Raw genomic sequence first — 270,391 nt, forward strand, 5'->3', positions numbered from 1 at the left:
CTACCTCACTGGATAGATTACTTTTACGATGGAAGTCCCCATACTGTTTGGTTCAAAAGAAACAAAAAGCTGGGTAGCTATGGGCATTAGCTATGAGCATTAGTCCACTCCAGATAGAAGGCCAAGGCAGTCCAAGGTATGCAATGCACTTTTACTGGGATGGGCATGGGATTTTGGGAAGAATGTTGGTAGAACAACTGACTAGGTAAGATAGAATTCTGACATGGTTTTAGGAAGGAACTTAGGATGCATGCAAAGACTCTGTTGTGATGAAATCTTAGTTAAGCTGAATCTGCTACTGGGGCCTGGAGCTCACTGATGCTGCAGGTTGAAATGACTGTCACCAAGTGACAAATGTAAAATATCTTAAATGGGAGCTTTCATCAACTGAGTAAGAACAACATTAAAATCCCATGACAATGTGGGAGCTTTGAAAGGGGGCTTATGTAACTGTAAACCCCTCATGAAGCAAAAGACTAAAAGTTACTCTGGAATAAGGGCCTTGGCTTGAATTATATTTAGGAGAGCGCCTATAAATTCCAATTTTTGGACAGGAAGCAGGATGTGTGTTTGGTAGTTAATAACAAACCCTAGTAACTCCAGCATCCAAATAATTTTGGACACAGATTATTGAGCTCCTTCCTTTGAAGTGCTTTTTATCAAGCAATTGTCCAGATAGGGAAACATGTGAATTCACAATCTGTGTAGTGACTCTATGACTAGTGCAAGATACTTTCTTTAATTCCAGAGAGCATAGTCAAACTTTTTACAAAATCATAGAGAGTAAGATGCCCAGCGAAACCATCCAGAACTTTTCTTTTGCCAGGTATTTGTTCAGGGTCCTGAGATCTTTCAGGAAGCAGGAAGTAGATGGGAGTAATCTCTTCCCTTTTTCACTTGGGCTCAACTGCATTGGCCTGCAAAAGGGAAGAGTGCTCTTTTAGAAGCAATTCTCAGTTTTAAGAGCTTAACTTTGTTGCTCTTGAAGAGCAACTTAGAGGGAATGGGGAATGTTTGCCAATGAAGAGCATAACCCATCCAAACTATTTTGAGAACCCACTCATATTAGAAGGGGGCCACCTTTCTTGGAAAAAGTTCAGCCTCCCTAATACTGGAAGGTTGTCTGGCATGGCTACTTTGATTGCAGCTATGCTCTTATGAAGCCAGGTAAAAGCTCATTCCTTGCTTTGATTGGGAAGTTGGCAGAGTCCTCTGCTGCTTCAGAAAGCATTGGGAAGAGCAGAAAGTAGGAGGGCCCCTACACCTCTGAGAATAATAGGGTCTCCTCTGAACAGAGCCCAAAGAGAAGTATGCAGTGGAAATGGGCTGGTATATTGACTTGATGGTATTCGTATGTTTCTTGATTTTGGATTCTTTTGGGAAGAAATTATTCCAGAATTCCATGCTAGCTTATTGTATAAATTCTTACAAGCTCTTCATCCGCTATAATAAAACCCCTAGCGCACATGTGCACTTCAAATGGCGTGATCCCTGCATCCGTGATCTGTGCTTCCATGGCCCTGCATGCGCAGTAGAGTAGAACTCTGCCTGTGGCAGTTTCCCCATTGCCTGCCCTCGGCGACGCTGCAAGCGTCACGTTGTCGACCACATGGGCCCTGCCCCACCCCAGAAAAGGCCCGATGACCAACCCATTCCTCCCAAGGCCCAGAGCACCTATCCGACAACCCCGGACACCAAGCTCCACAGACACCAGCTCCCCGCTGCCTGGCAGAGGCCTTGCACCAGAGTTAACTTGCACTGCCACCCAGAACTCCCCCACCTCTGCTGACCCGCACCTCGGCCTGTCCCACAGAGCACCCATGGCAATCCTGGCTCACAATAGCTGGCCCGGACCCAAGGCAGAGGAGACATCGGAACACCAACATTGCAACAGGTACTCTAATGATGCTGGATGGGGTGGAAAAGGTGGAAACAGGGAAGGGGTAATGGGAATATGGGCAGGTAAAAAGAAGGGAGAAGTGCTACTGCTGGACAGGGGGAGCAGGAAAGGGGTGCTGCTGGACAGAGGGGAGGTAAAAGGAAGGGAGAAGGGCTACTGCTGGACAGGGGGGAGACACAGAAAGAAAGACAGACAGAAAGAAAGGGGGGCAGGGAGAGAGAAAAGAAAGAAAGAGAAAGAAATGCCCCAAGTCTACACATCTATTCTAGGCACCCGTTAATGTCACGGGCTAAAAAACTAGTAAGAACATAATAGCCTTACTGGGTCAGATCAATGGTCCATCTAGCCCAGTATCCCATCTTCATGGTAGCCAATCCAAGACACAAGTACCTAGCAAAAACCCAAATAGTAGCAACATTCCATACTATTGATCCAGGACAAACAGTGGATTCCCCCATGTATGTCTCAATAGCAGACTATGGCCTTTTCCTCCAGGAATTTATCTAAATCTTTTTTAAAACCAGCTCCCCTAACTGCTTTTACCACATTCTTTGGCAATGTGTTCCAGAACAGAACAAGTCATTTCTATACCACATAACTGAGAAGTTTGATGCGGTTTACAAAATTTAACAAATACAAATTAAAGAAAATTGATTAATTTGCAAACAAATGTGTCTTCAGTTGTTTTCGAAAATGATTGTAAGACATAGAACTCAATAACAAAGGTTTCAGTTCCTTGTCTCAGAAAGCCGCCTGATAAAGCAAAGATTGGTGTTATTTTGTGTAACGACAGCCTCTGACAGATGGAAAAGTAAAAAGGCTGTGTTAACTGCATGAATGCTTGGATTGAGTAAAGGAAAATAATTCAGATAAGTAAATAGGCACCATGCCGACGAGGACTTTGTAACAAAGGCAACTGAATTTAAATTTAATTCAAGCCTCCACAGGAAGCCAATACAATTCTCGATAATAAAGGACTCAGAGCTTAACTATTCTCTTAGTGAAAAAATATTTACTCCTATTGGTTTTAAAAGTACAGTATTTTAACTTCATCGAGTATCTCCTAGAGCTAGATTCATTAAGCAAACCGAACCTAATTTTCCTCCAGCCTGATTCACTAACTTCTGTCCCGATCATCCTCCAATCCGATCCGTGCATGCAAATGAGGGGGATCGACATTAAAATGTAGGCAGGCAGCAATTCACAAAATAAATCTTGAAAACCGACTGGGCTGGCCGATCAACAAAAGAAGTGACTGCTGGGGACCAGTCGCTAACTGCTTTCTAACTGCATCTTGCTCTCTCGGCTTGGATTCTCCTGTCTGCTCTCCTGCCCTGACTCTCCTCTGGCCGTCCTTAGTGAATCTAGGCCCTAGTCTTAAAATCCACCTGTACCCGTTCTACACCACTCAGGATTTTGTAGACTTCAATCATATCTCTCCTTAGCAGTCTCTTTTCCAAACTGAAAAGCCCTAACCTTTGCAGACACTCCACTGAGAAAGCTGCAGGGTTCCATCAGCTAGTAGCCAATCGGCGAGTGCGCCAAAAGCACATGGCAAGGGCAACCTAAGGTGCTTTTGACATTGCATCCAGGGCCTCCACTATAGATATAAGAATGCAAAGACCCGACTGGCTGCATGCTTCTGACCTAGAGCCACAGATTCAGGAGCAATTGGTGGATGTCCCACGTTATCAAGAAGCATACTGATACCATGCTTTCTCCACTATATTCTTATATACAGAATTCATTCTACTGTACCCATTGGAGTTTTGCTTTGCCATTTTCAAGTACAGATTCATCAGTTCTTCAATCTAGAACAATTTCTCACAGTTTAATAGGCACAAAATAAACACAGTAAGGAAACCAAATAGAAGTTAACTGCACAAAAAGCAATAATACAAAAAGCAGTAACACTTCTAGTCAATCACAATGGAAGCAAGATAAATTACACTGTGAAGGCGAGCTCAATATTTTTTTCCAATTTAAGTAATCTGGCAAGGTTCCTCTGTCATCCTAACATATAACAAATTCACTGCATTGTAATATTTAAGAAGAGTGCATAATAAATACTTCTGGATGCAATTTGTATGAATTAAAAAGTAAAGATCTCCTGGGATAAGGAGAGTTCATATCTTACATCAAGGGTTTTTGTTTTATGGAACAAGTCCCCCTCTCTGATACAAGTGATAGCATCTCCTCTTCCAGAAAGTGTAGATAATAATCCACAATTTAAAAAAAATTACATCAACAATAGCTCTTGTTCTATTATGACCCAACAGAGAGAAGGTGGCAGGTGTCGAGGCTTCTATGGAAGGCTGAAAGGAGAGAGAATGGAGAAAGTCTGACCTGGAGAGGCGCAGCACCATGATCCTTATAGTACTTAACTACTGCAGCTCCTGGCCACCTTCAGCAATGCAAACAAGATCTACTCCAAATTTAAAAATTTATTCTGGAGATATTTTTATTTTCTTCCTTTAAACTTATTTTTGATAAAGAAACTATGTTCAATTTAACTTAAGAAATAAAACAAAAATGTCTTGAAATACCTCCCCCTTGGTCTATTTTGATGTCACATGCCTAAAATTTTGGCTGATATAAAGAAACGCGTCCACTAAGGCACCCTGAGGCAATCTGACAGTGTGTGGGAGAAAACTTGGTTGTCAGCACTACATCATTGTGTGAATACAGTGCACGGATCTCTTGCAAGGAGCTAGCTTCTTTGGGCAAACAGTCAACAAGTTCAGCGCACTGCATGTCAAATCCCAACAAGCGAATCCCATAGCCGTAAGGAGACGAAATCATTCGGCCATCTGGACTGAAACAAAGTTCTTTGATGTAGCCTCGGCCTACATTGGCTTCTTCAATATAATGGGTCAACCGGAGAGAGCAGCGAGGAGATATAGGGCGGATCGGTACACCTTCCTGGAATTGATAGACGCAAGTCCACTATAAAAGCAAGAATAAAACAGTTTGTTCAATCATGATCACAAAACTAGTGTCTTCATACATGAGTCTATAAATTTCAACCTGAACCATATGAATATTATTACATCATTTTCTTTTGAATACATTATGCAATGCAAAGATTCTCAATGTGAGTTTTCACTATTTGACTGGATTATTGTTTTCCTTCTCCATTTCCACACCTCTTTCTTGCAACATACAAAAGACTTGTTAATTGCAGGAATAAAGTGTACTGGATTTGATGCACAGTCTTTCTGTATTACAACCTAAGGGCTAGATTCACTAAAGATCGCGACTCAATCGCTGTTGGCCAATTTTCCAACAGCGATTGAATCACTATCACATTTGCATCAAATGATTTGCTCAGAGATGCAAATCATTTGCTTGCAAACACATTGACTCAATCACTCAGTGAGCGATTGCCACATGTGCAGAGCCCTAAAGGTAATAATAGGGAAGCAGCCTCCTGTCACTGCTGTCAGGGTTTATGCTTTTTTTTTTTAATGGAACAGATGTTCTGAGTGACTTAAAGATGTACTATCTGTCCCATTAAAAAAGCACCCCCACATATACTAGTACCCCCAAGTCACCACCACTGCCCCCCCCCAAACCCCAAAAAGATGGCAGGAGGGAAGCCCACTCCCTCCAGCCACAAAGGCACCCCTCACTACCCCTCCCACCCACCCCCTGGAAAAAACAGCAGTAGGTTGCCCACTCCTTCCTGCCCGGAAAGATCTCCCCCTTCCCCAAAGGAGAAGGCAGGAGGGATGCCCACTCCCTCTCCCCCTTCAAGTCCCTGTGCCCCATACCTTAAAGTTGGGAGTAGGAAATGCTGAAAACACCTGCTCCTCCTCTCTTTGCCACTAAACTGGGCCTTAGGTCCCTCCCTGGAGCATCATGTGATGCATGGGGAGGGGACTAAAGCCCTGATTGGCTCAGACGCCTCAGGCTCCTCCCTTGGGAGGGGCCTTAGGCATCTGAGCAAATCTGGAACTTTCTTTGGAAGGAGCCTAAGGAAGCCCCTGTCAATCAGGGGAGGAGTCCAAGGTCCAGTGTAGTCACAAAGAGAGGAGCAGGTGTTTTCAGTACTTCCTGCTCCCAACTTTAAGGTGTGGGGCATAGGAGCCTGGAGGGGGAGGGGCAAAAGGGAGTGGGCATCCCTCCTGCCTTTTTCTTCCAGGAAGGGACAGGGAGGTCTTTCCTGGTGGAGGGAGGGGGAATCCATCCTGTTTGTTTAGGGTCGGTCACTGCGTTTGTCGGGAGGGGAACACAATTGTTGGGGGTCATTGGGGGAGGGCCGTTGAGTGGTGGGGAATTTTTTTTTCTTTTTTTATGGGGCAGATATTTTGTGTGCGTAATACACGCAAAATATCTGTGCCATTGGAAAAAAATGAAAATAAAAAAACAAAAACCAGGCAGCCTTGTTGACAACACAGTTACCGACAGGTCTACAGCAATCGAGTTTTAGGATCAGTAAAACCTGATGCTAAATAGCCAAGTGAATAGTAAGTTAATCAATCGCTTGGCTATTTTGCATTGGGTTTTACTAACTTGCATAGATAAATTGGAAAATAGGCGATCGAGGAGTAAAATATGTGGTAGGTCATTTAGTGAATCGGGTTGTTTAGCAGCGATCGTCACTAAACCTGTGAAACAGGTTTAGCGACGATTGCTGAATTTAGTGAATCTAGCCTTAGGTGGTTTACTACATATTATGTTCACTTTCTCTGTCCCCAATAGGCTCACAATCTATATTTATCACTGTTTTCATATGAAGCTACAGATATGTTCCTAATACAGTCAAACCTCAGTTTACGAGTGCCATGGTTTGCGAGTGTTTTGCAAGACGAGCAAAACATTCTCACAAATCGTGACTCGCAAACCGAACATTGACTCGATTTGCGAGTCACCCCGCCAGTGAACCGGCATCGCCCCCCCTCATGAAACATAGAAGATGACGGCAGAAAAGGGCTATAGCCCATCAAGTCTGCCCACTCTGCTTACCCACCCCCTGTCTATGCCCTAATGACCCAATTTCCTTATCTTGACCCTCGTAGGGATCCCACATGGGTATCCCATTTATTCTTAAAGTCTGGCACGCTGTCTGCCTCGATCACCTGCACTGGAAGCTTGTTCCAATGATCAACCACTCTCTCTGTGAAGAAATACTTTCTGGTGTCGCCATGAAATTTTCCGCCCCTGAGTTTGAGCGGGTGCCCTCTTGTGGCCGAGGGTCCCTTGAGAAAGAAAATATCATCTTCCACTTCGACACGTCCCGTGAGGTACTTAAATGTTTCGATCATGTCTCCCCTCTTCCTACGTTCCTCAAGAGTGTAGAGCTGCAATTTGTTCAGCCTCTCTTCGTACGAGAGACCCTTGAGCCCCGAGATCATCCTGGTGGCCGTCCGTTGAACCGATTCAATTCTGCGCACATCTTTACTGTAATGTGGCCTCCAGAATTGCACACAGTACTCCAGAAGAGGTCTCACCATGGCCCTGTACAACGGCATTATGACTTCAGGCTTTCGGCTGACGAAACTTCTATTGATACAACCCAATATCTGCCTTGCCTTAGATGAAGCCTTCTCCACTTGATTGGCAGTTTTCATGTCTGCACTGATGATTACTCCTAAATCTCGTTCTGCTGAAGTCCTAGTTAAAGTTTCTCCGTTCAAGAAGTACGTCCTGCATGGATTTCCGCTTCCGAGGTGCATGACCTTACATTTCTTAGCATTGAAGCCTAGTTGCCAGGTTGAGGACCAACTTTCCAATGTAAGCAGGTCCTGCGCCATATAATTCTGTAAACTGCATTCACTTACTATATTACATAGTTTGGCGTCATCGGCGAATAGTGTTATTTTACCTTGAAGCCCTTGAGTCAGATCCCCTATGAATATGTTGAAAAGGAGTGGACCCAGGACCGAGCCCTGCGGCACTCCACTGGTCACCTCCGATGATTTAGAGAGGGTACCATTAACCACCACCCTCTGAAGTCTGCCACTCAGCCAATCATTGACCCATGCAGTTAGTGTCTCTCCTAACCCCATCAATTCCATCTTGCTTAGCAGCCTGCGGTGTGGGACACTGTCAAAAGCTTTCCTGAAGTCCAGGTACACGACGTCCAAAGACTCTCCCAAGTCCAACTTTCTTGTTACCCAGTCAAAGAAGCTGATGAGATTGGATTGGCAGGACCTACCCTTGGTGAATCCATGCTGACTGGGATCCCGAAGATTCCCTTCATTCAAGATCGTGTCCAATTTGCTTTTAATTAGTGTTTCCATGAGTTTGCACACTATTGATGTGAGACTCACCGGTCTATAATTTGCAGCCTCTGCCCTGCAACCCTTTTTATGCAGAGGAACGACATTAGCTAATTTCCAGTCAAGGGGAACTTTCCCCTTACTTAGGGAGAGATTGAATAGCTCAGCCAACGGTTTCGCCAGGACATCGCTCAATTCTCTGAGCATTCTTGGGTGCAAATTGTCTGGTCCCATGGCTTTGTTCACCTTGAGTCTTGCCAGTTCACTGTAAACTTCACCTGGTGTGAACTCAAAATTCTGAAACGGGTCTTCTGTGCTTTGTGTTGCCTTCAACTGGGGACCGTGTCCCGGTGCCTCACAGGTGAAGACTGAGCAGAAGTATTCATTCAGTAGTTCGGCTTTATCGGAATCGGCTTCCACGTAACTTCCGTCCGGTCTTCTAAGGCGTACTATCCCGCCTGTGTTCCTTTTTCTGTCACTAATATACCTGAAGAAGGATTTGTCCCCCTTTTTAATGTTTTTTGCCAGAATTTCTTCCACTCGAAGTTTTGCCTCCCTAACTGCCATTTTGACCGCTGTAGACCTGGTCCTATATTCTACTTTTGCCTCTCTTTTCTCCGTGCGCTTGTAGGAGAGAAACGCTTTTTTCTTCTCCTTAATGAGGTGCGAGATCTCCGCGGTGAACCATTGGGGTTTATTGTTTCTTTGTCGTTTATTTACTGATTTTATGAAGCGGCTAGTTGCTTCATGTATGGTTGATTTCAGTGTTAACCACTTAGCTTCTACATCATCGGTCTCCGCTTGGTCCTGCAGCGTCTGATGGACGAAATCTCCCATGCGTGTGAAGTCTGTGCCCCGGAAATTGAGTACCTTTGTTTTCGTGTTTGATCTAGGGAAGCCTTTCCTAAGGTTGAACCATACTATATTGTGGTCGCTGGAGGCTAGCGTATCTCCTACTGAGACCTCTGAAACGCTTTCCCCGTTGGTGAGTACCAGGTCGAGGATCGCCTGGGCCCTAGTGGGCTCCATTACCATTTGTTTGAGACGTGCTCCCTTTATGGAGGTTAAGAGCCTCCTGCTACCGCTGGTTGTCGCTGAAAATGAGTTCCAGTCTGCATCAGGCATATTGAAGTCCCCTAGCAGTACAGCTTCTCCTCGTAGAGTGATATTCTATGTCTTCAATTAATTCTGCGTCCATGTCTTCCAGTTGTCTTGGGGGTCTGTAAACCACACCTAGAAACAGGCATTTTTCTCTGCCTCTTGCCAGGTTTACCCAGAGGGACTCCCCGGTGTACTTGACATCTGTGATCCTGGTGGTTTTGATGTCCTCTTTAATGTATAGAGCTACCCCCCCTCCTAACCTGCCCTCTCTGTCCTGACGAAGTAGATTGTAGCCCGGTATAGCCATATCCCACCCATGTGAGTCCGTGAACCAAGTTTCAGATATTGCCACCACATCTAGGTCGGCATTCCTTATTTCAGCCTCCAATTCTAGAATTTTGTTACCTAAACTGTGTGCATTCACATACATGGCCCTCCATATCTTGTGTTTGCTAAGTCCCTGTGAGGCGTATCCTACACGAGTCGGTGTGACTCCCAAAGAACTGTTTACAATGTGGGTACTTACCTTGGACATGGAAGCGGAGTTTCGACTCACCTCATCAGGATAATTCCTTTCTGCACTAATATGTGAATGGGTACCCTCCCCTGACTTACCTAGTTTAAAGCCCTGTGAAGCAGGCGGGCTAGTCGGTGTCCGAAGACGTTCTTACCCCTACTGGTCAGATGGAGTCCGTCTGGTCCCTGAAGTCCTTGTAGCGCTTCCCCATGGTTTAGGAATCCGAAGTTCATATCCCGGCACCATCCCTGTAGCCACTCGTTCGTCCTCAGGATACGTTCATCTCTGGCTCTTCCCTTGCCTCTAACTGGGAGGATCGATGAGAAAACCACCTGCGCTCCTGTCTGCTTCAGCCTCTCACCCAGTGCTCCAAAGTCTCTGGTGATGGTCTCCGGTGTGTTCCTGGCAGTGTCGTTGGTTCCTATGTGGACAAGAAGCATAGGAAAGTGGTCTCGGGACGTGAGTAGTCTATCCAGACTGGCGGTGACATCTCGTATCCTGGCTCCAGGCAGACAGCAGACCTCCCTAGATTGCATATCCGGTCTGCAAATTGGTCCCTCGGTGCCCCTCAGCATGGAATCCCCGATGACTATTACTCTGCGCTTCTTTGGGGGGAGCCGGTCAGTTGTCCCTGGAGATGGAGCTGGGTGTTGGGCCTGCTCCTGTTCCTGCTCCTGTTCCTCATCGGCAGTTCCTTCCTGAAGAATCTGGAATCTGTTCCGCAGGACGAGTTGAGGGGTTGATGTATAGCTGCCCTGTTTGTAAGAAGAAGGAGAAGATGAAGAGATTGAAAAAGGGGGGGGGGGTCTCCTATGCTTGCCCGTGGAGGAGGTCTCCAGCTGCCAGGAGTCAGTGCCGCTAGCCATTTCCTGTATCCCAATTGTTGGTTTCAAAGCTGATGATTTGGGTGTCTCGAGGATGGACTTGTCATGGGCCTGCTCGGTGATTTGGGACAACTCCTGGACGACTCCGTCGATGTAGGCCTCGTCCTCTCGGATGCTTCTCAGGCGAATCACCTCCTCCCTGAGGCTCCTTAGTTCCTGCATGAGATCTCCATGAACGCTCCCCCGCAAACCGGCATCCCCTGACCAAACTGAATGCTTACCCCCAATGTGGCACCGGCACACAGCACCAACCCACAGGAAATGCCAGTGCCCTAAGATTGTGCCTCTCCCCCGACTGGGCCTTGAGCATCTGCGAATGCTCAAGGCCTTCTGGCTTCCGCCTCTCTCTGACATTCTCGGAAAGAATGAGAGCCAGAAGCCTTGAGCATGTGTAGATGCTCAAGGCCCAGTCGGGGGAGATGCACGATCTTTAGGCACCGGCACCTCCTGTGAGTTGGTGCTGCGTGCCGGTGCCACACTGGGGGTAAGTATTCAGTTTGGGGGGGATGTGGAAGCCCACCAGTGGCCTCGGGGGTGGGGGGGTCTTTTGGGGATGTGGTGTGATATAGCAGTGCCGGTGGCCGGGGGGAGGGGAGGTGGACCCAATCAAGTGAGTTTCCCTTAATTCCTATGGGGAAACTCGCTTTGATATACGAGTATTTTGGTTTACGAGCATGCTTCTGGAACGAATTATGCTCGTAAACCAAGGTTCCACTGTATTTCTTTTCCAGGCATCCCATGTCAAGAAAATAAAACATAAAAGTTCTCTATTTCAAATTCTTCCTCAGAATCCCATTGGTGTCTCTTTACACATTAAACCAGTGATCTTCACTAATTTTTCAGTTGGGGCCATTTCAAGTCCAAAAAAGCTGAAGGACTGTCAAATATCTTCCTACTTGGAGCCAAGATACCAACCAAAGTTTCTGAACTTCTATCCCCACCAAAACACTTGGCCTCAGTCACACATACAGAAAGCAGGAAAAGCACATTTACTTACCGTAACAGGTGTTATCCAGGGACAGCAGGCAGCTATTCTCACATATGGGTGACATCATCAGCGGAGCCTGGATGCGGAAGCTCGCAAGCAGACTTGCTTGAAGAAACTAGAAGTTTCGAGTTGACCGCACCGCGCATGCGCGAGTCTTTCCCGCTCAGCGTAGGGCGCGTCTCCTCAGTTCAGATAGCTAGCAGAGAAGCCCAAAGGGGAGGTGGGTGGGTTGTGAGAATAGCTGCCTGCTGTCCCTGGATAACACCTGTTAAGGTAAGTAACTGTGCTTTATACCAGGACAAGCAGGCAGCCTATTTTCACATATAAGTGACCTCCAAGCTAATCAGAATGGGATGGTGGGAGTGTTGGCAATTTAGGAGAATAAATTTTGTAATACTGTTTGGCCAAACTGTCCATCCCGTCTGGAGAAAGTATCCTTCAATAGTGAGACGTGAAAGTATGAACTGAGGACCAAGTAGCAGCCTTGCAAATTTCCTCAATAGGTGTAGATCTGAGGAAAGCTACGGAAGCTGCCATTGCTCTGACTTTATGGGCTGTGACTCTACTGTGTAGGGGTAATCCAGCCTGGGCATAGCAGAATGAGATAGAAGCAGCCATCCAGTTGGAGATGGTACACTTAGAGATAGGATGTCCCAACTTGTTTGGATCAAGGAGACAAAAAGTTGAGGAGCAGTTCTGTGTGGTTTGGTGCATTCCAAATAGAAGGCCAAAGCACGTTTACAGTCCAGAGTATGAAGAGCTACTTCTCCAGGATGAGAATGAGGCTTCGGAAAGAACAATAAATTGATTGAGATAAAATTCCGATATCACTTTAGGGAGGAATTTTGGATGAGTACTTAGGATCACCTTGTCATGATGAAACACCGTGAAAGTTGGATCAGCAACCAAAGCTTGCAGCTCACTGACTCGTCGAGCAGAAGTGAGGGCAATGGGGGGTCACGTGATGCGTTTGCTGTAGGAAGACGTGTGCCCTCGAGCTCCCGGACCCCGGGTCTTTTAAAATCAACTTAACTCGCGGTAACATACTGCCCGATCGATCCTGCTGTCTCCGGAGGCCTTTTTGGGGTGCAATGCGGGTGTATAGCCTTTGCCACGGTGGTTTGAGACCGGAATGCCGGTGCACTCCGCGAAGGCCCATAAAAATCGATCTACCTTTCCTGCGGCTAAAATGGCGGCGCTGCCGGCTTCATCCTCTGCTCCGGCACAGTGGGGAGAGTGGGCGGTGGAGATCTCCCGTATGGTGTCAGCGACTCTGGAGGATCGCTTGCACAAACTGCAGTCAGCCATGGACTGCATTAATGAGCGGTTTGAGGCTCAGGCAACCCGCATAACGGCTGTGGAGCAGCGTGTCTCTGATGGGGAAGACGCGGCTCAGGGGGATCGTGCTACAGTGGCAGCCCTGCAGGCCCAGGTGAACCTGCTGACAGGCAGACTGGATGACCATGAGAATCGCCAGCGCCGGAACAACCTTTGAGTGGTGGGTCTCCCTGAGCTCCGAGCCGATCAAGACATCTACCACTTCTTTCAAATCTGGCTTCCCCATCGCCTGGGCCTGGAGACACCACCGACAGGCTTTGTCTGCGAGAGAGCGCACCGCATAAGTCAGCGCTCTGGAGATCTTAATCGCCCTAGGGCTGCTATAGCCCGGTACCTGACATGGAGAGAAAAGGAGCTTATACTGCAAGCCTACCGGAAAGCTGGCCAGGTGGAATACGAGGGGAAAAAGTTGTTGTTATTTAATGACTATTCTCAACATGTGGCTTCCCTTCGTAGAGACATGGCGCCCCACTGTACCATGCTTCATCGCCGGGGAGTGCGGTTTGCGCTTGTCTATCCTGCGTCTTTGCGCATCTGGAGGGATGGGAAGTCACAGACCTTCACCGATAAAGCAACTGCGCAGCGTTACTTGGATTCCTTACCAGCCGCTGCTGAGGGTGGAGCGCAGGTGGCTGACCAGGCGGTGTAAATCCTGCAGGAGATCTCTATATTCTCTGTTCGAGCTTCCGGCTGGGCTGAGTCATCCCTGGGACAGCTTGGAGTGTGGCGGGCCGTTGCGCCTGGCTTCCTTCCTTTACCTGAGCGGGACTGGGGTGCCTTGCTCCGGCTGTTTCGGAGTGGCTGTCTCGTCTGGTACCACCAGTTGTTTTTGGTACTGGTCCTGAGGGGAGGCTTGCTGGCTGTTGGCCTCTGTTTTTGTTCCTGCTTTCAGCTATGTTCTTCTTGTTGGGTAAAGTTTCCTTGGGCTGCTTATGCGGCACTGATGGACTTCGGAGCTGGATGCATTTCCTGACTACTCTGGCAGTGCCCATCTGGGTGGGAGACTCTGGGTCGAGAGTTTTGCTTTGGACATTTGGTTGCTCCAGTCTTTGGGAGCGCTGTTTTTTGTTTATAGTTTTTTCTTATTATTTTTTGTAGGGGGTTGGAGGTTTGGGTATACTTCTAGGGATGGTTATCTCTGGGGGAGGGAGTGGGTTTGGTGGATAGGGATGGGGGGAGGGGTGTGTGCTTGGGGTGGTAGCCTGGGGTTGGATGGGTGTGCTTGGAGGTATGTGTGGTGGGTGCGTTTGTGGCCAGAGGGGAGGGTGGGCTCTGATGAGATGCAGCTTACCTGGTGGGGAATTGCTCTATATCAGAGAGATCTGGCCCCTTATGGAGAGATGCGGTTTCTGATGTTCAGGGGGGAGGGCCTAGCTGGGGGGCCTTTTCGCCTTTTTCTTGACTTGTTCTTTACTACGGTCCTTGAGAGATTTTTTCCTCCATGACTAAGTTGACCATAGCCACGTTAAACGTGGACGGTATCCACTCTCCTATTAAAAGGAAGAAGATTTTGAACTGGTTCCGGAAGAGGGGGACTGATATCGCTTTTGTCCAGGAAACTCACCTTTCTCCTGTTGAACACCTCAAGCTTCGGAGAGAATGGGTGGGTGAGGTTTTTTCCTCCTCCTTTGGTACCCGGAAGTGGGGGGGTTGCAATACTTATTCATAAACAACTGCCCTTCCATGTACACAAAGTCCTCCCGGATCCTGAGGGACGTTCTGTTATAGTACTGGGGGAATTGTGGGGACAAAACTGGTTGTTCTGCAATCTATATGCCCCCAATGTGTATAATCATAAATTCTTTTCAGCTTTGCTCGCCAAGATAGCCATGTATCCCAATTACCAGCCACTGGTGGGGGGAGATTTTAACATCACGGTAGATCCTGCCCTGGACTGTAGCCCGGCAAAGGTAGGGGCTAGGGACCATGGAGCCAAGGGGGTAAATTTTTTGCTCAACCAGTTGCAGTTATTGGACTCCTGGAGGATTTTGCATCCCACGGAACGCACTTACACCTTTTACTCCCATCCACATAACGTCTACGCTCGGTTGGATTATCTGTTGGTCTCACCCACTTTGCTTCCCCGGATGTCTGGGATAGATATCGAGGAGGTTCCTTTGTCGGATCACTCCCCGGTTGTCATGGACATTCAAGTTGCACCTGACTCGGCGGAGAGGCATTGGAAATTTCCGTGTTATCTTTATAGAGATCTTGAATTTCATAAATATCTTCGAGAACAGTGGTTGGAGTATAGTTCTCATAACCATACAGCCGATGTCTCGCCGGTACTGTTTTGGGAGGCCTCCAAGGCGGTTCTGCGGGGGTTTATTATTGCTTACCTGTCTCGGAAGAGGAGGAAATTGGATGCTGACTTATTGGCTTTATCCAGGGAGCTCCGCCAATTGCGGGGGCGACATAGTAATTCTCTTTCCGAGGATGATAGACTCCGTTTGCTCGAGGTGCGGCGGCAGATAGACTCTATTTTAATGCAGAGGGCATCTCGTGATATTTATTTTCAACGGTATAAATTGTATTCCTGGGGAGGCAAGACCGGGAGACTGTTGGCTAACTTGATTCGCCCTCCCAGACAGCGCCAGGTTATTCTGTCCATTCAGGACCAGACAGGAGCTCGTTTCACCCAGGCACAGCAGATCCAACAACAGTTTGTTCACTTTTACGAATCCTTGTATGCGAACCGCCCTTTTTCGGACTCTGCTAGAGATGCTTTCTTTCAGGGGCTCACGCTTCCTAGATTGACGGCTGACCAGGTGGATCAATTGAATGTCCCTATTAGTCCTGGGGAGGTGCAGCTAGGTATTAAGAAGCTTAAGTTGACTAAGGCCCCTGGTCCTGATGGATTTGGCTCTGAGTACTACAAGATTTTATCGGATCAGGTCTCCCCAGTGTTGGCAGAGGCCTTCAATGCACTGTCCGCAGAGCAGGGTTTGGGGACCCCTAATCTGGCACACGTTGTGTTGTTGCCTAAACCGGGTAAGGACCCGGCCCAGGTGGGGTCCTATCGGCCCATCTCTCTTCTTAATCAGGATGCCAAACTCTTTGCCGCTATATTGGCGACTCGTTTGAATGCCTTTTTGCCACTCTTGATTCATGAGGATCAGGCTGGGTTCGTGCCGGGCCACTATGCCTCCATGAACCTAGCCCGAGCTCTGATGGCCTTGCATTCTCAACGTGGACTGGAGGGGACCTCTGCTATTGTGGGCCTGGACATGGAGAAGGCCTTTGATAGCATCTCCTGGCAATATCTTTTCTGGGTTTTGCGTCGGTTTGGTATTGAGGGCCCTATTCATCAATGGATATGTAGCTTATATATCCAACCGCAAGCACGGCTTCTCGTGAATGGTCAGTTCACCGTTCCGTTTGCTTTGGGCAGGGGGACGCGGCAGGGCTGCCCCCTGTCTCCGCTGCTTTTCATGTTAGCTATCGAACCTTTGGCCGCTAAGATCCGTGGCGATTCGGACATTCGGGGTATTCGACTGGGGGACCAGGAGAGCCGTATTAACCTCTTTGCTGATGATATTCTCCTTTATCTCGACCAACCTCGCTCTGATCTGGGGCGTGCCCTGGCTCTTGTTCGCTCCTTTGGCGACATTTCTGGTCTGCGAGTCAATTGTGGTAAATCTGAACTTCTCCCGTTGCAGTCTACTACTTTGGAGCCCGGACTTGTGGGTCTCGAGATCCCCCCGGTAAGGGGACCGATGCACTACCTTGGGGTGTATTTAAGTCCCAATCTCCGGCTTCTGTATGAATATAACGTGCGCCGCCACTTGGATGAGATCCAGCGGTTGTGTGATAAATGGAAAGATCTTCCGTTGGGACTTTGGGGTCGAGTGGCTTTGTCTAAGATGATACTACTCCCCAAGATCCTGTATCCTTTGCAGACCGTGCCTCTCTGGGTTAGTGATAGGGATGTGCGTCTGTTTCGCTCGATCCTCTCTTCTTTTATTGGTGTCATAAACGTGCCCGGATTAGCTATGCCACTTTGGCTCTGGACAAATTTCGGGGAGGATTGAACCTTCCTGATCTTCGTTACTACAATGTTGCGGCGTTGGTTCAGTTTATCCATGAGGGTTGGTCGGGTTGTTACAAATTTTTTCCTAGGGGCTGGGTGGAATCGTGGTGCGCTCCCCACTCGCTTTTGTCCCTTCTTCATGTACCGCTATCGGTTATCCCTGGTGGGGGGCCCAAGTTTGCGTTTCTTCTGCCTCTGCGCCGTGCATGGCGGTGGTGGCGGCATCGGCAGGAGAAGACTCCGACAGCTTCACTTCTGTTGCACCTGTCTGGAAATGTCGATTTTCTGCCTGGCATGGGTCATTCTTGGTTTCATCTATGGGAGCAGAGGAGGTGTAGATCTTTTCATGACTTCCTTACGGTGGGAGGTGGGCAGTTTCCTACCTTTGCCCAACTTCAATCTCACTGGCACCTGCCCCAGACTCATTTTTGGGCTTACCTTCAGGCTCGGCACTATTATTTGGCCCTTGGTCTTAAGTGGGGGGATGCTTGGCTCTCTGGTCCCTTGGATGTTCAGTTCTTCCAGGTGCCTCCTGTTTTCAACAAATTATCTACCTGGTATCAGATTCTGAAGAATGCCTTGGCTTTGGGGTCCGTGGATCAATTGGCCGCGCGCTGGCAATTGGAGCTTGATTTTTCTCTTGATTGCAAGGCATTTCTTGCTCTTTTTGGCAATGTGCATGCCTTGGGGGGTTCTACGGATCTTCGGGAGATGCAATTTAAAATTTTGCATCGTGCCTATATCTCCCAGGCACAGGGAGCTCGCATGGGCCTCTGGGAAGGAGCAACTTGTACTAAGTGTAATCACTCTTTAGGTACCCTTCTTCACCATTTTTTGGAATGCCCTTCCTCTGCCTTATGGCTGCAAGTTCTTCCGTTTTTGGAACGCCTTGTTCGGCGCGATGTGCCCTGGAGCTATGGTTTCTTGCTCTTGGGAAATCAACGGGCCTTGATTGAAGGTGGGCTTACATTATCTCTGCGTAAGGTTCTTTACATGGCTGTCTTGGTGGCTAAAAAGCTGTTACTACAACATTGGGTGGTTGATTCTGTGGCCTCATTCCCGCAATGGCTTGCTCGTCTAGCGGAGGTGGGGGCGGTATGAACTTTTGCGGCTTCCTCGGTGTGGGACCCTGGCCCTCCGGGGGTATCGTGCTCTTTGGCAGCGGGCTCTAACTTTCTGTTCTGGCTCAGAGTCGGAGGCCAAGGCTTCCTTACCTTGATTTCTTTTTGGGATGGAGTCCGTTTCTCCTTTTTCTTTTCAGTTCCTTTCTTTTCTTTTCTCTCTTCTTGCTATTACCCTGGGAGGCTGCACGCATGGGTGCTTGGGTGTGCTTGACTGCTGGATGTTTGGGGGTTTGCTTGTGGGTTGTTTGCTGTCTGACTGTTGTGGCTTGTGGCCGGGAGTTTGGGGTCTGAGTGTGCTTGTTTCAGGGGTTTTGTACATTACACATAAAATGTCAATTGTGGGGGTCATCCAACCATGACGGTTCAGCTTCATGACCCCTCTGATGTCCTAGTTTCCGTTGTTTCTGGGCTTGTTCTGTTTTTCTCTGCTCTCACCATTATTGGTTGTATGTTCCTGTTACAATTGCTAATAAATATACTTGAAAAAAAAAAAAAAGAAGTGAGGGCAATGAGAAAGACCACTTTCCAAGTGAGATATTTCAGATGAGCCTTGTCAATTGGTTCAAATAGAAGCTTCATCAGTTGAGCAAGGACAACATTAAGGTCCCAAACCATAGGGGGCGGTTTGAGAGGAGGTTTGACATGGAAAAGTCCTTTCATGAATCTGGAAACCACCGGATGAGCAGAGAGGTTTCCCTTCGATAGGCTGATAGAATGCAGCAATTGCACTGAGATGGACTCGGATCGATGTAGACTTGAGGCCAGAAGTCGATAAGTGCAAAAGGTAATCCAAAACAGAAGATAAGGAGGAATGTTGGGGCTCCTTATGAGAAAAACACCACGTAGAAAATCTAGTCCATTTTTGGTGGTAGCATTGTCTAGTGGTAGGTTTCCTAGAAGCCTCTAAAATGTCTGTGACAGGTTGAGAAAACTGCAGAGGAGTCATGTTGAGAGGTACCAAGCTGTCATGTGTAGAGACTGAAGGTTGGGATGAAGCAGAGATCCCTGACTCTATGTAAGCAGAAATGGAAAAACTTGTAGAAGGTAGGGCTCCTTGCTGCTGAGTTGAAGTAGAAGGGAGTACCAAGGTTGTCTCGGCCAAGGAGCAATCAGAATCATGGTGGCATAATTGTTCTTTAACTTGGCCAGAGTCTTGAGAATGAGAGGGAATGCAGAGGAAGAGATTTGTCCATTCCAGAAAAGCATCTGCCTCGAGGCGATGAGGAGAGTAAATCCTGGAGCAGAACTGAGGCAGTTTGTATTTGTGGGGAGCTGCAAAGAGGTGTTCCCCACTGAGGTGTTCCCCACTGTGAAAAAATGTGATGAAAAGGCGAGGAATGGAGTATCCATTCGTGAGGTTGCAGAAGACGACTATAATTGTCCGCCAAGCAATTCTTCGCCCCTTGGATATAGACAGCTTTGAGGAAGGTGTTGTGGCAGATTGCCCAGTCCCAAACTTTCAGAGCTTCTTGACAAAGGGAGGCAGATCCCATCCCTCCCTGTTTGTTGATATAATACATGGCGACTTGGTTGTCTGTCCGAATGAGGACTACCTGGTCGTGAAGAAGATGTTGGAAAGCATTGAGAGCCTTGAGGATCACTCTGAGTTCCAATAGATTGATATGACACTGACAATCAATACTGGTCCATTGGCCTTGGGTACGGAGACCATCGAGATGAGCGCCCCAAGCATAGGTCGAAGAATCTGTTCTGAGGACTTTCTGATTTGGAGGTGTTTGAAAAAGCAAGCCTCTGAAGAGATTGGAAGAGAGCATCCACCAACAGAGAGACTGCTTAAATGAAGGAGTGACTGTTATGAGTCGAGAAAGAGGGTGGCGTCCATTGAGATGCCAGGGTCCACTGAGTAATTCTGAGGTGAAGTCTGGCAAAAGGAGTCACGTGTACTATGGAGGCCATGTGACCCAGAAGTACCATCATGTGTCTCGCTGAGATGGAAGAGCAGGAAGACACTGTAAGACAGAGTTGAAGAAGAGCTTCCAGACGTCGTTGTGGAAGGAATGCTCTGAGTTGAATAGTATCCAGAACAGCTCCGATGAATTGTAGATTCTGTGAGGGCTGAAGATGGGATTTGGGAAAGTTGATTTCGAATCCCAACCTTTGTAGGAACCAGGTAGTCCGTTGGGTTGCTACAATAACCCCCTGGGATGTTGAATCTTTGATAAGCCAGTCATCGAGGTAGGGAAATACCTGAAGACCATGGTTCCTTAGAGCTGCTGCTACCACAACCAGGCAATTGGTGAACACTCTGGGAGAGGAAGCCAGGCCAAAGGCAAAGGGCAGCACTCTGTATTGATAATGCAGATTCCCCACCCGAAATTTGAGGAATTGACGGGAGGCCGGATGAATGGGAATGCGAGTATAGGCCTCCTTGAGATCCAGAGAGCATAACCAGCCGTTCTGCTCTAGAACGGGATAAAGAGATGCCAGGGACAACATTCAAAATTTTTTTTTGACCCAAAATTTGTTGAGAGCCCTGAGATCTAGAATGGGCCGCAGATCGCTCGTCTTCTTCGAAACAAGGAAGTAACGGGAATAAAACCCCCTGTTCTGCTGGTCCAGAGGAACTGGTTTGATGGCATGGAGACGAAGCAGAGCTTGAGCTTCCTGAAGAAGAAGGGCGGTCTGGGAAGAATACTCTCTTGGAGGAAGCTCTGGTGAAAACTGATGATGGTCAATACCCAGAGGTCGGATGTAATTGACCTCCATCGATGGTAAAAAAAGATGGAGACGACCTCCTATAGGGGGAAAGAAGGCAGGGTCAGAACGGTGGAGGTTATGCTCTGTTTTAAACAGTCAAAAAGGCTGAGTAGCCTTAGGTGCAGCACAAGGTTGAGGTTTATGTTGCTTCTGAGGCTGCTGATTTTTAAGAGGGCGATTGTAAGGAGCTGTCCTCGGAGCAAAACGCCGTTGATAGGAGCAGGGCGTGCAGGTTTGGCAGGAGCTGGCTTTGGCTTAGGTCTGACAATAGAAGCAAAGGATTTTTCATGTTCAGACAATTTCTTGGTGGCTGCCTCGATAGATTCATCAAAGAGGTCATTGCCTGCACAAGGAATATTAGCTAAGCGATCCTGAAGATTAGGATCCATGTCAATGATATGAAGCCAAACAAGGCGATGCATGGCTACAGAGCAAGCAACTGACCAGGCAGACAACTCGAAGGCATCATAAAATGACTGAAGGAGATGTAATCAGAGTTGTGATAAAGAAGCAAAGACTTCTTAAAATTCAAAGTGCTTTTGAGTATCCAAATAAGTCAAGAATTTTGGTAATAGAGAAACGAGGAATTCAAAATAAGTAATAAAATGAAAATTATAATTGAGGACTTTAGAGGACATTATGGCATTTTGATAGATGCGACGTCCAAATTTGTCTAAAGTTTTCCCTTCCCTTCCAGGAGGAACAGTGGCATAAACCTTGGAAGGATGGGACCTCTTCAAGGAGGACTCGACTAGCAGGGACTGATGAGATACTGTGAGTTGTCAAACCCTTTGCGATGTACAGTTTTATACCTAGAGTCCAATTTGCCTGGAACAGCCAGTATGGTATAAGGGGTCTCCAGGCATCAACCAAAAGTCTGAGACAAAAGTTTGTGAAGAGGAAGCTTAAGTGACTCTGCCAGAGGTTGAGGGAAATGCATGACTTCGAGGTACTCCTTAGAGCAGGGGTGCCCAACACGTCGATCGCGATCGACCAGTAGCTCAGGAAGGCAACGCGAGTCGATCGCGGAGCCCATCCCGGGCTCCGTGATAGACTCGTGTTGCCGTCTTGATCTACCGGGCCGATCAGCCTTCCTCTCCAGGGCCTTTTAGCTGGGCGGTCCGCCCAGCTGTCATCTGCTGCTGCCGCCGCTGCTGAACATTAAAAAAAACAAAAAAAAAACGGCTTGGAGATTTCAGCCCATAGCGAACTTATGCTCCGTGGCTCTAACGTGTGCGTGCCGGCTTCCCTTCTCTTCCCTCCGAAACCGGAAATTATGTCCGGGGGGGAAAGAAGGGAAGCCGGCACGCACATGTTGAGAGCCCTCAAGCAAGCGTTCGCTATGGGCTAAGGCGGGAGACAGGTTAGTGAAGCATTTGCTCTTTTTGCTGCCGGGTCCTGCCTACTTTCTGTTTCCGCGAAGGATGACCCGGCAGCATTTCCCCCAATAGGTCGATCGCGATCTTGGGCCAATCAGCCTTCCTCTCCCCGACGGCAGAATTGACGTCGGGGAGAGGAATGCTGGTCGGCCGAAACAGGGAGAGCTTGGGGCGGTGTCGGCTTTCGGGCCCGTTATTGGTGGCGGTTTGGGTCCTGATCCCTGATGGCAGTGGCTTGGGGGAGGGCAGGGAGAAAGAAAGAAAAAGGGCAGGCAGGGAGACAGAAGGAAAGAAGAGAAACAGAAAAAAAAGAAAGGGAGGCAGAGAGAAAGAAAGGGCAGGGAGAGAGGAAGGAAAAGTTGGGGGAGGGAATGAGGTCTGGAGGAGAGGAAGCATACAGGCTAAAAGAAGGGAAGAAAGATTGGATGCACAGTCAGAAGAAGAAAGTGCAACCAGAGACTCATGAAATCACCAGACAAGGTAGGAAAAATGATTTTATTTTAAATTTAGTGATCAAAATGTGTCTGAATTTATATCTGCTGTCTATATTTTACACTAAGGACCCCTTTTACTAAACTGCAATAGAGTTTTTTAGCGCAGGGAGCCTATGAGCTTTGAAAGCAGCGCTGGGCATTCAGCGCAGCTCCCTGCGCTCTAAAAACTGCTATCGTGGTTTAGTAAAAAGGGAGGGGGGTATATTTATCTATTTTTGTATGGTTGTTACTGAGGTGATAGTGCATAGAGTCATCTGCTTTGACCTCTTTGAAAAACCCTAGAATAGGAATGATAATTAATATTTTCTATGCGTACAGTGTGCGTTGTGTTTTTTTTTTATTTTATTGTTGGTAGATCATTTTGACTTAGTCATTTTAAAAGTAGCTCGCAAGCCCAAAAAGTGTGGGCACCCCTGCCTTAGAATATTTGGAACCAGCATCTAATTGAAGATCAACAGCCATCTGACGAAGAAAAGATGAGAAAGATAGCTGATCCGCCAATGCTTTGCCTCAAGAAGGACTCAAGGACGTCGAGGCAGCCTGGGTCGAAGATGAAGCTTCGGGCAGGAAAAAAGGCATCAAAGGAATATGGTGACTTGGACGAGGCAATGGAAACCGGGACATCCTCGAGGTCTAGCATTGGAGACCTCGAACGAGGAGTTGGTGGTCTAGTCGAAGTTGGAGTAGATCGAGGCTTAGTGGAAGAAGGTCATTGATTAGAAGAAGAACTATGCCTGGAAGGATGCCTCGATGAAAGCCTCGATCGTCGATAAGAACTGTGCCTGGAAGTAGATCTCGAAGAACGAGGAGTCTTCGCCTCGGAGATGGAAGCAGTCGATGGTAGCAAAGAATGTATAGAACTGGAGGCTGTAAAGCGAAGCTCCAGAGGCTTGGTGGAGGAACCTCGATGCACTCCCAAAGACTCTGCTCCTTGTATAGAGTGTGAGGAATCCTTCCAAGGCACTTGCAAAGAATCTGCTCCTTGCTGTACGTGCATTGATGCCAGACCAGACACTCGCAGAGAATCTGCTCCCTGCAAAGAGTGTGTAAGCTCAGACTGAGGCAGGGGAAGTGCCTCAACCTCGCGGGAGTCTGCTGAATGCCCAGGCTGGATAAGAGGAACACGCTTCGGTCCCATATTAGTAAGGAACTGAATGAACTGCTTCTCCAACATGGTCTGGAAAGAAGCCGGCAAGGATGGATCCGCGTCTGAAACCAGACCACCTGCTCTGGCTGGAGGTTCCTTCGAGGTAGTGTGAGTGTGCTTCGACTTGGAAGTCTTAGACACTTTAATCACTTCCGCTGGAACTGACTGCTGAGCTATCTGACCTGAAAAAACAGGGGAAGATACAGCAGATGTCATAGAAGAAAGAGCCGCTGCAAACAAGGAAGGTCTGATGAGGCTCGAGGTGGAAGCAGTAGAAGCAGGAGGAACTTCAGTAGGAGTCGATGCCGAGGTCGCCTTTGAAGTCGAGGGATCAGAAGAAGATTCCATCTCGAAGAGCTTAAGAACATAAGAAATGCCTGCACCGGATCAGACCATGGGTCCATCTAGTCCGGCGATCCGTACACGCGGAGGCCCAGCCAGGTCTACCCTGGCGAATACCTTAGTTACTCAATGTGTCTTTCAAGAAGATATGCATCCAACTTGCCCTTAAATCCTGGAATGGTGGTTTCCTCCACAACCTCTTCCGGGAGAGTGTTCCAGGCATTCACCACTCGCTGTGTGAAGCAGAACTTTCTGACATTTGTCCTGGCCCTGTCTCCACACAGTTTCAGTCCATGACCTCTTGTCCGAGTCACCTTCAACAATGTGAAGAAAGGTGTTTCCTGTTCTATTTTGTCGAATCCTTTCAGTATTTTAAAAGTCTCGATCAGATCCCCTCGCAGTCTCCTCTTCTCGAGGGTGAAAAGTCCCAGTTTTCTGAGGCGATCTTTGTAGCTTGTCCACCAAAATACAATGACGATTGAAGGCTCGCAGGCATGACCTCGGATGATGTTTCGGCCCAAGGCAGTTGAGGCAGCAACGGTGTGGGTCCGTAAGAGAGATCGCGCGCTGGCACTTGCTACACTTCTTGAAGCCCGTGACAGGCTATTGGCAAGAACCACATTTCAAATGAACATGTAGTAGTCTTCTCTTTTACTGAGCATATATACAGTGGTACCTTGGTTTACGAGCATAATTCGTTCCAGAAGCATGCTCGTAAAACAAAATGCTCGTATATCAAAGCGAGTTTCACCATAGGAAATAACGGAAACTCGCTTTGATACGTTCCCACCCCCCTCCCCCGAGGCCATGTCTTTTCTGCTTATATATCATTAAATATAAAACAAATAAATAAAATTTTACTATTTGCAATACATAACAAGGTGCTCTTGGGGGAAGGAACCCCAGCACCAGCAGGGCTGTGATCCCAAAAGGTTCCCTGCAGCCCTTAAATCATGTAAGCTTCAATAATCATATTGATGAATTCAAGGCAACATCCAGATGGCCCCTTGTAGACACCCATGAGCTCCTTTCTGGTGTTTTGCATCCGCCTCATAGCCGAACTTCGCTGGGGACATACTTGTGTTGCTCCACGGTTCAAATCTTATCCAGGCCCTCGGACCAACTGGGCACTAACAACCCCGGGAGACCAGAGAAGGCTAAATCAGTGGCTCCCCCCTACCCCCCAAGTACCGTGCGGCATGTGGAACACAGATGATTCTCAGACTGTCATCCACCATAAACTTGGCATTAATCCATCGCACTTCTTTAAGCAAAATCGAGGTATTTTGAGGCTTTTATTTTCAAATTTGGAAATCGAAGATGGCAGCCACAGCAGCAATTTTAGCACAAAAAATGGCCTGGAGCAACCCTGGGGACTAAAAATGAGTAATTCTAGAATTTTAGAAGCGGTGGACTTAACACTAATCCAAAAGTTGATTTTAAAGACACTCCCCCCCATTTTGTTTGCCAGGCTATCAGCCTGTTACTCACTGTGCCATGTTGGATGCTGGGAGCTGCAAGTGTGGTGGAAACTGCAAATAGCTTACAGGGAAAACCTCTGCCTCAACAAGCCTGGAATCTGGACTGCTTGTGTCTTCTGGCTGTCTCTTGAGGTCCTACCGGATCATGCGCATGTAAGTTGGGGGGGGGGAAGGAAAGCAGTCAGTTCTGATCTTGGAAAAACCACCAGAGCTACTCAGCCTGTGCTCAAGCCCACTGCGAAGACCTTCATCTGATCAGTCACTGAAAAGATCTTCCTACGTCATGAAGGAGCCCGAGACGAGGATGTCATGGACTATTGTCCATTCCAAAGACTCTTTTTCTCTCTTATGTTGTTTAACTGTGTTGTCAGTCTCTCATTATAGCTCCAGCAATATTGTAAGAGTTTATCCATTCATTAGAAATGTCAAGACTTATGGATTTTAAATGGACTATGTGGTGTTATTAAATTTGAACAGTAATAGTGGTATCTACAGATACCAGGTGGGGAATGTTCTGTCCTCATATTCATGAGAGCAGATTGCTTAAAATATGCAAAATATGTAAACAATGTGCACTGCTGTGAGCTTAGTGAGCTAAGATAGATAGATAGATATGTAAACAGTGTGCATTGCTGTGAGCTCAGTAAGCTTGAACCTCTTTGCTCCTAGGCTGGAAAAACGTGCCTTTCTTAGTGGCATATGCAGTGAACAAAGTAGAGAGGGCATTTTTCCCAATCTGTTTTTTATACTTGCAGTCTCTTAGTTGTGAGTGTCAGCTAGTTCAGCTTAGTGAGAGAAACTGTAAGACAATATTGCCACCACAGAAAGGATCTATGAAATACATTCCCAGCATGCCCTGATCTCAGAGAAACCAGAGAAGAAGAAAAAAAAAATGAAATTGAATCAGGTTGGGCAGACTGGATGGACAGCATTCTGTAAGCAACTTGTGGGTTCAGATGTAAAATCCTAGTGCTCAGGACCACAAAGACACATTGCACTAGAAGTTAAATTTTAAGAAATTTGAGGCACTGTGAACTGTTAGAAAGTTCTACAACGGGGGCATGTCAAGATGGCGGCGATGTGAGGAGCAGTGAGAGACGCGCTGAGATCTCTCCAAGTTTGCTTCTCTCTGATAATAATTATACCTCGTCTAGATGCCCCATACAAAGAGGAAAGGGGTGGTTAGGGGTTCTTCCTCACCGGCCCTGGCATCCACCCCGCTGCAGCAAACTATGGACCGCTTCTTTTCTGCTCTTCCGGCACCTGTATTTTCCGGAGTGGAGAGCCTGGCTTTGGGTGGCGAGGTGAGGGAGTCGCTTGTCCTCTCGGGCATTGAAACATCCTTGTCTCCTCCGGTTGCCCTCATACCTCCATATCCAGCGACCGCCGAGACGCTGAGGCGAGAGACACGCAATCCCGGAAGTGGAGGTGCGGGTCTCCCGACGAGGGCACAGCGTCTGAGCTTGGTCAGCTGATGGAAGCAACCAAGAGTGGGGAGAATTTGTCTTCACCGACGGAGGGTTCTTTGCACAATGTCTGGTCTTTGCTTCAGCGGATGGAGACAAAAATGGAAAAATCGTCTGAAGAGGTAACTAAAATAGTGGAGAATTTGGACTCATTGACTAAAACTGTGGAAACAATGAAATTGGATTCTGTGGCTCAAACTAAGCAAATGCAGTAGGAGATACTACATTTACAACAGTTTAAGGTGGCTTCTACTAAAGATAGTACATCTATACATAAAAAATTAGAGCAATTTGAAAACTTTAATAGACGCTTGAACCTCCATATTTTAAATTTTCCCCAAATTCCGGGTATATTGCCTTTTGACTTATTGGATTTCCTCAAATTGTATTCCTCCAATAAATAAAATTTACTATTTACCAAATAAGAGGATACCTGGAAGAGAAGGAGGAGAGAATGAGATTGAGAAAGAAAAAAACCCAAAAAATAATGAAATAGAATTTGCTAACGTGACTGCTCTTCTTGAACAAACAATAACTGTTGACACTGATAGAGCTACACTCTTAGTATCATTTGTTTTTGAGCAAGATGTGAATATGATTATGAAATTGTTCTTTAAAAACTCATAAAAGTTATTTGGGGAACAGAAAATATGGATATACCCTGACGTCGCAAAGACTTTCTCTCTATGCGTCAAGGTACTATTAATTTGGGAGCAACGTTTCTAGCATACCCCTGCAAATGCTTGGTTAGGTATTTGGGAGTCAAATACACTTTTTTTCTCTCCAAACCATCTGAAGGAATTCTTGGATATGAAGAAGATCATCAAGGACTGAGGGATAATGAAATTTTAATAGCTGGTGCTTAGATACATTAAGCCTATTTGTTAATTAAATTCTTCTTTAATTTTTCTCTCATATATTTTCTTGATTGACCACCCCCCTAAAATTGTGGGGATAAAGAAATATTTTTTTTATTTCTATAAGTATGAGTTTATAATACTTCTGGTTGCTCTTGCCTCCCTGTGTTTATTGTAGCAAGATGTATTCTTGTAAATTTTGTTGAATAAGAAATAAACAATAAAAAAAGAAAGTTCTACAACAGAAACAATAGACAGATGTACTCTCTAGAAAGAGACTATGCACTCAAAGTGACAAAATGTTCCACAAATTCAAAGACAGTCATGACTACTGTATTCAAATTTAAAAGCAAAAAAATAACACACACAAAAAAAAAAAAAATCAAACAAGTTGACAAAGATATGGGAATGTCTTATTTTGGTAACCAATAGACAGGGACTTAAATTAATTTCCATATTTAGGATCAGAAACACTTGTACTACTGCAAAATTAAAATATATTTTAAACCACCAAATTCAATGAGGTATTAAGATACAAAGGAAAGATTAGGTTCTTACCTTGCTAATCTTCTTTCTTGTAAACAGGAATGGTAGTCTTGACCAACAGGTTAAATCCTCATTAGCCGAGAAGGTTATAGAGCCCATGGTTTTGTTTTCATGCTCCACCTCTCATCACTCTAGGATGAGCTCCACACTCTCAGTCGGTACCAAAACTTCTATTGAGTCCTAGAGTGCAAACATAAGAGAGGGGTGCAGGGAAATGTCCTGAAACTACATAACAAAACAAACAAGGTGGAAATAAAAGAAGCCATCTACCTATGTGCCATCTACCTATATGCCATAGTTCTGTTGCTCAGTATTTACGAGTCTCGTATGAGTGAATTCCTCTTCATTCCTGACTCTACCGGACAAATAATACAAACAATCTAAGAAGGCATGTCTGAAACAAAGCATGCTAGTGTCAAGGCAGGGCGAGTGTCAAGACTATCATTCCCGTTTACAAGAAAGAATATTAGCAAGGTAAGAACTTAATCTTTCCTTCTTGTGCAACAAGACTGGTAGTCTTGCCCAATGGGACATATCAGAGAAGTCCTCTGTTCCTAGAGTGGGACAGATAATATTGCTGCCAGTACTGATGACCTAAAAACGTTGTCCAGCCCAGCTGCTACATCCAACCTGTAAACCCTAGTGAACGTGTGGAGATTGGACCAAATGGCTGCTTTTCAAATCTCTGCAGTTGAGACTGCTCTAGACTCTGCTCAAGAGGACACAATGCTGTGAGTGAAGTGCATCTTCACCACCAGTGGAGAGTGCTTTCTGCTTCCAATACATGAGGAAGATATAGCCATTCTGATTCACATGAATATGGTTGCTTTAGATGCCTTCCTTCCTTGATGTACTGTACTACATTTGTAAGAATGAAGAGGTGATCAGATAGCTGAAACTTAGTCACTTCCAAGTAACGAATCAAAATTCTTTGCACACCCAGAACTTAACACCATCTGCTTTCTTCACTTCCTTAGGTGTGAAGGCTGGGAGTCACCTCCTAGTTTACGTGAAAACTGGGCACAAGCTTCGGAGGAAGGAAGAGACACTAGCCACCGAGATTCGAAGAAAGGACTCCCTGCAGGACAGAGCTTGCAGCTCCGACTCTTCTCGCTGACATCACAGCCACTAAGAAAATTCTCTTAACTATCAGATCTATCAAGGATGCCTCCTCCAAAGGCTCATATAGGCCCCTTCGCAAGGGCTCACAGGAGCAGATTAAAATTCCAAGGACTGGTGCTTTGGAGGGCAAAGATGTAAGGCTCCCTTCAAAAATCTGGATACATCTGGATGGGATGCCAACGAGTGCTTGCTAATCAGCACTCTGAAGCAGGAAAGTCCAGCTATCTGTACCTTGAGAAAGCCAACTGCCAGGCCTTTCTTCAGACCTTCTTGCAGGAAGTCCAGCACCACTAAAACTGGTGCGGACACCAGATTCAAGCATTTTCAGTTGCACCAGTTCCTAACACTTCCAGGCTTTCATGTAGACCACTAATGTGGACTGCTTCTTAGACATCAGGAGCATGACAATAACTTAAGGTGAATAGCCTTAAGGCTTTGTGCTCAAGAGCCATGCTGTAAGACCACAGTGATAGGACCCTGTGACAGAAGATTTGGATGACAAGGAAGCCCAAGAGTCTGATCCTTCTATAGTCCTACTAAGTCTGCATACCATGGCCACCTTGGCCAATCTGGAGCTTCCAGGATAACTCAAACTGGGTTTGTTTTGACCCGTCAAAGCATTCTGCCTATCATTAGCCATGGGAGAAACACACACAGGGGTTCCTCCACAAGCCAGACTTGGACCAGATATTCAGCCCAGCACTTCTAGGCTCGTACCTTTGGATGAAGAAATGAGCTGCCTTTTTGTTAGATGCTGAGGCCAAGAGGTCAAATGTCGGACACCCCCAGTACCTGACTATGCAATTGAAGGCCCTCCGAGAGACCCCACTCCCCGGGATCAAAGGTCTGCTGATTTAGGAAGTCTGCTTGCACATTCTCCATCCCATGAGATGCCAAGATGACTACAAAATGTGAATCCATCCACCGAAAAAGCAGGCGAGCTTCCAAGCTCAGTGGTACACTCCTGGTGCCTCCATGCCTGTTTACACAAGCCACTTTGATCGCATTGTCTGAGAAGACTGGCAGCCAGGGTGCTGCCCAGGACCCACAGAGTTAACCGTATCGCTCTGAGCACCAAGCAGTTGATCGATCAAGTCCTTTGAGATGGGGGACCACCACCCTTGCAGCAGACATCCCTCGTAATGCACTCCCAGCTGAATAGATTGGCATCCATCATGAGAATTGCCCACTGGAAGATGTGCAGTAGAATTCCCCCGGCCAAGGACTGTGGCTCCAGCCAACAGTCCAGGATGCTCCATGCCTTGCCTTACCACAGCAGCAGGCAGTCTGGGGCATTCGACTACAGAGACCACCTTGAAAGGAGCGGTTCCTGAAGAGGGCACAAATGCACTTTTGCCCATGGCACCACATCTATTGTGGCTACCATGGATCCCAGCAGTTGAAGATACTGCCATGCTATGGGGGCTAGCATCCCTTTCAATAAAATATCCTCTCTCACAAGATCCTATCGAGTGGTCTTTCCTCATTTTTACAGAGTCATCTGGTTCCATATTCGCCACAAAGAACCCTACGTTCTTCACAACACACTTATTAGTCGTTCCTTCATTCTGACAACTTTTCCTCAATTTCCATAGGAATTCTTTATACTCTGTTATGGCTCTTACTGTCTGGAATTCTTTGCCTTTTTATCTTTGTTCAGAAAAATCATATGCGATCTTCAAGGTACAATTAAAGGCATACTACTTCTCCCTGGCCTTCCACTCTTAATTTACTTCCTTTCAATGGCTACTTTTCTCAAAAGTTGCATTCCTGGCTTTATGATATTAGTGTGGGCAGAACTAAATTCTCTGTTTCCTCCCCTACCATATTGTTCATCTCTTTCCCCAACCTTTTTATTTTTTATTGCAATCCGCTGATTCCCTCTTTCCTTGTGTTCTCAATTGTTTTTTGTTTTACTTTTTTTTGTTTTCTATACTATTTAATTTTTTATTTGATTTTAAATCTTATTGTAAACTGCTTAGATTTACCTCCTGGTTTTATATGTGCGGTATATTAAATAAATTGAACTTGGCCGCAAATCTCCCGAATTTGCCTCACAAGCTTCATTTTATGTGCTTCTGGGAGGAAGACCCCGTCCTGTGCCATCTTGAAACAGACTCCAAGGTATTCCAGCAACTGAGTCAGGATCAAGTGACTCTTCCTGAAGTTGACTACCTAGCCAGTCCATAGAAGCTGGACCACTTGATCCACCACTGCCACACCCTCGTTCCTCAAGGGTGCTTTTATGAGCCAATTGTCTGGGTAAGGATGCACCTTGCGGAGGTATGTTGCTACTACAACCACCTTGGTAAAGGTCTGTGGTGCTTTTGCTAAGCCAAAAGGAAGAGCAGAGAACTGGAAAAGCTTGCCCAGAATATGAAACCTCAAGAACTTTCTGAGAGCCTGAAAGATAGGAATATGCAGAGATCCAGAGAGGCAAGGTATTCCCCTGGCACAACCGAGGTGATGACCAACCGCACCATTTCCATGCAGAAGCAGGGGATCTTGAGGGCTGCATTGACTGACTTTAGATTCGGAATCAGTCTCCAGTCCTCTGAGTCTCTTTTGAGCACAATGAAGTATATTGAGTATCTGCCAAAGCCCCATTCTCCTTGTGGTACAGGTTCTATAGCTCCTAGAGCTTTGAGCCTCTGAACTGTCGCCCAAACCTGGGTCTTCTTTGCCAGCTTCCCTGCCGGAGAAGCGAGAAAAAGACCCAGGAGGGGCTAATATAATTCTAGTTGTACCCCTTCTCAATGACTTCCAGCAAACACTGATCTGAAAATATCTGTGTCCAAGCCCAACAATACTCTGTCAGCCTGCCTCCCACCCTTGGGAGCACGGCCGCTGTCCTGTCATCATTGTTGTTTCTTGGAAACTGCAGAAGAACAGGATCCGGATGCTTAGGATGCCAGATGCTCCTGAAACTTTGTTTCTGGCCCTGGAATGTCCTCTGACTGGAGGATACTCCTGAATACTGGCGAAACCACTGTGAACTACGAAAACTTCCCCTGCTGAACCCCCTAGCATTCTGGGGTCTCATATCTGGTAGGGATTTTGACTTATGAATCACCACACTAACCATGAGATCATCCAGGCCCTTGCCAAAGAGCAACTATCCTTGAAAGGGGCGTTTACTTAGGGCCACCTTATAGGCCGAGTTTCCCAACCAATGCCAAATCTAGAGTATGAAAAGATCATAGAGAGCATCTGCAACATAGACAACCCCCTCCAAGAGGAACTGAGGGTTAGTGCTGCTGTCCAGATCCGGAGCCCGGCTTAGCTGAGAATAGCATGCCCTGGCAATATAAGATGCCACCACCACCACTGCTGCTTTCAGTTCCAGTGCAGCAGTTTTGAATTGTCTTCAGAGGACAAAGTGTATTCTGCGGTCCTTGAGGCCTACTCCCCCTTCACTAAGAAGTAAATCTGAGCCACCAGCGAATCCACTTTAGGCGTAGCAAACCACTGTTGGAACTCAGCATCCATCAGGTAAAGTTTAACCATGGACTTAGCTACCCCTAGAGCTTTTCGGAAACATCCCAGTAATGTGTTAACGTCTTAGCGATCTCTGGAAGTGAGGGAAAACAGGTATTCTGTTCTTTAGTGCTGCTCATGAGCAAGCACTAAGCAGTGAAGGTTTGAGGCAGCTCCAACTTTAATTCCTGGAGTGCCTCCACAATTAAATTTTGTAGGCTATAAGAACTGAACAACTTTCACACCCTCGGTTCATCTCCAAAATCCAGGGCTGCCACCTAATCGTGATCAGCACCCCACAACCCAGCTGGGATGCTGAATCTCTAATAGCCGAGGATCCTGAATGAGAAATTAAAAAGCACGGACTCCGAACCTTCATCCTCTAAGTATACCAGAGCTTGGGTCCCCATGACATCTGCATGGCTCCTTGGGGGTGGACCCTTTGCCTTTTGCTAAAAACCCTGGCGCTACCTCCGTTGAGGCCCCCGTGGGGTTAAGTCAGTTTTTGAAATTTAAAAAGGCTTCATACATCATGTGTATAAATTCAGAAGAGAACCACTGCCCAGGTACGTGGCTGTGCTTCACTGGGGACACCAATTCCTGCCAGAATTTCTGGATCCCTACTCCTCGCTTGTAGAGAGTAAGACTGAGGGGGATGAGCTTACGCCAGAGAGATGGGAGGTGGAACCTGAAAACAAAACAGTGGGCTCTTTACAACCCTCGCTGCTATGAGGGCTTAACCTTCTGGTCAAAACTACCAGTCTTGTTGCACAAGAAAAGTTAGTAAGCAGCCAATAGCATGTGTATAGCAGTTCTTACCTCCTGGTCATCTGTGTTGCTTGAGCAGCGGAGAAGAGTTGCCCAACCCTTTGGGTGAAGCTGCAATGATGTGATGCAGTTACCACGGTCCCTCTCACCAGGCACTTCCGGTGTTAGGACTTCTAGACTATTACGAGGTGATGCACCTGGAGAGGAATAAATATAAATAATTATATAATCCATTTGCAATTCACACACAAAGCTGCTTATGTATAAAGAGGGATTCTGAGGACAGCATGATAATCAGTTGCACAAGTGGGTGACATCATCTGACAGTACAACAGTTCCTTGTACAGCATTCAGGGCTATGTAATTGTACAGAGTTTCTTCTGGAACCCTGCAATCCAGAACCCCAGATCTGATCACTTGGTGTCACCCTTAAACAATGGCCATAAATCCTCCCCCCTAAGGAATTGTGAATGCTGCCTTATAAACAATCCCTAGCCCACTGCTACCAGATCACCCCCCTCCCCCCAAAAAAAGCGCTAACAAAGCTATTGTTGACCAGATTTTTGTTGCGCGTGAACCGCTTAGGTTTTAATTTTTTTTAGACAGTTCAAAATAACAGGGTCATATGGAGATATGGGATTCTACTTTTTAGACAGACCAAACAGAACAAATTACTGTATTTTTCCCCCCATAAGATGCACTTTTCCCCCAAAAAAGTGGGTGAGAATATAGGTACATCTTATGGAGCAAATATACCCCTCCCCCGGTATCTTTTTAATTCTGTCGGTCCAGTGCTGTATCGGCAGGAGCTTTCCGCACTCCTGCCCCTCCCTTGCTGGACGGCTGCCTCCTCCTCTTGCAGCAGAGCGGTGCACAAGGCAGGCTCCCTGAATGGCTGCCATCAGTTCTCACGAATCAGCGCTGGACCAACAGAATTAAAAAAAAGGTACTGGGGGGCTGCCTAGCTACCTAAGGCTATGCCTACCACTAGGGTGGGGGGCTGCCTAGCTGCCTATGAATACCACTAGACCTGCCCTGTACCCTGTCCCAGCCTATCACTAGACCACCAGAGGGGGGACAGGGTATAGGTAAGGTCAGTGGGATGGGGTACACCATTTGGTTTAGATTTTTTTCCCTTGGTTTTTCCTCCTCTACACTAGGTGCGTCTTATGGTCAGGTGTGTCTAAAAGAGCGAAAAATAAGGTAGTTATTTTAGGAGTCAATATCCAGAGAGTAATGTTATATGAATGTTTAAGCTGAATGTTATTATACAAACATAAAAAAAGCCTTACTGGGTCAGACCAATGGTCTCATCAAGCCCAGTAGCCTGTTCCCATGGTGGCCAATCCAGGTCCCTAGTACCTAGCCAAAACCCAGGAAGTAGCAACATTCCATGCTACCAATCCAGGGCAAGCAGTGGCTTTCCCCATATCTCTCTCAATAACAGACTATACTTTTCCTCTAGGAACTTGTCCAACCCTTTCTTAAAACCTGCTACCACAACCTCTGGCAAAGCGTTCCAGAGCTTAACTATTCTCTGAGTGAAAAAAAATTTCCTCCTATTGGTTTTAAAATTATTTCCCTGTAACTTCGAGTGTCCCTTAGTATTTGTAATTTTTGACGGCGTGAAAAATCGATCCACTTGTACCCGTTCTACTCCACTCAGGATTTTGTAGACTTTAATCATATCTCCCCTCAGCTGTCTCTTTTCCAAGCTGAAGAGCCCTAACCTTTTTAGTCTTTCTTCATTAGTAGAGGTTGATTGTAGAGGAACCACTAAAATTATCATGGTTCTTACACTGCATTGACATGTATTTTAGACTCAGTCATCCTTAAAGTATAATACAGTGGTGCCTCACACAACGAACTTAATTGGTTCCAGGAGCAAGTTTGTTATGCGAAACGTTCGTTATGTGAAACGCGTTTTCCCATAAGAATACATGTAAAAAAAAATAATTCGTTCTGCAGCATAAAATATGCTAAGATGACATAAAAAAAGATAAATTTTTGGTTATTATTTTTATTTAGATACATCTAAAAACATAATTGTTTTTTAAAACAACACACATTTTTTAAATTTAAAGACAGACTAAGTAGAGTCTAATTTTACAGTGAGAGAGGGCAGAGTCTCAGCGGCAAAAACTGGGACTTAACTGTTCATTTTTTTTTTTTTCTACCGTGTTTCCCCGATGATAAGGCAGGGCCATCAAATAAGACAGCCCCCCCTTTTTAGAAAAAAATGTAAAATAAGGCACCCCCCCGCAAATAAGCCACCCACCGATACCTGCGCTTACCCGAATCGGGTGGTACGGTGGGTGACTCCGTGTGGTCCCTGGCACCCCCGACACGATCGGGGCAAGAGGGAGCTCAAGCCCTCTTGCCCCCCCGACTCCCCGACACGATCGGGGCAAGAGGGAGCCCAAGCCCTCTTGCCCCCCGACTCCCCGACACGATCGGGGCAAGAGGGAGCCCAAGCCCTCTTGCCCCCCCCGACTCCCCGACACGATCGGGGCAAGAGGGAGCCCAAGCCCTCTTGCCCCCCGACTCCCCGACACGATCGGGGCAAGAGGGAGCCCAAGCCCTCTTGCCCCCCCGACTCCCCGACACGATCGGGGCAAGAGGGAGCCCAAGCCCTCTTGCCCCCCCGACTCCCCGACACGATCGGGGCAAGAGGGAGCCCAAGCCCTCTTGCCCCGCCGATTCCCCAACTCCCCGACAATATCGGGCCAGGAGGGAGCCCAAGTCCTCCTGGCCACGGCGACCCCCTAACCCCACCCTGCACTACATTACGGGCAGGAGGGATCCCAGGCCCTCCTGCCCTCGACGCAAACCCCCCCTCCCCCCAACGACCGCCCCCCCCAAGAACCTCCGACCGCCCCCCCAGCCGACCCGCGACCCCCCTGGCCGACCCCCACGACACCCCCAACCCCCTTCCCCGTACCTTTCTGTAGTTGGCCGGACAGACGGGAGCCAAACCCGCCTGTCCGGCAGGCAGCCAATGACGGAATGAGGCCGGATTGGCCCATCAGTCCCAAAGCTCCGCCTACTGGTGGGGCCTAAGGCGCCTGGGCCAATCAGAATAGGCCCGGGAGCCTTAGGTCCCTCCTGGGGGCAGGGCCTGAGGCACATGGTCGGGTTGGGCCCATGTGCCTCAGGCCCCGCCCCCAGGAGGGACCTAAGGCTCCCGGGCCTATTCTGATTGGCCCAGGCGCCTTAGGCCCCACCAGTAGGCGGAGCTTTGGGACGGATGGGCCAATCCGGCCTCATTCCGTCGTTGGCTGCCTGCCGGACAGGCGGGTTTGGCTCCCGTCTGTCCGGCCAACTACAGAAAGGTACGGGGAAGGGGGTTGGGGGTGTCGTGGGGGTCGGCCAGGGGGGTCGCGGGTCGGCTGGGGGGCGGTCGGAGGTTCTTGGGGGGGGCGGTCGTTGGGGGGAGGGGGGGTTTGCGTCGAGGGCAGGAGGGCCTGGGATCCCTCCTGCCCGTAATGTAGTGCAGGGTGGGGTTAGGGGGTCGCCGTGGCCAGGAGGACTTGGGCTCCCTCCTGGCCCGATCGTGTCGGGGAGTCGGGGGGGCAAGAGGGCTTGGGCTCCCTCTTGCCCCGATCGTGTCGGGGAGTCGGGGGGGCAAGAGGGCTTGGGCTCCCTCTTGCCCCGATCGTGTCGGGGAGTCGGGGGGGCAAGAGGGCTTGAGCTCCCTCTTGCCCCGATCGTGTCGGGGAGTCGGGGGGGCAAGAGGGCTTGAGCTCCCTCTTGCCCCGATCGTGTCGGGGAGTCGGGGGGGCAAGAGGGCTTGGGCTCCCTCTTGCCCCGATCGTGTCGGGGAGTCGGGGGGGCAAGAGGGCTTGGGCTCCCTCTTGCCCCGATCGTGTCGGGGAGTCGGGGGGGGCAAGAGGGAGCCAGGCGGAGAGAGGGCAGTTAAGCGCAGTGCCTGCGCGGAAGGATGCAGCTCGGGCGACTTCGTTGTGTGAAACGAAGTTCGTTGTACGAATCAAGACATAAAGTTCGTTGTGCGCAGCGTTCGCTGTGCGAGGTGTCCGTTATGCGAGGCACCACTGTAAATGGAAATGTGATTTGCTATTAAATTATAGAGTTCATGGTCTGAGCCCCTTAAACGTCAAACATACCAAGATCAAGGTTAAAGTGGGCTTCAACAGCAACTCCCTCATAGCTTAACTTTTAGGAAGCATACAGACTTGTTAATTAAAAAAAGTTATGCAATACAGTGTTCCCCCGGTCATTCGCTGTCAGCAGTTTGCGGTCTCGGTCATTCGCGGTATTTTCCAACCGTGAACCACCGACCAGGAAAGGACAGCTGGAGAGCTCCTGATTGGTAAGGCCCGACTTTAGTGCAGGAAGAGGAAGTTGGAGCATATAGCGAGCAATTTCCTTCACTCGCTGGTGCTCCGGCTGCTCTCTCCTGCCTCTCCCACTGCCCTCTACAGTCTCCCCCATGAAAAACCATATTTGCGGTTTTTCAAGATTCGCGGGAGTTCCTGGAACGGAACCCCCGCAAATATTGGGGGAGTACTGTATTGTGGAAATTGAGGACCATTAAGAAGCTTTTTGATAGAAACATAGAAACACAGAAACATAGAATATGACGGCAGAAAAGGGCATTTCAGAGTCCTTTCGGTTGCTGATCTAGTCAAAGGTATTGTCTACCTTGGATTATTGTAATATTGTTTATTTTGAGTTACCAAAAATGACTATTATAAGAACATAAGCAATGCCTCCACTGGGTCAGACCTGAGGTCCATCATGCCCAGCAGTCCGCTCACGTGGCGGCCCAACAGGTCTAGGACCTGTGCAGTAATCCTCTATCTATGCCCCTGTATCCCTTTCTCCAGCAGGAAATTGTCCAATCCTTTCTTGAACTCCAGTACCATACTCTGCCCTATTACGCCCTCTGGAAGTGCATTCCAGGTGTACACCACATGTTGGGTAAAGAAAAACTTCCTAGCATTCATTTTGAATCTGTCCCCTTTCAACTTTTCCGAATGCCCTCTTGTTCTCTTATTTTTCAAAAGTTTGAAGAATCTGCTCCTCTCTATGCCCTTCATGATCTTGTAAGTCTCTATCATATCCCCTCTAAGAATGCTGCAGTCCGCTTGATTTTTGGTCTTAAAAAATATGATCAATTTAGTCCTTTTTATGCCAGACTGCATTGGCTGCCATTTGGAGCCAGTGTTTTTTAAGTTTGGGTGTATTTATTATAAGCACTTTTTGGATTATTACCCTCTTATTTGGTATCTTACTTGAAATTGTTTTATTCAACAAAATGTACTAGAAATTCAGGTATGTTCATTTTCCCTACCCCAAGGGCCTGTCGTTACAAGACTTTCTTGGACAGGACACTGGCATATCAGGCAGGGAAGATGAACTCCTGGATGAGCCCGTTGATTGCTCAAGCCTATTCTTACTTTACATTTAGGAAATTACTAAAAACTTATTTATTTGATAAACATGAATGCTGATTCTCTTTAATATCTACGATGGTGTTTTTATATTTCAATTTTTAATTTATGTTTTAACCGATAGTAATGTATTGAAATTGTATTTTAATTAATGCTGTATTGATGGTTGTATGAAGTAGTGTGTTTTGAAATTGTATTTTGTGCTGACAAGTTTCAGTTTTGTTGTGAACCGCCTAGAACTGCTGGAGGGGTGGTATACAAGAAAATAAATTATTATTATCATCATCTCTCCTCACTTATCTCTCCCTATGTTCTACCCCCATGAACTCCATACATTAGGTAAGTCCCTCTTATCTGTACCTTTCTCCTCCACTGCCAACTCCAGACTCCATCTCTTCTATCTTGCTGCACCATATGCCTAGAACAGACTGCCTGTGTCAATACATCAAGCTCCATCTCTAGCAGTATTCAAATCTAAGCTAAAAGTCCACTTTTTTGAGACTGCTTTCAATTCTTAACTCCCACTCACTATAAAATACCTATATCCATCCTATTTTTCTCTGCAAAAAATCTCCCCAACCCCTATGTGTCCCATTTGTTCTGTCTGTGCTAATTAGATTATAAGCTCTTCTGAGAAGGGACCATCTATTACTAGTTGAATGTAAAGCACTGGATAAGACTTTCAGCACTACAGAAATGATAAATAGTAGTAGCAGTTGGGAAGCAGACTTCTATGGTTTGTGCCCCAAAATTGGAAGTAGAAACACAGATTAAGTATACCAGCATTAAATCATGAAGAAGTGGAACCTGTGCAGAGTGCCAGATTCACCTTAGCCACCTTGTTGGATAGCTGGGTGGAAAGTGAAGATCTTTAGTTACTGACATTTACAATGTTACTATCTACAGCAAAATCAGGTGGCCCTTTTAGGAACTTACTCTTCTTCGTAGCAACACATTAAATGACGATAGAAAACGACTTGCATGGTCCATCTCAGTTCCTGAGATACTTGTTTTTATAAATAGGCCTACTATAGATGTGCATCCTCCTACCTTGTCACAATGGCGATCCTTGATGATTTATCAATTGAAGATGGAATGTTGTGACATTCCTGAGATGGACTCCGTTAAGGGCCATCAATTACAACTTACTTGGGAGCCTCTTTGACCAGGTATCCTCGTAGCCATGTATTGAATATTTGACTGGGTAGTTATTTTCTGGTATTGTCTGTGACATTTGCTCTTCTGCTGCTCCATGCCTTTTATTATTTTTTATTTCTTTCTTTCTTTCTTTATATTTCTTTTGGGTGGAGGGAGGGAGAGGTTTTTATGGTTTTGAAAATTTGGTCTATGCTGTATTCTTATTTCTGGTTTTCGTTTGTGCTTTTGACCAATAAACAGTTTTGCAATAAATAGGCCTACTTAATTTTAGTTGATTTTTTACTTGCTGCACAGTAATCATGAACTAGTTGTTATTAAGTTTGGGTTTAATTAGCCAGATTGGCTGGGATTTTAATAATGTCAACATTATTAAACATTACTAATGTCAAAATTTAAATGGAATCAGGTTGGGCAGACTGGATGGACCATTTGGGTCTTTATCTGCCGTCATCTACTACGTTACTATGTATTATGGGTTACTCTATTCCTGCTTGGTCCCTAATCAGAAAATAATGGTATATAATAACTAAGGCTAGTTACTGGGCAGACTTGCACAGTCTGTGTCCCGTATATGGCCATTTAGTTGAGGATGAGCTGGAGTGAGCTTTGATGGAGACTCCAATAGATGCACAGTAACAGGCAGAGCTGTGGGTTTCTGGCCCAGAAATAACTAAGAAAAAGAACAATTTAAATTAAAGCATTAAATTATAGAGTGTATATTTGGGCAGACTAGATGGACCATTTGGGTCTTTATCTGCCGTCATGACATGATATCGTCGTCCGAATTAGGATTTTATTGCTTGAACCTGGCTTACTGAACCTGGCTTACAGTCCAGAATCATCTCATTTATGTCCTCTAAACTAAACTAAACCATAAGCTTATATACCGCATCTTCTCCATAAAGATAGAGCTCGGAACGGGCACGGTTTACAGGAAATTTAAAAAGAAGGAAAAATATAATAAGAATTAGTGATTGTATAGCACAGTTCTTCAACCGCCGGTCCGCAGGAAATTTTTGCCGATCTGCGCAGGGCCGGCAAGATTGACTTACTTCAACTTCCTGCCGGTCCGCGCAGGGCCGGCAAGATCAACATCTGAAGTCTGCGCTAGAGAGCTGCACGGGGCGACGGGAATCTCATGGGGACGCCCCCTAGGGTCGCGGGGATCCCGTGGGGACGCCTCCGAGGGTCACGGGGTTCCTGCGGGGCTGGATGTACTCAGTCGCGCGGCTCTTCTCCCTACCTGCTATGCTTGCAGCACAGAGTCGAACGGAAGTCTTCACATGTCAGCGCTAACGTCAGAGGGGAGGGAGGGCTTAAACAAAGCCCTACCTCCCTCCCTCCGATGTCAGCGCTGACGTCAGGAAGACTTCCATTCGGCTCTGTGCTGCAGACAGGGCAGGAAAGGAGAAGAAGAGTAGCCTCGCGGCTCGAGTGGCGTACCAAGGAATGGGGGTGGTCCGCCCCAGGTGCAGCACAGCCGGCCAGGTCCCCTTACTTTTGTGGCGCTTCCCGACCGACCGACAACAGCCCCGGTCCGACAAACCTCCCTGCCCTGTAGCCGCGAATCTAAATTACCTTCTTACAGCAGCTGTAAGAAGGTAATTTAGATCCGCAGCTACAGGGCAGGGAGGTTTGTCCGACCGGGCCTGTTCTGTTGTCAGTTGGGTGGGGAAGCGCCACAAAGGTAAAGGGTAGGGAGGGAGAAAGGGAGGAAAGGTGGAGTGGAGAAGAAAAGACGCTTAAGGGAAATGGGTAAAACTGAGGGGGGAGAAGGCCACTGAAAGCATTGGGGAAGACAAAGGGGTGGAGAAGGACGCTGAAAGGCCATGGGGAAGGCGGGGTGGGGGGATGGGAGAAGGACGCTGAAAGGCCATGGGGAAGACGGGGGGGGGGGAGAAGGACACTGAAAGCACATGTGGAAGACAGAGGGGGGGAGAAGGACACTGACAGGACATGGGGAAGATGGGGGGGAGAAGGACGCTGAAAGGAAATGGGGAAGAGAGAGTGGGGAGAAGACGCTGGTAGGGAAGAAGACAGAGATGCCAGTCTATGGGGGGAGTGGAGGGAAGAAGATGGGTGCCAGACCAATTTGGAAGGGGGGAGAAAGGGAGAGGCACAGTAACAGAGCAAATGGAAGACGCAGAGGGATGAGAGACAGTGGACGGAAGGAATTGAATGAGAACATGAGGAAAGCAGAAACCAGGCAACAAAGGTAGGAAAAGAATTCTATTTCTTTTTTGCTTCAGGATAAAGTAGTATATTAGTTGTGTTGTCCCTTTTATAAACATTAGAGGCTCTGGTAGAAACCCGTTTACAAAGTATGTATTCTTCCCAATTAATATTTCCAAATTAATAAAGTCTTTTTGCTTATTTGTAAATGGGTTTCTACCAGAGCCTTTAATTCAGTAGCATAATTAAATGAAATAACTATTTCTGAAGTTTATAGGGACGGGCGGGGACGGAGGGGATTCCTCACGGGGAAGGGCGGGGACGGAGGGGATTCCTCACGGGGACGGGTGGGGACAGAGGGATTCCTCACGGGGATGGGTGGGATTCCTCACGGGGACGGGTGGGACTTTGGCGGGGACGGGTGGGATTTCTGTCCCCGTGCAACTCTCTAGTCTGCGCTGGGACGGAGAGATCTTGGGGAGCCTCCGACAGTGGCTTTCTCCCCTCTCTGCAGCTCTCCTTTACTTCCCAGCGCAGCGATTCACGAAGGCAGCCTCGGGGCTTTTGCTGAGTCGCGGCTGCCTCTGATGATGCAACTTCCTCTTTCCTCAGAGGCGGCACGACCCAACAAAGGACCTGAGGCTGCCTTACTGAATCGCTGCGCTGGGAAGTAAGAAGAGCTGCTGGGAGGGGAGAAAGCCACTATCAGAAGCTGCTGGGCAAGGGAAAAAAAGGGCTGCTACTGGAGAGGGAGAAGGCGACATGCTTCTGGGAAGAGAGGAGAGAAAGGAATCTGGGAAGCTGCTGGGCAAGGAAAAAAAAGGGACAGCTGCTACTGGAGAGGGAGAAGGAGAAGGAGAGATGCTTCTGGGAGGGGAGGAGGGAAAGGAATCTGGGAAGCTGCTGGGCAAGGAAAAAAAGGGACAGCTGCTACTGGAGAGGGAGAAGGAGAGATGCTGCTGGGAGGGGAGGAGGGAAAGGAATCTGGGAAGCTGCTGGGCAAGGAAAAAAAGGGACAGCTGCTACTGGAGAGGGAGAAGGAGAGATGCTGCTGGGAGGGGAGGAGGGAAAGGAATCTGGGAAGCTGCTGGGCAAGGAAAAAAAGGGACAGCTGCTACTGGAGAGGGAGAAGGAGAGATGCTGCTGGGAGGGGAGGAGGGAAAGGAATCGGGGAAGCTGCTGGGCAAGGAAAAAAAGGGACAGCTGCTACTGGAGAGGGAGAAGGAGAGATGCTGCTGGGAGGGGAGGAGGGAAAGGAATCTGGGAAGCTGCTGGGCAAGGAAAAAAAAAGGGACAGCTGCTACTGGAGAGGGAGAAGGAGTGATTCTGCTGGGAGGGGAGGAGGGAAATGAATCTGGGAAGCTGCTGGGCAAGGGAAAAAAAAGGGACAGCTGCTACTGGACCTGGAGGGAAGGAGAAGGAGAGATGCTGCTGGGAGGGGAGGAAGGGAAGAGAGTTACTGCTGGACAGGAGGAGGAGGGAAGGGAGAATGAAAAAAGGAAAGAAACAACTGGCATAGAGATTAGAGGAGGGGAAGGGGAGACACAGGCATGATAAAGTAGAGAGATTGATGATAGGAAGGGGTCAACAGAAAAATAAGCAGAGAGGGACAACGATGATAGATCTGGTGTAGGAGAGATAAAAATGAAGAGAGCAATGAAGCTGGAATGAATCATGTAAAAAGGAGAGAGGGGTACAAGCTGGATGGAAAGGGGAGAGGGGTATAGAAAGAAGACAGATACCATATGGAAGGGGGAGAGGACAGACAGTGGATGGAAGGGGCAGATGCTGGATTGAAGAGACAGAGAGGGCAGACGCTGGAAGGAAGAGAGTGAAAAGAAGATTGAAAGCAGAAACCAGAGATGACAAAAGGTAGATAAAAATAATTTTATTTCTATTTTGTGATTAGAATATATCAGATTTGAAATATATATCCTGCTAGAGCTGGTGTTAGACATAACTGGGGACTGCAAAACCCAGGAAGTGCTTCTTTAGCTTCCAGCTGGCTTAGGGCGCTCTCTGACCAGGGGGCAGTTGCCCTAGTTGCACTCCCCTAAAACTATTCCTATCATGTGTGACTGCAGTATTCTGTTAGCATGATATTTCTGTGTAGCATTCTGTAATAATTTGGCTTGTTCAGTTTTCTTGATAGTAGAGGGGATATATGTGAAGGGGAGGTAGCTGGGACAATGGAGGATTGTTGATCCTTGCTCTGAATTATTTGTATTTATAAAATGACAATTGTACAGAATATTGTTTCTTTTTATGCTTTAGTAAAATACATTCAATATAAAATCATAACTGAGGCTTGTGTGGATGGGATCAGATGATTTGTGGGGACCGAGCTCATGGAGATGGGGCGGAAACGGGGTTTTTAAATTTTAGTCCTAGTAGTTTGCCGGTCCACAAAATAATTCTTTTTTTTCTGCCGGTCCACGGGTGTAAAAAGGTTGAAGAACACTGGTATAGAGAACAGAGAGATTTATGTTTTTGGAATAATTGGAAGGAACCCAAATTCTGCTGCTGGGCAGGAAAATTATTCCAAAGCTCAGTAATTTTATAGTAAAGAGATTTCCCTAATTTTCCAACATAGATAACGCCTTTTAGCGAGGGGAAAGATAATTTAAGATATATTACAACTCCCTAGATTAGATAAACACGGTGGAGGTCTTGCAATTATGTATAAAAGTTTTTATCATCTGACTTTGATTCTATTTCACCACCAGATTTAGAATGTATGATGTGTAAACTACTGGATGAGAACAATATTACAGCCAGCTCTTTGGGAATATTACTTATTGCCCTCCTGGTCCTGGTGTAAGTCAGTTACTAAAATACAGAAAATAATTTCTTTATATGCTTGTCAATTTACTAGGTTCTTGGTTTTAGACAATATTAATTTACCCCTGGAATTAGATGAAAATAGAGTATTGGATTTTAAGAAATTCTTAGTACAGTTGACTCCACTTAAGTGCAAGGCCTCCGGACCGGACCGCCACATGTGCTTAAACGGAGTGTGCGCTTAATCGGTGTACCACTTTTTAGTCATGAAAAATCACAGTACACTGTAGTTAAATGCAATAAAACTTTTATTCAGCAAAAAAAAAAACACACGTAAAATAATTCTACATGGTTCAGTTTTAGAATCACTCAATTAGAATGTGATGGCACCCAGTCCTCAATTCTGGAAACAGACCAAACAATATAGACTGGTGTGTTAAATGTTTATATTAGTGGAGTTCTCAGATACCTACACCGTCAAATCATAAACGATTGTTCAAACGGCTCATGTAGGTATAAGTATCAATCATTGAATTCCACTTTTTTTCTATTTTGCAGTACTCTAATACTAATTAAACAATTTAATATTGCACTTATCTTTTTTTAATAGTGGCTTTTTTCTTTTTGCTGTCTGTGCCGTGCCGACGGGACCCGTTTCGCCCGAATAAGGGCTTCTTCAAGGGTCTAAGGCTTTATAAACACAGAAAACAATAATTACTGCTGCTGCATTCTATAAACATTTATCAATGTAATTTTTTAATGTATTTAAAATCGGGTTTACTCACTGTGCACTTCATACAGCGTCTCTTACAAAATGCAATACACTGTAAACCTTTTTTTAAACCAACATTTTACTGAAATAGTCAGTCACTGTTTTCTGTACGCAGATTGCACGATTCAGGCTGTGTATCTGACTACTGATGATGTAAAACTGTCCATAGTCATGACATCAATTTATCTCCAGATAACGCAGCGTATGTAGAGACTTCAGCGCGTCCGAGAAGGAAACAATCTCTGCAGGTGTTTCATTAGTCGTGATGATTGCAGCAGTATCTCCATCCTCATCAGACTCTTGCTGCCTGCAGTGTCCTTTATGACTGTACAGATAACGGAATTAGTGCTGTCAGATGATGTGGGCACATCGTTGTCAACGGCGACATACAGCTCAAACTCTTGTGGCGAGAGTCCAACCGGGAGTTCAATGGATGAAGTGTCAGCTTCAGTTGTCTCATCAGATGCGTGAATGAAGCTTGCCTGTTGATAGCAATTTGAAATCGTTGAGGAGACGAGACTCCACGTATCCCGTACCATTTGAAAAGAGTTGAGCACAGTCATTTTTCTCACAAGCTTAGCAGCTCGGGGGCTGGATTCCATGCTTGCATCAATCACTGCCATCACATATCTTAGGACCAGCGACCTATGACGTTTGAAGTTGGTGATTATCCCCTGGTCCGTTGGTTGGATCAAAGAGGTCGTGTTTGGTGGCAGAAACACGAGTTTGATGTTGGTTAGTCATACGTCACTGCTGTGCGCTGCACAATTATCACACAGCATTACAATGTGTCTCCTATCCCTTCTCATCAGATTGTCAAGCTTCTGCAACCATTCAATCCACAGTGTCGCCATCATCAATGTGTTTTTGTTGCTTTCATGACCCATCTTTCTGCACCAAATTCATCAGTGTCTTGTTTTTCGCCATGCTGTCATTACAAACTTTCCATCTCTCTAGCCATCCATTTGTTGCTTTAAAGTCTTCTATGCCCAGTTATTCAGATAGCTGTGTTGCTTTCTCCATCAGCAGAGGCCCACTGATTGGCAGTTGACGACTTCTTGCATCAGCAAACCATCGTAGCAACGCCTGTTCAACATCTCCAGCCTTCCCAATTCTTTTCCATTTCCTGGTAGGATTGCTATTTTGCCAGTTTTTCAATATGGCTTGCTTTTTTGTGAATCTAAGAAATCTGGCTAGGATGAACGCTGTGATGTTTTGCAATAGAGTCCTGACTCTCCCATTGGTCAAGTCTCTTTACGACATCAACACGTTTAGCCAAAGACAATGACTTTTGTCCAGGGTGGTGGACTCACTCAGCCAGAGACAATGACTTTTGACCAGCCAAAGATAAAGGTTTTTCTCCATGAGACTTCATGGTGCAGTTTCAAAATTTCAAACACCTGGCCAGGCCTAAACTGCTGATCTGAAACACACGGCTCATCAACGTGAAAACATGATTGCTTTTAACCGGAGTGAACATAATGTGAATGCATAGAGGTGTGACTTATAACATCAGTGCACATAAGCGGATTGTGTGCTTATCAGAAATGCAATCATCCAGCGTTTACGTTCATTGACTTTAATGTAAATAAAACAGGCTATGGTGGTAGGCTGCGGATAACTGAAGTGTGCGCTTAACTGACGTGCACTTAGGTGGAGTCGACTGTATCTTGTTCTTTATATGTTATGCCATCTGGATCTATTCATGAAAAAGGCCATCCCTTAATTTTGTAGCTGTATTTTCTTTTAATGTTTTATCTATGGTAAAATGGTCAAAGGTACCTTAGATAGACCACTATTTATTAGCTTTCAACTTGCATTTGTATATGGGTTATTTTACTCAAAATTATCAACATATTTATAAACGACCTGGAAATTGGTACGACGAGTAAGGATGATTAAATTTGTGGACAATACAAAGTTATTCAGAGTAGTGAGGACACAGAACGATTGCGAAGACCTACAACAAGACAAATGCACTTGAGGAATGGGCCGCGAAATGGCAAATGAGGTTCAACGTGGATAAGTGCAAGGTGATGCATGTCGGTAACAAAAATCATATGCACGAATACAGGATGTCCAGTGCTGTACTCAGAGAGAGCCCCCAGGAAAGAGACTTATGAGTACTTGTAGACAAGTCAATGAAGCCGTCTGCGCAATGTGCAGCGGCAGCAAAAAAGGCGAACAGAATGCTCGGAATGATTAAGAAGGGGATCACAAACAGATCAGAGAAAGTTATCATGGTGCTATACCAGGCCATGGTGCGCCACCCACCTGGAATACTGCATCCAACACTGGTCGCCGTACATAAAAAAGGATATAGTACTATTCGAAAGGGTCCAGAGAAGAGTGAAAAAAAATTGTTAAGGGACTGGAGGAGTTCCATACAATGAGAGGCTAGAGAAACTGGGCCTCTTCTCCCTTGAAAAGAGGAGACAGAGGGGACATGATCGAAACATTCAAAATGATGAAGGGAATAGTAGATAAAGACAGGTTGTTCACCCACTCCAAGGTAGAGAGAACGAGAGGGCACTCTCTAAAGTTAAAAGGGGATAGATTCCGTACAAACGTAAGGAAGTTCTTCTTCACCCAAAGAGTAGTCGAAATCTGGAACGCTCTTCCGGAGGGGAAAGCTCCCTCCAGGGATTCAAGAAAAGGTTAGATAAGTTCCTGCTGAACCAGAACGTAGGCAGGTAAGGCTAGACTCAAATAGGGCACTGGTCTTTGACCTGCATGAGCGGACTGCTGGGCACGATGGACCACTGGTCTGACCCAGCAGCGGCAATTCTTATATTCTTATGAAAAATTATTAAAGCAAATTAGACCATGAGGTTTTTTGGGGATAAAATTATACCATTCTTGGATTTTTCCAATTCAAATTCTCAAAAAATTCTTAATGTTTGGGATCAGGTAATAGTAAGTGTATCGGATGAGTTAGCTCCTATTAAGGAAAAATCTATAAGAATTAATAGGACTACAGTAATTCCTGGTACACTGAGGAACTGAGGATAGAAAACAAAAACTGCAGACAGAAAGAATATGGCAAAAAAAATAATAATTTCAATCTAAATTAGCTTGGAAATCTGCAATTAAAACTTATAAATTGCATATTTCAGCAGCTAAAAAAATTAATTAGGCTTCTGAAATAGGATTGGGTAAAAATAATTCTATTTCAATTTATGCATAATCTGACTTTTCCTCCTATTTTAGGAGCTGCTGTAGAGCAATCTCAACCATCAGCACAGGACCTTGCCAATTTCTCTCTAAACAAAATAGTTACAATTCATCCAAGATCTCGACAATACTTCCTGACCCACTATATATACAAAATGTTAATATCTTAGACACTCCCACTTAGGTATGGGATAAATTTGATGCCATAACTGTTGAGCTCTGGTAAAGAGCTTTTCTACACATTCTTGTGTTTTAAATAAATGTCCCTCTCTTAAGACTCCAGAGCTATAATTTTATGCTTGTTACTTTTCTTTAACAACCTTTCGGAATGGGGAATATTGTCATCACTCCTATTCCTAGGGTTACCAGATTTTTTACCTGCCCCCAAGCCTGCCCCGTTCCACCCATCCCCACTCCGTCATGCCTCAGTCCCGCCCCCAATACAATCCTGGTCCCACTCCAGCCCTGCCTCCCGCTGTCTGCTCTCATCAGGCAGGACATCCGCGCATGCCCTCCAGTCCGAAGGAAAGCTTTTCAAAACCCGGACAAAGTGCCGGGTTTTGAAAAGCCGTCCAGGGAAATCCAGACATCTGGTAACCCTACCTATTCCTAAACAACAGAATGGTGGCTTATCACAGACTTCTAACAGCCCAATTGCCAACATACCTTTCTTAACCAAAGTTTTAGATCACAAACAAAAACAAGGGTACTCAATTTCCGGGGCACTGACTTCACACGCATGGGAGACTTCGTCCATCAGATGCTTCAGGTTCAAGAAGTGACGGATAATGTGGAGGTTATGTGGTTAACCTTGAAATCAACCCTTCATGAGGCAACTATCCGCTACATAAAATCAGTAACTAAACAACAAAGAAAAAAGAAACCCCAATGGTTCACTGATGAGGTCTCGTACCTCGTCAAGGATAAGAAAAGAGCGTTTCTCTTGTACAAACGCACGGGGGGAAAAGAAGCAAACATTGAATACAGGACAAAGTCTGCAGCGGTCAAAACAGCAGTCAGGGAGGCCAAACTTCGAATGGAAGAAACACTAGCGAAGAACATTAAAAAAGGGGACAAATCCTTCTTCAGGTACATTAGCGACAGGAAAAAGAACGCAGACGGGATAGTACGCCTTAGAACGCCAGACGGGAATTATGTGGAAACAGATTCTGAAAAAGCCAAACTACTGAACGATTACTTCTGTTCAGTCTTTACCTGCGAGGCGCCAGGGCAAGGGCCACGGCTGGAAGCAAAGGAAAGCAAGGAAGACCCATTTCTGAATTTTGAGTTCACACCAGCTGATGTTTACAGAGAACTTTCAAGACTCAAGGTGAACAAAGCCATGGGACCGGACAATTTGCACCCAAGAGTGCTCAGAGAGCTGTGCGATGTTCTGGCGGAACCGTTAGCCATGCTCTTCAATCTCTCCCTAAGTACGGGGAGAGTCCCCCTGGACTGGAAAACAGCTAATGTCGTTCCTCTGCACAAAAAGGGTTGCAGAGCAGAGGCTGCGAATTACAGACCAGTGAGTCTCACATCAATAGTGTGTAAACTCATGGAAACTCTACTTAAAGGTAAATTAGACACGATAATGGATGAAGGGAATCTAAGGGATCCCTGTCAACATGGATTCACCAGAGGCAGGTCATGCCAATCCAATCTTATAAGCTTCTTCGATTGGGTGACAGGAAAGCTAGACCTGGGAGAGTCTCTGGACATAGTGTACTTGGATTTCAGTAAAGCTTTCGACAGTGTCCCACACCGTAGACTATTAAACAAGATGAAATCGATGGGTTTGGGTGAGAAACTAACTGCATGGGTCAGGGATTGGCTGAGTGGAAGACTTCAGAGGGTGGTGGTCAACGGCACCCTCTCTGAGACATCGGAGGTGACTAGTGGAGTGCCGCAGGGCTCAGTCCTGGGACCATCCCTTTTCAACATATTCATAGGGGACCTGACCCGGGGGCTTCAGGGTAAAGTAGCACTGTTTGCCGACGATGCCAAACTGTGTAACATAGTAAGTGAAAGTAACCTCCAGGATAGTATGACACAAGATCTGATCACGTTAGAAAACTGGTCCTCGACATGGCAGCTAGGCTTCAACGCTAAAAAATGTAAGGTCATGCATCTCGGCAGAGGAAATCCATGCAGAACATACTCCTTGAATGGAGAAACGCTAGCTAGGACTTCAGAGGAAAGGGACTTGGGGGTAATCATCAGTGCAGACATGAAGGCTGCCAAACAACTAGAGAAGGCCTCATCAAAGGCAAGGCAAATGATGGGATGTATTAATAGAAGCTTCGTCAGCCGTAAACCTGAAGTCATTATGCCACTCTATAGAACCATGGTGAGACCCCATCTGGAATACTGTGTGCAATTCTGGAGGCCACATTATCGGAAAGATGTGCTTCGAGCTGAGTCGGTCCAGAGGATGGCCACTAGGATGGTCTCGGGGCTCAAGGGTCTCTCATACGAAGAAAGACTGGGCAAACTGCAGCTCTATACCCTAGAGGAGCGCAGGGAAAGGGGTGACATGATTGAGACATTTAAGTACGTCACGGGTCGTGTCGAGGTGGAAAACGATATATTCTTTCCCAAGGGACCCTCGGTCACAAGGGGGCACCCGCTCAAACTCAGAGGAGGAAAATTTAGTGGTGACACCAGGAAGTATTTCTTCACAGAAAGGGTAGTAGATCACTGGAACAGACTTCCGGTGCAGGTGATCAAGGCCACCAGCGTGCTCGACTTCAAGAATAAATGGGATATCCACGTGGGATCCCTACGAGGGTCGAGTTAAGGAACTAGGTCATTAGCATTCAGACTTAATGGGGTGGGTCAATAGAGTGGGCAGACTTGATGGGCTGTGGCCCTTTTCTGCCGTCATCTTTCTATGTTTCTATGTTTCTATGTTTCTATGTTTCTAACTACATCAGAACACTCCTTCAAATTTTGCATCATTGACACAAGAGCTGAATTTGTCAATTTTCAGGGTCAATTATAAAAAAAAGAGAGTCTGCCTGAATATTTTTCTAACTAGTACCATTTGAAAGAGGAAACATTACTCTATAAGGTTTATATTTATTTGTTTTGCAATGCAACCCTTATTGAAATATAAATTTGCTTAAAAGTTTGAGATATTTTGTGTGCATGGCCCAAGATATACACATTTCACAAGGTTAGAAAATGTTGGCTTTGCCACTACTAGTTTTCAAATGAGCAAACCAGTATCCCCATCACCATAGGGGCCACACCCAATAGCCATACAACAGCCATGGGTGGGTTTCTTTTCCACAGGATCCCAAGCCTGCATTTTCTGGACAACTTGAACTTTTGTGAGGCTTCATTAAACTGCAGCTGATTAAATTTCAAGAAAAACTATACTGCCGATGTCACTGATGGAGCTAGAGTAACTGCAACGATATGCTGCTCTGGAACCCAGCAAGAATCACTTCTTGAAGACCAGTAAAGGAACTTGCTGGGTCCATGCAGATGCATAAAGTTTATTAAGGCATCTCTGTTCAGAGGCGGTTTCACATGTTTCCAATCATATATACAGGCAATATATTGCCCTGGCTGAAGGTCTTCTACTAGAATACTTTTTTCATTGTCACTAATCTTGGCTAAAAATGATGTTGCATCATTTGAAACCTTGCTGACCTGAACTGTCATTTCATTGACAAGCAAAAAAATGATGATTTTCTCTTGTTCCTGCTAGAGTGTGGCCATGCTGAGCAAATTTAACTCCATGAATACTTTAATTGGAAAAGTCAAAAAGATCTTTAGGTGTGAGAATCAGGCATTCAAGCATATGCTGCAAATTTGCTCTAGCTGCTGCTTTTTGTACCTCTAATGCCATAGCATGGTGACTTACCATGACTTGTAGTAAAAAAAATTATATTTGACAATCATCCCAAAATCTCTTATGATGGCACAATTTAAGAAAATTCTTGAAATTTTTGCATTGAACACTAGGGCTATCATTAAAGTAGTGAATGTGGCATATCTGAGCAAACATTGCCTTTATAATACTTTCATGAAAATATGTACAGCGATTGTATCGTGGTGCAGTCACCAATAATACAAAAATTCACAAATTGCAACTCTTGGTTTGACGGAAATAGACAAATGGATGAAGTGATGCCTGACTATTCTCCCAATGGAAACCTTACACTGAGTCTTGAACAACAAATGAATAATTTTCATCAAAGTCCATTAGCACAATAAGCTCACCTTCCTTCAGGTTGTTTTTAAGAGTTTTCAGATGCAAACTGATGCTTTGCTATGTAGTGCATCCCAGGAGGGACTAGTCCGATGGAGATTATGGCAAACCTCTGTGTAAATCATTTGCATGGAAAATTGTTGGAATATTGATCACTGTTCCACAATCAGCCCCCCAAAAATCAGCCAACAGTGACTCGCATGGTCTTAGCGACCGTGTTTAGTGCATCTAGCCCTCTTAGCTCAAACAATGAATATTGGAAAAGAAATGGAAGAATAAATCATCTGCAGTTACAATAAAGTGGAGTCTATATCTGCAAACCATTATAAAAGTTTGCTTAAAGAAAGAAAAAAATATTACTAGGTGAAGATATTTAAAAAAAATTATAAAACAGTACATCATCTTCAATTATCAGAAGTAGTACTGCAAAATAGTATATCAAATCTACCTTCAGCAGGTCAACCAGCGAAATACTTCCAGGATACAATACAGAAGATTTTCCTTGTTAGCAACTGCCCAAATGAGTACACAAGTTGATTTACCTATTAATAAGGAGGAGATTCCAGCAGACAGACTTTGGTCTAAATTTCAGGAATGCTCACTTGAAGAAGTAAACAGGAATTTCAACAGATTTACAACAGTTCATTCTGCCTTCTTAATACATAGTTACTGAAAGCAGCATCTCTCATGCCTGTTTTGAAAAGTTAGTTAAATCATTTATTTTCATTGGGTCAATTTCCCTTAAAAAAAGGTGGAAAACATTATTTTAATGCCAATTCCAAAAAATACCAAGGCAGATTTTAAATTTTCACTAATCATTGACCAGTAGCCTCAATTCCTCTGTTCACCAAAACCATGGAAGGACTGGTGACTAATCACAACTGTAATCTTATTTAGATCGACATTCTCCATTTCACCTAGCCAGGATTTCGTAAATATTATAGCACTCAAACCCATTTCTGTGCTATCTTGGCTGAGATTAGAGCCCCACTTGGTAATGGCAAAGAGCAGTGTTGCTGTAGTTAGACCTCTCCTGTGCTTTTAATTTGGTAAACCATGATCTTCCCAGTTTGTATATTGGGAAGAATTCCAGAATGCCTTTGTAGCTTTCTAACATTAAGATCACATAAGCTAAAATTTCAAGATATTATACAGTATATGATTGATGGATTCCAAATTGTGGAATCTCCTTTGTCATCAACCCTATTCAATTTATTAATGAGTTCATTGGGTCACAGGCTATATTCAGCTGGCTTTAAAACATTCATATATGCAGATATTACTGCATTCCTTCCAGCTCTACCATCAACTGAGGAAACATCTCTGAGAATTATAGACTATTGAGATCTATTGGAGATCTAGATTAGGGAATACACAGGGATAAATCTGGCATAAGAACATAAGAATTACCGCTGCTGGGTCAGACCAGTGGTCCATCCTGCCCAGCAGTCTGCTCACGCGGCGGCCCTCAAGCCAAAGACCAGTGCTCTAAATGAGTCCAGCCTCACCTGCGTATGTCTGAGTTTAGCATGAATTTGTCCAGCTTAGTCTTGAAACCCTGGAGGGTGTTTTCCCCTACAACAGACTCCGGAAGAGCATTTCAGCTCTCCACCACTCTCTGGCTGAAGAAGAACTTCCTTATTTTGTATGGAATCTATCCCCTTTCAACTTTAGAGAGTGCCCTCTCATTCTCCCTACCTTGGAGAGTGTGAACAGTTTGTCTTTATCTACTATTTCTATTCCCTTCAGTATTTCGAATGTTTCGATCATGTCTCCTCTCAGTCTCCTCTTTTCAAGGGAGAAGAAGCCCAGTTTCTCCAATCTCTCATTGTACGTCAATTCCTCCAGCCCCTTAACCATTTTAGTCGCTCTTCTCTGGACCCTTTCGAGTAGTACCATGTCCTTCTTCATTTATGGCGACCAGTGCTGGATGCTGTACTCCAGTTGAGGGAGCACCATGGCCTGGTACAGCGGCATGATAACCTTCTCCGATCTGTTCGTGATCACCTTCTTAATCATTCCTAGCATTGTTCGCCCTTTTTGCCGCCGCAGCACATTGTGCCGACGGCTTCATTGATTTGTCGATCAGAACTCCCAAGTCTCTTTCCTGGTAGGTCTCTCCAAGTATCACCCTGGATATCCTGTATTTGCGCATGAGATTTTTGTTACCGACATGCATCAACTTTGCATTTATCCACACTGAACCTCATTTGTCCCAGTCCCTGCAGGATCTATACCCATCCCCTCCCCTTCCCTTCCCTGCAAGTTCTGTTCTCATCTGCACAAGCCTCAAACACTTTAAAATTATATAGGTTCAAAGCTTGTGCAGATGAGGGCAGAGATTACAGGGATGTGGCTGGAACAGGGACAGAACTTGTGGGAACAGGACAGGGATGGAAATAGATCCTGCAGGGATGGGGCAAATGTCATTTTATAATCTAGATTTCTGATCACTATCTAAAATCTGTGATTAAAAAAGTATTTTATTATATTGGGAAAACTTAGAAAAAGAAGAAGCTATTTAGATTTATCTGCTTTTAGAATAGTTGTTCAGTGTCATTCATGCACAGCTAGACTACTGCAACATGGTGTATATTGGCTGACCCAAGATTTTACAAAAAAAAGTTACAAACTATTCAGAATGTTGCTGCAAGACTGATTTTTTCCCATGCATAAGACAGATAGAGTTACACCATTACTGATAATCTTCCATTGGCTGGCAGTAGAGGTCAGAATTCAGTTCAGGTGATATACACATTTTTAAAATCATAGACAGTGCAGTCCTCTTTGACCACTTTGATTAGCTCTCTTTCAGGAGTAGGATCCATGGCATTACATACCGTATTGTTTGCTCCATAAGACGCACCTGACCATAAGACACACCCTAGATTTAGAGGAGGAAAACAAGAAAAAAAACATTCTAAACCAAATTCTCCCTTTCAGGCTCTGCACCCAACCCCACATTACTTGCCAAGCTCTGTACCCTGTCCCCCCTCTGGTGGTCTAGTGGTAGGCCGGGACAGGGCAGGCAGGTAGGGACAGGGTATTTCCTGTTAGGCGCACCATCTCGAAATACAGTTGCAGAAAGAATTACTGATTTGACCGGCAATTTAAATGATCAGATCATAGCAAAATCATCTAGTTTCTAAGCTTTTTCCATTGCCTGGGACGAGAGTATGGACATTGGGGGTGTAGCTCAATTAGCTTTGTTTCTTCGTGCTTGCAAAACAAATTTCAACATTTTTGAGGAATTACTGGAACTAGTACCGATGCATAGCACTACAGAGGGACAAGATATATTTGTGTTTATGAACATCTGCAAAAATACAATTTACCTATGTCAAAACTAACTATTGTAACAGAAAAACCAACTGTTTTGTGGCATTACTATGAAGAAAAAGTGAAACTTGTGACGGATCTAAGATTCATTATACGCATTGCATTATACATCAAGAAGTATTATGCGCAAAGGTAATAAACATGGAAAATGTGTTGACGTATCAAAATCAGCAACAATTCTCTGATTTCTGAAGTGAATTAGAAAGCGAATATTCCTGTTTGTCCTACTTTACCAAGGTACGTTAGCTATCCTGCTCCAAGGTTCTTAAACAATTCTGGGACTTGAAAGAAGAAATGTGTCAGTTTTTAATAACTAAAAATCAAGACACAGCTCTCATTGCAATCAGTGTCTGATCCTCATCCACCTTAAAGCAATTATGCCCCACTCCCAACCACAAGACTACACATTCAGGAACCACCCTCCCTACTCCCAATGTTAACATCAAAGCCCATGCCCCTTCATCCCTTCTCCTAGTCCCTTACTTTCAACAGACTCCCACTATGCACACATTTATACTGCCACATTGTGTGATTAATAATGCAATAATTCAGCATCATATACATAGTGACTTTCAACCCAATCCTCGAGGAACATTTAGCCAGTCAGGTTTTCAGAATATCCACAAGGAATATGCATAAGACAGATCTGCATACAAGAGAGAGTGCATGCAAATCTGATTTATATTCATTGTGGATATCTTGAAAACCTGACCAGATGAGCATGCCCCAAGGACTGGGTGAGAACCACTGACATATCATATAGAACTGAAACCTGTTTTCACTCCTAGTTGAGAACTTAAAGAATGAATATTAATAGAGGTAACTATGGTGATACCCACCAACCAAGTCAGGCATGTATGTATCTCACAATGAGCGCCTATCATGAATAACCCCGCTTCCACCCACCCCTACCACCATGAAAAGAAAAATCCCAGCAAATCAAGGTGGTCTAATGGCCAACCTGATTAGTGCATCTTTATGTTAGTACGAAATTGTTTTGTTGGCACCTTCTGTCCATCTTATATCACATTCAAGTACATTCAGCTATCCCATTACAGAGGTCACTAAGCATCTAGCCAAGTAAATAAATCTAACTCTTGTTAAGTACAGTTACATACCATAACAGGTGTTAACCGGGGATATTCTCACATGTGGGTGACATCATCTATGGAGCCCGGTACAGACAGTGCTAAAAGTATATTGTCACTTTAAATTTGTTAAGAAGCTTTGAGACTGCCTGCACCATGCTCAGGCGAGTGCCTTCTTGCCCAACATTGGCTTGTGGTTCCTCAGTTTCAAAAGCAAGCTAAGAAGCCAACCAGGGGAGGTGGGAGGGATGTAAGAATATCTGCCTACTGTCCCCAGATAACACCTGCTACTGTAAGTAACTGCTTTATCCTTGGACAAGCAGGCAGCATATTTTCACATGTGGGACTCCCTAGCTTACTGAACGGTATGGAGGGAGGCTAGGCCATTAGGAAGAAAATTAATTCTGTAAAACTGCTTGGCCGAAATGACCATCTCATCTGGAATAGGATTCTAGACAGTAGTGAGATGTAAATGTATGAATTGAGGACCAAGTAGCTGCTTTGCAAATATCTTCAAATGGAGTGGAACGCAAAAAAGCCACTGATACGGCCATAGCTCAGACTTTGTGTGCTGTAGTAACAAGTCCCTCAAGCTGCAGCCCAGCCTGAGCATAGCAAAAAGAAATACAAGCCACTAAACATGTGAAAATAGTTTGCTTGGTGACAGGCAGGCTCATCCGGTTAGGGTCAAAAGAGATGAACAGTTGAGGTGAAGTCCTGTTTGGCTTAGAGAGGCATTATCAAAACATCCAGATGTCCAAAGACCTGCCTAAATTGGCACTTTGACGTATTAATTATCAAGACGTCCAAGTGCTGACAATCAAAATAGTCTTTCAGTACATCTAGCAAGGTGTTCCAGCTTCTGTACGTTCATAGAACGAGATGGGCGTGGTGGTGATGTGTTAGGGGTGGGCTTTGGGCAGTCTCAAGGGCGGATTAGACATGAATGTCTTGCAGCGATAATAAAACATTTTGCAATACATCCTTGATGGAATTTATAAGTTTGGAACTAGACCTGTTTTAGAAGGGTCTAAGTGCCACAAAGGTGCCCAAACTGACAAGATGACCTCTGCATGCATCAAGGTAAACACCCCCACATGCCCCCCACTGCTCGTGGACCTTCTCACATCCACAAAGATCAGAATACAAATGTACATACTGTGACCGGGTAAGGCCTGGACTGGATTAGACTGGAGTCCTGACCCAAGTCATCCAAACCCCGGCCGAGTGGTAAAACGAGGTATGGAGGGTAGAGGGATGTGCACAACAAATAAAAATCAAGGAAAAAGTGCTCAGTGTGAATTCTCTCTTCTTTATATTGTGGTGCAATTAAAAAACAAACAAAAACTCTCACTGGTGGCTAAACAGTCAGCCCACCATGCGTTTCAGCTTTACAGTTCAAGAAAATCTGCAAAGCCAGTGGCAAACGCAGGAAAACAATGTTCCCTCTAAGGACTGGGTTGGCACAAGCAAAAATGTTTAATTACATTACCCTGTGAGAACTTCTTATAGATGCACACACTAACATGCACGAATACACAAACAAACACATGCAGGGAGGTTGGAAAGAATTCTATGAGCAGTATTATGCATGCTTTCCCTACTTATTTGCCTGTAGTTTAACTATGTTTATAGATACTCTGAATTTTAACTACTGAATATTTAGCACAGCTTAGAGCAGTGGTTCTCAACCCTGTCCTGGGGGACCCCCAGCCAGTTGGGTTTTCGAGATATCCCTAATGAATATGCATAAGACACATTTGCATGCCCGTCTCCTCCATTATATGCAAATCTCTCTCATGCATATTCATTAGGGATATCCTGAAAACCCAACTGGCTGGGGGTCCCCTAGGATAGGGTTGAGAACCACTGGCTTAGAGGAAACACTGCTCTCCCCGTATGAGATCAGTAGGGGCACATGACCACAGCAGGAAAGAACTCTTTTCATTGTCTACCAGCTGCATCACCCAGTAAGCACAGTTACTTACCGTAACAGGTGTTATCCGGAGACAGCAGACAAATATTCTCACATATGGGTGACGTCATCCACAAAGCCCAGTATGGACAGTATGAAAAGTGTACCATCACTTTAAGTTTTGAGAAACTTCGTGACTGCCCACACTGTGCGTGCACGAGTGCCTTCTCTCCCGACGCCTGCTCATGGTACCTCAGTTCTGTAAGCAAGCTAAGAAGCCAACCAGGGGAGATGGGTGGGTTGCTGTCTCCAGATAACACCTGTTACGGTAAGTAATTGTGCTTTATTCTAGAACAAACAAGCAGAATATTCTCACATATGGGACTCCCTAACTTATTGGAATGGGATGGAGGGAGAGCTGGCCAATAAAGGAAAGAAATTTTGTAAAATACTACTTGGCCGAAGTGACCCTCCCTTCTGGATAAAGAATCCAGACAGGAGTGGGGCATGAATGTGTAAACTGAGGACTAAGTAGTTGCAATGCAGATTGTACCTATAGGAGAGGAATGTAAGAATGCAACTGAAGCCACAATAGCTGAGATCTTATGTGCTATCAGAGATGCCCCAAGTTGCAGTATAGTTGAAATATGGCAAAAGAAAAATAGACTGCAAGGATTGTGGAAATAGAACTCTAGGGATAGACTAAGCCAGGGGTAGGCAATTCCAGTCCTCGAGAGCTGAAGCCAGGTCAGGTTTTCAGGATATCCACAATAAATATGCATGAGATAGATTTGCATCTCAAGGAGGCAGTGCATGCAAACCCATCTCATACATATTCATTGTGGATATCCTGAAAACCTGACCTGGCTCTAGCTCTTGAGGACTGGAATTGCCTACCCTTGGGCTAAACTAACCCGTCAGGAATGAAGGGGATGAACTGATGAGAAGAGATTCTATACAGCATAGTTCCTTGGAAGAGAAAAGCTAAGGTTCTGATGCAGTCCAAGCTATGAAGAACCATTTCTCCAGAGTGAGAATGAGGCTTAAGAGAGAAAATTATAATCACAATGATGAGATGTATATGCCATCTCCTGACCTCTGATGTCCAGAAACAAGGACGGGTACAGAGAAACTACTGCATCCTAGTGCAAAACTGTACACAGTTCAACGAAAGGGAGCAGTGTGGAGAGAACAAGTTCAGAATTTCAAACTACTAAACCAGAGGAGGTCGACAAGTCCTGTACAAAGCTGGAAATCAGAGGATGAACAGTTTGTTGGCCTGAACATGGAAAGTATACATCTCCCTCGTCATTCGCGGGGGATACGGGCAGAGCCGGACCGTGAATGGTGAAAAACCGCGATTATCCGGCTCTGACCCACCCCCACCTCCCTGCCGCCTTCCCGGCCTTACCTGGTGGTCTAGAGGGCTTTCGGGGCAGGAGCGATCTTCCTACGCTCCTGCCCCATGCACATCGCCATGAGGAAATGGCTGTAGGGAGTTCCCGACATAGTGTCGAGAGACTACGGGAACTCACAGCAGCCATTTCCTCATGGCGATCTACACGGGGCAGGAGCGTAGGAAGATCGCTCCTGACCCGAAAGCCCTCTAGACCAGTGTTCTTCATCCTTTTTACACACGTGGACTGGCAGAAATAAAATAATTATTTTGTGGACCGGCAAACTACTAAGACCGAAATAAAAAAACACATTTTCGCCCCGTCTCCATAATCTCGGTCTCCACAAACCATCTGATCCCATCTGCACAAGCCTCAGTTATGATTTTATATTGAACGTATTTTATTAAAGTATAAAAAGAAACAATATTCTGTACAATTGTCATTTTATAAATATTCAGAGCAAGGACCAACAAAACCCCTGTCTCCCCTCCCCTTCACATATATCCCCTCTACTATCAAGAAAACTAAACAAGCCAAATTATTACAGAATGCTACACAGAAATATCATGCTAACAGAATACTGCAGTCACATATGATAGGAATAGTGTTAGGCTTTGCAGTCCCCAGTTATGTCTCTAGCAAGATATATATTTCAAATCTGATATATTGTAATTACAAAATAGAAATAAAATGATTTTTTTCTACCTTTTGTGGTCACTGCTTTCATCTTCTTTCCACTCTTCCTTCCAGCGTCTGCCCGTTCCATCCACTGTCTGGCCTCTCCCCCTTCCATATGTATCTGACTTCTTTCTATGCCCCTCTCCCCTTTCCATCCAGCCTGTGCCTCCTCTCTCCTTTTTACATCATTCATTCCAGCTTCACTGCTTTCTTCATTTTTCTCTCTCCTACACCAGATATAGCATCTTTATCCCTCTCTCATTTCTCTGCTGACCTCCTTTCCAGCATCAATCTCTCTCTACTTTCTCATTCTTGTCTCTCCCCTTTCCCTCCTCTAATCTCCCTGCCAGCTGTTTCCTTCCTTATTTTCCTTCTCCCTTACTTACTTCCCCCTATCCAGCAGTAGCTCTCTTACCATCCCTTTCCCTCTTCCCCTTCCAGCAGCATCTCTCTTTCTACCTCCCTCCAGGTGCAGTAGCAGCTCTCCCTTTATCCAGCAGCTTCCCAGCCTCCAACAGTGACTTCCTCTCCTTCCAGCAGCTCTCAGTACTTGCCTGCAGCAGTGATTTCCTTAGGCAGCCTTGGGTCCATTGCCGCCTCTGAGGAAAGGGGAAGTTGCCAAAGTGAATCACTGCCCTGGTAAGTACAGAGCTGCTAGGAGAGGAGACAGCCACTGTTGAAGGCTCCCCATAATCTTACTCCTGCTGTGCCCTGCACATTCGCGACCCCCTCAAGCCGGCAAAAACAGCTTTGCACCGCAGGCCCTGCCGCCCAAGATGAGCCGGAGGCATCCTACCCGCCGCATCCTGCACATGGGCAGACTCTCAGCATAGATGCTGCTGATGGCTCCAATCCACACGCTGACACCCCCCCCCCCCCCCCCGCTGACCATCTCTCTTCTACCTGCACCTTCCCCGGGGCCCTCTTCGGCGACTCGGCAGGGGCAGCGATCAAGACAGGCTGCCAATGTCGGGCATTCCCTCTCTGAGTCCCGCCTATTTTGTTTCAACTTCCTGTTTCCGCATAGGCGAGACTCACAGAGGAAATGCCAGACGTCAGCAGCCTGTCTTGATCGCCCGAGGCTGGGAGGAACAGAAGATTTCCGCGAACACCACCGGGGCAGGAAATTTAATGGCGTCCATCTCGCCGGCCCTGCGCGGACCGGCAGGAATTTTCTGCGGACCGGCACCAGTCCACGGACCGGCGGTTGAAGAACTGTGCTCTAGACCACCAGGTAAGGCCGGGAAGGCAGCAGGGAGGAAAAAAATATGGGTTATTTTAAAATTAAGACTGCTTTTTTTATTTTCCCCTTCCCAGAAAAAAATCGCGATTATATGAAACCGCAAATGGAGAAACCGCGAATGGGGAGGGGGAAGTGTACTCATAACCCAAAGGCAACTCTGACTGAAATGAAGCAAAGAGCTGCATGGGCGAGGAGCAGAAAAGGCTTGATAAGATAAAAAGCCTAGAACAGTGAAAACCTCCTTCCCTACTTCCAGACTTGCACGGTCTGGGCAGACTTGCACGGTCTGTGTCTGTGTATGGCCGTTTGGTGGAGGATGGGCAGGGGAGGGATTCAATGGCTGGGAGGGTGTAGATGGGCTGGAGTAAGTCTTAACAGAGATTTCGGCAGTTGGAACCCAAGCACAGTACCGGGTAAAGCTTTGGATTCTTGCCCAGAAATAGCTAAGAAGAAAAAAATTAAATTGAATCAGGTTTGGCAGACTGGATGGACCATTCGGGTCTTTATCTGCCGTCATCTACTATGTTACTATGTTACTCCTCAGAGGATAGCTGCAACAAGGTTCTCTGGACACCGCTAAGTGTCTGGAAGGATGAGAAAAAAAAACCAGTGTCTACTGAGGTGACCCCGAAAGACACCAAAAGGTAAAACACTTTCAAGTCCTAAGAGAAAGGCTTTTGTCCATGGCTAGAATAAAAAGTATCGTGGCTGTCTCACCCACCAGGGCTACAAAAGGCCGATTCCTGCTGAACCTGAACTAGCGAATTGAGCAAGAGAGGAATTGGAAGAAAAGTAGCCCTTGCTAAACAATGAGGAGAAAATTGTTTAGAACAAATTGGTAATTTGTGATTGGAGGAGGACAGAAGAAAAGGATATATTTTGAGTAATCTTCTAGGGTCAAATATACTAGGTCATTTGACAGAGAGCCTGAGAACTAGAATCTCCGGCTGATGTATATGAGTACAGTGCAACCTGAGCGACTCAGCAACAAGGAGAGGTGGAGATGAAGTGTGCCTGAGCACTGAAATTATCTATGTGCAAAAAGCAAAAATGAAAGAAATGTAAGAGACCCGTATGAACAGGTCTGTAATGTGCATATTGACTCCAGAATGCAAACATCTAATTGTGGGTCACATAAAAGAAACTGTCAGTCCAGAGATGACTGAAATAACTGGAGGAAAAAAAAACCCAAATTAAAAAACATCCTAAAAAGAATGTAGTGGCCTCCTCCTGCCCTATAGCCACTCCCAAACCTCCAGGCCTTTTAGAATCAAAGTAAGATGGAGTAAAACGTTTAATGGGGAATGTTCCTCAAAGAACAAGTGTAGGGAAAAAGACTTTCCAGAATGCCTTCTGGAAAGTACTGAATAAACATTGATGGTACAGTGGAAGGAATGTTGTGAGAGAAAAACTGGTTGAACCTGCTTTAAAATGAAAACAGTGTAAAGATCTGATATGGTGGGAATCTAACTTACAGGCTCTACACCTCTGTCAGATCCCAACATTGTCTTTAAATCAAAGTACAGTGTTTCCCCGGTTGTTTGCGGTCGGCAGTTCGCGGTCTCGGTCATTCGTGGTATTTTCGGACCATGAACCGTCGACAAGGAGAGGGCAGCCAGAGCGCTGCGAGTGCAGGAAATCACTCCCGGTTCGCTCCGACCGCCTCTTCCTGCATGAAGTCAGCCCTTATCCAATCAGGAGCTGCTTTGACAGGCCGCTCCTGATTGGATAAGGCCTGATTTCGTGCAGGAAGAGGCGGTTGGAGCGAACCGCAAGTGATTTCCTGCACTTGCGGCGCTCTGGCTGCTCTTCGGCTGCCCTGGTAAAATTCACTGTTCCCTCTAAGCTGAGCAGGAGTCATCCAACCACAGTCCTGCCAGTGGTTGGTGCTGTTTCACTATCACATTTTCAATAGTGAAAGATAGGCAACCTCTGCAGGACTCCAAAGAACCTGCCTGTCCTTAGAAATTGCAAAAACAATATTGAAACATCAATTTGAGAGTAGTTTGTGGATATAATTATGGGGGGGTGGAAGTGATATATCTTTTTGTTATAGATTATAATTGTAATTGTATTTAAGTGCTTTTATAGAGTTATAGGATTGTATTATACTGTGCACTTATAGCTTTGAATAAAGAATTTTTTTTTTTTTTTTTAAAAAGAAATATCACCCCCTACTGGTAGCAATGCAGTTGGAGGACTCCCACTCAGCTTAGAGGGAACAGTGCAATGGTTAACCACAAAATTAAACTATACAAAACACACTGTATGCTTCGCAACATTCATTCCTATCAGAACACAAATAACCCCTATGCAAATACTGGACCAAAACCAAAAAATATTAATATATTTTTTTAAAAACCCACCCTAAGATTCAAGATTCTGCATGCAGTACAACCCCCAGAGAAAAAGCACAGTTACTTACCGTAACAGGTGTTATCCAGGGACAGCAGGCATATATTCTCACATGTGGGTGACGTCATCTACGGAGCCCCGATGCGGAAGCATTTTCAAGCAAACTTGATTGAAGATTTAAGTTTGCTCTGCTGCTCCACGCATGCGTGCCTTCCTGCTCCACTAGGGGGTGCATCCCCTCGTGGTCTCCAGTTCACTTAACTAGCCAAGAAGCCAACCTCGGGGAGGTGGGCGGGTTGTGAGAATATATGCCTGCTGTCCCTGGATAACACCTGTTACGGTAAGTAACTGTGCTTTATCCCAGGACAAGCAGGCATGATATTCTCACATGTGGGTGACCTCCAAGCTTACTGAAGAGGGATGGAGGGAAGTTGGCAATTTAAGCAAATAGATTTCGCAATACCGATTGGCCGAACCGGCCATCGCTTCTGGACAGGGAGTCCAGACAGTAGTGGGAGGTGAAGGTATGAACCGAAGACCACGTGGCAGCCTTGCAGATTTCCTCAATAGGTGTGGACCTGAGGAAGGCTACGGAGGCTGCCATCGCTCGGACTTTGTGTCCCGTTACTCGACCATGCAGCGCGAGACCAGTCTGAGCGTAGCAAAAGGAGATGCAATCGGCCAACCAGTTGGACAAGGTGCGTTTGGAAACTGGGTGGCCTAACCGGTTTGGGTCGAAGGACAGAAACAGTTGTGGGACTTTCCGGTGTGGCTGAGTGCGTTGGAGGTAAAAGGCCAACGCTCTTTTGCAGTCAAGAGTGTGGAGCGCCACTTCTCCGGGGTGAGAGTGGGGCTTGGGAAAAAACACGGGTAAGACGATGGACTGATTTAGATGGAAATCAGACACTACTTTAGGTAGGAACTTTGGATGGGTGCGGAGTACCACCTTGTCGTGATGGAATACCGTGAAGGGTGGGTCCGCTACCAGCGCTTGCAGTTCACTAACCCGCCGTGCGGACGTGAGCGCGAGTAAGAAAATTACCTTCCAAGTGAGGAATTTTGGATGGCATTTGTCTAGTGGCTCAAATGGAGGTTTCATTAATTGAGCCAGAACCACGTTAAGGTCCCAAACCACCGGGGGAGGTTTGAGAGGAGGGTGGACGTTTAGCAGACCCTTCATGAAGCGAGTGACTAAGGGATGGAGCGAGAGGGCTTTCCCTTCCAGGGGCTGATGAAAGGCCGCAATTGCACTGAGGTGTACTCGAATGGAGTTGGTCTTTAGGCCGGAATGAGATAGTTGAAGTAGATAGTCAAGGACCAGGGGGACGGGGATCGACACCGGGTCCTGGCTGTGGGAGGAGCACCAGGTTGAGAATCTGGTCCACTTTTGTGAGTAGCAGGTCCTCGTCGAGGTTTTTCTAGAGGCCTCCAATATCTCCTTGACTGATTGAGACACAGGGAGAGCAGTCAGGGGGAGAGAAACCAAGCATTCAGATGAAGAGACTGAAGATTGGGATGTAACAGTGAACCCTGACCCTGTGACAGTAGAGAGGGAAACAGAGGCAGAGGCAGTGGATCTCTGACACTGAGTTGAAGTAGCAGGGAAAACCACGGCTGGCGTGGCCAGCGAGGGGCAATCAGGATCAGGGTGGCTTGTACTGTTTTCAGGTGGACAAGCGTCCGCAGTATCAGAGGAAACGGCGGGAACGCGTACAAGAACCTTCCCTCCCAGTTGAGGAGGAAGGCGTCGGCCTCGAGCCGGTCCGGGGAGTATATCCGGGAGCAGAAGAGAGGCAGCTTGTGATTGTGAGGGGACGCGAACAGGTCTATTTGAGGCGTCCATCACCGTTCGAACACTCCTCGTAGGATCTGAGAGTGTAGTGACCACTCGTGTGGCTGGAGGAGGCGGCTGAGTCTGTCCGCCAGGCAGTTTTGTTCTCCTTGTATGTACACCGCCCGAAGGAAGGTGTTGTTGGAGATTGCCCATTTCCAGAGGCGCAGGGCTTCCCGACAAAGGGGCCAAGACCCTGTGCCCCCTTGTTTGTTTACATAGTACATCGCTACCTGGTTGTCGGTTCGGATGAGAACCACTCGGTCGCGGAGCAGATGTTGGAAGGCTACAGCTGCGAGGTAGATGGCCCGAAGTTCTAGCACGTTGATGTGGCAGCGACGGTCTTGTGCTGACCACATTCCTTGGGTGCGTAGGCCGTCCAGATGGGCTCCCCAAGCGTACTCCGACGAGTCCGTGGTGAGTACCTTGCTGTGGGGTGGGGTGAGGAAGAGCAAACCTTTGGAAAGATTTGAAGAGTCGGCCCACCAGCGGAGCGATCTTTGCAATGAAGGAGTCACTGTCACGGAGTGGTCGATCGGGTCCCGGTCTTGACGCCATTGAGACGCCAGGGTCCATTGAGGGATTCTCAGATGGAGGCGGGCGAAGGGTGTTACATGGACGGTGGAGGCCATGTGGCCCAGGAGGGTCATCATCTGTCGAGCTGATACTGAGGTCAGCAGAGAGATCCTTCGGCTCAGACTTACTAATGCCTCTAGGCGCGGAGGGGGGAGGAAGGAACGGAGGCGAACCGTGTCCAGCGTGGCCCCGATGAACTGTAGGGACTGCGAGGGGCGTAGTTGAGATTTTGGGAAGTTTATTTCGAACCCCAGACTTTGTAGGTAGGTAATAGTCTGTTGGGTCGCTGAGATAACCCCTTCCTTGGACGGGGCTTTGTTTAGCCAGTCGTCCAGGTAGGGGAATACCTGGAGGCCCTGGGAACGTAAGGTTGCTGCTACCACCACGAGGCACTTGGTGAAGACCCGAGGTGATGATGCTAGTCCGAAGGGGAGGACTCGGTATTGTAGGTGCCAGTCCCCTACTTGGAAACGCAAAAACTTACGGTGAGCGGGGTGCACTGGAACATGTGTGTACGCCTCCTTGAGATCGAGGGAGCAGAGCCAGTCGCCCTCGTCGATCAGGGGGTAGTGTTGGCAGTGAGAGCATCCGAAACTTTTCCCGTACCAGGAATTTGTTGAGGCGTCTCAAGTCTAGTATTGGGCGTAGGTCTCCTGTTTTTTTCGGTACCAGGAAGTAACGGGAGTAAAAGCCCTTCCCCCGTTGGTCGGGGGGGACCTTCTCCACTGCTCTCAGGCGAAGCAGGTCTCGAGCTTCGGAGAGGAGTAGGGGTAGCTGAGTCCGGTTGGGAGGGCAATTCCTTGGGGGGTTGTCCGGAGGAATGGCCCGAAAGTTGAGAGAGTACCCTGATGAGATCACGCCAAGGACCCATGCGTCCGACGTGAGTTGTTCCCAGCGAGGGTAAAAGGCTTTGAGTCGACCCCCGATGGGAAGGCGGCCTGGGACTATGGCGGAGGGGGCCCGCCCCCTTCCGCGTGTCCCGTCAAAAGGACGGGGATGGTTTGGTGGTCGCGGGCGGTTGAGACTTGGGCATGGCCCTGTGGTGGGCTTGCGGACGTCTGGGTGGGGGCCGCGAGAAAGCAGGGGTGGACTTTTGTGGGTAGCGGCGCGGAGGGGCCCTGTATGGCCTGGACGCTGGCGGTTTGGGCTTTTGCCGGACAAGGGAGGCAAACGAGCGTTCATGTTCGGAGAGGCGTTTTGTCATCGAACAATTCCTTTCCCACGCAGGGGAGGTTAGCCAACCGGTCCTGTAAGTTGGGGTCCATGTCGACCAGGCGCAGCCAAGCTAGTCGGCGCATGGCGATAGCAAAGGCTGCTTCTCTGGAGGAGAGTTCGAAGCCATCGTAGGCCGCGTGGAATAGATGAAGGCGCAGGTTGGAGAGGGACTCTAAAAGCAGGCCGAACGTTCCCTGCCAGGAGGCCGGTAGATCAGTCTCAAAGGCTCTCAATAGTCCAATGAGGTGTTTGAGGTATGATGTGAAGGTGAAAGTGTAGCTTTGCACCCTAGAGGCCATCATTGCGTTTTGGTATAGTCTCCTGCCGAACTTGTCCAGGGTTCGGCCTTCTCGGCCTGGGGGGACCGCTGCTGAGACCCGGGACAGGTGAGCCTTTTTCAAGGAGGATTCCACTAGCAGCGATTGGTGGGAGAGCTGTGGTTGCTCGAATCCCGGGTAAGGTACTGTGCGGTACTTGGCCTCCATTTTGGAGGGTACGGCCGTGACCATGTAGGGGGTCTCCAGGTTCCTGAAGAAGGCCTGTTGGAGTACCGGGTTAGGTGGTAAGCGAAGGGACTCTCTGGGCAGTGATGGCATATCCAGCTCCGCCAGGTACTCCTTAGAGTATCTGGAGTCGGACTGGAGGTCTAAGTCCAATGCGTGGCCCATGTCTTGGACAAAGCGAGTGAAGGATGGGCGAGATGTCCCCGGGGCCCCGTGCGGGGTCGGGGAACGAGACCTTCGTCGGGTGGAGAAGGATAAGGAGGCTTCCCTCGAGTATCGAGGTTCATGCTCTGATCCATGCTCCGAGACTGGGGAAGCACTGTGAGAGTGTTCCGGGGTTGTCGATCTTCGGCGTCTCGAGGAGCCCCTCGGAGACGATGCCGGGGTTAGGGGTACCGATCGATGTCGGATTGGTGACCTCGATCCGGACTCCCTCGGAGAATACGTCCGAGGGGGAGTTCGGAGGATGCGCGGGTTGGAGAGTGATAACTCAGCCACCCTTAGTGGTCCCGTACGAGGTGTGGGAGAACGGCCTCGTAGAGTTGGTGAACCTCGGGCCTTCTTGGAGGTACGGCGGTTCGAGGTTTCTGTCGTTCTAGCCCGACGTTTTGCCCCTCGGCGGTCTGCGGAGGGGGAATGTCTCGGGCATCTCGGCGAGGAGTCCGAAGAGGATGGGATGCGGCGAGGATTGCGCACCTTTCCTCGAGGTTGTTCGGTGTGAGGCTCAGGCTGGTCTGGCACATTCGAGGTCGAGGCCGATTGAAACTGGGCCATTGCAGTGGACAGCTCCGACGTGATCATCGCTCGGAGTAGGTCCTGGAAGACGGGCACGGACAGCATCGAAGGCATGTCCACTGCCTCGGTGCGCTCCACCGGGGGCGACTTCGTATCAGAGTATTCCCGTGTGGTGGAGGCACGGCCCGAAGGCTTGGAGGGCTTAGACGGGGCTGTAAGCATGGGGCTTCCGCCATGCGTCGCCGTTGTCCCCGAGGCTGGCTTCTTCGCTGTTACAGAACCTGAAGAGGGAAAAGGGGACTTACCCGGAGCCGAGGCTTTCTGTTGTCCCGAGGACTTCGGGGTCGAGTCTCGAGGCGATGCCGAGGTATCCGGGGCCGAGGTCAAGGCCGGGGCCGAGGCCGGGGCCGACCTCGAGGCCGAGGCGGAGGGTTGGTCCGGGGTGAAGAGATCCGCCATGCGGGCTTTTCTTCGGCGGAGGGCCCGTTTTGGAAAATAGTGCACTGGGGGCAGGAGTCGGTTGGATGAGCCGCCCCCAGACAGAGGATGCACCGGCGATGCGGATCTGTGAGAGAAAGAAGCCGCTCGCACCGGGTGCACTTTTTAAAGCCGGTCAAAGGCCGGGACATTAAATCGAAGGTAGCCGCTGCTCAATTAGCCACGCGGCCACGGGGACCCGGAAGCCTCCGGGTCGTTGAAAACGAAGCAGGAATCAAGTAAAAAGGTAAAGAATTCGCGCACAGCGACTTAATCGTGAAAAAACAAGAAAAAATCGCGGTGCTAGAAGGCAGTTGGGGCAGAGCCTGAAAAACACGGCTTCTAGGCTCGCGGAAAATTTTGAACTGGAGACCACGAGGGGATGCACCCCCTAGTGGAGCAGGAAGGCACGCATGCGTGGAGCAGCAGAGCAAACTTAAATCTTCAATCAAGTTTGCTTGAAAATGCTTCTGCATCGGGGCTCCGTAGATGACGTCACCCACATGTGAGAATATCATGCCTGCTTGTCCTGGGATAAAGAAACAAATGTATTTCTTCCTGAGCAGTGCAAAAGATAGACAGCAGATTAAAATGCTCAAAATTGACACAATTCAAACACTAACTTGAAAATAAAATCATTTCCCCTACATTTGTCTCCCTCCGGTGGGTGTCCAACCTGGCCGTTTTATGCGGCCTGCAGTCCAATGCCCCCAGTGTTACCTTGTGGCCGGCTCCCTCTTCCTCACAGCCGTAGTATGCACAGACCCACGTGCTGCGGCTCCTCATGTGTCCTGCACCTGAACTGGAAGCCTTTTCTCCGACGTCACAACGTCAGAGGGAATGCTTCTGGATGAGGTGTGGGACGCCGCTCTGTGCACACTATGGCTGTGAGGAGGAGGGAGCCAGCCACAAGGTAACACTGGAGGCATCGGGCTGCATAAAACAACCAGGCGGGACGGATTTGCACCATGGCCCTTGAGTTTGATACCTGTGCCCTACACCCATGGTGGATTTCCCACTAATGTAAGCTTTGGCAGTGAAGTTCATATGAAATAGAAATACTGCTGAAAATCAAAACTTGGAATGGAACCCGAGTGTTGGACAACAGAAGTTTTTTGGGGTTTTTTTTTGTTTTTGGGGGGGGGGGGGTTTAAGGAGGCAGCTATGGCTATAAAATAAAAAGATAAACCTTCCATAAAGGACTGTGAGAAGTTATATGCCAACTGACATGAGAGACCAACGTTGATGGTTTAGTGAAAGCAAGCTCCGATTGAGCTGGAAGAATTGGGCAGAGTCAAGCTTTTCCTGTTGAATTGCCCCTGCATTAGTCCAAGGCCGCTAGCACATTTGCTGCTATTGCGGTAGCTGCCCAGAAACAGAAGGAGCATGTCTCCGATGTGAAGGAGGTTGTTTAGTAGATCTCCTTGAAGAAAAAGACTTAGACTGTACTTTATTTAAAGTATTCAAAGTCTGTTCCTGTTGAACTAATTTTTGTGCAGCAAGCTCAATGGGTTCGCCAAAAAGCTCCTTTCCAAGGCATGGAATGTTGGCCAGTCTTTTCTGGACACTGATATCCATATCAGAAAGTCAGAGTTGAAAAGCATCTGCGACTGATCTTGGAAGATATCTTGCAATCTGTGTGAGGGATTTCTGAACAGTGTTCTGATATTCCTGAAGGTATTCCAAGGGAACATATCGAGCAAATCCAGCCAACCATCATACATGATGTTGGAGATACTGAAACATGCAGAAAGAGTAATTAAGGACTCTGTTCAATAGCACAGAATTTTTATAAAGGAAATGACCAAAAGCATCCATGGTATGGCTCTCACAACCCGGAGGTACTGAAGTAAACACCCTGGTATCAAAGTAGTTCTTAAGTGTTGATTCCACTAATAGTGAATGATGTGGAAGCTGAGAACTATCAAATCCTGGAGAAGAGTTTATAAAGGGAATCCAGGTGACCTGGCATAGTCTTGATCAATAAAGGTATTTCACAATTCTTGAACAGGATCTGTTTAAACAGGCCGTGAATTGGCAACTATCAGAATTCCTGAGGAGGTTCTTGAAAATGTAAAATATCAAGAAATACAGAAGATGACACATCAGCCTTCATTGTAACTGATAAATTTTTGCAGAGTTGATTAATATAAGCAATAAAGGCAAGTCCATCAGATGACTAACTGTTGGTGAAAAGTGAGGGGTTAAAAGATTTAGGTTCAGAAAAAGAAACCCCATGCTATGAGCCAGTGGAATCAGAAAAACCCTCTGGACACTTTTTTGGGCTTCTAGCTCAACTACATGAAGTCGGAGGCCCTGGCCTTTCCAGAGTCTCTGTGAGAAGAATGGGAAACCACATTCCCGCTGCGATGAGCGCATACTTTTTGCTATCTAGGCATCCAACTGCCTGTTGATGTTAAATCCTTATACCGCTTGAATGTCAATAAATTGTTGGCTGAGACTAGGATACTCGGACGCTGGCGGAATCTTCCTATCTCAATGATGGGGTGCATACACTTGTTTCGTATGATCATTTTCCCCAAGTGGCTCTATCTTCTGCAGACGTTTCCACTATTCCTGCTTAAAAAGGATATTGAGTTTCTCCATAGGCTAGTTATTTCCTTTTGTTGAGGGGGCAGGAAAAACAAGATAGTGTATTTTTGCAGGATTCCTGATCCACTGGGAGACTGGGACTCCCTAATGTTCAACTGTACAATCTGTCTGAAAGACATTTGAGAGACTGGCTTTTGGATAGCTCTCAGTTTAAAAGGACTACTTTTTTCCTTGGAATTTGGAAGGGTACAGTTCTATCAGGCCCCAGTACAAGTAGCTGTTTGGTCTAGATGCTCAGGCGCGCTTGGAGACGATTGTTATCTTTCTGGGGCCACTCTCTTTATAGTATGGCCTTTTTACCACTGGTAGAAAATGCAGACTTTAGGCCTGGACAGGATAACGTAGTATTTAAATACTGGGCCAGAAAGGGGCTTTCTTGTTTGGGTCAGTTAGTTACAGCAGAGGGTACTATCTGCCCTTTTCCGGCTCTCCAGGTATCCTGATCCTTGGGTATGCTTATCGGCAATCAACCCACTATTTGGTTTTATTACCTGTGGGGTCCATTACCCAGGAATTCCTGAGTAAATCAAGGGATTTCTTCACTGATGCTAACTGGGATTGGCTTTCAGTATCCCAATATCACCAAAGGCCCTTGCAATCCCAATCCAATCCTTAGTCTTATATACCAGGTCATTCCCAGCGAGACTATCAGCAGTTGCTGTCCATGTGGGGGGGTGACATTGGCAGGTGCCTTCACCTGGCCACTCTGAATCCACTGGTTCTAGAAATTGCTCAAGTGGTACAGAGTGCAGAACTAAATGAGTGCCAATTTAGAGTTATTCATAGAGGATATGTTTCCCAGAAGCAAGCTTTTCATTTCGGGTGTACCCTTACACCTAAATGACTTAAATGTAACAGGACGGACAACTCCCTAGCGCATAGCCTATGGTCCTGTCCAAAGATCTGTGCCTTTTGGCTAGAAATACGTTTGTATCAGGAGACATACACAGATGGATCAAGAATTGGTTGGCAGGTAGGAAGCAGAGGGTAGGAGTGAAGGGCCACTACTCAGACTGGAGGAGGGTCACGAGTGGTGTTCCACATGGGTCAGTGCTTGGACCGCTGCTATTCAATGTATTTATAAGTGATCTAGAAACAGGGACGAAGTAATAAAATTTGCAGACGACACCAAACTATTTCATGGGGCTAGGACTATAGAAAACTGCGAAGATTTACAAAGGGACCTGAACAAACTAGGGGAGTGGGTGACGAGATGGCAGATGAAGTTTAATGTAGAGAAATGTAAAGTCTTGCATGTAGGAAACAGAAACCTGAGGTACAGCTACAAGATGGGAGGGCTGTCATTGAGTGAGAGTACCCAAGAAAGGGACTTGGGGGTAATAGTGGATAAGACAATGGAGCCGTCAGCACAGTGCGCAGCGGCCATTAAGAAAGCGAATAGAATGCTAGGTATAATCAAGAAGGGTATTACAACCAGAACGAAAGAAGTTATCCTGCCGTTGTATTGGGTAATGGTGCACCCGCTTCTGGAGTACTGCATCCAATATTGGTCGCCGTACCTAAAGAAGGATATGGCGATACTTGAGAGGGTTCAGAAGAGAGTGACACGCTTGATAAAAGGTATGAAAACCTTTCATACGCTGAAAGATTGGAGAAACTGGGGCTCTTTTCTCTGAGAAGCGGAGACTTAGAGGGGATATGATAGAGACTTACAAGATCATGAAGGGCATAGAGAAAGTGGAGAGGGACAGATTCGTCAAACTTTCGAAAACTACAAGAACGAGAGCGCATTCGGAAAAATTAAAAGGGGACAGATTCAGAACCAATGCTAGGAAGTTCTTCTTCACCCAGAGGGTGGTAGACACCTGGAATGCGCTTCCAGAGGACGTGATAGGACAGAGTACGGTTTTGGGGTTCAAGAAGGGATTGGATGATTTTCTGAAGGAAAAGGGGATAGAAGGGTATAGATAGAGTATTACTATACAGGTTCTGGACCTGATGGGCCGCCGCGTGAGCGGGCTGCTGGGCATGATGGAACTCTGGTCTGACCCAGCAGAGGCATTACTTATGTTCTTATGTCCCTAGTAGGCTATGCCCTCCCTGGTCACCTTGAGGGGATTATTTTTCTTGCTAGAGGTTATTTGGGAGGACATTCTGCTGGGGATAATGCATTTTCAACCATTGGTTACAGGACTCGCCACCCACTATCTGGTACTGGAGAAATAAATTTCATCTTTAATGGTTTGGGAATCTATGCAGCCCATTTTTCTAGAAGCCAGAGTAAGGCCTTTTTGTCTGTTTGGTCCTCTTATCTGGACACCCTATCCCCAATGGTAGAGAGTCACATTATATATAGACTACAGAAACCAGAGGCTCCTTTGTTGCCTTTTGTTAATTAAGAGCGTGGGTTAGGGGGAGGGGGGGAAGTTGGGGTGGGCAGGCTGTTGGGTAATTTTGTATGCCGAGTCTGGGTTGTAAGAGCCAACATCTGGACTCATGCTGTTTTGTCTGTATTGTATCTTTTGGGATTTAGTTCACTGTTAATGTAAAAATTTTTTTTTTTTTTTTTTTTTTTTTTTAAAGTTTAATATTTTATTGAACAAAATGAAAACAGTACACAGGCAGCATGCCAACAGCAAAAGTACATCGCTCATATGAAATAACATAACCCCCCCCACCCCCCCCACCGAGTGATACAGTATAGGTCTAAAACAAAGGAAGATGAAAATGAAAATAAAAATAGTTTAAAGAAAACCCCGCCAGGAGCCATAACGAGACCACTGACGATGAAACGTACCACAGGAATCATTATTCAAAGCAGTCAGTTTAGACATCAGGTAAATTTGGTCAATCTTATGTAACAGTTCAGTACGAGAAGGCAAAGTGTCACGCTTCCAATATGCAGCCACATTAAGTCTAGCTGCCGTAGCAACTAGGGCCACAAAATGATTCTGATCCACATCCAAACTCCCCAAAGGATAGTTAAGTAAGAATATTTCCATACGCATAGAATGGGTAGGTGTAATACATCAATCAGCAGTCGTTGAACCATCTTCCAAAAAGGTACAATCTTAACACAATCCCACCATATATGCCCAAAAGTGCCCAGACACCCACAGTTACGCCAGCAGTGTCCATCTCCACAGTGATAGAAACGGTGCACCTTTTCTGGCGTAAGGTACCACTGAAATAGCATCTTATACCCCTGCTCAACTAAGGGGGATGCTAAGGAGACTCTCAGCAACGTCCCATAAAGGCAGTCCCATTGTTGATAATCAAAGGCCCTCCCCAGCACGAGTTCCCAACGATGTTCATATGTGCGGGCCTGTGGTCTAGTGTATAAAAGAGCCCTATAAAGACGTGAAATAAGGCCCACCCCAAATCCCATCCTAAAAACTTGAAGAAAAGCAGAGTCTGCTCCTTCCCACTCAGGGATCACCCTCTTCACCATAAAATCTCGAAGTTGGACATAGGCGAAAAAATCCGTCGAGGGGAGGTCATATATAGATTGCAAGGCAGCAAAAGGTACCAGTTGTCCACCCACTATCAGCTGACCTAGAACCCTAAGCCCCTCCATTTCCCAACGCCGAAAGATCACAGTATCTCTAGCAGGTAGAAAGTCAGGGGCAAATCTAATGGGAGTAGCATAAAAATAGCGCTGACGTGGGAACCAAGCTCGTCGAACCCGGCTCCACGCATGCAAAGTACACTCCATCCCATAAGATGTCCCAGCCTGCAGATCCCGAAGGATATCAAAAGACATCCAGGGCACTGCTGCCAAAGGGTAGGTAGGTTGTAAAGCCTGTTCCAGAGAGACCCAGCGCTGGGAGGGATATGCCCAATGAAACAATCCTTGCAGTTGGGATGCATAATAATATGTAGAAAAATCAGGGACACCCATTCCCCCGTGTAACCTATCCCAATACATACGTTCCCTCCGCACCCTAGGGGGTTTACGTGTCCAGATATAAGCAAAGGCCCGCCGTTGTAGCCTAAGCAAGAACCGTTTAGGAACTGAGAGAGGCAGGCAGGAGAACAGATACAAAAAACGAGGCAGCACATTCATACGCAAAGCACTAATTCTACCCATCCAAGACAATCTCAATCCCTCCCATCGATCCAGATCAGCAAACACAGTGCGGAGCAACGGAGGATAATTCAAATCAAAAAGGTCAGAAAGTCTTCGAGATATACGCACACCGAGATATTTAATGGATTTAGCCGCCCATCGAAACGAAAACGTAGCACGTAAGTCCGTAACCAACAAGTCCGGAAGGGAAACATTAAGCAATTCAGATTTTTCAATGTTAATTTTAAAGCCAGCCACCACACCAAACATAGTCAAAACACGAAGCACCTCCGTCAAAGAATGATGTGGGTGGGTCAAGGTAAACAAGATATCATCAGCATACAGTAAGATCTTATGTTCTTCGTCACCCACCACAATTCCTCGAATATCAGCATTCGCGCGTATAGCAGCTGCTAAAGGTTCCATAACCAGCGCGAAAATCAACGGTGACAAAGGGCACCCTTGCCTAGTTCCTCTACGAATCATAAAATTAGCAGTATATCTTCCATTAACCCTTAAACAAGCCTCCGGAGCAGCATATAATAAGGTCACCCAATGTAGAAAAGCACCCGAAATGCCCATCTTCTTCAAAGCTGCTAACATAAACGGCCAATAAACCCTATCAAAGGCTTTTTCAGCGTCAACTGATAACAAGACAGCTGGAACAGAATCCTGATGGGCCACTCCAATAAGATCTAACACTCTTCGAATATTATCACCAGGTTGCCTCCCTGTAATAAAACCACACTGATCTCCATGAACTAGGAAAGGCAAAAAACGTTGCAACCGGACTGCCAAAATACGGGTAAACAGCTTATAATCAACTCCTAACAGCGATATAGGGCGGTAAGACCCACAAAGGAGGGGATCTCTCCCAGGTTTAAGAAGAAGAGAGACCGCAGCCTGACGAAACGAATACGGCAAACAATCCCCCTCCAAAAAAGAATTAAACAATCTGGTCAGAGGAGCGACTATATGGGCCTCCATTTTCTTATAAAACAGGGGCGAAAAACCATCAACACCCGGTGCTTTGGAAGCAGCCAAATGACGTATAGCCGCCACCACCTCAGCGGGTTGAATAGGGGAAGAGAGCCACTCCGCATCAACCTCCGCCAAACAAGGCAAGGTGACGTTAGATAGAAAAGCATCTATCTCCCCCTCCGTGGCTTCAATTTCCGGAGTGTACAGAGTCCGGTAGAAGGATAGAAAAGCCTGATGAATGGCCCCGTCATCTGCACAAAGCTGACCCGATTCATTACGAATCCGAGTTATGGAATGTTTTGCCTGAGTTTGCTTGATCTGTGCAGCTAACAAGCGACCCGCCCTACCACCCCATTCGAAAAACTGTTGTTTCCGCCTCTGTAGGGCCCAAGCCATGCCCTCTAAATCAAGTTCCTGTAAATCCCTCCGGCATTCTGTCAGCGCTACCCCCCCAGCCACCGACGGAGCTCTCTTATGAGCATTCTCCAGGCGTCGAAGGCGGGACACCAGCTCTAATCTGCAAGCCACTCGACAGTGGTTACGATACGACCCTCTCGAGATACAACAACCCCGAAGGGTGGCCTTAAAACTTTCCCATAGAATCGCAACATTAATGCCTGCCACGTCGTTAAAAACAAAAAATTCCTTGACATCAGCCTCTAATAGAGTCAAGGTATTGGGATCTTTCAACAAAGAGTCATTCTTACGCCACAAACGACGACCACCTCTAACCTGACCAACCTGTAACTCCAGAGTCAAGGGAGCATGATCTGACCACACCCGGGGTTCAATACTGGAGGCCAGGACTTGAGGCAGGGCAATACGAGGCAGCATCCACATATCAATTCTAGTATATGAATCATGTTTCGATGAATAAAAGGTGTAATCCCGAGTGCCAGGGTGTAAATAACGCCACACATCTATCAAATCCTGCCTACGCAGGAAGCGCAGAAAAGCCCTTCTGTCGCTTCTAGCATAGCGGATGGAGGAATTGGAATTATCCTCCTGAGGATAGCAGGTAAGATTAAAGTCTCCACCTACAAGGAGAGTACCTTCTACATGATCTAACAGCACACGTTCTAATAACGTAAAGAAGGCCCCCTGACCAACGTTTGGGGCATAGACATTCAGTAAACTATATAAGGTGCCATCCAACTCAGCCTTGACCAGTATGTAGCGGCCCTCAACATCCCGCACCACCTCTCTCAATACCACCTGGACACGTTTATGAATTAAGATACCCACCCCCTGGGTCTTTTTCCGGACCTTATTAGAAGAAAGGAAAACATGTGGATAGCTATGGTGTGTAAGCAATTTCTCATAGTGAGATTGAAAATGGGTCTCCTGAATAAATCCAACCGCACTATTCAGGCGGCTCATTTCTTTAAATAACAAGCGTCGCTTTTGTGGAGAATTCAGACCATGTACATTATAAGACAGCAAAGTAAGTTTATCCATTTATACTAGAGAGGAGAAAGCATTTCATCACCAAATCAATATCCTGTTCCAAAGCAGCCAAATCAACCAACCCCTGCAATCGCAACCTTAAGGAAAACTTTATACAAACACACTTCCATACAATCATACAAAAAAGCACTCGGTCACATCCCTTCCCAGCACCAACACCCCCCCCTCCCCCCAACCATGCCCCACATGGTCCAGCTACCAAAGCACCTGGTAACCACGGTACAGGAAGTGTAGAGAAACAGTTCACAAAGGGACCCCCAGAACAAGCCCTATTAACAATCTTCGCGACAGAAGCCGCTCAGCAAAGAGAAGAAGAAACATACACTGCACAAAATTTCAGGAGCACATCTCACAAATACAAATGTTCAAATGGTTGAGGACGTGGCCGCTTCCAAAGGGCGACGGGCTGCAGCCGACCTAGCCACTCTCTGCCATCCCAACCCTCTTCCTGATTTGGGTACAGGTGACCTCTGAGGAAGTGGAGCCATTTCTGAGGCTGTCATCAAACCTGCCTCCACCATTCGAGACTGAACATCCGCCACAGTTATTGCAGTGTAATTCTTGCCTGCATGTGTAAAAGCCAGTCCGATAGGATAAATCCATCTATATCGAACACTGCGCTCCTGCAGTATACGGGTACAGTCTCTATATGTGCGACGGCGGGCCAGGGTTGCTGGAGCTATATCAGGATAGACATCAATGTCTGCTTCTTCCCATTTAACAGTTCCCCCAGAGCGCCTCACCGCCCTAAGCACATGTTCTTTATCCATATAACGATGGAAACAGGCCACAACATCACGAGGGCGGTTCACATCACATCACATCACATCACATGCTGTTTTGTCTGTATTGTATCTTTTGGGATTTAGTTCACTGTTAATGTAAAATTTTATAAGTGTATTGTGCTTGACTTGTTCGTTTGAATAAACTGTTTTTTTTTAAAAAAAAAACCAACCCAACCCCCCCCCCCCAAAAAAAAAAACCCTCTGGACAAGGATGTTTACAAGAAGACCGACAACGCTTCTGGTACCGGTCTGATGATGAGTCCGAAGTATCCTGATGAAGATCTTTCTTTCACTTTGATTTAGAACGATCCAGGGAAGACCAGGTCATATGATGTGCAGTAGCTAGCGTTGAGACGATGTAGAAGTGGTAGAATCATGCCTAGAGAGATATCAGCATCTGGAGAAAAAAGAACGACAACTTGGAAGAGATCCTTGAGCAGTATTTTGGTGCTGCAATGGATCAATAATACTGGTACCGTGAGGCCTCGAGGTGTCATGTTCCGAAGGGTCCAGTACTGAGGGAGTTGATTGCAGAAGATGCATACAATGCAATTTAAAAACAGTGGCAATCTCCCTGTGGAAGAAGTTATTGAGCTTCTGCCAGAAGAACTGTACCAGTACCGAAAGTTCAGCAGGCGGTACCGTTGGTGTCACAGATTATCTCAGTAGGGGTGACTTTAATGGAGATGCACACCATGTAGGAGAAACAACTGGAGGATCCGCAGAACGATGATGTTATCTTATGGCCTACATTAAGGGACTCTATGCCGTCGAGGTCAGTGACCGCTGTGGAGCGGCAGCACTGGTACTGAAGGTTCATTAGCTGGTACAATGGGTACAGCAGGATGTCTCAGAGAGGGTAACCTCGACGAGGCTGCATAGCCTAGAGGGGGAGACATCCTGCGATGTAAAATGGTGGTGTCGATGAGCAGTCTGCATCGAGAGACTCAATGATGTAGAGACCCTTGACACTTGTTGGGAAGTAAAAGTCCTTTGTATTGGACTTCTTTGATGGAGAGACTCCCCGATGCAGGAGGTATCGTCAATGGCTCTAATACCGTAGTGTTCATACTCGAGTCAAACAGCTTCTCCTGCTGAATCCAACAGGCCTTAATGGAGCACATTTCAGTGTGGAACACTGAATACAAGACTCTATTTGGTGGTTAGGTCCTAAATATTGGATACACCAATTATGAGGATCGGGGATTAAAATAGACCACTGACAGCGGCAGCACTTTTTAAACTCCGTCGCAGGCTTGGACATGGGGAAAATCTCTTCAGCAAGATTAAACTCAATTTTTGAAAGAAACAAAATTCGCCGAGGAAAAAAAACAAACAAACTGAAGGGCTGAAGCCCGAAGACTTAGGACAAAATAAAAGTTGTTCTCCCTCCCATTTTCTTTTAGAAAACAAAAGCAATAAGAACTCAAAGAAAAGAAATTAAATAAAACAATAAGATAAAATACATGAAAGTGGGAAGGCAACGCTGACTGACAGTCCAAAAAAGTCTTCTTCACTCTGTAGAAAACAAAGAACTGAGGTACCACAAGTGGGCATTGGGTGGGAAGGCACTAATGCAGGCAGTCGCAAAGTTTCTTAAAACTTAGTGACAATATACTTTTCATACTGTCCGTACCGGGCTCTGTGGATGAGGTCACCCATATGTGAGGATAGCCTTAATTATTGATGGCATTATATGTACTGAATACACTACAGAGAATTATGTACCAAAAAATTAAAATGTTGTACAGGAAAATATAACATATTAAACAGAAAAACATTTAAAGTATTCTGGAAATATAAGCAGGTACTTTAACACTCAGCTCCCAGATATCTCTAGCTTCCTAGCCCAGAATCTTTCTATTGACCATATGAACCGTGATATTGAGCAGCACTACAACATAAATCTGAGGTTAATGGCAAGCATAAAACAACAATCTATCTATCAATTTTTTGGTAGGTTGCCAAATGGCCACGAGGCTTCAGCTCTGCTAACCTTTAGCTTGCTGTTGAGTTACCAAACATTAAATACAGCTGAAACAGATAATATGCATCATCTGTACCTAATGGTTAAAGCAGCAAGCTGAGAAGCAGAGAAGCTAGGTCTGAAATCCCACTGCTGCTCCTTGATATCTTGAACAAATTACTTAACCCTCCACTGCCTCAGGAACAAAACTTAAAATTGTGAGCCCTCCAGGAATAGGGAAATACCAACTGTACCTGAATGTAACTTGACTTGAGCTACTACTGAGAAAGATGTGATTAAATCTAATTCCAAATCCAAAATCCAGTACCAGGCATACAATGAAGTAAAACAAAATACTATAAATATCACACTCTGGACCTACAGTGCAATTCTACCCTACCATTATGGCACTAACTTCCATGAGTCACACAACAAGGACCTACCTAGGAAAAGACAGCACCACAAACACTGCAGTGGGCACTAGAACATCAATAACCTATTGGAAAATGAAACAAGCCAGATTAGTACATTCAACGCTAACAAAAAAAAAAAAAAAAAAATGTCTTTCACATATGCAGAAAACAGATAGACCCTCACCTAGAATAAAATAGGTAGCCACAAACCAAAAATAGAAATATATAGAGAAAAATTAAATTTAACTTTCAAGAAGCCAGATTCTGCATACAGTGCGCAACAAAGAAAGTGATGCATATCTACAACTACTATTTAGCATTTCTATAGCGCTGAAAGGCATATGCAGTGCTGTACATTTAACATACAACAGATGTCCCCTGCTCAGAAGAGCTTACAATCTAAAATCAGACAGAACCATACAGGGGTTGGGAAGTTTCTTACAGAGAGAAATGGTAGGATGGACATTAGGTAATTTTATGGCCTTGCTCTGATTGTAAAAGCCGCCCCACAGCTGGCTTCTAGTGGAATGCTGGTTTATGAACTCTACATGTGTTGTAATCAGGCTTGTTTCCGTTTTTGAAGCATGACAAGCTTTGCCTTTAAAAACTGCCCCTTTGGAATTTTAAACTGCTCATCTAGGAGACTTTAGTAAGTATTTACTTCCTTTTGAAAATAGTTTCAATGGATAGAAGGACCTGCAGAATTTTTACCTGCTTTGTGGGCAGGTGCATCATCAATAGGAAATGGCACTTGTAAATTTGAAAATATAAACTACATGCTTTAGTTTCCTTTAGTGATCTAAATATGCCTCCAGCAACACCTCCAATACAGTAGTCCGACTAGAACTCCATATGTTGTGAAAGACCCGTAGTGTATACTTGTAGTTGAATTAAGAATAGTCAGTTTTCAGACCGCTAATTCACCTGGTTAAATAGCTTTGAAAGCTTCCCTAAAATTAAGTTAAAATAGGGGCCCTTTTACCAAGCAGCACTAAAAGGTGGCCTGCAGTAACCCTATTGCAGGCATATCCCCTTGTACTATAAAAAATATAAAGATAGCAGATAGGCAGACATTACAACCACTACATTAAAAATGAACAGATACAAATCAACAAATGGAAAATGAAATACTATTTAATTGGACTAAATACATTTTTCTATTAGCTTTCAGATAAAAGAACAAGAGGGCATTCGGAAAAGTTGGAAGGGGACAGATTCAAAACGAATGCTAGGAAGTTTTTCTTTACCCAGCGTGTGGTGGACACCTGGAATGCGCTTCCAGAGGGCGTAATAGGACAGAGTATGGTACTGGAGTTCAAGAAAGGATTGGACAATTTCCTGCTGGAAAAAGGAATAGAGGGGTATAGATAGAGGGCTATTGCACAGGTCCTGGACCTGTTGGGCCGCCGCGTGAGCGGACTGCTGGGCACGATGGACCTCAGGTCTGACCCAGTGGAGGCATTGCTTATGTTCTTATGTTATGCCTAAATTACATTCCTGAAGTCAGAATAGTATACTGCTGTTTTGGCAACCTGCCCTGACTTACGGTAGTTTTGGTCTCCAAACAGTCAAAAATACATTAAAAATTAGTCCAATAAAAATATATCACTTTATTTCCATTTTATAATATCTATATTTATAATATATTAATGGGCAAGAGAAGACAGAGAGGGGGTAAATATGAAAGAAAGGAGGCAAGAACTCCAAAATTTAATCCGGTTCTTGGAGGGGGCGGAGACCCAAATTGCACTGGTCTTTGTTAGTTGGTCCTACCACCGGGGGCGTTTTGGGGTGCCTGACATCAGAGCATATAATCAGGCCTGCTTATTACGTCATGTCAGTGATTGGGTGTTGGGCACCTCTTTTTATACTGATCTTTCCTTGAAGCGGGATTATTTTTATCCCCTTCATCTTCTGTATCTCCTTCATGCCCCCTTGTTGAAGTTGCTGAGCCCCTGTAAGAGTAATATTCTTTTCCGGTCTCTGTGGATAGTGTGGCACCAGACTCTTCGGCTGTGGAATCAGGACTCCCATGTTAGTGTACTCTTGCCCTTGATGGGGAATTTAGCTTTCCCTCCGGGTGTTGGCCTGTCCATTTTTGGTCGCTGGCGGGCTCGGGGTGTGGAGCAGTTACAGCATGTTCTACAAGATGATGGGTCCCTTCTTTCTTGCAATGACCTGGAGCGGCAGGGGATTTCTGGGCTTGGCCTTTCTTTTGCCTATTGTCAACTCAGGCATTATGTAGGCTCTCTCCTGGGGGGGTTCCCTGGGTGGGGATCTTGGGACCCGCTTCTGTGCTTTTCTGGCAGTGGATCAGAACACTAGGGTCTCAAATTCTTACTTTCATAGACTGATTATGGATCTTCGACCGCCTAGTGTTTCCCCCGGGGTTTTGGCAGCCTGGCAGCGTATTTGGGTAGGGACCTTAGAAACAGTTTTTTGTTAAGGGTGCTGAAACGCACAGCTGGCCTAGTCTATAATGCTGAATTGTGGGAATGTCACTATCGTACAGTCCTGTGGGCTTATGTTTCCCAAAGTGAGGCTTATTATATGAGCTGTATTGACACTCCATTCTGTGTGTGTTGTTCTGTTGAGGTTAACTCTTATTATCATGGTATCTGGAGTTGTGAGGGAATATAGGCCTTTTGGAAGGCGCTGGCTTCCTTCTTGCAGGACCCTTTGCAGGTTCCAGTGCCTGTATCGGAGCTTTCTATGTTATTTGCTCATTTTTCCTTGCTCTTCATGTACACTTTGTTTAAAAAACTATTTCTTAGTAAATGTTTCATTTTGGGGAAGAAATTTATCTTATATTGTTGGCTCTCTTCTGAACCCCCCTCCTTTTGGCTTTGGAGGAATCGACTACATGAGCTCATGGGCTAGGAGGCCCGCTTGGCCTGCTCTTCTTGTCGTCAGAGCAGAGACTGTCAATACCTGGACTCCATATTTGAACATTTTGTTCCCTGTTAGTCGTAGCCATATCCTGAATAGACTCCAATTGTATTCTGGTATACCTGTTTGACATCTAACCCCCTGTCTGTGTACTTTAGTATTTCTGTTGGTGGGGGAGGGAGGGAAGGGGGTGGGCGGGGTTCTTTCTGTGGGGTAGGGGTAATGCTCAATACCGTGGAAAACATAAGAGAGTCCAGTCCTCCGTGGTAACTATTTTCTATTGTAAACCTTGTCTTACACTTTTGTTCCTGTTGTTGCTGTTTAATAAAAAGATTTAATTATAAAAGAAGAAGAGGAGGAGGAAGAGGAAAATGGGGAGGGAGGAAGGGATGTCTTTCAAAGGCTATCACTGAAGGTGAACCTAGAGAATGACACGGGGGAAAAATTGTCCCTGTCACCACCCGTCCCTGCCCCCCACGACCACTGTCCCTGTAGCATCCATACAAGCCTCAATACTGCAATATTTAGCTTATTCCTTCTTATAAATCAAAGTTCTGGCTGCTGAACTAGAGAAAGATGTTCAGCTGGCAGGGCTTTGTTTATAAATTTTATCAACACAACTAATACAACTAAACCGTGTCGAGCTCCACTCCGTGGAGATGATGCGGTATATAAACTTAAGGCTTAGTTTAGTTTAGTTTAATATACTACTTTATCCTAAAAGAAGAAGAAAAAAAATTTTCCTACCTTTGTTGCCTGGTTTCTGCTTTCTTCATCTTCTCCTCATTCAATTTCTTCCATCCACTGTCTGCCTTCTCTCTGCTTCTTCCATTTGCTCTGTTACTGTGCCTCTCCCTTCCATCTCTCCCTTCACTCCAATTGGTCTGGCATCCATATTCTTCCCTCCGCTCTCCCCATAGTCTGACATCACTGTCTTCTTCCCTTCCAGCATCTTCTCCCCACTCTCTATTCCCCATTTCCCTTCAGCATCTTCTCCCCACTCTCTGTTCCCCATTTCCCTTCAGCGTCTTCTCCCCTCTCTGTTCCCCATTTCCCTTCAGCGTCTTCTCCCCACTCTCTGTTCCCCATTTCCCTTCAGTGTCTTCTTCCCACTCTCGGTTCCCCATTTCCTTTCAGCGTCTGTTACTCTCCTTTCCATTACCTCCTTCTCACCACCCCCCTTCAGCATCTGTTCCTTTCCATAACCCTTGAGCAAACCTCACACGGTTCGAGCATCTCCCTCCCTCTTACCTTCGTGGCACGTTTTACTTTACAGTGTAATTTGTTCAAGCCGCTGGAGCCTGCCTGAAGTCGTGTGCGTCTGCGGGCGGAAGCTTCTCTTCCGACCCAACTCCCTTAATTGCAGAGACAAGGCCATTCACCGCTCCACGGGGCGGTGGATGGCCTTGTCCCCATACCCGCAGTGAGCACTTCCCCCCCACCCCCGGCGGGTAACAGCCACCGTGTCACTTTCTAGGTGAACCTTGAAGATGGTCAATGTTTTAAGTTTCTTCTAACGTCGGGAAATGTTCATAAGTAAGAGGGGGTTATATTAAATGCATCAGAAAACAGGAAATGGTATATGAGCAAGTGGGTTAGGCCCTGGTGCTTGTGTCTTGCAATGCAGGTACCAAGGCAGAGGATGTTAATGGTGGAAAGTAAGAGTCATGGAAGAGGATTCGATTATGGAAGGGTGGAGTTAGTCGGGGAAGATATCATGAAAGAAAAAGGCTTTAAGTGAACTATGGAAGTCAGGATAAGAGTCAATGGCTTTCAGATGCAAGGGTAGAATGTTCCATAAAGCGGGGGCTGTATTGCTAAAGATTTCCTTTTTTGGATGAAATAGTAGACTATTTGACTTAAGAGATGGTATAGTTTCAAGTTTATTTAAAATTTCTTATACCGCCTAATCAAACTTCTTGGCGGTATACAAAAAATACTATATAATAAACCGAGAAGATACCACAAAAACAGATTAAAAATTAACAGTGCAAGACAATACCACGGTATGTTAGTACAACAAATGACATGACATACAGACTTACTTCAAATGGGAAAAGGGCAAGAATTACAATCTTTGGAGAAAAGAACAGAGAAGGGAAAAACAATAGGTAGGGAACAAAAACAGAAGAGCATTGTTTTAGTCCTTAGAACAGTTATTGTCCAAATGCATCCTGGAACAAGGTTTTTAGCATGGATTTAAATTGGCTTAGTGTGGACTCTAAGTGTAAGTAATTGGACAGCGAATTACAGAGGGAGGATGCGGTGACAGCGAACTTAATAGATCTCAAGGTGTTGATTAACTTTAAGGAAGGTATGGTGAGGAGATTTTGTGACACAGAACAAAGTGATTTGGATGGGCTATAAGGGATTAGAAGTCTATCAATGAATTCTGGCTGATTACTCAAACGTATTTTAAAGGTTAGAAGTAGGATTTTGTAGCTGATTCTATGTTCAACAGGTAGCCAGTGTGCTTTGAATAGAAGAGGGGAAACGTGATCATACCTTTTTGTGTTACAGATGATTTTGATCGCTGTGTTCTGCACAATCTGGAGGCATCTTATTTCTTTTTTTGTTATGCCCTTGTCGAGGGAGTCGAGGCCGAGGTCTAAGCCGGGGCCGAGGCCGACGTCGAGGCCTTCCCCGCCGCGGGGTCAACACTAAAGAGCTCCGCCATGCGGGCACACCGGCGGCGGAGCGCTCGGGGCTGAAAGGTCGAGCACCAAGTGCAGGAATCAGTCGGGTGATCCGCACCCAGGCAAACAAGGCACCACTGGTGTGGATCGGTGATGGAAAGCAGCCGATCGCACCGGGTGCACTTTTTAAAGCCCGTCAAAGGACGGGATATGAACACGAAAAACAGCCGGGAACAAGCGAGGTCCCGGGGCCGCGGCTACCGGGAGCCCCCGGAGCCGGAACGAAAACCTTTTTTTTTTTTTTCGACGATTTCAAAAACGCAAACGAACAAAAACAATAAATCAAGCACAGCGACCGAGAAAACAAACCCAGCCGCGGTGTCAGAAGGCAAAAGACACGGAGCACAAATTCCACAGGGCTTCTGGCTCTGCGGAAAAAACAGAACTGAGGACCACGAGGTGAGGATGCGCCCTCTAGTGGGCAGGAAGGCATGCACATGCGTGGTGCAGCATAGCAAGCTTGAAACTTCAATCAAGTTTGCTTGAAAAGCTGTCTGCGCTGGGGCTCCGTAGATGACGTCACCCACATGTGAGAATATGCTGCCTGCTTGTCCTGGGATAAAGGGCGTTACACTAGTCTATGCAGGAAATCACAAGAAAGTGGATCAAAGTATTCAAGGAAGCAGGTTCAAGTAGTTTTGAAAGAGAGCGAATCATTCTAAGTCGATGAAAGCATTTCTGAACAACTGTACTAATATGAGCGTAGTAAGCAAACTTACTGTCAAAGGTAACCCATAGTAGCTTTAAAGTGGGTACAATTTTGATTGGTAGGGGGGCCTGTAAAGCTAATCCATATTTGAAAGGAAAGATCATTAATTTTGATTTATTGATATTGAGGGACAGCCTATTTGTGTCTAACCATGTTTTAATTTTTTCCAATTTCTGATTGATATATAATATATAATAGATTTGATTGAGAGGCTCGTAAAGCTCTGGAGGGAGTACATGGAATCAGGTATCGGGAGAGATACAAAGGGTTGCCATTATGAAGAGGTTTTATCTTCACTTAACTCTTGCCAGGATTTATCAATCTGTCATTTGTCTTTCAGCTTTCTGCAATTTATTTTTTTACCTCTGTCCAGATTTAATTCTTAGCTCAATCAACAAAATTGGGGCAATTTCCATCAAGGGATATATACCTAGTCCAGTCATTTTCCTTTTTTTTTTTTTAATCCATCGGGAAAATATGAAACAAAAAATGTGGAAAATCACTGGACTAAGTGTATAGCTCTCGATAGAGACTGCCCCAACTTTGTTGGCTGGGCTGAGAACTTTTCAGCGGCCCCTCATACTATCCAGTCTTCAATTTCCCTCTTTTTATAGCTTTCCATTTAAAGAATGACATGGGGATTGGTAACCATAGTGTAAAAAAAAAAAAAAAAGTCTATCACAGATACAAGAGCAGAGCTTTTTATCTCACCATGGGAGCGGTAAAAAGCTTTCCTTCTGAAGGGAAAAAAATGATTACCGCTCCCCCCAAGCTAGCCAATCCCCACACAGACCTGCTCATGGCCTTCTCTCTGCTAGCTCTCTCCTTATGATGCAACTTCCTGTTTTCATGAAGACAGAAAGTTGCATTACAAGGAAGGACCTGGCAGAGGAAAGACTGTGGGGATCAGTTGGCTAGCTCCAGAAGGTATACACCATTGGACCCATGAAGAGGGGAGCTGGAGACATCAGACCTGCAAGGTGAGGAGCTGGAGCTGTTGGGCCCGCGAGGAGGAGGGGGCTAGAGATGTAGCAACATCTGGACCTGGGGGGGTGAGGGAGAGGGAAGGCAATGCAAGGAAGAGATGCTGGGGCTGTAGAAAAGGGCACAGGAGGGGGCCCTGGAACTGAAGAGAGAAAGAGGTGCTTGACCCATGGGGGGAGGGGGCTGGCTGGAGCCTTTGGGGGAAGGAAAGCTGCTAGACCTTGGTGCTGAAGGGAAGATGGTTGCTGAGCTGTGGGGAGGACCTGAAAGGAAGGGGAGAGGTGTGCTGGAGCTGCACCTGTGGGAGGGTACTGCTGGAGGGAAGGTAGAGAGATGCTGGACTTATTGAGGAGGGGAGTACTGAAGGGAAGAGATATGCCATGCTAAGAGGATAAAAGAAGAAGGAATGAAATACTGAACACACAGCAGAGGGAGGGAGGAAAGAGAGGGAGAGACAAAGAAACAGAGGGGAAATAATGGTCATGGAGAGGAGAACAGGGATATGCTGCATGGGGATGGTACATGGACACAGAAGGGAAATGCCAGGCATGGAAGAGGGTATATGGACACAGAGGGAAGGTGTTAGATATGGGGAAGAATAGGAACACAGAAAGGTGATGCTGGACTTATAACAACATAAGAATTATCATACTGGGACATACCAAAGGTTCATCAAGTCCAGTATACTGTTTCAAACAAAGGCCAACCCAAGTCCCTAGCAAAATCCCAAGTAGTAAGACAGATTTTATGGTGCTTATCCTAGGAATAAGCAGTGGATTTCCCCCAAGCCATCTTAATAATGGCCTATGGACTTCTCTTTTAGGAAATTATCCAAACCTTTTTTAAACCCTACTAAACTAACTGATTTCACCACATTTTCCAGCAATGAATTCCACAATTTAATTACACGTTGTATGAATAAATATTCTCTTAGTTTGTTTTAAATCTACTGCTTAGTAGCTTCATCGTATGCCCCTAGTCCTAGTATTTTTGGAAAGATTGAACAACTGGTTCCAGTGTTCTCCCTAGTGTGTTTTAGTCCGGCTAATTTAGGTGAATGCCCGGCTGCCTTCCTCCAATGAGGCATTTCCCCTCAGGAGTAACTTTTTTTCACCCACAATGCAGACTTTCGGGATGAGAAAACCGCATGCGTTTGTTTGTTTATAACCCCTCTCTGCAGCCCAGCTGAGGATGGGATGCTGCGGGGATGGATAATTTGCTGAGCAGAGCTCGCATCGCCTTCCCTATGCCCAACCCTCATTGCTGCACCCGCGCCTCGCCGGCCGATTTCTGACTAGACCAGACATGTCAAAATCTGGCCCACCAGACGTCCACAAAACCCCAGCCAAGCTGGCTCGCTGGCAGAGAGGCACAAACGCCGAGCGGCCTAACTACAGCCCACCGTCCCGAAGTTGCCAGTGGCGACAGGGTGAGCAATGGACCGCGACCTCCACCTCCCAGTGCAGGTATGCTAGGCTGGAGCCGCTGCCCTCCAAAGCCTCGGTCGCTTCAGAAGACGAGCCAAGAAGCGTGGGAACGTGCGTGAGGCACCCAAAGGCACGAGCGCTTCACAACTGTGGATTGAGAAGTGATCCACAAAAGCAGAGCAACCGGAAACAGCCCGCCATCGGCGTGCAGAGTCTGGAGGGCTGGCCCACATGCCAGCAAAAGCCACGCCGAGGTCCCATGAAGTGATGAGAAAAGACGTCAAAGTGCCCCATGAACACTGATGTGGAGGCTAGGCTGCTTGCAGAGGAACAGAAGGAAGCAAGATGGCTGCCTTGCATGATCTGCTAGGAAGGATGACCGGGGCCGTGCTGCCAGACCTCTGCAAGGCCGAGGGCCACACAAGAGGCCACAGCCCCTCCTCCATCCCTCATTCCCAAAAGTAGGGCCCTGTTTCTCCCAAACAAAAGATCAGCTCCGATGGTTGCTGCTAAGAAATTCACACCAAAATCACGATATTTTTCTCATATAACTAAGTTCAAAAATGACAATTTTAGGATTTTTCAGGTGGGGGAACACAAAGGGACATGCAGAAATTTTCAAAAACTTCAATTTTCAAAACCTCCCCTGATTCATCTCACAGTCCAATAGCCTTTACTCACTGTGACCTATGCTGGGAATGTGCTGCAGAATGCCTCAACTCTCTTACAGTAGCTGGAATCAGAGAATCACTGTCTCATGTTGGGAATTCCTCTTTGTCGCTGATCTTCGGACTGCCAGTCAGGCCCTATGCCTGATTGTACATCCATCCCTGTGGACCGATGGATGTGCTCAGGGATGGGTGGAAGTGAGAAGATGCAGCTGGCACCCTGAGAGACACTACCGAGTGTCCTACGGATGGATGCCCAACAGCCTGCGCTTGAACCTTTGTTCCGCAGAAGGAGAAAGATGGGGATGGCCCCGAGTCCTGTGAAGCAAATGCAGGCTGGCTGAGAGGTACCATCAGGGATTGGCCTGTAAGTTGCAGACCAAAGTCTGTGTGATATCAATGCACGCAGTTGAAGAATCGCTCAGAGCACAAGAAATCTTGAAAAAAAGGGATGAAAAACACCGAATAAAATAATAAAATGGAGAGAGCAGAACAAATCACAAAAACAATAGTGTCTTTAAGGGTATCAAATTTAGATTTATATTTATTAAAAATCTATACAAACTCAGAACAAGGGGATACTTAGCACATTCACTAATATTAGTATTATTATTAGTTATATGTTTTTTTGTTTTTCCTTGTTCTGAGTTTGTATAGATTTTTAATAAATATAAATCTATATTTGATATCCTTTGAGGCACTATTATTTTTGTGATATACTACAGTGAGTGCTGATCTTATTTCAATATACCCAAGTTTTGGTTTGAAAGTAGAACAAGCACACTCTTGCTGGCAAGCGTGCAGAAGGGAAAAACTGTAAGAGGAGCTAAAGAGCACAATGAAGTACAGAAGAGGCACAGAGAAAAATCCAGAGTGGATTCCTTCTGCAGATGGCACGCAGCCATGGGGACACAACAATCTGTCTAGAACAAGGGTAGGCAATTCCGGTCCTCGAGAGCCACAGGCAGGTCAGGTTTTCAGGATATCCACAAATAAATATGTGAGATGGATTTGCATGCACTGCCTCCTTAAGATGCTAATATATATATATATATATATATATATATATATATATATATATATATATATATATATATATATATATATATATATATATATAATCTTTATTAAATTTTCCAACTACAGTTGTACATACAAATAATTCATGTACATATAATATTACTTGAAAAGCACAATAAACTTACATATTGTAATAAGCAATTACTTTTCCCCACCCTCCCATGCATATTTATTATGGATACCATGAAAACCTGATCTGCCTGTGGATCTCAAGGACTGGAAATGCCTACCCCTGGTCTAGAATGTCTCACCTATTGCACTGGAAGACCAATTTATATTTCACTTGCTGAAGAACTACTGAACCAAAATTATGGAGTGAATCACCGAAAGCCTTCCCATAATAAGGTTAGCTTTGCCTTATGTCATTACTGAATGTCAATAAATCTAGCAGCAGCAATGCAACAGTTTAAGAAAAAAACAAAAAACAAACCACACACACATAAAAACCTGTCAAATTAATTATGAATGAGGTAATGATGCTTTCAACAATTTTGTCAACAATCACAGAGCTCAAAAAAAAATTCACAAAAAATGAAAAATTTGAGAAATATTTGTTCTTTTCAACCTCATGAAAGGATGGAAATAAGCTATATACAGTCCTCAAGAATCAATCTCATCTATGAAGGAGAAAAAAAACTCTCCAAAAACTGAAATAAGATAGCCCAAATTTGGCAGAGGAGAAGGGGGAAGTGGACAACTGAAAAAATAGAGTACAAAAATGGGTCAGATCAGATTAAATGAAGTAGCTACAGAATCTTCAGTATCATTTAATAGCTAGATACTGTATATACTCATAAACCAAGTTTCATATTTCAAGTTTTTATTCGTATTTAATGAATCGCTTATTTAAATTACTAAGCGATGTACAATGTAATAAAATTATACAAACAAATAGCAGGTGTTGACGTACAAAATGACTTTGACATTGTAGGGTAAGACTAATGTGAGTCGTGAGGAAAAAAAGGGGGAAGTTACAATGATGTTTAAGTAAGAAAGAAAAACATTGATGGATTTTGGGGCAAAAAAAATGGTCCAAAAATGGGGGTCTAGGTACATGTTCAGGTCAGCGCACACCCACCCCCTTCTCAGACCGGTTGCAGACCTCCACTGGGCCTGCCGTAAAACCCTGTCCCAGCTCACTGCTGGTCGACCAGAAGGCTATCTCCCACCTCCTGTCCCAGCTTACTCTAGCAATTCTCACTTCCCTCCCGCTTCCCTGATTATTAATAAGCATACCTTTAAAAATCCATGGTGGTCCAGCAGTGAACTGGAACAGCAGCGATCTTCCTAGGCTCCTGTCCCATGCAGAGCCGCTATCTGAATGACTGGCATGAGTTCTCATGGCAACCTCGGAGTTCCTGCGAGAACTCACAGCAGCCATTCAGATAGCAACTCTACAAGGGCAGGAGCATAGGAAGATCGTTCCTGCCTCTGTTCACCGCTGGATCACCAGGAATTTTAAAGGTACACTTTTTACTAATAGGGGAGGCTGGAGAGAAGTGAAAGTTGTTAGAGTAAACCGGGTCAGGAGGTGGGAGGGATCCTTTCTATCCCAGCCCACCGCTTGACCACCAGGGATTTTAGAGGTATGCTTTTTACTAATTGGGAAGGCGGGAGGGACGTGAGAGTTGTTAAGAGTAAACCGGTACAGAAGGGATCCCTCCTGTCCAAGCCCACCGCTGGCCCACCAGGACTTACAGTAGGCTTGGTGGAGACCTGCAAGGCATCAGGAGAAAATGAGGACAGGGTGCAGAGCCTGGAAGGAAAGGGAGTAAGGGGGCCAAGTGCAGAGCCTGGCAGGGCAAGGGAGAGAGTGAGCAGGCCACATGCAGAGCCTGACAGGGCTCTTGAACATATCCCCCCACCACCACCACATACCATTTCAAATTTGAGCTAACCTTTTTTCCTTCTTTTTAGGAGGGAAAAAAAGGTTGCCTCTGTTTATATTTGAGTATATGCGATAGGTTATTATATTTGGTTAATTTTTTACACCCAACAAAATGCTATAAAGTTATACATGGGACTCAAAAGTACCAAGATAAATATCCTCAAGCAAATTGAACACAACATCCCCAAAACTATGATCTGCATGTTTTCATCTATCCATTTCAAATTACATGGATCAAAAACTGAAAATTTAGATTTTACCTGTTCTGATAATATGTATTCACTATAGCATATTCACTATAGACAACTTTTTAAAGACAGATTAAAAATCCTCCAAGCTGCAGTATTCCTTTACTCACGTACCTTCTCTCTGGGAGGAACGAGACATATGTTTTTCTAAAAATGGACCAAAGTCACTGTGGTGGCACGGTGAGCGAGAAACCCTGGTACCTGATGAACTGGTAGATGACACATCTGTAAAGAAAAAGATAAAACAAATTGTAATAAAATGACGACATATACTATTGTATTTACAGGCAAATAAAACAAGTTTAACTCAAAGGCTCTGAAAAATTTTTTAATTGTCAACAACTTCAATTTAGAATAAGCACTGTTTAAACAAAAACTAATATAGAAAATAAAGCCAGTAGTACATCTCTTAGAAACTCCAATATTCTCCAATTCTTCTCACCTTATAAACTGAAGGCTAGAAAGATCTCATTCTAATTACAAGCCTGGTTCCATATAGAAAGATTAGGTTCTTACCTCAATAATTTTTTGTAGATTGTCTAGTCGTCCTGAACGCTAGGGTTTCGCATCTGAACTTGCAATGATTTGTCAATACAAAAATGATGGAAACAAGACAGATTACTGTGTCTTTCTTTAAACAGTTGCCCCCATGAATTGTTCACCCTGAATGCATTCCGTCTTCTTTCCATCATTTTTGTATTGACAAATCATGTCAATTTATATTTCAGAGACTCAATACCAATTAGAGATTTTATTATCCTATGTTACTAAGGGCTCCTTTAACAAAGCTAGTGGTTTTAGAGCGCGCTTAGTGCGCGCTAAAATGCCGCACACGCTAGCCACTACCGCCTCCTTTTAAGCAGGTGGTAATTTTTCGGCTAGCGCACACTAATCTGGTGCGTGCGCTAAAAACATTTGCGCACCTTTGTTAAAGGAGCCCTAAATGTTCATCTGACTCACATAAGCATGTTTATTATTTTAATTGATCTATGAAGAAAGTGTGCCACTGCTGAAAAATTTTTTTTATATACTTATTATTCATTAATGTGCATTAATATTATTTCAGCTGATATTGTGTTTGTTTATTAAAATCTTTATATACCACATATACAACCAAAAAGGATTAAAGCAGTTTACAATATAACAATTCAAATTATGAAAAGAGCTCCATTTAAATAAAGAGAGGAAAAAAACCATTTCTAAAACATAATATCCTATAATATCCACATTAATAAACAAAATTAATACACATTTATTTATGCATTAGGTCTATTTTTTTCTTGCATATGTACAGCTTGTATATATTATTTATTCAATTTTACTTATTCTAATTTTATGATTTTATCAGCACTCATATGCACACGTTAATATGAATTAGTTTAGCACTGATTCGTTATCCTTCCACGCATGATCTCACTCTAGCAATTCTGATGACATCAGACGTTAACACAGTAAGAATAGTGCTGATCACTTCTTCAGTCCTCCTATACGTGCACATTAATATGTATTAGCCCAGTGTTTATCTGCCACTATTCTGTACATGTCCTCACTCAAGCAACTTCAATGGCGACACCGACATGGTAAGATCAGTACTGATCACTTCTACAATTTTGTACTTTTTGGCAGCTCTTTTTCAATATTTTACCATCCACAGGTTTTATTTGTCGTTATTTATTGCTACAACTGTGTAAGTGTATATTTTTATTTGTGTTTTGCTGTCTTTTAACGCCACTGCCTTTAAAGAAATGGAAAAGTTTGATATACTTATTTATTATGATTTAATAACTTTAAGATAGAGATTCGCAGCATTGTTCGTATTCATTCTCAGGTACGATGTGTTCCATCTTATCCTTTAAATATTAGAACCGCAGCACACTAGCGATATGCTCTATGGGACATTTTGTCTTTAAGAACATAAGAACATGAGAATTGCCGCTGCTGGGGCAGACCAGTGGTCCATTGTGCCCAGCAGTCCACTCCCATGGCAGCCCTTAGGTCAAAGACCAATAGTCTAGCCTTACCTGCGTACGTTCCAGTTCAGCAGGGACTTGTCTAACCTTGTCTTGAATCCCTGGAGGGTTCTTTCCCCTATAACAAGAAGAGGGTTCCAGATTTCTACCACTCTCTGGGTGAAGAAGAACTTCCTTATGTTTGTACAGAATCTATCCCCTTTTAACTTTAGAGAGTGCCCTCTCGTTTTCTCAACCTTGGAGAGGGTAAACAACCTGTCTTTGTCTACTAAGTCTATTCCCTTCATTATCTTGAATGTTTCGATTATGTCCCCTCTCAATCTCCTGTTTTCCAGGGAGAAGAGGCCCAATTTCTCTAATCTCTCACTGTACGGCAATTCCTCTAGCCCCTTAACCATTTTAGTCGCTCTTCTCTGGACCTTTTTGAGTAGTACTATGTCCTTCTTCCTGTACGGCGACCAGTGCTGGACGTAGTATTCCACGTGGGGGGGCGTCCCATGGCCCAGTACAGCGGCATGATAACCTTCTCCGATTTGTTTGTGATCCCCTTCTTAATCATTCCTAGCATTGTTTGGCCTTTTTGCCACCGCCGCACACTGCGCAAATGGCTTCATTGACTGTCTATCAGTAGTCCCAAGTCTCTTTCCTGGGGGGTCTCTCCGAATACTGCACCAGACATCCTGTATTCGTGTATAAGATTTTTCTTACCGACATGCATCACCTTATACTTCTCCACGTTAAACCTCATTTGCCATGTCGCAGCCCATTTCTCGAGCATGTTATCAAGTTTATTTCAAACTTAATATACCGCCTACTCGAGCCTTCTGGGCAGTGTACAAAATACCTTAATATTATACCAATTAAAAAAATAATTTAGGCTAAAACAGACCGGGGGGGGGAGGGAATCAAAAAACGATTTACATACATGGACGAACAGGAACAAAAGGGAAGAAGGGCTTGGAAATTACAATTGATAGAAAAAGAGAAAACACTTAAAGGGAAGAACAAAAGGTTGGGGAAGTAGAATAGAAACATTACTTATAAGTAAATCTAAGTTGTCCTGAAAAGGACAGTTTAGGTTTCAAAGGCATCTCGGAAAAGGAATGTTTTTAACATGACCTTGAATTTGATCAATGTTGTATTTTCCCGCAAGTAGTTGGGTATGCTGTTCCAGAGAAAAGGTGCATTAACAGAAAAAATTGTATTCCTCATAGTACTGATATGTTTCAATGAGGGAACGATAAGATTTTACGCAGTGGATTGTAGAGACCTAACTTGAGTATGAGCAGTGTTCTCCCTAGGGCCTTTTAGCCAGGCGGTCCACCTGGGTAATTTAGAAGACCGCCCGGCTATCATCCGCTGTGAATTTTGCTGTTGCCACCGGTGCTGCTCAACACCAAAGAAAAAAACAACAAAAAAACAGCTTGTAGATCTCACTCCTTAGCCCATAGCGAACTTATGCTCCGGGGCTCCGGCTTCCCTTCTCTTCCCTCCGAAACCGGAAGTTATGTACGGGGGGGAGGGGGGGAGAAGAGAAGAGAAGCCGACACGCACATGTTAGAGCCCCGAAGCATGTGTTCGCTACGGGCTAAGGCGGGAGACAGGTCAGTGAAGCTTACAATTTGCTCTTCTTGCTGCCGGGTCCTGCCTACTTTCTGTTTCCACGAAGGCAGGACCCGGCAGTATTTCCCCAATAGGTCGATCGCGATCTTGGGCCGATCAGCCTTCCTCTCCCCGATGGCAGAATTGACGTCAGGGAGAGGAATGCTGGTTGGCTCGAAGCAGGGAGAGCTTGGGGCGACGGCGGCTTTGGAGCCTGTTATCCAATGGCGGCGACTTGGGGGCCTGTTCCCCGATGGCAGTGGCTTGGGGGAGGGCAGGGAGAAAGAAAGAAAGAGACACAGAAAAAAAGAAAGGGCATGAAGAGAGAAAGAAATGAGGCAGGGCGAAAGAAAGGGTAGGGAGAGAGGAAGAAAAAGTTGGGGGAGGGAATGAGGTGTGGAGGAGAGGAAGCATACAGGCTGAAAGAAGGGAAGAAAGATTGGATGCACAATCAGAAGAAGAAAGTGCAACCAGAGACTCATTAAATCACCAGACAACAAGGTAGGAAAATGATTTTATTTTAAATTTAGTGATCAAAATGTGTCAATTTATATCTGCAGTCTATATTTTACACTATGGTCCCTTTTACTAAACCGCAATAGAGGTTTTTAGCGCAGGGAGCCTATGAGCATTGAGAGCAGCGCTGGGCATTCAGCGCAGCTCCCTGCGCTAAAAACTGCTATCGTGGTTTAATAAAAAGGGAGGGGGTATATTTGTCTATTTTTGTATGGTTGTTACTGAGTTGATAGTGCATAGAGTCATCTGCTTTGACCTCTTTGAAAAAACCCCGGAATAGGAATGATAATTAACATTTTCTAAGTGTACATAAGAACTGCCATCTCCGGATCAGACCATGGTCCATCGAGTCCAGCAATCCACACACGCGGAGGCCCAGTCAGGTATACACCTGATGTAGTTTTAGTCACCCGTATCCCTCTATGCCTCTCGTAAGGAGATGTGCATCTAATTTGCTTTTAAATCCTAGCACAGTGGATTCCTTAATAACCTCCTTTGGGAGAGCATTCCAGGCGTCTACCACTTGCTGCGTGAAGCAGAACTTCCTGACATTTGTCCTGGACTTGTCCCCCCTTAGCTTCAAACCATGTCCTCTTGTCCGTGTCACGTTGGACAATGTTTTGTGGGTTTTTTTGAAATTTTATTGTTGGTAGATCATTTTGACTTGGTCATTTTAAAAGTAGCTCGCAAGCCCAAAAAGTGTGGGCACCCCTGCTCTAGAACATCGCTTCTTAGTTTTATCAAGTGGTGCAGTGAGGGGCCAGCACTTTACATCTTATCACCTCATTCTTTCTTTTTTCTCCTCATGTACAGCACGGTTCTTTATTCTAAGCAGCTCTGGCACTACTTATGCTACATTCACTACCACTTGCAGTCAGGTTTGGCATTTTATCATGGTTATGGTTTTTTATTTAGTTTTTCAACAGTATTTTCATTTATTTATTAAAGCAGCCTTTTTTAACAGCCAGATGCCCCTCCCCTAACAGTGTGCATCCAATCCACTGCCGACACTTTTTTGGTGCCTCTTTCAACAGATCAAATATCATAGCCCCACTGTCGAGTGTTCACATGTTTTCTGCTTACGAGTTTATCTCATCAATGCAGAGACCTTTTTGGTAAGTCCATTTTACTCTCCCTTTTTTTACTTTCCCGAGTGCTGTGGTTTTATTCTTTCATTTTAATAGAAGCTCATTTGAACAATAATTTAGATCTTTCCCAGGTTTCACTTTTCATCTACCACGGCTTGTCTTTGAGCTACTATCGGCTTATGTTTTCAAGATACACTGTATTATCAGCTGTTCATTTCCCATACCTTTACTTTTGCCCTGTTTAGGTCTATATAGTCTAAGCATACTGTTTGCAACCAGCCATCATTTTAAGTATGTATATACCCTATTTTAGGCGGGGGGTAGGGGGTTAAGTTCTTTTACCATGTTATTTCATTAATTCCGAGTTCGGTGTTACAATATATTGTTCTTTGTTTTTAGTTTACACATTATTTATTCTTTTCTATGACATGTTCGCATCGCAATTTTACTCAAAAGTATAAATAGTATAAAAGTATAAATATATTTCCATTCAAGTTTCATCACGGTGCTCTGGTTTTGGCTCCAGTATTTGTCACTTCCGTCCACAAGGTCTGGCTATCCGTTACCGTCTCATATTTTAAAGACTCACTCGTTATAATTAGCAGTGATCCACACGTCTCTTCATAATGGACATGTCCGATTTTAGCATTTGGATCTTAGTACTATGGGTTTGGTCTTTTCTGGTTTCCTTTCTATAGTCTGCTTTTCGTCTGGAGTCTTTTGAGTTTAGAATTACATTTTATGACATTTTTGTGGTTATAATTGTATGACATGTCTAAATCGGTCAAGTTAGCCATTCTTTTTATTATTTTTTGTCCCCTCATACAGTGGCAGACCGCCCCGGGTGCCAGCCCTAGGGGGGTACACAGCCAGCTGGATCCAAAACCTTCCGAGCTGCTCTAAATGGCACCTGCACCTCAGCACAGCTGCCGCACTGAAGTGCAGAAAGGTCCCGCGATGACTGCATTTGCCGCCTCTGCCTCCGGAAGAAGTAAGTGACGTCGGAAGGGGTGGACCGACAGCTGCAGTCATTGCGGAACCTTGCCGCAACTCTCTGCGTCTGCAGGCCCACCCCCTCCAACGTCGCTTACATCTTCCAGAGGCAGAGGCAACAGAAGCAGTCATCATGGGACCTTGCTGGTTTGGAGGGAGAGAGGAGCATAGAAGGGTGGTAGAGGGAGAAAAAGGGGGTCAGGGTGGTATGGAAGGGTGGTAGAGGGAGAGAAAGGGGGCAGATGCTGATGGAAGTGGGGAGAAGGGAGAGGAGAGAGTGAAATGCCAGACCATGTAGGTGTAGGAGAGGGAAGGGAAGAAGAGGAGAGGAGAGATGCCAGACCATTGGAGGAGGGAAGGGAGGAAGATGGGATGCCAGACTAATGAGGGTGAAGGGGGATGCATAAAGTTTCTAGAACGGGAATAGAAAGAGAAGATGCCATATAGAAGGGGCAGAGAGAGGGTAGACAGTGGATGAAAGAGAGTGACAAGACTATGAGGAAAGCAGAAATCAGAGAAGACAATGTAGAAAAAAATTCTATTTATTTATTTTTTTGCTCTAGGGGAGATGCATCGCTGTTTCTGTGGTGTTGCATTGTATGCAGAGTCCAGCTTCTTGGTGGTTCAATTTAACCTTTGTCTACGTTTTTCTATTTTATCCCCTCTTTTACAAAACTGTAGAGCGTTTTTTTAGCACCAGCCATGGTGGTAATTGCTTAGAATTCTATGAGAGTCTGAGTTGTTACCACCATGGCTAAAAACCACATTACAGTTTTGTAAAAGGGAGAGGAGTTAGTTTGTGATTACATATTCCATACTAGGCGAAGGTGTTTTCTGTGTTCTGTGTGTTCGAAAGACATGATTTTCAGTTAAGATCGACTGTGTAGGATTGATCTGTACTAGTCTGGCTTGTTTAATTTTACATTGGGTGTATTAATGTACTGCTCACTGCAGTATGTAAGATGCTGCCTTTTCCTAGGTACACTCTTGTGTGATGTGTGGATTATTACTAAAAATCATGTTTTTCATTCAGATGGGGGGGTGTCAAAAAATGATGGGCCTCGGGTGTCACATATGCTAGGTACACCACTGCCTTCATAGTTTATATCTAATCCACAAGCCTGCTTTTAGGACCTACAAGGTATGTATCCTTCTGATTCATGACAATTTCACTTCTCATGTTATCTTATCCATTCTTTTTATTATACAACTGCCCAGATAAGCATCATTCTTTGACGTGATTGGACCTTGAAAACTAACGGCAACAGTGTTCTCCCCAGAAATTTTTTCCAGCCATGAAAAACATTTGCTGCATTTAGTGTGCCGGAGTTAAAAAAGTTTGAGACGCGCTGCTCTATACCATTTGAAAGAGGGCAAATATCTAATTATTCACTTCTAGAATTGGATATTTCTTAAATTTAATAAAAAATTATGGAACAAGTGTCAAATCTTACGAAAGGCATTGGAAAATAACTAATCTTCAGTGGACTGGGGGGACCTGCAAAGGAAGTAGCGGTATTAGACCCACTGGGGAACAGCGATCACAACATGATCCAGTGCAGACTAGAACTGGGATCATCCAGGGTGAAAAGAACCACAACAACAGCGCTCAACTTCAGAAAAGGGAATTATGATGCAATGAGGAAAATGGTGGGGAAGAAACTCAACGGCAGCACAAGGAAGGTAGAGTCCGTAGAAAGCGCCTGGACCCTGCTCAAGCGTACGGTGCACGAAGCACAGAACCTGTACGTCCCCAGGTTCAGAAAAGAGTGCAAGAAAAATCGAATAAAGAACCCAGCATGGATAACGGCAGCTGTAAAAAAGGCGATCAGTAACAAGAAAGCATCGTTCAAAAAATGGAAACAGGATCAAACGCAGGCCAACCAAAAGGAACACAAGGAAAGCCAGAAGGAGTGCCACCGAGTGGTTAGGAGAGCAAAGAGGGAATATGAAGAGAGACTAGCGGGAGAGGCAAAAAATTTCAAATCATTCTTCAGGTACGTAAAGGGAAAGCAACCAGCGAGGGAGGAAGTGGGGCCCTTGGATGATGGGGATAGAAAGGGAGTAGTGAGGGAGGAAAAAGAAATAGCTGACAAGTTAAATGACTTCTTTACGTCGGTCTTCACGAGGGAGGACACATCCAACATTCCGGAACCAGAGGAAATAGAAAATGGAGATCAAGATAGCAAGCTGGTCCAATTAGAGGTGAGCCAGGAGGATGTCCTCAGGCAGATAGACAAGCTAAAGAGCGACAAGTCGCCAGGTCCGGACGGCATTCACCCAAGGGTGCTCAAGGAATTAAGGAATGAAATAGCAGAGACACTTCAGCAAATATGCAACCTATCCCTAAAAACTGGAGAGATCCCGGAGGACTGGAAAATAGCTAATGTCACGCCCATCTTCAAGAAGGGTTCGAGGGGCGACCCGGGAAACTATAGGCCGGTAAGCCTCACATCGGTCCCGGGAAAGATGATGGAGGCACTGATTAAGGACAGCATCTGTGACCATATCGAAAAAAATGGACAGCTAAGGTCGAGCCAGCATGGGTTCTGCAAGGGTAGGTCGTGCCTCACAAACTTGCTGTACTTCTTTGAGGGGGTAAATAACCAGGTGGACAAAGGTGAACCCATAGACATAATTTACCTAGACTTCCAGAAAGCCTTCGATAAGGTACCACATGAGCGGTTGCTCAGGAAGCTATGGAATCATGGGGTGCACGGGGAGGTCCACCGATGGATCAAAAACTGGCTGGCAGACAGGAAGCAGAGGGTTGGTGTAAAGGGCCATTACTCGGACTGGCAAGGGGTCACGAGCGGGGTTCCTCAAGGATCGGTGCTGGGACCGCTCCTGTTTAACATATTCATTGACGACCTGGAGGCGGGAACAAAATGCGAGGTCATCAAATTCGCAGATGACACCAAACTATTCAGCAAGGTTGAAACCACGGTTGACTGCGAGAATCTCCAAAGGGATCTTACGACATTGGAAGAATGGGCGAAAAAGTGGCAAATGAGCTTCAATGTAGGGAAATGCAAGGTCATGCATATAGGGAGAAGGAACCCGATGTTCACTTACAAAATGGGGGGATCAATGCTAGGGGTCAGTAATCTGGAAAGAGACTTGGGAGTGATGGTAGACACGACATTGAAGGCGTCGGCACAATGCGCCACAGCCTCGAGGAAAGCAAACCAAATGTTAGGTATCATTAAGAAGGGTATCTCGACCAGAACGAAGGAAGTTATCATGCCACTGTACCGGGCTATGGTGCGCCCGCATCTGGAGTACTGTGTACAGTACTGGTCACCGTACCTCAAAAAGGACATAGCAATGCTTGAGGGCGTCCAGAGAAGAGCAACTAAACTGATTAAGGGTATGGAGAACCTTACATACACTGACAGACTGAAGAAGCTGGGGCTGTTCTCCCTGGAAAAACGGAGACTCAGAGGAGATATGATAGAGACCTTCAAGATCCTGAGGGGCATCGAAAAGGTTGACAAAGACAGATTTTTCAATTTGAAAGAAACCACAAGAACAAGGGGTCACTCGATGAAATTGAAGGGGGACAGGTTTAAAACAAACGCAAGGAAGTACTTTTTCACACAGAGGGTGGTGGACACATGGAACACCCTTCCGGAGGCCGTGATAAGAAATAGCACAGTACAGGGTTTCAAGGATGACCTGGATAGGTTCCTGGAAGACAAAGGGATTGAGGGGTACAGATAAGAGCAGTGGAAGGTTTAGAGATAAGTGTAGAGGTAGGTAATAAAATTAGTCAGGGACCGCTGACCAGGCAATATGCCTGATGGGCCACCGCGTGAGCGGACCGCTGGGCTGGATGGACCTCTGGTCTGCCCCGGCGGAGGCGACTACTTATGTACTTATGTACTTAATAATTAACTAATACAAATAATACACATTTAGGGCTCCTTTTACTAAGCTTGCTTAAATTTCCGCACGTGCATTGAGCTGGCGTTAGTTCTAGCCGTGTAGCGCTGCAATTCTGCACGCTCTAAAAACGCTATTGCAGCTTAGTAAAAGGAGCCCTTAATTTTCCCCACCACCAAATTTCCCCATCCCACCCGGCTACTTTTTCATGACACCCGGCTGGAAAAAATTTCTGGGGAGAACACTGTATGAGGGATAAGCAAATTATTAATAAATTCTGGCTGGCTATTTGCTTTCTTTTTAAAGGTTAGGCGTAAAATTTTGTAAGTGATCCTATGCTCTATAGGCAACCAATGAGCTTTACGAAAAAGAGGCGTAACATGATCATATTTTTTTGCATTAAATAAGATTTTTATTGCAGTATTTTGAACCATTTGGAGCCTCTTTTATTTCTTTTTTTGTAGTGCCCTTGAGAAGGGCATTGTAGCAATCCAAACAAGAGATAACCAGTGAATGGATTAAAATATTCAAAGACACGGTCTTTAACAATTCTGCTAGGGCTTTGATCGTGCGTAGCCGATAAAAGCAACGTTGGACCACCGTGCTAATATGCTGGTGATAAGTAAGTTTGCCGTCAAGTATGACTCCTAGTAATTTTAGAGAAGGAACAGCTTTGATATGGAGATTTTTGAGCTTTAGGGGAGATGATAATGAAAGGCCGTCTTTGAAAGGGAAATGTCACGTTGCAGGCTTCGCAATCCTCCTGTGTCTTCACTACTCTGAATAGCATACATCTAGCTTTCTAGCTATCTTTCATACGGTTTGCATGTTTTATTTGTTCAAAATGCATTACTTGTTGAAAGAGTTTTAAAATGAGGCATATATCCCTTTATGTTTTGTTTACTATTGAAACTAATCACGAATTGAACATATAATTTCTTGGGATCTGGCTTTCTTTTCCACTACTTCAGCACGTCTCCTTTCATTGATCCTCTTGTGAATTTTATATTAATTCATTTATGGCTTTTTATGTTTATATTTGGTCTTATGATATTTTTGTATTATGGTTATTAATTTAAGTGTCCCTTGAAGAAGACATCCCATGATACCAAAACTTGGATACTAGTTGGAACGTTTACTCAAGTTTAAGTTTTCAAGTTTATTAAAATTTTTGATTAAACGCAAATCAAGATCTCTAAGCGTTTTATAAATTATGTTAAAAAGAAGGAAACGAAATTGACAAAAGTCCACTTAACAACACTTAGCTGACAAAAACATTAGGAAAGTTGGGAGAACTACAAATAAAAGTAAAGAATACAAAAAAGGTAAACAACAACAGGGAGGGGAAGCAGTCAGGATTATCAAGCAACTCTGGCTATTATCGAGATCTATTTAGGAGTCATATGCATCCTGTAAAAGGTAGGTCTTTAAATTTCCCTTAAATTTGGCTAAGTTTTTCTCCGACCTGATATACAGGGATAAGGAGTTCCATATCATAGGAGTTGTAATTGCAAAGGAAGTAGCCCAACGTGAGCCAATAATTTTCAATGATGGTATATGGAGAAGGTACTGCGAGGAGGATCTTAGGACTCGTGTAGGTTCATGCGGGATAAGAAGTTTATGGATAAAGGCCGGTTCTTTAGTGCCTAGAGATTTAAAGGAGAGAAGTGCTATTTTATAAATGATATGGTGTGGGATTGGTAGCCAGTGACCAGATTTTAGCAGAGGAGTGACATGGTCAAATTTTTTCTTATTTGCAATCATTTTTATGGCAGTGTTTTGTATCAATTGTAACCGAAGAATATCTTTTTGATAAATACCCTTGTACAGTGCATTACAATAATCGAGTTTAGATATGATAAGAGAATGGATTAAAATGTTGAGAGATGAAGAGTCCAGAATATGCCAGTGATCGGATCATCCTTAATCTAATGAAACAACCTGATTTCATCTACCAGTTCAGGACTGTTATGCATGTATTGCAGATATTGTGACTCCATTGAGATTACTTTGTTTTATGGTCATTTTAAATAATTGTAATCAGCAGGTAGTCTAGACATCTCACTTGCCTTTATTCTGTTGCATTCATATGTTTAGCTCTGTTCTTTTGGTGTTCATAGATAGAAACACAAACATGATAGCAGATAAAAGCGAAATGGCCCATCCACAGTAACCATTATCTCTTCCACTAAGATAGACATGTCAAATTCTAGCCCGTGGGCCAAATCTGGCTCGCGGTGCAATTAAATTTGACCCGCCAGACAATTCCTGTTGTCGCCGAGATTTGGCCCACCATTTCATTTCTGCCTGCACCCTGCTGCCGGCGTACTCACCGCTGCCTTTCACAAGCATCTGGGAACAGGAGAAAGATGACCTTCGGACATTAAAGCAGCCTGCAGAGGATCACCGTCAGCTGTAGCGATCCTAGCAGGTTGCCGTAGCTTCCTCAGCACATTCCTTCTGCCGCGGTCCCATACGTCAGAGAAAGGGCGGGACCACAGCAGAGGAAATGTGCTGCGGAAGCCGACTGCAGCCTACTAGGATCGTTACAGCTGAGGGCAATCCTCTGCAGGCTGCTTTATTTTGTTTAAATCACAGATAGAAACATAGAAACATAGAAATTGACGGCAGATAAGGGCCACGGCCCATCCAGTCTGCCCACCCTAATGACCCTCCCCTACCTTTACCTTGTGAATAGATCCCACGTGTCGATCCCATTTGGCCTTAAAATCAGGCACGCAGCTGGCCTCAATCACCTGAAGTGGAAGACTATTCCAGCGATCAACCACCCTTTCAGTAAAAAAGAACTTCCTGGTGTCACCTCGCAGTTTCCCGCCTCTGATTTTCCACGGATGACCTCTTGTTGCCGTGGGACCCCTGAAAAAGAAGATATCTTCCTCTGTCTTGACTCTGCCTGTGAGATATTTGAACGTCTCGATCATGTCTCCCCTCTCTCTGCGCTCCTCGAGTGAGTATAGCTGCAATTTTTCCAGCCGTTCCTCGTACGGGAGATCCTTGAGTCCCGAGACCATCCGAGTGGCCATTCTCTGGACCGACTCCATCCTCAGCACGTCCTTGCGATAATGCGGCCTCCAAAATTGCACACAGTACTCCAGGTGGGGCCTCACCATGGATCTATACAATGGCATAATGACCTCCGGCTTACGGCTGACGAAACCCCTGCGTATGCAGCCCATGATTTGTCTTGCCTTAGATGAAGCCTTCTCCACTTGATTGGCAGCTTTCATGTCCTCACTGACGATCACCCCTAAGTCTCGCTCTGCTACTGTTCTTGTTAGGATCTCACCATTAAGGGTATAAGTCCTGCATGGATTTTGGCTACCCAAGTGCATAACTTTGCATTTTTTGGCATTGAAACTGAGTTGCCAGGTCCTAGACCAGCGCTCCAGTAGGAGTAGATCGTGCATCATGTCGGGCATTGAGTTTTTGTCCGTTGTGCTTTTGCCCACTACATTGCTTAGCTTGGCGTCATCGGCGAATAATGTTATTTTACCTCGGAGCCCTTCTGTCAAGTCACTTATGAAGATATTGAACAGGATCGGGCCCAAGACCGAGCCTTGGGGCACTCCACTGATCACCTCTGTCATTTCAGAGGGGGTGCCGTTTACCATAACCCTTTGAAGCCTACCTCCAAGCCAGTTCCCAACCCATTTTGTCAATGTCTCGCCCAATCCTATAGAACTCATTTTACTTAGCAACCTGCGGTGTGGTACACTGTCGAATGCTTTGCTAAAGTCCAGGTACACGATGTCCAAGGACTCCCCAACATCTAGCTTCCTCGTCACCCAGTCAAAAAGAAGCTGATCAGGTTGGATTGGCAGGATCTCCCCTTAGTAAATCCATGTTGACGGGGATCCTGCAGGTTCTCCTCATCAAGGATTGTGTCTAATTGGTGTTTGATTAAGGTTTCCATTAGTTTGCTCAATACTGATGTGAGACTCACCGGTCTATAGTTTGCTGCCTCAATTTTTGAGCCTTTCTTGTGAAGTGGAATGACGTTAGCCGTCCTCCAGTCCAATGGGACGCTGCCTGTACTAAGGGAGAGGTTGAAGAGCACGGACAGCGGTTCCGCCAATACATCACTCAACTCCCTGAGCACCCTGGGGTGTAGGTTGTCAGGCCCCATAGCCTTGTTAACCTTGAGCCTTGACAGTTCATCGTAGACACTGCTGGGTGTAAACTTGAAATTATTAAATGGGTCAGCCGAGCTAACCCTTGTCTGTAGCTGAGGGCCTTGCCCCGGCGCTTCTCGGGTGAAGACTGAGCAGAAATATTCATTTAATAGTTGTGCCTTTTCCGAGTCTTTTTCCACATATTCACCGTCTGGTTTCCTAAGACGTACTATCCCTCCCGAGTAGTATCAAAATGGTGATGAACAGAAGAATGCTTAGGACAAATACAGCAAGTGACGATTGTAAGGATGGAGGGGATATGTTAAAGCGCCCTTACAAACGCCAGGTCCTGGGTTCAATGCCTTCACAGAAGTTTCATTAGGAAGTAAAATCACTGACAAAGACCACTAAGAGTGCTTGCATAAAGAATATATGTATATTGTGCAGAAATACAGAAAGCAAGATTCATAAAGATTACAGTTAAGCATTACAATTAAGGAATAAGTTTTACAAATACAGACTGCTTCTGTGCTCTTATGAATGAGAGAGGAAAAACAGCTTCCTGAATAGGGGGAGAGAGAGGAGAAAGAGAGAGAGAAGAGAGAGACAGAGAGATTTCAGAGGAGGCTTTTATAGCTTGGAATCTTATTCTAAATATAGAAACTATTGAACTTCAATAGAATCTATTGAAGTTAAATATCCCTATCCTTTGTAAACTGTTTGAAACAATGGTTAGTTTCATTGATAAGGAAGGTGAGTGAGGTGTGCTAGACTGGAGAATAGACTGGAATCAAATGTACTTTCCAGTATGCCTCTGACAATAGTTTCTGATTCATCTTAGTTATCTGTGCACCTGGACCCATTGTACATCCTAAGCTGTCCATCCTAAGCATCAGACATTAATACATCTTCTTAACACCTCTTAGCTGTCTTTAGCACCTTTTTACTGCCAGGTCCTCTAAGCACTGATTTAATTAAGGTTGTTGCAATGACATTCCCTAAGGTCAGACATGAATGATATGATCTCCCATAGGCCTTTGCTGATATTGGTTTGGCTAACCGAAAATGCTGATTGCTAGCAATGCTAGGCTGACATCTCCTGATTGCTAGCAATGCTAGGCTGACAACGATATGAATGAGGAAGAGAGGTGGTTGTAGACTGAGTATTAGGGTCTAAGGTGGAATAATAGAAATGATGCAACTGACAGGTTAGTAAACCAAAAGGATCTTTTTTATTGATGAAACTTACAAGGTTGGGGGATTGGGGATGCTAGTATTTGGGGGGGACTAGGGAGGAAAGTTGGAGGTAAGAAGAAGTTTAAGACAGTGGGAGCGATCTGGATAGAAGAGAATTGAAGAAGAAAGGAGAGGACAAATGATTGAGCTGTTTAGAGAGTGATGAGTTGGAGAGAGTCAGGAATAGGGGGGGGACAAATGAGTTAACAGAGCTTTACAGTTGTTGCAGTTACTATGTCTAGGTATGCTGAGCTGGAGCAGGAACATGAGCAAGAGCAGGATGTGACATCACTAAGTGTAACAAAAGGAAGACAGCATGAAAGAAAGAGGGAGGTGATGAGAAAAAGGAAAGATGCCAGACCTCGGGGGAGGGAAGGGAAACAGAAGAGGAGGACAGAGATGGAAGATGAATGGTTAGCACAGAGAAAGAAGAAAGTAGGAGACCGGTCCTAAAAGAGAAGAAAAAAGTATTTTTTATTTATTTTGTTTACATCACAGAGCTGGCGTGAGGTTGGAGAGGTTGTGACCCTATACTACTAAGAATAAAGGGTCCTTTTATTAAGGTGCGCATTTAGCGCGCACTAAATCGGTTAGCGTACCTTAATAAAAGGACTCCTAAGTAAAAAATTTGGCCAGCGACTTAGCCTATGTTTTAGATTTCGGCCCCTTATGTGATTGAGTTTGACACCCCTGCTCTAAGAGATCCCACGTGACCATTCTACGCTTTCTTTAATTCAGACAGACTCTGTCTCCACCACCTCTTCAAAGAGACTGTTCCACAAATCTACCACCCTTTCTGTAAAAAAAGTATTTCCTTAGATTACTCCTGAGCCTATCACCTCTAAACTTCATCCTATACTCTCTCATTCTAGAGCTTCCTTTCAAATAAAGAGACTTGACTGATGCGCATTTATGCCTTGTAGGTATTTAAACATCTCTATATTTCCCCTCTCCCGCCTTTCCTTCAAAGTATACATATTGAGATCTTTAAGTCTGTCCCCATAAGCCTTATGATGAAGACTACACACCATTTTAGTAGCCTTCCTCTGGATCGACTCCATCCTTTTTATATCTTTTTGAAGGTACGGTCTCCCTTTTTCCTACTAGCCATACCTCTTCCTTCTAGCTTTTGCCATTACTTTTTCAACCTATTTGGCCACCTTAAGATCATTACATACAATCACACCCAAGTTCCGCTCTTCTGTCATGCACATAAGCACTTCACCGCCTAAACTGTACCGTTCCTTTGGGTTTTTGCAGCCTAAATGAATTACCTTGCATTTCTTAGCATTACATTTTAGATGCCAAATTTAGACCATTCTTCAAGCTTCACTAGGTCTTTCTTCATGTTATTTACACCATCCGCGAAGTCTACTCTATTGCAGATTTTGGTATCATCCACAAAGAGGCAAATCTTACCCGACAGCCCTTCAGCAATATCACTTATAAAAATGTTAAAAATAACAGGCTGAAGAACAGAACCTTGGAGGCACACCACTGGTAACATCCCTTTCCTCAGAGCAATCTCCATTGACCACTATCCTCTGTCATCTTCCACTCAACCAGTTCCTGACCCAGCACATCACTTTGGGGCCCATCCAGAGGGCACTCAGCTTATTTATTAGACATCTGTGTAGAACACTGTCAAAGGCTTTGCTAAAATCTAAATACACCTATCTAGCGCACTCCTCCTATCCAATTTTCTGGTCACCTAGTCAAAGAAATTGATCACATTTGTCTGACAAGACCTACCTCTACTGAATCCATATTGACTCTGGTCCTGTAATCCACCAGAGTCCAGAAACTTCACCATTCTCTGTTTTAAAAGAATTTCCGTTAATTTGCAATCAGACTTACTGGCCTGTAATTCTCTACTTCTTCCTTACTTCCACTTTTGTGTAGCGGGACTACATCTGCCCTCCTCCGGTACCATTCCTGACTCTAGAGAAGAATTGAAAAGGTCAGCAGAACTTCCCTAAGTTCCTTCAGTACCCTCAGATATACACCATCTGTCCCCATCGCTTTGTCTACCTTTAATTAAGCTAGCTCCTCATGAACACAACCCTCTGAAAATAAATCAGGATCTACCACTCCACCATCCCTCTTTGCATTTGTTTTCAGCGGTCCTGCTCCCAGATCTTCAGCCATGAACATAGAATAGAAATATTTGTTAAGCAATTCAGCCTTTTCTTTATCTTAAGAACATAAGAAGCGCCATCTCCGGATCAGACCTTCGGTCCATCTAGTCCGGCGATCCGCACACGCGGAGGCCCTACCAGGTGTACACCTGGCGTAGTTTTTTAGTCACCTATATCCTTCTATGCCTCATAAGAACATAAGACATAAGAAGTTGCCTCCGCTGGGTCAGACCAGAGGTCCATCGCACCCAGCAGTCCACACCCGCGGCGGCCCAGCAGGTCTATCACCTGTCCGGTGTTCCTTGACATAGCCCTATGATCCCCCTTTTTCTTCTATCTATAATCTTCCTAACCTATCTCTACTTTTATCTGTACCCCTCTACTTTTATCTGTACCCCTCTTCCTAGCCTATCTCTACTTTTATCTGTACCCCTCAATCCCCTTATCGTTCAGGAATTTATCCAATCCTTCTTTGAATCCCTGTAGCATGCTCTGCCCTATCACAACCTCCGGGAGCGCGTTCCATGTGTCCACCACTCTCTGGGTGAAGAAGAACTTCCTGGCATTGGTTCTAAACATGTCCCCTTTCAGTTTCTCCGAGTGCCCCTTGTGCTTGTGATTCCCCGTAGTCTGAAGAATCTGTCCCTGTCTACCTTCTCTATGCCTTTCATGATTTTGAAGGTTTCTAGCATGTCTCCTCTAAGTCTCCGCTTTTCCAGGGAGAAGAGCCCCAGCCTTTCTAACCTATCAGTGTATGAAAGGTTTTCCATACCTCTTATCATTTCCATTGCTCTCCTCTGGACCCTCTCAAGTATGTCCTTCTTGAGGTACAGCGACCAATACTGGACACAGTACTCCAGGTGCGGGCGCACCATTGCACGATACAGCGGCATGATGACTTCCTCCGTCCTGGTCGTGATACCCTTCTTAATGATACCCAACATTCTGTTTGCTTTCTTTGAGGCTGTTGCACAGATGATTTCATTGTTGTATCCACCAGCACACCCAAGTCCTTCTCAAGGTTACTTTCCCCTAGCAAGGATCCCCCCCATTGTGTAGCTGAACATTGGGTTCTTTTTCCCTATGTGCATGACCTTGCATTTCTCTATATTAAAGCGCATTTGCCACTTTTTTGCCCACTCTTCCAGTTTCTTTAGGTCCCTTTGCAGGTCTTCACATTCTTCCACGGTTCTGACCCTGCTGCAGAGTTTGGTGTCATCCGCAAATTTGATAATTTCACACTTCGTCCCCGTTTCCAGGTCGTTTATGAATATATTGAACAGCAGCGGTCCCAGCACCGACCCCTGCGGAACACCACTCGTGACCCACTGCCAGTCAGAGTATAGGCCTTTTACTCCAACCCTTTGTTTTCTTTCTGCCAACCAGTATTTAATCCATCGGTGAACATCCCCTTCCACCCCGTGGTTCCACAGCTTCCTAAGTAGCCGCTCGTGGGGTACCTTGTCAAAGGCTTTTTGGAAGTCGAGGTAAATGATGTCTATGGATTCCCCCCTTTGTCCATGTGGCTGTTTATCCCTTCAAAGAAGTGTAGTAAGTTTGTTAGGCACGACCTTCCCTTGCAGAAGCCATGCTGACTCACTTTCAGTTGTCCATTCTTTTCTATGTGTTCATAGATGCTGTCCTTTATCAGTGCTTCCATTATCTTACCCGGAACCGAAGTTAAGCTCACCGGCCTGTAGTTCCTCGATCCCTTCTTAAAGATAGGTGTGACATTTGCTATTTTCCAATTCTCCGGGATCTCCCCAGTTTTCAAGGATAGATTATAAATTTGTCTGAGTGTTTCCGCTATTTCGTTTCTTAGTTCTTTTAGTACCCTTGGGTGGATTCCGTCCAGGCCAGGTGATTTATCGCATTTCAATCTATCTATTTGCCAGAGGACATCCTCATGGCTTACCTCTATTTGTTCCAGTTTTTCATCTTGATCCCCACTTATGATCTCCTCGGGTTCTGGTACATTGGATGTGTCCTCGCTCGTGAAGACCGACGAGAAGAACTTGTTTAACCAATCAGCTACGTCTTTTTCCTCCTTTATCACTCCCTTTTTGTCTCCATCGTCCAACGGTCCCACTTCCTCCCTCGCTGGCTGCTTCCCTTTCACGTATTTGAAGAACGTTTTGAAGTTTCTTGCTTCCTCAGCCAGCCTCTCTTCGTATTCTCTTTTTGCTTTCCTGACCACTCTGTGACATTCTTTTTGGTATTTTTTGTGTTCCTTCCGGTTTTCCTCAGTTTGGTCCTTTTTCCACTCTTGGAACGATACTTTCTTGTTACTATCACTGTCTTCACTTCATTTGTTATCCACACTGGGTTTTTTGTTCGATTGGTTTTTTCTATGCACCCTTTCCTAAACCTGGGGATGTACAGGTTTTGTGCTTTTTGCACCGTGTCCTTGAGTAGGGACCACACTTTCTTTACGGTCTCCATCTTCCTTGAGCTGTTTCTGAGTTTCTTTCTCACCATTGTTCTCATAGCACTGTAGTTCCCTTTTCTAAAGTTGAGCATTGTTGCTGTGGTTCTCTTCACTTTTGATGTACCTATCTCTAGTTTGTACTGGATCATGTTGTGATCACTATTTCCTAGTGGCCCTACTACTTCCACTTCCTTTGCGGGTCCCCCTAGTCCATTGAGGATTAGGTCAAGGGTGGCATCCCCTCGCCTTGGTTCCTTGACTAACTGTTCCTTGAAGCAGTCCCTCACAGTCTCTAGAAATTCTGTTTCCCTTGTGCAGTTGGAGTTTCCAATACTCCAGTTTATCCCAGGGTAGTTGCAGTCCCCCATCACCATCACACTCCCGCTTTTGCATTCCCGCCTCAATTCTTCTTCCAGGTCATGGTCATTTGCTTCTGGTTGTCCAGGTGGGCAATAGTACAGTCCCAATTTTATGTCGGCTCCATTTCTTCCTGGAAGTTTAACCCATAGCGATTCCAATCCTTCCGCCCTTGCTGCCGTATCCATCCCAGCCGAGTGAATGGAGTCCTTTACATATAGCGCTATTCCCCCTCCTTTCTTGCAGGACTTGTCTCTCCTATAGAGTTTATACCCCGGCAGTACTACGTCCCATTTGTTGATCTCAGTCCACAATGTTTCCGTGATTCCAATTATGTCTAGGTCCTCATGTTTGGCCATGACTTCCAGTTCTCCCATTTTGGTCGCTAGACTCCTTGCGTTGGTGTATAAGCAATTTAAGTCCCTGGTTTTTTCTTTCCCTGCTTTTTTTTTTTTTGTGGTTTGTTTCTCTTGCCTTCCCCCTCACAGGCTGCCAGCCCCTGAGTTCCGTTTTGTACTTCCTCTTCCTGTGGTGCGTCTTCCTCGTCCTCAGCCTGCTTCCTCATTTCCACCTGTCTCTCTAGCTCCTGCTGTTTTCTCTTCTTATTGTTCTCTGGATTCACATGTTCCTTGGACCCCTTTAGTTTGTCTTTTAATTCTTCCCCGCGTTTTTCCCGCTGAGCATCTTCATTAGATACTCTATTCAGACGCGTTGTCACCATGTCGACTGTCGGCTTTCCCCTTCCTCTTAGTTTAAAGCCTTGTCTATTTCTTTCTTGACGTTATTTGCCAGCAGTCTCGTTCCTACCATGCTTAGATGCAGTCCGTCCCTCCTGTAGAGCTTGTTCTTTCCCCAAAAAGTTGTCCAGTTTCTCACAAAATGGAAACCTTCCTCTTCGCACCACCTCCTCAGCCACACGTTTATTGCTTGTAGCTCGGTCTGCCTCTTTGCATCTGCCCTCGGTACTGGCAGGATCTCTGAGAAAGCTATTTTCCGCGTCTTCAGTTTCAGTTTCCCTCCCAGGATCTTGAACTGCTCGGTTAGTGTACTCCTACTGTAATTTCTTCTGTTGACATCGTTTGTCCCCACGTGGATTATCACTGCCGTCTCTTCCATCTCGGCTCCTTCCAGGATCCTCTCGATTCTGTCGGCGATGTCCTTTGTTTTGGCCCCTGGGAGACATGTCACAAGCCGGTCCTCTCTCCCTCCTGCTATGTGACTGTCCACTTCTCTCAGGTTTGAGTCTCCTACTATGATTGCAGATTTCCCCTCTCTCAGCTTCCTCTTTGGTCCCAAGTCTATATCTTTGATGTGGTTTGATGCTTCTCCCTCAGGGTTCTGGGGGGTCTTTGCCTCCTCTGTTTGCTCGGATTTCCCTTTTAGCTTCCTCTTTGTTCTCGAGTCCGTATCTTTGATGTGGTTCAATACTTCACCTTTAGGGTTCTGGTGAGTCCTTGCCCCCTCTGCTTGCACGATCTGTTGCAAGTTCCTTCTCCCCCGGTGTCTGGTGGATTCTTTTTTTTTTTTTAATTTTTATTTATAAAATTTTCATTCTTACAATAAATAAATAGCATAATATTTAGTTTATAATAATTATAGTTGTATGTACAATATCATATCATATATATTGAATCCCTTTCCCCTGTTATTTGTTTTTTCATTTTTCCTCATATTAATTTCTATATTTCCCTCCCTAACCCTATATTATTATTATCAATGTGTTAAGATATCTGATCTTTAGAATATTTTGTCAATGGATCCCATATTTTCTTAAAATTTTTTATATTTCCTTGTTGTAATGCCAATATTTTCTCCATTTTGTATATGTGACACACCGAGTTCCACCAGAATGTATAATTTAGCTTGGTATAATCCTTCCAATTTTGTGTGATTTGCTGCATGGCAACTCCTGTCAATATTAAAAGCAATTTGTTATTGTTTGCTGATATTGGACTTTGTGTTCTCATTGCAGTACCAAATAATATGGTATCATATGAGAGACCAATATGATTTTCTAGTAATATGTTAATTTGGGGCCAAATTAAATTCCAATAGGCTTTTATGCAAGGACAAAAAAAAATTAAATGATCTAATGTCCCTACTTCTATTTTACAATGCCAGCATCTATTAGATCTAGTATTATCTATTTTTTGCAAGCGCGTCGGGGTCCATAACACTCTATGTAATAAAAATATCCATGTTTGACTCATAGATGCTGACTTTGTTAATCTTAATCTCCAGGACCAGAATCTTGGCCATTGAGATGCAGAAATTGTCTGTCCAATCTCAATGCTCCAAATATCCCTAAGTCCAGTTTTCTTTTTTTTATTTAGAAATCCATATATTAATTTATACCATTTTGCGGCTTGGTGTCCCAAGAAATCCGCCTGGAAACATAAAATTTGCAAACTATATTGGGTATTAAGATCTTTCCATTCAGGGAACCCTACCTGAATGGCTTGCTTCAATTGCATCCATTTAAAATATTGTGTTTTATTTAGTCCAAATTTATTTTGCAATTGTGAAAAACTAAGCAAGGAACCTTCTGATATGACATCATTCAATGTTCTTATTCCTGCATTTATCCATTGTTTCCAGACGATTTTAAATCCGCCAATTCTGATCCTGGAGTTTACCCATATTGATTGATTTAGAGATTTAGCTATTGGTTCTGGTGATAGGTTACTTATGTATCTCAATGTTTTCCAAGTATCTAAAAAGATTCTGTTATCTTTATATCTCCTAGGCATTGTTATGGTAATTAGATGTTCTGGATATAAAGGGAACAGGAGCTGCCATTCTAAATACAGCCAATCTGGTACATTTTCCATGAGATCTGGGAGGATCCAATACATACCCTGTCTTAAAATATAGGCTTGATGATACCTATAAAAATTTGGAAAATTTACCCCCCCCTTCCACAATTGGTCTTTGTAATGATACTAAAGCGATTCTTGGTCTTTTCCCAAACCAAACAAATTTTGTAAGAATATTGTTAAGTTTTTTATAAAATGACCCCTGAAAAAATATTGGTATCATACTCATTTGATAACAAACCACAGGCAATACCATCATTTTAATTGTTTGAATTCTTCCCCACCAAGAAAGATGTAATGGATTCCATTGCTCACACATTTCTGTTATTTTTTTCAATAAAAGTTTTTCATTCTCTTTGACTGTGTCTTCTATTGTATTTTTGATCATAATTCCTAAGTATTTTATTCCATCTTCTTTCCAAATAAATGAATATGGGTCAAATAGTCCTTTCGTACAATGAACATTAATTGGGAGGACTTCAGATTTGCTCCAATTAATTTTATATCCAGAAAAAGTGCCAAATTTCTCTAATAAATTAAGTATACATGGAATAGTAGTATCCGGTTCTCTTAAATATAATAAAATATCATCTGCATATGCAGAAAGTTTAAATTCCCAGTTGGAAAACGTGATTCCCTTTATCTCCTTAGTCTTATTTATTGCAATTAATAAAGGTTCTAAGACAATATCAAAAAGTAATGGAGACAAAGGGCATCCTTGTCTAACTCCCCTATGCAAATTAAATCTAGTTGATAAATTATTATTAATATATAATCTTGCACCAGGAGAGCTATACAATGTCTGGATCATTTTAATAAAACCGGAGCCTATACCAAACCATTGTAAAGCTTGATACATAAAATTCCATTCCACTCTATCAAAAGCTTTTTCTGCATCTAAAGATATTAGAAAAGCTGGATCATTTATATTTTTTGCTAAATTTAATGAGTGGAATGCTAGTCTAGTATTATTTGATGAATGTCTTTTAGCAATAAATCCTGTTTGATGTACATCTATAATGAAAGGAAGAGCTTTTGCCAATCTAAGTGCTAATACTTTAGCCATTAATTTATTATCCACATTTAATAACGAAATAGGCCTGTAATTTGAAACCAGAGTAGGATCTTTGTTTGGTTTTGGTAAGACTATAATTATCGATTCTGCCATAGTACCTGAAATATTTTCATTCTTTATTTGATATTGATATAAATTTAACAGATGTGGTAAAATGATATTTTGAAATGATTTATAAAATTCAACAGTATACCCATCTCCACCTGGAGCGGATCCAACTCTAAGAAACTTCAATGCTGTTTCTATTTCTTTTAAAGATATAGGATCTTCTAAACTTCCTTTTATATGATCCGGAATATTAGGTCCAAGAAAGGAATTTAAGAATGTTAATCCTTCTTGTTCTTTATTTTTATAAGAATTAGAAGTGTATAATTCTTTATAAAAATCAAGAAATTGTGTTATAATATCTTTTGTGCTGGTATGTGTGTTACCTTGTATATCTTTTATTGCAATAATCTTAGATTTTCTTTTCTTTGCTTTAAGAAAATTTGCTAATAATTTTCCCGCTTTATTTGAATTGCCATAATATTGTACTTGTTTATTGAAAATGTCTTTTCTCACATATTGAGAAGAAATCTCATTATATTTAACTTTTACTTTTAACAACTCTTGTAATGTATTGTTTTCCCATTTTTTAATTAATTTATTTTCTAATAATTTAATTTGTTTTTCCATATCTTCATATTGTTTTTTAAGTTGTTTTTTAATAAAAGCTGAATAAGAAATAATATTTCCTCTCATTGTTGCTTTAAAAGCATCCCATAAAATTTCTATATTAATGTCATCTGAAGAATTAAGTTGAAAGAATTCTTGCATTTTTACTTTAAGATCTTCTAAGAATTTCGAATCTGCTAATAAATCATTATTAAATCTCCATATTGAATTAAATTGATCAATATTATAATTCTTAAGGTTAATCCACACACCAGCATGATCTGAAATTATAATGGGATCTATAACTGCTTTTGATACACGCTGCGCTATGTTATTAGTTACAAAAATATAATCAATTCTTGAGAAAGATTTATGGACCTGAGAACAAAAAGAATATTCCCGATCATTAAAATGAAGGATACGCCATATATCTATTAAATTACAAGATTGTATTAAATTATCTAATCCTAAAGATTTTATGATTTTACTTGGTTTCTTGTCCACAATTGGATCCATTACAGCATTGAAATCTCCAGCTACTACTAAGTTAGAAGTAGCCAGTGGTAGTAATATCTGTTGAATTTGATTAAAAAACTCCATTTGGTTTGAATTAGGAGCATAAAGATTAAATAAATCCAGGGTTGTATTTCCCAGATCCATTTTAATATGTATCCATCTTCCTGAAGAGTCAGAATTTATTAATTTAAAATCAGCTTTGCATTTCTTATTTATTATTATCGCTACCCCTGCTTTCTTCCCTATTGCCGGTGAATAAAAACATTTTGATATCCATCCTTCTGTTAGCTTCCTAGATTCAGTGTCCGAAAGGTGTGTCTCTTGTAGGAAATAAATATCTGCGTTTTGCTTATGGAGAAAACCTAATAATTTTTTTCTTTTTATAGGATGATTTAAGCCATTGACATTAATTGAAAAAATTTTAATATCCATTTACTTTTGTAATTAAAATTTGACATGAAATCATATGATTATTATTTTCAGATATCCACACATTGTAATAATATATTTTCCCCATTCTCTTTCTTCCCCTCTTCCCTCCCTCCCCTCCCTTCCCCCCCCAATATTATCTGTGTATGCTTGGCAACACGCATCTTAGGTCAGGTATCAAAACACTCCACAAAAGTCCATTTCCTGTTAAGATTCAGATACAAGTCACAAATATATCATATATTACTAAATAACATTAACAATCCATATAATATTTAAACATTTTGCCTTTTTTTTTTTTTTTTTCCCCAATGTTAAATTTAATCTTTTCAAATATTATTTTCTGTATTATTTTCATATTTTATAACTATTAGTATATCTTATTAATTCAAATAATATGAAAAATATTGTAAATTTTTTTTTAAAAAAAAAATTCATATATATCACCTTTATATTTTCTAATTCTATTTCTTTATAATATTTTTAAGTAATATATAAGTTTATGAATATATTCTAGATCCTTATAATTCTTTTAAACTTATATATTATATAATGAGATGTTTCATTTCTTTGGAAAATAAACAATGTTTCACATATGTGTGCTACTTGTACTATGTGATTTTTTTTTTTTCCCGTTCCAGAGCTTCCTTCCTTCATTATACAGAGTCATACCTCATTCATATAACATACTTCCTAGTTTCATTTTTAAGATATATCAAAGTTAAAGATGTGTCATTCCATTATCTTATTCATCCAAGTAAATATTATTTTTTCTTCCTTTCTTCTTCTTCGTATTTTTTATATCCAGAGTATTATTCATTTCTTTTCAATAGTTTGTTAATTCCGAATAAGTTCCGGTTCCAGCGACGATCTAATTTTAGTTTATTTTGTGATCTTTCATCCGATGTAATCCTTTATCTTTTATTGTCAAGTCTAGTAGTTTATTTATTCATATTTGTTCATAGTTCATCCGGTTTTAAGAGTTATTCTTTACATGTATTTCCTTTTGCAAGGACTTCTGGGATTTGTAGTTCCATTGAATCAGAGAAAGGATTTTTAATAGGTTTATTCTTCCTGTATTGTCTTCTGAGAAGTGGGTTATATATACATACATAGATCTTCATTCATTCTTACATACATTCCATAGGAAGAAAGCTCTGGACCATGATTCAATCACATAATAGTATTTAGGATCTGCTCATTACAGCATTTATTATTATTAATATCAATAGTTAATTTATTTATTAACTTTCTAAAACCAATTAAGGGCTTATATCTCGTTTTTATATTCAAGTTCTTATTTATTATCTAATAAATATTATATTCTTCCTTGTTTAAAAACTATATTACTTTTATCTAAGATCTTGTATACTTATATGTTAATTTATCATTTAAAGAATCATTCCATTCTAGAATGTAGGAATTTTTTGAACAGAGTCAAAAACATTCTATACCGTTTTTCATCTGCTAAATACTTATTATATTCAATCAATAATTTCAAAAAATACAAGGTGATATTAGCTCTTCTTAATACATATCATTTCCCCTACCTGTTTATATTATAAGACATTCAAACTTGACATTCATTATAATAAAATAAAGAAAATTAAGATGACATTGGCATTTCCTGGTTTAGTATATATTTTTGTAGCTCTTCAGGATTATCAAAGGTTAAAGTTTTGTTTGCTATGGTTACTTTCATATTTGCTGGGTATACAAGACCAAATTTTGCTCCCAGTTCACGTAGTTGTGGTCTCAAATCCAGCAGTTTCTTTCTTTTAATTGCTGTGCTTTTTGCAAAATCCGGGACAAAGTGAATACGGGCATCTTGATATTGTAAACCTTTATTCTGTTTTGCAAGATGAAAAATTTCCATGACCTGTTGGTGGCGTAGTAGTTTAAATATCAGTGGCCTCGGTCCTTGATGCTTTTCTGATCTCTTTGTTGGCACTCTATGTGCTCTTTCAATCTCTATGGGATATTTAGTTTGTAGAGGAAGTAGTTTTGGTAATAAGTTTTCTATAAAGGTCACCGGATTCCCCTTTTCTGCTCCTTCCGGTAAACCTATCAGACGAACATTGCTTCTTCTCTCACGATTCGAGTAATCCTCCAGTTCTTTAGTAAGTGTTTCAATTTTCAGTTTTTGTGTTTAAAATTTCTTCTTCAACAGTTATCATTCTTTCTTCTAAATCGTTAGATTTTAATTCGATTAGATCCATCTTTTTATTTAATGTTGAAACATCATCTGTTAATTCTGTAACTTTTTTTGTGAGAATTGAAAGCATTTGTTTGATTTCTTTAAGTTCTTTCATTACTTCTGGATCTGCGGTTTTGGATCCTGTCTCTTGTTCGGGCTTTGCTCTCTTGCTGCTTCCAGAGACTGCGAAGTCGTTTTTATTTTGCTTTCCTGACGCCATCGAGTTTATTTTTATCATAAATTTAATCTTAATTCTTCAAATTTTTGCGACTTTTTTATTCTTTCAAGGACTTTTTATATGGAGCTCTTCTGCTAACCGACCTCCTTCATGCGTGTCCAAGCCACGCCCCCCTGTCTGTCTGGTGGATTCTGTCTTCCATCTGCCGGTTCCTGTCTGTGTTTCTGGTGATCCTGTACCTCCACCATCCTGCAGGCCTCCTCTATGAATCTCTCGAGCTCCCTAACTTGCTCCTCAGTACAGCTTCCTCTGGTGGGATCCTCAGTTGCCCAGCACGGTTCTTCTGAGTCCTTCTAGCTCCTGGACCCTGTCCTGCAGTCTCCCAACCTCCTTCTTCAATCTTTCCAGATCCTGGCACCGACCGCATATGTACACCTGCCTACCCGAGGGGAGGTAGTTGTACATATGACACTCCGTGCAGAATACTGGGAAGTTCCTCTGGGTTCCTGCTGTCTCCATTTCTCGTCCTCCCTTCTTTAGTCCTAGAATTCTCAAGATATAGTTTGTATGGTTTGTTTGGTTCTTAAGAAGATTCAAGTGGATATAGTTCATAAGATGTAGCTAGGATTTGGATAGTGGTGGTAGAGTTGGGGATACACTATTGCAACTTGACTGGTACATGTGTTCACCAGGCATTTCTGTGTCTAATGTGTGTGTCTCGTGTATGTATCTAGAGTATGCATCTGATGCACGTGCCTAAACCATGCATCTAAAGATTGCAATTTATGTAACAATTTCCCTGCCTTTAATAACTACACCTGTCTCTGGTAATTACGCAAGCCTCTATCAAATATGCATGCCTCTAATCGGTATACATGCCTCTACACAGTTACATATACTTTTAACAGTTAAACTCATGCATCTAATGTGTGTGTCTCATGTATGTATCTAGAGTATGCATTTGATGCATGTGCTTAAACCATGCATCTAAAGATTGCAATTTATGTAACAAACGATTTCCCTGCCTTTAATAACTACACCTGTCTCTGGTAATTACGCAAGCCTCTATCAAATATGCATGCCTCTAATCGGTATACATGCCTCTACACAGTTACATATACTTCTAACAGTTAAACTCTTGCATCCTAACAGTTACACATGCATCCTAACAATTTCACATGCATCTTAACAGTAAAGCTGTCTCTGACGAATTACCCTGCCCTTGATAACTACACCTGTCTCCGGAAATTTTGCAGTCTCTATCAAATATGCATGCCTCAATCGGTATACAAGCCTCTACTCAGTTACATATACTTCTAACAGTTAAACTCATGCATCCTAACAGTTTCACATGTATCTTAACAATTTAAAGCTGTCTCTGACAATTTACTCTGCCCTTGATAACTACACTTGTCTCTGTTGGTTACACAAGCCTCAACAGTTGTTCATGCTTCTAAGAGTTACAAGCCTTTGCGTGGTTTTGTTGAGGGCGGTCGGATGGCTTCCTTGAAGGCTTCTCTGTAGTCGCTTCACAAAAGGTGCGCTGAAACGGCGGTGCGCTGTTTGTGACCCTCTGTTCCACGAAAGTGCCCCCGCTGGTTTCGGGGGAGGGGCGGACTGGCTCACGCTCCCCCACAGGATCGGGCTCTCTCCTCTGCTCTCTGGCGGTGCGCTGCTGGTGTCTCTCTGCTCCCCGAGAGTGCCCCCGCTGGTTTCGGGGGAGGGGCGAACTGGCTCACGCTCCCCCGCAGGATCGGGCTCTCTCCTCTGCTCTCTGGCGGTGCGCCGCTGGTGTCTCTCTGCTCCCCGAGAGTGCCGCCGCTGGTGTCCTGGTTATCAGTTTTACATATTCCTCCCCTTCATTTTGAGTCTCACAATGCCACTTTTGCACTTCTTCCTATCACTGATATATCTAAAAAAAATGCCTTGTCTTCCCTGTTTTACCGTATCAGCTATTTTTTCTTCCATTTGTATATATTTGCTTTCCTGACTTTTCCAGATATTTATTGCCTGTCTTTCTCTTTCTGCAATCCTTTGTAGTTTATGAAAACTAACCTCTTATTCCTTACCTTCTCGGATGCTACTTTGAGAACCAAAGCAGCCTTTCTTTTCCTTATTTGCTTCGCAAAAAGGTTTGTTGCCCTTACAATAACTCCTTTCAGTTTTGCCCACTGCACTTCTACTCCTTCCAGATGTTCCCATCTAGACAACAATTACTTGATGTAATCCCCCATCCAAAGTAAGTTAACTTTTTTTAAGTCTAGAAACTTTACTTTTGAATGAGCCCTCTCTATTACCATCTTAATATTAAACCGTACCATGCAGTGATCACTGGATGCCAGATGATCACCCACTGAAACATCAGACACACTTTCCCTGTTTCAAAGCACTAAGTCCAGTATGACCCCATCCCATCTGGGTTCCATTACCGACTGCTGGAACAGTTCTCTTTGTAGAGAATCCAGGATCTCCCTACTTCTAGAAGACCCCCCCAATCAACATCCAGCATGTTAAAATCATCTATTAGTAAAACTTCCCCCTTTTTTAGATATATTCTGAATGTCTACTATTAAATCTCTGCCACTTCTTCCGTCTGTGAAGGAGGCCAATGTAAATATATTTACCATTTCCTCTTTCCAAATTGATCCACAATGTCTCTTCCCTGCAGATCCTGCAATTGTGTAGCTTTAATATGATCTTTAACGTATAACGTTACTCCCCCCTCCTTTTCTTCCTACACTGTCTGAACAGATTATAACCCAGTATAACTACATCCCAGTAATGGTTCTTCGTGAACTACGTCTCCGTGATCACCACTATATCCAATTCATCTTCTTCCATCACAGCTTCTAGATCCAGAATCTTGTTCCCATACTTGAGCATTAGTATATACTGCTTTCCAGACACTGCCCCCCTTTTCCCATTTATGTAGAGGTATACAGTGATTTACTTACCTGAGGGCTTATACTCACCTGGTGGCTTTGATCACCCTGCCCCATCACTTCTAGTTTAAAGCCCTCCTTCAGTAGATTAGCCAGCCTGCCGCCAAATACATTTCTTCCCATCTTTGATAGATGGATATCATCCCTGCTCAGCAGCCCTTGGAAAATCGTCCCATGGTCCAGGAAGCCAAAATGTTGTCGACCACACCATCCATGCATTCATCTCCAGGATGCATGCTTCTTTGACCTAGCCCTTTTCCCTCGATAGGGAGGATGGACGAAAATATTACCAGCAAACCCGACTACTTCACCTTCTCTTCCAGAGCCATGAAGTCACTTTTGATAGTTTGCAAGGGTACCTGGCAATATCATTAGTGCCAACGTGGATGAGCAGCATCGAATAATAGTCATCAGGCTTGATGAATCTTGGTAATCTCTCCATAACATCTTGGATTTTGGCACCAGGAAAACAGCTTGCACATGGAACCACTCCCTCAGCCTGAATAACATTTTTTGTCTGCACAGAGACAGAAGCTGTAACCTAAGCAGCAGCTTTGGTGACATGATGTTTCCCAGCCATACTGTGGTTGCAGAAGTACTTACACTGGAAAGAAAAACAAAAGAGCAGAAAAATCCTACCAAAGCAATGACCTATTCCTGGTTGACTGAGGTTCCAAAAAAGCTCTGCCTTGGGGTGGGCGGGAGGAAATTAATCTCAAGGATTACCTGTGGAGTCTGATCTCTAAGAAAGTCCTAAGAGTTCAGTCTCAAACTAGGAGACTAGCCAGAGGACTCTCTCCTAAAGGAGTGCTTTTCAGTTAGGGTGAGAGGATTCATACCCCAATGAAGTACAGTGCACTTGGCCTGACATAAGAGTTTTTCAGGCCTCTCTCCCACTTACTACTCCCCAAAGTCTCAAAAAGGTCCTAAGCAGATCCAAAGAAGCCTTTTAGTCAACAGCTCTCTCCTCAAGTAAATATATGCAAATTAGATATGTAGTTGTGAAAACTATCTAATAACTGAGCCTCTACAACACGAGTCAAACACAAGGCCCGCGGGCCGAATCCAGCCCGTCTGGCTGTTTTATGCACCCCACAGTTCAGGGGAGTAAACAGGGCTTCAAAATGTCGCCTTGCTTTCGGTTTTGGGCCCTCACCTGACGGAAATAATAGCACTCGTGGGTCGCGGTGATCATGTCGTCAACACAATAAAAATGAATTTAACTGTGCTGGCCCCAGCAACACACACCAGTGTCAGCCCTGCAGTAATTTAACAGTGCTGGCCAGTAATTTACACCGCCGGTGTGGTTGTAAACTTGCGCATGCCAGCTATGCACCAGAAATGAATTTAACTGTGCCGGCCCCAGCCAGGATACGTCGCTGGGGCCGGCACAGTTAAATTCATTTCTGGTGCACTGCCGGCACGTGCAAGTTGACAAACGCACCGGCGGTGTAAATTACTGTTGAAGAGACCACAAAAGAAAATTCAGGCAGCAAGGTGGGGGGGGAGCACTGATTATAACCGTAGGCTTGCCCTCTTGATTTCCACCTCCAGCTCCACCTCCCTACTGATCTGGCCCAGCGGTACAATGTGCGCAAGGGTGGGAGAGCATGAGTACCTCTCCTGCCTCCAGTAATATTTTGCACAGCTGCAGTGGTGAGAAAGATTAGGCCTGCTTGAAGCAAAACAAAGCCACAAGGAACTGCGGTGAGAGGCACAAGGTACTACAATAAGCGTCGGGCATTGGGTTGGACTGGAGTTGGAGCCTCAACTTCTCCCTTGTTTGGGACAGCCCAGTTTAGCTGCAGCAGGAGTCTGCCCTCAACACTTTCCTCCAGGGTGGGCCATAGGCCATATCAGGTAAGAAAATGTAATGCAGATGAGCTTTGGTGGGGATGGGCTCCGATTCTGACTGAAAAGATTCTAAAATAATGTTTTATATTTAACTAGTGTTTAAGCCCGTTAGATTAACGGGTGCTAGATGTCTCCTGCTTTTGAACCTGGGCAGGGGCAGAGGCAGAGCCGGGGCGGGAGGGAGTGACGGTGGGAGAGCAATTTCAAAGCTTCAGCAGCGGCGGCTCCTTGACCAATCCGCGCTTACAACGTCCCCACACTTGTGGTCTGGCTGGCTCCCCCACCAAAGCCCTTCGCAGCGGCAGCCCCTCCCGCATCTGTCCCCGCGTCCCAAGCCTCTCCGAAGGCCGGCTCCCACGAAAATGGTACCCCTCTGTCCAAAGCCGCAGCGGAAGCCTCCCTCAAGACACATTTCAAATCTGACATACTGTAATCACAAAACAGAAAATAAAATTATTTTTCTTACCTTTTGTTGTCTGGTCATTATTCATATCATGTAGGGGTCCCAGGCTATGGTTGGCTTTTGATAACTCGCTTGCCAGGGCCCCTTCTTTCTTCTTCCCTCCCTCCATCCCTGCAGCTGAAGACAGGCACCTCCCCTCAGTGGTCTGAGACAGGAGGGAGCAGTTAGGAGAGGGTCTGAGGCTAAAGAGGGGCTCAACAGCGCCCAACCACCTTTCCTTCCCTCCCTCCATCAGGTGCATTGAATCCACCAATGTTAAAAGGAGCCGCGTCGAAATCGGAGGCCTGCCACTGCTGTAGCACGTACCCCTCTGCCTTGGTCCCGCCCCTTCTCTGACATATGGGACCGCGGCAGAGGGAATGTGTTACGGTGGCGGCAGGGCTCCAATTTCAAAGCAGCTCCTTTTAACATAGGCGGAGGTGAACTGTACCTGATGGAGGAAGGGAAGGAACGGTGGGCCAAATTTCGGCAACGGCAGGAATTGTTTTGCGGGCCAAGCACCGTGAAACTTTGTTTCTTTAGGCAGCCCCGGTTGTTTACTTGGATTCAATGTGAGCCAGGTGAGGAAGGCCGCCGCAGCCTCGCGGCTAGGTAGGGGGACAACAATGGTGCTTATGCTCAAGCCCCCGCCGCAGCTCCTCTCTCGATCCTGGTGCGGTTCGAGAGGGGAGTCGTGGCGGTGGCTTGAACATAAGCGCGATTGTTGTCCCCCTACCTAGCTGCGAGGCTGCGGCGGGGTTTCCATGGCAACCCGATCGCGGATCTCAGTGTAGGGCCGGGTCTGGCGGCGCCATGTAGTGCGGAAGCGGGAGGCGGGACCTCAGCACAGCGCCGCCGGCCCCCAGGAGCTCGAGGACGGCTGCGGACATGCCTGGCGTGGCATGGTGCAGGAGGAACAGTGATCAGTGGAGAGCAGGTGATGACAGTGATAGATGGCGCGAGGTGGAGAGTAGGTGATGACGTAAAACGTGCGCATGCGCACTCGTGTTTTCGCGACGGATCAGGGAACACGTTTTTTTTAGTGCGCATGCGCGGCCTAGCATTTTATTATATTAGATGTTGGTGGATTAGAGCCCAGTGCCACCCTGAAACCCACCAACATTAAATATAAATCAGTTTGGGGGTTTTTTAAAATTAAAATCATCCTGGTTAATCCAGGATGGTTTTAATTTAAAAAAAAAAAAAAAAAAGTTTTATATTTAATGTTGGTGGGTTTCAAGGTGACGGTGGGCTCTACTGTACCCAGGATGGTTTTATTTATATGTTTATGTTGCTGGGTTTCTGGGGTGGTTTATGTCAATGCTCTTCAACTGCCGGTCTGCAGACCAGTGTCAGTCCACAAAAATTTCATGCCAGTCCATGAAGAATTAGTGTCCCCTCCAAACATGTGTCCATCTTGGCTGCTCCTTAACTTCAGCTTTGTGCACACTGCGGCAGTGAGGAGGAGGGAGCCGGCCAGAAGATAACACCAGGGGTCAGAAATGAAAACGCTGCATCGCACCGCGGGTCGCATAAAACGGCTAGGCAGGAGCCAGCCAGAAGGTAAGACACCCACCAGAGGGAGGCATCTAGTTGAGGCACAGCATGGACGGAGTGAAACAACAAAGGTAGGGGGAATTATTTTATTTTCAATTTAGTGATTGAATTGTGTTAATTTTGAGAATTTGTATCTGCTGTCTGTATTTTGCACTGTTCAGGAAGAAATGCATTTGTTTCTTTTTCACTGGGGTTTTACTGCATTGAGAGTCTTGAATCTTAGGGTTCTATATTAGTACTTTTAATTTTTGGTCTCGTATCTGAATAGGAGTTATCTGTGTTCTGGTAGGAATGAATGTTGAGAAGCATACAGTGTGTTTTGTGTAGTTTAATTTTGTGGTTAACCATTATGTGTTGTTAATAAGATTATATTGTGTGTGTGTGTGTGTGTATACATGAAAAATGAATGGAAAAAAATGGTGTTACAATTAGTACTATTATGGGGGCAGAGTCTGGGGCGGAGACTGGGCGGGCCCACGACTTAGCCTGTGTTTTGGATTTCGGCTCCTTAATGTGACTTAGTTTGACACCCCTGCTCTATAACCTCTCTCTTAGAACCAGGCTTAATGAGGGTTAGGCACTAGGACAGCATTCCTCTCCTCAAGATCACCTGTGGAGTCTAATCTCCTAAGAAAGTCCTCAGCGTTCATGCTGATCATTTCTACATTTAACCACACAGATATTACACTTTGTATTCATTACTTTTTGCACCCAACATGTTAAATGCACAACTTAATGCAGTTTAATAAACAGGTCCCAAAGATATTTTACCTATGAGAAAAAGATTCATTTAGTTGCATTCTTAATATTCTAGACTGTGAACAGAAATATGAAGAATAAATTTGCCACTTCTTAGACTATTAAGAATGGTTGTTCTCACTTAAGTAACTTTTTACAGTACTTTTTCATCAGATGGTGATAAATACCTGAACTAGATGCAGTTCTTCTTGCTCTTAAAATTGGGTAGCTGCCCACTTCTAAGGACTTGGTTAAATCAAGATCATGTAGGATCAGGAGATACCCAGAAGAGGTTGATATCAGCATTTTTGAGCAGTCTGGTGTTAATCTCATCCGCATTAGAAAACGAGTATGAAAGAATTTTTTGTGGGGACATCCATCTTCAGTACACCTGCTCAAAGGAAAATAGGACAAACATTAAGAAGGGGTTTAACTAAGCTGTGTTAAGCAACCAACGCAGGTTTTACCATGCATTAGCTATGAGCATGGACCCATACTAACAGCTACTGTATGCTAAACTAATCGGCACAGTAGCAGCTAATGGGTCATGTGCAGGGGAGCGGCAGCAACAGGGTATGACTAGCTAGCACAACTAGCTCATGGATCAGTACCATGTGCAAGCCATCAAGACTGCACTAAACACCACCAAGTGCAGCCATGCTACCGGTAGACTGATAGCACAGAAAAAGAATCTCCCCAACCCAGAACTTGCCCTAAAGAAACCCCACATACACACACATCAAACACATCATAAACCCCACTCTTCCAACCTCCTCAAGCCTCTTCCCAGCACAATGCTCCTCCTTAATGTCCTAAATCGGACATTTGCATCACCCCCATCACCACCTCTAGGCCTTATATGGCTGTCTAGTAGGATATGCCAAACTCTGCTCTCACCCCATCTGGATCCAGGTTTCAAAATGATGGCAACAACACTAATGGTTGTGAGCATTTCCAAATGCATTGTCTTTTGTCTAATGAGAAATGCATTGTTCTTTAAGCATGCAGCTCTTCCCACTGCTCCATCTCATCCATTTTTCCCTTTCTGTCCTGAGCCTGGGCAGAGAGGCAGAATGGACAGACAATGAGAGCCATCCCAGAGGTCTCTGGAGGTCACCATTGACCCTCAAGCCTTGAACCAAAAAACAATGGCTTTGATTGTCAAGGATAACCAATAATATACAATAGTCTGCTTTGTATAATTTGTCAAGGCAGTATTTATGCACTGGATCATTGTTTTCAACTTGTTCTTTGCAATATTCTACCAATAAGTCACAGTTCTTGACTAAAGTATTTAAAGCAAAATGCCTAGACAGTCATCTGAGCTCATTCAGTGGTTTAAATGAAATAGCTTCACATTCTGCCATCTTTGCAATTAGAGAATGACACGGGGGAAAAAATTTGTCCCTGGGACCACTGTCCCTGCTACATCTAGTTTACATTTAGTTTAGTGCCTTCTCCTTGGAAAACTGCTATTATTTTGCCAATAATAAAAGATCATAAATCTAATTTGGATGACCCATCAAACTACCGTCCTATAGCCAATCTACCATTTTTAGCTAAACTCACGGAACGAATTGTATTCGAACAACTATCTGATTTTGTAGAATCAACCAACGTTCTTCATCCAAACTAAACAGGATTTAGGAAAAATCATTCTACAGAATACTCTTTGATAGGATTAACTACAAATATACACTATTACTTAGATCATCACAAGTCCATTAAGCAATGTTACTTACCGTAACAGTTGTTATCCAGGGACAGCAGGCAGCTATTCTCACTAGTGGGTGATATCATCAGACAGAGCCCCGGTACGGACGTCTCACAAGCACGTGTTGCTTGTAGAAACTTAAAAGTTTCTAGATGCCCGCACCGCGCATGCGCCGGTGCCTTCCCGCCCGGAGATCCGGGCGTGTCTCCTCAGTTCAGGTAGCTAGCCTGAGAAGCCAACCCAGGGGAGGTGGGTGGGACGTGAGAATAGCTGCCTGCTGTCCCTGGATAACAACTGTTACGGTAAGTAACATTGCTTTATCCCAGGACAAGCAGGCAGGTATTCTCACTAGTGGGTGACCTCCAAGCTAACCTCAGTGGGATGGAGGGGGAGTTGGCGACTTAAGAGAATAAATTTTTCAATACTGTTTGGCCAAACTGTCCATCCCGTCTGGAGAGAGTATCCAGACAATAATGTGAGGTGAATGTGTGAACCGAGGACCAGGTGGCAGCCTTACAAATTTCCTCGATTGGTGTTGATCTGAGAAATGCTACTGAGGCTGCCATTGCTCTGACCTTATGGGCTGTGACCTTACAAGGAAGTGATAATCCAGCCTGGGCATAGCAGAAAGAGATACAAGCCGCCATCCAATTAGAGATGTGCGCTTTGATACGGGTCTTCCCAACTTATTAGGATCGAAAGAGACAAAAAGTTGAGGAGTGGTTCTGTGTGGCTTGGTGCGATCCAGGTAGAAAGCCAAAGCACGTTTACAGTCTAGAGTGTGAAAGGCCGATTCTCCGTGGTGAGAATGGGGCTTAGGGAAGAATACTGGAAGTACAATGGATTGGTTGAGATGAAATTCGGAGACCACCTTAGGCAGGAATTTCGGGTGAGTGCGGAGGACCACCTTGTCATGATGGAATACTGTGAATGGTGGATCCGCCATCAATGCCTGGAGTTCGCTGACTCTGCGAGCGGACGTAAGGGCTACAAGAAAAAGCACTTTCCAGGTGAGATACTTAAGAGGGGCCCTGTTGAGTGGTTCAAACGGGGGCTTCATGAGACGGGAAAGGACTACATTGGGGTCCCAAACTACTGGGGGTGGTTTGAGAGGAGGGTTAACATGGAAGAGTCCTTTCATAAATCTGGCGACCACCGGATGGGCCGAGAGGGGTTTCCCTTGTAGGGGCTGGTGGAACGCCGCAATAGCGCTCAGGTGGACTCGTATGGATGTAGACTTGAGCCCAGATTGAGATAGGTGTAGGAGATAGTCCAGCACGGAGGATAAGGAAGCTCGCTGAGGTTCCTTTAATTTAGAAACACACCATGAGGAGAATCTAGTCCATTTCTGGGAGTAGCATTGTCGAGTGGCGGGCTTACTGGAAGCTTCCAAGACCTCCCTCACTTCTTGTGAGAATTGGTGAGGGGTTACGTTGAGAGGAACCAAGCTGTCAGGTGGAGAGACTGCAGGTTGGGATGAAGCAGTGATCCTTGATGTTGAGTAAGTAGTGAAGGAAACACTGGAAGTGGTACTGGTTCCCTGCTGCTGAGTTGAAGTAGGAGGGAGAACCAAGGTTGTCTGGGCCACCGAGGAGCTATTAGAATCATGGTAGCCCTTTCGAGTTTCAGCTTGACCAGAGTCTTCTGGATCAGCGGGAATGGTGGGAACGCATATAGAAATCGTTTCCCCCAGTTCAGTAGAAAAGCATCTGCCTCGAGGCGATGAGGGGTGTAGATCCTGGAGCAAAACTGAGGCAGTTTGGAGTTGTGGGGAGCCGCAAAGAGGTCTATCTGAGGCGTCCCCCACTGCGTGAAGATTTGGTGAAGGGGGCTGGAATGGAGAGTCCATTCGTGCGGTTGTAGCAGACGACTTAGTTTGTCTGCTAAGACGTTGTTCTCCCCCTGAATGTAGACAGCTCTGAGGAAGGCGTTGTGGCGCACCGCCCAGTCCCAGACTCGTAGAGCTTCCTGGCAAAGGAGGGCCGAGCCCGTGCCTCCTTGCTTGTTGATATAATACATGGCGGCCTGATTGTCTGTGCGAATGAGGATCACCATGTCGTGAAGTAGGTGTTGGAAAGCTTGGAGCGCATTGAAGATGGCTCTGAGCTCCAGTAGATTGATTTGATGTAGTCTTTCCGCACTGGTCCAGAATCCTTGGGTGCGGAGACCATCCAGGTGGGCCCCCCATGCATAGTTCGACGAATCGGTTGTGAGAACTTTCTGATGGGGGGGAGAGTGCAACAGCAAACCTCTGGATAGATTCGAAGAGGTCATCCACCAAAGTAGAGACTGCCGAAGAGCAGGTGTGACTAAGATGTGTTTGGTTAGTGGATCGGACGTCTGATTCCACTGTGATGCCAGGGTCCACTGGGGGATCCTGAGATGGAGTCTGGCAAAGGGTGTCACATGTACTGTGGAGGCCATATGGCCCAGGAGCACCATCAGTTGTCTCGCCGGTAGGGTTTGGCGAGTAGACACCGACTGGCAGAGATGGAGAAGGGACTCCATGCGTTGCAGAGGCAGGAATGCTCGGAGTCGAGTGGTGTCCAGGACCGCTCCGATGAAGGGGAGGGACTGGGTGGGTTGTAGATGAGACTTGGAAAAGTTGATCTCGAAGCCCAAATTCTGGAGGAAGTAGGTTGTAGCCAAGACCGCCGAAGTGACCTCTGGGGCTGACGGGGCTTTGATGAGCCAGTCGTCGAGGTATGGGAACACCTGTAGACCCCTGTCTCGGAGTGCCGCGGCCACTACCACCAGGCACTTTGTGAAGACTCTGGGGGACGAAGAGAGGCCGAATGGTAGCACTCGATACTGTAGGTGCAGATTTCCCACCCGAAATCTGAGGAACTTTCGGGAGGCCGGGTGAATGGGGATGTGAGTGTAGGCCTCCTTGAGATCCAGGGAGCATAACCAGTCGTTCTGCTCGAGGAGGGGGTATAGAGAAGCTAAAGTCAACATGCGAAACTTCTCTTTGACCAGAAACTTGTTGAGGGCCCGAAGGTCTAAAATGGGTCGCAGGTCGCCCGTTTTCTTCGGGACGAGGAACTACCGGGAGTAAAACCCTCGGTTCAACTGGTCTGACGGGACCGGCTCGACAGCCCGAAGCTGAAGTAAGGTTTGGACTTCCTGAAGAAGAAGGGCGGTCTGTGTCGAGCTTGAAGGATACTCTCTTGGAGGATGGTCCGGGGGGACCCGATGGAAGTGAAGAGAGTATCCTTCTCTTATGATGGTAAAGACCCATAGGTCCGTGGTTATGGCCTCCCATCGATGGTAAAAAAGATGGAGGCGGCCCCCTATGGGAGAGGCTGAGGGGTGCAGAACGGTGTCGGTTATGCTCCCAGGGGGGGAGTCAAAAGGGCTGGGGAGCCTTAGGTGCAGCCGGTGGCTGAGGTTTTTGCTGAGACTTCTGGGGAGGTTGTCTCTTTGCAGGTTGTCTCGCAGCAGGCGTTTGTCTGGGCATGTAATGCCGCTGGTAAATCAGGGGTGGCCTGGAAGGTCGAGACTGTTGAGGTTTGGGTTTGGGCCGCAGGATGGATTGAAAAGATTTTTCGTGATCCGACAGCTTCTTGGTAACAGTTTCGATAGACTCATCGAACAGGTCAGCTCCCGCACATGGTACGTTGGCGAGTCTGTCCTGGAGGTTGGGATCCATATCGATTGTACGGAGCCATGCCAGGCGACGCATGGCTACCGCGCTTGCGGCAGCACGTGCCGAGAGTTCGAATGCATCGAAGGAGGATTGCATCAGCTGGAGGCGTAATTGGGAGAGGGAGGCTACCACTTCCTCGAACTCGAATCGAGCTTGGTTGTCTATGAACGGAGTGAACTTGCGGAGCACCGGCAAGAAGAACTCCAGATAGGAAGAGAAAAAGAAATTGTAGTTCAGCACCCGTGACGCCATCATGGAGTTTTGATAGAATTTTCTACCAAATTTGTCCATCGTTCTCCCCTCTCGGCCCGGCGGTACAGAGGCGTAGACCTGAGAGGGATGAGAGCGTTTAAGAGAGGACTCAACCAGTAGGGATTGGTGGGAGAGTTGGGGGCCCTCAAACCCTTTATGGTGCACGATGCGGTATCGAGCATCGAGTTTGCTGGGAATCGCCGGTATGGAGTACGGTGTTTCGAAACACTGCATGAAGGTCTGATCCAGCAATTTATGCAGGGGGAGCCGAAGCGACTCCGTTGGAGGGTTAGGTAAATGCATGGTGTCCAGATACTCTTTGGAGTATCGGGAGCCCGTGTCAAGGGTCACATCCAGATCATCCGCCATTTGTCGGAGGAATGATGAGAAAGACAATTGATCCGCCAGCGTCGGTCTGTGGGACGGGCTGGAGGAGGAAGAGGCCTCCGGATCCATGGACATCGGGGAGTGACAAGGAGAATCGGGTACGGGTGTCTCCTCGTACTCCGGTCCCTCCGGGGGGGACACCTCTGATGAGGAGTATCCCATACGTTGCAGTTTTTTCTGCGGTGACACCTCCGAGTGGCGTGAAGAGTGCCAGGATGAGTGTCTTGATCGGTGCCCGTCTCGGTGGCGGGACGGGGATTGGGATCATCTGTGCATCGCATGGTCTCCCGAAGCCCCCAGGTGGAGGATAGGGCTGGAAGCGGTGGATCGCAACTGGGGTTGCGATGCGGATTCTTGCGATGCTACCCAAGTCTGGTAAGGAGTACGGAAGAACTCTTCCTGACTATGCCCAGGGCTTTGAGTATCGATCGGAGGTCTGGTCCCATGTTGGCGCGGAGGCGTAATGGGCTCTAATGGCGGCATATCGGTAAGCGAGGCTTGCCGCATGGGCATCGCCGCCCTCCCCCGTTCGTCCTCGTCGGTTTTCGAGGTCGAACGGCGTGGAGGAGGGGGAGGGGGCGGACCGCCCCTTTGGGTCGGTACCGGGAGGTCACCCTGTATGGCAGCGATGAGCCCGGGTCCGATGGTCTGCATGAGCTCAACGAATTGAGCTTCCAGCACGGACCGTAGCGAAGCCGATAAGGAGGGATCCGCACCGAAAGGGGGTCCTCCTGCACGGTCATCGCGCTCCTTCGAGGTCGAGTGCTTCTGCTTAGTAGCTTTCGGCACTTTGATGACCACTGGTGGTACTGTGGAAGGAAGAGGTACCTGAACCGAGGAGACCGGGGCAGGCACCGACGTCGAGCTCGTGGATGTTGTCGGGATGAACGATGCCGGTTTCACCACACTCGATGCAGGAGGGGTCGATACTGGTTTCGCCCGAACCGGGGAGGTATCAGATGAAGTGGAGGCTGAAGGATCCTTAGCTGCGTCCATCTTGAACATCGATTCCCACAATAGGCAACGCCGTTTGAATGAGCGTGCCGTAAGGGTAGAGCAAGGCCTGCACGATTTCGGAATGTGGTCAGGACCCAAACACTGCAAACAGCGCCGGTGAGGGTCCGTGAGTGAAATCGCGCGTTGGCACTTGCTGCACTTTTTAAACCCGGTGATTGGCCGGGACATAGGCCGGAAAATCTCCGCTGCGAGGTCGAAGCCTGTGGGCCTGAGCCACGTGGCCGGCCCGTTCGACCCGCCGGAGGAAATAATCTTTTTTTTTTTTTTTTTTTTAAATGAAAAAGAAATGTACTGTTAACTGTTAATTAAAAGAAAGCGAAAACGCGGACAAGGAAGGCAAATTTAACTGAATTCAGCTAGCGCATGATGAAGTTGAACTTCTCAGCTCCGCGGAAAGAAAAGAACTGAGGAGACACGCCCGGATCTCCGGGCGGGAAGGCACCGGCGCATGCGCGGTGCGGGCATCTAGAAACTTTTAAGTTTCTACAAGCAACACGTGCTTGTGAGACGTCCGTACCGGGGCTCTGTCTGATGACATCACCCACTAGTGAGAATACCTGCCTGCTTGTCCTGGGATAATCCTCTTTTCATTAGATTTGTCTGCTGCATTTTGATACCGTGGATCACGAATTACTTCTCAACAGATTGAAAGCCATTGGAATTTGTGATCAAATATTTGATTGGTTTAAATCTTTTTTGTCTAATCGTTCATCAACAGTGACTTTCAATAATTCTAATTCCAAACCTTATACTCTTAATTATGGTATCCCACAAGGATCCATCTTATCTCCATTACTATTCAATACTTTCTTATCTCCTTTACTAACATTATGCCAATCTATAGGATTTACCACTTTTAGTTACGCAGATGACATACAAATTACATACAAATTACTCATCCAATAGACCCAGAAAATAAAGAAGAATTACAACTAATTAATTTAAAACTAGAAAAAGTTCAACAATGGCTTACCTCTTGCATGTTAGCCTTAAATGTACAAAAAACTAAGGCCTTACTATTCACTTGGAAGCAAGGAATTAATCTGTGTGCTCCTTTCATTCTTGACAATACATCTATTGAAATGGTATCATCTTTAAAAATCCTTGGTGTCATTATTGACAATAACCTTTCCTATCATGATCATATAAATAATACTGTTAAATCCTGTTTCTTTAGACTTAGTCTAATTCGATCAATTTCAAAATTCTTAGAACCTAAATCTCTAAATATCCTACTACACTCTTTAATCATTTCTAAACTTGATTACTGCAATTCTCTATTGTTAAACATTACACAAAAAGAAAAGAAACGCTTACAAATCATACAAAACACTGCCGTTAAGCTTATTTATAAAGGTAAAAAATATGATCATGTCACTCCCTTTCTGATTAAATCTCATTTGCTCCCCATTAATCATCGGATTACTTATAAAATCTTACTATTAACATTCAAAACTCTTGACACTAATGAACCCCAATTTATAAATAAAGTACTTATTCCATATAGTACCTCACGTTCGTTACGATCAAACAACCATAAACTTTTAACGGTTCCCTCTTTAAAAGTTATTGGAACCCGCCGACAAGACATGTTTTCTGTATCAGCACCACAACTTTGGAATTCATTACCGTTACAGTTAAGAGACGTAAATAACTTAAGTGATTTTAAAAAGAATTTAAAATGCTTTTTATTCAAGGATGCCTTTAACTTGTAACTTTTAAATTACTTCTGAGCTCTCTCTCGTTCTCTTTCTTCTTCTTTTCCATGCTTTTTTCCTGAATCGTTTATGTTGATATCATTTTCATTATTGTATAAATTTATTAGCTCATTTTATACTTGTTATGTAAATTCTCCCTTTTTTTTTTTAATTGTATTTTAATTTGTATTTATTGTATAAATTGCCAGTTTTATAACATCTTATATGTTATCTCCTATTTTAATATTATGTTTAGTTATATGTTACTTTTATATATTGTAATTCGCTTAGAAACAATTTTAATTAAGCGATTACCGTATTTTCACGCATATAACGCGCACCCGTGTAAAACGCGCACACGGGTATAGCGCGCGGGGAACACAAATTTATGTTTAAAAAATTTAATATAGCGCGCACACGCGTATACCGCGCATGCTAAAACCTCCTCCCGCTTACTCCGAACCGGCATCCTCCCCCCCGCTCGCTTACCCGCGTTTTACAACTTTTTTTTTCAATCCGATCCGGCATCCCCCCTGCGAACCGGCATCCTCCCCCCTCGCTCGCGTCACCCCCCCTCCCCCGCGATCCTACATCCCCCCAGCACCAAACATCTCTTACCCGATTGGGCACCGGCACCAGCACCAATGCACAGGACGTGCCAGTGCCCGAAGATCCTCCCTCGTTGGTTTGGGCTGGGCTGGGCTGGGCTGGGCGGTGCGATGCAGGAGAGATAATCCTTCTTCCTGCGCCGGGCTGGACTAGGCTTTGAGCATTTGCGCATGCTCAAAGCCTTCTGGTCTCGCTCTCTCAAAGCCTAGTCCAGCCTGGCGCAGGAAGAAGGATTATCTCTCCTGCATCGCACCGCCCAGCCCAGCCCAGCCCAGCCCAAACCAACGAGGGAGGATCCGCAGGAAGAAGGATTATCTCTCCTGCATCGCACCGCCCAGCCCAGCCCAGCCCAAACCAACGAGGGAGGATCTTCGGGCACTGGCACGTCCTGTGCATTGGTGCTGGTGCCGGTGCCCAATCGGGTAAGAGATGTTTGGTGCTGGGGGGATGTAGGATCGCGGGGTTGATGCGAGCGGGGGGGGGGGGGGGGATGCCGGTTCGCAGGGGGATGCCAATCGGATTGAAAAAAAAAAGTTGTAAAACGCGCTCACGCGTATAACGCGCAAGGTTATGCACGGTTTGTAAAATCGTGTATAACGCGCGCGTTATATGCGTGAAAATACGGTAATCAAATATAAATAAAACTTGAAACTTGATCCCCGCGACTACTGTCCCCGCAGCATCCATACAAGCCTCAGTTTTGCAATATTTAGCTTATTCCTTCCTTATAAATCAAAGTTCTGTCTGCTGAACTAGAGAAAGATATTTAGCTGGCAGGGCTTTGTTTATAAATTTTTATCAACACAACTAATATACTACTTTATCCTAAAGCAAAAAAATAAATAAAATAGAAATTTTTTTTTCTACCTTTGTTGTCTGGTTTCTGCTTTCTTCATCTTCTCCTCATTCAATTCCTTCCATTCACTGTCTGCCTTCTCTCTGCGTCTTCCATTTGCTCTGTTACTGTGCCTCTCCTTTCCATTTCTCCCTCCGCTCCCCCCATAGTCTAGCATCTGTCATCTTCCCTTCCAGAGTCTTCTCCCCACACTTCCCTTCCACATTTCCCTTCAGTATCTGTTCCTTTCCACCACCCTTCAGCGTTCCTCACAAAGTCTGACCATCTACCTCTTATCTTTGTGGCACGTTACACTGTAATTTGTTCAAGCCGCCGGAGCCTGCCTGAAGTCGCATGCATCTGTGGGTGGAAGCTTCTCCTCTGACGCAACTTCTGGTTGTGTCAGATGAGAAGCTTCCGCCCACAGACACACACTTCAGGCAGGTTCCAGCGACTTGAAGAAATTACACTGTTAACACACCATGAAAGTAAGAGGGAGGGAGATAGATGCGGCCTATAGGTAAGAAGGAGGGAGGGGGCCGCGCACACGATCAGTGACCACGCGCGTTGCCTTCCTTAACTGCAGAGACAAGGCAATCTACCGCTCCAAGGGGCAGTGGATGGCCTTGTCCTATACTCACAGCGAGCACTCTCCCCCCCCCCCCCACCGTTTCGGCGGGCTACCTGCAGCTAGTTGCGGGTGACAGCCACCGTGTCATTCTCTATTTGCAATTTCAGGAAATGTCAGTTTTCTCATACTAGGTCTTCAAAAAATTGAGTTGATGGTGTATACAAGCATTTCTATACCCTCATAAATGGAACCTGAAGTGTCCTAGTAGTTTAGGGCTGCTCTCAGCACACTCAGGTTGCAGATTCAATCCTAGCACTTCTCCTTGTGATCCCAGGCAAGTCACTTAACCCTTCATTGCCCCAACTATCATATTGTGAGCCCACTGGGACAGATAAGAAAAATACTTGAGTACCTTATTATTCAGTGTAAACCACTTAGGATATAAGCGGTAAATAAGAAGTAAAACTTCACAGCATGCACAGTATTCTAAGATAGTTCCCAATATGAAGTGCCTGCCATGTCTCCCGCCCTCCTTCCTTCCTCCTGTGCAGCCACCCAAGGATGCCATTTTGCCTCCTCTACTCCCAAAATGGCAGCAGCAACACTGTTTTAACTTGCCTGTAGCATTAGCAATTCACTCAGGCAGCCATGGGGCTTGCCTCCAATGATGCAACTTCCTCTTTCCTTAGAGGCAGGCTGTGACCTAGCAAAAGGCCTCAAGGCTGCCTCATTAAATCACTGCACTAACACTACGAACAGCTGTGCAGGGAAGTTTAAATAAAGAGGTGGTGAGAGAGAAGACACAATGCCAGGCAGGAAGCTATTCATAACTGGGTGAGGGGAGGGGGGCAGTACCAACTGACCAGACACCCTAAATGAAGGGTTCTTAATCCAGTCTTCCAAGACACACCAGAACAGTCAGGTTTTCAGGATATCCACAATAAATATGCACAAAAGAGATTTGCAAACAATGGAGCCACTTAATGCAAATCTCTCTCACACATATTCATTGTGGATATCTTGAAAACCTGACTGGCTTGGTGTCTCATGAGGACTGGGCTGAGAACCCCTACCCTGACTGAAATCTGGCTTCAAGAGAGAGAACTCAGAACTGGGAATAAGCCATGTGGTGTCCTGTACACTAACCAGAAACTCAGCCTCAAGATTACTGCTTTGGGAGCAAGATAACATGAAGTAATAGAAAACTGGAAGCAAAACAGTTTGTTGGGTCACAACCATAAATATCCAGTGTCCTGGAACGGGTTCTATTGCTACAATAATCGAACAATCTGCAGACTGTGACCAGCACATGAGCCTCCTTCTTGGGGCAGCCTGCCGGGGAATCCAGAAAATACTCACAGAAGAGAGAAAATACAGTTTGTGGTCATTCCTGGCTTAGTGTCTTGAGAGAGGAGCATGATCATTCATGGTCACTACTTAAGGGTGACATCAACAGCCCAGAGGGTTCATAATGGTCCCAGAAGTAGCCCTGTGCAAGGCCCCTGGCCCAGAATCATCACTGCAATGATCATGCTAGTTGTGATGGGCACCAAATATTTTAAATAGGGGAAAATCCTCAGTTAGGATTGAGAGATCATTGTGCCAAATCCCAGTCCTTCTTCTGAATAAGAAGAAAAGTAACGGTGAACAAAACAGTTGTTGAATGATACAGAATCCCCACTGCTTACATAACACTAAGCCAGAACTTTCTGAGCGGCCACAGAAAGCACATAACCTCAACAGAAGCACAGAATGATGTCTCTATGGAAAGCCTGCCCAGATCACCACCCATAATTTATGAAGTCCTGTACTAAGTAGTGTCTCAAAGGAAAAACTTATATTTATGGACTGTGGCAAGGCTTGAGCGTGACTGAAGTGAATCAAGTCCTGGAACTGCCCAGCACACTGACCTGACTGAGCAGATCTTAGGGTTGGTAGAAACTGGGCTACTGCGCCAAGATATTTTTTCCTTTTAAAAGTTCTAGCAGTAGTTTTGGAACAGTTGAACTAGTGTTTTTGTTGAAGCATTTACCATATTTTCAAACAGTTCAAAATTGGCTTTACATCAGTGGTCTCAAACTCGCAGCCCAAGGGCCACATGCGGCCCGCCAGGTACTATTTTGAGGCCCTCAGTATGTTTATCATAAATCACAAAAGTAAAATAAAACAGTTTCTTGATCATACGTCTCTTTAGCTATAAATTACAATATTATTATTAAGATAGCCAAAAGGAAAGATTTATAAACTATAAAGAGTTTTACCTCATGCAAAATTGTCATTTCTTTAATAAGACATTGACTATTTTTCTTAGGCCCTCCAAATACCTACAAATCCAAAATGTGGTCCTGCAAATGGTTTGAGTTTGAGACCACTGCTTTACATGAACAAAAAACAGGGCCCTTTTCCAGTATATGGTCCACAGGCACACTAGCCAGCAGTTCAATTTTCAAGTCAAACACTTTTCAGTTCATACACAAAAAGAGAAAAAATATAAAACCCTTCTTTTCTGTTCATTGTTCCTACCCTTTGGTAGGCTTTGGTCTGGTTTAATTCTAACTAGAAGATCAATCAAAAATAATACCAAAAAAGAAAAATTAACCACAAATACTAAGATCCACAAAAGGTTAATCGACTGAGAGAAGTAAATTAATTATTTAATTAATTCAATGAAATGAAGAAAAGAATCTCAGAATTGCCACTCCAAGGATCATAATAATATCATTCATATAAGGAAATGTGGCGTGGGTATCTTTCATTGATCCAAAACCTTCAATTATCAACCTGACTTAATCTGCCACTGTTTTTTTTATTAAATTTATATCTACACTACTCAATGATTTTATAATGTTGAAAATTTATTCTTAACCCAACTGTTAAACATCGAAACGGGTTCCCGTTAGACTAAATTAGACGGGTCTCAAGCAGTAGTACAACTAACTCCGCTTCACAACATAAATCAAGTTGAAAGATAAGTGCCTAGTTAAGATTTCAACTGATGTTTTGTGTGTATAGGTTTACATTGCCTTTTTTGCACAGCTAATTGCACAGTAAATAATGCTATTTGCACAGCTTTGAAAACAGAAAAAATATATTTATGTCGCTATTTATACAGCTTTTTATAAAAAAATAATTTAAGTTAAGAATAAATTTTCAACAAGAAAAGCCTTCAAAGACTAAGCTAATCTTCACAAAAAGTAAATTTGACCATGTCTCCCTGCTTCTGTCCAAACTTCACTGGTTTCCAGTAATTTCCAGGGTTCACTTTAAATGTGCCTGCCTAACTTTTAAGATCCTACACAGCATCCTTCCTCCCCTAATTCCACTATCTTGGAATTCCTCAAGTCCTGAAACCACCAGATCCACCCATAAATTTAAACTATCCTTCCCCTCATTAAAAGGCGTCATCTATGCGGGAAAATTAATGACATCTCTCTTTTTCAGAATCTCTGAGCTTTGGAATAACCTTACTCCCCCACTTCGTAATCTGGGCTCCTTCCAACTATTCTGAAAACATCTGAAAACTTGGCTATTCTCAAAAATGTAATACTATCTTCCCTCCATATTCATCCTCTAACTCTTACTATGGTGTTCCTTCTTTATATTAAGTTCCTGCAAACCATGCTGAGCTCTACAATTATGGAGATGATGTGGTATATAAACTTAAGGTTTAGTTTAGTCAAGTGCAGAGACTGCAGGTTGGGATGAAAAAGAGATCCTTGACTCTGTGTAAGCAGAGATGGAAAAACTGGTAGAAGGTATGGCTCCTGCTGCTGATCTGAAGTAGAAGGGAGAACCAGGGTTGCCTGGGCCACCGAGGAGCTATTAGAATAATGGTGGCATGATCGCTCTTGAGCTTGACAAGAGTCTTGAGAATGAGAGGGAATGGAGGGAACGCATACAGGAACAGATTCGTCCATTCCAGAAGGAAAGCATCTGCCTCGAGGCAATGAGGAGAGTATATCCTGAAGCAGAACTGAGGTAGTTTGTGGTTGTGGGGAGATGCAAAAAGATCTATTTGAGGAGTTCCCCACTGAGAAAAAATGTGATGAAGAGGCGAGGAATTGAGTGTTCATTCGTGAGGTTGCAGAAGATGACTCAATTTGTCTGCTAGGCAGTTTTTCTCTCCTTGAATGTAGACTGCTTTCAGGAAGGTGTTGTGATGGATCGCCCAGTTCCACACCCTTTGAGCTTCCTGACAAAGAGGGAGAGATCCTGTTCCTCCCTTCTTGTTGACGTACTACATGGCCTATCTTCTTCGGAACTAGGAAGTAACGGGAATAAAAAACCCTGCTCTGCTGTTCCAGAGGAACCTCCTCGATGGCACAGAGACAAAGCAGAGCTTGAGCTTCCTGAAGAAGAAGGGCGGTCTGGGATGGATTGGAAGGATACTCTTTTGGTGGCAGATCTGGAGGAACCTGGATGAAATGAAGAGAGGTGCTGTCCTGGTGATGAACAGCACCCAGAGATCTAATGTAAAGATCTCCCAGCGGCGGTAAAAATAATGAAGACTACCTCTAATGGGAAGGGGAGAGATCAGAGGCAGAACAATGGAGGTTATGCTCTGTTATTAAATGGTCAAAAAGGCTGAGAGACCTTAGGCACAGAAGGAGTCTGAGGTTTCTGTTACTTTTGTGGTTGTTTTAGGAGGCGCTCTTGTATAAGGGACTGCTCTCTGTGGAAAACACCTCTGGTAAGATGGAAGAGGTCTGAAGCCTTTAGAAATAGGCTTAGGACGAGTGATGGAATTTATTTATTTTATTTATTTATTTATTTATTTTATTTATTTGGATTTTTATCCCGTCCTCCCAGTAGCTCAGAACAGTCTACAATTGAACATACACAATGGAGAGTAACTAGACATATAAGTAATACAACAGGTTTAGTGATTGGACTTATAGATTGTGGAGAGAATTAAATACAGGGAGAATACAGCAGAATGAGAGAAGGGGGAGATACAGTAGTTTAGTTTAAGGAAAGTTATATGTGCTTAGGTACAATTTGTCAGTGGAGAGAGTAAGAGAGGATTATACTGGAGTTTGGGGAGGTGATAGGAGAGAGGAGGGGTGGGGCGTAAGGGGGGGAGAAGACAGAGGAGATCTTTAGTTGAAGAGGAGGGTCTTTACCGATTTACGGAATGTTAATAATGAGTTTTGTTGTCTGAGTTGGGGGGGGAGTTGGTTCCAGAGGTGTGGAATGAAGTGGCTGTAGGATCGTTTGTGGGCAATTTCTGTGAGCAGGGATCTTCCGGGGGGGGGGTGCATAGGCATATCTCCGACTTTGAGCGGAGGGTGCGAGTGGGGTTGTAGATGGGAAGCTTGGATTTTATGTAGGAGGGGGTGGTGGAATAGATTCTCTTGTGGGCAATTGCCAGGGCTTTGAAAATACAGCGTTGGCTAATTGGGAGCCAGTGTTCAGCATGGAGTGCCGGGGAGATGGAATCGTGGTAGTTGAGGTTGTGTAGGAGGCGGATGGCTGCATTTTGGACCCGTTGGAGGCATTTGATATTATTTTTGGTTAGTCCATTAAATAGGGAGTTACAATAATCCATTCTGGAGAGGACATATGCGTATAGGAGTTGGGCGAGGTCTGGTATGGAGATGTAGGGTTTGATCCTTTTCAGTTGGCGAAGGCAGTAGAAGGAGGTGGAGACTACTTGGGATATGTGGGCAGATAGGGATAGGTGTCCGTCTAGGGTTACTCCCAGGCTGCGAACTTGATCTGCTGCCGTTAGTAGAGTGGAATCCCATGTTAGTGTAGGTCGTAGGTATTTGGTGTTTTTGTTTCTGATCCATAGGAGTTCGGTTTTGGAGGCGTTAAGTTGAAGCTTGTTGTTTGACATCCAAGTTTTCATGTCAGTGAGGCAGAGTTCGAGGTTAGCAATTTGGGATGGCCGGTTTTCGCCTAAGGGGAGGAGCAGCTGGATGTCATCTGCATCAGAGTGGATTTTGATTTTTCATGTTCAGACAATCGTTTAGTAGCTGCCTCGATGGAGTCATCAAACAATTCATTGCCTTAACAAGGGATGTTGGCCAGACGATCTTGACGATTAGGGTCCATGTTTATAAGTGCGCATCGCTACTGAAAAGGCAGCGACCCTCGAGGAAAGCTCAAATGCATCATAAGAAGATTGAAGGAGATGCATGCGGAGTTGAGTCAGAGTGGTGACCGTCTGTTGAAACCCTGGAAAGATGATGTTGAGGAATATATTTGAAATATTCAGGCAATGTGTCAACCAAATGCTTGAAATAAGAAATGAAAACAAAATTGTAATTCAAAACTCTAGTTGCCATGAGAGAATTTTGATACAAACGGCGACCAAATTTGTTTATGGTCCTGCCCTCTCTTCCAGGAGGGATAGTGGCATAAACTTTGGAAGGATTGGTCTTTTTCAGAGAAGACTCCTCAAGAAGGGACAGATGGGATAACTGAGATTTCTCGAAGTCCTTGCAGTGGACCATCCTGTAACAAGACTCCAGTTTTCCTGGGATAGCAGGAATGGAATAAGGTGTCGCAAGATTTCTCCAGAAGATTTGAGAAAGAAGTCTATTAATTGGTAATTTGAGAGTCTCCGCAGGAGGACGAGACATACCCATTTCTTCTAAATACTCCTGAGAGTATTTGGAATCAGAGTCCAAAGTAATATTGAGTTCCTTACTCATTTGACGTAGGAAAGAAGAAAAAAATATCTGCTCCAAGAAAGGTTGATCTCGAGGTGCCTCGCAAGGCAGAGAACGATGGTGAAGCTTCTCTGGAGTACTGATACCTGAGACCTGAATATGCAGGTATAGACGATTCACTGAGAGAATGGATAGAATCCCTCACAGGAGAAGAAGCAGCAGTATCTGGAGGTGGTGTCCTCAACTTCAGAGTTGGAGGCCTCGAAGAGTCTCGAGAAGAAATGAATGCCTCGACTGATGTGGAGAACTGTACCTCAAACAAGGTAGGTCTCGCTGAGAAAAAAGTTGAGGGGTCTTTGCCCTATGCCTCGAGAAGGGCGATGCCTTATACGAGGGAGGGCTGGAGATCGAGACACCAAAAGGGATTGAACACCTGGTGTCGAGGTATCTCGAGGAACTGACAAGGACTCAACTCTTTGAGTAGTGTGCTTATGCTCCAGACGAGACACTCGCAAAGACTAGACTCCTTGCATAGAGTGTGTAGAATCCTCTCGAGGCACTCCCAAGGACTCAACTCCTTGTATAGAGTGATGAGGATCAGCTCAAGGCACAGCCGAGGACTCAACTCCTTGTGATACTGCTAAGTGCTCAGGCTGGACTGCAGGAAGCAGAGTCGAGGTAAGAGCATGTTTGGCAAGCATATTACCAAACTGACGATCCAAGATGGTCTGGATCATAGCCTCCAAATGTGACACCGAGACTTGAGGATCTGGTATATTTGGTGTGGCTATAGTCTCCGAAGAAGAGGAGGAAGAATGATTCTTCGCCTTGGAGATATGCTTCTTAAGTAGCTTGATAACTACTGCTGGTACCTGACCTGAGGGAGGCAGCAAGGCAAGCGTCTTGTGAGGAGAAGACTTAGCAGATTTACTCGAGGACGAGGACCCGCCAAACGAGGATAGCTTGATTAAACTTGAAGCTAAGGTCGAGGCAGAAGGCGGAACCCCTGTAAGCTTGACCAGATTCGAGATCGGGGCAAGTGGATCCATACCTCCAAATAGTTTTTCTACCTGAACTCGACGACGTTTGCAGGCACGAGGTTGAAGGGTAGCGCAGCAGGCACACGACTCCAGACAATGGTCAGGTCCAAAACACTGAATACACTACCGATGTGGGTCAGTGAGGGAGATCGCGCGCTGGCGACGGCTACACTTCTTGAAGCCTGTGACTGTCCGGGACTTAAACGAGAAAAAGCCGCAGCTAAGTTGAAACTCGCCGACTGAGGCCGCAAGGTAGGCGCCGTGTGACCAAAAGAAAAATGAAGTTTAAAAAAAAAAACCCCCCCCACAAGAAATACACAGTGACCCTGAAAAGAAATAAACACATGCCACGGTGAGAGAAGGCACGAAGTTAGAACTGAGACTAGTGCAGAGCATCAAAATAGGACTTCTTGGCTCCGTGGAAAACTGAGAACTGAGGAGAGGTGCGCCCTGCACTGGGTGGGAAGGCACTCGCGTCACCCACAAGTGAGAATATGCTGCCTGTTTGCCTTGGGATAACCTATGTTATCATTGAGCTTTTATTCTGTATAGCCAAGCTCAAAGGCATGTAATCAATCTCCCTCTGCGATCAGCTGTTTTGATCATACCTCAATAGAAACACAAAAATGAATCCCAATTCAGGTTCTTAGTATCTGAGGTCATTTTGCATTATTACAGTCACTATTGCAGGTTTGACATATGCATGTATCTTTTCCATACTATCCAAAGCAAAGCACTCTCATTTGGGTATTTTCATAACTTGAGAAGTCTATTATCCAATTCTTCACTCACTGAAACACTGAATCAGTTTTGTGCCTTGCTTAATGAATGGCTTCACTTTAACCAGTTAAAAACAGCTTTTTACTTTTACTAGAGCATTCTTCAAAGTAATGCACTCTGAATCCTTTAAACATTCACAGTCCTTGCGTCTCTAAAAGCATTTCATAAGTAACACAGCTTTTATACTAATAGGTTACTGCTTTGGCTAAAACTTCTAGTCCTTTAAGCATTGTCAATTTCGATCATATTTTCAAAAGGTGAGCCAATTGAGTAGCCTTCACTAAGTTCCATGGGTTCCTCCTCATTTGCTGCCAACATATTCTCTGAGTCAACTGGCAAACATTTGTCTTGCAGGCTGAACTTAGGGTATTCTACCTTATGCTGCAAATTCTGGGCAGAATTTCCTCTCCCAATCAAACATGGTATAGCTTCAGGCTCTAAGCTTTGCTGCTGCCAATTGCTGCTGTGCTGTGCCTCCCCCTCTGGCTGGGGAATTAAAGCTAATCACAGGTGAGAGCTTTTTCTTAATTGGCTGAGAGATCTTGAGTCTTGTGTGCTGATTTAAACTTAATTGAATGTGGCACTGTGTAACCTGCTGGTCAGTACAGGCAGTCCCCGGGTTAAAAACGAGTTATGTTTTTAAAGCTGTTCTTAAGTTGAATTTGTACTTAACTCAGAATTTGTAGATTTTAAAATTCTTGCTGCTTACCTCTGCTCCCAACTGATAAAAGGGCCAACTGTCCCCACCAGTACTTCCTCTAAGGTACAGCATGTATAACCAACCACACACTGTTCTAAATGTGGCCATGGCATCATTTCTGAATCTGCTACAGGAGAGATGCATATTTAAAATTTAATCATGGGAGGTCACGTGACGCTATGAGCCTGTGAGGACGTGTCTCACATCGGCTCCGGGCCCCAATCCGCATTAATTAGCCTCAGCGACTTAAAATTCATCCTGGCCGGGTCCCCCGCAAACGCCCAGCATCGGGCTTCGATGGAGCAATATTTGACCCGATCGCAAGAGACGACGCGATCGAAACCGGTCAAAGCAGGAAAACAAAAAATTAATCCGGGCGCGAACAAAATGGCGGCCGCATCGGGGACGGCGGTATCGGAGTTTACAGATACCGCGCTGACTGAAATCAAGGCGGCGGTGACCCAAGCGCTGGGACCGCAATTGGAGGCTCTGACTGCAAAACTGACCCGGCTGGAGCAACTTATAACTGACACCACGGCTCGCACAAATGAACTGGAACATCGGGTGTCTGCATCAGAGGATACTATCACCTCTCATGAAATGGATTTAGCCTCTTTGCAAGAAACTGTGCATAGACAGGCTGAAAAAATTGATGACCTGGAAAATAGGTCCAGACGCAGTAACTTGCGGTTTCTGGGAATTCCAGAACTGATTCCTGATGCGAACCTACCTGCGGAATTGGAGAGCTGGCTTGAATTGGAATTCCCGGAAGCTCTGGAATCTGGCACTCTCTGCCTGGAAAGGGCCCATCGTTTGGGTAGGAGGCCGGCTCAGGAAGACAGACCGAGAGTAGTGATAGCAAAATTCCTGAACTACAGGCACAAAGCAGCAGTTTTACACCAATACCGGGTAAAAAAAGATGCCTTAAAGATGCGAGGATCAACTATTCGCATTAGCCAAGATTACTCGACGACCCTAACTGAAAAAAGGAAAGGATTTTATCCACTTTGTAAACGCCTGGAAGACCTCAAACAGCGTTTTCTATTTCTGTATCCGGCTACCCTGAAAATCCTGCATGCAAGTACATGGCATTCATTTACAGAGGCTCCTGACGCAGCTGACTTCATCAACACCCGACTGGAATCACAGGGGGACCCTCCTTGAGGAGCATACCATGTAACTGTATTGGGTTTGGCTGGGATGAACTTTCATGAGTATAGATTTGAATATGTTGTTATGTTGAGGCTTTCTCTTTTTTGAGACTGTATTTCAGTTGTTTGAAGGATTGGGGCTCCGTAGGTGTCTCCTCGGACCTCTTGCATATACCTCCGGGGTATGCTAGCTGGGAATGTTGGGGATCTGGGGGGAGGGGTTGGATTGGATGGGGGGGGATGGGAACAGCCTTGGAGGGACGAAAATGTTTCAGTTTTGGGTTTTTCATGGGTCAGTTTAAATATTTTTCTGCTATGTTTACAACTGCTTTTACTGCAATATGATTGGGTTTTTATGCTAATCGTCTGGGGGAGGCTGGGCGCCCAGGCGTGGGTTTGGAGTTATACTGTCACCATACAGCTTATAGGGGGTACACATGGGGGATAACACACTTCGAATTATTTCCTGGAATGTAGCCGGTATAACATCTCCTGTAAAGAGGTCTAAAATCCTGCAACAACTGAAACGCCACAAGGCGGATTTGGCCTGTTTGCAGGAGACTAAATTGACTGCTGAGGAGCATGAAAAATTGAAGCGGGGATGGGTAGGATCTGTTTTCCATGCCTCCTCTACAGGCAAAAGAGCTGGTGTTTGCTTGCTGATTCGAAAGGGTTTAAAATGTGTAGTCACTTCCTGCCATAAAGACTCTCTGGGTAGATCATTGCTGTTACACATAACTTTGCAAGGGGCGGACTTCCGATTATTGATAACATATGGGCCAAACACTTACTCATCCACATACTTTAATTCGTTGATTACTTTAGGACTTAGGGACACTTCTGTTCCTCTTCTGGTGGTTGGGGATTTCAATCAAGTTCTGGATGCCTCCCTTGATCGCACCGGAGTGTCTAGGTCTCCAACTGCAACCGACACTAGGGGGCTGCCTTTTTTGTGTAAATCCCTGGGCATGGTAGATCCTTGGCGGCTACTTCACCCGTTCGAACGAGACTACACACACCAATCACGAGCACATGGAACCTTTTCCCGATTAGACTATATACTAATAACTGAATCCTTGTTCTCTCGAGTAACAGAGGCGACGATAGGACCATTAGCCTTATCCGATCATTGTCCTATTTGGTTGGATATATCCTGGACCGCCCCCCCCATGGGGAGCTTCCGGTGGAGATTTCCCTCTTATCTGGCTGAAGACCTTTCTTTCCAAACATATTTACGAACTAACTGGGAAGAGTTTTTAACAACCAATGGGCAACATGTACAAACCCCAGATTTATTTTGGGACACGGCCAAGGCAGTACTTAGAGGGGTGATAATTTCTTATGTATCAGCTCGCCGCAAGAGAATCGCCCAGGGTATTATTAGGCTGGAAAAGCGATACACTCAATTGAAAGCCAGATATCTTCACAATCCGTCTCGTCTGCTCGGTGAGGACATGCACTCAGCACAAGTAGCTTTGAATGCATTGCTACATGAAAGAGTCAAGCGTTCCCTGTTGTACAGAAAATATAGGTTTTACCGTTATGGTAATAGAACTGGCAGGTTGTTAGCCACGCTAACTAAGCACTGGCAAGATGACCGCTATATTCCCCGGGTGAAATCTGGGGCACACTCTTACCATACTACACCACCTGATATAGCTGAAGCGTTTTATCAACACTTTTCTAACTTCTATGCTAGCCCTACAACATCTATGGGCCCCGATGTCCTAGATTATTTGGAAGACGCGGGTATGCCTAGATTCACTGACCTGCAGAGATCAACCTTAAATAGACCCATCCAGGGCTCAGAGATACAAAAAGCAATCAAACAGTTAAAATCGTATACTGCCCCGGGACCAGATGGGTTTTCCACTGAATTTTACAAAATGATGTCTCTGCAGGTGTGTGAACCTCTCCTGGGCTATTATGTGGTGGCATTGGAGAAGGGCTGCTTTCCTTCACATGCCAATACGGCCACCATAACTTTAATACCTAAACCGGGCAAACCTAAGGACGAAGTTGACTCTTATCGTCCGATATCCCTCCTGAATGTCGACATAAAAATATTGGCTCGCCTGTTGGCAAATCGACTAACTCCACTCTTACCGCTAGTGATATCCCAGGCCCAGGCAGGGTTCGTCCAGGGCCGCCATTCGGTAGTGAATGTTAGAAGGGTGTTGCTGGCAATGTCCAGAGCCCAACAAGCGTCGAATCCGGGCATATTGGTCAGTCTAGACGCTGCAAAGGCCTTTGACCAAGTTGATTGGACATACTTATTTAAGGTTCTGGAATACATGGGAGTGGGGGGTTGGTTTGGGTCTTCCTTGCGGGCGTTATACTCGTCCCCAAAAGCTTCCCTTCTGGTAAATGGATTCTTGACACAACCGTTCAACATAGGTAGGGGCACTCGTCAGGGATGTCCATTATCCCCGCTGTTATTCCTTCTTTATCTAGACCCTCTAATACGAACCATTTTGAAGGATGATGTTCTGGTCGGGCTGAGGGAGGGCTCCGCTCAGATACGAGTGCTGGCATTTGCAGATGACATCTTACTTACTCTAGCTCAACCACATAGTTCCCTGAACCGTGCTTTGGAAATCTTGGATGAATTCCACATATATTCTGGCCTGACGTTGAACAAACAGAAATCTCTAGTGCTTCCTTTACAACCCTCGCTGTGCGATTCGTGGCCCGGCCCTTTTCCTCTAGTTTGGGCCCCATCATCTATCCGATACTTGGGTATCCACATACCGAGGGATCTGACAACGCTCTATTCACTTAATGTTACACCACTGCTTACCCAAACTACAAAAAGGTTGCAGGCCTGGAGATCCTATCCACTGACACTAATGGGCAGGATTGCTTTATACAACATGATGATGATTCCACAGTGGCTTTATGTTCTACAAACTTTACCTATTTTTTTATTGCACAAACATATCCGGCTTCATCATCGTGCATTATCTCGATTTTTATGGGGAGGCAAGAGATCCCGAATTCCCATACCCATTTAACTTTACCTATCTCTCAAGGGGGTCTGGGTCTATTACACCTGGGGAGGTTTAATGAGGCTTGTTTGTTGCGGCACTTAAATGACTGGTTCTGTGAAACATCCCACTTCTCAGCTACAAGGGTGGAATGTTTGGCACATGTCCCATATCACTTCAGTTATATGTTACATGTTAAGTGCCTTCCTAAACGGGACACCAATTATGGTGATATGTTTCTCCTCCCCCTACGTAGGCTTTGGAGGATTCTCTGCCGGCGATTAGCCGTTAGATCCGATATGACACCATATCTCCCGGTGGCTGGTAATGGAGATTTTCTCCCGGGTATGGATTTGGGCGCCCAGGCCTGGTGGAATGGGAGGGGTCTATTTTATTTATTTCATGTACTGCAATCTAACGGACAATTACAATCTTTTCAAATGTTATGTGATTCTTCTGTAATAACACCGGCGGACTGGTTCCAATACCGACAGCTACATCATTATGTCAGTTCTTTGTCAGGCACGGCCTTGTCAGGTACTATCCGAAACCAATTGTCAGAAGCCTTTTGCCTCACGGCTCAGGAACCCATCCCACTACGCTTCCACCACAGATTTCTACAAGAATTGGCTGGAGAATTGGACTATGCTTTGTTGGCCTCCAGATGGACACAGGATTTGCAGATTACTATTTCGGTGGACATACTAAAAAGCACAGTTACTTACCATAACAGGTGTTATCCAGGGACAGCAGGCATATATTCTCACATGTGGGTGACGTCATCCACGGAGCCCCAGCGCGGACAGCTTTTCAAGCAAACTTGCTAGAAGTTTCAAGTTTGCACACTGCACCACGCATGTGCTAGCCTTCTTGCCCACTAGAGGGCGCATCCCCACCTCGTGGTCCTCAGTTCCATATCATAGCAAAGAAGCCATCCCCGGGGAGGTGGGCGGGTTGTGAGAATATATGCCTGCTGTCCCTGGATAACACCTGTTACGGTAAGTAACTGTGCTTTATCCCAGGACAAGCAGGCATGATATTCTCACATGTGGGTGACCTCCAAGCCAACCAAAAAAGGGCAGGTGGGAGGATGGCAAATTATGAAAACAGATTACGTAACACCGACTGGCCAAACCGGCCGTCGCTTCTGGACAAAGTGTCCAGACAGTAGTGGGAGGTGAACGTATGAACCGAAGACCAAGTGGCAGCTTTACAAATGTCCTCCATAGGCGTAGATCGGAGGAAAGCCACAGAAGCTGCCATCGCCCGGACTTTATGACCCGTAACACGACCCGCAAGCGGGAGACCAGCCTGAGCGTAGCAAAAAGAAATACAAGCAGCTAACCAGTTGGACAAGGTGCGCTTTGAAACCGGATGTCCCAAACGATTAGGATCAAAGGACAAAAATAATTGAGGAACCTTCCGATAAGACTTGGAGCGTTGGAGATAAAAGGCCAACGCCCCTCTTACAGTCAAGGGTATGAAGCGCCGCCTCACCAGGATGAGAATGGGGCTTCGGAAAAAACACCGGAAGGACAATAGACTGATTGAGGTGGAAATCAGACACAACCTTAGGTAAAAATTTGGGATGGGTGCGAAGAACCACCTTATCATGATGAAACACCGTGAAAGGAGGATCCGCCACCAAGGACTGTAGTTCACTGATTCGACGAGCAGACGTGAGTGCAATCAAAAAGACTACTTTCCAAGTAAGAAACTTAAGATGCGACTTGTCGATGGGCTCAAAGGGAGGCTTCATAAGCTGAGCCAAGACCACATTAAGATCCCACACCACCGGAGGAGGTTTCAGAGGAGGATGGATATTCACTAGCCCCTTCATGAAACGCGTCACCAGAGGATGAAGAGAGAGAGAACGACCCTCAAGATGCCGATGGAATGCTGCAATGGCACTGAGATGTACCCGAATGGAAGTCGTTTTCAGGCCAGACTCAGACAAATGCAAAAGATATTCCAGAACCGAAGCCACAGGCACCGAATCTGGTTCCAGACTATTCAAAGAACACCAGGATGTAAACCTGGTCCATTTCTGAGTATAGCAAAGCCGAGTCGAGATCTTACGCGAGGCCTCTAAAACGTCCCTCACGGCCCGAGACACCGGAATCGAAGTCAGGGGGAGAGAAACCAAGCAGTCAGATGTAAGGACTGAAGATTGGGATGCAACAGCGAACCCCGACTCTGAGACAGCAGAGAGGGAAACACCGGCAGAAGCAGAGGTTCCCTGGTACTGAGTTGAAGAAGTAGGGAGAACCAGGGCTGCCTGGCCCAACGAGGCGCAATGAGGATCATGGAGGCTCCGGTCGATCTGAGATGAACCAGCGTTCTCAAAATCAGAGGAAACGGCGGAAACGCATAAAGGAACCTCCCCTCCCATTCGAGGAGGAAGGCATCCGCCTCGAGACGATCCGGAGAGTAAATCCGAGAGCAATAGAGGGGCAGCTTGCGAGTCTCCGGAGAGGCAAACAGATCCACCTGAGGAGTTCCCCAGCGGTCGAAAACCTCGCGAAGTACTCGGGAGTTCAGAGACCATTCGTGCGGCTGGAGAAGACGACTGAGTTTGTCTGCCAGCTGGTTCTGCTCTCCCTGAATGTACACCGCCCGCAGGAATATGTTCTGGGAGATCGCCCAGTCCCAAAGGCGGAGAGCCTCTTGACACAGAGGCCAAGAGCCCGTACCCCCCTGTTTGTTGACATAGTACATCGCTACCTGGTTGTCCGTCCGCACGAGCACCACCTGGTCGTGCAGTAGGTGGACAAAAGCACGCGCAGCTAGAAAAATGGCGCGAAGCTCCAGCACATTGATGTGGCACCGACGGTCCTCGACAGACCACAGACCCTGCGTCCTCAGACCGTCCAGGTGCGCTCCCCACGCGTACTCGGAGGAGTCCGTCGTCAAGACCTTGGTGTGAGGAGGAACGAGAAACAGCAAACCCCCTGACAAATTGGAAGAGACGGTCCACCAACGGAGCGATCGACGTAAACAAGGAGTCACTGATATCCGGGAAGACACCGGATCGCGATCCTGTCGCCACTGCGACGCCAGAGTCCATTGCGCGATTCTCAAGTGCAAGCGAGCGAACGGCGTGACGTGAACCGTCGACGCCATGTGACCCAGCAAAACCATCATGCGCTGGGCCGACACCTGCGATTGCCCTTGACAATGGCGACTCCACCGAAGCAGAGTCTCCCGTCGAGGCGGGGGGAGAAAAGCGCGGAGGCGAACCGTGTCCAGCACGGCTCCAATGAACTGGAGAGACTGCGCCGGACGCAACTGAGACTTGGGGAAGTTCACTTCGAACCCCAGGTCCTGCAAAAGACTGATAGTCTGTCGGGTCGCTAAGATAACCCCCTCCCTGGACGGGGCCTTGATCAGCCAATCGTCCAGATAGGGAAAGACCTGCAGACCCCGCGAGCGCAGGGCCGCCGCCACCACCACCATACACTTGGTGAATACCCGAGGGGAAGATGACAGCCCGAAGGGAAGAACCCGATACTGCAGGTGCAAATCCCCGACCTGAAAACGCAAGAACCTGCGGCAAGCGGGATGCACCGGAACATGGGTGTAAGCTTCCTTCAAGTCCAGGGAGCACATCCAATCTCCCTCCTCCAAAAGCGGATAGAGAACCGGGAGCGATAACATGCGGAACTTTTCCCGGACCAGGAACTTGTTGAGCTTCCGGAGGTCCAAAATGGGGCGCAAGTCCCCGGTCTTTTTTGGGACCAAAAAGTAACGGGAGTAAAACCCCTGGCCCCTCTGATCGCGAGGTACCACCTCGACCGCCCTGAGACTCAACAAGGCCCTGGCTTCGTCCAGGAGAAGGGCCAGCTGGTTCCGATTGGGAGGGCAAGCCCCGGGGGGCAAGTCCGGAGGCGGACAGGAGAAGTTTAGCGAATAGCCGTCTGAGATTATCCGGAGCACCCATGCGTCCGACATGATCGCCGACCAGGCCCCGGCAAAGGCCGTCAGCCGACCCCCGATGGGGAGGGGGTGGCGCGATATTGCGGTGAGGGCCCGCCCCCAACCGCCTATCCCGTCAAAAGGACGGCGCGGCCTTGGCGGCCCCCTGCGCGGCAGGTTTAGAGGGGCCACCCCTACTCTGCTGGGGCTGCCTTCGAGGGGGCGGTCTGGAGAAGGCCGGTGTGGACTTCTGAGGGTACCTCCTCGGGGGCTGCCGGAAGGGACGCTGGGCAGGAGCCTTAGGCTTCGGCCGTACCAGAGAGGCCAAGGAGCGTTCCTGTTTGGACAGTCGCTCCGTCGCCGCATCCAGAGAGTCGTCAAATAATTCCACCCCAACGCAAGGCAAGTTTGCCAGGCGTTCCTGCAAATTTGACTCCATCTCGAGGGTACGAAGCCACGCCAGCCGGCGCATGGCCACTGCACAGGCGGACACCCTCGAGGCGAGTTCAAACGCATCATAAACTGCGTGGAATAAATATAGGCGCAGCTGGGTCAGATTCGAACTAAAGGTGGCGAACCGGTCCCTATGCGACTCAGGCATCACCTCACGAAAAGAGGGGAGGTCCTTCACCATCGTACGGAGGAAGGAAGAGTACGAAAATGCATAGTTCAGGACCCTTGCAGCCATCAGAGAGTTCGCATAGAGACGACGTCCAAATTTGTCAAGGGTCCGGCCCTCCCTACTCGGCGGGACCGTCGCCGAGACCCTGGAGGGCTGCGATTTCTTGACCGCCGATTCCACTAGGAGCGAAGTATGGGAAAGTTGGCCCTTCTCAAACCCCTTGATGGGGAGGGTGCGATACTTAGACTCCATTTTTGAGGGGACCACAGCGACCGTCAATGGAGCCTCAAGATTCCGCAGGAAGGTCTGACAGAGGACCTTGTTAATCGGAAGACGCGGGGACTCCCTAGGGGGGGCAGGAAGATCCTGCTCCTCCAAGAACTCCTTGGTGTAAGTGGACCCTTCAGACAAGTCAACACCCAAAGCCGCCGCCATATCCTGCACAAACCTCGTGAAGGATGAGGGTTTAGCAGGAGGAGAGGGAGACCGCGACTTCCCGGCGGAGCCGAAGGGAGAGGCCTCGTGGGAGTATCTGGGCTCCCTACCCGACCCCGACCCCAACGAGGCACATTCCTGCGACCTCGACGGAGTCGGAGACCGGGTGCGTCTGAATGAACCCCTCGGGGATCCCCCCGGGGTCCGAGGCACCGAAGCCCGACCCTTCGGCCCCGGCGAGGAAGCCCGAGAGCTCTCCCTGGCCGGAGACCGGAACAAAATGGGGTTATCGACACGCAGGTCCCTGCAAGGCATCGGCCCCGGCCGGCGACGAGCGACCACGCCGCCGAGGCGAGGTCCGAGACCGCTTGGCCTTCCTCGGCTTGCGCCTCGCCCGAGACCTGCCCGAGGGCGATGAACCTCGCGAGGACCCCGAGGACGAAGACGAGATTCTTCGCACTCGGCGCCCCTTGTCCTTTGGGCGCACGCTACGCTCCGGCGGATCCCGCGAAGCCGGGTCCGAGGGTGCCGCCGAGGTCGAGGCCGTGGGCGCCTCGGGAGCCGAAGCCCCGGTACCCGAGGCCGAGGTCGCCAACTGCGGGGCCACCGAGGCCGAAGCCGCCGGGGCCGAAGCCGCCGAGGCCGAAGCCTGCTGCAGCTGGTCAATGGCCCCGGTGAGCTCCGAGGCGATCAACAGAGGGCGACCTCGGTCTCGAGTATTCCCTCGGGGCAGCGGACGCGGGCAACTTGGGCTTAACAGAGGCGGACCCACCCGCCGACGAGCCCGAGGATGGCTTTTTGGTCGATCCTGGAGCTGAGGAGGGAAGCGGAGACTTACCCGAGGCCTTGGAAGAGGCCAGCTGCTTCGAAGGCATCGAGGCCCGAGGCGAAGACAACGGTCCCGAAGCTGAGGTCGAGGCCAATGTCGAGGCCGAGGTCAAGGCCGGGGCCGAGGCCGAACTCAAGGCCTTCCCCGGAGGGGACTCGACAGAGAAAAGTTCTGCCATGCGGGCTTTGCGGCGTTTAAGTGCCCGCTTCTGGAAAGTGGCACACTTCTCGCAGGACGCCGTCGGATGTTGGGGCCCCAAACACCGCAAACAGCACCCGTGCGGGTCAGTAATTGAAAGAAGTCGTTCACAGCGCCCGCACTTTTTAAAGCCCGTTACGGGCCGGGACATGGGCCCAAAAGAGAGCCGGGAACAAGCGAGGTTCCTCGGCCACGGCTACCGGGAGCCCCCGGTAGCAACGGAACGAAAAGGGTTTTTTTTTTTTTTTTTTTTTTGAAAAAGAAAGAAACTAAAGAAAGAAGAAGACAAAAAAACGCAGCGACCGTGCGAAAATCCCTACACAGCCGCGGCGACAGAAGGCACAATTAGCACAAATTCTCCACAGGGCTTCTGGCTCCGCGGATGAAAATGAACTGAGGACCACGAGGTGGGGATGCGCCCTCTAGTGGGCAAGAAGGCTAGCACATGCGTGGTGCAGTGTGCAAACTTGAAACTTCTAGCAAGTTTGCTTGAAAAGCTGTCCGCGCTGGGGCTCCGTAGATGACGTCACCCACATGTGAGAATATCATGCCTGCTTGTCCTGGGATAACGGAGTTTTTCAATGGGCATGAAATTACAGCTTTCAGTAGCAGAAAAAGAACGATACTACAAGTTCCTAGTCCGGGCATATTTTGCTCCTGTCCGGGCGTTTCGGGCACGTATCAGTCCTACTGATTGTTGCTTGAAGTGTATGGCCCCGAGAGCCTCTTTGGGTCATATGTTCTGGCACTGTCCGGGCATACAGGCCTACTGGAAACGTATCTGCCTACATGTACAATCCATCTGGAACTGCACTTGGATGCCTACTAATACATACCTATTCACGTTAAAACTTACCATGAAGCCCATCCGTCCTGGTGCAGCGGCGTTTGCTAGAAAGGCCATCTTTGTAGGACTTAAAACTATACTTCAATGCTGGTTGTCACCACATACGCCAACGGTTTCTCACTGGCGCATGCAAATGATCCAGTTGGCAGGTTATGAAAGATTATCCATTGCAGATATGAACTCTAAGGCTGGTATTTTGTACCTACGCTGTTGGATACCATTCTGTTCCACATTAACACCGGTTGTACGCAGTAGATTGTTGAATTGACCTAACTGTAAGAGAGGCTGTTCCCATGGGGGGTGGGAAGGTGGGGGGGGTATGAAGGGGGTTGGTAGGGGATGGGGGTTGGTGGGGGGACCTATTGGGTACAGTAGTGATGTTTAGGTAACTTGCTTGATGATCTGGCTGATCTTGTTTCTATTTATATATAAAACCTAATAAAATGTTTTAAACATAAAATTTAATCATCTCGGCAAGGTTGTACAGACTTAGCCTTGTTATTTCTACTACTAACACCGTGTGTATGTTCGGTGGTAGGCAAACATAGAAACATAGAAATAGACGGCAGATAAGGGCCACAGCCCATCCAGTCTGCCCACCCTAATGACCCTCCCCTACCTTTGCCTTGTGAATAGATCCCATGTGTCGATCCCATTTGTCCTTAAAATCAGGCACGCTGCTGGCCTCAATCACCTCCAGTGGAAGACTATTCCAGCGATCAACCACCCTTTCAGTGAAAGAACAATTATCCTTATGAGTTCTACATTATTATGTGGGTTTATATCAGATACAGCTTTCAAGCAAGAACTTGTAATATGGTTTAATCTGTTGACTTTCTTGTCTCACCATGACTCAGACACTTATTATGAACTCCCATTTTCTTAAGACCAACTTCTTGATAGGTACTTTTATGAACTTTTTGGATTAATATTTAGTATATATATTTGGAATAAAAGAATTTGGTGCTAATATGACCTTATGTCTTCTTTTTATGTTAGTTTTATACCTATTTATTGCAGTTTGATTCATACCTTATTTACCATGGTAGGTCTCCTCTGGTTATTTCTTTAATTTATATGCTGTCACTTCACTTGTATAGCCAGTTTTAACATATGAGTTCAGCATGTTTCACTTCCATTTCTTTGGTTACTTTACTTGATTTGATCACTAATATTCACATTTTTCCTTTCCTTTTTTCCACCACATCATGCTTAGCATGTCACTATTTTACAACAATAGCTTCATAGGATAAGCACCACTGTACAGTTCACAAGTAGGTTTTAATAGTATAGGGACATTGGACCTTATATATTCTGTAAAACACACACATGATCACTATGTCACATCATTTTCCCTTAGTACGGCACAAACACACTATCAATTTATCACCAAGCTACACCATTTTGATCCATTTATGTAGTAATTTTAAGCATCAATTGTATAATCTCAGGATTGACATTTATATCCATTAGGATCCCTGAGGAAGGTGTGTTATCCGAAACACAGACTGTGTCGGGTCCCTTGGTTGGTAATAAGGTTGTATAATTACTGCATTCTATTATTGGTATAATAAACATTGCCTGCATCCTGTACATATTAGTCTGCAGTTTGTGTTTTTGTTCTTTACAGGAGAGATGTAGGCATCTATGCCCCTGGAAACACTGCTTAGTGAAATCAAATGAAGCCACAACGTTCTTAATACGAGTCATACTTAAGTTGGGTGTCTAACTCAGGGACTGCCTGTAATCCCTAATTTCCTTTCTCCTGACTTTTTTCTACTGGACTAAAAGATAAATAGGAAACTGGCTGCTTATGTGCCTTTCCTAGGGTGCTTTCCAATGGTGCCACTTTTCGCTGCCTTTGTCTTGGCTGTGGGTTTATATTGGCTAGAAAAATGAGTTGGCTTGGCTGCAACACTACTAGAATCTGGCTGCTCTAAGTTCCCAGAGATCACAGGAACTTTCCTGTTCAGACACAAAAAGTTATTCCCTTCCCATTTTTCAAGTCAAAAAACTAAATCACCCAAGAAATGGAATTTAACATACCGGTTTGTGTCCCAAATGATCACATTGCCATCAAATCCTGATGTCACCAGTAGCCTTGTATTCGTATCATATTCGATATTCTTTACCCAGCTAGTGTGACCATGTAATGTGCACACTTTTGTGTTCAGCTTTCTCAGATCCCAAAGTGCAATTGTAGTGTCATCAGAGCAAGTTGCAAACAGTCTATTGTCAAGAAACCTGAAAACAGTTCAAAGAAAATTTGACTATGCAATGGCTTAGAAAACTCACTCATTATAATTGGCATTTCAGTTGCCTACTCTCCAAATACAACTATATGTCTTATATAAAAACATAAGAATAGCTCTACTGGGTCAGACCAGTGGTCCATCTAGCCCAGTATCCTGTCTTCATGGTGGCCAATCCAGGTAACAAGTACCTGGCAAAAACCCAAATGATAGCTACATTCAATGCTACCGATCTAGTTAGATCAACTTCAACAGCTTCAGTTGTCAGACATTTTAATTCTGCTTTAGAGTGCTGTGAGTGGGTTTTGTGCTTGTTGATCCTGTTTGCCCTAAAGCAGCAGCGGATGTCACAGTGAAACGATGGCCATTATCAAGGATCTTTTTTTCAGATAAGCATAAACATTAATATTAAGCTGCAATTCGAGTGAGGATATACCAAAGTAATTCAGTCATGGAGGTTTTTATGTCTACGATAGATGGTATCAAGTAGAGTAACTATGAGCAGTTCACGTTGATGAATGCATCTGGAATTATTCCTGGTGCCATCTGAAATTTTTTCCTTCATATTTTATGGTCTTTGAACAGTGTGAGTGTATATATATAATAGAGAAATTTAAATGATTTATACTGGAGAGTACGTGTGATGGGAAGACTGCAAAGGCCTCATACACACACACCCCATTCCTGGTGAAATTCTGCACAAAATATTTCAAAATTCTTCAAAGTTTTTTTTCTCATTAACCTCCCCCCTCCCACAAAACCATAGCGCAGTTTTTAGCACCAGCCATGGCGGTAACAGCTCTGGCGCTCATAGAATTCCTATGAGCATTGGAGCTGTTACTACTGCGGTCAGAGCTAAGAATTGCACTACGGTTTTGTAATAGGGGGGGGGGTAAATGTTTATTATTAAAATTTTAAACGAACAAACAGTGAAGCTAACAATCAGCCATCTCCAAAAAAGTTCCATGATAATCTACACAGCAAGAAACAAGCATAATCTTTTTTTTTGTTGTTTGCACAACACACCTTATGGAAAAACAAAATGTGTATGTTAAAAATGAATATTAGGAAGTTGAGAGGGTCGCCTCAACTGTGGAAATGGTATAAAGAAATTTAGTCCCCTATATGGGATGGCTTGTCCCATAGAGCACATAGTTTGCTCTTGAATTCATGATGCTGGAGCCCTCAGGAGTAGGGACTTTTTGTTTTGGGGGGGTTTGGGGTGGAGGGTGTCGTGGTTATCTTTTTAGTTTTGGGTCACATTCCTTTAAGCTTCTGTGAAGAAACCACGTGGATAGCTTTACATTGTCTATTGATGTTGGTTGTTCTTTGTATACCTCTGTATTCCTTTTATGGTGTTTGCCACTGGAAAATTAATAAAAATTATATTTAAAAAATGATGGCAGCATTATCAGAAAGTCAACGATCACAGACCAATTATAGTCATGTGAAAAAATTAGGACACATCAATATCAAATCTTTTTTTTTATCTCTGGAAATGAAAATGATGCAATTGCAGGTAAACAACAAAATTTTTCCTTGATTTACTCATGAAACAAAAGATATCCACAAAAATTCTAACTGTATTCTAACTGAGGAATAAATTAGGACACCCTCACATATCATCCCACTTAAAGTGTCTCAAATCACACACAGGTGTATCACATCAGGTGCACATGATTATAACATCGTTACTCAGCATTCTGAAGGAGATTTGCTCTACTTAAACCTCAGACATTTAGTTTGGTGTGCTCATGACTGCTGCGGTGAGCGTGAACACCATGGTGAGGTCAAAAGAGCTGTCTGAGGCCTTCACAAAGAAGATTGAAGCAGCTTATAAAAGTCTGGTAAGAGATTTTAAAAGATCTTGAAAGAATATGACATTAGCCATTCCACAGTCTGGAAAATAGTGTACAAGTGGAGGACTTTCCAAACACCTGCCAACATGCCCTGGTCTGGACATCCAAGCAAGTTGACCCCCAGAGCAAATGGAAAAATTATGTTCTTATCTGTTAATTTTCTTTCCTTTAGACGCAGCAGATGAATCCAGAGACTAGTGGGATAGCACACTATCTACCAGCAGGTGGAGATAGAGAACTGATTTGCAGGTGTTCCTCTTGGATGGAATTTCTCCTGGCCAATTAATACCGCTCTTTACCAAGCATCAGGAACAAATCCACAGAATAAGTCAAAAACTGATTTCTCATATGTAAAAACAAATGAACCAATGTCAACAACAGAGACAACCTGCGAGGGACGCAACAGAAGAAATCAAGACTGGGTGAGGCTGTGAATTCTTCTAAAGGAAAGAAAATTAACAGGTAAGAACATAATTTTTCTTTCTTTAGCAACAGCAGCAGATGAATCCGGAGATTAGTGCAGACATGGGCAACTCTGGTCCTCAAGGGCCAAAATCCAATCGAGTTTTCAGGATTTCCCCAATGAATATGCATTGAAAGCAGTGCATGCAAATAGATCTCATGCATATTCATTGGGGAAATCCTGAAAATCCGATTGGATTTCGGCCCTTGAGGTCCGGAGTTGCTCAAGTCTGGACTAGTGGGATGTAGCAAAGCAATCCTAAAACAGGGTGAGAAGTGAAAGCTGCCTCCGTAATGATCAAAGCACCAAAAGACGCCTCCGCGGGCGCTGCCACATCCAACCGGTAATGCTTACAAAATGTGTTCGAGGACGACCAAGTGGCAGCTCTACAAATTTCTTCCAAAGAAAATCCCCTGGACTTGGCCCAAGAAGTAGCCACCATCCTAGTCGAGTGAGCATGGAGAGCTTCAGGCAATCACCTCCCTGCCAACAAGCAGAAGCAATAGCCTCCCAAACCCAACACAATAGCCTCCCAGACCTAACAAGCCACCGAGGCCTTGGAGGCCGCTAAACCCTTCCTGATCCCCGAAAACAGCACAAAGAGGTGATCTGAACACTGCAAATCATTAGTAACCTGAAGATAGTGCAATGAATTCTGCGAACATCAAGCAAATGCAAGGACTAACTACATCTGGCTACGAATCCAAAGAAGAATTTGGTACTTTACCTCTGTAACATGTGATAGCCGCAACTTAACTCGAAGGGAATTGTAGGCCAACCCTTTGGACACCCCATCTTGCAAGAATGATAGAATTTGGGAAAGGGAAGCCCGAAATGGTGAAACACCCATCTGACCACAGCAAGAATCTAAAACTCTCCAGACCCTGGCATAAGACGCGGACGTAGACCTCTTCTTTGCCTGAAGAAGAGTAACAATAACCTGCTCGGAAAGCAATGTTACTTACCGTAACAGTTGTTATCCAGGGACAGCAGGCAGCTATTCTCACTAATGGGTGACGTGATCCATTGGAGCCCCGATGCGGACGCTTCTTTGAAGAAAACTCGAAGTTTTGAGTCGCCTGCACCACGCATGCACGAGTGCCTTCCCGCCCGATGCACCGGGCGTGTCTCCTCAGTTCAGCTAGCTAGCAGAGAAGCCAACCCAGGGGAGGTGGGTGGGATGTGAGAATAGCTGCCTGCTGTCCCTGGATAACAACTGTTACGGTAAGTAACATTGCTTTATCCCAGGACAAGCAGGCAGGTATTCTCACTAATGGGTGACCTCCAAGCTAACCAGAATGGGATGGTGGGAGAATTGGCAACATAGGAGAATAAATTTTGTAGCACTGTTTGGCCAAACTGTCCATCCCGTCTGGAGAAGGTATCCAGACAGTGTGAGGTGAAGGTATGAACCGAGGACCAAGTGGCAGCTTTACAAATCTCTTCAATCGGAGTTGATCTGAGGAAGGCTACAGAAGCTGCCATCGCTCTGACCTTGTGGGCTGTGATTTTTCTGTCAAGGGGCAATCCAGCCTGGGCATAGCAGAATGAGATGCAAGCCACCATCCAGTTGGAGATGGTGCGCTTGGAAACGGGGCGTCCCAACTTGTTCGGATCGAAGGAGATGAAAAGTTGAGGAGCAGATCTGTGAGGTTTGGTGCGTTCTAGGTAGAAAGCCAAAGCACGCTTACAGTCCAGAGTATGAAGAGCAGATTCTCCAGAGTGAGAGTGTGGCTTCGGAAAGAACACTGGCAGGACGATGGATTGGTTGAGATGAAATTCTGATACAACTTTAGGAAGGAATTTTGGGTGTGTGCGGAGAACCACCTTGTCATGATGGAATACTGTAAAAGACGGGTCGGCAACCAAGGCTTGTAGCTCACTGACTCTTCGGGCAGAAGTGAGGCCAATGAAAAACACCACTTTCCACTTTTTGTTTTACTTGTGCTGTTTTAAACTGTTGTTTTTAAAAGTGTCCTAAGACTATTGGTTCCCCCATAAGTTGTTTTTAAATTGTACATCGCTTAGAATGTTTTATATAGGCGATTTATCAAATAAACTTGAACTTGAACTAGATACTTCAGGTGAGCCTTGTGAAGAGGTTCAAATGGAGGTTTCATAAGCTGAGAAAGAACCACATTGAGGTCCCAAACCACCGGAGGTGGTTTGAGGGGAGGATTGACATGGAAGAGTCCTTTCATGAATCTGGAAACCACCGGATGAGCAGAGAGGTTTCCCTTGAAGAGGCTGATGGAAAGCAGCAATTGCACTAAGATGGACTCGTATCGATGTAGACTTGAGACCAGAGTGGGAAAGGTGCAAAAGATAATCCAAGACTGAAGACAAGGAGGAGTGTTGTGGCTCATGATGATGAGAAAAACACCAAGCAGAAAATCTAGTCCACTTTTGGTGGTAGCATTGTCTAGTAGCGGGCTTCCTTGAAGCTTCCAGGACATCTCTCACAGGTTGAGAAAACTGGAGAGGGGTTACATTGAGAGGAACCAAGCTGTCAGGTGTAGAGACTGCAGGTTGGGGTGAAGCAGAGATCCTTGATGCTGTGTAAGCAGAGATGGAAAGACTGGTAGAAGGCATAGCTCCCTGCTGCTGAGTTGAAGTAGAAGGGAGTACCAAGGTTGTCTGGGCCACCGTGGAGCAATCAGGATCATAGTGGCCTGGTCTGAATTCAGCTTGACTAGAGTCTTTTGGATGAGAGGAAATGGAGGAAACGCATATAGAAAGCGATTTGTCCAGTCCAGGAGGAATGCATTTGCTTCGAGGTGTTGAGGAGTATAGATCCTGGAGCAGAAGTGAGGCAGTTTGAAGTTGTGGGGGGGCTGCAAAGAGGTCTATCTGAGTCATCCCCCACAGAGAGAAGATATGATGCAAGGGCGTGGAATTGAGGGTCCACTCGTGAGGTTGCAGAAGACGGCTCAGGCTGTCTGCTAAGGCACTGTCCGCCCCCTGAACGTAGACTGCTCTGAGGAAGGTGTTGTTGTGAATCGCCCAATCTCACACCTTCAGAGCTTCCTGGCAGAGGGAGGCCGATCCCGTGCCTCCCTGCTTGTTCATGTAGTACATGGCGACCTGGTTGTCTGTGCAAATGAGAACAACCTGGTCGCGAAGGAGATGTTGAAAGGTCTGGAAGCGTTGAAGATCGCCCTGAGTTCCAGGAGATTGATGTGGCACTGGCAGTCCGTGCTGGTCCAGTAACCCTGGGTGCGGAGGCCGTCCAGGTGGGCCCCCCAGGCATAAGTCGACGAGTCGGTCATGAGGACTTTCTGGTGGTAGGGGGTGTGGAATAACAAGCCTCTGGATAGATTGGAGGAGAGCATCCACCAGCGAAGAGACTGTTGTAGAGCAGGAGTGACCCGGATGAGGCGAGTCAAAAGGGTCAGACGCCAGAGTCCATTGGGACGCCAGGGTCCATTGGGGAATCCTGAGGTGAAGTCTGGCAAGCGGAATCACGTGAACTGTAGAGGCCACGTGGCCCAGAAGGACCATCATTTGTCTCGCTGAGATGGACGTGCGAGAGGATACTGAGTGGCAGAGATGAAGGAGAGCATCCCTGCGTGGGGGCGGGAGGAACGCTCTGAGTTGGGTAGTATCCAGAATCGCTCCAATGAAGGGAAGAGTCTGGTAAGGTTGCAGATGGGATTTGGGGAAGTAGATCTCGAATCCCAGATTCGGAGTGACCGGAAAACCGGAGTGACCGGAAACTGTAGTGGATCGCCCCACAACAGCCCCATCAGATCCGCATACCAGGACAGTGAGGCGAATCCGGAGCCACCAAGACCACTGATCTCGGAAAATAAGTAATCCGATGCAATACCCTGCCTATCATCGGCCAGGGAGAAAACACATACAGAAGTTTTTGTGGAGGCCATGGAAGAACTAACGGATCCACCCCTTCCGAATTCTGATCCCTGTGTCTGCTGAAGAACCAAGGAACTTTGGCATTGCGAGTCAAGGCCATGAGATCCATCTCCAGGAGACCCCATTTGCGCACAATGAGCTGAAATTCCTGCTGAAGTCCACCTGAACATTATCCTTCCCCGCAATGTGACCCGCCGACATAAGAGGAAGATAAGTTTCCGCCCAAAGAAGAAACACCTGCGCCTCTTGTGCCAGCTGCTTGCTCTTCATTCTCCCTGCCTGTTGATATACGCGGCTGCCTTGACGCTCTCTGAAAGAACCCTGGTTAGTCTGCCCTGAATCAGCGGTTGAAAGTACAACAGAGCCAATCGGATCGCCCTCAGCTCCAGAAGATTGATAGACCATTGAGCCTCCTCTGTGGTCCACGTTCCCTGAGCTGAGGACTGGAGGCACTGAACCCTCACCCTATCATACTGGCATCTGTAATGACAACCAGCCAGTTCAGGGTCAAAAGCAGCATGCCCTTTAAGAGGGGTTCTCCGTCCAGCCACGAATTCATGCTGAGAGGCTCGAGGACTCCACCGCAGCTGCCTCTCGTAATACTCTCGTAACCACCGGGAAAGAAGAGAACACTGTAGCGGCCTTATATGAAAGTGAGCCCAAGAGACCACCTCCAAAGTCGCCACCAGAGTCAGAGCACCTGAACAGAGTCCCAAACTCTTGACCGTGGAACCCTCAGCAGAAGGCAAACCTGAGACTAATGGTGACCCATGCCAAAGCCACAAGTGCCTTCTGGAAACCACTGAAAAATATCTGTTTAGCCGAAGCCCAAACAATATCGTATAAAGCATCCGCCAGATACGCCAGCCCTGTCTCCACATCCGGGAATTCAGGGGGTAGAGCCACCCCCAGACTCCACTAGCCTATCCATAATTTCCTGGACCCATTGAAGACAAGCCCATGTCACATAGAAACTGCACAGAGTGGCCTGAAGAGTCAGAGCAGCCACATCAAAGAATGATTTCAAGGACGACTACAGTTTCCTATTCTGAGGATCCTTAAACGCCACTCTCTCCTTAAGTGGGAAATTGGTACTCTTAGTTGATTGCCGCCACTAGTGCATCCACTTTCGATAGCTTAAGCTTGTCCACCTCGGCCTGAGACACTGGATATAACTGTCTCATCGCCTTGGCTACCCTCAGACCCGCCTCAGGCATAGTCCATTGCGCCGAAATCTGAAGGGATGCCATTCTAAAACAGGGCGATATCGACACACTGATTTCCTGAGGCCCTGTGAAAGAATGCAGACTCCTTCCCTCTCTCCCCCTTACCTGGCACAAATTAATTCTTATCTTAATTTAATTAGTCCTTAGTTGGAAAGGACATCAGACAGGCATTTCATACGTGCAGAGAATCAGGTTTTGTCTAACTGTTAATCAGGATATGCCTATGTGCAAAGTTGAGGGCGACACGATGTAAAGCACAGTTACTTACCGTAACAGGTGTTATCCAGGGACAGCAGGCAGATATTCTCACATGTGGATGTGGGTGACGTCATCCACGGAGCCCCAGCGCGGACAGCTTTTCAAGCAAACTTGATTGAAGTTTCAAGTTTGCACACTGCACCACGCATGTGTGTGCCTTCCTGATCCACTAGAGGGCGCATACCCTCCTCATGGTCCTCAGTTCAGATAGCTAGCAAAGAAGCCAACCTCGGGGAGGCGGGCGGGTTGTGAGAATATCTGCCTGCTGTCCCTGGATAACACCTGTTACGGTAAGTAACTGTGCTTTATCCCAGGACAAGCAGGCAGCATATTCTCACATGTGGGTGACCTCCAAGCTAACCAAAAAGGGACGGAGGGAAGTTGGCAATACAAGAAAACAGATTACGCAAAACCGACTGGCCAAACCGGCCGTCGCTCCTGGACAGAGTATCCAGGCAGTAGTGGGAGGTGAAAGTATGAACCGAAGACCAAGTGGCAGCCTTGCAAATCTCCTCGATAGGCGTCGACCTGAGGAAAGCTACAGAAGCCGCCATCGCTCGGACTTTATGTCCCGTGACTCGACATTGCAGCGCGAGACCAGCCTGAGCGTAGCAAAAGGAAAAACAAGCAGCCAACCAGTTGGACAAGGAGCACTTGGAAGCTGGGCGTCCCAACCAATTAGGGTCGAAGGACAAAAAGAATAGAGGAACCGTCCAAGGAGACTGAGTGCGTTGAAGACAAAAAGCCAATGCCCTCTTACAGTCAATTGTGTGAAGCGCCACCTCGCTAGGAGGCGAGTGGGGCTTCGGAAAAAAGACCGGAAGAACAATGGAAAGATCGAAAGGAAAGTCCGAAACCACCCTGGACAAGAACTGGGGTTGAGTACGCAGGACCACCGTGTCATGATGAAATACAGGAAAAGACGGGTCCGCAACCCGAGCTTGCAGCTCACTGACTCTGCGAGCAGACGTGAGAGCAACCAGGAATACCACCTGCCAGGTGAAGTAATTCAAAAGAGCTTCATCAATGGAATCAAATGGAGGTATCACCAATTGAGCCAGGAACACACAAAGATCCCAAACCACCGGAGGGGCTTTGAGCGGAGGATGTACAATGAAGAGATCCCTCATAAAACGGGAAACCGTCGGGTGGACGGAGAGCAGCGTCCCATTCAGCGGCCGATGAAAGGCAGCAAAAGCACATAGGTGGACTCGAATAGATGTAGATTTGAGACCAGACCGAGACAAGTGCAACAGAAAATCCAGCACTGAAGGCAAGGAGGCAGAGAGCGAATCCATGCGGTGCTCAGCACACCACTCAGCAAATCAGGACCATATCTGGGAAAAGCATTGCCAAGTGGAGATCTTTTGAGAGGCCTCGAGAACACCCCCACCGACTGAGAGAAACAGAAGGAGGGAGGCACGTTGCGAGGAATCAAGCTGATAAGTGTAGACTGCAAATTGGAATGCAACAGAAACCGCAACACTGAAACAGCAGAGACGGGAACATAGGTAGAAGCTGAGTCTCCCTGACACGCTGGAGGAGCAGGGAGAACCATGGCCGCCAGGGCCACAGAGGAGCCATCAAGATCCTGGTGGCGCAGACCGACAGGAGGTGTATCAAAGACCCGAGAATCAGAGTAAAGGGAGGGAACGCATAGAGGAACCTGCCCATTCCATCGAGAAGGAAAGCATCCACCTCGATGCGAACCCAGGAGAACATCCTCGAGCAATATCGAGGCAACCAGTGAGTGAGGGGCGAAGCGAACAGAACTACCTGTTGGGTTCCCCACCGAACAACCACATGCCGCAGAGTCTGAGAATGGAGCAACCATTCATGCGGCCGAAAAGGGCGACTCAACGTGTCCAACAGACAATGCTGCACGCCCCGGAAAAACACCGCCCGAAGAAAGAAGCAGTGGTGTAACGTCCCCTGCCAATGACGAAGGGCTTTCCTGCAAAGTAACAGGGAACCTGTACACCCTGGCTTGGTCACAGAAACATCGCCACCGAGATGTCGGGACGCACCAGGACCCCGCAATCTTGCAACCAATAACGAAAATCCACCACGGCATTGTAAATGGCCCGGAGCTCCAGCAGATTGATGCGGCTGCGACAGTCTGCACCCGACCAAGGACCCTGAGTCCGAAGGCCGTCGAGGTGCACCCCTAAGCCAATGCCGAGGAGTCCATCGGCAGAACCTTCTGATGCGGGGATACGAAGAGGTGGCCCACCAACGAAACAAGCGTGTCCAGGAGGGAGGCACCACAATGTGCTGGGAAGCGGGATCCCGATCCTGCCATCACTGAGATGCTCGGGTCCAGCGGGGAACACGAAGATGAAACCAGGCGAACAGCGGGACATCCACCGTGGAGACCCCTGATCCAAAAAGGATCAGCATCAGCTCAGCCGAGGCCGAAGACCGCTGAGACACCAGCTGACTCAAGCGCCGACAGGCAGCCTGCCGAGGCAGAGGCAGAAAAGACCGGAGGCGGACCGAGGACAGAGGGGCCACCTTCCGGCATAAACAAACAAGGGCCTCCCCCTGAGGCCGAGACAAGAAGGAGCGCAGACAAACTGGGTCCAGGTCCGCCCCGACGGACTCCCGAGACTGGGGCAGGCAGAGTCTGACCCACTCCCGTACTAGAAACTAGTGCAGGTCACGAAGGGCCAGGACCAGACGCAGATGGGAGGATGGGAATGCCCAACCGACAGAAGAGAGGCAATACTCCCGGTGCGTAGACACGGAGACACTCCTCCCGAAGGGAGGGGAGGAATCCCCAGAAGGGGAGCAGCCCAGAGGCTGTGCGAGAATAGTCAAAAAGACGGCCAGGAGTCGCCGAAGCTGGCGGCTGAACCCTAACCCGGCGCTGCTGCAGCTATTTCGGCTGCTGCGAATGAGGCCGAGATAACACAAGAAAGGTATCCAGAGGGCTCCTCCGGAGAAGGAGTCCAAACCACCCAGGCAGACGGGATTTAGCTGAAGGCGTCCCGATAGGCGAAGGACCGGTCGCGGTCTGAGAGGCGGTTAGTGGCCACCGCAAGAGAGGCCTCAAGAAGCGCAGAACTCACGCAAGTAAAAGCGGCGAGACGACCCTGGAGGTTTGGATCCTCAGCCACACTCTGCGCCAAGCGAGATGACGCATGGCGGGAGCAATAGAGCCGGAGCAGGTAGGGAGTCTCCTCCAGGAAACCAAACTCCGCACTACAAGATTCCGTCACGGCTGCCCGGAATGAACCGAAGAGAAAGCGGGGAAGCCTCTCGAACAGGAGCTGGAGACGCCGAGGCGCAAACCCGCAGTCGACGCCGAGGCCCAAAACCTCAGCCGCTGCCGAGGTAAAACGGCCCCAAGTGACATCAAGTCACAAAGCTTCCGTCGACGGCACGAAGCCTCGGCAACGACGAGGCACCGAGCTCCCGCTGACGATGAGGCCCCCAGCCTCAGTCGACGTCGAGGCACAAGCCTCAGGCGACGTCAAAGCACCAGCGTCAAGTGACGCGGAGCACACGGCCGCAGCCGACGTTGAAGGTACAAAGCATCCGCCGAGACACACAGCCTCAGTCGACATCGAGACCCACAGCCCCAGTCGACATTGAGGCAGAAAATCAAAGCACAAAGCCTTAGACGACGTCGAGGCACCCAGCCGCATACTACGTCGAGGCACAAGGCCTCAGGCGGTGGTGAGGCACCAAGCCGCAGTCGACGTCGAGGCACAAAGCCTCAGTCGAGGCACCAAGCCCCAGTCGACGTCGAGGCACCATGCCCCCAGTCGACGTCGGGGCACGAAACCTCCGTCGACGTCGAGGTACGAAGCCTCCGTCGACGTCGAGGCACGAAACCTCCGTCGACGTCGAGGCACGAAACCTCCGTCGACGTCGAGGCACGAAACCTCCGTCGACGTCGAGGCACGAGGCACGAAGTCTCAGTCGACGTCGAGGCACAAAGCCCCCGTCGAGGTCGAGGCACGAAGCCTCCGTCGAGGTCGAGGCACCAAGCCTCCGTCGAGGCACCAAGCCTCCGTCGAGGCACCAAGCCTCCGTCGAGGCACCAAGCCTCCGTCGAGGCACCAAGCCTCCGTCGAGGCACCAAGCCTCCGTCGAGGCACCAAGCCTCCGTCGCGGCACCAAGCCTCCGTCGCGGCACCAAGCCTCCGTCGCGGCACCAAGCCTCCGTCGCGGCACCAAGCCTCCGTCGCGGCACCAAGCCTCCGTCGCGGCACCAAGCCTCCGTCGCGGCACCAAGCCTCCGTCGCGGCACCAAGCCTCCGTCGAGGCACCAAGCCTCCGCCGAGGCACCAAGCCTCCGTCGAGGCACGAAGCCTCAGTCGACGTCGAAGCACGAAGCCTCCGTCGACGTCGAGGCACGCAGCCTCCGTCGAGGCACGCAGCCTCCGTCGAGGCACGCAGCCTCCGTCGAGGCACGCAGCCTCCGTCGAGGCACCAAGCCTCCGTCGAGGCACCAAGCCTCCGTCGAGGCACCAAGCCTCCGTCGAGGCACCAAGCCTCCGTCGAGGCACCAAGCCTCCGTCGAGGCACCAAGCCTCCGTCGAGGCACCAAGCCTCAGTCAACGCCAAGGCACGAAACCCCCGTCGACGTCGAGGCACACAGCCTCCGTCGAGGCACGAAGCCTCCGTCGAGGCACCAAACCTCCGTCAAGGCACCAAGCCTCCGTCGAGGCACCAAGCCTCAGTCGACGTCGAGGCACCAAGCCTCCGTCGACGCCGAGGCACGAAGCCTCCGTCGACGTCGAGGCACGAAGCCTCCGTCGAGGCACGAAGTCTCAGTCGACGCCGAGGCAGGACGCCTCAGTCGACGCCGAGGCACGAAGCCTCATTCGACGTCGAGGCACGAAGCTCCAGTCGACGTCGAGGCACGAAGCTCCAGTCGACGTCGAGGCACGAAGCTCCAGTCGACGTCGAGGCACATCGAGGGTCAGAAGTCGGCACCGTACCAATGAAACTGGTAATAAAGGTGCAGCAGTGCACTCCATAAGGGCAACCTCGATATGAGTATTCCCATGAAAGGAGGCATGCTTTGAAGGTCTCGTAGAGGCGGGCACGACTGCACTCGATGCCTGGAATGCCTGAGACTCAGCCGATGGCATTACCGAGGTAACGCAGCTAGAAGACAAAAAGAAAGAAAGAAGACTTACCAGGGATCGAAGCTACTCAGTCCGATTCCAACGACGGAAAAAGGGTCCCGGCCATCCTGCTCACACGAGGTGAGCCCAGAGAGAGGCCAGGGAAGAAGAAAATACAGCTGCAGCCAAATGAGGCCTAGCCGCATGGCTGAGGCCCAAGAAGGGCCTGGCGGGTAGAAACACAATAAAAAGTCCTTTTTTTTTTTTTTTTAAAAACAAAGAAATACACGATCAAGCAACAAACGCACAGCGACTCCCTAACAAAAGAAAGAAGCCGCGGTGCTAGAAAGGCACTTAGAAGAACGGAGAGAAGAGAGACAGGGCTTTCTAGCTCCGCGGAAAACTAAGAACTGAGGACCATGAGGAGGGTATGCGCCCTCTAGTGGATCAGGAAGGCACACACATGCGTGGTGCAGTGTGCAAACTTGAAACTTCAATCAAGTTTGCTTGAAAAGCTGTCCGCGCTGGGGCTCCGTGGATGACGTCACCCACATCCACATGTGAGAATATGCTGCCTGCTTGTCCTGGGATAAAAGCATGTACCTTTGTCTCAACCAATCATTACAGATTTACCTAGGGGAGTTACTATGAAGTCATTAGCATAGAAGCATAATAAAAGGGACTAGGAGTTAGCCACTGGCAACGCCTCCTTACCGACTCGTACCCTGTGTGTGTGTTTGCATCCCTACAAAAAATCAACTCATGCATGGCCTTGTGCACCGGAAAGGTTTTAGGAGGCCTCCTAGTGACCGCCATGAGGGGGTTGGCTAATGCAGATACCCCTGGGTCCAACTGCGAGATATGAAGGTCCTGCAATGCTTTGGAAATGAACAAGGCAAGTTCTTCACTGTGAAACAGGCGAAGCGCTGAGGGATCATCTGCCTCTGCCCCTCAAAACTCATCCAACTCCCCATCTAATGCATCAGCATTTCCTAAGGACCCCGGGAGAGCCAGTTCGAGAACTGGACCTTCTCGGCGGCAAATAACACTCTGCACCGCCTGCAGACTCACCCCGGAACAAGCCTGGGACAGTGCAGCAGAAACCTGATCCAAGACTCCCCCCAGTCTGATCCGAGTTTGCCTTTTGCAACAAAAAAGCTTTGTGTAGCAAAAGGACAAACTCGGGGAGAAAGGCAGAGAACCCGATTGCAGCATTCCAAGCCCGAAGCTCCCTGCAACGCCGACGCCCCAACCGAAGCCAAAGTGTCCTGAATCAATTCAACAGCCCCCCGAGGCCCGTTCCTGTGAGGGAGCCTACGAAAACTCCAGCACACCTGAAAGCGCGTCATCTACGCAGGAAAAATTTGAGCCCTCCTGCGCCGACATTACATCCTCCACGCCATACACACACCCAACAGTGTTCTGCGCTTCCCACAGCGCAAACACCATTTTGCTGCTTCATCCACCATGCACCCCAAGCGCTCTGCCCCACGACTCAGACACTCTTGCTGTACTCATGTGCACCCGGCTGAAGAGAATCAAGCGACTAAAACTCAGCAGCAGTGGCAGGCTGTTTGTTACATCCAGCACAAAAACTGTGGTGACAAAACTGGTCTTTTTATGTTTTTTTTAACAAGTATGGGAAAGCAGAAATGAGGACCCAAGAATCTCTTTTAGTCCACGGGTGGGGAAGGGACCTGGGGGGCCCAGGTGTTGCCCACAAAGTTGGCACCATTCAGCCAAACACCCCAAGACTCCACTGAAGCTGAAGCAACAGGATTAGACAGCTTTTTTCTGCAGTAGAAGCCAGGAGCTAGCCACATGGCACCCATCCGCCTGCTGGAGAGAGTATACTAATTGGCCAGGAGAAGTTCCATCCAAGAGGAGCACCTGCAATCAGTTCTCTATCTCCACCTGCTGGTAGATGTGTGCTATCCCACTAGTCTCTGGATTCATCTGCTGCTGTTGTTAAGTAATGCAAGATGCTAAAATAAGTCTCCAAAAACCCTAAAATGTCATCAAGGGACCTACAGCAGACTCTTGCTACTGTTGATGTGAAAGTGCATGCTTCTACAATCAGAAAGAGACTGCACAAATTTAACTTGCATGGGAGATGTGCATGGAGGAAACCTTTGCTCTCTAAGAGAAACATCATGGCCAGGACTTCTGGAATAGTGTTCTATGGACAGATGAGTCTAAAACTGAATTATTTGGACACCAGAAAAGTGGACGTTTGGCAAATACAGCATTCTAGGAAAAGAACCTCATACCAACTGTGAAGCATAGAGGTGGAAGTTGCATAGTTTGGGGATGCTTTGCTGCAGCAGGACCTGTTCAGCTTACCATCATAGAATCCACCATGAATTCTACCACGTATCAGAGGATGCTTGAGGAACATGAGACCATCTGTAAGAAAATCAAAGCTGAAGCGGAACTGACCTTGCAACACAACGATGACCCAAAACATACCAGTAAATCCATCAATGACTGGCTGAAAACTAAGACATAGAGTCCTGGAGTGGCCGAGTCACAATCCTGATTTTAATCCCATTGAGATGCTGTGCGGCGATTTGAAACCAGCTATACATACAAGAAACCCCTCAAACATCTCAAAGAATTCTGCATTGAGGAGTGGGCCAAACTTTCCTCAGACCGATGTCAGAGACTGGTAGATGCTGCTACAAGAAGTGTCTCACTGCAGTTATTTCAGCCAAAGGGAGTAACACTAGCTATTAGGGTATAGGATGTCCTAATTTAACACACATTTTTGTGGATATCTTTTTTTTTTTAAGTTCAAATTTTTTATTGTGTATTTGGGTATAATAAACAAAGAATCATAAGTCATCAAAAACAGTGACAATCAAGCAACATAACAAAGACAAAAAACCATGAATAGATTCCACTGTAAAACTAGCCCCAAATTGATTCATGAGTAAATCAAGGATAATTTTTGTTGTTTACCTGCAATTACATCACTTTCTTTTCCAGAGATTAAAAAAAAAAAAGATTTTACATCGATATGTGAACATTTCTTAAGAACTGAATTTTTCATGGGATGCCCTAATTTTTTCATATGACTGTACATTCTATGGTTGCTATTAGTCGGATGGCTACACCACAGAATATGCAAATATAAAAATACACTGCTATAAGCCTGATCAATCAATTTTAAGAAACCCTTACTCATTATGAAGGGCCTAAGACATGAGTTATACTGGTATCATAACAGAAGCGTGCTGGAATCGCGCGTCGACAATCCTGCGCAGGATGTATGATCGCCGGATTAAAACAGTAACTGTTAGCGCTGTGAGGGGGTTTTTGGGGAGAACCCCCCCCCCCCACTAAACTTACAAGTGTTCGCACACCTGTTGGGGGAGGGGTGAAAACTGCTAAGTTTTTTGGGTATTCGGCAGTTTTTAGTGTAGTGGGCGGGTTCCACACACACACCCAACAGGAGCGCAAACCCTTGTTAAGTTTCAGGGGGAGGGGGTTCTCACACACACACACACACACCCTCAGAGTGCTAACAGTTACTGTTTTAATCCGGCGTGCATACATTCTGCGCAGGAATATCTGCGTGTTTTTGTCTGGTGCAGGAATGATGTGTCACCATTATACCCTACCAAATATCAGATTATTAATAGTTAATATTTTAAGAACTAACCTGATATTATTTACACAGTCTTCATGAGCATCTGACAGAGTTTTGATGTGCTTTGAAGATACAGGATCAAATAGCAAGACTTCAGTCTGTTCACAAGCAACAGTCAGCACAGATCTAAAGGAAAAATAATTACAGATGAGAGCTTTGTTTACACAGTGGTTGTGTTCTTCTAGAAGCAAGCAACTGTGAAAACAGCAAAGATATTGAGAGCTAATGAAAGATTAGGTTCTTACCTGGATAAACTTCTTTCTGTTAATCTTCACAGGATTCCATATGCTAGGTCATGGGTAGGCAATTATGGTCCTTGAGAGCCAGAGCCAGATCAAGTTTTCAGGATATCCACAATAAATATGCATGAGATAGATTTGCATCTCAAGGAGGCAGAGCATGCAAATTCATCTCATACATATTCATTGTGGATATCCTGAAAACCTGACCTGGCTCCAGCTCTTGAGGACCGGAACTGCCTACCCCTGTGCTAGGTGATCAATCCCAAGCCGCAAACCGGCTTTACAGAAGTGTGTCAATCACAGCTTTCAGCACCTCCCTCATTCCCAGTGGAGCGGAGTGCCCCCTTCAGTTCATCCCAAAGCAATCAACCTCCACTGGAAGAAAATACAAAGAAGGAGGGGTACAGGGAACTTCCCCGCAGATATCCTACAGTTCTGTTCTGCTACTTATAAAAAGAATAATTATTAACAGGAAATTAGAACATAGCAGCAATAAAGAGCTTTTTGCCATGGCCCTGAGGTCAAAGTGGAATCTTCCCCACTGGATCCAGAGGCCAAGAACTGATAATGCCATTCCAACCTGAACCCGCAAAACTTAGCGGTGGATCAGAAAAGGGATGTGCAAGCAGATCTCTGTAAGATACAGAGCGGCAAGAAACTGTCTTGAAGGCACTGCTGCAATGACCGAACGCACGGTCTCCATTCGAACTCGTGGAATCTTGAGACCTCCACTCATCAGAGCTTTTCTTTGGAACAAGAAAGTATATGGAGTATCTGCCCGAGCCCGAGAGATCAGGTGATATTGGGTCCAAAGTTTGAAATTCCAGCAAGCACTGAACGGTGGTTGGAATTAGAGGTCTGAACAGGGTTTGAGAATCCCGCAGGTCCCTTGCAGGGACACCCCCCCCCCCCTCCGATCCACGGGACTCCCACAGGGATGGAACCGGGGTTCACAAGACCTACCTAATGTTCCGTCAATCCAGTTGAAATTTCATGATGAAACCAGTCCAGGTCCAGCGCCATGCTGAGCAGTGAGCCCACATACGCACACTGAGAGACTTGTTGCTGATTGGTAGGGAGGTGTCACGTGCAAGGCTAGAGCAGAAAGACAGCGTGTATTTAGTGATCCGCCTGAGCCTTCCCGAAGGCCCCGATACCAGCAACTGCGAATCGAAACACGAGGAGGAGACCCGAAGTCAAGGGGAGAGTGTGGCGCAGTGGTTAAAGCTACAGCTTCAGCACCCTGAGGTTGTGGGTTCAAACCCACACTGCTCCTTGTGACCCTGGGCAAGTCACTTAATCCCCCTCCATTGCCCCAGGTACGATAGATAGATTGTGAGCCCACTGGGACAGAGAGGGAAACTGCTTGAGTACCTGAATAAATGCATGTAAACCGTTCTGAGCTCCCTTGGGAGAACAGTATAGAAAATTGAATAAATAAGGAAAATAAGGAAATTAGAAAATTGAATGAATGAAAATAAATAAATTTGAGACCCAAGGAAGAGACCAGAAGCCTGTTTCATTTGAGACCCTGAAAAGTTGAGACCTGAGCCAAGGAGACCAAGAGGATTTGAAAAATCGGAACGGAAGCCACCATGAGTAGAAGTGAGCACAGCGGGCAGAAGGAGGTGATTCATAAATGCTCCAGCATCAGCAGTCAGGTAATTAACTTATAAAGTAAGGACAGGGGGATGCTGGAGCCGAAGAAAGAGCAGAGCGTGCCTGTAGTCTTGAATGAAATGCAATGCATTGTAAGACAGTTTGCAACAGTTATAAAACTATGTTCCCTACAGTCTTACTTTGTCACATGACCTAACATCTATTCTAATTCTTTCCGGTGATATATGCATCTCTTATTTCTATTCACTGTTATTAGTTTATATTGTTGACCTGGGGCCATTGTGTCACATTAAGGTTGCAAAACTGAGCTTTTCTGAGGCTGCACAGGGTCCTCAGCCTGGCAGATGGAATTACCAGCCATGCTGAGCCCCAAAAACCATGAAAGCTGCCCTGCCAGGCTAGCTGAGTGTTTGGTAACCTGCTTCAGCAGGGAAGAGGCTAAGATGGACGCTACGGCCTCCCCCTGGCTGAGCCACATGACATGTGGTGCAAAAACACTCTAAAAGCGCTAAAAATGTATAATCTTGGCAAGAATCCACAAGAGGAGAGCCCAAGGACTCCATCCCAACAAATTTCCAGGCAAATTTGAAGAAGCAGGGAGCTTTAGAAATTAAAAATCGCTAAAAATCCAAGATGGCCACCATCACAAAATTCGTGAGGACCTTGTGGTGTGGAGGGGCGAGAAAGAGTAAACCGTTGGAAAGATTCGAAGAGTCGGCCCACCAACGGAGCGATCTTTGCAAGGAAGGAGTCACTGTCACGGGACGGTTGATCGAGTCTTGATCCTGACGCCATTGAGAGGCCAAGGTCCATTGCGGAATCCGCAGATGGAGACGGGCGAAGGGACGGTAGAGGCCATATCGCCCAGAAGTGTCATCATTCGTCGTGCTGGGACCGAGTCCAGCATCGAGATTTGTCAACTCAGATTTACCAATGCCTCCAGACGCGGAGGAGGAAGGAAGGCACGGAGACGAACCGTGTCCAGCACGGACCCGATGAACTGTAAGGACTGAGAGGGGCACAGCTGGGATTTCGGGAAGTTTACCTCGAACCCCAGACCTTGAAGGTAAATAATAGTCTGTTGGGTCGCTGAGATAACCCCCTCCCTGGACGGAGCCCTGATCAGCCAGTCGTCCAGGTAGGGGAATACCTGAAGACCCTGGGAACGCAAGGCAGCTGCGACCACCACAAGACACTTTGTGAAGACCCGAGGGGACGAGGCCAGGCCAAAGGGGAGAACCCGATATTGTAGATGCAGGTCTCCCACCTGAAAGCGCAGGAATCTGCGATAAGCGGGATGCACCGGAACGTGTGTGTAGGCCTCCTTCAGATCGAGGGAGCAGAGCCAATCGCCCTCGTCGAGTAGATGGTAAAGAATCGGGAGGGAAAGCATCCGAAACTTTTCCCGTACCAGAAACTTGTTGAGGCGTCTCAGATCCAGAATCGGGCGCAGGTCTTCCGTCTTCTTCGGTACCAGGAAGTAACGGGAGTAAAACCCTTGCCACCGTTGGCAGGGGGGACCACTTCCACCGCCCACAGGCGAAGAAGGTCTCGAGCCTCCGAGAGAAGGAGGGGCAACTGCGCCCGATTGGGAGGACACGCGCTCGGAGGGCTGTCGGGAGGGATCTCCCGAAAGTTGAGAGAGTACCTGGATGAGATCACACCAAGGACCCAAGCGTCCGACGTGATGGACTCCCAACGAGGGTAAAAGGCTCGCAGGCGGCCCCCGATGGGAAGAAGGCCTGACGGTGGCACGGAGAGGACCAGCCCCCATTCGCGCATCCCGTCAAAAGGACGGAGACGGCTTGGCAGGGGCAGTCGGCTAGGATTTCGACAATGCCCTAGAATGAGCCTGATGACGCCTAGGTGGAGGTCTAGAAAAAGCCGGGCTGGACTTTTGCGGGTAACGGCGAGGCGTGCCCCGTAGGGGACGAGAAGCGGCCGGCTTAGGCTTGGGACGCACGAGGGAGGCGAACGACAGCTCATGCTCCGACAAGCATTTTGTAGCCGCTTCAATAGTGTCGTCAAAGAGTTCCTTACCGACACAAGGAAGATTAGCCAACCGGTCCTGGAGGTTGGGGTCCATGTCGACCAGGCGCAGCCATGCCAGCCGGCGCATGGCCACAGCAAAGGCAGCGACCCTCGAGGAAAGCTCAAAGCCGTCGTAAGCTGCATGAAACAGGTGGAGACGGAGGCTAGAAAAATCCTCTAGTAGGAGGCCAAACGCCCCTCGGCGAGAGGCCGGCAAATCCGTCGCGAAGGCACTCAGCAGCCCAAGCAGATGTTTAAGATAGGATGCAAAAATGAACGTGTAGTTCAGCACTCTAGAGGCCATCATAGAGTTCTGGTACAGACGGCGGCTGAATTTGTCCAGGGTCCTGCCCTCGCGCCCCGGAAGGACCGCAGCGGAGACCCAGGAGGGGTAAGCCTTCTTCAATGAAGATTCCACCAACAGCGATTGGTGAGAGAGCTGTGGCTGCTCAAACACCAGACAGGGTATCGTACGGTACTTTGACTCCATTTTAGAGGGGACGGCCGTCACCATGTAGGGAGTCTCGAGGTTCCTAATGAAGGTCTGCCGGAGCACAGAGTTCAGCGGGAGCCTGAGGGACTCCCGGGGCGGAGAGGGCATATCCAGCTCCGCCAGGTACTCTTGGAAAACCTCGAGCCCGATTGGAGGTCCAAGTCAAGGGCGCGTCCCATGTCCTGGACGAACCTCGTAAAAGAAGGGCGGGACGTTCTCGTAGCCCCATGCGGGGACGGGGAACGAGACCTCCGTCTTGCTGAAAAGGAAGGAGAAGCTTCCCTCGAATAGCGAGGCTCACAGACCCTCTATCCGAGACCGGGGAAACACTGTGAAAGCGCTCTGAGATAGAGGATCTGCGCCGCCTCGAGGAGCCCCTCGGGGACGACGCCGGGCTAAGGGGCACCGACCGACGGCGGGCCGGAGACTTCTCCCCGAACTCCCTCGGAGAAAGCCTGGAACCTCGGACCGGATCCCCGGACCGAGGGGGAGTTAACAAGAGGCGAGGGTTGGTGAGCGACAACTCCGCCACCTTGAGCCGTCCCCCGGAGCGAGGTGTCGGGGAGCGACCCCGCAGCAGAGGCGAACTCCGGGGTTTCTTTGAACTCCGCTGGCTCGAGGTCTCGGCATGCTTCGCCCCGTGGGGGAAGAACGCCTCGAAGACCTCGGCGAGGAATCAGAGGAGGACGATAGGCGTCGGGACCGGCACATCTTGCCCCGAGGTACTTCGACGCGAGGCTCAGGCTGGTCCGGCGCACGCGAGGTCGAGGTCGGGGCCAGAGTAAGGTGAGCGAGGGCCGCGGACAGCTCCGACGATATCATCGCCCGGAGCATGTCCTGAAAAACCGGCACAGACAGCATCGAGGGCATGTCCGAGGCCAGAGTGCACTCCACCGGGGGCGACCTCGTATCAGAGTATTCCCGTGTGGTGGAGGCACGGCCTGAAGATTTAGAGGACTTCGCCGGGACTGAAGGCAAGGAGGTTCCACCATGCCAGGCCGGCGTCCCCGAGGCTGGCTTCTTCGCTGATGCGGAACCTGAGGAAGGAAGCGGGGACTTACCCGGAGCCGAGGACTTCAGGGAACCCGATGTCTTCGAGGTCAAGTCTCGAGGCGGGACCGAGGGAGCCGAGGCCGAGGTCAAGGCCGGGGCCGACTTCGAGGCCGAGGGCTGGTCGACCGCAAAAAGGTCTGCCATCCTGGCCCTACGCCGACGGAGCGCCCGGTTTTGGAAAGTGGCACACCGGGGACAGGACTCGGTGGGATGATCAGCACCCAAACACCTTATGCACCAACGATGCGGGTCGGTGAGCGAAAGCAGACGCTCGCACCGGGTGCACTTTTTAAACCCGGACAGGGGCCGGGACATAAGATGAAAAATAGGCCGCGGCCAGGGAGGCCACGACAACCCGGGAGCCCCCGGGCGGTCTAAAACGAACCGCGACTTCACGATTCAGCAGCAGGAACAAATAATAAAACAATAAACAGGCGCACAGCAACTTCCAACTAATTTAAAATAAGAAATCGCGGTGCAAGAAGGCACATGGGGCAGAGCCTAAGAAATACAGGACTTCTTGGCTCCACGGAAAAAAACAAACTGGAGACCACGAGGAGGGGATGCGCCCTCTAGTGGAGCAGGAGGCACATATGCGTGGTGCAGCACAGCAAACTTGAATCTTCAATCAAGTTTGCTTGAAAAGCTGTCCGCATCGGGGCTCCGTAGATGACGTCACCCACATGTGAGAATATCATGCCTGCTTGTCCTGGGATAATTGTGATTTTTTTTTTTTTCACATTCCCAAACGTTAAAAACAGCGATCGTAGGATTTTTTAGGAGGGGGAACATTCAGAAACACTCAAATTCCCACTTTTCACACTTCCCCCGATGCCTCTCACAGGCTGTCAGCTTGTGTACCGACTGTGACCTGAGAAAATCATTAGAAATGCTGCAAGCCTGAATTCAGCTCTCAATTACTGCCACAAACCTGGGAATGTTCCTACAAAGCTGATCTTCAGGCTGCCAGTCAGGCTCCAATGTCTGACTATACAGCACAGTTACTTACCGTAACAGGTGTTATCCAGGGACAGCAGGCAGATATTCTCTACATGTGGGTGACGTCATCCACGGAGCCCTGATCGGATATTCTCGCAAGCAAACTTGCTTGAAGATCTTCAAGCTTGTGAGTGTACCGCGCATGCGCGTGTGCCTTCCCGCCCGAGTTAGGGTGTGCGTCTCCTCAGCGTGGCCTCAGTTCAGATAGCTAGCAAAGAAATCAACCCAGGGAGGTGGGTGGGTTGCGAGAATATCTGCCTGCTGTCCCTGGATAACACCTGTTACGTTAAGTAACTGTGCTTTACCCCAGGACAAGCAAGCAGCATATTCTCTACATGTGGGTGACCTCCAAGCTAACTATAAGGGGATGGAGTCAGAGTTGGCAATTTAGGAGAACAGGTTTTGCAAAACCAACCGGCCAAAGTTGCCAACACGCCTGGAGAAAGCATCCAGACAGTAGTGAGAAGTGAATGTATGAACCGAGGACCAAGTGGCAGCCGTACAGATTTCCTCAATGGGAGTCGAGCGGAGGAAAGCAACAGATGCTGCCATCGTACGCACTTCGAGGCCTGGGACTCGACCCGGCAGGGAGAGGCCAGCCTGAGCGCAACAAAGAGATACAAGCGGTCAACCCGTTAGAAATGGTCCGCTAGCGCACGCTTACAAGCAAGAGAATGCAGAGCCACTTCTCCAGGGTGAGAAGGGGGCTTCAGAAAAAACACAGGAAGAACCATGGATTGGTTGATGGGAAACCCGGAAACAATCTTAGACAAGAACGTAGGATGGGTACGGAGGACCACCTCATCATGATGGAAGACAGGGAAAGGTGGGTCCGCTACTAGGGATTGAAGCTCACTGACCCAACGGGTAGATGGGAGAGCAATAGGAAACACAACCTTCCAAGGAAGAAACTGCAAGTGAGCCCACTTTAGCGGCTCAAACGGGGGTAACATGAAAGGAGCAAGAACCACGTTAAGATCCCAACCCACCGGAGGAGGTTTAAGGGGCGGATGAATGTGGAAAAGGCTTTACATGAAGCGGGAAACCACAGGATGAACAGAGATAGGCTTTCTGTCAAGCAGCAGATGAAAAGCAGTAATGGCACTAAGGCGGACACGAATCAAAGAGGACTTGAGTCCAGCACCCGACAGCAGAATAAGACAGCAGACAGGGAAGTAGAGGATGGCTCAAGCTGCCGAGTAGCACACCAGGAAGAAAATAGGGTCCACGTCTGATGGTAACATTGTCGAGTGGACTCCTGCCGAGATGCCCCCAGGACGTTACGCACAGGCTGGGAGAGCTGGAACGAGGGCATTAAGTCTTGAGGAACCAGACACTCAAGGGTAGAGACTGCAGGTTGGGATGAAGCAGTGAACCCAACTCAGCGAAAGTAGAGAAGGAAAACAGGCAGAAGAAGAGGCTCCCTGGAACTGAATTGTACAGAAGGGAGAACCTCGGCTGCTGGGGCCACCGAGGAGCTATCAGAATCATGGTGGCCCGCAAGGACTGGAATCTGACAAGAGACATCAGAATCAGAGGGAATGGAGGGAACGCAAACAGAAAAAAGGTACGCCTGATCCAGCAGAAAGTAGCCGCTTCGAGCCCGAGAGGGGTGTAAACCCCGGAGTAGAAGCGGGGTAACTGGTGATTGAGGGGGGACGCGAACAGATTGACATCTGGAGTCCCCCAACGAGCAAACACCCGACGCAGAACCAGGAATGAAGGGACTACCCGTGAGGCTGCAGAAGACGACTCAACCTGTCCGCCAGACAATTGTGCTGGCCTGGAATAGAGACCACGCGAAGGAACAGATTGCGGCAAATGGCCCAAACCCAGAGCCGCAACGTCTCTTGGCACAGGGACGGGGAGTCCGTACCCCCTTGTCAGTTGATATAATACATGGCGACCTGGTTGTCCGTGCGGATCAGCACCACTTGGTCACAAAGCAGGTGGCAAAAAGCTTTCAGAGCAAGGAGTATCACACAAAGCTCCAGCAGCAAAGTGATGTGACAAAGGCGGTCTGCATGAAGACCGGCCAGACGAGCCCCCCCAAGCATAGGCTGATGAGTCCATCGTGAGGACCTTTCGCGGAGGAGCATGAAACAGAAAAACCTCTGGAAGGATTGGAAGAGAGCAGCCACCAACAGAGAGAGCTCTCCAACAAAGGAGGCACGACAACACGTCGAGAGAGAGAGAGTCTCGATACTGATTCCATTGGGACGCAAGAGTCCACTGGTGAACACGGAGGTAAATTCAGGCAAAAGGAGTCACGTGAATCGTAGAGGCTACGTGACCGAGAAGGACCATCAGAAGTCAAGCCGGGGCCGAAGACAGATGGGCCACCTTCCGGCATAAACAAACAAGGGCCCCTTACCGAGGCCAAGACAAGAAGGAGCGCAGACGAACTGTGTTCAGGACCACTCCGATGAACTCCAGACTGGGACGGACAGAGGCGAGACTTGGGGAAGTTCACCTCGAAGACGAGACTCTGAAGGAGCAAAATGGTTTGATTCGTCGCTCGCAGAACCTCCTGGCGAGAGGGTGCATTGATCAACCAGTCGTCGAGGTAGGGAAACACTTGCAGGCCGTGGAGACGCAGGGCAGTAGCTACCACAACCAGGCAGTTCATGAAAACCCTCGGAGAGGCCGCCAGGCCGAAGGGAAGAATACGATACTGGAGATGGAGATCCCCCACCTGGAATCTCAAAAACCGGCGGGAGGCCGGGTGCATAGGAATGTGCGTGTACGCCTCTTTGAGGCCCAGTGAGCAAAGCCAGTCCCCTTCGTCCAAGAAGGGGCACAACATTGGAAGGGTGAGCATACTGAACCATTCCTGGACTAAAAACATGTTCATAGCATGGAGGTCCAGTATCGGATGCAGATCCTCCGTCTTCTTGGGCACCAGAAAATACCGGGAGTAGAATCCCATATACCACTGATCCAGAGGAACCTCATCGACCGCTCGGAGGCAAAGTAGGGCTCGAGCTTCTTGCAACAGAAGGGACAGTTGAGACTGGCCCGAAGGACACTCTATGGGAAGAAAGTCTGGGGATACATGACTGAAATGAAGGGAGTACCCTACCCGGATGATGGAAAACGCCCAACTGTCAGAGGTAAGGCAGTCCCACCAAGCGTAGAAATGATGGAGACCCTCCCCCCCCCCGAAGGAAGGGGAGAAGTCTCCAGAAGGAGAGGAGCCCGGAGGCTCATACTGGAATAGTCAAAAAGATGGTCCAGGTTTCGCTGGAGCCGGCAGCTGGACCGTAGCTGGGCGCCGCTTCAGCTATTGCGGCCGCTTCGACGGAGGCCGAGAGAATGCAGGAGAGGCATCCTGTGGGTACCTCCGGAGAGGGATTTTATACTGCCGGGCCGGAGGGTCTTTGGCTTACGGTGCACCAGAGAGGCAAAGGACCGTTCGTGTTCTGAGAGGCGCTTAATGGCCGCCTCGATGGAATCATCAAATAGTGCAGTACCCACGCAAAGGAGAGTGGCTACACGATCCTGGAGATTCAGATCCATAGCCACACTCTGAGTCAAGCGAGACGACGCATGGCAAACGCAAAAGCTGTGACTCTCAAGGACAACTCGAAGGTGTCATAGGCCGCCTGGAACATTTAGAGCCGGAGCTGGGAAAGAGTCTCCTCTAGGAGACGAAACTCCTTACTACGAGAATCCGGCACGTCTGCCCAGAAGGAGTGGAGGGCTTCCACACAGAACCGGAGATAGGACGTGAAGATAAAGTTATAGTTGAGGACACGGTTCGCCATCATCAAGTATTGATAAAGACGTGTCCAATGGACAGCCCTCCCGCCCCGGCGGGACGGCAGCGTACACCCTTGAGGGGTTGGACTTTTTCAAGGAAGACTCAACCACCAGGGATTGGTGAGAAAGTTGAGAATCTTTGAATCCCTGAACAAGATCCGGCAGACGTCGACGCCGAGGCACAGAGCCCCAGCCAACGTTGCTCAGTCGAGGCTTCGAAAGGTGGCACCATACCAATGAAACTGGTAATGAAGGTGCAGCAGTGTGCTCCATAGAGGGCAACCTCGAGGATGAGTATTCCCTTGAAAGGAGGCACACTTCGAAGGTCTCATAGAGGCTGGCACAACTGCACTCGATGCCTGGAATGCCTGAGACTCAGCCGGCGGCGTTACTGAGGTAACACACCTATGGAGGAAAGAAGAGACTTACCCAAGGATGGAACCCACGAGGCACAGCAGATGGGACCAAAGGGATTAGACGAGGCCGCCAGAGGGGATCGATGCCACGTCAGCTCGATTCCAATGAAGGAAAAAGGCCCGGCCATTCTACACACACGTGGTGAACCCAGTGAGAGGCCAGGGGAGGAGGAAAAACACAGCCGCAGCCAAACGAGGACTAGCGGCAGGACTGAAGTCCAAGAAAGGCCCGCCGGAGTTAAACCAGCAGGAACACAACAAATATTTTTTTTGTTGTTAAATAAGAGAGGCGCCGCACAGCGACTTAAAGAAAAAGAAAAGAAAGAAAGCCCCGGTGCGAGAAGGCAAGTAGGAAATGGCAGAGCTGTAGAACAGGGCTTCTTGGTTCCATGGAAAAACAAGAACTGAGGCCACGCTGATGAGACATGCGCCCTAACTCGGGCAGGAAGGCACACGCGCATGCGCGGTACACTCGCAAGCTTGAAGATCTTCAAGCAAGTTTGCTTGAGCTTGCGAGAGTATCCGATCGGGGCTCCGTGGATGACGTCACCCACATGTAGAGAATATGCTGCCAACTTGTCCTGGGATAATCCACCCTTGTGGATCATCGGATACGCAATGGAATGGGTGGAGATGCAGTCAGCAACATGTGAGACACCACTGAGCCTTCTAAGGGCACCTAACAGCCTGTGCAAGACCCCAGATTAACAGTAGGTGAGACACTTCAAGGACAGCCTTGAGTTTCAAATAAAACTATGCAAGCTGGCCAACAGGTACCCAAAAAGAGATCGGCCTGCAGCTACAGACCAAAGTCTGTGAATTTTCAGGCAGGCAGAGTTTTAAAATCGCTCCAAGCAATAGATTTCCCGAAAAGGGCATGAAATTACATTGAATTAAAACAATAAAATGGGGAGGGCAGAACACATGCAACTGCATCCATGTGTTGTAGAAGGAAAAAACTGTAAAGGGCTCAAAACTGATCAGTGAAGTACTATAGAGGCAGGGTGAAAAATCTGGAGTGGATTCCTTCTGAAATCATGTGACTAAAGGAAAATAGCCCTACTGTCTAGAACAGGGATCTCAAAGTCCCTCCTTGAGGGCCGCAATCCAGTCAGGTTTTCAGGATTTCCCCAATGAATAGGCATTGAAAGCAGTGCATGCACATAGATCTCATGCATATTCATTGGGGAAATCCTGAAAACCGACTGGATTGCGGCCCTTAAGGAGGGACTTTGAGACCCCTGGTCTAGAATGTCTCACCTACTGAACTGGAACATTCATTCTTATGTTCTCTCCCATACTTTAGGTCCACTTGCCAAGTTGCTTTTTTTATACAAAAAAAGTATGTTTGGACTATACTAGGAAGTGAATTAGATCAGTTGTTGGCCCAACTAAATGGAATAAACTTCCATTGGTTATCCAGAAATTGGATAATTTAAGCTGCGCTTACACTTATTGAACATGGCATATAACCAGTCTTAAAGAATTTCATTTTTATTTGCATTGCTGGATTTCTCATGGCATACTTACGCATTTGTTGTTTGATACATAAGTTTTGTTATCTGTCTTGGATGAAGGCAGGCTATAAATAAAATAAAAACTACTACAAGAGAGGCAGCAGCACTTCCCAACTCGTTCCGAACTCCAGCACTGCCCTCTTCAGAATGCCAGTGTCCCGCCCTGCATAGTTTATTCTAGAATGCACATGACACATTCCTTATATGGCAAATTGACCCCACCGGATTCAACCACCAATTTGAAGATGGCATCCCTCCTGCCTCTTCTGAGGTATGGATCTGGGGGTTCCCGGAGGCCTTTAGACATCAAGGATTTTGTTTTACTTTTAAAAATTAGGTGGGTAGAAGTATTGGACTAGTTGGGACTTGTGTAGATGCTGTGATTCTGTGGGAGGGTCAGATCAGATGGTGGGTCTAATGGGCCCTCCCATCCATCCAGGTTCCCTTTCCCACTGGAAGATGTGGGGGTTGTTGGGTTGGAGAGAGGAAGGGAGGGAGATGGGGTTGAAATGCGAGGGGTGCTGAGAGACACACACTGCTCTCAACCTACCCTTCTATACTACCCCAGACCTGGTGCAATGTTTCTATACACAAATGTGCAGGACTTTTTTTTTCCTAAGAGGGCTGCAGGATAGTCAATTACTGCACTGAAATGTACTTAAATGCATTTTAATGCAGTCTATGGTAAAGGTTTCCATACAAATTACTGTATAAACGTGAATATAAATCCATCTGAATATAAAATGAGAACTCCCCCTCCCAAGAAAAGGGGAGAAATGTTAAATAAAATAATGTATAAACTGAGGGCTTGTTTTTCAGCATTCTTCCTCTTCCATTATTTCTTCTCTCCCTTTTGCCCCCTGTGGTGTTCAGCATTACACACACCCTCCCATCCCCATGGTATCTGGCATTCCTAACCCCTCCCATGTTATCCCCCTTCTTCTGCTGCTGTTGCCAACCCCCTAAACCAAGCAGAGTTCTCAGTGCCTGCCTGCTTCCCATCCCTGAAACAGGCACTGGCTTCAATTAGTTCATCTCTCCCCTGGACCCACAGGTAGTCCTCCCAAGACTTACTGTACCGTCTGGTAGCCTACTGTACTCTGTCTGATCTCATCCTCACAAGTCTTGAATAGCTATTTTATATTGAAATCATTTTATTAAAGTATAAAAAGGAACAATATGCTGTACAAGTGTCATTTTATAAACCACAAATACAGAAAAAGGACCAACAAAACCCATCTCCCCTCCACTATCAGGAAAACTGAATGCTACATAGAAAATTCATTCTAACAGAATGCTTCTGTCTCACACACACACAAATGCCATAATACATAACTGACCAAAAATGATAAACAAATTAAAACAAAATCCCAAGAAGCCACACCTTCCATGTAGTACAACACCAAAGAAATAGAAAGATCCATTTTCTCCTGTACTGTGCAAAATATAAAGATCGCACTTGCTAGGGAAGGTGTTAGGCCAAGGAGTGCAATTAGGGCAACTGCCCCCTAGCTAGAGAAAGCCCTAAGCCTGCTGGAAGCTGAAGATGGCAAGGGCTAGTAGTGGGCTTTTGGGTCCCTTCCCAAATTTCTGCCCTTGTCCCTACCCATGTCTAACACCAGCACCAGCAGGATAAACATTTCAGTTCTTATATATTCCAATCACAAAATAGAAAATAAAATTATTTTTCTACCTTTTATTGTCTGGTGATCTAATTTTTCAGACAATGTTGGTCCCAGGCTCTGGTGTCTGTTTTCCTGTCATCTCTTAACTCACTCACCAGGGTCTCCTGTTCATATGACATTTCTGCTTCTCTGTGCTCACCACCATCCATCTTCCATCTTTGTGTACCTAATCTTTCTCTTCTCTGTGTCCTCTATACTTCCCTGTTCAGCATCTCTCCTGTGTCCATCTCCTTGTATTTATCATCACTACGTCCTGCAATACTCATCTCCCTTCTGTGTTTCTATTCTCTCTCATATCCAGCATTTTCCCTCTGTGTCCAAATACCTACTCCCATGTCTGGCATTGCCCCTCTCTGTCCACGTACCATTCCCATGCAGAATTTCCCTTTGTGTCCCTATCCCTATTCTCCTCTCCATGCTCATTATTTTCCCTCAGTTTCTGATACCTGCCTATATCTCTCCCTCTCTCTGCTGTGTTCAGTATTTCATTCCCTATTTTTTCATTTGCTTAGTATGGCATTTCCTTTTCCCTTCTCTTCCCTCTAGCAGGTGTGTGCCAGCAGTAGGGAGGGAAGCCGGCTGAAGCTGCTGGATTCCTGAGTTAGGGGGGTGGGCTGAAGCTGCCGGACCCATGAGTGAGAAGGGTAGGGCCTGGAGCCGCTGGACCCATGAGGAGAGGACCTAGAGCTGCCAGACCTGCAATGGGGGGAGGGATGATGGGATATCGGGGATCTGTGGTAAGTGGGGTCCCCGCAGGAACAAAGCTGTTTACCGCTCCAGAACAGCAAAAAGCTCTGTTCCCACACTGGATGGCAGCCATTTTTTCACTATGGAGAGTGCCGGGTAGGAGAGTAAAGAGATCACTCCTGCTCCACCTCACCACTGGACCAATGGGGACTGGGAGGGGTGGGCTAGTTGCAAAATATCACCGGGAGGGAGGAATGCAGCTCAGGTTCCCTGTTCCACTTGACCACCAGGGCACTACTGGAAGCCCATGGTGGGTCTGTTAAGGGAGCAGACTGATTGTCTGTACCACTGGACCACCAGGGAAGTATTGCAGGCCTGCAGTGGGTCTGGGTAGGGGAGCGGATTGGCTGGCTGTAGAGCCAGCAGACAAGACACCAGGGAAGGGGGGTGGGGGGTGTCACGTCTGCCTTGTACTGGTACTTGAATATAAACTACCGGTTTATATTCGAGTCAACCTATTTCCTCCTTTTTTGGGGGAAAAAGGTTACCTCAGTTTATTTTCGGGTTTATATTTGAGTATATGTAATAAACTGACTGCCTAATTGCAAACAACAACAAACTCTGCCTGAACCCAAGCAAAACAGATTCTTTGGGTTTCTAACACAAGTGGGCAAATACCCGACTTCAAAATATCTTCTGGAACGTATGAACTCTCCATAAAATCACAGGTCATGAATCTTGGGATACTGCTAGACTCATCACTCTGATCCTGCAAATTGAAACAACCTTTAAAAATTGTCTCATCTTCGGCAGCTGCAAAATCTCTCCATATATTGAAAAGACACGCATGACCACAATGGTCCATGCAATGATAAATAGTCATGACTAGACTATTGCAATGCCCTGTATACTGGTCTAACAAGAAAGAGTTTGAATCAGCTGCAATTAATTCAGAATGCTGCAGCATGACTGATAAAGGCTGCAAGAGGTGTGACCACATCACACCCTTCTACACAAACTAGACTGGCTACCATCATTACAGGGCTAAATTTAAATCGCTGTTTGATATTCCTCAGACAAAATGGTCCAGAATACTTAAAGAACAAGCTAGCCCCTTATAAGTCAAGACCTCTGAGCTCCTCACAAGGAGCATCACTCTGTGTACCCTCATCAAAAGAAATTGTATGATGCAATACCCACCAGCAAACCTTCTCAGGAGTGTCCCACACACTCTGGAATTTACTCCCAGTGGGGCTATGTCTAACTCCAGACTACCTCTACTTCAGGAAGCATGTGAAAGCCTGGCTCTTCACCCAAGCCTTTAATACACAGTGATTGACTATATACTCATTCTGCACAAGGACTAGCTTGCCACACACACTAATTAAATCAGTTCCTTAAACTGTACCTTGTTTAGCTGCATAAACAACTTGCATTGAGTTTAGCCTCCCATCTGTTTATCCCAAAGCACTTTGTACCACACATCTTGTCCCCATCTAATATCTGCATGTGACCCCTTAGCTAGAGAATAAGCTGTATTATTGAAAAGCATTAGCACTATATACAGTGGAACCTTGGTTTACGAGCATAATTTGTTTCAGAAGCATGCTCGTAAATCAAGTTACTCGTATATCAAAGCAAGTTTCCCCATAGGAATGAATGGAAACTCGCTTTGATTCGTTCTACCTCCTCCTCCCCCCCCCCCCCGAGGCTACCGGCGCTGCTCCATCACCCTCTCCCCCCCGCTATAAAACCGGCATTGCACCCCCACCCCCGCAAACGCCCACCCCCATGCTGAAAGCGGCATTGCACCCCCATGCTGAAAGCGGCATCCACCCGCCCTTCCTCCCAAACATGCTCCTTACCCCATCTGCCGGTTGTGCCACTGAAAGAAATCTCCCGCCTCTTGCCTGGGCTGGGCCTTGAGCATCTGCGCATACTCAAGGCCTTCTGGCTCTCGTTCTCTCCAAGATCTCGGAGAGAACGAGAGCCAGAAGGCCTTGAGCATGCGCAGATGCTCAAGGCCCAGCCCAGGCAAGAGGCGGGAGATTTCTTTCAGTGGCACAACCGGCAGATGGGGTAAGGAGCATGTTTAGGAGGAAGGGTGGGCGGATGCCGCTTTCAGCACAGGGGTGTGATGTGGTTCTCGCGGGAGGGTGTTCGAGGGGGGGTGGGGGTGCGATGCCAGTTAGAGCGGGGGGGAGGTGCTCATGTAGTGGAACATGCTCAGTTTGCGAGACAAAAGTTTGCTAAGTGTTTTGCTCGTCTTGCAAACCCGGTTACTTGCAAACCGAGGTTCCACTGTATGTGTTATTTAAATGTTCCAATTTGTGCTTATTAGATGCTTCACAAATATTGTCTCTCTTTTAGTATGTATTACACTCTACCCTCCAAATTCGCAGGTTTAGGATTTGCAACTTCGGTTGCAGCTCTGCATGGGACAACAGCATAGGAAGATCGGTTCTGCCCCGCTTCACCACTAGACTACCAGGCTTTAAAAGTAAGGTGTGGAGAGGTCTGGGAGGCCAGGATGATTCAGTGAGCCCTAAAGTTATTTGCAATTTTTTTATTTTATTTGCGAGGGGGCAATGCCCCTAACCTCTGCGAATATGGAGGGGGGAGTGCATATCTCTCATTTGAATTTCTTGCTATTAATAAATATATTTTTGAAACTGTTTCATGGTAGTCCTATTATTAGGTTTCAATTTACTCAATCTACCTCATTCATTGTATCTGTTTATATTTGATCCTTTTACTACTGTTAACAACATTGTAAGTTTTATGTTTAATTATACCTGCTGTACACCGCCTTGGGTGAATCTTTTCTAAAGGCAGTTAATAAATCTCAATATAGAAATAAGTAGTAGTAGAGGAGGTAGGCCGTGAGAATTCTGCCAATTAAGAGGGGCCAGCAGTGGAGGAACACCACCAGATGGGAGGGACTAAGTACAGCTGTGCCTGTTTGGGGGGAGGGGAGGCAGTGAATTTTGCTAGTTCAGGGGAGCTGGTGGCCAGCAGCAGTGGAGGAAGAGTGTAAGGAAGGTAGGTCTCCAATATAAACCGAGATTCCCATATTTGGGCAAAACATCTTGGTTTATATTTGAGTATATAGTATATGGTAACACCTGTGCTGAAATGCTTCCAGCATTGCTATTCCTTGGTAAAATAATATAATACCAACGTTAACTATACAGCAAGTTTCTACATGGGCTCCAGTCTTTGTTAAGTGCCACATTAACTGCTAGTGCTAAATACATTTCAGTAAAAGAGGCCCTTACAGTGTAAGCCCTCCAGAATTTGGTAAATACCTAAAGCAGTGGTTCCCACTTTGTCTGAACAGACCCTCAGCTAATCAGTTTTCATGGATAATCACAATGTATATCAATAAAAGCAGCCCAGGCTGAAAACAGATTTGCAGCAGGCTGAAAAGCAGGACATTCTATGAAATCTCACCAGAGCTCCTCGATAGCTTGGGCAAGTCCCTCAATCCTCCACCGCCTTAGGTACAGACTCAGATTGCCAACTCTCTTTCCAGAGGCCAATCCCTACTGTACAGTAACCCACTTTGAAATGCAACCGAGAATGGCGCGAGTAAAACACAAAATCCCTTCTTCCTTTACCGTGTGGCTATCCGGAAAAACCAAGTTGCCGAGAGGGTCCTCCCGGGTATGTTTGGGAACTACCGGGTGAAACAAAAGTTCTTAACAATAAACAGGAGTCTACGAAACAATACAGCAGATGCATGGTATCACAAACCGCGAGCTAGGAACTGAACACAGCGATGCTATTTGCGCATTCTAGGCAAAAGTAAATGTACTATGGCAGTTTCAGAGAAGCAGCTGAGACACGACATAAAGTAAAGCGCGCTGGAAGTGACTTGTTGCAGCACCAACTGCAGCTTGAGCGCCGCCGCCGCTGTACTGTGGGAACTTTTTTTTTTTTTTTTTTTTTTTTTACTGCGGGACACGAGGTTGTGCAACCGATCCCACCCGAGCCGCGGCAGTTCCGTCCCTCTCCCCCCACCCCGGGAAGCGATGCCGCCGCCGCCTGGCTCTTACCCGTCCGGGGAGTACTCCAGGTTGAAGACGGCTCCGTGGGTCCTGGTGCTGAGGTTCACCGAGTCCGCCGGGCTGATGGAGCTGTACAGGCTCGTCATGCTCCGGTAGTTGTCGCGGGCCGGGTCCACGTAGAGCCCGCGCCGCACGCAGCGCTCCCTCAACCAGCGGAACAGCTTCCCGTGCCCGCCCGCGGCTTTCCCCGGTGAGGAGGCCAGCTCGGGGACATGATGGCAGTGCGACGAGGGGGAGGGCCCCTGCTCCTCCTCGTCGCGCTGCTGCTCCTCGGCGGCCGCGTCCCCCTCCGCCCCGGGCCCGCTCCTCCGGCGCGGCGGAGGGGACGCGCTCATGCTGCCGGCGCTGAGGGGCGGGAGAGCGCGAGCTCCGACCTCTGCCAGCGGCCGCCCGTTCCAGCCAGCGCGCGTGCGCGCCCTGCGCGAGGCCACGCCCCTCTTCATCCTGCTTCCCAGCAGCTTCGAGTTGCCGTGGGTGGGGTTTTCTTGAATGCTCTACCGCCAAAGTGTTCCGGCGGGAAACCCGAAGAAAGGATAGGACGGAGAGGGTAGGAGCTAGTAAACCCCGCCTCCTGTCACTTGAAACCCTTCTCCTTCCCTAGAAACTACGACGCTATATGGAAAACCCCTTTTCTCGAGACTAGTTTGGACATTGCTTTTTATTTGTATAAAAAGATGAGAAGCAGACTTCTGGGGAAGAAAAGGAATATGTTACCTATCATATTTTTTTACTAGGAGTGGCATAAAAGCAACTCAAAATCGCATCTGCAAGAGCTTTCAGAATTAGCTAATCACCGTTAGCCCAAGGGTACATGATGTCACGCCAATTACAACCTTCAGCCTTTCGCCCCAGCCCAACCCAAACCCCTTTTCTCCCTACACCCATTCCAAGGTAGTCAAACTAGCACAGCTACTTACCGTAACAGGTGTTATCCAGGGACAGCAGGCAGCTATTCTCACATATGGATGACATCATCAGCGGAGCCCAGATGCGGAAGCTCGCAAGCAGACTTGCTTGAAGAAACTCGAAGTTTCGAGTTGACCGCACACGCGCGAGTGCCTTCCCGCCCAGCGTAGGGCGCGTTTCCTCAGTTAAGTTAGCTAGCAGAGAAGCCAACCAGGAGAGGTGGGTGGATTATGAGAATAGCTGCCTGCTGTCCCTGGATAACACCTGTTACGGTAAGTAACTGCTTTATCCCAGGACAAGCAGGCAGCCTATTCTCACATATGAGTGACCTCCAAGCTAACCAAAATGGGATGGTGGGAGTGTTGGCAATTTAAGAGAATAAATTTTGTAATACTGTTTGGCCAAACTGTTCATCCCGTCTGGAGAAAGTATCCAAACAATAGTGAGAAGTGAAAGTTTGAACCGAGGACCAAGTAGCAGCCTTGCAAATTTCCTCAATAGGTGTAGATCTGAGGAAAGCTACTGAAGCTGCCATTGTTCTAACTTTATGGGCTGTGACTCTACTGTGTAGGGGTAATCCAGCCTGGGCATGGCAGAATGAGATACAACCAGCCATCCAGTTGGAGATGGTACACTTAGAGATAGGATGTCCCAACTTATTTGGATCAAAGAAGCCAAAAAGTTGAGGAGCAGTTCTGTGTGGTTTGGTGCGTTCCAAATAGAAGGCCAAAGCATGTTTACAGTCCAGAGTGTGAAGAGCTACTTCTCCAGGATGAGAATGAGGCTTCGGAAAGAACACTGGAAGAACAATAGATTGATTGAGATGAAATTCCGATACCACTTTAGGAAGGAATTTTGGATGAGTACGTAGGACCACCTTATCATGATGAAACACCGTGAAAGGTGGATCAGCAACTCAGGCTTGCAGCTCACTGACTTGTCGAGCAGAAGTGAGGGCAATGACAAAGACCACTTTCCAAGTGAGATACTTCAGATGAGCCTTGTCAATTGGATCAAATAGAAGCTTCATCAGTTGAGCAAGGACAACATTGAGGTCCCAAACCACAGGAGGCGGTTTGAGAGGAGGTTTGACATTGAAAAGTCCTTTCATGAATCTGGAAACCACCGGATGAGCAGAGAGGGGTTTCCCATCAATAGGCTGATGGAAAGCTACAATTGCACTGAGATGGACTCGGATCGATGTAGACTTGAGGCCAGAAGTGGATAAGTGCACAAGGTAATCCAAAACAGAAGATTAGGAGGAATGCTGAGGCTCCTTATCATGAGAAAAACACCATGTAGAAAATCTAGTCCATTTTTGGTGATTGCATTGTCTAATGGTAGGCTTCCTATAAGCCTCTAAAAATGTCTCTTACAGATTGAGAAAACTGAAGAGGGGTCATGTTGAGAGGTACCAAGCTGTCAGGTGTAGAGACTGCACGTTGGGATGAAGCAGAGATCCCTGACTCTGTGTAAGTAGAGAAGGAAAAACTGGTAGAAGATATGGCTCCCTACTGCTGAGTTGAAGTAGAAGGGAGTACCAAGGTTGTCTCGGCCACCAAGGATCAATCAGAATCATGGTGGCATGATCATTCTTAACTTAACCAGAGTCTTGAGAATGAGAGGGAATACATAGAGGAAAAGATTTGTCCATTCCAGGAGAAAAGCATCTGCCTCGAGGCAATGAGGAGAATATATCTTGGAGCAGAAATGAGGCAGTTTGTAGTTGTGGGGAGCTGCAAAGAGGTCTATCTGAGGTGTTCCCCACTGTGAAAAAATGTGATGAAGAGGCGAGGAATGGAGTATCCATTCGTGAGGTTGCAGAAGACTCAAGTTGTCCGCCAAGCAATTTTTCGCCCCTTGGATATAGACAGCTTTGAGGAAGGTGTTGTGGCGGATTGCCCAATCCCAAACCTTCAGAGCTTCTTGACAAAGGGAGGCAGATCCCGTCCCTCCCTGTTTGCTGATATAATACATGGCGACTTGGTTGTTCATCTGAATGAGGACTACCTGGTCGTGAAGAAGATATCAGAAAGCATTGAGAGCCTTGAGGATCGCTCTGAGTTCCAATAGATTGATATGACACCGACGATCCGTACTGGTCCAGTGGCCTTGGGTATGGAGACCATCGAGATGAGCGCCCCAAGCGTAGGTCAAAGAATTTGTTGTGAGGACCTCCTGAGGGGGGGGCGTTTGAAAAAGCAAGCCTCTGGAGAGATTGGAAAAGAGCATCCACCAATGGAGAGACTGCTTCAATGAAGGAGTGACTGTTATGTGTCGAGAAAGTGGGTCGCAAACCTGCGTCCATTGAGATGCCAGGGTCCACTGAGGAATTCTGAGGTGAAGTCTGGCAAAAGGAGTCACGTGTACTGTGGAGGCCATGTGACCCAGAAGTACCATCATGTGTCTCGCTGAGATGGAAGAGCAGGAAGACACTGTATGACAGAGTTGAAGAAGAGCTTCCAGACATTGTTGTGGAAGGAATGCTCTGAGTTGGATAGTATCAAGAACAGCTCCGATGAATTGTAGATTCTGTAAGGGCTGAAGATGGGATTTAGGAAAATTGATTTCGAATCTCAAACTTTGTAGGAACCAGGTAGTCCGTTGGGTCACTACAATAACCCCCCGAGATGTTGAATCTTTGATGAGCTAGCTACCACAACTAGGCACTTGGTGAATACTCCGGGAGAGGAAGCCAGGCCGAAGGCAGCACTCTGTATTGATAATGCAGATTCCCCACCCGAAATCTGAGGTATTGACGGGAGGCCGGATGAATGGGAATGCAAGTATAGGCCTCCTTGAGATCCAGAGAGCATAACCAGTCATTCTGCTCAAGAAAGGGATAAAGAAATGCCAGGGACAACATTCAAAATTTTTCTATGACCAAAAATTTGTTGAGAGCCCTGAGATCCACAATGGGCCACAGATCGCCCGTCTTCTTCAGAACAAGGAAGTAACGGGAGTAAAAACCCCTGTTCTGCTGGTCCAGAGGAACTGGTTCGATGGTATGGAGATGAAGCAGAGCTTGAGGTTCCTGAAGAAGAAGGGCAATCTGGGAAGGATTGGAAGGATACTCTCTTGGAGGAAGCTCTGGTGGAACCTGAGTGAAATGAAGAGAGTATCCTTCCCTGATGATGGTCCATACCCAGAGGTCAGATGTAATTGACATCCATCGGTGGTAAAAAGATAGAGACGACCTCCTATAGGGGGAAAAGAAGTCAGAGTCAGAACGGTGGAGGTTATGCTCTGTTTTAAACAGTCAAAAAGGCTGAGTAGCCTTAGGTGCAGCAGAAAGTTGAGGTTTTTGTTGCTTCTGAGGCTGCTGTTTTTTAAGAAGAGGGCGATTGTAAAGAACCGTCCTTGGAGCAAAACGCCATTGATAGATAGGAGCAGGGCATGTAGGTTTGGCAGGAGCTGGCTTTTGCTTAGGTCTGGCAATAGAAGCAAAGGATTGTTCATGTTCAGACAATTTCTTGGTGGCTGCCTCGATAGATTCCTCAAAGAGGTCATTGCCTGTACAAGGAATATTAGCTAAGCAATCCTGAAGATTAGGGTCCATGTCAATGGTATGAAGCCAGGCAAGGCGACGCATGGCTACAGAGCAAGCAGCTGCCCGGGCAGATAACTTTAAGTCATCGTAAGATGACTTGAGGAGATGTAATCGGAGTTGTGATAAAGAAGCAAGGACTTCTTGAAATTCAAAGTGCTTTTGAGTATCCAAATAAGTCAAGAATTTTGGTAATAGAGAAATGAGGAACTCAAAATAAGTAATAAAATGAAAATTATAATTGAGGACTTTAGAGGACATCATTGCATTTTGATAGATGCGACATTCAAAATTGTCCATAGTTTTCCCTTCCATTCCAGGAGGAACGGTGGCATAAACTTTGGAAGGATGGGACCTCTTCAAGGAGGACTCGACTAGCAGGGACTGATGAGATAACTGTAAGTTGTCAAACCCTTTGCAATGTACATTTTTATACCTAGAGTCCAATTTGCCTGGAACAGCCAGTATGGTATAAGGGGTCTCCAGGCATCAACCAAAAGTCTGAGACAAAAGCTTGTGAAGAGGAAGCTTAAGTGACTGCCGGAGGTTGAGAGAGATGCATGACTTCGAGGTACTCCTTAGAGTATTTGGAACCAGCATCTAATTGAAGATCCAAGTCAACAGCCATCTGACGAAGAAAAGATGAGAAAGATAGCTGATCCGCCAATGCTTTGCCTCAAGAAGGACTCGAGGACTTCGAGGCAGCCCGGGTTGAAGATGAAGCTTTGGCAGGAAAAAAGGCATCACAAGAATATGGAGACTTGGACGAAGCAATCGAAACCGCTGCATCCTCGAGGTTCAGAAATGGAGACCTCAAGCGAGGAGTCGGCGGTCTAGTCGAAGTAGAAGTAAAGCGAGGCTTAGTTGAAGAGGGACATTCTTTAGAAGAAGAACTATGCCTGGATGTATGCCTCGATGAAGGCCTCGATCGTCGGTGAGAACGGTGCTTGGAAGCAGATCTCAAAGATCGAGGAGACTTCGCCTCGGAGACAGAAGCAGCCGATGCCACCAAAGAATGGATAGGACTGGAGGCTGTAGATCGAAGCTCCAGAGGCTTGGTAGAGGAACCTCGATACACTCCCAAAGACTCTGCTCCTTGTATAGAGTGTGAGGATTCCTGCCGAGGCACTTGCAAAGATTCTGCTCCTTGCTTCACGTGCTTGGATACCAGACCAGACACTCACAGAGACTCTGCTCCCTGCAAAAAGTGTGTAAGCTCCGACTGAGACAAAGGAAGTGGCTCGACCTGATGGGAGTCTACTGAATGCCCAGGCTGGATGAGAGGAAGAAGCTTCGGTCCCATATTAGTAAGGAACTGAATGAATTGCTTCTCCAACATGGTCTGGAAAGAAGCCGGCAAGGATGAATCCGCGTCTGAAACCGGACCACCTGCTTTGGCTGGAGATTCCACCGAAACAGTGTAAATGTGCTTCGACTTGGAAATCTTAGGCACTTTAAGCACCACCACTGGAACTTTCTGCTGAGCTATCTGACCTGAGGAAACAGGGGAAGATACAGCAGGTGTCATCGAAGAGAGAGCCGCTGCAAACAACGAAGATCTGATGAGGCTCGAGGTGGAAGCAGTAGAAGCAGGAGGAGTCTCGGTCAAAGTGAGGCCGAGGGCGCCTTCGATGTCAAGGGATCAGAGGAATAATCCATCCCGAACAGCTTCTCCACCAAAAGATGACGATGTTTAAGGGCTCGAGGTTGAAGAGGAGCACAGCGCTCACACGACTTCGGGTGATGTTCCGGCCCAAGGCACTTGAGGCACCGACGGTGTGGGTCCATAAGGGAAATCGCACGCTGGCACAGGCTACACTTCTTGAAGCCCGTGACAGGCCAGGACATAGAAGGAAAAATAGCCGCCACAAGATCGAAGCCCTTGGGCTGCGGCCAAGTGGCTTGCCCCAGCAAACAGACAGAAGATTGAAAAAAAATTATTTTTTTTTTTACTAGAAATAAAGCAAGAACAGCGATTCGTGAAGAAAAAAATACAAACCGCAGTTCAGAGAAGGCACGAAGTAACGAAGTTAAACGCAGAGAGTCAAAGACGGACTTCTCGGCTCTGCAGAAAACTGAGAACTGAGGAGACGCGCCCTACACTGGGCGGGAAGGCACTCACACATGCGCGGTGTGGTCGACTCAAAACTTTGAGTTTCTTCAAACAAGTTTGCTTGCGAGCTTCCGCATCCAGGCTCCGCTGATGAGATCACCCATATGTGAGAATAGGCTGCCTGCTTGTCCTGGGATAAAATGTTAATTATAATTTTTATTCAGGGGGGGTTTCAAAGAGGTCAAGGCAGATGACTAAAATATGCAATGTCACCTCAGTAACAACTCTAGAAAAATAGACAAATATAATGCAAAATATAGACCATATATAAATTCTCAAAACTGACACATTTTGATCACTAAATTGAAAATAAAATCATTTTTCCTACCTTTGTTGTCTGGTGATTTCATGAGTCTCTGGTTGCACTTCCTTCTGACTGTGCATCCAATATTTCTTTCTTTCTTTCTGCCTCTTGCATGCTTTCTCTCCTCCATACCTCATTCCATTCCCCAACCAACATCTCTCTCTGTCCCTCCTTGAGTCAACCTTTCTCTTCCTCTATCCCTGCCTGCCCCCCCCCTGAAGCCACCGCTGCCGATTTCTCCCTGCCTCCCCACGCCGGGCACCCCACCCCACCCCCGAAGCAGACCCTGCGACCTGATACTCCATTCCCCCCAACTTTTTCTTCTTCTCTCTCTGCCTCCCCCCCACTGAGCCACTGCCGCTGATTCCTACCTCTCCCACCCCTGAAACTGACCCTGCCACCCAACACACTCCATTCCCATCTCCGCACTGCCACATGCAAAAGGGATGGGCCAGGTGCGTTCAGTGACTGCACACAGCCTGCCCACAAGCTTTCCCCCGAAGGTTCCAGGCCAACCAGGCAGCGATTGGTTGGTCCAGAACCTTCTGACGTCAGAATTGACATTGGGGGAAGGCTTGTGGGCTGGCCACATGCAGTCACTGAACGTGCCTGGCCCGTCTCCATTGCTGCGGTTGTGGCTGTGGCGGCGGCAGCATGGGGGAGGGAATGGAGTATGTCGGGTGGCAGGGTGGAGGAATCGGCGGTGGTTTCACCTCTAACAAGAAATAAATCACCTTTCACACCCATTTTTTAGTTCTTGGAAAAAAAAAAACAAATTCCAACACAGATCTTTATATTTCTCTTCTCATAGCAGGCATGTCCAACAGGTAGATCGCAATCTACCGATAGATCACTGAGGGATCAGAGGTAGATCGCCAGCACCACTTGGCTCCATCTCTCCAGCAACTCGCCCCGTCGCTAGAAGAGAGCTCATGCCGGCAGATTGTCTGCCAAGGGCTTGCCACCGCTACTGATCCTTTGCCTGTATTTTTTCCCTGCCTGCAGGTGTATTGGGGACGCTTGTTTTCATGCCAATAGTTTGTGTGTACCCCAGGGGGCTGATGCCCGCGCCTTGCAACGATACGCCACAGGCCTGGCATCATACCTGGTCTCCTGCCTCTCAGAATCACCCATTCCTACCCCACCCCAACACCCCTTAGAAGTTATATAGCAGGCGCTATCCATTCGCCCGAGCTTTGCCTGAATACACTTACCATATTAGTTGTGTTGTGTGCTGGTCATTGGTCGCCTTATAGTTCGCTTTCATTAAATGTTTTGAGGCAGACACAACAAAGTGTCAAGAATTTGATTTTGGCAGGCTTTTCCAATTTTGTTCTAACTTGCCTATGCCTTGTCTTCGAATTGGTTCAAACCGCTGTGACTTTTGCTTGCCTCTGCAATTTTATTTCGCCTAGCCTTTGCGTTGATTCTACACTGTAATTTTATTTCGCCTTGCTTTTTTGTTGATTCTACACTGCATTCAAATCTAAGTTATCCCATCTGAAAATGACAAAGAATACACAACGTTCCAACTTGACAGATGAACATCTCCAGGATTCCCTCACACAATATTCACCCAACTTCAAAGAGCTGGGGGATGAATTGCAGGCTCAGACGTCTCACTAATGAGCAAGAGCAAAATATTAAAGATTGTGCAAAATCAGCCTGGATCAATACTCAACCTAAATTTAACACAAATTACAGTTAAAGAAAGTTATTACTCAATAAAACTTTAAGAAAAAAAATGTACTTTCCATTTCCCCTAACAATTCATACTGGATCTTCGTCTCTCTGTTTTGTTGTTGCTTAATTTGCTTAACAGCTGATAACATCCAAGTAAATGACAGAAGGTTCATTAAAGATGCATGTGTGTGTGGGGGGGGGAAATCTGCCAACTGTATTGGGTTAAAATTTAATTTGAAACTAATTTTTTAACTTAATTTTCATGATGGTAGATCACCGGCACTTTTGGCCGGATAAAGTAGATCACGACCTGTTCGAAGTTGGACATACCTGGCTTATATAGCATTGCTTTAGCTTCAGATCCATATAGTTCTGCAGCTTATTTTAGTCACAATTTTGGGAAAAATATAAAAACAAGTTTAGTTTAAAAAATCCATAATAAACGTTTCAGCTACCTTTAAGCTTACACACACACACATACACCCTCCAGCAATATAGGACTATAAATAGGAGAAAGGGATTCCTACATTAATCAGGCCCTCCCCACTTTCTCCCTGGTAGCTGGTTCCTTAAGGTATTTTATAGTCCTAAATTTAGGAATTTGGGTGCTAGGACGAGTACTATTTGAGCAATCCCTCCTGGTAAAAAACATATTTTCTCTTCCAGCACAGTTTTAAAACAAAGATTAAAAAAATACCATGCAGCTGGTTCTTCCAGCACTGCCCACCCAGAAACCAGTCATTTATCAGACTTGTGTTTATTACTCAAAATCCATAGGAAGACTGTCAAGTTCAGCTCCCTCAGCATTGCTCTGCCAGATTTCTATTTCTCTCTCTGGTATTTGGTCTCCATGGGCTCTGGCAGAGCTAAAGAATCCCAAGCTGTCTTGCCCCTTCTTGACCTGTTTTGCTTCTTTTTTTTCTTTTCAGCCAATTCCTCTCCCACTTCCATGGGTTCCTCACGCTCTATTGGTGGGTTTTGATGCCCTTTATTTTAGGGTTACCCTATGGCTCCAGAAAGAGGAAGATGGACTGAAACATTTAGGTTTTACTTTCATTGAAAGCAGTGGAAGTAAAACCTGGATGTATCAATACATCCACCTTTTTCTGGAGCCATATGGTAACCCTAATTAATTTTGTTTCCAAATGGAGATTGGCTCTGCATTGCTCAAAGGGGATTGGTCGGGTTTCCATGGTAAGGGATTTCTCTCATAGGGCAGTGGTCTCAAACTCGCAGCCCGGGGCCACATGCGGCCCACCAAGTACTATTTTGAGTCCCTCGGTATGTTTATCATAATCACAAAAGTAAAATAAAACAGTTTCTTGATCATATGTCTCTTTAGCTATAAATTACAATATTATTATTAAGATTTAGCCAAAAGGAAAGATTTATAAACTTAGCCAAAAGGAAAGATTTATAAACTATAAAAAGTTTTACCTCATGCAAAATTGTCATTTCCTTAATAAGACATTAACTATTTTTTATTTTAGTCCCTCCTAGTACCTACAAATCCAAAATGTGGCCCTGCCAAGGGTTTGAGTTTGATACTACTGTACTAGGGGATCTAAGGGCTAGATGCACAAAACACGGTCATTAAGACTGTGTGAGTCGCTGTTGGCTGATTTTTTGGCCGAATCTGGAACAGCGATTGATGTTCCATCAAGTTTGCATGCAAATGATTTGCATGGAAGTTCACTGTAGTCCCACCTGATCAGTCGCTGTGAGATTGACTTTGACATGTGCTGAGCCGGATTGGGGTAGCCCCAAAGCAGCCTCCTGCCACTCAGCTGTTGGGGCCTTTTTCTTTTTTTTTCATGGCACAGATGTTGTGCATATGTTGTATATGCACAATATCTGTCCCAGTCAAACTGGTTTAGCGATGATCATTAGATGATCAGAGACTTTAGTGTATCTAGCCCTAAGCCTGCCATGTTTCTTGGATCCTCCAGGGTTCTAGAGCCTCCCTATTTAAAACTGTCATATTCTTATACACTTTCATGGCTTTGGGCAACAATCCTGGATGATAGTCTTCTTTCATTTGATTCCAAAAAGGTTTCGTTTTCTGGACTGGGAGATAAACCCCATACTCCCTCCACTCTCTCCCTGCTAGAGAATATGTTCTCATCCCTTCCTTCCAGGGAGATGAGGTCACCAGCTCATAATATTGACCCCCCCCCCCTACCCCCAGAAAGCCGAGAGCAATGCTAGGGCTTTAACCAAGGTTTGAAGATGAATAAAAGGTTAGCATCTTCTGCAGCAGCATTAGTGAGATTTTCATGCCTCTTCTTCCCTTTACTGTGAGCATAAAGGCCTACGTATTTTTATGGCTTCCATGAGGACATGGATAAAAAAGAAAAAAAGGAGTGCTGAGAGGAGGTGTGCTAAACAAAGAGTAAAGTGCTGGACTCTTGACAAATGGATATCAGTGCATATGCTGGAATGGTGTTCTTGATAAACAAAGGAGCAGAGAAAACCAGACATTCAAACTGAAGCTTTAATATCACCAATAGGAAGTGGAACAAAAAAACTGACCCATTTGTCTTGTTCCACTTCCTATTGGTGATATTAAAACTTAATTTTGAAGGTCTGCTCCTTTGTTTATCCTTTGGAATCTGTTCTGTGCATAAATATTGTGATTTTATGCATAGAATAGCATTACATCATATTCACCACTGTATGTTCATGCAAGCCAATGTGTGCCAACACAGTTTTTTTGTGCACAAAATATAGGGGTCTTTTTACTAAAGCTTAGCTTATGCCAACGGACATTAGAGTGTCACATGGCCGATAGGTATAAAGTAGGGTCTGCAACATTTGGCATGTGCTAATTCCATTAGCATGCACTATGCTGTACTGAAAGAGCCCAATAGTTACCACTAGCACAGACCTGTTTGAGCAAGTGGCCTGTGTGCTGTCTTATGTCAGCACACATTTTTGCACTTAGCCTATTTTTAAGGTATTTGTTTTCAGCACTGAGGAGCAGATTTTCTATTATGCTTATGTGAACTCTAGAGCAAAGTAAGTGCAATGATCCCACTGTCAATTTAACCTGAGAACTATAGAGTGACACAGTAACCATTACCATGGTAACACCGTGGTTACAGTAAGGGAACCAGGCAGAACCCCAGAAATACAGTGGTAGCAGTGACCTGCCCTGCTGTGGCACCGTGGGAATGGGGAACGATATCTTGGAATCCCTGCAGTGATGGGGAAATCGTGCCAGCCACCCTTTGAGCCTCCATTGTCCCTCTGGAGACCTACCTTATGGTCCTGGTCTAGTGGCCTCTTCGGGGCAGGAAAGAACCCCACTCTACTGCCTCTTTCTGCTAATATTTTATTCAAAATGGCTGCCAAGATTTCTTGGGGCAGCCTTGCGAGATTCACGGAAGTGTCACGAGGCTGCTGCATGAAGTTTTGGCAGCCATTTTGAATAAAACTCTGGTGCACTATTGGCTGTGCTGGTCCTTTGCCCTCTCTGACATTCCTGTTTTTTGGGCAGCCGACAGCGGGCCAGAAGTCACCCTGCAATGGTGGACCAAGGGAGTGGCCCACTTCAGACCACAAGGGGGTGCTCCAAGGGCCATCATCATGGTCCAGGAACCTCTAATCCCTAGAGGCAGCGGCAGTCTTCACCACATGCTGCTCCTGCTAGTGTCGGGCCTTCCCCTCTGTTGGGTCCTGCTTTCATGAAAATAGGAAGTAGAAAGGACCAGCAGAGATGAAGGCCCAACGTCAGCAGGAGCAGTGAGTTCTGAAGGTTGCCACTGCTGATATAGAGAGAAAAAGAGAGGTACCCATCTTTTTTTGGGGGGTAGAGAAATGCTGCACCTGATTGGTGGAGGGAGGTAGGGGTATGGAACAAAGCCATCCAGTTGGGGGGTGAAGAATGAAGACCAGAGAAGGGAAGATGAGAAAGAGATGCCATACCATGGGAAAGGGAGAAGAAGAGATGCCAGAGCATGGAGAGAGAGGGAGAAATAGAAGGGAAAGATAGGAGAGAGATGCCAGGGAATGGGGTGAGGTAAGGGAAGAACATAAGAATAGCCTTACTGGGTCAGACCAATGGTCCATCAAGCCCAGTAGCCCTTTCTCATGGTGGCCAATCCAGGTCACTAGTACTTGGCCAAAACCCAAGGTGTAGCAATATTCCATGCTACCAATACAGGGAAAGCAGTGGTTTCCCCCTTGTCTTTCTCAATAACAGACTATGGACTTTTCCTCCCGGAACTTGTCCAAACCTTTCTTAAAACCAGCTACGCTATCCACTCTTATCACATCCTCTGGCAACGTGTTCTAGAGCTTAACTATTTTCTGAGTGAAAAAAAATTTCCTCCTATTGGTTTTAAAAAGTATTTCCCTGTAACTTCATCGAGTGTCCCCTAGTCTTTGTAATTTTTGATGGAGTGAAAAATCGATCCACTTGTACCAATTCCATTCCACTCAGGATTTTGTAGACTTCAATCATATCTTCCCTCAGTTGTCTCTTTTCCAAGCTGAACAGTCCTAACCATTTTAGTTTTTCCTCATACGAGAGGAGTTCCATCCCGTTTACCATATTGGTCGCTCTTCTATGAACCTTTTCTGGCACCACTATATCTTTCTTGAGATAAGGATACCAGAACTGAATGCAATACTCCAAATGAGGTCGCACCATGGAGTGATATAGGGGCATTATGACATTCTTAGTCTTGTTAACCATCCCATTTTTAATAATTCCCAGCATCCTGTTTGCTTTTTTGGCTGACGCCACACATTGGGCGGAAGGTTTCATTGTATTGTCTACAATGATACCCAGATCCTTTTCTTGGGCACTAACCCCCAAGGTGGACCCTATGCCAGACAATGGGGTAGAGTGAGAAGAAAGGAAAAAGAGAAGAGGGAGATGTCAGAGCATGGGGGAGGGGATGGAGACAGAACAATGGAGAGGGGGTGTAGCTAATGAATTGTACTGTATAAAGGAGAGAAGGGGCAATTTATGGAAGGGGCATAAAAAGAGGAAAGATGCCACATGGAAGGGAGAGAGGGCAGACACTGGATGGAAGGACGAGAGAGGCTGGACAGTGGATAGAAGGGGCAGAGAGGGCAGATACTGCATGGAAGGTAGGGAGAGGACACACACTGGATGGAAAGATAAGAAGATGAGGAAAGCAGAAACCACAGGTCACAAAAGGTAGAAAAACTTTTTTGTTGTTGTTGCTTTAGAACAAAGTAGTATTGTAGCTGTATTGATAAATGTTTATAAATAAAACATGGAAATAAGATAATCTTATTATTGGAATAATTTCAATAAATTTTTTATTAACTTTTGAAGACCAAAGCCCCCTTCCTCAAGTCAAGGCAGGATACCGTAACAGCAGTATACTGTACTGACCTGAAGAAGGTTTTAGCCTCTGAAAGCTAATTTAAAAATGTATTTGTCCAATAAAATAGTATTTTCTTATTTTCCATTTTTTGTTGCTTGGAAATGGACATTGTGGAGCTCATAACTGAAATTAAAATACATCTAAAAACCCGCCCAAGTCAGTACTTGGACAATCTAAAAAAGATTTACGGTACTCCCTAAATGGAGAGACCCTAGCAAGGACTGTAGCAGAACATGACTTGGGGGTAATCATTAGTGAAGACATGAAGACTGCCAATCAAGTGGAGAAAGCTTCATCCAAGGCTAGACAAATCATAGGTTGTATCCGCAGAAGTTTCGTCAGCCGTAAACCTAAGGTCATAATGCCGTTGTACAGATCCATGGTGAGACCCCATCTGGAATACTGTGTACAATTCTGGAGGCCACATTACCGCAAAGATGTGCTGAGAGTTGAAATGGTTCAGTGAATGGCCACCCGGATGGTCTCAGGACTCAAGGATCTCCCATATGAGGAACGGCTGGATAAGTTGCAGCTATACTCACTCGAGGAACACAGAGAGAGGGGAGATATGATTGAGACGTTCAAATATGTCACAGGCCGTATCGAGGTGGAAGAAGATATATTTTTTATCAGGGGGCCCACGGCAACGAGAGGGCATCCGCTGAAACTCAGGGGTGGGAAATTTCATGGGGACACCAGAAAATATTTCTTCACCGAAAGAGTGATTGATCGCTGGAATGATCTTCCACAGCAGCGTGCCAGATTTTAAGAAAAAATGGGATTGGCACGTGGGATCTCTTCATAGAGGTGAGTCTGACCTCGGTACCCGGAAAGATGGTAGAGGCACTGATAAAGGACCGCATCATTGATCACCTTGATGGACACGGTCTGATGAGGACCAGCCAGCACGGTTTCAGCAAGGGCAGATCTTGTTTGACGAACTTGTTGCACTTCTTCGAGGGAGTAAACAGGCAGATAGATAAGGGTGACCTAGTCGACATTGTATATCTGGACTTTCAGAAGGCGTTCGACAAGGTTCCACATAAACGACTACTTCGGAAAATTGCGAGCCATGGAATCGAAGGAGAAATACTCATGTGGATTAAAAATTGGCTGGAACATAGGAAACAGAGAGTGGGGGTGATTGGGCAATACTCAGACTGGAAGAGCGTCACCAGTGGGGTGCCGCAGGGCTCGTTGCTTGGACCCATACTCCTCAACATCTTTATAAATGATCTGGATATAGGTACAACGAGCGAGGTGATTAAATTTGCGGATGACACAAAGTTATTCAGAGTACTGAAGACACAGGGGGATTGCGAAGATCTGCAACATGACATAACCAGACTCGAGGAATGGGCATCGACATGGCAGATGAGATTCAACGTGGATAAATGTAAAGTAATGCATGTCGGTAAGAAAAATCTCAGGCAAGAGTACTTGGAGAGACCTCCCAGGAAAGGGACTTGGGAGTTCTGATCAAGTCGATGAAGCCGTCCACACAATGTTTGGCGGCGGCGAAAAGGGCGAACAGAATGCTAGGAATGATTAAGAAGGGGATCAAACAGGTTGGAGAAGGTTATCATGCCGCTGTACTGGGCCATGGTGCGCCCTCACCTGGAGTACTGCGTCCAGCACTGGTCGCCGTACATGAAGAAGGACATATTAATACTCGAAAGGGTCCAGAGAAGAGCAACTAAGATGGTTAAGAGATTGGAGGAGCTGTCGTACGGTGACAGATTAGAGAAACTGGGCCTCTTCTCCCTAGAACAGAGGAGATTGAGAGGGGACATGATCGAAACATTCAAGATACTGGAGGGGATAGACTTAGTAGATAAGGACAGGTTGTTCACCCTCTCCAAGGTAGGGAGAACAAGAGGGCACTCTTTAAAGTTGAAAGAGGATAGATTCCGTACAACGTAAGGAAGTTCTTCTTCACCCAGAGAGTGGTGGAAAACTGGAACGCTCTCCCGGAGGCTATCGTAGGGGAAAACAATCTCCAGGGATTCAAGACAAGGTTAGACAAGTTCCTACTGAACAAGGTCATACGCTAGTAAGCCTAGTCTCAGGGCACTGGTCTTTGACCAAAAGGGCCGCCGCGTGAGCGGACTGCTGGGTGCGATGGACCACTGGTCTGACCCAACAGCGGCATCTCTTATGTTCTAGGTAAGGGTGGGTCATTGGTGTGGGCAGACTAGATGGACCGTGGCCCTTTTCTGCCGTCAGTTTCTATGTTTCAAGTGCCAATAATCAAAATGTCTTTATAGACATATCCAGGGACTTTGTAAGCCCCTGAATGCCGCTGTGTGCCCAGAGCTGAAAGGGGCGTTTTTGGAGGAGTGGTTAAGGAGGGATGTGGGTTGACCTAGACTTAGTCATCCTGCAGGCATAATCAAAGGTTTGATGAGAGACTGTCTAGACGGAATTTAAACGTTGTGATTTAGACCAGTGTTTCTCAACACACGGTATGCTTTCCCTTGGGGGTATGTGAGCCACTTGTTGGGGGTATGCGGCACTGGCTGCCGCCAAGAGTATTGCCTGCCCACCCATCCGCCAAAGCCGCCGCCCAGGATCCCTCTTTCTTTCTTGCCCGCCTGTCTGCCAAAGCCACAGCTGAGGAAAGCCTTCCAGGTCAGCGGGGAGTGGTTCCCAGCTACTTCCTTCAGTGGTACTTGTTGGGGGAATGCACAGGCAGTGGTTCACACGCTGCATATAGCTGACCCGGAAATCTTCTCTCCGACGTCAGAGCTGATGTCAGCAGGAAGGCCTGCACATCCCTGCAACGAGTGCCACTGAAGGCAGAAGGAACAAGTATAGCTTGAGCAAGTAAGGGAGAGAGTGGATATGATCTGGGATCAAGGGGGGAAAGGAGCACGTTGGTACATGGGAGGAGCATGATTTTGGGATAAAGGCTGGAAGGTGGGAGGACACAAATTTGGGACATAGAAGGGAGGGAGGGAATAGAAAGGGGAGAATTGTTGGACATGGGTGTGTGAGTGAGAGGGAAAGAGATGGCGCACATGGGGAAAGGAAGCAAGAGGAAAATTGGGCATGGAGAGAAATGAGTGAGGTTGAGATACATGGGAAATAGAAGGATGAGAGGAAGAAATGTTGGATATTGTGGTGGAGAGGGATCAGAGGGACAGATTGAAGGGGAGAAATGTTTTGGACATAGTTTTGGAGGGAAAGAGGTGGCATTGTGCTGGAGAGGGGTGATAAAAGGAGAAATAGGCATGGGGTTGGTGGGCAGTGGTGAAAAATGCTGTACATGATCCAGGGGATGAGAGAGGGAGAAATGTTGGATGTGGCAGTAGAAGGGGTGGGAGAGATGCCTGGATAGTGAGAGAGTGAGAGAGAGAGAGAGAAAGACAGACAGACAGACAGACAGACATGCTGCCAATATGGGTGGAGGAGAGAGGAAGATAAGTTGGACTCATGGAGGGAAAGAGAGAGATGTTGGTTGGGGAAGGGAATGAGGTCCAGAGGAGAGGAAGCGTGCAGGAGGCAGAAAGAAAGAAATATTAGATGCACAGTCGGAAGGAAGTGCAACCAGAGACCCATGAAATTACCAGACAACAAAGGTAGGCGGGTATGGGGCAGAGCTTGGGTGGGGGTACTCAGTTGATATTTGTTAGTCTTAGGGGGTACTTGGCTTGAAGAAGTTGGGAAACACTGATTTAGATGATGTAAAGACACATATAAGTGCTCAAAAGGTATCCAAAGTGACCAGATAACTACTACAGGGACAAAGTAAAGACCCACACACATACCCCCCCCCTTCCATGTTCACTGACCCCATCGCATCACCACAAAGTTCAGAATAAAAACATACATATCTGCACCTGGAACATCAGCCAAGTAGAGCTGCACAGAGGTGGCTTAAATAGTCTGGGGGGGTGGGCTAGTGAACCATAGAGAGGAGGACCCAGGCCCATAAGCCACTCTAACCACTACATCAATGGTGGAAAATGTGAGCCCACCAAAATCCTACTGTACTGCCATATAGGTGCCAGCAAGCCGGAATCTCTATGGGTTAAAATACCGGGAAGGAAAGGGCCTGAAATAAAGATGGGCCTATTTTATCGCCCACCAGGGCAAACCAGAGATATCGATGAGGAAATGGAAGCCGAGATGAAGCGTGAATGCAAAAGCGGCAACACGGTTATTATGGGAGACTTCAACTACCCTGGGATAGACTGGAGGCTTGGAAGCTCGAAATGCGCTAGGGAGACAAAATTCCTGGAAGCTACACAGGATTGTTTCATGGAACAGCTTGTTAGAGAACCGACGAGAGGAAATGCCACTCTGGATCTAATCCTAAATGGGTTAAGGGGACCTGCAAAGGAAGTAGAAGTAGTGGGACCGTTGGGAAACAGCGATCATAATATGATCAAGTTCAAGGTTGAGGTAGGAGTGTCAAAAGGCAAGAGATCCATTGCGACAACTTTTAACTTCAGGAAAGGAAACTACGAAGCAATGAGGGAATTGGTAAGGAAGAAACTTAGGAACACTTCCAAAACATGGCTAACGGTAAATCATGCCTGGTCCTTCTTCAGGGACATGGTGAGCGAGGTGCAAAATCTGTATATCCCCAGATTCAGGAAGGGGTGTAAAAAGAATCGAACAAAAGACCCGGCGTGGATAACCAAAACAGTGAAGGAAGCGATAGGCAATAAGAAAAAATCATTCAAGAAATGGAAAAAGGACAAAACTGAGGGGAACTGGAAAGAGCACAAGAAACATCAAAAAGAGTGTCACCGTGAGGTTCGGAAAGCCAAAAGAGAGTATGAAGAGAGGCTAGCCAGGGAAGCAAGAAATTTCAAACCATTCTTCAGATATGTTAAAGGGAAGCAGCCGGCTAGAGAGGAAGTGGGACCGCTGGACGACGGAGACAGGAAGGGAGCGGTGAAGGAGGAGAAGGTAGTGGCAGAAAGGCTTAACATGTTCTTCTCGTCTGTATTTACAAACGAAAACACGTCCAACATACTGGAACCTGAGCAATTCTTCAACGGAAGTCAGGCAGAAAAATTAACATCCATAGAAGTGAGCCTTGAGGACGTTTGTAGGCAGATAGAAAAACTAAAAACTGACAAATCCCCGGGTCCGGATGGCATACATCCAAGGGTTCTGAAGGAATTAAAGGAGGAGATAGCGGAACTACTGCAGCAAATTTGCAACTTATCCCTGAAAACAGGCGAGATCCCGGAAGATTGGAAGATAGCCAACGTTACGCCCATCTTTAAAAAGGGATCAAGAGGTGACCCGGGAAACTACAGCTTGACTTCGGTTCCGGGGAAAATGGCAGAAGCACTGATAAAAGAAAACATCTATCAACATTTTGAAAAACATGAACTTCTGATAACCAGCCAGCATGGTTTCTGCAAGGGAAGATCGTGTCTAACGAACTTATTGCACTTCTTCGAAGGGATCAACAAATGGATGGACAAAGGAGACCCCATAGACATCATATATCTAGATTTCCAAAAAGCCTTTGACAAGGTGCCCCATGAACGTCTACTCCGGAAACTGAAGAACCATGGGGTGGAAGGAGACGTACATAGATGGATCAGAAACTGGTTGGAGGGTAGAAAACAAAGGGTAGGAGTGAAGGGTCACTACTCCGACTGGAGGAGGGTCACGAGTGGTGTCCCGCAGGGCTCGGTGCTCGGGCCGCTGCTATTTAATATCTTCATAAATGATCTAGAAACAGGAACGAAGTGCGAGATAATAAAATTTGCGGACGACACCAAACTATTTAATGGAGCTCGGACTACAGAGGACTGCGAAAAGTTGCAAAGGGACTTGAACAAATTAGAAGAATGGGCGGCGAAATGGCAGATGAAGTTCAACATTGAAAAATGCAAAGTATTACATGTGGGGAGCAGAAACTCGAGGTACAACTATACAATGGGAGGGATGTTATTGAATAAGAGTACCCAGGAAAGGAACTTGGGGGTAATGGTGGACATTGAAACGAACAGGATCCGTTTCTTGGTCCCGAAATCGTTCTGCAAAAACATTCTATCATCTATTACAGACGTCCGGAGGCAATTTCCTTAGGTAAGAAGGATTCACAGAAAGCCCAAAGAAATTACCTGTTTTATTTCCAGAATACATTTAGTTATATATCCTTTCACATGGGTCAGTGGTAACCATCACAGGAAAAGGGGGATGGACAAGAGAGGGGAGGGGGTGCGTGAGCAGGATATGTACTTCATTGTTTAAATCTTAAAGGTGTTAAGAGCTGTGGGGGGTTGAGCCTTCATGTCTCAGACAACTAACCTAGTTAACATAAATTAAATGACCTCTTCCCAAACCATTAAGAGAGTAAACACCCAACATTCTACATTTGATTACTTCCAGCATGGACAGAGACAGAAAACTTAAAATGTGTCCTTTTATAGACAGAGACAGAAAATCTATCCTTTCCTTTCAGACATGACAATGAAGCCGTCGGCACAGTGTGCAGCGGCCGCTAAGAGAGCGAATAGAATGCTTGGTATAATCAAAAAGGGTATTACAGCCAGAACGAAAGAAGTTATCCTGCCGTTGTATCGGGCGATGGTGCGCCCGCATTTGGAGTACTGCGTCCAATATTGGTCGCCGTATCTTAAGAAGGATATGGCGTTAGTCGAGAGGGTTCAAAGGAGAGCAACACGTCTGATAATAGGTATGGAAAACCTGTCATATTCTGAGAGATTGGAGAAGCTGGGTCTCTTTTCCCTGGAGAAGAGGAGACTTAGAGGGGATATGATAGAGACTTACAAGATCATGAAGGGCATAGAGAGAGTAGAGAGGGACAGATTCTTTGAACTTTCAAAAAATAAGAGAACAAGAGGGCATTCGGAAAAGTTGAAAGGGGACAGATTCAAAACAAATGCTAGGAAGTTCTTCTTTACCCAACGTGTGGTGGACACCTGGAATGCGCTTCCAGAGGACGTTATAAGGCAGAGTACGGTACTGGGGTTCAAGAAAGGATTGGACAAATTCCTACTGGAAATGGGGATAGAGGGGTATAGATAGAAGATTACTGCACAGGTCCTGGACCTGTTGGGCCGCCGCGTGAGCGGACTGCTGGGCACGATGGACCTCGGGTCTGACCCAGCAGAGGCATTTCTTATGTTATGTTCTTAGGTATAGTGGGTTTTGGGGGGCTTACCAAGACCTATAAGGGAGTTGTGGTGAGATGTTTATGTGGCACCCTTTTTGTGAAGTTCACAGCAGTGCCTTATAAAGTGCCCCATTACTCTGTTGCCATGTCTGAGTAATCAGACCATCACAATGCTGGCTCATCCCACATCCAAAAGATCTTGTTCTGGACGTTTCAGACTTGGACAAATTTTTGGTCGAGAATGTGGTATAAAGACAGACGTACTGGCAGTCTGGACAATCAAGCACCTGGACATACAGATAGATGATTTAAAAAAAAAAAAAAAATTTTTTGTAAGTACTTTTCGAGAATGGACATTTTGCCGCTGCCGACTTTGGGCGACTAATCAGACTTAGACATTTCTTTTTATTATGCCCCTCTGTCTGTTTATGCTGTTTGATTTGGCTTCACAATTCACACTGAGAACGGCACTAAGCCTTGTGCTATTCATATGCTTTTACACTGGGAAAAATAGCAGTACCATATATACTCGAATATAAACCGGGATTTACATAGATTTTTGGGCCGTGAGTTCTGGTTTCAGCCACTGAACGGTACCGAGTAGGAGCGTACTTTGGCGCTGCTGCTCGGCACTGAGCAGCTTCCTGAATGGCTCCTGCAAATTTTCGCAAGAATTCATGGGAGCCATTCAGAAAGCCACTTAATGCTGAGCAGCAGTGGCAGCGCCAAAGTACACTCCTACTCAGTACCGCTCAGCAGCTGAAGGCAGAACTTGCAGCAGCGACCGACCAACTGGGTTAGCAGCAGGGAAGGAGTGCAGACAGCTTGCTCCTGCCTGTTATACTTCTGGACCACCAGTGATTCCAGTGGCAGAGGAGGTATGATGGACAGGGCAGGGAGGGAGAACAGAGTATAGAGCCTGGGAGGAGAGAGGGAAGGGAGTTATGTACAGAGCCTGAGAGGGGAGGGAGGAGGCACTGAGTGCAGTTCCTGGCAGGGCAGGGCACCTGAATATTAGAGTCAACCATTTTTCCCCTTTTTTATGGGAAAAAATGGGGCTCTCGACTTATATTCGAGTATATACGGTAAGTTATTTGCATGTGATAGTCTGAGTGTAACCCCCCTCCTTCTCAGACTGAGGTGAAAGGTATCCCTCTTGAAATAAGATTTGTTTTGTAGTCGTGCACACCGAGGGTTAAATTGATACCTTTCCCCAGGAGGAGTGAATTACATAAAAAAATAATAATGAATGTAATAAAATGTAATGTAACCTGGAATTAAACCATGAACAACATAGATATAAAGAAGCACTAAAGATTCCAAATTTAAAATAGAAATAAAATTTAATAAACAAATGCTGTATATCAAATCTAGACAAAGAAATTCTACTTCCCCTCTGTTCTTCTTAGAGGTTTTTCAGGTTAGGGTATTTGAGGCTTTATGTCCTTTCTATTTAGGGGTACCATGTTGGCACGCTGTTGCTAGCAGACTCTCTCTCTCTCTGGAACCAACCTACTACTCTGACTAAAGCAAATCAATAAGGGAAAATCCTATCCTAATCTAATAGCCCAAAAGTTGTCTAAAATACTTCCTAAGCTAGAAAAAAAAAAACCCAGATAATTAATATTCCCTATACTTTTTCCCTCCCCAGAATTTCCTATTTCTCAAATCACACAAAAAACCCCAACTCTCAATAAACTTTACAACAGATATTCTCAGGAAAAGGTTTCCAAAGCTGTTTACAAAACTTCCTTTCACCAATATTCTCTTATAACATTTCACAGGAATCGGTCACAGGATCTCTCATAAAAATCTCCTCCAAAAATCAGCACCACTTAAACATTTCCCAGAATATTCTCACAGAACATCACAAAAAATCTCTTCAGACTCTTAAACATTACTAGCATCAATACCAAACTTCGGAAAATTGAGAACCATGGAATAGAGGGTGAACTACTCACGTGGATTAGAAACTGGCTAACAGATAGGAAACAGAGAGTGGGGGTAAATGGACAATACTCTGACTGGAAGAACGTCACCAGTGGGGTGCCGCAGGGCTCGGTGCTTGGACCCGTGCTCTTCAACATATTCATAAATGATCTGGAAATAGGTACGATGAGTGAGGTGATTAAATTTGCGGATGATACGAAGTTATTCAGAGTAGTGAAGACGCAGGGGGACTGTGAAGACCTGCAACACGACATAACCATGCTCGAGAAATGGGCAACAACATGGCAAATGAGGTTCAACGTGGATAAGTGTAAAGTAATGCATGTTGGTATCAAAAATCCCATGCACGAATACAGGATGTCCGGGGCGGTACTTGGGGAGACCACCCAGGAAAGGGATTTGGGAGTACTGATTGACAAGTCGATGAAGCCGTCTGCACAATGTTCGGCGGCGGCGAAAAGGGCAAACAGAATGCTAGGAATGATTAAGAAGGGAATCATGAATAGATCGGAGAAGGTAATCATGCCGCTGTACCGGGCCATGGTACGCCCTCACCTGGAATACTGCATCCAGCACTGGTCGCCGTACATGAAGAAGGACATGGCACTACTCGAAAGGGTCCAGAGAAGAGCAACTAAAATGGTTAAGGGGTTGGAGGAGCTGCCGTACAATGAGAGATTAGAGAAGCTGGGCCTATTCTCCCTTGAAAAGAGGAGATTGAGAGGGGACATGATCGAAACATTCAAGATAATGAAGGGATTAGATTCAGTAGATAAAGACAGATTGTTCACCCTCTCCAAGGCAGAGAGGACGAGAGGGCACTCTCTAAAGTTAAAAGGGGATAGATTCCGTACAAACGTAAGGAAGTTCTTCTTCACCCAGAGAGTGGTGGAGAGCTGGAATGCTCTTCCAGAGGCTGTTATAGGGGAAAACACCCTCCAGGGATTCAAGACAAGGTTGGACAAGTTCTTGCTGAACCAGAACGAGCGCAGGTAGGGTTGGTCTCGGTTAGGGCACAGGTCTTTGACCTGGGGGCCGCCGCGTGAGCAGACTGCTGGGCGCGATGGACCGCTGGTCTGACCCAGCAGCGGCAATTCTTATGTTCTTATGTTCAAACTTCAGACCTTAACCAGAATTTCACAATCCTTCACAAACTCAAATAAAACCCACCATAATTACATTCTCACAAGGCACAGAAACCAAACTACTTGCACACAGATCCAAGTCACCCTTCCAGCCAGTGGCGTACCAAAGGGGGGGCGGGGGAGGGGCGGTCCGCCCCGAGTGCGAGCGCTGAGGGGGTGCTCCGGCGTCCGATCCCCCCCGACGTCTGGTTCTTCCCCGCTGGCCTCCCCGCACCATTTAGAGTAGAAGCAGCCTGCAGCAAGATTGTGATGTCAGTGATCTTGTGTTGCTTCGTGCTGTCCTCCGCCGCGGCCCCGCCCCCTCTACTGACGTCAGAGGAGGGGGGCGGGTCCACGGCGGTGGACAGCACAAGCAGCTCAAGATCGCTGACATCGCGATCTTGCTGCAGGCTGCTTCTACTCTAAATGGTGCAGGGAGGCCAGAGGGGAAGAACTGGACGTCTGGATGGGGGTGGGAGGGGGGGGGAGAGCGGTCCTTCGGGGTGGGGCGGGCAGGCAGGCCTTCAGGGGGAGATGCAGGCCTTAAAGGGGGGGGACAAGCCTTCATGGGGGGAGACAGGCTTTCGGGGGGGGACAGGCAGGCAGGCCTTTAAGGGGGGGGACAAGCCTTCATGGGGGGAGACAGGCTTTCAGGGGGGGGGACAGGCAGGCAGGCCTTTAAGGGGGGGACAAGCCTTCATGGGGGGAGACAGGCAGGCAGGCCTTTAAGGGGGGGGACAAGTTTCAAGTTTACCTTTATTTGATGAATCGCTTATCACAATATCTAAGCGATGTACAGTTAAAAACCATCAGAGTATGGTAATACATTTAGTTTTCAAACTTCACTTAAGAGACAGACATACATTTAATTTACAAAAATCATTTAAGAGACCGACAGAGGTTGACGAACAAGAAGGGGTGGGAAAGAAGGAAAGAAATTACAATTTTATTATCAGTTAGAGTTTGACATCAAAGGGTAAAACACATTGGGTAGTAATGGGATAAGATGAAAAAAGAAGAATACAGGAACCTAAAATGACTATGTTTTATAAGTCAAATGCGTCCTGAAATAAATATGTTTTTAAAATTTTCTTAAACGCAACAAAGTCTGTTTCGTTTTTGATAAAATTAGGAAGGGAGTTCCACAGTGTGGGTGCTTTCACAGAGAACATGTCATTGCGTCTTGTGCCTATGATTCTTAGTGAAGGGACTGAAAGCAAATTTAATGAAGAGGATCTTAAAGAACGAGAAGATTTGTGTGGAACTATCATTTTTGCAATATATTGGGGTTCCTTGAAGCTCAATGTTTTGTAAACCAAAAATAATATTTTAAAGGTAATTCGATGGGTTATGGGGAGCCAGTGTGATTTAATTAATAAGGGGGTCACATGATCAAATTTCTTTGCATTGTAAATTAATTTAACTGCAGTATTTTGGATGATTTGGAGACGTCTATTTTCTTTTTGAGTTATGTTAATTAGGAGAGCATTACAATAATCTATTTTAGCGATAATAAGAGAGTGAACTAAAATATTGAGTGATTTAGCATCCAAAAAATTAGAAATTGAACGTAAGAGCCGTAATCTGAAAAAGCAGGATTTAACTATTGCGCTGATATGGTCGTGGAAAGATAAATCAACATCAATTATTACACCGAGAATTTTCAGCTTAGATACCGATTCTAAAGGAGTGTTATCAAGTATGAATGGTATTTTTTGAATTATGTCTCCTTTCCAAGTGAAAAGCATGGTTTTTGTTTTTTGGGTATTTAAAGCCAGTTTGTTATTGTTTAACCAGGTTTTCATTTTTTCTAATTTGTCAGTGATGATTTTTATTTCTTCTATGTTTTCTGGGTTGAAAGGGTGCAGTAGTTGAATGTCATCAGCGTATGAGAAAGTTGTAAATCCTAGTGACTGTGACATGGTGATAAATGGGGATAAAAAAATGTTAAACAGAAGAGGGGATAGTATTGATCCTTGTGGAACTCCAGAAGATAAAGGGAAGTTTTCAGAATAGGACTCATTAAATTTAACTTTCGAGATTCGGTTCGATAGAAAGGATGATAACCACTGTAAGACTTGGCCATCTATCCCTAATGATTGCAGTCGATTAAGAAGAATTTCATGATCAATGGTATCGAAAGCTGCGGATAGATCTAGAGAAAAGAGTGCTACAGATTTATGATGGTCAAGAAAGTAATGAATATTTGTAACAAGACCAATCATAGAATATTCAGTGCTGTGATATTTTCGAAAACCTGTTTGGTTGGGATGTAATGCGTTAGAGGATTCGATGAATTCAGAAAACTGTTCAAAAACCAGTTTTTCAGTTATTTTCATTAGGAATGGTAGGTTTGAAATGGGGCGGTAATTAGATGTGTCATCAGGACTGGATTTGAGGTTTTTTAAGATTGGTATAACAATAGAGGATTTCCAAGTGGTAGGAACAGTAGAAGAAGAAAAACTTTTTTGTATGAGTGATAGCATAAATGGACCAAAATAAGAGAAATATTTCTCTTATAAGCCTTCATGGGGAGAGACAGGCAGGCAGGCCTTCAAGGAGGGGACAGGCCTTCAAGGGGGTGCAGCCTTCAGGGGGGTGCAGGCCTTAAAGGGGGGGGACATGCCTTCATGGGGGGAGACAGGCTTTCGGGGGGGACAGGCAGGCAGGCCTTTAAGGGGGGGGACAGGCCTTCAAGGGGGGGACAGGCCTTCAGGGGGAGATGCAAGCCTTTAAGGGGGAGACAAGCCTTCATGGGGGAGACAGGCTTTCGGGGGAGGGACAGGCAGGCAGGCCTTTAAGGGGGGGACAGGCCTTCAAGGGGATGCAGGCCTTCGGGGGGTGCAGGCCTTCAAGGGGGAGGACAGGCGTTTGGGGGGGGACCCTGGTGTAGAAGTACACAGAGGAAAGGGGTGTTCAAAGAGACGTGCATATGCCAGACTTTGGGGGGGAAGAAATAATGGGTCTGAAAATAGAGGAGAGGGAGAGAGATGATGGACCATTGGATTTAGGGAGGGAAGGAACAGAAAGGGAGAGAAATTGGACACAAGGGATGGTTTGGAGGAGGGACAGAGATACTGGATAGGAGGGTAATTGGGAAAAGAAAGGGAGAGATGGTGGGAGAGGTGGTGGGGAAGGAGGGAGAGATGCCGGATGAAAGGGTAGTTAAGAAAAGGTGGATCTGTGGAGGGAGATGAAAAAAAGGAAAGATACCAGACTTCCTAGGGAGGGAAGGGAAATAGAAAGGGAGGACAGAGATGGCAGATGGATGGTTAGCATGAAGAAAGAAGGAGACCCTGGCAAGCAAGTTATCAGAAGACAACCAGAGCCTGGGACCAACAAGATTTGAAAAATAACCAGACAACAAAAGGTAGAAAAATTTATTTTATTTTCTGTTTTGTGATTACAATATGTCAGATTTGAAATGTGTATCCTGCCAGAGCTGGTGTTAGATTGCAAACGTGAGCTAGGATTTAACAGAGAGAGGAAAAGTCCTTTTTGTTTCTTTATTTTATTTACACCACAGCGCCAGTATGGTTAGGAGAAGCCAAAGGGGGTGAAAAAGCTATAAAACCCACCAGGATTTTTGAAAAAAAATCACCCAACTGGGCAGGAAAATCGAATCGAAAAACCAATTAAATAGGCTGAATTGAAATTTTTCTTCCTAAATCGGGCAGTTTGCGCTACTGTCTCAGATTTTAGGACCTGGGATTGGGGAGAGATGGCATTGTCAGTACTTTATAATGCAAGTGAAACGAGGATTTGGTCAGACTTTTGAAGGGTCTGCAGAAGAAAAATATTGTATAGGTCGGGGACATGAGACAGCAGGAAATGGGAACTTTTCTTCCTTCTATTTTTGTGAATGGAAAGGCTGAGGATGTCAGAGAGTTCAGTTAAAATATGTGCTTTATAAAAAAATATAATAATGTGTTTTATAAAGTTTATAAGCATTGCTAGCCTACCCGGTAAGGTGTTCCTAGTGGTGGTGGTGGTGGTGGTGGCAGTGTGTCAATGTGTTGAGAGGAAGATGTGGTCTGGGAAATTCTCCTGAGCAAACTCCGGGCCCATTTCCACCCCCCAGTTAGTCCACTCCACTCAACTGGTTCACACACTGAGTGGGTCTTTGGGTATTGTGCCTAGGTAGTTGTTTTGGGATCTCTTCCAGTGGTTTGTCAGTATCTCCTTGTGGTCCAAGGAAGGAAACTTTGTTAACCTTAGCATTGACCTTTTGTAACAGTGCTGCTTGTGTGGCATTAGGCTATGTAGTGATCGAAAGAAAAAAAACAGACCTTTGCACATTTTTGCACTATAGGTGGGTGTATGAGGAGATTCACATTTCCTGCACAGCTAAGTCCATGTGAAGTTCCCTTGTGCTGTATTTGACATCTAGCAAGGTCTCTGTTTGGAAGGAAAGATCTAAGCTTAAAAATGAAGTGGCCAGAAGTTATGGTAAAAGCAGATAGCTTAGCTGGTTTTAAGAAAGATTTGGACAAATTCCTGGAGGAAAAGTCCATAGTCTGTTATTAAGACATGAGGAAGTGTCTGCTTGCCCTGGATCGGTAGCATGGAATGTTGCTACTCTTTGGGTTTTGACCAGGTACTAGTGGCCTGGATTTGTTGCCATGAGAATGGGCTACTGGGCATGATGGACCATTGGTCTGACCCAGTTAGGCTATTCTTATGTTATGTTCTCATCTGTAGGGGCCTTTGTTTTCACTTCTTATTTTAATGTATTTTTTTTCTGGGAACTTATTAGTGTTTTTTATAATGGGAACAAAAATGGAAGAGAATTAATGTATGTAGAATGGGGGGGGGGTTTAACTAATTTTTTCAGCTAAATAATTAAATCCACCTCAACCAGACATAGGAGAACTCGCACATCATTCACACACCCTCCAACCAAAAACATCAAAAGAAAAAAACAGTTCGACAACCTCTTAGCCATTCGAGCTGCAAAACTCGACCCCCAACTCTACAACCTATTGACCTCGACCACAGACTACAAAACCTTCAAAAAAGAAATAAAAACCCTTCTATTCAAAAAACACATAAAACCGAACTAACACAATCAGAACTGTCTCAAGCATCACCTGCAACTACTCCATACGTACTTCTGATGTCATGACAATTCAGACATAATTTATGTTATGTTATGTTTGGAATAATGGTTACATATATGAGGTTCAATAAAAGAATATTTTCACTCCCTGTTTCTATTCTGACCATTTATACCGTTTCATGGTTATTACAAAAAATATTTTTTACACGGGGGGTGTCAAAAAATGATGGGCCCCAGGTGCCACATACCCTAAGTACGCCACTGCTTCCAGCTGTCAAATCTGACAGCTAGAATGTTCATGCAGCTGATGCTGATCTCTGCATGAGGACTGCAAACGTGCAGGAAATCAACAGAAAACCAAAACTGCACCAATACAAAAGACACACAAACCAAACCTCTCAAAACAGGAAAAAAAAACCCACAGTTCTTACATTCCAGATCCTTTCTGCTTCAAAAACCCCTTTAAAATCTTCTTTAAACCCTGTTTTTTTCACTCAGGTAACTTTTAAACTTTTAACCCTGGTTACACAGAGGGCTATTCTTGTTATGTTTTGTGCATGAATAATTAGGACTAAAATATCACTAGTATTGAGCTGATGTTTGGTTTTCTGTGTGCAATGCAGAGCCCACCCAGCATGTTCTACTTTAGAACCCCAACAAAGTGAAGGTAAGAAAGATGTCTGTACATCCTGGTAATTTATGGGCATCAATATAAAAACAGACTCTAAAAGAGTCTCTGAGTATATCTTAAGAGTATGATCAAGATAGCAGCAGTCCATTGAATCCCCAGCAACAAAAGATAGGCACTTATTGCATGGCACCCAACAGCATCTAACTCCAAAGTAAGTGTGTTTAGGGGTGGAGAAGGACTTAGGTGCTTCTAGGCATAATTCTCTAAAGGAGTTAGGCACCTATAATGCAGATCTTTAAAACCATGGCCTAAGTGACATGCGCCTAAGTTTTAGTTAGGCATAATTCTGTAATAAGCACCTAAGTGTGATTGACAAGAGATAGGTGCCTATCTTTTTAGACATCATTTACAAAATATCACCCCCCTCCCCACCCATTGTGTACCATTCTGGAGACCACATTTTTAAAAAAATATATAAATAGGATGGAGTCGGTCCAGAGGAAGACTGCTAAAATGGTCAGTGATCTTTGTCATAAGGTGTATGAGGACAGACTTAAAGATTCAAAAATCGACTGGTTTGCGACCCCTTTGCAACCCAATTTCCCTCTGGCCCGATTCACTAACTTCTCCTATGATCTGCTTCTGATCCGCACATGCAAATGAGCGGACTGGCATGCAAAGTAGGCAGGGACCCGATTCACAAAACAAATTTGGGACACCGATTGGGCTGGCTGATCAAGAGAAGAAACGACTGCTGGGGATCAGTCGCACATATCACTGCCGACTCTCCTGCTCCATTGTCGCCCTGCACTCTGCCCCAATCTTTCAGCCATACCTGATCTTAGCTGTCAGTCTCAGGGGTTTTTTCTGCAAGCAACAAAATGGAAGCCTGTCCAGTCCCGATCTTCCAGCCCTGCTTTCTCACCCATATCCTCTCTGCTCCGAGCCCTGGATCTCTGCCGCCTTCCCTGCAGTGCGAGCCCACGGGTTTAAAGCGGGGCTGAATGCCGCAGTGCAGCCCCGCTTTATACCTGCAGGATCGCACTGCAGGGAAGATGGCAGAGAGCAGGGCATGAAGCTTCCACCCACACACACACTCGACTGCAGGCAGGCAGGCTCGGCTGGCTTGAACAACTTACTTTACTAATGCATCGCGAAGGTAAGGGGGAGAGAGATAGATTCAGTAGGTAGGAAGAAGGGAGGGGGCTGCACGCAATCAATGACCGCGTGTGTTCCCTTCCTTAACTGTGGGGACAAGGCCATTCATCGCTCCACGGGGCGGTGGATGGCCTTGTCCCCGTGCTCGCAGTAAGCACTCCCCCCACCCCCTCCGTTTCGGCAGGTTACCCGCGGCTAGCCACAGGTAACAGCCACCATGTCATGCTCTACTCTGGACTGAGAGGGCATATGATGAAGTTAAGAGGTGATAAGCTCAGGAGTAATCAAAGGAAATACTTTTTTAATAAAAAGGGTGATAAATGTGTGGAATAGTACCCCAGTAGAGGAGGTGGAGACAGACTGTCTGAATTCAAGAAAGCGTAAGATAGGCACATGGGATCTCCAAGGGCAGTGTATCGCAAACTGTGTGCCACAGCATACTAGTGTGCCTCCTGAGATTTCAGGTGTGCCGCAACACACTGGGGAGGAAGAGAGGTGCTGGCTGACTGCCTATAGGATGTGCCTCTTGCGGCACCAGCACCTCACCACTCTGGTCCTCTTCCCTGCTAGCACCCCCCACTGGCGGCTCAGGGCCCATCTTGAGGGCCTTTGTGAATGCACGGATGTTTGCGTGATATCATCACAGCGACGTCCGCATACTTCCAGATGTCTCGAGCCGTGGCCACTACTTTTAGTGTGCCACGGCTCAACAAAGTTTGCGGGACACTGTCTTAGGGAGAGGAGATAGTGGATGCTGCGGATTGGTAGACTGGATGGGCCTTTACCTGCCGCCATGTTTCTTTGTTAAATGTAAAGTATCAACAACAAGACTTCATAAGATACAAATAACACTGCATTTTAAGACTAGGAAATAATAAATAACTCACAGTGAGGTAAAGTGAGTTTTGCTATGTAGAGTGGATGACAGGGGTGAAAGATTCAGGACCGGGGGAGAAGAAAGTAGTGGGGTAAACATGCCAGATATGAAAGTTCAAAAACTAGCAAAATGTCTCATCTGTGAATTATATAAAACCATGCTTGGATTCTGCAAAACAGTCAAAAGATAGTTGCCAAAGACAGTTTCAGTTTGAAAAGAAAAACACTTGAATTGCAGTGCAAACTACTAGTACATTTGCATGAAATATCCTAGTTTGGGTGATTTTGTTGAAAAGAGACTTTATGCTGGGTTTTGACTTTTCATTGTTCCCATCAAGCCAGGATGAATATTGGACAGTATTAGACTTTGCCAGATTCCACATTGCTCAGGTCAGGTGGGCTCACTGACATAGGCTCTGGTGATGTGTAGAAGAAAGGTGTGTTAGTCTGCTGCTGGTGGAAAGGTGGGCTGATGCCAGTTGTAATTTAAGACAATAGGCCCAGTGCTTGCCTGCAGCTGCTTCTAGCACCTACTGCTCCCACGAATCCCAGCTAGCAATATCACAGTACAGATCAGGGTCAGGGTAGTTACCCAACCCAGCCCGAGCCACACACTCAGAATAACGCGGCCCTGCTTCTCAAACAAAGCAGAAATGGCAGAGAAGCAGGGTGAGAGTGTGAAAATGGCCAGTCCTGACCTGGCAGGGCAGGTGTTGGTGATGATCGGATCCAGGAGCCCCGTCACACCACAGCAGTCAAGGGCATGGTGCAGTACTCTTAAGGTTAGTCCCAGAGATGTCCTCTCTGTCTTTAGAAACTTGGCATAAGCATAGAGGTAGAGATTCTGTAGCACTGAAACCACCCCATCCTGGTTGGCATAGATCGCAGCTGCCACAGCCAACTTGGCGAGCAGGGCAGCCAGGAGGAAGGCTAAATATGTTCCCAGTAGACATGTGGATTCTCGGCCTGCGCCAAAGCAGCCCAGAGCACCCAGCAGAGCTACAAAGGCACCGTCTGCCATCAGGATGCAAACAGCCGTATAGAAAGTGGTGTTTCCCAGCTCCAGGTCCTCTGCCCGATTGTTGTCAATCCACATCCAGATGGCGAAACTCAGAAGCACCATCCCACAGATCCACAGGAGACAATTAAAGACCATGAGATATTGTTTGATGCATGCGATTGCTCCTCGGACAGCCATTAGGATAATGCTGAGCAAATTTCTCTGTTGTAGATGTTTCTTCTTATCTGATAAGATAATAATTTTTGGATTTGCCTTTTTAAATAGCTCTCATAGTGGTATACAGCAGTTTTAGAACTTGAATACAATAAGATATGTTCCTCTCTTACCTCTGCAAACTGCTTTCTTGAACGACTTTGAACAGGAGACTGAAGAAAGCAATGCTGGGTTTATTCTAAAATGCAATGCAATTTTTTTTTTTTTTTCAAAGAAAAAAAAAAGCTAAGTTTCGTTTCTCCAGTTTTAACAAACATTTCCTGTCATTCAGCACACCAAGGTCTTAATGCATTACATGTTCCTAACATCTACAAATTAGGTGATCAATAAAGATTTGATCTATTTTGCACTAAATTGGGTTAATCTTGGCCTCTTTCTGGACAAACCTATCCCCTCCTATTGATATTAAAATTTCCCAAAGAAACTTGCATAGGATAGTCAGTGTCCAATTATTTATTTAGACTTGTAGAGATGCATTGCTGAGTTATCTAGTTCAGGCTGGGGATTTTGTGGTGGTCCTATATATCTGACTACCCCACTTTGGTGCATTATGGGACTTGCAGTACTGATTTAAATCAAGGATGTTTAACTAACAGGAGACAGCTTCACATGACAACACTGAAGCTGTCTCCTCACGCTTCAGTCATCTTGATATCAAAACACACTCTGATTAATGCAGTCTCCTGTCAGTTAAACCTCAGCATCTGTTTTGGGTGAATCAATATGGTGATAAGCTCAGCATACTGGCTTCACATCAGGTAATGGCCAAAGCCTGCTCCTGCCATCTCCTGTTACTTAAACAATCTTGATTTCAATGGTCAGGATCATGCATTACAAATCCCTTACTATTAAAGAAACTGAAATTAAATGAATTCCACACTGTTTTGGAAAACTAGAAATAGCCAAAAAAACTTCAGCCTGGAACTAGGTAACTTGGAGTGAAGAAGTATCTTATGGAATTTTTTATTATCACAAATTCTAAATATCATAGGAAAACCTATTCATTGTTTTCCTTCCCTTTTGTGAAAGGATGTAAATACAAGAAATATCAGGAACGACTGTTATCTTTTCAGGCAGCCTCATGGACTAAGGACTTAACTTATATATTTATACTCCCAACAATTTTGACATGCCTTAAAAACGTATCTTTTCAGGGAACACTTTGGAAGTTAGAAATCAGATGTCTATTCATTTGTATTACTAGTCTTTGTGAACCGCATAGAACTTAATGGTATTTGCGGTATACATAAGGTGACCATACGTCTCGTTTTGAACGGGACCATCCCGTTATTACACTGCCTGTCCTGTTGTCCCCACGAACTGCTTTAGGACGCCAAAATTTCCCGTTTTCAGTGGTGAGGGCAATGTAATAACAGGACGGTCCCATTCAAAACCCTGGAAGAGCTGGGGACACATGCATCCACTCAAGATGTCACCTCCTAGAAGCTGACTGCTGCTTTGACCTGTTCTAACGCAACATCCGCTTCTGATTAAGGTGGGACACATCCAAGGGGGAGGGGTTGTGCCAGTGAAGAATGGGTCGGCGTGCAATTGTCGGGGCGCTTTTGACGAGTCACCCTGCGAGATTGATGGTGGGCGACCTCAGGTATGAGTTTCACAGTAGTATGGGGAGAGTTTTTTTCCCCAAGGAGAGGTGCTGAGTCGCAGATATAAATTTGCCCTCCAACAGCAGCTGCTCACCACATGGTTGTGGGCTGCAGTATAAGCAGGCAGGATGCCGGTGCAGGACACATTTTTGAACTCGGCAGCTCTGTTCATGGGGTGGAATGCGAGTGAAGGAGAGCAGCTCTTCTCTTCGGTGGGGTGGGGTGGGGGGTGATGGTGACTTATCAGCCGACTGACATTTGACTCCCCTGCTATAAACGTTTGGAAAGTGGTTAGGAATAGTGGGCAGGTGCTGCCCCCTTCTCTGTCAGTTGTGTGTGTGTGTCTGTGTGTGTAGGAGGGAGACACTTATTAGCTGACAGTGTATAAGAGGCACAGGACTCGTTGTCGCCACACAGCATCTTGATCAGGGGACAGGTCAGTTTCATAGTGTCATTGTCTAAAATGACATGGCAGCGGTAGCACACTAGGGACTCTTTGGGGGGGGGAGGGTGATGGTGACTTATCAGCGGGGGCTGTGGCCGGGGACCTGCCTGACATTGTAAGGATGGTAAAAAGTGTTTGCAAACCCCAAAATGAAGTGCAGAGACTGAAGCAAAGGGGGATTTCGGATACTTCGCAGGTAATGTAAAAACGTTCCCGTATAGCACAGTAAAGACAACCAGGTTTGCTACTTCCCCAATAGATCACAAGCCTCCAGAAAACCACCAAAATGATTGCTGCTTGCCAGGGGGGGGGGGGGGGGAAAAAACTGGACAAATCAAACTCCCGTGCAAAAGTTGTAGTTTCGTAGCTTCAACCAATAGAAGTGAATAATTCTCCTTACCCTGTAACAAACAGAGCAAATTTATCATTTGCATCAGTCTGTACTACTTAAGAGGTAGTTTGTATTTGTTGGTGGTCGACTTGGGGGTTTTGTGCCTTGTGCTTTAATACTGTATTAGGTATTTTACTCAGGGGTTTGCCCGAGGGCGTTGTTATTGACCTGTATTTTCACATCCCTGCTTTCTGGGATATTTTATGTACTGGATGCTGAATTAAAAAAAACTCTCCAAAGCAAATTGGGCAAATTCTGTAAGCATTTCTGCTCTGACCTTTGTATGTGCTTGTTTGTTGTTACCCTGTGGCAGTGGTGTACCAAGGGCGGGGCCAGGGTGTGTGTCAAAAAATGATGGGCCCTGGGTGTCGCATACCCTAGGCATGCCACTGTTTCTCTCCAACGTCAGAGTTCATGTCAGAGAGAGGCTTGTGGGTCAGCCACATGCAGCGTTTCGAAGCTGCTGGGGCCAGGCCGGGCCATTCAGGAGTGCTGGGTCATCATCCGCCATCCAGGAGTGCTGGAGCAAGGAAAAGTTCAAAGAGTTGGAAAGACTAAGAGGAGCACTTCCACAAGTAAGAAGACAGGGGATACAAGGTGGGGGATTAGACATAGTGATGCGGGGAGTGCTGCTGGGGACAAATGCTGGAAGGCAGGAAGGGGGAGAAGGCTGTGCTTCTTTAGCTTCCAGCTGGCTTAGGACTCTATCTCTGAGTAGGGGGCAGTTGCCCTAGTTGCACTCCCCTAACATTATTCTTGCCGTGTGTGACTAAAGTATTCTGTTAGCTTGATTTTTCTATGTAGCATTCTGTTGTAATTTGGTTTGTTCAGTTTTCACAATAGTGAAGGGGATATTTGTGAAAGGGAGGAGAGATGGGTTTTGTTGAACCTTGCTCTGTTTTATTTGTGTTTATAAAATGACAATTAATTCTACTCTTCGGTGGAGGGAGACCTGGGTTCCGAGGCAGGTGACTTCCTGGAGGACGCGGGGATGCCAAGATTGTCCTCTCCCATGCGTAATTCCTTAAATAGACCAATACAGGGGAAGGAAATACAGTTAGCGGTGAAGCAACTAAGGAACCGAACATCCCCGGGCCCTGATGGGTTTACCCCGGAATTTTATAAGCTCTTAATCTTACAAATTTGTGGACCCTTGGAGGCATACTATCAAGCGGCAGATGAGGGGGGAGCATTTCCGGAGGGAGCTAATCATGCACATATAACATTAATTCCTAAACCTGGGAAACGAGAAACAGACATAGAATCATATAGGCCTATCTCTCTCCTCAATGTAGACATCAAAATCTTGGATAAGGTATTAGCTAATCGGCTGGCGGCATTACTTCCCCAATTGATTATTCCAGAGCAGGTAGGCTTTGTCAAACAGCGCCACTCGGTCCTCAATGTTCGGAGACTATTGACGGCCATACATAGAGCTCAAGTAACACGAATGGATGGTATACTGGTTAGCCTAGATGCGGCTAAAGCCTTTGATAAGGTCAACTGGAAATACCTATTTGCCGTACTCTCCTACATGGGTATCACTGGTTGGTTTTCTGACATGATTCGATTACTATATACATCACCCACTGCTAGTATTTTAGTAAACGGGACGAGGACGCCATCTTTCCAGATAGCGCGAGGGACGAGACAAGGTAGTCCTCTCTCTCCCTTGTTGTTTTTGCTATATTTGGATCCCTTTCTGCGAACACTGCAGAGGGATGATGGTATAATGGGCCTTCCGGAGGGGGATTCTCAATTGCGTGTATTGGCAATTGCTGATGATATGTTGTTGGCTTTATCTGACCCACAGGCTTCCTTGACGAGAGCATTAGCCATCTTAAATGAGTTTAGTTTATATTCCGGATTGTTACTCAACTTTCAAAAATCCTTGGTACTCCCTCTGTCCCGAGAAATCCCTGCTAGGTGGAGGGGGACCTTTCCTTTGCAATGGGCTACTAATTCCTTGACATACTTAGGAATAAAAATACCTATAGATATCACCAGCTTATATTCAGAGAATGTCCTGCCACTCCTGACTCTTACACGACAGAAATTATCTGTTTGGAGGGACTTTCCTCTATCATTAATGGGTAAAATTGCGTTGTATAATATGGTGTTGTTGCCTCAATGGCTTTATATCTTTCAAATGCTCCCTCTTTTGTTGTCCTCCAAACACGAGAAAGAGGTGGGGAAATACCTAACTTCTTATTTGTGGAATGGTAAAAAGGCTAGGATTTCATTGTCCATACTGATGCTTCCTAAAGCGCAGGGAGGGCTGGGACTTCACAGCCTTCGATTGTTCTCTCAGGCGTGCCAAATGAGGCACTTAAATGACTGGTTCTGGGGAACTAGCCACTTTTCGGCTACTGCCTCTGAGCTTGCCCTTTGCGCCCCATACCACTTTAGTTATTTGTTGCACACTTTACATCTTCCTGGGGGGCCACCACCAGTTGGTGATTTGCTTTTTAAACCTCTGCGTCAAGTGTGGAGGCGTTTATGTAAAATGCTAAAGATCAACCCTACAGCTACAGCTTACCTGCCTTTTCTGGATAATAAAGACTTTCTACCTGGGACATCCAAATTTCCAATTTCGGTTTGGAGAACATCAAATTTGCAATATATATTTCAGGTGGTCACAGCACAGGGTACGGTACCGTCATTCACGGTGATGCAGACTGAATATCTTTGGACACCTCGGGACTGGTTGGCATATGCTCAGATGACATCATATATTCGATCTCTCCCTTCATCAGGGCTCACTAACCATAGTCAGGAGACTATCTCAGAAGCGTTATGTTTATCAGCACAGACCCAAATTCCATTAAATTCCACTTACGTTTCCTGCGTGAGAGTTTGGGGTCTATTTCTTATGACTCTTATGCGGCCCGCTGGTCCGGGGACTTGCCATGTGAGCAGGCTTCGCAGCTCAAAGCGGGAATCCAGGGTACGCACTACTAATGCTGACAGCGCCTCAATATGTGCATCCGATAGTAGGAGCACCCAATTCCGCCGCCATCTTGGAGTCCGGTTTCTGAGACCTCATGTCTTTTTCTTTGTCCTTTCTCGTTGTCTTCCCACTCATAGCTGGGCTGAGATGTTGAATAAATCTGTCCATATATCACGCCAATCTCGATTCCAACGATTCAGGCACCAGGTGAGGCTAGAGGAGGTGGGAAAGGACCCAGGGTAGAGAATGACATGGTGGTTGTTACCCGCGGCTAGCCGCGAGTAGCTGCGGGTAACCCGCCGAAATGGGGAAAGAAAAATAGTAGTCACTGCAGGGACGGGGACAAGGCCATTCACCGCCCCGTGGAGCGGTGAATGGTCTTTGTCTCCACAGTGAGGCAATTAAGGATTGCGCGGTCCAGCAGCCCCCACCCACCCGATCGCAGCGTTTAGCTAGCTCCCTCCCTCCACCTCACTTTATATGCCGAGTTTGCCAGCTTTCTTTTTCGCCGAGCCGCACGCTTTCAAAAACCCGCGCACACACGGCTGCTGGAGTTGTTCAATCTTCTTTCCTGCACGTTCCTGTTTCCGATTGCATCAGAGCAGAAGATTGAACAACTGAGCAGCTGCGTGTGGGTGGCTTTTTGAAAGCGTGCAGCTCGGCAAAAAAGAAAGCCAGCAAACTCGGAATATAAGGTGAGGTGGACGGAGGGAACTGGCTGAATGCTGCGATTGGGCGGGTGGGGGCTGCTGGACCGCGCTCACACTAGGAAGGAGGGAGTGAAAGGGAAAAAGATTCTGGGCCAAGGGGATGAAGAGGGAAAGAAAGAAACCCACAGCAGGAAAAAAAGGGGAGGACAGGTAGGTGAGACAGATGCTGGAAGCAGGTGGGGGGGGGGAAGAAAGAGGGAAAGAAGCTAGATGGAACTGGTATGGAAGAGGAAGATAGGGGAAATCTGGACACAGGAAGGTAACAGAAAGAGGGGAAATTATGTGCATGGGGGTATAGGGACAGAGACATAAAGGGGACATGCCATGGGGATGGTATATGGACACGGGGGGGGGGGGCAATGCCAGATACATAGGCAAGATATTAGAAATGGGGAAAATAGGAACACAGAAGTGAGATGATTTGTGGGGATGGGACAGGGACCGAGCTCGCAGGCTCCAACGGCTTGCACAAATTACATTGTAACGTGCCACGAAAATAAGAGGGAGGTAGGTAGATAGATAGGCCACGCGAGAGGAATTGAAAGGGGTAGAAAGGAACAGATGGTAAAGGAGGGAGGGAAGGGTGGTGGTGGAAAGGAATAGAACAGACATTGAAAGAGGGTAGAGAGGAACAGACCCGGAAGGGAAATGTGGAAGTCAGAGTGGGGGAGAAGACGCTGGAAGGGAAGAAGACAGATGCCAGACTATGGGGGAGCGGAGGGAAGAAGATGGGTGCTAGACCAATTGGGGAGGGTGAAGGGAGAGGCACAGTAACAGCAAATGGAAGACGCAGATGGAAGGAATTGAATGAGAATGTGGAAAGCAGAAACCATACAACAAAGGTAGAAAAAAAAAATTCTATTTATTTATTTATTTTTTGCTTTAGGATAAAGTAGTATATTAGTTGTGTTGATAAAAATTTATAAAGAAAGCCCTGCCAGCTGAACATCTCTTTCTCTAGCTCAGCAGCCAGAACTTTGATTTATAAGGAAGGAATAAGCTAAATATTGCAGTACTAAGGCTTATATGGATGCTGCGGGGACGGGGACGGGGCAGTGAATGGGATGGCAGTGATGGTGACGGGGCGGTGAAGGGGACGGTGGGCCGGGGACGGGGCAGTGACGGGGACAGATTTTTTCCCCGTGTCATTCTCTAACCCAGGGACCTGGAGCTCGAGCAAGACACGCCCCGCTCCGCTCCAGTCACCTCAAGTGACTCTTTCATTTCAAAGATTTATAAAGTATGGATATATCCTAAAAATAAACTAGAAAGGAAAACAGGCTGAACCTGGTTTATGGAAGTGAGGTGATTAAATCCCCAGCTGACATGAAGCTATTCAAAGTTGTTAATACACATGTGGACTGTGAAAAATTACAGGAAGAACTTAGGAAATTGGAAGACTGGGCATCCAAATAGCAGATGAAATTTAATGTGAACAAATGCAAAGTGATACACTTTGGGAAGAATAATCAAAATCATAGTTACCAGATGCTACAGTCTACCTTAGGGGCAGCACCCAAGAAAAAGATATAGGTGTCGTAGACAATATGCTGAAATCTTCCACCCAATGTGCCGCAAACAGGATTCTAGTAATTATTAGGAAAGGGATGATAAATAAGACTAAGAATATTATAATGCCTCTGTATCACTCCATAGTGCAACTTCACCTTGAGCATTGCATTAATTTCTGGAGGCCATATCTTGCTAAGGAGGTAAGAAGACTTGAAGCAGTCCAGAGGAAGGTGATGAAAATGCTACCTGGATTGTGCCAAGAGACATATGAGAAGAGGCTTGAATACCTAAATATGTATATTCTAGAGCAGGGGTCCCCAACTACTGAGCCGCAAACTAGTACTGGGCCGTGGGCTGTGCCAAAACAGGTCACCCAGAAAGAATAATTTAAAAAAAAATTTTTTTTATATTATTTACATTAGTTTACAAGGTATTTTATTTTGAAAAGTGACCACCACTTCCATCCATGCTTCTTTCCCACATTTGTCTCAGTCACAGTTTTTGTTCGGTAAGCTCACAAGCTAATCCTAGCAAAAAAATTAGTAAAAAAAAAACCCAAAACAACAAAAAACCCATCGCTGGAGAGCTTCTTTGAAAAGGGGGAAAGACCCAATGATGAGACAGCAGAAGATTCCAAGACTGCCAACAAAAAGAGAGCTGCATTTAAAAGAAAATACAAAGAGTCCTACTTAAATTACAGATTCATTGCAACGGGTGATTCACATTCTCCAAGCCCACTATGTATAATATGTGGCAACCAGCTATCCAATGAAGCCATGAAACCTTCAAAACTGCTTCACCACATAGAGACCAAGCAACCTGCATTAAAAGATAAGTCTTTGGAGTTTTTTTGAAAGAAAAACCAAACACGGACAGAAGCAATTATTGAAGGCCATCACTTCATCAAATGTGTCTGCACTAAGAGCATCATTCTTAGTGGCTAACCACATTCTTAAATCTAAGAAGCTCTGTTCTATTGGTGAAGAGTTGATCCTGCCTGTTCCTAAGGACATTTGCTGTGAACTTTTAGGAGAGGCTGCAGTTCAAAAGATAGCACATGTTCCTCTTTTGGCTAGCACCATAACTAGATGAGTCGGTGAAATAGCAGAGGCTGTTGAGGCACAGTTGTTAGAGAGGATTAATAAGTCACCATAGTACATAATCTAGGTTGACAAGTCTGTTGACAAAGCAGAAATGTTAATTTTTTTTGTGCAATATATTTTTCAGAAGAATATGCATATGTTATTTTATTTCCCCTTTCCTATTTGTCTTTTCCCTTCTCCTCCTCTATCCTTTTTTGTTTCTGGTCTTTGGTTTTTTAAAAATCTGTCTTGTAATTGAGTTAATTTTTTTATTAACAAATTATACAAGGATGCACAACATATAATATGCTCATATAATGAATAAAAATGTTGTGTGATTGTGGCATCGAGGTACCTCCCTCTTCAAACCCAGCACGCACCCATAAAGAGGGAGAAAAAGCCTCAGACTAATGTAGCAGTATAGAAAGTTGGGAGGGTACTCGAAAGGGTCCAGAGAACAGCGACTAAAGTGGTTAAGGTGCTGGAGGAGTTGCCGTACAGTGAGAGATTAGAAAAACTGGGCCTCTTCTCCCTTGAAAGAGGATACTGAGAGGGGACATGATCGAAACATTCAAGATAATGAAGGGAATAGACTTAGTAGATAAAGACAGATTGCTTACCTTCTCCAAGGTAGAGAGAACGAGAGTGCACTCTCTAAAGTTAAAAGGGGATAGATTCCGTACAAATGTAAGGAAGTTCTTCTTCACCCAGAGAGTGATAGAAATCTGGAACACTCTTCCAGAGGCTGTTATAGGGGAAAACACACTCCAGGGATTCAAGACAAAGTTAGACAAGTTCCTGCTGAACCGGAACGTACACAGGTAGGGCTGGTCTCAGTTAGGGCACTGGTTTTTGACCTAAGGGCCGCCGCATGAGCGGACTGCTGGGCACAATGGACCACAGGTCTGACCCAGCAGCGGCAATTCTTATGTTCACTATTGATGCCAACCAACACCACAGCTGTGGAACTATTCAAGTATTTGAATGATTATATATCAGGAAAACTGAATTGGTAATTTTGTGTCAGTGTATGCACGGATGATGCGGCTGCCATGACTGGACTGTTTTCTGGTTTTACTACTCGGGTCAAGGAGGTCACTTCTGAATGAGTCTACACACTGTGCCATCCAAAGAGAAATGCTGGCTAGCTGAAAAATGTCACCTGATTTTAACAATGTTTTGCATGATGTGATTAAGATGATCAACTACATCAAAGTACACGCCCTTAACTCGTGTCTGTTTGAGCAGCTTTGTGAGGAGATGGACGCAGAGCACAAACATCTTCTCTTATACACCTTTCTAAAGGTAGATCGTTGGCCAGAATTTTTAAGTTAGAAGAGCCACTCCAGAGATTTTAGAAAAACAGTCACTACTGGCAGCACATTACAGTAGCATAGAATGGGATGCAAAACTTGCTTACTTGTGTGACATATTCAACCTGCTCAATGAACTCAATCCATTATTTCAGGGGAGAACGACAACTGTTTTCAAGTCAGCAGATAAAGTGGCTGCATTCAAAGCCAAACTGAAATTATGGGGATGATAAATGAACATTGGAATTTTTGACGTTTCAAACATTAGCAGGGATTTTGGAAAAAAAAACTGTGCCTGGTGCATGATCACCTATCTTGGCTTTCAAAAGAGTTTGAGCATTACTTCCCAACCACAAAAGAGCCCCAAACTGGGAAGGAATGGATCTGTGGACCATTTGTGAACAAGCCAGGTGAATCAACTTTGTCTGTGCTAAAAGAGGATCAACTGCTTGAGACTGCAAATGATGGTGGCCTTAAAAAGTATGTTTGAGACAACTTCAAATCTCCATACATTCTGGATTAAAGTCAAAGTGGAACATCTTGAGATTGCCACAAAAGCACTGAAAACCCTGCTTCCATTTCCAACATCGATTTTTGTGAAACAGGGTTTTCTGAAGTGACTGTAACCAAAACAAGATTATGGAGTAGACAGGACATACGGAACACACTTCGTGTGTCACTGTCTCCCATCACCCCCAGATGGGACTGTTTAGTTGGAGGAAAACAAACTCAGGACTCCTACTGATTCTGCATTATGGTGAATTGTATTAATATATTACAATGTAATAATAATAGAAATAAAGTACATAATATAAAATGTAATAATTTATATCATACACTAGTGTTTAAGCCCATTAGATTAATGGGTGCTAGAATAGATGTGTAGACTTAACAGTTAAAAAAGTGTACTGAAAACTTACTGTGTTGTTAGAAGCTGCATTGTCTGTCTCCTTGGTCGCTGCATGTCTGTCTGTCTTTTTTGCTGTCTCCTTGGCCGCTGTATGTCTGTATTTTTGGCCACTGTCTGTCTCCTTGGCCGCTGTTTGTCTTTTTTGATGTCTGTCTCCTTGTCCACTGTCTGGTTTGTTTTTTTTTCTTTCAATCTCTCTCCCTGGCCTCCTGTGTGTGTCTTTCACTGCCACCTTTTCTGTCAGTCTGTCAATGTCCCATCTGTTTGGCCCCCTGTCCTTCTGTGTGTATGTGTGGAGATGTCAGGGGGATGTCACTTATCGTGCCCCTTCTCCCACCTACCTTTTTTTTTTTTATGAAGCGGCAAACGGCAATCAGCACAGATAACTGCTGCTGAGTAAAGTAAACCGCCACTCGCAGTAAATCGAACGTGTGCACCGAATGCGTTGCACACTTTACCAATTTCTCTTATAATACAATTTCTCTGCCGGCCATGGAGCTACGGACGCACGGAGCCACCAGGTTTGAAGTGCGCATGCACGCTAAGGGAATTATTATAGCAGATGTAATAATTAAATTTTATATTATGCACTCAAATCCTGCCCCCTCAGTTTGTAGAAAAATTATCTTGCATGAAACCAGTCCATGGTGCAAAAAAGGTTGGGGACCACTGACCTAAGGAAAGAAGGGATAGAGGAGATATGATACAGGCATTTGAATACTTAAAGGATATTAATTAGAGAATGACACAGGGACTGTTTACCACAATAAACCCCGAGTCACCGCAGTAAATCCACAGGAATGGAGACATTTGCAACTGGTTTACCGCAGGAATGGGGGACAAGACCTTTCACTGCCCCGCGGGAATGGGGACAAGACCATTTATTGCCCCGTGGGAACAGTGAAAAGTCTTACTCCTGTGGTAAAAAAATTGCACCCGTGTCAGACTTGGCATCTTCTCCCCAGCTCTTCTTGCACCTATTTTACCTTCAGGAGCCAGCCATGCCACAATGAAGACAGAAGGAACCTAAAACTAAAGCCTGAGACCAATGTGATTTGAAGAATAAAATTACCAGACAACAAAAAGAAAAAAAATAATAAGTTTATTTTATATTTTGTGATTAGAATATTTCAGATTTGAAATATGTATCCTGAGAGCTGGTATTAGACATAACTGGGGACTGCAAAGTCCAGGCTGTGCTTCTTTAGATTCCAGCTGGCTTAGGGCTCTATCTCTGAGTAGGGGGCAGTTGCCCTAGTTGCACTCCCCTAACATTATTCTTGCCATGTGTGACTAAAGTATTCTGTTAGCTTGATTTTTCTATGTAGCATTCTGTTGTAATTTGGTTTGTTCAGTTTTCACAATAGTGAAGGGGATATTTGTGAAAGGGAGGGGAGATGGGTTTTGTTGAACCTTGCTCTGTTTTATTTGTGTTTATAAAATGACAATTATCAGAGGAGAAGCTTTCACCCACACACACGTGACTGCAGGGCGGCACAGGCAGGCTTCGCTGGCATCAGTTTCTTTTCTAAAGTGCCGCGAAAGTAAGGGGGAGGAAGGGAGGGAGATAGATTTGGCCGAAGGGAGGGAAGGGGCCGCGCGCGCGATTGGTGACCACACGCCTTCTCTTCCTTATGTTTCTTTACGCCACAAAGGTAAGGGGGAGGGAGATTCTCGGGCCACTGAAGGGCAGTGAGATGGCGAGAGGGAAGGGCGGATCCTGTGGGGACGGGGCGAAGGGAATAGCGGGTTCGGGGACGGGGAGGTGAAGGGGACGGTGGTCCGGGGACGGGGCAGTGACGGGGACAGATTTTTTCCTCGCGTCTTTCTTTAATATTAATCTACAAACAAATCTCTTCCAGAAACCGAGAAATGATAACACTAGAGTACATGAGATGAGATTGTGGGGTGGCAGACTGAGGAGGAACATCAGGAAATACTTTTTTTTATGGGTAGGGTGGTGGATGCCTGGAATGCCCTCCCTGGACAGGTGGTAGAGGCAAAAACAGTGACGGAATTCAAAAATACATGGGATAGACACAAAGAGCCAGATTCTGCAAACGATGCTGCAATTGGTGGTCGCCTACAAAAACAGCGCCTATCGTGTATCAATCACACTATGGCACTGTTTGCAAAATCGTGGTTCTCATTAAAGGTAGGCACCGGTGACATAGGCCAGAGTTTTAAAGGCCTACATTACTGGTGCCTACCTTTGATGGAGAATCATGCCTAATGGTGCCTAATATCATTTCCGGCACAAACCATGCCTACAGACAGTACAGAACACAGCTCTCAGACTCATCTATTCGCTAGGAAAATATGATCACATCTCTAATGCCTATCTCGACTCTCACTGGCTACCAATACATGCAAGAACCCAATTCAAACTATACTGTCTATTATTCAAAGCACTAAACGGAACAGCACCTCTCTACCTAAACAGCCGCCTAAACCGAAACCTTTCACCCAGAGTAAGGAGAACCCAGATCCCATTCACCTACCCCCCACTCAAAGGCACAAGACGCAAAAAACTATATGACAACCTACTTGCTACACAGGCCGCGAAAATTGACCCCACTATATCCAAGTTGCTGATCACAACTACTGACTATAAAGCGTTTCGAAAAGATTTCAAAACCATTCTATTCAAAAAACACATCCCAACAATATAATCTACCATCATCCTCTCACGCTTCACAACCTCCTGCAATTCCTCTCCACAGGCAACATCTAATCTTGTCGCAATTGACGATAAGTCAATTCATATCTAGAAACACTGTTTCTTCCAAATATCTCAAAACGTCAGATATAACAACTTAAAAACAGATTCTAGCTTTTCTGTAATATAAAGTTATGCTATGTAAAATAATGTAATGTAAGTTATGCAAGTACTGTAAAGATAATGTAAAGTAATGCAAAGTAATTCCACGTAAAGTTTTGTAAAGTTATGTACGAAAAGTTATGTAAAGTTAGGTATGCAAAGTTTGTAAAGTAATGTATAGAATTGTACTGTCATCGCCTGGAAATGACCAGCCATCTTCTAATGTAATCCGCTTAGAACCGCAAGGCATAAGCGGAATAGAAATCACTAATGTAATGTACTTTGACCTCAGGCAATGCTAGGCACCTCTCTAGATGCGATTCCAGTGCCCTTTTTGTAGGCATCTACGAGTGCCTACATTTTTTTAAATGAGATTTTATTTTTTTAATCAGCTCAGTCAATTAGTGCGCTGATTAAACCAATTAAAACCCTACCAGTAGCAAAGTGGAGTTGATGAACTGGAGCAACCGTTTATTATGCTATAAGAATCAATCAAAATAGTTGCAGCTAGAAGCTGTACAACAAAGTCTATAGTCATCCCAAGATTGTACTGAAAAAATATAGCAGTTTAACTGGCCATCTGTGCATAAATGATATGTACTTGTATAAGAAGTGATGATGGCAAAGCCAAGGTGTCAAACCAGCTGACAGGTGGTGCAGCAGTAGAGTGGACTCAAATGTTGATTAGATACAGAAGACCCTACACGGTCCATGTTTCGGCATATATACAAGCCTTCATCAGGGGTCCAGCGCCAAATCCAACCAGCTGTTGCAAACAATGGACAAGCTCATAAAGTATTCACAAAGCAAAAGGGATGCGCCTGAAATCGCTAATGCTGAGCTAATCATCATTTGAGTCCAGTCTACTGCTGCACCACCTGTCAGCTGGTTTGACATCTTGGATTCAACATCATTGCTTCTTATACAAGTACATATCATTTATGCACAGATGTCTAGTTAAACTGCTATTTTTTTGTTACAATCTTGGGATTGACTAATATAGACTTTGTTGTACAACTTCCAGCTGCAACTGTTTTTATTGATTTGTGTGGCATAACAAACTCGGTTGCTCCAGTTCACAGGTGTCAAAGTCGGTCCTCGAGGGCCAGAATCCAGTCGGGTTTTCAGGATTTCCCCAATGAATCTGCATGAGATCTATTTGCATGCACTGCTTTCAATGTATATTCATTGGGGAAATCCAGAAAACCCGACTGGATTCCGGCCCTCGAGGAGGGACTTTGACACCCCTGCTCCAGTTCATCAACTTCACTTAGCTGGCTTTTGTTTATGGTTTCACTTTTTCTTCCAGTGGAGTTTTGAGGGGTTTTTTGGTTGCTGCTGCTGCTGCCTTACAGCACCATTTGTAGAATCTGCCCCTAAGGATACCTGAATAAAAAGAGGATAGTATCAACACTAAACTCTACAGATCAAGAGCTGTAACTTTATTTTTTATGAGGAGTGAAGCTGATGCTTGGCAGACTTATACAGTCTGGGTCCAATATGTGGTAAGATGGATCGGGTTAAGCTGCCTTTAGATTGGACAGCAACTTCAGTGATGGGATAATGTGGGCAAGGCCGGTGGACTTCTATGGCCTATGTCCGGAGTGAGAATGCACATTTTACCTATCTCAGTGGAGAGGGGAAAACATCTTATAGTGGAACTTAGCAAGTAAAATGAATAATTACTGGATTGTTGGTTCAACATTGCCTCAATAATGATTATGACTGTTGGGCTGACTGGATGGACCACATAGGTCTTTTAACTGCTGTCATTTACTATGTTACTATATTTAATTCTGGTTGCCGTAATCTAAAAAATAAAATAGTGGAGTTAACAAAAAGGTTCACAGAAGACAAGGCTGGATAAGTTCCTACTGGAACAGAACATATGCAAGTAAGGCTAGACTCAAATAGGGCACTGGTCTTTGACCTAAGGGCCACGCGTGAACATGATGGTCCATTGGTCTGACCCAGCAGCAGCAAATCTTATGTAGAAGAAACACCAAAATGATAAAGGGGATGGAACTATCAAATGAGGAAAGGTTAAAGAGTTTAGGATTCTTCAGCTTGGAAAAGGGAAGATATGATGATTAACATCTAAACTCCTGAGTAAAATAGGTAAAAGTGAATTGATTGTGTACTCTTTCAAAAATGACAAAGACTATGGGACACTAAATGAAATTACATGGAAATACCCTTAAAAGAAACAGAAAATATTTTTTCACTCAGTGAATAGTTAAGCTATGGTAACAGCAGTTAAGCGTAGCTGGGTTTACAAAAGGTTTGGATATGTTCCTGGAGGAAAAGTCCCTAGTCTGTTATTGAGAGACATGGGGAAGTCACTGCTTGCTCTGAGATCGGTAGCATGGAATTTTGCCGCTATTTAGGTTTCTGCCTAGTGTCACCCAGCCGGTCCCGCTAAGAACAATGTGGTGATCCACCACCAGGCGGCACTGAATACTAGGCCTGCCTCTCAACAAGGAGAAGGCCCTACAGGCAGTGCTGGTTAATAAGGTTTACCAAAGCACTTTTACAGACCACTCAGAAAAGCTCACAGAAGTCACTAAGGCAAGGTTTTAATTGTTGAAAACAAAAGTATACTTTTATTATGTAGTCCTTTGCAAAACAAACAAGTTTTCAGGCAAGACAAAATCAATCTCAAAACACGGCAAAAAGGTAAAACAAAAAATATGCAGTGCATAAGAATAAAATAATGCAGCACTTGAAACAAACACAAAACAATAGGTATGTATAGATAATTGCTGACTGCTTGCATTCAGCCTGATTAGATGTCCTACCCAGACTCTGCTTAAGCCTTGTTTCCCAGGATATCAGGAGGCTCAAAAGAGAGGAGAAAAATAACCTTGAGTAAATTCCAAACAGCACAGTTACTTACCGTAACAGGTGTTATCCAGGGACAGCAGGCAGATATTCTTTACGCATGGGTGACGTCACCGACGGAGCCCACGGTACGGACCTTTTTACTAGAAAGTTCTAGTTGGCCGCACCGCGCGTGCGCGAGTGCCTTCCCGCCCGACGGAGGAGTGCGTGGTCCCCAGTTAGTATAAGCCAGCTAAGAAGCCAACCCGGGGAGGAGGGTGGGACGTAAGAATATCTGCCTGCTGTCCCTGGATAACACCTGTTACGGTAAGTAACTGTGCTTTATCCCAGGACAAGCAGGCAGCATATTCTTTACGCATGGGTGACCTCCAAGCTAACAAAGAGGGAGGAGGGATGGTTGGCCATTAGGAAAACAAATTCTGAAGTACAGATTGGCCGAAGTGCCCATCCCGTCTGGAGAAAGCATCCAGACAGTAGTGAGTAGTGAATGTGTGAACTGAGGACCAGGTGGCCGCCTTGCAGATTTCCTCAATGGGTGTGGAACGGAGGAAAGCAACAGAAGCGGCCATAGCTCTTACCCTGTGGGCCGTGACAGCACCGTCTAGTGACAGACCGGCCCGAGCGTAACAGAACGCAATGCAAGCTGCAAGCCAGTTGGATAGCGTTCGTTTAGAGACCGGTCGACCCAAACGATTCGGGTCGAAGGTCAGGAAGAGCTGAGGGGACAAGCGGTGAGCTCTTGTACGATCAAGATAGTAAGCCAGGGCACGCTTGCAGTCAAGACTGTGCAATGCCTGTTCTCCGGGATGTGAATGAGGTTTCGGGAAGAACACAGGCAAAACAATGGACTGGTTGAGGTGAAAAGCTGAGACCACCTTTGGAAGGAACTTTGGATGGGTGCGCAGAACCACCTTGTCATGGTGAAAAATAGTGAACGGTGGATCGGCAACCAGTGCATGAAGCTCACTAACCCTCCTGGCAGAGGTGATGGCAATGAGGAAAAGAACCTTCCATGTCAGAAATTTGAGCGAAGTTGTGGCAAGTGGCTCAAAGGGAGGTTTCATGAGGGCAGACAAAACCACATTCAGGTCCCAGACGACCGGAGGAGGCTTCAGAGGTGGTTTGATGTTGAAGAGGCCCCTCATGAATCGGGAAACCAGAGGGTGAGCCGTGAGAGGTTTTCCTAGGACAGGCTCATGAAATGCCGTGATGGCACTGAGATGGACTCTGATTGAGGTAGATTTGAGGCCTGCGTTGGACAGGGAGAGTAAGTAGTCCAGAACAGTTTCCACCGCTAAGGAGGTGGGATTGTGATGATGACGGAGGCACCAAGAGGAGAACCTGGTCCACTTCTGATGGTAACATTGGAGGGTGGCCGGTTTCCTGGAGGCGTCCAAAATGAGACGGACAGGCTGAGACAGATTTCCTGGAGAGGTCAGCCCGAGAGAAACCAAGCTGTCAGGTGGAGGGAAGACAGATTGGGATGTAGTAGAGACTGATGTTGCTGTGTAAGTAGAGTAGGAAACACAGGTAGAGGAATGGGCTCCCTGGAGCTGAGTTGAAGTAGAAGGGAGAACCAGTGTTGACGAGGCCACCGGGGAGCTATGAGGATCATGGTGGCTCCGTCCCTGCGGAGTTTGGATAAAGTCCGCAACATCAGAGGTAGAGGAGGAAAGGCATAGAGGAACCGATCCGTCCAGTCGAGAAGGAATGCATCCGGGGCCAGACGATGAGGAGAGAAGAGTCTGGAGCAGAACTGGGGCAGCTGATGGTTGTGAGGAGCTGCGAATAGGTCCACCTGCGGAGTGCCCCAGCGAGCAAAGATGGAGTGGAGCGTGGGAGGGTCCAAAGTCCACTCGTGAGGTTGAAGGATGCGGCTGAGATTGTCGGCCAGGGAGTTCTGCTCGCCCTGGATGTAGACAGCCTTGAGGAAGAGACTGCGGGCCGTGGCCCAGGTCCAAATGCGAAGAGCCTCCTGACAAAGGAGGCGAGATCCGGTGCCGCCCTGTTTGTTGATGTAGTACATGGCAACTTGGTTGTCCGTGCACAGGAGCAGAACCTGAGGGCAAAGAAGGTGCTGGAAGGCCTTGAGAGCATAGAACATGGCTCGTAGTTCCAGGAAGTTGATATGATGAAGACGCTCCTGCGGGGTCCAAAGACCCTGGGTGCGTAGGTCCCCCAGGTGAGCTCCCCATGCATAAGGGGAGGCATCCGTGGTGATGATCATGGAATGCGGGGGCAGATGAAAAAGAAGGCCCCTGGAAAGATTTGAGGAGTCCAACCACCATTGTAGAGATCGCTGAAGAGACGATGTCACAGAGATGGGATGAGAAAGAAGATTCGAGGTCTGTGACCACTGGTTGGCCAGAGTCCATTGAGGTGTCCTGAGGTGGAGTCGTGCCAGGGGAAGCACATGCACCGTCGAGGCCATGTGGCCCAGGAGGACCATCATTTGTCTGGCAGAAATGGAGTGATGAAGGAGCACCTGACGACACAGGCGGAGCAGAGTTCGCTGACGATCGGAGGGGAGAAACGCCCTCATTAGGGTGGTGTCGAGAACGGCTCCGATGAACTGAAGTCGCTGTGTGGGAAGCAGATGTGACTTGGGGTAGTTGATCTCGAACCCCAGAAGATGGAGGAGAGAGATGGTATGATGAGTGGCTTGTAGCACAAGTGGAGACGTAGGTGCTTTCACCAACCAATCGTCCAAGTAGGGAAACACCTGGAGGTTGTGAGACCGGAGGAAGGCCGCCGCCACAATCAGGCATTTGGTGAACACTCTGGGTGATGAGGCCAGGCCAAAAGGTAGCACCTTGTACTGATAATGGCGATGGTGCACCTGGAATCGTAGGTAGCGACGTGAGGACGGATTGATTGGGATGTGAGTTTAGGCCTCCTTGAGGTCCAGGGAACATAGCCAGTCGTTCCGAGAGAGATGAGGATACAGTGTGGCAAGGGAGAGCATTCTGAACTTCTCCTTGACGAGACACTTGTTGAGGTCCCGGAGGTCGAGAATGGGACGCAGGTCTCCTGTCTTTTTTGGAACTAGAAAGTAACGGGAGTAGAATCCCCGGCCCCTTTGTTCCAGAGGTACTTCTTCGATGGCATTGAGAAGAAGGAGGGATTGGACCTCCCTCAGGAGGAGGGGGGTTTGAGCTGAAAGAGAAGCAGACTCTACGGGAGGATTGTCTGGTGGAAGAGTCTGGAAGTTGAGAGAGTAGCCGTGGCGGATGATGTTTAGGACCCACTGGTCCGATGTGATGACCTCCCAACGGCTGACGAAGATGCGGAGCCTGCCTCCGATTGGCTGAGGAAGAGGCAATGAGGGTGGAAGACTGGCTAAGCCCTGGAGAGAGGAGTCAAAAGGGCTGAGAGGGTTTGGCAGGAGGAAGAGCCTTGGCCGGTTGGTTAGACTGGGCCCGAGCCTGGGCGTGCTGGTGTTGGCGGGCCCGCCTAGGTTGTTGTGGAGGTGGATTGAGCGGCCTAGCGGAGAACCTGCGCTGGTATGAGGTCTGTGGCCTGTAAGGACGAGCAGGTGGAGCCTTTTTCTTAGGTTTAATAAGAGTGTCCCATCTGGTTTCGTGGGCAGAGAGTTTTTGCGTGGTGGTATCCAGGGACTCTCCGAATAATTCATCACCAAGGCATGGGGCGTTGGCTAATCGGTCTTGATGGTTTACATCCAGATCAGAGACCCTGAGCCAGGCCAGACGGCGCATAGCCACAGCGATGGCCGATGCACGGGAGGTGAGCTCAAAAGAGTCATAGATAGAGCGCACCATAAATTTTCTCAGTTGAAGCAGGCTGGAGACATGCTGTTGGAAAAGTGGAACTTTATGCTCTGGCATGTATTTTTGCATGGCGGAGAGTTGCATTACCAGATGTTTGAGGTAGAAAGAAAAATGGAACGAGTAGTTATTCGCCCTGTTGGCAAGCATGGCATTCTGATAGAGCCGCTTGCCAAACTTGTCCATAGTTTTGCCCTCTCTGCCAGGAGGGGTGGAGGCATAAACACTGGAGCCCTGAGTCTTTTTTAAAGTGGACTCCACCAGGAGAGACTCATGAGGGAGTTGGGGTTTATCAAATCCTGGGATTGGTATAACCCTATAGAGGCTGTCTAATTTACGGGGGGCCCCAGGCACAGTTAGCGGATTCTCCCAATTTTTATAAAAAGTTTCCCGTAAGATATCATGCACGGGCAACTTTAGGAACTCTTTGGGAGGTTGATCGAAATCTAATGCCTCCAGGAAAGCCTGTGACTTCTTAGAGTCAGATTCTAGTGGCAAAGACAAAGCACCCGACAACTCCCTGAGAAATTTTGAGAAGGAAGATTGTTCAGGTTTAGATGCGGTATCGGGTGCCGAAGGCTCCTCGTCCGACGACGATGCATCCTCCTCGGTACCGGTAGGGGATTGTTCCCATAGGTCCGGGTCTCTGACATCGGTATGTGCGTGTCGAGAGACTGGAGTGGAAGGCTCGGCATGGTGAGTTTTAGACAAAGATTTGCCTGAGCGTACCGAGACGTTACCGGGTGATGCAGACCTGTGTCTGTCTCGGTCCCGGGAAGTACGGTGCCGGTCAGAGTCGTGGGGAGACCGGTGTCCTGCTCGGTCCCGAGGAGGATCGGTCGTCGTCAAGGCCATAGTCTCGGCATGGGAATGGAGATGCGGTGCCGAGAGAATTGGCATGGAGGAGTCCATAGGTACCGATGGAGTGGATACCGGTTGGACGGTGTGGGACTCGGGCCGGTCTGGTACCGAGAGCAGCGGTGCCAAGATAGAGGGTAAGAGCTGCTTAAGTTGCTTGTGGAGTTGGTCCTGCAACTGGTCCTGGAGGATGGCCGCAATGCGGTCATCCAGGGGAGGCACCGGAACCACTTTTTTCTTCTTTGGTTCCATGGGTGCCGCTCTACACTCCGGCGATGAGGGGGCCGATGACGAGGCACTCACCGAAATCGGAGTGGAGCGTTTTTTGGCTCGGCGTGGAGCCGAAAGGACTGGCGTCGTCCCCGAGGTGGGAGGGCGCTCAAGGGTGGAAGGCTTCTTAGCCGGCTTACCTGGCGCCGGAGGCGCCGATGTCGACTCAGGCGGTGTCGAAGTGGTCGGTGTCGATTTCGACGGTGCCGCAGATGAAGAGGTCGAATCCATAATCGGGCCGGTGCCGAACAGTAGATTTTGTTGGATTTGACGATTCTTTAAAGTGCGTTTTTTAAGAGTGGCACAGCGGGTGCAGGAATCCGCCCGATGTTCCGGTCCCAAGCACTGTAAGCACCAGTTGTGTGGATCAGTGAGGGAGATCGGGCGTGCACACCGCTGGCACTTCTTAAAACCGGGCTGCGGGGGCATGAATGGGAACACGGCCTCCGCAAAATCAAACCCCGAGGCCTGGATCGTGCCAACAGGCCCCGCCGGGGCAGAAACGAAAAATAAAGCAAAAAGAATGAAAATTTTTTTTTTTTTGAAATGAAAGAAAAAAGCACCCGAAGGTGAAAAAACCGAAAAAAGAACGCGAGCGGGAAGGCAAAAGGAGGATTTCAACGACGTTGAAAAACACACGTCTTCTTCGCTCCGCGGAAACGAAGAAACTGGGGACCACGCACTCCTCCGTCGGGCGGGAAGGCACTCGCGCACGCGCGGTGCGGCCAACTAGAACTTTCTAGTAAAAAGGTCCGTACCGTGGGCTCCGTCGGTGACGTCACCCATGCGTAAAGAATATGCTGCCTGCTTGTCCTGGGATAAACAAACACTACTTCACAGGTTCACCATCAGCACTGCTACATAGGTGTTGCTTAGTTAACTCCACCCAGTGTGTATGGTGCAACATAGGTTTCACAGTTCAGTAGTCATTCAATTAATCCCAGCCAAAAAGAAGAAGAAGAAAAAATCCATGAAACAAAACACAGTTCAAGCTGATTCTTCTTAGGTGAGAGAAATAAAGGTTTACTGCAACATTTCTTTGCAATGAGACAAACAAAAAGGAAAAAAAAATCCCTTCTCCAAGAAAGAGAAAAAACCCCAATAAGCAGGGTTCATTCAGCTAATGTCCGTATCTTCATTCAGCTCACCTTGTACAGGTACTGCTTCACACACCTCCATGCATTCCTCAGGAGTAGGCCAAGTTGACTGAATGGGCAGTCCAGTTTCCTCCAGTTCCATTAGCTCCTCACCAGGACTTGATGTGGGCTGAGCTTCTGGTCTGCTTCTCTGGCACCTTCTGCTGGGCTGGTTTCCACCCATCTTCCTGAGCCACCCCCTTCCCTTGTCTGAGGCTCTGGCTTATATTGTGGCAACTAGTAAATTTCTATCCTATTATATTGTGGCAAGCCATGCCTTTGGCTCCCCCTTTGGCCAAGATGAAAATAGTGGTCAGGGAACATATGCTGCTTAAAGGCAGTTGTAAAAGGTTTTATTCTTTGCCTGGAATAGGCTCCTTTTGCAGAGCCGCTTCCCTCATTCTGCACAAAGATGGCCTCTATGGTTTCTGTACTGAGATAGGCAGTCTCATAGCTAGTGAAATTCCTTGGATGGAATTTACTACCACTTGAAATATTGTTCTCCCTGCTTTTACCATGGGGCAAGTTGGGAGCAGTGCCGGACTTGCCACACCAGTACCTGTGACATGGATTGGTCATTGTGGAAACAGAATACTGGGCTAGATGCACTATTGGGTCTGACCCAGTATGGCTATTTTTATGCTCCTCTCTCCAACATGTGTGTCTATGTGTTGTATCTGACCTGGAGTGGGGGTCATAAGCAACCAGTAGCAAAGAACATAGCTCAGTCATTGTTTCAGTATTTAAAACAGAAAATGAAATACCTAACTGAATCTCTAAGACCCGGTCCAGCAAGGATATGGCTGTTGAGAAAGTAAATGGTGCATGCCCTCACACAGACAGAGAAACAAATATTCTTGACTCTTTCTATATAATTTATTTCCAAGATTCCACTGGGCTGGAAATAAAAATAAAAATTACAACAGCATCAGAGACACATCAGTGAGGAAATAAGCATGCACTTACCTCCATATATGTAATGGCTTCTCTCTTCTCCCTCTCACTCAATAGACCAAATATACAAAAACGTTTTCCTCATTTTGTGTCTCTGGTGAAAAGTGCATAAGTACATATGCCCCAAAATGAGGTGTTCACTAGAGCGGTCTGATTCAGGAAAAAAAATTTCGATTTGATTCAGTCTTGCCAATTGAATTGATTTTTTGATTTGATACAATTCGATTCACTTTCTATAATATAGATCAGTGTCCCGCAAACTTTGTCAAGCCGCGGCATACTAAACATAGTGGCCATGGCTTGAGGCATCCAGAAGTGCATGGACGTCACCATGATGACGTCCGCACAAAGGCCCTCCAGACAGGACCACAGCTTCCAGTGGTGCAGAGAAAACGAGAGGCGCTGGCTGATTGCCTACAGGACGTGCCTCTTACCACGAGAGGCACATCCAGTGCTGACATCTCTCCTCCTCCCTAGTGTGTCGTGGCACACCTGAAACCTCAGGAGGCGCACAGTTTGTAATACACCAATATGGATTTAAAATTAGCTGACAGGTTTATTTTGCAGCCTCTTCACCCACCCCACCCACTTTGCCCTCTCCAACCCTATGCCAGTTTTTTTAAACTGTAAACAAAACAAACATTGGTAGGTCCTAGTTCACACTTGTTGTCTAACACTGACTCTGGCAGAATACACAGTTCAAATCTGACATATTGTTATCACAAAATAGAAGATAAAATTATTTTTTCTACTTTTTATTGTATGGTCATTTTATTATTCAAACCATGTTGGTTCCAGGCTATGGTCTCTGTTTTGTCTTCTGTTAATTCGCTCATCAGGGTCTCCTGTCCATTTGACATTTTCTTCTATCTCCATACTCATCATCCTTCTTCCATTTCTGTTTATTGAAAGCTTCTATACCACTGCTAATGACTGGGGGAGTCAATTCAGAGCGGTTTATATGAACTTCTGTAATGGTGTTACAATAAAGAGTTTGCGTTTCCTGGGATGGTTTCAATAGATACATTATTAAACCTTAATCAATACTTGTGCTTCTGTAAAGGTATTACAATACAGTTAGAGGGGCATAATAAAAAAAAAATGTCTAAGTCCCCTTTTGGCCTAGGCCCTAAATGCTGAAAGTAGAAGCAGGGAAATGTCTGTTCTCAAAAAAACATCCAAAAGATTTTTTTGGGTAATGGCCTGCCTCTACATTCAACTGTTTAAATGCCCAGACCACCACTACGTCTACACTTACAACATATAATAAACCAAAAAAAAAAAAAGCCTAAGTCCCAAACGCCCAAAACCAGACCTTTTAAGTGAAGGAGAAACCAGTCCTTCGCCTAAAAGCTGGATTCTGTAACCTGTGTCTGTCAAAAACACCAGTTACAGAATCCACCACCCCCACCTCAGCAACGATCATGGCATAAGAGATGGCTCATCTCCCCTGCCGTGATAACGATCCCAAAGTGCCGCCAACCGCGGCACTTTGGATCACTATCGCGGTAGGAGAGATAGCCAATCTCTCCTGCCGTGATCCACTCACCCCGATCGGATAAGGCAGGAGGGAGCCCGACCCCTCCTGCTCGGGGACCCCTCACCCCTCCCCGCAACAAGATCGGGGCAGGAGGGAGCCCAACCCCTCCTGCCCAGCGACAACCCCCCTACAACAAGATCGAGGCAGGAGGGAGCCCAACCCCTCCTGCCCCGACGACCCCCTACCCACAGGAGGGGCCAAAGGCAATTGGGCCAATTCCAGTTGGCCCAGGCGCTTAAAGCCCCACCTGTGGGTGGGGCTTGAGCTGCCTGGGCCAATCAGGCCCTAAGGCCCGCCCATTCGGCAGATGGTGGGCCTGCTGGACGGACGGGCTTGGGACCCGTCCATCCATCCAACTTTTGTAAGGTAAAGTGGGTTGTCGGGGGTGGACTGTCGTGGGTCGGGTGGTTCGGTGGGGGGGACAATTGGGGTCTCAGGGGGGGCGGTAATGGGGGGGGGCTGCGTTGGGACAGGAGGGCCTGAGATCCCTCCTGCCTGGATAGTCGTGGGGGTGTGTCGCAGGGTAGGAGGGGTTGGGCTCCCGCCTGCCCGGTTCTTGTTGCAGGGGGAGGGATGAGGGGTCACCGGGCAGGAGGGGTTGGGCTCCCGCCTGCCCATATCGGATTGGGTAGGTGCGGGGCTGCTTCGGAGCAGGAGGACCTGGCTTCCCTCCTGCCCATATCGGATCGGGGGTGGGGGAGTGGATCACGGCAGGAGAGATTGGCTATCTCTCCTGCCTTGATAACGATCCGAAGTGCCGCGGTACTTCATGATTGTTTCGCGGCAGGGGAGATGAACCATTTCTCTTGCTGCACTGTGGTAGGGGGTAGGCAGGTTGCCGGGGCCGCTGAGCTGATCGCGGCAGCTGTGATCAGCTTAGGGGCCCCTTTTTCAGCACTTATACCTGTTTTGACTTGGTCTAAATCAAAACGTGTAAGTACGGACTAGGCAACCTGTCAAAAGTTTTGGTTATACCTGTTGTACGACTAAGTGTAGGTCAGCCCACCTACCGCCCTTTCCCATCCTCTAAAATCGCCTCTTTTCACTCTATGCGTTTAGAGGCAGGGGAAAGGCCTAACCTATGTTTAGATACATCTAAAACCAGCTTTGGTTATGGGTACTTGGACGATCAGGCTTTGTGATCGTCTAAGTACCCATTTAGGCCACTTTGTAGATTTTTTTAAAATTATTATTATGAGCCCCATAGTGTTTTCTGAATTGGTTCTCAATACAGCCCTCTTAAACCATAATCAATCCTCTTTCTTATTTCCACCTATAATATATAATCAGCCTACCTACTTATATATACTTATTTGTAAATACTTATATAAAATATATATTTATTCATAATATACCTTCTTATAAACACATATAAATATATACCTTCTGTACTTTCCCTTCCCTCTCCTAATCACTGCAGGTCCAGCACCCCTCAAGAGTCCAGCATACTCTCCCTTCCCTTCCAGCCCCCAGTCCAATGTCTCTTTCCTTTCCCTCCAGCATCTCCTCCACCCCATGTGGCAAGCACCCTCTCTCTCTCTCTCCACACACACTCCATATGGCCAACGCCCTCTCTCTCTTCCCTCCAGTCCTCCCCCAACCCATGTGGCCAGCACCTTCTCTCATTTCCCTTTCCTCCTTTCCCCTGTGGGTCCAAGAGCGGCGGCAGAAAAAGAAGTGCAGCACAGCATTCCACTCATTACCTTCTCAGCCCTTGCTGCTGATCTTCACAGGCCTGCTCTTAGGCTTTCCCTCTTCCAGAGTCCTTCCTTTTTATATAACTTCCTGTTTCACAAAACAGGACGTTATACCAGAAAGGAAGGACTCCAGCAGAGGTAAAGCCCAAGAGCAGGCCTGAATTGGTGAGTCTGGTTTGTTGTTGTTTTTTTCCCAAAACAAAATCAATTTGAATTGATTCAGCCAAACTGAATCGGTGATTTGATTTGAATTGTGCTTAGAGGGCACAGGCAGCAGGGAGTTTTCTCTTACCCTTCAGGGTGTTACAAACTTCTGCCAGGTATTGGAAGATTAGGCTCTTACCTTGCTAATCTTTCTATACAAAGCCTGATCCTGCCATCTCCTGTTATTTAAATCTCCTTGACCCCACACCACACAGAGACATGGCCAAGTGGCCTGTTGTGCCAAAACACCACCTCTCACTCCTCCGGCCATACCTATTTCAGAATAAATTTAGAGGACAAAGCACAGCAAGAGAATGATCAAGGATACAAGTTAGGGAAATAAGACATGAGATAGAAAAGCCAGGATCCTGCACAAAATGAAAGAAAGAAAAGCTGAAGCAAATCTGAAGCGACACAAAAGACAAATAGGGATAGGGAAAGGCAGGGTGGAGAACAACATACCAGAAAAAAGTGGTGTGTTAACTGCTGTTTACTTATGGATGTTCCAGTCCTGCAGGGAGGTAGATTAGTGCCCACAAAACATGTCTGTACTATTATGTGCAGTATTCAAAAAAATCTTCTTCAGGACTTATTCTCTGGAGGTGAATATTTGCCATGCACACTTCTCACAGGAGGGTAGTGAATATATATATAAGACGTGCCAAGTTGTTTCTTTTTTTCTTTTTGCTGCAAGCATAACATTCTGCAACTTTAAAGACAGAATGGAAGGTGATGATTTTGTGCACAAATCCAAACTGGATAAAAAAAAGACAAAACCTTATCTTTTAATGTCCTGTGTAGCCATGGGTCTCCTACCTTCCCACTCTCCCTGCAGCTCCCCCTCTCTGCCACTGTCCTGTTCTCTCACTTTCTTTACTCCCAATACAAGGTCACTTAAAACACATATGGAGGTCTCTGAGCAAACTTTTCTGAATGGGCCACTTGTTATTTTTTTCACATGAACCCCCCCCAGTAATTGTTACCTCATCCCCAATCCATCAGTTGTTTCTTTTCCACCCTTCTTATGAAACTGCAGCTTCCTTACACCTCACATCAGCCAAACTGCTTCCCAGTGGACAAAAGGCATGCAGCCGCTGTCTACTCTAATCCATGCTGCAGATAACTCTGCTAGTCCCATCCCTTCTGGCACGGACTGCTAGAATCAGCAGTGACACAGACTAAACAGTAGCTCCACACTTTTACCCAGCTCCATTTTTGCTGAGAAGCAGTGGGACTGGTGGGAGGGAAGGAGAGAACGGGGACGGGAGGTGGGGGAGGGCTAGACACCCTCTAGCCCCAAACTTGAATCAGACTTTTGGGTCGGTTTTGAGGCAGCATCAAGGATGGCTAATTGTGCTGCAAAGGCTTCTCTTCGTAGCCCTACTCCAGGGCCGTCGACTTCAATGTACAGCTCTACCTCAGCTTCTTCAGTGCTTCCGTCTTCAGGGGCACTGCTTAAGAAAGCTAAGAAGCTCAAGCACTGTTCCCCCTCTAATGCTGCTGGAACACAATCATCTCCCAGCATATATGGAAGGAACCGTATATGCTGGGAAGTGAGAGGCTGATATGTACGGATGGGGAGAGGGACCTTGGGGATGATAGTGTTCGAAGATCTAAAGGCGAAAAAACAGTGTAACAAGGCAGTGGCTGTTGCCAGAAGGATGCTGGGCTGTATAAAGAGGCATAGCCAGTAGAAGGAAGCAGGTGTTGATGCCCCTGTACAGGTCATTGGTGAGGCCCCACTTGTTCAGTTTTGGAGATTGTATCTGGCGAAGGACATAAGAAGACTTGAAGCAGTCCAGAGGAGGGCGACGAAAATGATAGGAGGTTTGCGCCAAAAGATGTATGAGGAGAGACTGGAAGCCCTGAATATGTATACCCTAGAGGAAAGAAGGGACAGGGGAGATATGATTCAGACGTTCAAATACTTGAAAGGTATTAATGTAGAACAAAATCTTTTCTAGAGAAAGGAAAATGGTAAAACCAGAGGACATACTTTGAGGTTGAGGGGTGGTAGACTCAAGAGCAATGTAAGGAAATTCTTTTTTACGGAGAGAGTGGTGGATGCCTTGAATGTGCTCCTGAGAGAGGTGGTGGAGAGGAAAATGGTGACAGTTCAAAAAAGCGTGGGATGAACTCAAGAGGATCTAGATTCAGAAAATAATAGTAAATAATGAAGGCCAGTACTGGGCAGACTTGCATGGTCTATGTGGCCTTTTGGGTTGAGGATGGGCTGGGTAGGGCGTCAAGGGCTGGGATGGTGTAGATGGGCTGGAGTGAGCTTTGATGGAGACTTCAGTAGTTGGAACCTAAGCACAGTACTGGGCAGAGCTTTGGATTTTTGCCTAGAAATAGCTAAGAAAAATAAATAAATTTTTAGATTGAATCAGGTTGGGCAGACTGGATGGACCATTCAGGTCTTTATCTGCCATCATCTACTATGTTACTTTGACTTGGAGTTGGGAGGGAAAATTGTGGTTAGAGCTGGAGAGGCTTCGCATTCCCCCAACCTTTTACATAGGATGCCTATAGGCAGGATTGCTTTTGTCTAGGTGAGAGAGAAAAGAAATGCAGTCAAAAAAGCAAACCAAGAGAACTTGAAATACAGGTTGAGGGAGAGAATTAGAAAGCAGCAAAGGAACCAATGTAGAAAGTTGGTGCACAGTTAGTGAAACAGTGCACAAGTTTCTGGGTGCATGATGCAGAAGACGGTTCTATACTAAAGTTCACCCGGCACAGAAACTCACATTAGATACAGCAGCCCACAGTATATTAAAAAGAATGATACCAGGGCCATCAGCTGTTCAGCACCAATGCAGAGCACTACACAGAAGACCTTTTAAGAAGCACAATGCAAGAACTTGAACACCAGGTTTGAGGAGGTGTAGAAGGGTTAGCTTCTTCTTCTGCAGTACCATCTTTGAGTATTTAATGCTGAGATTTTTTTTTCTTTTTGCTGAAAGCATAACACTCTGCAACTTTAAAAACAGAATAGGATGTGATGATTTTGTGCTCAAGTCCAAGCAGGAAAAAAAAAAAATCTGCATATACTGGAATGTTATTCCTTGCATAAATATCATCATTGGAAAAATTTATGTGTAAGAAACTGTTTGTGATGCCAGTATTTATCTGCAGAATAACATTACAGCACAGGTGTAAACATGTGCCCACATAGGTATATCACTATCTACCCTCAGCACAGAACCTTGTGCACAGGTGTCCGATATACTTATCTTGATAAGCACACAAGTTCTGCATGCTTCAAATTTGCATATAATGAACTAACTCCAGGGGCAAAACATAAGCGTTGCAGTCACATTAAGAACCATATGCTCAGCTATCACGCAGTGCTCTAAGGCAGTGATTCCCAACCCTGTCCTGGAGGAACACCAGGCCAATCGGGTTTTCAGGCTAGCCCTAATGAATATGCATGTGAGAGATTTGCATATGATGGAAGTGATAGGCATGCAAATTTGCTTCATGCATATTCATTAGGGCTAGCCTGAAAACCCAATTGGCCTGGTGTTCCTCCAGGACAGGGTTGGGAACCACTGCTCTAAGGCAGGGGTGTCCAATGTCGGTCCTCGAGGGCCGCAATCCAGTCGGGTTTTCAGGATTTCCCCAATGAATATGCATTGAAAGCAGTGCATGCAAATAGATCTCATGCATATTCATTGGGGAAATCCTGAAAACCCGACTGGATTGCGGCCCTCGAGGACCGACATTGGACACCTCTGCTCTAAGGCAACGCTTTCTGCACTGCCCCCTAAAAAACAGAGAGGAAAAGGGAAGGAGGAGGCAAAGCAAATAGTACAATGTCAAAAAGCCATGATCCTGCCCAGAAAAGAGTTAAAACAAATCCGGGGACTTAAAGAACATAGAGGAAATCTAGCAGTGTACTAGTCTGCAGATCAAAACCCTGGAGCCCAAACTTCCCTTTGTTGTCCAACATGCTGACGCCATTTCCAGAACAGAGACAAAGAGGCGGGAATTTACACGAGACACTTTCGCACGCTGTGAAATACTTTAAACTTTAATCTGTGAACAGATCTTATATTCTCTACAGCTTTGGGGTTTTCAAACATTACAATCGAAATATAAAGTAGTAGATCAACATTATACAACACAAAAACTTTAAACAGATCGAAAAAAAACCCCCAAAAACCAAACTGCCCCAAATACACTGCATTTTGTGACCGGAAAATGGCGAAGGCGTGTGTTAGTGAATAAACATGCCAAAGAGAAAGCTGGAGGAAGCAGTCCTGAAGACTGTGTAGCATGATGATGAGATTCAAAAACGGGTGAAGTGACTAATATGGTGCACGGAAATTCGAAGGTTTCAAAGTGGAGAGAGAAGCAGCCGAATTGCATGAAATGTTTCTAGCTCAGATTTTGCCCGATTCTGCATCGCTTTGATCGGGTGGGCTCATTGCCATAGGCTGCCAGTGCGGTTGCTCATGCCAGGTGGAAGTTAGGACAATAGGCTCCGTGCTCTCGCGCAGACGCTCCCAGCGCCCACGGCTCCCACGAATGGCGACCAGCAGTGCCACAGTAAAGATCAGGGTCAGGACGGTCGCCCCACCCAGCCCGAGACACCCCCCCAGAATAACGCGGCCCTGCTTCTCAAACAAAGCAGAAATGGCAGGGGAGCAGGGTGGGAGTGTGAAAATGGCCAGTCCTGACCTGGCAGGGCAGGTGTTGGTGATGATCGGATCCAGGACCCCTGTCACACCACAGCAGTCAAGGGCATGGTGCAGTACTCTTAAGGTTAGTCCCAGAGATGTCCTCTCTGTCTTTAGAAACTTGGCATAAGCATAGAGGTAGAGATTCTGTAGCACTGAAACCACCCCATCCTGGTTGGCATAGATCGCAGCTGCCACAGCCAACTCGGCGAGCAGGGCAGCCAGGAGGAAGGCTAAATATGTTCCCAGTAGACATGTGGATTCTCGGCCTGCGCCAAAGCAGCCCAGAGCACCCAGCAGAGCTACAAAGGCACCGACTGCCATCAGGATGCAAACAGCCGTATAGAAAGTGGTGTTTCCCAGCTCCAGGTCCTCTGCCCGATTGTTGTCAATCCACATCCAGATGGCGAAACTCAGAAGCACCATCCCACAGATCCACAGGAGACAATTAAAGACCACCAGATATTGTTTGATGCATGCGGTTGCTCCTCGGACAGCCATGGCGACAATGCTGAGCAAATTTCTCTGCTGTAGCTGTTGCTTCTTGTCTAGTTAAGATACAATGGACAGTAATACATTTTGGCTGTGCATTTTCTCTTCACATAATAAAGGCAGCTTACAGCATTTTCAGAATTCTGATACAGTAAGATATAATCTTCTCTTACCTCTGCAAAATCACTTTACTACTTCAGCACGACTAGTGCAGACTAGCTTTCACTCGAGAATCCCCTTTGTCTTAACAAAAGAAAGTTTGGTTTCGTTTCTCTCACCAGCCAGAGACATCCTGCACTTGAGCATGCTAGGGTCCTAATGCCCTACATTTTAGGGCTATGCATATCCAGTAAAGTTTCTTGCATTGTCTGGGAAAACAGAAATACAGTTAGATAAACCCCAATGCAATAATGCCAATATATCTACTTGTTTTAAGGTGTATTTTGTAACCCTAATTTTGCTTACAAGCTAATAAGGATTTCAGTACTCAAAAATGACCACTAAAATGTGAGCAGAAATTGGCAGAGAGGGATTTTCAAAGTACAAAAAACCTTGGATAACATAAGAATTGCCGTCTCGGGATCAGACCCTAGGTCCATCAAGTCCGGCGATCTGCACATGCGGAGGCCCCGCCAGGTGTACCCTGGCATAGTTTTAGTGCCCATATCACTAAGCTTCTCATAAGGAGATGTGCATCTAGTTTACCCTTATCCGTATCACTTTATGCCACTCTTAAGGAGATGTACATCTAGCTTACCCTTAAATCCTAGAATGGTGGATTCCACAATTACCTCTTCTGGGAGAGCATTCCAGGTTGCGTGAAGCAGAACTTTCTGATATTTGTCCTGAGCTTGTCCTCCCTTAGCTTCAGTCCATGTCCTCTTGTCCGTGTCGCATTGGACATTGTAAATAATTGTTTTTTCCTGCTCTATTTTTCGATTCCTTTCAGTATTTTGAAAGTCTCGATCATATCCCTCTCAGTCTCCTCTTTTCAAGGAAAAACAGTCCCAGTCTCTTAAGTCGTTCCTCGTATTCCAAGTTCTCCATACCTTTTATTAGCTTCGTTGCTCGTCTCTGCACCCTCTCCAGCAGTTTTATATCCTTCTTTAGGTATGGATTGCAAGTGTTTTGCAAGATGAGTAAAATGTTTTATTAAATTTTAACTTGATAAATGAGTGAGGTCTTGCAATATGAGTAATAATAATAATAATAGTTCTGGGCGGTTCACATCAAGAGAACTGTTAGATTTCAGAGAACCATTACATTTCAGAGAAAGTACAAAAACAGAGAATACAGCAATAAAATTATTGGACAAATCTTTCAAACAGGTAAGTTTTCATCGACTTTCTAAATACATAATAAGATTGAGAATGACACTGCGGGAGTGTAGTGACTGTTCTAAATGAACAAGATCTTTCAATACAAGTACATACAGTATTTTGTATTAAAGTTTTTGGGTTGTGGAATGAATCATTTTAAGTTTCCATTATTTCTTATGGGAAAATTTGCTTTGAGATACGAGTGTTTTGGATTACAAGCATGTTTCTGGAACAAATTATGCTTACAACCCAAGGTTTTACTGTACTTAATTACTTATTTTGTTTAATTTTTATAAACCGCTTTGTATTCTTCATGATGATTTAGCGGTATAAATTCTGTATTAAAATTAAATTATTATATACTGTTTCAAGCCCAAATGTTATCCAAGAAAGGTACATTAGATACAGTAGGCATTTTTTTTCTGTCCCTAGAGGGCTCATAGTCTAAGACTGTACCTGAGGTGTAATGGAGGGTTAAGTGACTTGCTGAAGGAGCTGCACTAGGATTTGAACCAGGGTAAACATTAGCATGTTTCCATGCAAATTGCATAAAAATGTTACCTGCCCTAGTCACAGGAGCAGGGAAATGTATTAAAATCCATAGTTCTTGATACCTTTTTTTTAAAATAAAACTCTCAGATGTGGAGGGACAATCCATTGTAAGTTATTGCTTGTCAGAATGGTAACATCTAAGAACATAAGAATAGCCTTACTGGGTCAGACCCATGGTCCATCACGCTCAGTAGCCCGTTCTCACAGTAGCCAATCCAGATAACTAGTACCTGGCCAAAACCCAAGGTGTAGCAATATTCCATGCTACCAATACAGGGCAAGCAGTGGCATTCCCCATGTCTTTCTCAATAACAGACTATGGACTTTTCTTCCAAGAACTTGTCCAAACCTTTCTTAAAACCAGCTACACTATCTGCTCTTACCACATCCTCTGGAAACACGTTCCAGAGCTTAACTATTCTCTGAGTGAAAAAAATTTTCTCCTATTCGTTTTAAAAGTATTTCACTGTAATTTCATCGAGTGTCCCCTAGTCTTTATAATTTTTGACAGAGAGAAAAATCAATCCACTTGTACCCGTTCTACTCCACTCAGGATTTTGTAGACTTCAATCATATCTCCCCTCAGCCATCTCTTTTCCAAGCTGAAGAGCCTTAATCGTTTTAGTCTTTCCTCATACGAGAGGAGTTCCATCCCCTTTACCATCTTGGTCGCTCTTCTTTGAACCTTTTCTAGTGCCACTATATCTTTCTTGAGATAAGGAGACCAGAATTGAATGCAATATTCCAGATGAGGTCGCACCATGGAGTGATATAGGGGCATTATGATATTCTTAGTCTTGTTAACCATCCCTTTTTTAATAATTCCAACCATCCTGTTTGCTTTTTTAGCCACCGCCACACATTGGGCAGAAAGTCTCATCGTATTGTCTACAATGATACCTGGATCCTTTTCTAGCTGTTTCTATACTTTTTTTTTTCTTGCACATTATTTGTGCATTAATGCAAGAGTTACAAAGGCAGAACATAAAAGAAAAAAGATGAGAGAGAGCCATCAAAGAAAGAAGAGAGCAAGAGACTGGCTGCTCCAGCACCAGATATCACAAATACGTCACAGTCACACCACCTTTGTATACTTTGAGAATACGATACTGCTGGGATATCGATACAGTTCACAGAGTTGGTCTTAGAGATGTTGGAATCCAGGTCAAAAATTTGGGAGAAAGTCACAGACCTCACTGGTAGGTTTTACATTTTTCAGTTTTGGTTGGGAGTAGAGAATGACACGGAGACAAATTTGTCCCCCATGGGAAATCATTTTCCCGTCCCATCGAGTTCTTTTCCTGTCCCTGCCCCATCCCTGCAAGCTCTGTCCTCATCTGCACCAGCCTCTAACACTTTAAAATCCTAAGCGTTCGAGGCTTATGCAGTTAAGGCAGAGCTTACAGGAACGGGGTAGGGACAAGGACAGCGACACAACTCACTGTGTTGTGATAGGGAAATTTAGTTCCTGCGGGGACAAATTTGTCCCCGTGTCATTCTCTAATGGGGAGGAAACACCTATGTCAGCAGTAAGGGGCTGATTCTATAAACAAGCATCCCAATTGTAGGTGCATGTTTTTTGAAAAAAAGTTCCTGAAGGCAGGCCATCTACACTGTAGGTTTTTGTCACGGGTCAAGGGAAACAAGTAAGGACACCTAAGCTACCCAAGGCTGAACATGGGCTTGGTTTTGCCCAGAAGTGGCCTTGGGCGAGTTTAAGCATCCATATGCGTCTCCCTAGAGCCACAACAGACGCCTGAAATATAGTACTGCCTGCTTAGCTGATCGGTGGAGGAGGAAATACCCCTGCCGCAATCAGCTGAGCCAGTTGTGGTAGGGGCCCCCAAGTTCCCCCCCTATCCCCCCAGAAAAATTGGTAGGAGGGATAGCCACTTCCTCCTGCTGACACCCCCCAAATCTCATCTAGCGAAACTTAACCTCAAAAAACGACTCCACCTCTCCCCTCCTTCCGCAAACAACTTAGCCAAATTTTTCAATGAAAAGATTTCCACCATAAGGAGCTCTTTCCCCTCAGCAGTCTCTTACAATTCTCTTCCTCCCAATGACTCAAACCCTATCCCAGCGGATAGATCCTGGACGACATTTGAACCCATATCTGAACCCCAGATCTCTAAACTCTGCCTCAGACTGAAATCCTGCAAATGCATCTTAGATCCTTTCCCATCCCACCTTTATGAAAACATTCCTGCACAGGCCATCTCCTCCCTTACGAGACTCATTAACTCTGCTCTACTATCAGGCTTGTTCTCCACAAAAATGGGCCACATTGCCTTGTCACCTATTCTGAAAAAAGCCGATCTCGACCCCTCCCTACCATCAAAATACCGTCCCATAGCAAATATCCCTCTACTTACCAAACTTCTAGAAACCATAGTTGCTACCCAGCTCTCCTCCTATCTTGAGAGATTCTCCATTCTTCACCCCTACCAACATGGCTTCAGACCCTGCATTAGCACTGAATCCCTCCTAGTTTCCCTAATTTCAAAGGTACAACAACTACACTCACGTAACAAATTCGCTGTCCTACTACAATTCGATCTTTCTGCTGCTTTTGATGTCGTCCATCACGACATACTACTTTACCAACTTTCCGAGATTGGAATCGACTCCACCGTCCTAATGTGGTTCTCAAACTTCTTACGCTCCCGTTCCTACACCGTCAACACAAATGGCACCATGTCCACTCCTTGGACTCCATCTTGCGGTGTCCCTCAAGGATCACCCCTTTCCCCTATTCTCTTTAACATCTACATGTCCTCCCTGAAACTCTTTCAACTATCCCCCCTGGAAACAATCTACACTTATGCAGATGACATCCTTGTCCTCCTTGAGACTGACCAGAACCTCACCAACCTCCACGAAAACATTACAGCTTGCATAATGAGACTCCGTGCCTGGTCCCTCTCGGTACAGATGAAACTAAACGAATCTAAAACAAAACTACTCTGGCTCGGCCCAAAATTCGAACACCTGCCCACACTTTTCACACTACCCACAGGCGATACACTACAGCTCGATTTCTCATGCAAGGTCCTTGGTATCACTATCGATTCCTCTCTCTCCCTCAATGACCACCTCAACTCCTTGGCAAAATCATGCTTTTTCAGCCTTCACATGCTGAGGAAAGCTAGATCCTACTTCAGCCAACAACACTTTGCCATCCTTGTCCAATCCATCATTCTCTCCAAACTAGATTACTGCAACGCCATCTACTTAAATCTATCAAAAAAAAAGTATTCTAAGACTCCGGCTAATCCAGAATACTGCAGCCAAACTGATCTTCTCAAAACGCAAGTCTGACCATGCCTCCCCACTCCTTGCCAAACTTCATTGGCTCCCAATAATCTCCAGAATCCATTTCAAATGTTCCTGCCTGGCTTTCAAGATCATTCACGGAATCCTGCCTCCTCTTATCCCACTGTCTTTCAACTCCTCCAGAACTGCCCAAAGGCTTAAACTAGCCTTCCCCTCTCCACACAGCATCCACTATTCAGGCAAACTGGGAAAATCCCTTCTCTTCAAAATCACAGGTCTTTGGAATGACCTCACCACCCCGCTGCGGAACCTGAGCTCCCTTCAGTTATTCCGCAAACAACTGAAAACCTGGCTTTTCAGC

The 270,391-nt window shown here is 46.1% G+C and overlaps 3 protein-coding genes across 3 annotated transcripts; all 3 read right to left on the reverse strand.

Annotated features, from left to right (window-relative positions):
- Window positions 1-3,710: 3,710 nt before the first annotated feature.
- On the reverse strand, window positions 3,711-200,120 carry DCAF10 (DDB1 and CUL4 associated factor 10). The gene is made up of 7 exons (XM_033916410.1): window positions 199,613-200,120; window positions 181,062-181,175; window positions 164,432-164,629; window positions 131,722-131,924; window positions 95,904-96,014; window positions 33,955-34,100; window positions 3,711-4,846 (listed from the first exon to the last, which is right to left on the reverse strand). Exons 1-7 carry the CDS (start codon window positions 200,065-200,067, stop codon window positions 4,478-4,480), a joined length of 1,596 nt encoding a protein of 531 aa, XP_033772301.1. The 5' UTR covers window positions 200,068-200,120; the 3' UTR covers window positions 3,711-4,477.
- A 30,732-nt stretch (window positions 200,121-230,852) lies between these two features.
- On the reverse strand, window positions 230,853-232,676 carry LOC117361146 (CD9 antigen-like). Its single transcript, XM_033946139.1, has one exon. The coding sequence runs from the start codon at window positions 232,645-232,647 to the stop codon at window positions 231,973-231,975; it is 675 nt and encodes a 224-aa protein (XP_033802030.1). The 5' UTR covers window positions 232,648-232,676; the 3' UTR covers window positions 230,853-231,972.
- Window positions 232,677-263,719: 31,043 nt separating this feature from the next.
- Window positions 263,720-265,194, reverse strand: LOC117346593 (CD9 antigen-like). Its single transcript, XM_033916423.1, has 2 exons — window positions 265,057-265,194; window positions 263,720-264,939 (listed from the first exon to the last, which is right to left on the reverse strand). The coding sequence occupies exon 2, from the start codon at window positions 264,890-264,892 to the stop codon at window positions 264,095-264,097; it is 798 nt and encodes a 265-aa protein (XP_033772314.1). The 5' UTR covers window positions 264,893-264,939; window positions 265,057-265,194; the 3' UTR covers window positions 263,720-264,094.
- Between the last annotated feature and the right edge of the window lie 5,197 nt (window positions 265,195-270,391).

This window comes from Geotrypetes seraphini, chromosome 1 (genome assembly GCF_902459505.1).
Source record: "Geotrypetes seraphini chromosome 1, aGeoSer1.1, whole genome shotgun sequence".
In the NCBI taxonomy this organism is placed as follows: Eukaryota; Metazoa; Chordata; class Amphibia; order Gymnophiona; family Dermophiidae; genus Geotrypetes; species Geotrypetes seraphini.

Bases quoted from the DNA above. Each gene is read 5' to 3' on its own strand.
- DCAF10 (XM_033916410.1), bottom strand. From the start codon at position 200,067: ATGAAGAGGGGCGTGGCCTCGCGCAGGGCGCGCACGCGCGCTGGCTGG. The intron at 96,015-131,721 runs GTATTTATCACC...TTTTCTTTACAG, and splicing joins AAGAACTGCATCTAGTTCAG to ATGTGTCATCTACCAGTTCA. The intron at 34,101-95,903 runs GTACGTGAGTAA...ATTCCTCTCCAG, and splicing joins TCGTTCCTCCCAGAGAGAAG to GTGCATCACCTCGTAATAGT.
- LOC117361146 (XM_033946139.1), bottom strand. From the start codon at position 232,647: ATGGCTGTCCGAGGAGCAATCGCATGCATCAAACAATATCTCATGGTC.
- LOC117346593 (XM_033916423.1), bottom strand. From the start codon at position 264,892: ATGGCTGTCCGAGGAGCAACCGCATGCATCAAACAATATCTGGTGGTC.